The sequence below is a fragment of the Hemitrygon akajei genome, chromosome 20, assembly GCF_048418815.1.
Source record: "Hemitrygon akajei chromosome 20, sHemAka1.3, whole genome shotgun sequence".
Taxonomy (NCBI): Eukaryota; Metazoa; Chordata; class Chondrichthyes; order Myliobatiformes; family Dasyatidae; genus Hemitrygon; species Hemitrygon akajei.
In genome coordinates this window covers 2,316,975-2,605,332 of record NC_133143.1, presented here as the reverse complement: position 1 = coordinate 2,605,332, position 288,358 = coordinate 2,316,975, and the positions used below count along the sequence as shown (strand labels likewise).

At 44.1% G+C, this 288,358-nt stretch overlaps 3 protein-coding genes across 6 annotated transcripts; 1 reads left to right on the top strand and 2 right to left on the bottom strand.

The window, feature by feature from the left end:
* Positions 1 to 53,088: 53,088 nt before the first annotated feature.
* On the bottom strand, positions 53,089 to 231,090 carry trak1a (trafficking protein, kinesin binding 1a). 3 transcript variants are annotated; one of them, XM_073072969.1, is made up of 16 exons: positions 230,792 to 231,090; positions 198,207 to 198,401; positions 96,726 to 96,802; positions 91,361 to 91,477; positions 87,428 to 87,528; positions 84,852 to 84,960; positions 84,263 to 84,341; positions 78,504 to 78,634; positions 76,103 to 76,177; positions 75,325 to 75,462; positions 74,434 to 74,510; positions 70,451 to 70,690; positions 69,159 to 69,478; positions 65,016 to 65,342; positions 59,938 to 60,040; positions 53,089 to 55,011 (listed from the first exon to the last, which is right to left on the bottom strand). In XM_073072969.1, the coding sequence occupies exons 2-16, from the start codon at positions 198,208 to 198,210 to the stop codon at positions 54,213 to 54,215; spliced, it is 2,697 nt and encodes an 898-aa protein (XP_072929070.1). In that variant the 5' UTR covers positions 198,211 to 198,401; positions 230,792 to 231,090; the 3' UTR covers positions 53,089 to 54,212. The 3 variants fall into 3 exon arrangements, with proteins under 3 accessions (XP_072929070.1, XP_072929071.1, XP_072929069.1); XM_073072970.1 differs by lacking the exons at positions 198,207 to 198,401; positions 230,792 to 231,090 and adding an exon at positions 163,559 to 163,717 and having other exon boundaries at positions 65,127 to 65,342; XM_073072968.1 differs by lacking the exons at positions 96,726 to 96,802; positions 198,207 to 198,401; positions 230,792 to 231,090 and having other exon boundaries at positions 65,127 to 65,342; positions 91,361 to 91,504.
* Positions 130,890 to 135,669, bottom strand: LOC140713945 (uncharacterized). Its single transcript, XM_073024639.1, has 3 exons — positions 135,602 to 135,669; positions 133,319 to 133,416; positions 130,890 to 132,778 (listed from the first exon to the last, which is right to left on the bottom strand). Exons 1-3 carry the CDS (start codon positions 135,667 to 135,669, stop codon positions 130,890 to 130,892), a joined length of 2,055 nt encoding a protein of 684 aa, XP_072880740.1.
* Positions 231,091 to 272,320: 41,230 nt separating the features above from the next.
* LOC140742185 (uncharacterized) lies at positions 272,321 to 276,302 on the top strand. 2 transcript variants are annotated; one of them, XM_073072966.1, is made up of 2 exons: positions 272,321 to 272,993; positions 273,562 to 276,302. In XM_073072966.1, the coding sequence occupies exon 2, from the start codon at positions 273,624 to 273,626 to the stop codon at positions 275,439 to 275,441; it is 1,818 nt and encodes a 605-aa protein (XP_072929067.1). In that variant the 5' UTR covers positions 272,321 to 272,993; positions 273,562 to 273,623; the 3' UTR covers positions 275,442 to 276,302. The 2 variants fall into 2 exon arrangements, with proteins under 2 accessions (XP_072929067.1, XP_072929068.1); XM_073072967.1 differs by lacking the exon at positions 272,321 to 272,993 and adding an exon at positions 273,026 to 273,511.
* Positions 276,303 to 288,358: the final 12,056 nt, after the last annotated feature.

The window sequence follows — 288,358 nt, the reverse complement described above, 5'->3', positions numbered from 1 at the left end:
GACACGTGTAGACTGGCAGACTGTGAGAACCAGGCATCCACCTCAGAGAGTGTGGAAAGTTCAGATGAAGATGTGGAAGACTTGGAAAATTATTATTATTATTACTAGGTTATGAAAGTTTGGAAAACAAAGTATGGAAAGCAGTCTTTGATTAAATATATTCATCTTACAACCAAATGGGGCCTAGGTTATGGCTGTGTGAAACCCCACATTTGAATTATTGTACTGTAATTCTATATGCTATGACAAAAGCTTAAGATTGTTTTGATTTGATACAACAATATGGAAAATATCATGACATTGATAAAACTCCAGAAATCTCACCAAATGAGGTTTTTAACCATTTGTTGGGGGGGGGTAACATTTTCTGCTGGGCTGATGTTAATATGGAATATATACAAAAGATGCTTACTTACTTGAATTCCTGAATAAATTCTCTACAAATCCATGTGATTATATGTGTTTTTATTGACTTTTCCAAAATAAACAACAGACAAATATTTTCTAAAAATGAAATGCTTCACTCTACTGAAATTGGGCTCTGTACTGCGAGTGCCACCAATGACATAGTTTTCAATGGAGAATTTTATGACAACATTTCATGAAAAGTGCTTGAACTCAGCTATCATTGTGACAAATTGCAATGTTGAGAGATCACTGATGACAAAATACCACTAGGTTGAATACATATGTTGTACTTTATATTGGCCACTTTTCAGAAATGCTTATTTTAGGGTAGTGTTATAAAATGCATGACAGCACACATAAAGCTACCACTGGTTCAATGCTATCATATATTTTCTAACTCTAGAGATGTATACCTTGCCAAAAATCACTATGAGCATTCTTCCCCTCAGATATACCGACCAACCCTACTGGCTCAGAGACTGCAAGTGCCAGCCAGTGAAGCTGAGGGCAAAGAGTCAGATTCTATGGGTGACAAGACAGAGCAGACCTGGCATTATACCTGCAACTTGCCATCCAACACAAATAATGCCCAGTAAAAACTTTACATGAGGCAAATGAGATAGGGTGCAAATTCACACAAAATGCTGGTGGAACACAGCAGGCCAGGCAGCATCTATAGGGAGAAGCACTGTAGACATTTCGGGCCGAGACCCTTTGTCAGGATGCTGCCTGGCCTGCTGTGTTCCATCAGCATTTTGTGTGTGTTGTTCACTCATGTACCCTGACCCTGCCAAATGTTCTGAGATCTTGTTATGACAGTGCTTCTCCCTATAGATGCTGCCTGGCCTGCTGCGTTCCACCAGCATTTTGTGTGTGTTGCTTGAATTTCCAGCATCTGCAGATTTCCTCGAGCGTGCAATCTGCAAAAGTAATCTTGAAGTTTCAACACTTGGAAAAGATGGCTCACTGAGGCTCATGGTCTTCAGTGATACCTCACTTAGAAATCTCAGTGATGGGGGGGGGGTGCATTTAATTGTAGTAATGGGAGAAAAGGGAAGATTTTCACCTCTCTGTTGGTAATCAAAAAGGAGCTGAAGAGTGGTATGTAGTACACTGGCAGGGGAAACCATTGCGATGTCTGAAGGTATTTCAATGCCATTTATCTGAGCTTGTCCATGGTGACCCATAGAGGATCACTCTACAAGTCGCTTGTGTCACAGACAAATACTCTCCGGTTGACGCCACTAATCCACCAAGCCAGGTGCAGAGAAGGGGCTTCAACGAGAGGTAAACAGCATCGAAGCACCAAACATTCAACACCTGATATGGTCAAGTTCAAAGGAACAACCAGCCAACAGCCTCACAAAGGAGGGAGCACCAGCTCTTGTGCTGCTGAAGGCCCTTAGTGAAGGCATTTGTTGCCTGAAGAACTGTATTAATGTCAAGGGCTAGAACTAATCCCCATATCCTAAAGGACATTCAAGTGATGGAATTAATTCCCATATCCTAAAGGACATTCAAGTGATGGAATTAATTCCCATATCCTAAAGGACATTCAAGTGATGGAATTAATTCCCATATCCTAAAGGACATTCAAGTGATGGAATTAATTCCCATATCCTAAAGGACATTTGAGCTGACATGTAAAAAACTTTTTTACTTTTTAGTATTCTGAAAACACTAAGTGAGGGTATAGGGAATCTTTATTATGCCTAACAATTTGAGGTAAAATTAATACATCTAAACCAACGGGCATTTAATTGTTTTAAATACATGAAGAGGATGGGAGATTGCTGAGTTCTGTTCATTTGGGCGATGTAAACATTTAGCTGGGATGTTTTTTCTTTCCGGGGTTGTGCAGGGTGGTGGGGAGAATTGGGGGTGTATTAAACATGAATGGATAAATTAAAGTTGTAAAATGACAGAAAACCTTGTCTTTGTTGTTTGAGCATTAGCAGTGGTAACAGAAGATGGTTTCCAATTATAGGATCCAATTGTAAGGCATTTGAGAGAGCAAGCCTTACAAAATCTGGAAGAATGAAATCGAAATATAGACTCGTTGCGGAGCTTGAGAAGAAGAAGCAAGCCCTTGCATTTGTACTGTCACTTTCAGGAAAAGTGAAAGAGACCAGGATGAGAATTTTGGTGGAATACTTGAACTAAGGTAGCAGTATGACTACGCTAATTACTGCTTTTGACTCAGTTTCTCCTGAAGGAAGAAGAAGGTCTAATTTATAAGGCATATTCAGACTTTAACTCAATTTTTAGAGGCAATTCTACATACATGGCCAATTATATTATTGATTTTGAACACAATACAGTCGCATGTGCAAATACAAAATGGAACTTCCTGATGCAGTATTAGTTTTAAATTGCTGGACACTGCTTGTCTAGATTAAGGACAAGTTAACCCCCTGCACAGAATTTAGCTTTGCACCTGTGAAATCGGCACTGAAGAGGATTTTTGGAGAAAAGGCCCCCAGGACAACTTGAGTCAGGAAAGAGCGGAAGTGAGAGAGCAGTAAGCGTAGGTCCCAGAGTGACCAGACGAGGGCGCCATTAGCTGGCACAAATCCACTAAACGAGTGCAGCCGGAGACTGAAATGTGCTGCTTGCCAAAGTATTTGAGCAAAATACTGTCCGAACAAGTTAAGCTAACTGAAGAAAATAACAAACCTGAAGATGTAAAAGAGTGTCATATAACATAGTTTACAAATGAATCACTTACTAATGCAGAGATTTTGCTGATAGAATCTCTAGGATCTGCGGTTATTGCTACAGCATGCAGGTACAAACTGTGTGGGGAAAAATGGCTTGGAGATTTCACTAATGGAGGTACTGGGGAGAGGGGAATGGGGATAAGAAAATAGCAGCCAAGCGTACTAAACACGAATGGAGAAAGTAAAACTGTTAAAATGAAACAAATTCCTGCTTTTATTGTTTGAACATTAACAAGGGCAGAATTGATGGTGGAGGAAGGTTTCTTCTTATCGTGTCCACGGACAGTCTATCCATGTCCCAGCCAGAACTGGACACATTTTTGTGCCTTGTTGTTGAATTCAGCAAGATCTGCACCAGTACAGGGTTCCATTGCAGGGGATGTTGCATAGTTTGTGGCTCAGTCCCACATTCACAAGTTGTCGGGCTGGTTGTATATCCCCATTTGCTTAGTGACACCTTTGAATGACCTACACTAGTCCTGAGTCTGTTAAGCCACTTCCAGGTTGTCCAGTTGCCATTAGCTCCTGGGGGAAGGCTTTCATCCGGTGGAATTTCCATCGTTGGGGGTTGTTTGAGACTGGCGAGCTGGTCTTTCCACAAGGCGATGCAGGCTTCAGATGGGGTTGATTGTAATGGAACAACACTGCTCACGAACCTCTTCCTTGGCCTCAGGCGGCTGGGTGTGGGTGTATGACCATGTAGAGAGTGCCTCTCATCTGATGTTTGACAGAGTTGATCTTTCTTGCTGGTTACAGTTATAACCATATAACAATTACAGCACGGAAACAGGCCATCTCAGCCCTTCTAGTCCGTGCCGAATGCTTACTCCTACCTAATCCCACTGACCCGCACTCAGCCCATAACCCTCCATTCCTCTCCTGTCCATATACCTATCTGATTTTACCTTAAATGACAATACCGAACCTGCCTCTACCACTTCTACTGGAAGCTCGTTCCACACGGCTACCACTCTATGAGTAAAGAAATTCCCCCTCATGTTACCCTTAAACTTTTGCCCCCTAAGTCTCAATTCATGTCCTCTTGTTTGAATCTCCCTTACTCTCAATGGAAAAAGTCTATCCACGTCAACTCTATCTATCCCCCTCATAATTTTAAATACCTCTATCAAGTCCCCCCTCAACCTTCTACGCTCCAAAGAATAAAGACCTAACTTGTTCAATCTTTCCCTGTAACTTAGGTGCTGAAACCGAAGTAACATTCTAGTAAATCTCCTCTGTACTCTCTCTATTTAGTTGATATCTTTCCTATAATTTGGTGACCAGAACTGTACACAATACTCCAAATTCGGCCTTACCAATGCCTTGTACAATTTTAACATTACATCCCAACTCCTATACTCAATGCTCTGACTTATAAAGGCCAACATACCAAAAGCTTTCTTCACCACCCCATCCACATGAGATTCCACCTTCAGAGAACTATGCACCATTATTCCTAGATCACTCTGTTCTACTGCATTCTTCAATGCCCTACCATTTACCATGTATGTCCTATTTGGATTATTCCTACCAAAATGTAGCACCTCACATTTATCAGTATTAAACTCCATCTGCCATCGTTCAGCCCACTCTTCTAACTGGCCGAAATCTCTCTGCAAACTTTGAAAATCTACTTCATTATCCACAACGCCACCTACCTTAGTATCATCTGCATACTTACTAATCCAATTTACCACCCCATCATCCAGATCATTAATGTATATGACAAATCACATTGGACCCAGTACAGATCCCTGAGGCACACCACTAGTCACCGGCCTCCAACCCGACGAACAGTTATCCACCACTACTCTCTAGCATCTCCCATCCAACCACTGTTGAATCCATTTTACTACTTCAATATTAATACCTAACGATTGAACCTTCCTAACTAACCTTCCATGCGGAACCTTGTCAAAGACCTTACTGAAGTCCATATAGACAACATCCACTGCTTTACCCTCATCAACTTTCCTCATAACCTATTCAAAAAATTCAATAAGATTTGTCAAACATGACCTTCTATGCACAAATCCATGTTGACTGTTCCTAATCAGACCCTGTCTATCCAGATAATTATATATACCATCTCTAAGAATACTTTCCATTAATTTACCCACCACTGACATCAAACTTACAGGCCTATAATTGCTAGGTTTACTCTTAGAACCCTTTTTAAACAATGGAACCACATGAGCAATACGCCAATCCTCCGGCACCATCCCCATTTTTACTGTTCTTCTTATATCAGGGGGAGCGATACCTGCCAGGATGTATAGGCTGTTGGTGTTTGTTGGTTTTAAACAACCTGTGATAAGTTGGCAGCTTGCATTCAGAACGGCATCCATCTTCTCAGCATGAGTAGATCTTTCCCATGCAGGGCAGGCGTATCCGGCAGTGGAATAGCAAAGAGCAAGTGCACTGGCTCGCAATGTTTTCCAGCTTGCTCCCCATTTTGTGTTCGTGAGCTTACTCAGGATGTTGTTTCATGCCTCACTTTTGCCTTTGTCTTATTGATGTGGTTCTTGAAAGTGAGGCATCTGTCAAGGGTGGCTCCTTAGTAGACAGGGTGCTCGCAATGCGCCAGTGTGGCTCCACACCAGGTCACTTTAAGCTGTCGTTTGGCTTCACGGTTCCTGAGGTGGAGTGCACAAACTTGTGTCTTTGATGGGTTTGCGCAGAGGTGGTTTTCTTCAGAGTAGGATGTTAGTCCCTCCAAGGCCTCAGACAGCGTTTTCTCCACGGTGTTAAAATCAGTGCTTTGGGCAGTGATGCCTAAGTCATCGGCATATATAGAACGGCGTGTGACATCATCTATAGGTTGGTCATCCGTGTAGATGTCGTACAGCAGCGGAGCGAGCACACTTCCCTGAGGAAGACCATTCCTCTGAAAATGCCGCCTGCTGCACTTCCCACCGAGTTCAACATGGAACCGGTCGGTGATTCTGAAGCATGCTTTCTAACAGCTCCGTTCAGTGAATATCTTTTGTCATCTCCAGGATCTTGCAGAGGAGACGTCTATGGTTCACTTCCCACCGAGTTCAACATGGAACCGGTCGGTGATTCTGAAGCATGCTTTCTAACAGCTCCGTTCAGTGAATACGTTGGGGCCAATGTAGAAGCATTCACTTCATGTCCCTGTTTCAACCAATTCTATCACCACCACGCACAGCAAGTAGCGGAGGAAGAGAAACCCTGTTATTTGAAGAACAGGGACATCTCCGATGTCCTGAAATGGAAAGCCCCCACCCTGGGGACAGACAAAGGAGCTGAGAAAAGGGAATAGCATTTTTACAGGAGGCAGGGTGGGAAGAGGTATTGTCAAGATAACCATACGAATTGGTAGGTTTGAAAACAATGTCGGTTGAAATAGAGCTTTGACCAGCAACCGATCCAGACATCGGAAGCTTGGAGAGGAGAGGACTTCAATCAGGTTCACTGCCCCAAGATAAAAGAGCTTTGACCAGCAACCGATCCAGACATCGGAAGCTTGGAGAAGAGAGGACTTCAATCAGGTTCACTGCCCCAAGATAAAAGAGCTTTGACCAGCAACCGATCCAGACATCGGAAGCTTGGAGAGGAGAGGACTTCAATCAGGTTCACTGCCCCAAGATAAAAGTGCAAATCAGGTCACAGCAGAGAAAAAGAGCTTTGACCAGTGGCCAATCAGCATTTGGGAATGATTTGTAAGAGCAAGTTATAGGCAGGCAGGGGCAAGCGCATTGGCTGCTGTTAGAGTGGTGACCTTGAGGCTTCACACGGAGAAAGCAAAGGGAAAAAAAGCTCAAGTTATTTCCCTTCTCTGTCTATCTGCTCAGCTCGGACAGTGGGGATGCCAGGCAGGATAGTTGAATGCTCCTCTTGCAGGATGTGGGAAGGCAGGGAGTTGTCCAGTGTCCCTGACCACTACAACTCTGAGAAGTGCATCCAGCTGCAGTTTCTAACAAACCGGTTAAGGAGTTGGAGCTGGAACCGGATGAACTCCGGATCATTCGGGAGACAAACGGGGTGGTAGATAGGATATACAGAGAGGTAGTTAAACCCAAGGTGCAGGACACAGGAAACTAGGTGACAGTCAGGAAGGGGAAGGGGGTTAAGGAGCCAGTGCAGAGCACCCCTGTGGCCATTCCCCTCAACAACAGGTATATCACTGTAGATACTGTTGAGGGGCTGACCTATCAGAGGAAAGTCACAGTGGTCGGGTCTCCGGCACTGAGTTTGCCTCTGTGACTCAGAAGGGAAGGGGGCAAAAGATGCATGCTGGGGTGATAGGGGATTCATTAGTTAGGGGAGTGGACAGGAGGTTTTGGGAGCAAAAATGAGATTCCCAGATGCAATGTTCCCCCTCAAAAATATGCACTCCATTTTGAGTATTGTTGATGGAGACAACCTATCTGGGGGAAGCAATAGCAGCCGTGTCTCTGGCACTGGGTCTGTCCCTGTGGCTCAGAAAGGTAGGGAACTGAAGAGGGTGGCAGCTGTGATAGGGATATGGATGGTTAGGGGGACATATAGCCAATTCTGTGGACGCAAGAAAGAAACGTGGATGGTAGTTTGACTGTCAGGTGCAAGGGTCCACGATGTTTCTGAACATGTTCACAATATACTGCAACTGGAGGAGGAGCAGCCAGAAGTCGCGGTACCAACAACAGAGGTAGAAAACAGGAGGTGGTCCTGAAAACTGAATACAGGAAATTAGAAAGGAAGTTGAGAAGCAGGACCTCAATGGTAGTAATCTCCGGACTGCTGCCTATGACACACGATATTGACAACAGGAATAGAATGAGATGGTGGATAAATGTGTGGCTGAAGAATTGGAGCAGGTGTCAGGGATTCAGATTTCTGGATCATTGGGACCTCTCCTGGAGAAGATGTGATCTGTACAAAATGGACAGGTTGCACTTGAATCCTAGGGGGACCAATATCCTGGCGGGCAGGTTTGCTAAAGCTGCTAGGAGTGGTTAAAAGTAACATAGTAGTGTGATGGGAACCAGGATGATAGAGCTGAGAATGAGCCGGCAGGTTTAAAAGTAGATGTTGGGAGTAGCATGAATGTAAGGAAGGACAAGCTAATGATTGAGTACAAATGCATACAGGGCAAAGAGTTAAATTGTATCACAGAGGCAGGATTCAAAAGGACAAAGAATGCGGGACTGAAGGTGGTGTATTTAAATGCATGTAGTATTCGGAATACAGTGAATGAACTCACGGCACAATTAGAGATTGGTCAGTGTGACGTTGTGGGCATCACTGAGTCATGGCTGAAAGAAATTGGGAGCTTAACATCAAAGGATAGACTTTGTATCAAAAGGACAGGCAGGAAGGCAGAGGCGCTGGTGTGGGTCTGTTGGTAAGAGATGGAATTACATCTTTAGAAAGAGGTGACATAGGGTCAGAGAATGTCGAATCTTTGTGGGTGGAGTTAAGGAACTGCAAAGGTGACGAAACCATTTTGGGAATCATATGTAGGCCTCCAAATAGTAGCCAAGATGTGGAGTTAAGATTGCACAGGGATCTGAAAATGTATGCAATAAGGGGAATGTCATAATTGTAATGGGGGATTTCAGTATGCAGGGTATTGGGGGTTAGTGTTAGATGGGAAGAGAGGGAATTTGTTGAATGCCTACGAAATGGCTTTTTAGAGCAGCTTTTGCTTGAGCCTATTGGAGAAAGGCTATTTTAGATTGGGTGCTATGTAATAATCCAGAAGTTATCTGGGAGCTTAAGGTAAAGGAACCCTTAGGACGCAGTGATGATATTATCATTGAATTCATACTATAATTTGAGAGGGAGAAGCGTAACTCAGATGTGTCGGTATCACAATGGAATAAAGAACATCACAGAGGCATGTAGGAGGAGTTTGCCCAGGTGGATTGGAGAAGGATACTGGCGGAGATGACAGCAGAGAAGATGTGGCTGAAGTTTTTTGGAAATAGTTCACAAAGCACAGGATAGATACATCCCACAGAAGAAACAAATTCTCAAATGGCAGGGGTAGGCAACCATGGCTGACAAGGGAGGTTAAGGACTGCATAAAAGCCCAAGGAAGGTCATATAATGTAGCAAACGTGAGTGGGAAGTTTTTAAAATCCAACAAAAGCCAACTAAAGAAGCCATAGGAAAGGAAAAGATGGAATATGAGGGCAAACTAGCCAATAATATAAAGCAGGATACTAAAAGCTTTTTCAGTTATATAACGAGCAAAAGGGAGGTGAGAGTTGATATTGGATGGCTGGAAAATGATGCTGGTGCATTAGTATTGGTGCCAGAAGACCGAGGGTGTCAGGGAGCCATTGCTATTACATGGGAAAAAGTGCAATGTAAACTCAAAGGTCTTCAGGTGGATAAGTCACCTGGACCAGATGGACTACATCTCAGAGTCCTGAGAGAGGTTGCTGAAGAGATAACGGATACATTGGTCATGAACTTTCAAGAATCACTTGACTCTGCCATGGTCCCAGAGGACTGGAAGATTGCAAATGCCACTCCACTCTTTAAGAAGGGAGGAAGACAAAAAAAAGGAAATTAAAGGCCAGTTAGCCTGACCTCAGTGGTTGGGAAAGTGTTGGAGTCTACTATTAAGGATGAGGTTTCAGGGTACTTGGAGACTAATGATAAAACAAGTCAAAGTCAGCATGGTTTCTGTAAAGGGAAATCTTGTCTGACAAATCTACTAGCGTCCTTTGAGGAAGTAACAAGCAGTATGGACAAAGGAGAGGCAGTGGATGATGTTTACTTGGGTTTTCAGAAATCATTTGATAAGATGCCACACATGAGGAAATAAAATCCCTTTACATTGCAGCATTGGTGAGAGTATGATAATGCATGTTGGTAAAAGGAACAAAAGCGCAGACTATTAACTAAATGGGGAGAAAATTCAAACATCAAAAGTGCAAAGAGACTTAGGAGTCCTTGTGCAAGACTTCCAGAAGGTTAATTTACAGGTTGAGTCTGTAGTAAAGAAGGCAAATACAACATTGGAATTTATTTCAAGGGGAATAGAATATAAAAGCAAGGAGATAATGCTGAGCCTTTATAAAACTCTAGTCAGGCTGTGCTTGGAGTGCTGTCAATAGTTTTAGGCCCAATATCTCTAAAAGGCTGTGTCGTCATTGAAGAGAGTCCAGAGGAGGTTTGCGAGGATGATTCTGGTAATGAAGAGGTTACCTTATGAGGAGTGCTTAGCAGCTTTAGGCCTGTACTCACTGGAATTTAGTAGAATGTTGGAGCATCTCATTAAAACTTACCAAATGTTGAAAGGATGAGATAAAGTGGATGTGGAGAGGATGTTTCCTCTGGTGGGGGTATCCAGAACTACAGGGTACAACCTCAGAATTGAGGGATGACCCTTTTGAACTGAGGTAAGGAGGATTTTTTTTTCACCAGGAAGTAGCAAATCTATGTAATGCTCTGCCACAAACAGCTGTGGAAACCAAGACCATGGTTATATTTAAAGCAAAAATTGAATATTTCCTGATTGGTCAGGACATCAAAGGTTATGGCAAGAAGGCATGTGTATGGGATTCATTGGGATCAGCCATGATGGAATGGAGGAGCAGACTCAATGGGCTGAATGGCCTAATTCTGCTCCTATGTCTTATGGACTTACGGTTTTAAATCTGTTAGAATTCTTTGAAGAAGTAACAAGCAAGATAGACAAAAGAGAATTAGGTGATGTTCTGCGCTTGGATTTTCAGAAGGCCTTTGACAAGGTGCCATGTATGAGGCTGCCTAGCAACCTACTAGCCCATGGTATTAGAGGAAAGATTCGAGTATGAATAAGGCGGTGGTTTATTGATGGGAGGCAAAGAGTGGGAATAAAGGGAGCTTTTTCAGGCTGGCTGCCAGTGCTCAGTGGTAGAAACATAGAAACATGGAAAACTTTCAGCACAATACAGACCCTTCTGCCCACAAAGCTGTGCTGAACATGTCCTTAGCTTAGAACTACTTAGGCTTTACCCATAGCTCTCTATTTTTCTAAAATCCATGTACCCATTCAAGAATTTCTTAAAAGACCCTATCGTATCTGCCTCCACCACTGTCACCAGCAGCCGATTCCACGCACTCACCACTCTCTGCGTAAAAAACTTACCCCTGACATCTCCTCTGTATCTACTTCCAAGCACTTTAAAACTGTGCCCTCTCATGTTAGCCATTTCAGCCCTGGGAAAAAGCCTCTGACTATCCACATGATCAATACCTCTCATTATCTTGTACACCTCTATCAGGTCACCTCTCATCCTCCGTCGCACCAAAGAAAAAAGGCCGAGTTCACTCAACCTGTTTTCATAAGACATGCTCCCCAATCCAGGCAACATCCTTGTAAATCTCCTCTGCACCCTTTCTATGGCTTCCACATCCTTCCTGTAGTGAGGTGACCAGAACTGAGCACTGTACTGCAAGTGGTGTCTGACCAGGGTCCTATATAGCTGCAACATTACCTCTCAGCTCTTAAACTCAATTCCATGATTGACGAAGGCCAATACACCGTATGCCTTCTTAACCACAGAGTCAACCTGTGTAGCTGCTTTGAGTTCCTATGGACTCGGACTCCAAGATCCCTCTGATCCTCCACACTGCCAAGAGTCTTACCATTAATGCTATATTCTGCCATTATATTTGACCTACCAAAATGAACCGCCTCACACTTATCTGGGTTGAACTCCATCTGCCACTTCTCAGCCCCGTTTTGCATCCTATCAATGTCCTGCTGTAACCTCTGACAGCCCTCCACACTATCCACAACATCTCCAACCTCTGTGTCATCAGCAAATTTACTAACCGATCCCTCCACTTCCTCATCCAGGTCATTTATAAAAATCTTGAAGAGTCAGGGTCCCAGATCAGATCCCTGAGTCACTCCACTGGTGACCGACCTCCATGCAGAATATGTCCAGTCTATAATCACACTTTTCCTTCTGTGGGCAAGCCAGTTCTGGATCCACAAAGCAATGTCCCCTTGGATCCCATGCCTCCTTACTTTCTCAATAAGCCTTGCATGGGGTACCTTATCAAATGCCTAATCCAGGCAGCAATCTGGTAAACCTCTTCTGCACCCACTCCAATGCCTCACATCCCTTTTTATAATAAGGCCATGAGAAATGAACTGAATTCTCTTGATGTGGTCTGACTGTAGCATAGTGGATGGTGAGATGCTGTTACGATTCAGCTGAATTCCAGCTCCATGTTGTTCGGAGTGTCTGTATTCCCACCCCCCACCCCCATGGAATGCATGGCTGTTTCTCCGGCTCCACTGATCGCCTCCTACATTCCATACACTCTAGGTATGGTAATTGGTTATTGTGAATTGTCCCATGAGTGGATTAGGATTAATTGCATTTCTCCAGGGAAGTGGAACTGAGAGGTTTGGAAGGGCCTATGCCACACTCTACTGCTAAATAAAAATAAAATAATTAAGTGGGAGGAGCTAAAGATGGCACCAAAGGCTTTTGCCCACCTGAGAGACGTTTTCCAGTTCATCCATGAAACATCTTAATTTCTTCTCTTTTAATGCCTCTTTTTTTCCCTTTCCGAGCTGGCTGGAGACCGGTCTGAGTCCGTGATCACCTTTTTCACAACAGTGGGGTCTTGCTCTTGCGATTCGCTGAGTGGCCTGGTGTTTTCAATATCTTCAGGTGCGGCCTGGAAGACATATGCCTTCGGGGTGTGGCCATGTGGACGATCTGATTCCGCCAACTGAAGCATCGCAGGAGACTGAACCATCAAAACAGCAGAATATGCTGCTGTTGAAAGAAGCCCCTCGAATCGGGGGAACTCGAATAAACGATGCTGCAGCTTGTAACTTCAAAACAGCAAGCTGTTGTTCTCCCTCTCCCCTGTTGAAGGAGAAGCTTGATGCTTTTGCTGCTGATTGTGCGTGGGAGGGGGAGGGGGGCTTTCGTGTTCTGTCATTCATTCTTTGAGCATTTTGCCTCTGTTTTGTGGGTGTCTGCAAAGAGTAAAACTTTCAGGTTATATACTGTATACATTTTCTGTTATTTAACTGGACCATTAAACTGTTGAATATTTAACTACAGTTTTACACTGCAAGACTTTTCTTGAACTCAGGACTTTGACTAATAAAAACAAGAACTCCATATACTTTCTACTCTGCTCTATCAACCTGTGCACCCACTTTCAGGGTGTTATGGACTTGGACCCCAAGATTCCTCAGTACAGTACTGCCAAATATCCAAATAATATGGATCCCATACATCCAAATCTTCTGTATCAGCCATGTAGTCCACCTTTTAGCTGAAGCCTACAGTTGGTCATACTTGTCACTAGGAGCCATTATCTGATTCCTACCACTGAGTTCTTATCTTTAGCCTCTCTTGCCTTTCTGGTTCTGACATCGGTAGCAAAGCAGACCATACCTTTTGTGCTCCACTCTTCTGGACTCAGTGACCATGGGAGGTAGCATAGCACCCTGATGCAGAAACTCCTGTCTGTTCCCCTAACCCAGACCTCACCTCGCTCCAGCCTGGAGACACTTCCTGCCCACGTGGTTGTCTAGATCGTGAACCGTTGAGAGATAGAGCACAGGAACAGGCCCCTTAGCCCATCAGGTCCACACAGTCTTTCAATCTAATCCTACATCCATCTCTACACTAATCCTATTTTATAATTCTTCTCACCCAGATTCCACCACCTGCCTACACACTGGAGCCAATCTACAGCAGGCAGTTAGCCTAGCAACCGGACAAGTTTGCAGTATGAGAGGGAACCAAGGGGCAACTCAGGTAGACACTGGGAGAACGTGCAAACTCCACATAGGTAACACTCAGCTCTCTGGTGCTGTGAAGCCATGGCTCTATCACTCAACGTTCTACATGGTGGAGGATGCACTATCCACTTGGCTTAGACATCCTGATTTGTCTCACCATTGGAAACACTCACCAATCAGCTCCCTACCTTCCACAGATATAATCCTTGACTTGTGCCTTCACTCTTACAAACCAGTGCAGATTTCTGCCACCATCCCCACCCCCCCCCCCCCCAACACGTAGAGGATGTCACTGAAACCACCAAATCTGAATATTTTTTCCTCTGCCAAAAGGCATCCATCCTACTTCACCTCTTCAGTTATCTGAGAAGTTGTCAGACATTCACCTTAGGTAGTTTTGTTATGCCAACCAACAGTGTCAAACAAATTCCAATTACTTAGAAATATATACAGTGAGGTCAGACCTTGGCAGCAAGTGAAGAAACCGGTGCAAACAAGCTGGAGGAACTCAGCAGGTCGGGCAGCATCTGTTGAAACGAGCAGTCAACGCTTCGGGCCGAGACCCTTCGTCAGGACGCAGAAACCGATGCATGGTCACAATACTGCCAAGAAATCTGAGTAAAGTTACAACTGGTTCCAAGTCTTCTGGAAGTACGGGTCTTCAGAAGACAAAGTCTTCACTTCACACACAAGACACCCTCCACCATATAGTCTGGAGCCTCAAGCTTACTAATTAGGACAGACTCAGTCAGATTCCACGGCTCAAAACTGGTATCCACAAGATGTCATGGACCTTCTGAGCAATAAAAATGTTCACCTCCACAATATGTATATCCCTGACTAAATCATTACTATCAGTTATGCTTCAGTGAGGAGAGCAGGGTAAAGAAACCCCAGAACATTGAAAAATGAGATGAAAACCTGGAAAATCCACAATACCCAAAAGCTCACACACTAAGCAGCAAGGCCAGCATGCAACAGACAGAACTGAGTGACTTCGTATACGACCACAAGGCATAGGCCATTTGGCCCATCAAGTTTGTTCATTTCATCATGGCTGGTGTTTTACCCCTCACAACCCCCTTTTCCTGCCTTCTCACCATCACACTAATCAATAACCTATCAATCTCCCCTTTAAAGATACCCAGTGACTTGACTTCCTCAGCTGTCTGTGGCAATGAATTCCACAGATTAGGGCCAAAACTGCTCATAATACTCTGTGTGGTCTGACCCATGCCTACTTGCTTTTATATTCTAATCCTCTTGAAATGAATACTGTGTTAACAACTTGTTAGACAACATAATTACTGTTAAAACACTGGATGGAATAGTTGTTTCATCAGGGTCTCATACAGTTACATCATGGGATGGAATAGATCATCTACTTCAGTCCTATACAGTTACAACACTGGCATCTACCCAACAATATGGAAATTCTTCAGTAATGCCCTTCTCACAATAAGCTGGACAAATATAATCTGGTCTTTCACCAATCAGTTTGTTCTCAATCATCAATCAAGTGATGGAATCTGTCATGAATAGCACTACCAAATGAATTTTGCTCATCAGTAATCTGCTTGGCACGGCCCAATTTGGATTACATCAGGACCACTCAGATCAGAACTGACCAGAGCCTTGATCCAAACAATGACTGAAGTGATGAATCCCATTGGTGAGGTGAGAGTCAAGGCACGCAAGTAAAACTGAAGTCAATGGGAAAGCACACGCAGGAGGTCAGAGTAGATGGGATCCCATGTGGACGCACTAGTTAGATACAAAGGTGGCTTTTTGCAAGGGTGGAAAGTGATAATAGAGGGTTGTTTTCAGATTGAAGGACTGTGACCAGGTGTGTGGCACAGGGATTAGTGCTGGGCTCTTTATTGTTTGCCATCTATATAATGATTTCGATGAGAACGTAGATGGCGTTGTAGTATGTTTGAAGATGGCAGCAAACTTATTGGTGTGGTGGACAGTGTGGACAGTGAAGGTTGTCTTAGGTCACAACAGGCGTGAGATAAAATGAAGAAAAAGGGCTGTGGACAAGAACTGTAACATCATGTTATAGTTGTGCAAATCATTGTTTAGGCCACACTTGGAGAAATGGTGTGGTTCTGCTCAGCATACTAATGAAAAGATGTGGTAAAGCTAGATGCAAAAGAGGATCAGCGTGGAAGGGTTGTTGGCGTCTGGAATGAACTGCCAGAGAAGGAGTGGGGGCAGGAACAGTAACAACATTATGACACAGGTATTGGATGAGCAACGCAAAGAGGCAAATGAAATTATTGCAAGCAAATGGTGTATATTCGATAGGTGGAAATGATAGTCAGAATAGAAGTGGTGGACTGAATGGCCTGTTCCTATGATGTACAAGTCTCAGTCCTTGTTTAAATGAAGTTGGTTATGGCTGCTGGAGTTCCATGGTCCAATCCCAAGAAATCATTGAAGGAGTTCTTCATCAGGGTAGTTCCCTAGGGGCAACTATCTTCAGCCGCTCCATCACTGCCCTTCCTTCTGTCTCAAGGTTAGAAGAGGGGATGTTCATTGGTGTCCGCACAATATTCAGTTCCATTCACAACCCCTCAACAAATGAAACAGCCCATGTCTGCACACATTAAGATGCAGACAACATTCAGGCATGGTCTGATAAGTGGTGATCACATTCACATGACGAAAATGCTCATCTCCAATAACAGAGAGTCTAACCACATGGTTGTGACGTTCAGTACCATCCCCATCACTGGTACGTAAGAGGGCACCATTGACCAGAAATAACATTAGACTAACCTAGCTACAAGAACAGTTTAGAGGCTGCGCAGCCTATAGTGAGTGATCTCTGACACTCCATCATCTCCACACTGCTAAGAATTCTTCCATTAATCCTGTTTTCCATCTTCAAATCTGAAGTAGTCCGTGGTAAACTGCAACAACCTTCAGCACTATCCACAAGCTTCATGTCATATGCAAACTTACCAACCCAACCTTCTACTTGCTCATTCATGTCATTTATAAAAATCACAAAGAGCAGAAGACCCCGAACAGATCCCTGTGGGTCACCACTTGACACTAATCTCCGGGTAGAGTACACTCCAGGTACAACCACTCTCTTCTTCCTACATGCAAGCCAATTCTGAATCCGCACAACACACAAAATGGTGAAGAGTCTCGGCCCAAAATGTCAACTGTACTTTTTTCCATAGATGCTGCCTGGCCTGCTGAGCTCTGCCAGCATTTTGTATGTGTTGCTTGGATTTCCAGCATCTGCAGATTTTCTCTTGTTTGTACCTGAATCCAACAGCCAAGTTTCCCTGCATCTCATGCCTCCTGACTTTCTGAATGAGCCTAGCATGGAAACTTTATCAAATGCCACATCCACTGCTCCACCTTCATCAGTGCGCTGTGTAACATCCTCAAAGAATTCCATAAGGCTTGTGTGATATGATCTGCTTTTCACAAAGCCATGCTGACTATCCCTTATCAGAATACATTTCTCTAAGTATTCAAAAATCCTGTCTCTAAGAATCCTTTCCAATTATTTGCCCCCCACTGAAGTAAAGCTCATTGGTCTATATTCCCAGGGATATACCTATTACTCTGCTGGAAGAAAGCAATAACATTTGCCACCCTCCAGTCTTCTGTTGGTACTCCTGTGGTCAATGAGGATGTAAAGATCATCAGGAAAGGTGCAGCTATCTCTTCCCTTGCTTCCCATAGTAACTTATCAACCTGTTTTAACTGTCTTCACGTTTGTTAAGGTCCCTCTCAATGGTGAATACTGAATCAAAATGTTCATTAGGGATCTCCCCTACCTCCTCCAACTCTTGGCACATTTCCACTACTATCCCTGGTCCTACCCTCACTCTGGCTGTTCTCCTATTCTTCACATATCTGTAGAACACCTTAGGGCTTTCTTTAATTCTACTTGCCAAGACCTTCTCCTGCCCTCTTCTAGCCCTAAGTTCTGGCTACCCTGTAACTCTCTAGAACCCTATCTGATCCTTGCTTCCTAAACCTTAAATAAACCTTTCTTCTTTTTGACTAGGTGTTCCACATCTGCTATCAACCACGGTTTGTCACCCTACCATCCTTTTCCGATCTCAATGGGGCCCAACGAGGAGCCCCAGCAAGTGCTCCACATTTCTGTTGCACATTTTCTTGTGTAGTTCCGTTCTCAATCTATACTCCCAGTTTCTGTCCTATAGCTCCCTCTTCCCCCAATTAAATACTTTTCCATACCCTGATCCCTCTCCAAGGCAATAGTAAAGGACAGAAGTTCTGGCAACTGTCTCCAAACTGCTCTCCCATGGAGAGATCTGAAACATTGCCTATCACCAAATCCAATATGGACTTTCATCCCTTCCGTGTGTCCACATATTGAATCAGAAATCCTTCCTGGACACACCTAACAAATTCCAGCCCATCCAAAACCTTCACACTAAGGAGGTGCCAATCAGTATTCAGGAAGTTGAAGGCCCTTTGACAACAACCCAGTCATTTTTGCATCATTCCAAAATCTGCCTCCTGATGTGTTCCTCAGTGTCTCTGTTGTTATTGGACAGTCCCAATAGGAAAACTCCCAAATGGACAATACATTTGGAATACTCCCAATAGAGTGATTGCTCCCTTCCTGTTTCAGACCTCTACCCACACTGATTCAGCAGACAATTCCTCCACAACATCCTGCCCTTCTGCAATTATGATACTATCCCTGATTAACAATGTCACTCTCCCACCTCCTTTTATTCCCCACCCCACCCCCATTTCCTTTAAATCATCTAAACCTCAGCAGCCATTCCTGCCCTTGTAACAGTCAAATCTTCCTAATGGCCTCTTCATAGTTCCATGTACTGACCTATAATCTTCATTACCCTTGGTCCTGATAGCTCTTGTATTAAAATACACACATTTTAGCCGTCATACTGACTTCAATCTTGCCCTATCAACGGTCTATCCTTCCTCACAGACTCTCTATACAGAATAGATGTAAACCAACTGCCCTATCCTCTCACCTATCACTCTGGCTCCAATCCCCCTGTTTAAATCCTCTCCAAAAGCCCAGGGATACTGGGGGCCTTCAAGTTCAGGTGTAATCCACCCTTTTTGTACAAGTCATACCTTCCCTACAATAGATCCCAATGACTATAAGTCTGAAACCCTGCCTGCTGCACTGAATCCTCAGCCACACGTTCATCTGTCAAATCATCCAGTCCTTACCCTTACTGCCATGTGGCATGGGCAGCAATCCAGAGGTTGCTATGCTCATGGTCCTGCTTTTCAGCTTTTTACCTAGTCCCTATATTCTGTCTTAAGGTCCTTATCCCTTTTCCTACCTATGTCGTTGGTACCAATATGTGGCATGATTTCTGGCAGCTCCCCCTCCTCTTTAGAATGCTGGGGACCCGATCTAAGATGCCCCTGACCCTGACACCTGGGAGGCAACATACCGTCCAGGTGTCTCTCACTTCTACAGAATCTCCTCTCTGTGCCTCCACTTCAAAGGTCAAAGTAAATTTTATTATCAGAGTACATGTATGTCACCATATGTAACCCTGAGATTCATTTTCCTGTGAGCATACTCAACAAATCTATAGAATAGTAACTATAACAGGATTAATGAAAGATCAAGTAGGGCAAAGAAGACCTGTACAAATACAAATATAGATAAGTAGCAATGAACAACAAGAGCATGAAATAACAAGATAAAGAGTCCTTAAAGTGAGATCATCGGCTGTGGGAACATCTCAATAGATGAGTGTAGTTATGCTGTTTGTTCAAGAGCCTGATGGTTATGAGGTAGTAACTATTCTTGAACCAGGTAGTGCAAGTCCTGAGGCATTTATACCTTCTGCCTGATGGCAGCAGCAAGAAACGAGCCTGGGTGGTGGGGGTCCCTGATGATGGGTGCTGCTTTCCTGCAACAGTGGTGGGGAGGACTCACTGGTTGTGTTCAGACGTTTAAGATACGGCATGACATCTACAATTTTGACAAGTTATAGATCTGCAGTGGATAGTATATTAACTGGCTGCATCACAGCCTGGTACAGGAACACCAATGCCCTTGAATGGAAAATCCTACAAAAAGTAGTGGATACAGCCCAGTCCATCACAGATAAAACCCTCCCAACCATCGAGCATGTCTACATGGAGTGCTCTTGCAGGAAAGCAGGGACCCCCACCACTCAGGTCATGTTTGCTTCTCACTGCTGCCATCAGGAGCCTCAGGACCCACACTGTCGGGTTCAGGAACAGTTGTTAACCCTGAGTCATCAGGCTCTTGAAGCACAGGGGATAACTTCACTTGCCCCATCACCATGGGAACAACCTATCACTCTCAAGATCTCTTCATCTCATGTTCTTCATGTTTATTTATTATTTATTATTATATCATTTTGTATATTTGTACAGTTTATTGTCTTCTGCACACTGGTTTCCTGCTCTGTTGGAGCAGTCTTTCATTGATTGTATTGTGGTTATTGGATTTATTGGGTATATCTGAACAAAAATGAATCTCAGGGTGGTATATGGTGACATATATGGACTTTGATAATAAATTTACTTTGAAGTTTGACTTTAACTCTAGAATCCCCCATCAGCACTGCATTCCTCTTCTTCCTCTGTCACTTGTGAGCCAGAGAGCTAGACTCAGCTGCAGCAGGGGACACTCCATGCAGATGTAGTTATTGTGGAGATTGAATGTCTCACTGAATTCCTGCATCTGACATAAAGAACACACCATTGACCCTGGACCCATTCTCACTGAATGAGACACTAACAGACAAATACAGAAAAGAAATCTTACCAAAAGCTTACCTAAAGTCGTCACCTCTTCAAGCCTGAGCCTCTTGAGCCAATTGTGTAATAAATTGTGATGATTGACATCCACGACAACGTCCCTAAAGGCCCTCATGCTGGCTAACCAAAACAAGCGACTGCTATGATGACCGAGCTTGTTGAAACGTGAGATGCTGAGATGACAAAGTAGGTGAGAAAGTCAGTTTGAAGCAGGGAGACATTAAAAATGTTTGCAAAGACCCCCACCATCAAATTTGCACAGGATCTAATGGTGCGCCACTGGGGCAAGAGGCTTTCTGCGGTTTACTCTCAGAAGCTGATCTAAATGACTGGGCTAAAGCAGACGATTTAAAATCAAATTAGCGCTGAAGCAGTTTAGATCAGTGGCCACATGGGGAGGGACAGACTGGATGATGTGGAATAGTACAAAGTTCTGTCATCTATGTGAATCAGCACAGCTATGAAAGATACTGGCTCACAGCTCCAATGACCCCCTTTCAGTCCTAATGTCTGGTCCTGTCTTGTGTGGAGTTTGCATGTTCTCCATGATGGTGCTACATGTCAAAGACATACGTGTCAGTTGCTGTAAATTGCACCTAATGTGTAGGAGTGTGCAAATGGGTGCTCCTGATCAGCATGGACTCCATGGGCCAAAGGGCCTGTTTCCCACATGTATGACTCTGTAAATACACACAGATGGAGCTGCCAACCAATCATCTTCTTTGTGTGTGAAAATTGCAAACGTAGTAATGGTGGAGGCTGGTAACAAGTGCCTGGTGATAGAGTGTCTTCTGGTTTCCTCACCGGCACTGCACTTCAGCAACATACACAGAGTAAAGTGGACCTTTGTAATTAACTGCTCAACTTTAAAAGTCAGCCCTAATGCTGGCAAAGAACACTTTATGTGACAAAAATATCAAAAGGAATTTGCACAGGGTTGGTAAAGTTAAAATAGAATTCCATTGTTAACTTATTTTGGCTAACAATGACAGATCAGAGACAGTTGTCAATCTTATAGCAAGTTCTGTACACCATCGCAGACTTCAAAGCTAAATGCAGTGGTGTTTCCAACATCGCTGCCTCTCTCCCAGATGAGCTGAATCTTTTTTACTCTCGGTTCGATGTCACCAACACTGAGCCCTTGAGGAGAGCTGCCAAAGTGACCTGTACCTTGGTCATCTCTGAGGCTGAAATACACAGGTGTATCCAACGAGTGGACAGTCGCAAGGCTGCGGGACCGAACGGCATCCTAGGGCGGGTACTCAGAGTGTGCGTGGCACACCTGGCAGGTGTTTTACAGACATTTATAATCTCTCACTCTCCCAGTGTAGAGTGCCCTCCTGTTTCAAAACATCCATCGTTGTTCCTGTACATAAAACAATAAAGTAACAAGTCTAAAGTTTGGCATCCTGTCGCACTCACCTCAATAGTAAGCAAATGCTTGGAGAGGCTGATCAAGGATTACATCTGCAGCTTGCTACCACCCACACTGGACACCCCACAATTCACCTACTGACACAACCGACTGACAGATGATGCAATAGCCACAGCTCTCCATACCATCCTTACAGATCTGGAGAAGAGGGATGCTTATGTGAGATTGCTGTTCTTGGACTACAGTTCAACATTCAACACCATAACTCCCTTCAGGCTCGACAAGAAGCTCAGAGACCTTGGCTTTCATTGTGCGCTGCGTCTGCGAGGCTGAGTCGGGCGGCGCCGTGGAAGTCCATAGCGGGGGTACTCCCTTCTGCCGCCGGCGTGGGATGGCGAGTCTGTCGGGACCCTGGGGACTTGTGGAAACTTAATGGTGATTTCTTTTGAACTTATAGTCCTTTAACATCTTTGGACTATTTTTACTGTGCCCATGGTCTGTTTTTTTTTATCAATTATGCTATTGTTTGCACTGTTGTAACTAGATGTTGTAACCATGTGGTTTTGTGCAGGTCTTGTAGCTTTAGTTTTTGGTCTTGTTTTGTCTGGTGTGATTGGAGCACCTTTCCAGGGAACGCGCTAAGACGGTAGCGCGATATTAATACGCAGCAGCCTCTCCGGACTCTGGATTGGGGATTACAAACGTTATGTGGATTTCCTGGTGTAGTCTGTTTTGTCATATGCTTTTGTGATATCATTCTGGAGGAACGTTGTCTCATTTTTTAACTGCATTGCATTTGTGGTTTCTAAATGACAATAAACCGAATCTGAATCTGAATTCACCCTGCCTTGTGTAGCTGGATCCTGGACTTCCTGTCAGATCGCCGGCAGGTGGTAAGAGGGGGCTCCCTCACCACTGCCTCTCTGACCCTCAACACAGGTACCCCTCAGGGCTGTGTACTAAGCCCCCTCCTTTACTCGCTGTATACCCATGACTGTGTCGCCACCCACAGTCCAATTTGCTGACGACACTACATTGATTGGACTAATCTCAAATAATAGTGAGGCAGCCTACAGAGAAGAAGTCATCACTCTGACACAGTGGTGTCAAGAAAACAACCTCTCCCTCAATGTCACAAAAACAAAGGAGATGGTTGTGGACTACAGGAGGAATGGAGACAGGCTCACCCCTATAGAGGTGGATCTGGGGTTGAGAGGGTGAACAGATTTAAGTTCCTCAGCATACGCATCACCGAGGATCTCACCTGGTCTGTACACACCGACTGTGTGGTGATAAACGCACAACAGCACCTCTTTCACATCAGATGGTTGAGGAAGTTTGGTATGGGCCTCCAATCCTAAGAACTTTCTACAGGGGCACAATTGAGAGCATCCTGACTGGCTGCATCACTGCCTGGTCTGAGATCTGTGCCTCCCTTAATCGCAGGATTCTGCAGATAGTGGGGTGGACAGCCCAGCACATCTGTAGATGTGAACTTCCCATGATTCAGGACATTTACGAGGACAGGTGTGTAAAAAGGGCCTGAAGGATCACTGGGGACCCGAGTCACCCCAACCACAAACTGTTCCAGCTGCTTCCATCTGGGAAGCGGTACCGCAGCATAAAAGCCAGGACCAGCAGGCTCTGGGACAGCTTCTTCCACCAGGCCATCAGACTGATTAACTCACGCTGATACAACTGTATTTCTATACTGTATTATATTGACTATCCTGTTGTACACACTATTTATTACAAATTGCTATAAATTACACATCGCACATTTAGACGGAGACATAACGTGAGGATTTGTACTCCTCACATATGTGAAGGATGTAAGTAATAAAGTCAATTCAGTTCATCTCTATGTTACTGGATGCATCAGAATCTGAATCAGGCTTATTATCACTGAAGTATGAGGTGAAGTTTTTTGTTTGTGGCACCAGTATGGTGCATCAAGTTAAAAATTTATAGATTACACAAAAAAAATGTAATACAAGATAAAGGCAGCGTACAGTGTTTCAGAGACCGTTCAGAAATCTGGTGGCCGAGGAGAAGCTGTTCCTGAATTGTTCAGTGTGGGCCATCAGACTCGTGTACCTCCATCTGATGGAACTGGCACAACTCTCTGTATCCCGTGCATTGGAGCTTCCACACCAGGCTGCAAAGCAGCAAGTTAGAATGCTCTCTGCAGGTTATCTGTTGAAACTTGCTGGAGTCTCTGATGACATACCAAATCTTCTCAAACTTCTAATAAAGTGCAGGTGCAGCCTCACCTTTTTTGTGAGTGGAGTAATGTATTGCAGCCAGAATAGATCCCCTGAGACACTGATGACCAGGAATTTGAAGATGCTCACCTTTCAAATGCTGACCCTCCGCCCCTACTCAATGACAGCTAGTATTTCTTCTCCTGACTTCTCCCCTTACTGAATCCCAAATCTATTGCCAGGCCTTGTTGATGTGCTGTTGTAGACCAAATCAATGGTGGTGATGAATCAGCATATCGGAGGGAGATTGAAAATCTGGCTGAGTGGTGCCATAACAACAACCTCTCACTCAATGTCAGCAAGACCAAGCAGCTGACTATTGACTGCAGGAGGAGGAGTCTGAACGTCCGCAAGATAATAACACACACAAAATGCTGGTGGAACGCAGCAGGCCAGGCAGCATCTATAGGGAGAAGCACTGTCAAAAATCCAACGTAGACTGGGAGACCGTTTCACTGAACACCTACGCTCGGTCCACCAGAGAAAGCAGGATCTCCCAGTGGCCACACATATTAATTCCACGTCCCATTCCCATTCTGATATGTCTATCCATGGCCTCCTCTACTGTCAAGATGAAGCCGCACTCAGGTTGGAGGAACAACACCTTATATACTGGCTGGGTAGCCTCCAACCTGATGACATGAACATTGATTTCTCTAACTTCCGTTAATGCCCCTCCTCCCCTTCTTACCCCATCCCTGATTTATTTATTTTTCCCCCTCCTTTTTTCTCTCTCTCTCTGCCCATCACTCTGCCTGTTCTCCATCTCCCTCTGGTGCTCCCTCCCCTTTTCTTTCTCCCTAGGCCTCCCGTCCCATGATCCTTTCCCTTCTCAAGCTCTGTACCCCTTTTGCCAATCACCTTTCCAGCTCTTAGCTTCATCCCACCCCCTCCTGTCTTCGCCTATCATTTCGGATTTCCCCCTCCCCTCCTACTTTCAAATCTCTTACTTTCTTTTCTTTCAGTTAGTCCTGACGAAGGGTCTCAGCCCAAAACGCCAGCAGTGCTTCTCCCTATAGATGCTGCCTAGCCTGCTGTGTTCCACCAGCATTTTGTGGGTGTTGATTGAATTTCCAGCATCTGCAGATTTCCTCGTGTCCACAAGTTAGTCTTCATTGGAGGATCAGAGGTGGAGAGGGTCAACAACTTTAAATTCCTTAGTGTTATTGATTTGGAGCAATGTCCCAGGCCCAACATGCAAGTATAATTACAAAGAAAGCGTGACAGTGCCTCTACTTCTTTACAAGTTTGTGAAGAGTCAGTATGACATCTAAAACTTTGACAAACTTCTATAGATATGTAGTGGAGAGAGTGTATTGCATCATAGCCTAATATGGAAACACCATTGTCCTTGAATGGAAAATCTACAAAAAGTAATGGATACGTCAAGGTCCATCATAGGTAAAGCCCTCCCTACCATTGAGCACATCAACATGAAAGCAGCATCCATCACCAGGGACCCCCACCATCCAGGACATGCTCTCTTCTCACTGCTGCCATCAGAAAGGTGATACAGGAGCTTCAGAACTCACACCACTGAGCTCAGGAACAGTTAATACCCCTCAACCATCAGGCTCTAAGTTTTACTCACCTTCAGTTGCCCCATCATTGAAATGTTCCCCACAAACCATGGACTCACTTTCAAGGACTCTTCATCTCATGCTCTTGATATTTATTGCCTATTCATTTACTATTATTATTTCTCTTTTTTATTTGTAGTTTGTTAGTTTTTGCACACTGGTTCAATACCCTGGTCTTTCATTGATTCTATTATGGATTTATTGAGTATGCCCGCAAGAAGATGAACCTTGGGGTTGTACATGATGACTTTGAACTTCAATGTTGTTGTGGCACCACTCAGCCAGTGACCTATCTCTCTCCTGTAGCACTGCACATCTCCTTCTGAGATTTTACCAACAACAGCTGTGTTGGCAAATTTATAGATAGCACTTGAGCTGTGCTTAACCACATACTCATGAGTGTAGTGAGAGTAGAGCAGTGGGCTAGGCTTGCACCTTTGAAAAGACTGTCAGCGGGGAGGAGACATCACTACTGATCTACACTGACCATGGTGCTGTGTACCATTCAGCTAGTTCTGATATACCGTCACAGACTACAACAAACTCAGAGTGGATCAAATTCTAAGTATGCTTATTACATGCAAGGGGAAGTCTACCTCCTTATGTTAAGTCGTTGGTAGACAATTTCAATCTTACAACATAAAAGGTGTTCTCATTGGGAGGTACCATTTATGATGTCAGGTTTCTCCTTAAAGGAAGCATCTCCTTGTAGCATGCAAACCCTGCCACAGCAGTCATGCATCCAATTCTGACTCTAGCTTCACTTTTTGTCTCATAATGGGTCAGACCAGGACCTCTTGTAGAATATTGGATCATCAGTCTTGAACAGCACTGACCTGATCCTCAGCAGATTGTGAATCTCCTGGTTCATTCACAGCTTCTGGTTTGGGAAGACTTAGTATGTTCTTGAAAGCACACACTTATTCACACAGACCTTGCTAAAGTCAGAGACAACCAGGGCATTTTCACTCAGATCCAAAGATGAATTCCTGAACATGGTCCAGTCCACCTATTCAAAGCAGTCCTGGAAGCACCCCTCTGCCTCTCATACATAGAAAACCTATGGCACAATAAAGGCCCTTCGGCCGAACATGTCCTTAACTTAGAAGTTACTAGGCTTACCCATAGCCCTCTATCTCTGACCATACCTTCAAGGTCCTCACCAGTGGTGCTGCAGTCCTCAGTCTCTGCCTGTACGTCAGAAGTAGAAGTACAGCCAAGCGATGTCTTGCCAAATTGTGGGCACAGGATGACACAGTAAGCATCCATGACAATGATGTAGCAGACACAAGGCACAGTCGAGATGGCTCTCTGCCCTGATTCTTGTTATTGTTCTACAAGATTATTGATGATTGAACAACAATATCATTGACCATAGCTCCAGTGGCAAATCTGAGCGGCAGTACTGAACTGAGGAGCACAGCTGAGGTAAAGAGCGCTGCCTTTACAAGAAGACATTTGCTTTTCAAATTAACACAGAAGTTCCATGGTATGATCTCAATGAAACGCAGAAAATTTATTCTGAAATCTACATCTTGCATCACTAACACAGATCTCGTGTTCTAATTATACAAATATTTGTGGAATCCTGTCATGCTGAGTTTGACGCATTATTACAGTGTCACACCCGGGTCACTACATCGTGATAGGAGCTGTAGAAACGCAAGATTTTCTTCAGATGTTTCTGTAAAAGTACTTCTGTACTGTACAGGTGGCGCTGTACAGATCCAAATTTTGAAAAGCTTTTGACTCAGTCCCACATGTGAGGTTAGTTTATCAAAGTAAAGGCATGGGATTGGAGACAATACACGGCATGACTGAACATTGACTGATAGACTGGAAGCAGGGAGTAGGAACGTATACATCTATTTACAGAAGACAAGCTGTAAGAAAGCTTGGGTCCCAGCTCTTCATAATGTACTGTATACTAACAGTTTGGAGAAAGAGAAACTGATTGTTACATCTCCAGGTTTGCAGATGACACGATGCTGGAGGAAGCTTTGAGGAGGGTCCAAAGAAGCTCCAATGTGACTTAGACAATCTGGGTAAGCGGGCAGATGAATCAGAATCCGGTCTTGTATGATGTGAAATTTGTTGTTTTCTGGCAGCAGTTCAGTGCAAAGACAAAATTACTATAAATTACAAAATTAATAATAGTGCAAAATGAGGAATCATGAGGTGATTTTCATGGATTGTTCTGAAATCTGATGACAAAGGGGAAGAAGCTGTATCTGAGTGTGGGCCTTCAAACTCCAATACCTCTTCCCTGATGAGAAATGACATGCCCTGGGACCCTAATGATGGAAGCTGCCTTCTTGAGACAGCACCTCTTGAAGATATCCTTGATAGTCACAGGTTGTGCCCGCGATGGAGCTGGCAGATCTACAACACTCTGTGACCACTTGTGATTCTATGCATTAGAGCCTCCTTACCAGGCTACAATGTAACCAGTCAAAATACTCTCCTCTGTATATCGATAGAACTTTAATGTGCATAAATGTGAGGTTTCCCCTTGTAAACACAGAATGTGATAATCTGGGAAAAGGAGAGGTGCAAAAACACCCGAATGCCCTTGTATACCAGTTACTGAAAGCAAGTTCCAGGTATACCGAGCAGTTAGTAAGGCAAATTGATGAAGGCATATGGTATATTGTCCTTCATCAATAGTGGAATTGAATTTAGGAGCCGAGAGTTAATGTTATAGCTATTCAGGACCCTGGTCAGACCCCACTTGGGAGTACTGTGCTCAGTTCTAGTCGCCTCACTACAGGAAGGATGTGGAAACCATAGAAAGGATGCAGAGGAGATTTACAAGGATGTTGCCTGGATTGGGGAGCATGCCTTATGAAAACATATTGAGTGAACTCGGCCTTTTTTCCTTGGAGCGATGGAAGATGAGAGGTGACCTAATAGAGGCATACAAGATAATGAGAGGCATTGATCGTATGGATAGTCAGAGGCTTTTTCCCAGGGCTGAAATGGTTGCCACAAGAGGGCACAGGTTTAAGGTGCTGGGGAGTAGGTACAGCGGAGATGTCAGGGGTAAGTTTTTTACTCAGAGGGTGGTGAGTGCATGGAAGGGGCTGCCGGCAACGGTGGTAGAGGCAGATACGATAGGGCCTTACAAGAGGCCTTTGGACAGGCACATGGGGCTTAGAAAAATAGAGGGCTATGGGTAAGCCTAGTAATTTCTAAGGTAGGGACATGGTCGGCATAACTTTGTGGGCCGAAGGGCCTGTATTGTGCTGTAGGTTTTCTATGTTATGTTTTATGTTCCTATGTTTCAAATTTTGAAGAAGTGACCAAGAAGATTGACAAAGCCAAGGGAACAGACACTGTTTTCTTGAACTTTGACAAGGTCCCACATAGGAGACTGGTCCAGAAGTTGAGATCTCATGAGATCTGGAGTATGCTAGTCAATTGGATACAGAATTGTCTTGGTACAAGGAGTCAAAGAATGGTTATGAAGGGTTCTTTTTCAGATTGGAGGCCTGTGACCAGTGGTGTGCTGCAGGGATCGGTGCTGGAACCCTAGTGTTTATTGATGATAAAGTAGATGGCATGATTAGCAAGTTTGCAGATGACACCAAATTATTGGTATAGAAGGACATAGGACAGTACAGGTCCCTTGGTCCATGATGTTGTGCCACCTTTTAATTTACTCCAAGATCAATCTAACCCTTCCCTCCCACATCGCCCTCCACTTTCCTTTTATCCAAGTGTCTCTTAAATGTCCCCAGTGTACTTGCCTCTACCACCAGCCACGATGGCATGTTCCATGCTCCCGCCACTCTCTGGTTAAGACAATCTACCTCTGATACCCCATTACAGTGTACTATCCTCTAAAAAGGTTATCTAAAGTTAAACGCAATCTAAACTGTAATCTCTGTGGGCAGGGCTTTCAGCAAGTACCTACATACATATTTCATATCTGTATTGACTTAGGAGAAGGATGTGAAGGAGAATGAATTCAGAAAAGGGTATATGGATGATCTGAAGTTGGTTAGTATTTAGAAGGCGGTGTTAAATGTTTTGGGATACATAAGAGTATATGAGCTTCCTGGACTTGATAAGATGTATAGCAAATTGCTATGTGGTACAAGTTAGTTAATAAATAGGGCCCTGATGGAGAAGTTTGCAAATATAGTAACCATGGGTAAGGTATCAGAAGACTGGAGGATTGTTAATGGAGTTTGTTTAGTAATAATCTATTATTTTATATTAACTGGGTACCCAAGTGAGGGGCAGTGGTCACCTGCAGGGTTGGCTAACTGAAGGGCAGTGGTCACCTGCAGTGTTGTCCAACTGAAGGGCAGTGGTCACCTTTATTATTGTCCGACTGTAGGGCGGTGGTCACCGGCAATATTGTCTAACTGAAGGACAGTGGTCACCTGTATTGTTGGCCAACTGAAGGGTAGTGGTCACCTATATTGTTGGCAACTGAAGGACAGTGATCACCAACATTATTGTCCAACTGAAGGGTAGTGGTCACCTGTATTGTTGGCAACTGAAGGGCAGTGGTCACCTGAAATATTGTCCAACTGAAGGACAGCTGATACCTGTATTGTTGACCAACTGAAGATCATCAATCTCCTCTATTGTTGTCCATCTGAAGGGTAGATCTCACCTCTATTGTGCTCCAACTCAAGCGCAGAGGAACCCTGCATTGTTAGCGCCCTGAAGGGCAGTAGTCACCTGAAATGTTGTCCAACTGAAAAGCAGTGGTCATCTGCAGTGCTGGCCAACTGAAAAGCAGTGGTCACCTACTTTGTTGGCAACTGAAGGGTAGTGGTGACCTGTATTGTTGGCAACTGAAGGGCAGTGGTCAGCTGTATTGTTGACCAACTGAAGGGTAGTGGTCAGCTGTATTGTTGACCAACTGAAGGGCAGTGGTCATCTGCAGTGTTGTCCAACTGAGAAGCCGTGGTCACCTACAATGTTGGCAACTGAAGGACAGTGGTCACCTGCTGTGTTGTTCAACAGAAGGGTAGTGGTCACCTATATTGTTGGCAACTGAAGAGTAGTAGTCACCTACATTATTGTCCAACCAAAGGGCAGTGGTCACCTGAATTATTCTCTAAATGAAGGGCAGTGGACACCTGAATTATTCTCTAAATGAAGGGCAGTGGACACCTGCAGTGTTGGCCAACTGAAAAGCCGTGGTCACTTACATTGTTGGCAACTGAAGGATAGTCGTCACCTGCAATATTGTCTAACTGAAGGGCAGGGGTCACCAATATTATTGTACAACTGCAGCACAGTGGTCACCTACATTATTGATCAGCTGAAGGGCAGTAGACACCTACATTGTTGGCCAACTGAATGGCAGTGGTCACCTGCAGTTTGGTCCAACTGAAGGGCAGTAGACAACTGTATTCTTGGCCAGCTGAAAGGTAGTGGTCACATACATTGTTGGCAACTGAAGGGCAGTGGTCACCTGAAATATTGTCCAAATGAAGGGCGGTCGCCCCCTGCAGTTTTGTCCATCTGAAGAGCAGTGGTGACCTGCAGTGTTGTACAACTGAAGCACAGCAGTTATCTGTATTGTTGACCAATTGAAGGGCAGTAGTCACCTGTATCATTGTCCATCTGAAGGGCAGTGGTCATCTGCATTATTGTTCAACTGAAGGGTAGTGGTCAGTTGCATTGTGGTCCAACAGATGGGCAGTGGTCGCCTAAATTGTTGTCCAACTGAAGGCAGTGGTCATCTGCATTGTTGGCCAACTGATGAGCCACGGTCACCTGCATTATTGTGCAACTCAAGGGCAGTGGTCACCTGCATTATTGTCCATCTGAAGAGTAGTGGTCACCTGTATTGTTAGCAACTGAAGGGCAGTGGTCACCAACATTATTGTACATCTGCAGGGCGGTGGTCATCTGAATTGTCCAACTGAAAGGTAGTAGTCACCTGCAGTGTTGGCCAACTGAAGGGCAACAGTCAGCTGTCTTTTGGCCATGTGAAGGGTAGTGGTCACCTGCATTGTTGGCTGTTTCAAACCATTCACTGAATGCAAATTCTGTTGCTCTCTATTGGCCAAATGTCCTCTACTCACCAGCACCATTCCCCAATAGGACATACCAGGCAGAGCTATAGACACATCTTGTCACAAGGAACCTATGCAAACTAAGAAATTCACAATTCCATAGAGTACAGCTTTAATGCAAGCACATCCATCTACACTAACCCTATTTACCTCTAGAAGGGCTGAGTCCTTCCACACCTTGCCTGATTAACTGTAAATTAAATGTAGTGATTGTATCTGACCCTGGCACCTCTGGCAGTATGTTGCAGATATCAAGCACTGTGTTTTTAAAAAAAAATCCTCAAAATCACCTTTAAAACTCTTTCTTCTTACCTAAATCCATGCCCTCTTTCTTTGATACCCTGCCATGTGGAGAAAATTCTGACCATCTACACCTCTCTTTCTGGCCATCCTCAATCTGTTTGAGTCCATGAGAACAAGTCCAGCCTGTCCAGTTTCTCCCCATAAATAAAGTCTTCCAATCCAGGCAACATCCTGAATAACTTACCTTAGGGGAAGCAACAGCGACCGTGCCTCTGGCACTGAGTCTGGCCCTGTGGCTCAGAAGGGTAGGGAATTGAAGAGGATGGCAGGAGTTATAGGGGGATCAATAGACAGGGGAACAGTTACGTGATCCTGTGGACGTGAAAACGAAACACGGACGCCAGGGTCTGAGATGTTTCTGAATCATCCACAATATCCTGAAAAGGGAGGGTGAGCAGCCAGAAGTCGTGGTACATATTGGTACCAATGACATAGGAAGAAAAATGGAGGAGCACCTGAAAAAAAGACTACAGGGAGTTAGGAAGGATGCTAAGAAGCAGGACCTCAAGGGTAGTAATCTCAGGATTGCTGCCTCTACCACGTGACAGTGAGGATAGCAATAGAATGAGGTGGCAGATAAATGCATGGCTGAAGAATTGGCGCAGGGGACAGGGATTCAGATTTCTGGATAATTGGGACTTCTTCAGGGACAGGTATGACTTGTACAAAAGGAACATGTTGCACTTGAATCCAAGAGGGACCAATATTCTTGCAGGCAGCCTTACTAGAGTTATCAGGAGTGGTTTAAACTAGTATGGTAGAGGCGATGGGAACCAGTATGATAGAGCTGAGGATGAGCCAGCAGGCTTACAAGTAGATGATGGATGTAACTTGAGTGTAAGGAAGGACAAGCCAATGCCTGGGTACAAATGTGGACAATGCAAAGAGTTAAATTGTACCACAGAGGGAAAATACAAAGGGCAAATAATGCAGGACTGAAGGTGCTGTATTTAAATGCACGTAGCATTGAAAATAAGGTGGACGAACTCATGGCGCAATTGGTGAGATTGGTTGGTGAGACGTTGTGGGCATCACAGAGTCGTGGCTGAAAGGAGGCCATAGTTGGGAGCTTAACATCAAGGGATAAACTTTGTATCGAAAGGACAAGCAGGAAGGCATAGGGGGTGGTGTGGCTCTGTTGGTAAGAGATGCAGTTACATCTTTAGAAAGAGGTGACGTAGGGTCAGAGAATGTTGAATCTTTGTGGGTGAAGTTCAGAAATTGTAGGGGTCAAAAAGCCATTATGGGAATCATATACAGATCTCCAAATAGTAGTCAAGATGTAGGATTGAGATTGCCAAGGGAGCTGGAAAAGGCATTAATAAGGGTAATGACACAATTGGAAAGGGGGGACTTCAGTATGCAATGGAATTGGGAAAATCAGTTTGGTGCTAGATCACAAGAGAGGGGATTTGTTGAATGCCTCCAAGATGGCTTTTTAGAGCTGCTTGTGTTTGGGCCTACTCGGGGAAAGGCTGTCTTAGATTGGGTGTTGTGTAATGACTCAGATCTTACTCGGGAGTTTAATGTAAAGGAACCCTTAGGAGACAATGATCATAGTATGATTAAATTCATATTGCAATTTGAGAGGGAGAAGCATAACTCACATGTATCTGTATCGCAATGGAATAAAGGGAATTACAGAGGTATGAGAGAGGAGCTTTGCTCAAGTGGATTGGAGAAGGATACTGGCAGAACAGAGGTGGCCAGAGTAACTGGGAATAGTTCTCAAGCACAGGCTAGATACATCCCACGGAGGAAGCTCTCAAATGGCATATTTAGGCAACCGTGGCTGACAAGGGACTGCATAAAAGCCAAGGAAAGGGCATATAAGGTAGCAAAATTGAGTGGGAAGTTGGATGATTCAGAAGCTTTTAAAATCCAGCAAAAGGCAACTAAAAAAGTAATTAGAAGAGAAAAGGTGAAATATGAGGGAAACTAGCCAATAATATAAAGCAGGACATTAAAATTTTTTCATTTATGTAAAGAGTAAAAGGGAGGTGAGAGTTGATACTGGACCACTGGAGAATTATGCTGGTGTGGTAGTAATGGGGGACAAAGAAATAGCAGATGAACTTAATGAGTACTCTGCATTTAACTTCACTGAGGAAGACACTAACAGTGTGCCCGAGGTCCGTGAGTGTCAGGGAGCAGGAGTGAGTGCCATTGCTATTACAAAGGAAAAAGTGCTAGGCAAACTCAAATGTCTTAACAACACACAAAAAATGCTGGAGGAACTCAGCAGGTCAGGCATCATTCATGGAAAAGAAAACAATCAATGTTTTGGGCCAAGACCCTACGGCAGGACTGGAGAAAAAAAAGCTGAGGAGTAGATTTAAAAGGTGGGGAGGAGGGGAGAGAGAAAAACAAGTTGGTAGGTGAAACCTGAAGGGGGTGTTACGTACCCCGTAACTGGGTGTCTGACCAGCAGAGAAAGAAGAATCCGTTGGAGTCTGGTGGTACCAAACTAAAAGTGTTTATTGTAAACTACACAATACAATATCAAAAATGCAAATATACATATAAAACAAGTTTGCAGTAATAAACCTAAAAGTGTAGGAATAATAATAATCATCAATAATAAACAAGCTCTATCGATGTCTAGGGGTAAATGAATTGTCATAGGAAAGTATAGAGTTCAGTTCATAAATGCTGAGGTGGTTATGGTTGTTGTATTGAAATCATTGGAGAGAGAGAGCGAGCGAGATGTAACAGCAACAGTAGCGGCAGGCAAACCTTTTTGTGGCTTTCTTAATCCGTCGTATCGTTGTGGCCATTCAGTTATGACCCCTCTGGTCTTCAGCTAGACCGTTCTTCTGTGGTGGACTCGTCACTCTGGCATGAGTGGACACACACACAAGTCCCCACCGGCCCTGCTGTAACACTGTGAGCTTTATTGACCGATCTCCTGGTTCGGTCTCCGAAGCCCCCACCTTTCTGTGGGTTCCCAACACTCAGTCAGTGTCCACTGGTGTGTCTGAAGGGTGTCTCTCCAGACCTGTCTTTTATCCCCACTCACGGGGTCTCAGCCATCCATCAACTCTGAATGACCGTGTCCATCAAATCAGGCCACTCCTGCTATCTCCTGAGGAATGTTAACGAGCAAAGTAAAGTCCTTGTAGTGGAAGGTAAATAATCCAGGAAGAGCCATAATACAGTAAATCAACAGTCTCTCTCCCCCTCTTATCTGAGGCAAATGTTCTTGCCTGGGCTTTATCTCTCTCTCTCTCTCAATAGCAGCATAACAACAGCAATAGTTCATAGTTCTCAAGAGGGGGGTTGGGAATGGTTAACTCTGCACCCCATTGACCATCAGGTCTGTTCATCACTCATAACAGGGGAAGGATGAAGCAAAGATCTGGGAAGTTGATTGGTGAAAGAGACAGAAGGCTATGGAAGAAAAGTGGGAGTGGAGGAGCACCAGAGGGAGGCAATGGACGGGCAAGGAGATAAGGTGAGAGAGGGAAAGGGCTATGTGTCCAATATGTCTATCCATGGCCTCGTTTACTGTCAAGATGAAGCCACACTCAGGTTGGAGGAACAACACCTTATATTCCATCTAGGTAGTCTCCAACCTGATGGCTCTTCATCAAGATGGCGGCGCGACGCAGCTTGCAGCGGCCACTCCCGAGCTGATAAGTTATTTGTTAAGCGGGGTGCCGTGCGCAATCCTAATCTAATAAAAAACAGGCGTGGGAACACGGAGCAACATCTGGAAATCTCCAGGAAGGCCTTCTTCGTTGCTGCTGCTACTGTGAGGTCCGGGACTCTGCTGGGAAGAACAGACCCCAGTCCTCGGGGTCACGTTGCCGGTGGCCATTGGCGGGCCACCTTAATACGTTCGACAGAGGATGGTGCTCGGAGAAGCTGTGTCGGAGGGGATGGTCGAAGCCTTGGAGGTTCGATGTCCGCTGCGGTCAGATCAGGTCAGGTTTGACAGAGCTTTCGTTGTGTGCTGCGTCTGCGAGGCTGAGTCGGGCGGCGCCGTGGAAGTCCATAGTGGGGGTATTCCCTTCTGCCGCCGGCGTGGGATGGTGAGTCTATCGGGACTCTGAGTACTTGTGGAAACTGTGTGGTGGTTTCTTTCGAACTTATAGTCTTTTAACACCTTTGGACTATTTTTACTGTGCCCATGGTCTGTTTTTTAAAAATCAAATTATGGTATTGTTTGCACTGTTGTAACTATGTGGTTTTGTGCAGGTCTTGTAGCTTTAGTTTTTGGTCTTGTTTTTGTCTGGTGGATTTGGAGCTCCTTTCTGGGGAACGCGCTAAGACGGTAGCACAATATTAATACGCAGCAGCCTCTCCGGACTCTGGATTGGGGATTGCCAAACGTTATGTGGATTTCCTAGTGTAGTCTATTTTGTCATATGCTTTTGTGATATCATTCTGGAGGAACGTTGTCTCATTTTTTAACTGCATTGCATTTGTGGTTTTTAAATGACAATAAACTGAATCTGAATCTGAATGAACATCGATTTCATGAATTTCCAGTAATGCCCCCCCCCCTCCATTTATGGTGGAATATGAGGTGTTGCTCCTCCAACCTGAGTGTGGCCTCATCACGACTGTAGAGGAGGCTATGGATAGACATATCGGAATGGGAATGGGAAGTGGAAGTAAAATGGGTGGTCACTGGGAGATCCTGCTTTCTCTGGCGGACGGAGCATAGGTGCTTGGTGAATCTACCCTGGGTCTCACCAATATACAGGAGGCCACAGCGGGAGCACCAGAGACTGTATATGACCCCAACAGACTCACAGGTGAAGTGTTGCCTCACCTGGAAGTCTGTTTAGGGCCCTGGACGGTTGTGAGAGAGGGAGGAGGTACAGGGGCAGGTGTAGCACTTGTTCCGCTTGCAAGGATAAGAGACCAGTGGGGAAGGATGAATGGACAAGGGAGTCACATAGGGAGCAATCTCTGTGGAAAGCAGAAGGAAGGGGAAGATGAGCTCAGTTGTGGGATCCTGTTGGAGATGGCGGAAGTTTTGAAGAATTGTGTTCTGGACACGGAGGCTGGTGGGGTGGTAGGTGAGGACAAGAGGAACCCTATCCCTGGAAGGGTGGCGGGAGGATGGGGTAAGAGCAGACATGCTTGAAATGGAAGAGATGCGGTTGAGGGCAGCATTGATGGTGGAGAACAGGAAGTCCCTTTCTTTGAAAAAGGAGGACAACACCTTCATTCTAGAATGAAAAGCTTCATCCTGAGAGTAGATGTGGCGGAGATGGTGGAATTGAGAGAAGGGGATGATGTTTTTAAAAGTAACAGGGTGGGAAGAGGTATAGTACTGGTAGCTGTGAGAATCCATGGATTTATAATAGACATCAGTAGATAAGCTGTCTCCGGAGATAGAGACAGCGAGATTGAGAAAGGGGAGGGAGGTATCGGAAATGGACCAGGTGAATTTGAGAGCAGGGTAGAAGTTGGAGGCAAAGTTGATGAAGTCCATGAGCTCCACATGGGTGCAGGAAGCAGCACCAACACAGTCGTCAATGAAGGAGGACGGAGAGCAATGAAGGCTTAGAACATGGACTGCTCCACATAGCCGACAAAAAGGCAGACTCAGCTGGGACCCATGCAAGTGCCCATGGCTACACCTTTTGTTTGAAGGAAGTGAGAGGAGCCAAAGCAGATATTATTTAGAGTGAGAACAAGTTCTGCTAGGTGGAGGGGAACTCGTTAGCTCTGGTGCCCAGAAAGAAGCTGAAAGCTTTGAGACCTCTCTGGTCCAGAGTGGAGGTGTATAGGGACTGAGGTTCCATAGAAAAAATAAGATGACAGGGGCATCCCAACAACCACCCCCCCTCAGCATTTCCCAACCCCTTTTTCCTCTCCCACCTTATCTTCTTGCCCACCCATTGCCTCCCTCTGGTGTTCCTCCCCACTTTTCTCTCTACCATGGCCTTCTGTCTCTTTCATCAATCAATTTCCCAGCTCTTTACTTCATCCCTCCCCCTCCAGGTTTCACCTATCACCATGTGCTTATTTCTCACTACCTTTCACTTTTCAAATCTATTCTTCAGCATTTTTTTCTCCAGTCCTGATGAAGGGTTTCAGTCCGAAACATTGACTGTGCTCTTCTATGGATGCTGTTTGGCCTGCTGAGTTCCTCCAGCATTTTGTGTGTGCTGCGTGGATTTCCAGCATCTGCAGATTTTCACTTATTTGTCAGAGCGAAGTCTCCTGGACCAGATGGAGTACATCCTAGAGAGAGGTTGCTGAAGAGACAATGGAGAATCGGTCATGATCTTTCAAGAATCTCTTGTTTCTGGATGATCTTGGGGGCCTGGAAAATTGCAAATGACACTCCACTCTTTAAGAAGAGAGGAGGGACATGAAAGGAAATTATAGGCAAGATATGAGTATTTAAGGTACTTGGAGACTAATGATAAAATAAGTCAAAGTCAGCACGGTTTCTGTAAAGGGAAACTTTGTCAGACAAATCTGTTAGAGCTCTTCAATGAAGTAACAAGCAGGGTGGACAAAGGGGAGGCAGTGGATGTCATGTTCTTCAGAAGGTGTTTGATAAGGTGCCACACATGAGGCTTCTTAACAAGATAAAATCCTATGGTCTGACAGGAAAGATACTGGCATGGATAGCGGAACGACTGGCAGGTAGGAGACATTCAAAATCAGTGATTTAGATAATGGACTTGATGACATTGTCACAAAGTTTGGGGATGAGGAGTAGGTTGTGCTGAGGAAGAAATGCGATTGCAGCTGAACTTAGACGAACTGGAAGAATGGGCAAAAAGCAGCAGGTGAATACAGTATTGGGAAAGGTATGATAATACATTCTGGTAAAAGGAACAATGGCACAGAATATTATCTAAATGGGGAGAAGATTCAAACATCAGAGGTGCAGAGGGATTTAGAAGTCTTTGTGCAAGATTCCCAGAAGGTTAATTTACAGTTTGAGTCTGTGGTAAATAAGGCAAGTACAATGTTGGCATTTATTTCAAGGGGAACAGAATATAAAAACAAGGAGATAAGACACTAGTCAGGCTGTACTTGGAGAATTGTCAACAGTTCTGGGCCCCATATCGCCGAAAGGATGTGTTGTCATTTGAGAGAGTCCAGAGGAGATTCACGAGGATTATTCTGGGAATGAAGGGGTTAACATGTGAGGAGTGTTTGACCTGTACACACTGGAATTTTGAAGAATGTGAGGCAATCTCATTGAAACCTACCAAATGTTGAAAGGACCAAATAGGGTGGATGTGGAGAAGATGTTTCCTTTGGTGGGGGTATTCAGAACTAGAGGGCGCAGCCTCAAAGTTGAAAGGTGACCTTTTAGAACAGAGGTAAGGAAGTATTTTTTTAACCAGACAGTTGTAAATCTGTGGATTGCTCTGCCAGAGACTGCAGTGGAAGCCAAGTCCATGTGTATATTTAAGGCAGACATTGATAATTTCCTGATCAGTCAGGGCATCAAAGGGTATGGCAAGAAGGCAGGTGTATAGGGTTGAATGGGATCTGGGATCAGCCATGATGGAATGGTGGAGGAGACTGGATGATTTGAATGACCTAATTTTGTTCCTATGTTTTATGGAGAATCTCCTCTGCACTCTCCAGCATGACTGCATCCTTACTATAGTACAGTAACCAGTGCAGCTTCATTAAAGTTTTGCAAAATTGAAACACAAGTGCACACTCTTATCTTCTAAGCCCCAAGCATGCTACATGTTATTTACTATACCTGTGTTGCCACTTCCAGGGAACTGTTGACTTGAACCCCAGGTCTCTCTGTTCATCAATATTCCTTAATGTCGAGTCATTCACTGTATATGTTCTATCCTCTTTTGACATCCAAAATGCATCACTTTGCACTGTCATGATTAAATTCCATTTGTTAATATGCAACCCAACTTTATATCTTATCCACATCCTGTCACAACTTTAAACAACCCCCTCATTATTCTCAACACTACTAAATTTTGTGCCATTTGCAAATTTACTTACCAGACCTCCTACATTCACATCCAAGCTGTTAACACACAGTGCATATTGAACAATAAACGTCCCAGTTCCTGCAGTTTGCCACTGGTCAGCAATTCCAGCAAAAATAAAGCAAAATACAGCCCTCTGCTTCATCTTGCACTACTGTGGACTAGTCCCTGATTGTGCTGCTTTGCAGTTTTTGTTTACTGTCTGGTATAATTTCTGTTCTGACCCTCTGTGTCTGTGATGCTGCTGCAAGATTTTCAATTTACCTGTACCTCACCATGTGCACTTACGTATACCACAAGAAAATCAACTGTACTTTTAGGATCCAATCGGATTTCATGTGACTTTACATTCTTGAGCAGACTACCATGTGGGACTTTGTCAAATGACCAGGTAAACAATACCTACCAGCCTGCCTTGATCAACCTTTTAGTTACTTCCTCAAAAAACTCAATGAATTAGTGAGGCGGGAAACCTGCAGAAAACCACATTGACTATCCCCAAGCACCCCCTGCCATTCCAAATGTACATAAATCTTATCCTTTTGGATTATATCCAGCAATTTCCCTTCTGCTGATGTAAGGCTCACTGGCCTGTAGTTACCTGGCTTATCCCTGCAGAACTTCTTAAATAGAGGAAGAGCATTAGCTATCCCCCAGTCTTCTGATACCTTACCTGTGGCTAATAAAGATGCAAAAGTCTTCCCCAAGGCACCAGTTATCTCCTCTCTTATTTCCAAAAACAATTTGGGATAGATCTTATCAAGTTCTAGGAACTTATAAACTCTTATGCATTTCAAAACATTTAATACCTCCAACTCCTAAATACTAACCTGCTTCAGATCATCCAAATACCCCTGTCTGAATTCATTCTCCTCCACATCTTTGAATACAGATCTGAAATATTCCTTTTGAGATGGAAAAAAGTTCCCTGCAGTTTTCTATCTATACCACTCCTAGCTTTATATACATCAATCATAATCCCTTTTACTCTACAGAAAGAACCAAATCAGCTTCTCAGAACTGATCTGCTCCATCTCAGGCAACATCCTGGAAAATCTCCTCAGCACTCTCCCCGGCGCTATCGCATCTCTCCTATAGTGTGGTGACCAGAACTGTACGCAATGCTCCTGCTGAGGTCTCGCCAACTTTATGTAAAGCTTGGAATATGATCTTGCTACTATTGTATTCAGTGTCCTGACTACTGAAGCTCAGTATTCCATCTGCTTTCCTAACCACATCATCAACTGTGTTGCTGCCTTCAAGAATCCATGAATGTACTCCAAAATCAGTCTGTTCCTCAACACCTCCCTATCATTCACGGTGTATGCTCTACAGAAGTATAGGCACACAATTTCAACTTTGAAGTTCTCTCTTACACTATTGAAATCAGTCTGTACCCGTTTCCAGATCTTAACTCGAGGACTGGCTGTAACCTTTTCCATAACTACTTTTGAGATTTACCAAATTACAGCCACAGTTCCAAAAATGTTGCACCACCAACATTTTCACCACCTGCCTAGTTTCATTTTCCAAGGTGTAATATTGTCTCAAAAATTCTCTTGAACCCACTTACCAAATTCTGCCCCATCTAAGCCCTTAGTGCTAAGGTAATCCCATTCAACATAGGGAAAGTTACAATCTCCTACTGCTATAACACTATTACTCTTAAACCTTACATTTCTGCTTCTGTAATTCTCACTGGTTGACGGGAGTCCTATAGCATAACCTCAGCAAAATGATTGCCCTTCTCTTATCCATATGGCCTAATCAGACAATAACCAGAATATCCTCAAAGTGCTGCCACAATGTTCTCCCTAATTAGTTGTGCAATTCCCCCTCCTCATTGGCATACACCATCACATAGGAAATGTCTATATCCACACATTAAGCTGACAGTCTTGCCCCTTGCTCATCTATATTTCCTCATTATAATAATGGGATTTAAAGATCTTTCAGTTTCTGAATATTCCCAAGTCATCAGTGATTGTTGCAATGTATTAGCTTTGCCTAGCATTCAACTGGCTCAAATCAAATCTAATTTCTCTTTATGTGCAGTTTACATTTATCTTGCGTTCTTATACTTATGGACATGTTCCACTTTGATTGTTTCAAAATCAGTTTACTAATGGAATTATTGTCGGTGCCTTGATAATTTAAACAGTTGTCTCTCTCCTCCATCATATTTCTCAAGGTGAAGTACAAGTATCTGGACAACAGTGGCAGCACATGTACACAAGATGGCATTATCAAAAATCTTGTTGCCACTTGGCACACTTCAATTCTTAAACCCCACCCATAATAAAAAGGTTCACGATTATCTTTGCTGTCAAATATGCAAACAATGTAACATTAGACAAACTGAATTAGGAACTGCTGCAGTGGATTGATTTGGTATTTTTGTAGGGAGTTTATGAGGAAGGGTAGGCAAAGATGCACACAGCCAGATGGCTTGGGATTTGTCTATTTTAATGCAAGGAGTAGCACGACAAAACAGATGAGCTTAGAGCATGGATCAATACATGGAACTATGATGTTGTGGTCATTACAGAGACTTGGATGACTCAGGGGCAGGATTGGCTGCTGAGTGTACCGGGCTTCAGATGTTTCAAAACAGACAGGGAGGCAGGCAAAAGAGTTGGGGAGTGGCACCACTAATCAGGGATAGTATCATGACTACAGAAAAGGAGGAAGTCATGGAGGGATTGTTTACTGAGTCAGTGTGGGTGGAAATCAGAAGCTGGAAGGGAGCAATAACTCTACTGGGTGTTTTATTGACCCCCCCCCCCATAGTAACAGAGATATCAAGGAGCAGATAGGGAGGCAGATTCTGGAATGGTGCAATAATAATAGAGTTGCTGTGATGGGTGATTGTAACTTTCCTATTATTGACTGGCACCTCCTTAGAGCAAGGGGTTTAGAGGGGGTGGAGTTTGTTAGGTGTGTTCAGGAAGGTTTCCTGACGCAATGTGTGGATAAGCCAACTAGAGGAGAGGCTGTACTTGATCTGGTATTGGGAAATGTACCTGGTCAGGTGTCAGAGCATCTTGAAGGTGGTAATCACAACTCTATCGCCTTTACCCTAGCACTGGAGAGGGATAAAAGCAGACAATTTGGGAAAACATTTAATTGGGGTGGGGGGAAATATGCTGCTATTAGGCAGGAACTTGGGAACATAGATTAGAGGCAGATGTTCTCAGGAAATGGACAGCAGAAATGAGGCAAATGCTCAGGGAACATTTGCTTGGCTAATAAGTATGTTCCACTGAGGCATGGAAAGGATGTTTGGATAAAAGAACCATAGTATACAAAGGATGAAGAAGAAAAGCTGATGAAAGGTTCAAGGAACTCAGTACTGTTTGAGTTTTAGAAAATTACAAAGGTCTCAGGAAGTAGCTTAAGAATGAAATTAGGAGAGCTAGTAGGGGCCATGAGAAGGCCTTGGCGGGCAAGATTAAGGAAAAGCCCCAAGGCATTCTACAAGTATGTGAAAAGTAAGAGCATTAACTGTGTGAGAATAGGCCTAATCAGGAGTGAGGGTGGAAACGTGCATGGGGTTGGAGGAGGTAGCAGAGGTACTTAATTAATACTTTGCTTCAGTATTCACCAGAGAAAAGGACCTTGGCAATTGTGGGGATGACATACAGCAGACTGAAATGCTTGAGTGTAAGAAAGAGGATGTGCTGGAGCTTTTGCAAGGTACTAAGTTAGATAAGTCACCAGGACTGGATGAGATATACCCCAGGCTACTGTGGGAAGCGAGAGAGGAGATTGCTGAGCCTCTATAGCAAAGATCTTTGCATCATCTATAGGAACGGGAGAAGTACCAGACGATTGGAAGGTTGCAAATGTTGTTCCCTTGTTCAAAAGAGAGAGTAGAGATAACCCAAGAAATTGGAAGTAGGTACAGGGGATGTCAGAGGTAAGTTTTTCATACAGAGTGGTGGGTGCGTGGAATGCACTGCCAGCAACGGTGGTAGAGGCAGATACAATAGGGCCTCTTAAGAGACTCTAACATAGGTACATGGAGCTTAGAAAAATAGAGGTCTATGCGTTAGGGAAATTCTAGGCAGTTTCTGGAGTAGGTTACATGGTCAGCACAACATTGTGGGCCTAAGGGCCTGTAATGTGCTGTACATTTCTAGATTTCATTTTTTTATTACAAAGTAGCTCAATTTGGAGGCAAATGTTTGTCAAGTTAAGAACTGAACTTGAAAATATTGAAAGAGACTGGATCAAAGCGGAAAAGTCATGACAATGAGGTTCTGAAACACTGGAATTCCATTCCTGAAACTTTTAACTGTCTGAAAAATCTTGCAATGGCAATATTAACAATAATTTCATTGATATATTCATGCGAGTCACAGTTTTCAGTGATGAACTTGGTCAAGTCTAATTATAGGAGCAGACTTACTGATGGAACTGTTGCTACATGCAAAGATCTCTAAACAACTAATACAAGCCAGATAGAAAATATTTGTCATCGGTACTGCAGCAACAATAGTGAGAGTAAAGTTTGTTTATTTTACTATTCAGGAATGATATTATTTTTCAGTTGCCTTTTTTAAAAATAATATTAGTTTTTTAAAAAGATTTTCTAAAATACTTAATTTATTTCAATATATGTTATACTTTTATTAATAGTAAAATGATGCACATAAGTAAGCAACAGGGCTCATACTTTAAAAAAGGAATTATTGTTACACACTCATTAATTAGTAACAACCTCTGTTCAAAATTACCATGATACACAAGGACATTTGTTAAAAAGTTCACTCCAATTTCAACATGGTCTCAAAAATGTTTAACATCCATGATCTAGGATCTATTCTTCAGCTCACTGAGCGTTCTCAAATCCATGTTGCCTTACTTGAAACAAACCACATTTACACTCACTGTGGTGACCCAATAACACCCAACAAGCACCATCCAGGGAGAGCCAGTGTTTGCCTTTCTTATCATATTCAGTGGAGCTTCTCTCCAAGCATCAGGTGATGGTCAAGTTATCAGATGCAGTTCCTGTAAATGGCCCAGACCATTCCACTTAACTGCACCGTTCCCAAATTAAACTTCAAATTCAGAGTGGATGTTATCGGTAAGCTACAGATAAATTGAAGGTAATCAAATTGCATTTTGGAAAACTTTCCACTTGGTGGAATAACTCGCTTGTTTAGGATTGAATGATCCCACTTATGTCAATTCTAAACCCTGACAGTACAATCCCATCTCTTCTAAAATATCCTGACATCAGATATTGTAGTAGAGGCAGGTGCAATAGTGCCTTCACCCGGATAACTGTACGGACAGGAAAGGTTTAAAGGGATATGAACAAACGGGACCAGCTCAGTTATGTAAAATAGGCTGAAGGACCAGTTTCCATGCTGTCTAACTCTATGACCCTGCATTATTCAGTTCTTTACCCTAGACGTTTCACATGCCCAGTCCCACACCCTGGTAGCGCTGTTTTTTAACACCAGTGCCATATGTTCACAGCTGTTTCAGTCTTTCCACTGTTCTCTGTCCTGTGTCATCCCTCATTATTTCAGAATATGGTGAAGAGTAGGTCCTTCGAGCTACGCCACCCCAGCAACCCTAACCTATCACAGGACAATTTACAATGACCAGTTAACCTTTCCAGTATGACTTTAGACTGTGGGAGGAAACTGGAGCACCCAGGGAAACCCACGTATTCCACAGGGACACATACACACTCCGTACAGACGCCACTGGAATCCAACTCTGAACTCCAGAATCATTCCTTCTCGAAACATAGAAAACCTACAGCACAAAGCTGTGCCAAACATGTCCTTCTTTGAAAAAGGAACAAATAGACTGGAGAAAGCAGAGGCACTGGATGTCATTTAATTGGATTTTCAGAAGGCATTTGATAAGGTGCCACACATGAGGCTGCTTAGCAAGATAAAATCCTATGGCATTACAGGAAAGATACTGGCATGGATAGTGGAATGGCTGACAGGCAGGAAGCAGAGAGTGGGAATAAAAAGGGCCTTTTCTGGTTGGCAGCCAGTTGTGTTTCAATGACACAATGGGGAGAAGAGCTGCAGAGGGTCTTTGGAGTCCTCGTGTAAGACACCTAGAAGGTTGATTTATGGTCTGTGGTAAAGAACGCAAATGCAAAGTTAGCATTTAAGTCAAGGGGAATGGAATATAAAAACAAGGAGATAATGCTGAAGCTTTATAAGACAGAAGTCAGGCTGCACTTGGAGTATTGTCAACAGTGTTGGGCCCCTTATCTCAGAAAGGATGTGTTGTCATTGGAGAGAGTCCAGAGGAGGTTACTTGTTAGCATATTTTTTGAATTTTTAATTATTGCTTTGTCATTTTCTGTTCTGAACCTACCACTATTCTTGTTTCACCCCATAATTATTACCTTTAGAATCTGTAGCTTTCAAACATATTTCTGCGCCAGCAGAGTCTCTACAGGAGTTTTTTTTGTCATAATTGGACATCACATTTTCCTTCCCAAACCATAAGTTAAAGTACTGCAAATGAATTAACAAGTCTTTTGAAATGTGGCTCCATTATAATAATGATTAAACCAGTACACCTAAAACGTTTCTAGTTAAGCTTGTATACCTAAAACATTACCCTTAAACTCCATCATACATTGTGAATCAATAAGTACCTACAAAATTGACTCAGACCTGTGCAACCTCACCCTAAGTGAGGGTGTGGTAACTCAGTCATGCCCACTTCCAGATGCCACTTCTATCGTGATGGTAAGAACTTCAAATTCCCCAAAATCTTGGGGAAACTGTTTCCCAATGTCAACAGATTGCTCAAACTCCTTCTGCCCCACAAGTGAAATATGCTCAGGGGAGACCTCTGATCATATATACTGCAGTGCACTTTGTTCTCATGCCAACAAGTTCAAGAACAGTTCCCATCAGGCTCTTGAACAAAAGGGGATAATTACACTCATTCTACTTCTGGTGTCACTTTAAGGACTCTTTATCTTGTTATTTCATGCTATATTCTGCCATCATATTTGACCTACCAAAATGAACCACCTCTCACTTATCTGGGTTGAACTCCATCTGCCACTTCTCAGCCCAGTTTTGCATCCTATCAATGTCCTGCTGTAACCTCTGACAGCCCTCCCCACTATCCACAACACCTCCAACCTTTGTGCCATCAGCAAATTTACTAACCCATCCCTCCACTTCTTCATCCAGGTCATTTATAAAAATCATGAAGAGTAAGGGTCCTAGAACAGATCCCTGAGGCACTCCGCTGGTGACCGACCTCCATGCAGATTATAACATGTCTACAACCACTCTTTGCCTTCTGTGGGCAAGCTAGTTTTGGATCCACAAAGCAATGTCCCCTTGGATCCCATACCTCCTTACTTTCTCAATAAGCCTTACATGGGGTACCCTGTCAAATGCCTTGCTGAAATCCATATACACTACATCTACTGCTCTTCCTGTATCAATGTGTTTAGTCACATCCTCAAAAAATTCGATTGGGTTCGTAAGGTACGACCTGCCTTTGACAAAGCTATGCTGACTATTCCTAATCATATTATGCCTCTCCAAATGTTCATAAATCCTGCCTCTCAGGATCTTCTCCAACAACTTACCAATCACTGAAATAAGACTCACTGGTCTATATTTTCCTGGGCTATCTCTACTCCCTTTCTTGAACAAGGGAACAACATCCGCAACTCTCCAATCCTCCGGAACCTCTCTTGACCCCATTGATTATGCAAAGATCATTGCCAGAGGCTCAGCAATCTTCTCCCTCGCTTCCCACAGTAGCCTGGGGTATATCTCGTCTGGTCCCGGTGACTTATCCAACTTGATGCTTTTCAAAAGCTCCAACACATCCTCTTTCTTAAAATCTACATGCTCAAGCTTTTCAGTCCACTGCAAGTCATCCCTACAATTGCCAAAATCCTTTTCCGTAGTGAATACTGAAGCAAAGTATTCATTAAGTACCCCTGCTATCTCCTCCAGTTCCATACACACTTTTCCACTGTCACACTTGATTGGTCCTATTCTGTCACGTCTTATCCTCTTGTTCTTCACATACTTGTAGAATGTCTTGGGGTTTTCATTAATCCTGTCCGCCAAGGCCTTTTCATGGCCCCTTCTGGCTCTCCTAATTTCTTTCTTAAGCTCCTTCCTGCTAGCCTTATAATCTTCTAGATCTTTATCATTACATAGTTTTTTGAACCTTTCATAAGTTCTTCTTTTGAATAGATTTGCAACAGCCTTTATACACCACGGTTTCTGTACCCTACCATCCTTTCCCTGTCTCATTGGAATGTACCCATGCAGAACTCCACACAAATATCCCCTGAACATTTGCAACATTTCTTCCATACATTTCCCTGAGAATATCTGTTGCCAATTTATGCTTCCAATTTCCTACCTGATAGCCTCATATTTTCCCTTATTTCAATTAAGCTCTTTCCTAATTTGTCTGTTCCTATCCTTCTCCAGTGCTATGGTAAAGGAGATAAAATTGTGATCACTGTCTCCAAAATGCTCTCCCACCTGACCAGGTTCGTTTCCCAATACCAGACCAACTACAGCCTCTCCTCTTCTAGGCTTATCTACATATTGTGTCAAGAAACCTTCCTGAATACACCTAACAAACTCCATCCCATCTAAACCCCTCGCTCTAGGGAGATGCCAATCGATATTTGGGGAATTAAAATCTCCCACCACAACAACCCTGTTATTATTACACCTTTGCAGTATCTGTCTCCCTATCTGCTCCCCAATGTCCGTTACTATTGGATGGTCTATAAAAACACCCAGTAGACTCATTGACCCCTTCCTGTTCTTAACTTCCACCCACAGAGACTTTGTAGACGATCCCTCCATGGCATCCACCTTTTCTGCAGCCGTGACACTATCTCTGATCAACAGTGTCACGCCCCCAACTCTTTTGCCTCCCTCCCTGTCCTTTCTGAAACATCTAAAGCCTGACACTCTTGAGTAGCCATTCCTGCCCCTGAGCTATCCAAGTCTCTGTAATGGCCACATCATAGCTCCAAGTACTGATCCACTCTCTAAGCTCATCCATTTTGTTCGCAATACTCCTTACATTAAAATAGACACATCTCAAACCATCAGTCTAAGCGTCTCCCTTCTCTATCACCTGCCTATCCTCCCTCACACACTGTCTCTATTTGTGAACCAACCACGTCTTCAGTTTAGTTCCCACCCCCAGGAATCCTCGTTAAACTCTCCTCGATAGCCTTAGCAAACCTCCTCGCCAGGATATTGGTCCCCCAGGGATTCAAGTGCAACCCGTCTTTTTTGTACAGGTCACTCCTGCCCCAGAAGAGGTCCCAATGATCCAGAAATATGAATCCCTGCTATAATCCCTCAGCCACGCAGTTATCCTCCACCTCACTCTATTCCTATACTCACTGTCACGTGGCACAGGCTGTAATCCTGAGATTACTACCTTTGTGGTCCTGCTTCTCAACTTCTTTCCTAACTCCCTGTAGTCTGCTTTCAAGACCTCCTCTCTTTGCCTGTCTATGTCCTTGGTACCAATATGTACCACGACCTCTGGCTGTTCTCTTTCCCACTTCAGGATATCGTGGATGCGATCAGAATCATCCCAGACCTTGATACCTGGGAGGCAAACTACCATCTGTGCTTCTTTCCTGCGTCCACAGAGTCACCTGTCTGACCCTCCCCTAACTATAGAGTCCCCTATCATTACTGCCGTCCTCTTCCTTTCCCTATCCTTCTGAGCCACAGGCCCAGACTCTGTGCCAAAGGAACGTCCACTGTTGCTTCCTCCAGGTAGGTCATCCCTCCCAACAGTACTCAAGCAGGAGTACTTGTTGTTAAGGGGGACAGCCACAGGGGTACTCTCTAGTCTCTGACTCCTGCCCTTCCCTTTCCTGACTGTTACCCACTTATCTGTCTCCCCAGGGCCTGGTGTGACTACCTGCCTATAGCTCATACCTATCAGCTCCTCACTTTCCCTGACCAGACATGATCTTTGATCCTGCTATGGTTAGTGTTCTATATATTTGCTGAATATGCCCACAGGGAAAGAAAGAATCTCGTGGTGACATGTATGCACTGTGATAAGAAGATTTACTTTGACTTTTATGGCACAGATGGCAGTCACCATTATTGGAGGGAAATTATTTACCGTAGTGGATGGGGCTCTGATCAAGTTAGATTCCCTATCCTGGATGGAGCTGAAATCCTGGAGAGCTATTTGAGCTATACCTATTCACACAAGTGGAGAGAATTCCATCACACCCCTGACTTGTTCCTTGTGTTGGTGAAAGGCTTGTGGAGCCAAGAAGGCAGCCATTTACTGTAGAATGTTTTGCTCATATTAGCACAGTAATCATCTTTGACATCGCTACTGTAAACATTCTTTATTGTAAAACAATTCTTCTGGAGCCTCATACCACTAAAAGGCAAACAGACTTCATAAACAGTCATCAGAACTGCAATAAATGCATAATTATGCATCAAAATATTTGATAACTATAAAATTGCATATTGACTTTGTCAAATATGTTAAAGCATAACTTCATAAAATGCTAATGTAGCTTGATAACCCAAATTAACTTGCCGGTTTGTACACCCTCCCCACACTTTCTTATCCCCCTTTCTTTGCAGTCCCAAGAAAGGACTGTAAAGAAAGGGTCTCAGCACGAAACTGGTTATGATTTGATGCCACCGCAAAGTCTCTTCGAGGTCTACCCACCGCAGAAGCTTAAATCATCTCTTCAACAGGAATTCATTCAGATTCTCTTTCACTATTCCCTTCCTGTGGTCTCTGCTACTCTCCCACTCTTTGGACACATATCTCCAGAATATTGCCAAAGATATTCCCTGACATGCTGAGCACCTCCAGCATTTTGTGTTTGTCAACCCAAATTTTAAAATATTTTATGCAAACAGTTCAGGAGCTCACTAGAAGGTCAAGAATGATCATCAAGCACCCAAGACTTGCTCTCATCTCTTCTTCGATCCAGCAGGCTCCTTAACTTGATTTGGCATCACATCCCGTCTCTGTGCACTTGCTTCCATACGATATTCCAGGACTCAGTACCTGTTAGCACATTTGGGGAGAGGGGGCTGCCAATGTTCATCACATCCCGTCTCTGTGCACTTGCTTCCATACGATATTCCAGGACTCAGTACCTGTTAGCACATTTGGGGAGAGGGGGCTGCCAATGTTCATCACATTGCTGTTTAAGGGTGCTCAAATGCAAATCAGCTGACAAGCTTCATATTTATATAGACAGCATATTCTCAGGACTTTCTGGAAGAAGGTGGAGATTGAGGGTCAGATTAGCCTCCTTCCATTTATCTTTAAATCATTTCAGTAAGTTCAAAAAACTCAGTTTTCAGTTCCTGTTTTAAAGAGCACCAGCCATTTGTTGATTACAAATATATCAGATATTTTTGAATTGAGTTCACACAGGACAGAGGCAGGGTCTTCAGCCTACCATCCATGCTAGCTCATTTCCCAGCAATAGGTCCATAATCTACTATACCTTGGTGATTCAAGTGCATGTCTTCATTGTCTTAAATTCTCCTCCAGACTGCAGCACCCTATGGGTGAAAAAAAAACCCTTCTCATATCCTCTCTGAGCCTCTTTACTCCCCACTTGAAACCCATTTTTAATATTTATTTCCGGTAAGATGGCAGTGTGTGCAAATGCAGTGGCTTCTGTAAAGTTCTACTCCAAGAACATCAGGTAGTGCAAGGCTACTCCATTAATGAGCTGTTGATTGATCAGAGTAGCTGGACAGAACTGTCAAAGTGGTGGAAGGAGATGGCCGGGATATTGGAGGAGCCGGTTTGGGCTCAGAGGAGTTGTCCTGGCTGCAGACCATGTTGCTGCCTGCTAACTTGGAAGCATTGGAGTTGGTGCAGTATAACTGTGGGAGATTGTCTCCGACGTTTCACTTGCGACTACAGGACTCTGTTGGACAGCGATTATCTAGGCTGCTGCAGGCCTGTTACCCTTGTCTGGTGAGGGACAGACGACACGGGAGCCATGTAGCCTGAGCTGTGGTGAGAACTAGGCCTCAGACCTCGGGCTTGCCTGCTGCTGCAGACCAGGTGAGTGACACAGAAGCACTACAGCGTGGTTGAACTCGGCCGGAGTGTGGCCTCGCCCTTTGGTGCTGTCCTCCCATGTTTGAGCGGTAGAATTACAGGCGGGATTGTGTGTGTCTGTACACTGCCGGGAGGCTATACCATCCATTGCTGGATATCGTCGCTCAGGGTCTTGGACCATATACGTTTTATTTGAGTGAATTTGCCTCTTTGCTCTATATTTTGAATAATGTTGCTCACTACTTTTGAATGTTTGCTTGCTATTTTGAATGTTTGGCATCTTGGCCCCAGAGGAACGTTGTCTATCTATGTATGGTTTGGATGATAATTAAACTTGATTATATAGTGCTAAGCGATATTGCTGCGATGTTAAATCCTCATCCAATGCAATCCCACTTTCCCTTCATTTCCTATGCCCTTAAAATATCCTACTGTCCAATACCATTTTCCTCACCCCTACAACCTTTATGATCAAACTCAAGTCCACTTCTACTCCCTCCTTATTCCCTTCAATATCCCAATTAAATCAAATATACAGCATTGCAACGAATATAGGAGCACTGTAACGTTATCAGCCCAAACTATTTCACTGAGCACCTCTCAAATCTCCTCTCATTTTTCTTTATCTAACTATCTATTTTTCTCCCTCATTAAATATATGTAGACCATTCAGGACTACTTCTTCCTCTATGATCTGCGTTGTCAATATTCTCTGGCTTCCCTGTGCCCATCCTATTAAGACTTTGTTCTTTCTGGACAGGTATAGCTCACTATTTAATTTCCACCCCCTCCAGTCAGAATTGGAATCGCTCTCGTTGTATTTCAGTGGAAAATGAGCATACAACTACATGCTTTACACTGATTTATTTCAGCTTTTCAGTAGACAAATAGATGTTGTAACTTCTCACACATTATATCCCAATTTTCTAAGTGTTAAAGTGTTCTTATGTCAGTATGTATACACTGATAGGTGGAGAAATTCCCTTTCAAGTTGTATTTGATGTTGGCATTTCATCCTTCACTGGACCGATTGATACACAGAACAATTTGTTATCCTCATACATTCACAAATGAGTTGTCCTCGGATTAACAGCAATTTATATTACCAGCAATGTGCAAACACATTGTATAAAACTGAAACAAAATATCAGTATTTACTTAAAAACTTTGCACAATATGAAATAATGAGGCATTTAAAACCCATGCAGTAATTGCCAGTTTCAAAGATGTACATCATAGATGGAGCCTCAGGCAGCAGTCCCTCCCGTCTGCAGATGGTGCACAATTCATGTGCTGAAAACGTATCTACAACTAACAGTGCTGATGAGAACTAGTTTTTAAAGGTACCCAACATCCCCTTGTGTACCTATTCAAGTAAATATACAAGTCACACAAACACTGGATTTTGTTATATTTACGAGTACTAATCTTACTCCGTCTCTCACATCTACAGACTATCATTGCTACCATCCTTCAAACAAGCAACTCATAGTATAGGAAAGCAGGGCTGGCAAAACAACATTTCAAGTTAATAACAAAACCATATGCTTTAAAAATGAAATGAGTTAATCTCTCCTTAAAATACAGTGCATTAGTTAAAATGATTTTGTCTGTTTTGCTGAATGTCCATAACAACTACACAATTACATGGCAATGGGCAGCTTCAATCGTACAAATCTCTGATTGTACTGTGTGATCAAGTTGTTAAGGACGTACAGTGCAAAATTTAATCAACCTGCCTTGATTAAAAGGTTTTTGAAAATATTCATTTCAATGTGAGTGCACGTCTTAAATCGGAGAATTTCCCTAATATATACATACAGTATGTATAGATAGGATCTTAAATTAAATTAGATGCTTACACTGAATTTAGGGCCATAAATCTATGTACATATTATACAAAGTTTGTTCTAAGAGGCACTAAGTCAATGTATCAAACACTGAGTGAATATAATCGTAACTGCTCAATACTTTCATTGCAGGTCCGTCTGATTAGGTAACTTAGCTCCCATTAGAATTCCTGAAGCCATCGAGGCAGGTCCTTTCATCTGCATGCTGGCTCCCACCATGGTAGGAAAGCTACGGTTCCGCCGGATGCCAGTGTTTAGCTGGAGTCCTCCGATTGCGCTTCGGACCACTTGTGAGCAGCCTAATGCAAGGCCGTCACCAACCAGAGAGCCCTGGGCAAAAGCAGTCATTGAACCTTGGCCCCTACTGAGAAGGGGTCCCTTATCTTGGCTCGTTGAGGAATCTTGCACAGGCGTTACAGCAGGCTGCATGACTTTGGCAATTCCGAGCCTCTTCACCTTGTCAACCAGGTTGATTCTGGAGATGCTGACGTCTGTCTGGCTCTCAGTGTGCTTCGTTAGCCTGTCACCTCTCATCTCTTTCAGCATAGTACTGGCTGGTTTGGAGGCCAGGAAAGTGTCATAGTGATTACAAGAGCCTTTGAATTCAGGCGAGGGGCACGTGGGATGCAGTGGAGAGTTAGGAGGGGTGGATGGTAAATTTGTTGGCCTGGGAGTGTAGAGATTATTACTGGTGCGGAGGCCCATTCTGCTCCAGCTCAATGGGTTGTACACAGCTGCAGAGATTCCTCGCTCCTTCAGCAGTCTCACCAGCCCCAGGGAGGTGCTCATGGTGGTAGTTGCTTCCCGTAGGTTAGTGAAGGATTCTGCCAGGCTCAGGCGACGGGGAGTGCATGGGGTGCCAACTGGAGTTGATTTCAGGTTGCCCAAATTCCCACAGGCTGCAGCAAGTGCAGAGCCAAGGCTGCGAAAAGAGAGACCAGAATCATAATCAAAACGGGTTTTCACAGGTTTGAAGCAAGCAGCTGAAAAAGACAGTTCCTATAACATGCACCACTCAAAGCAAACATCTCAGGTCTTTTTAAATAGTGCTTATGACTTTTAAATTCCTCAAAGTTAACTGTAGAAATCACCTCAGCAAACCAGATTAATCTCAGAACTACACATAGTGAAACTGCTTAAACAATTACGGGTACTGTGGGCTGGCTTCACTCAAAGGGGAGCAATTACAAGGTGGCACTTCTGATAGATGCTAGAAACCAGAGTGTGTAACGACATAAGAAAGCAAATCACAGATTTCAGTGTGGTGGATTTGCAGCCTCAGAAGTGAAGATGAATTTGAGAGAGAAGTATTTCAAAGGAAAGGAAACTGCTCAGGGCTAATTTGTAACATTTACCCCAACTAATGGTAATTAGCTACAACTGAGGAGTCTCGGCAGTTCGATTACGCGGGTGGGTGTGGGCTGGAGGTTGAGGTGATTGCAAGATCTTTGTACGGTGGGAGAGAATAGGAGTGGAGACAGAACAGAAAGAAACAGACTGGCTCATTAAAACAGTAGAATATTTAATTCTGTCATTTCAAATTTAAGGGTGATGACCAATGAGGTGATTTGCTGCTTCGCAAGGTTTATGAAAAGCAAAATGAAAAGCTCTTTCACTAATCGATAAACCTTCTCTGCCCAAAATTCTGCAGCATTGCCAGCTTGTTGAACCAACTGCTGCCATTCTTCAACCAGGTATACAAACCATTGTTGGCGCGTGGCCAAGTGGTTAAGGCACTTGTCTAATTATCTGAAGGTTGCTAGTTCAAGCCTTGGCTCAGGCGGCAGTGTGTGTCCTTGAGCAAGGCACTTAACCACACATTGCTCTGCGACAACACCGGTGCCAAGCTGTATGGGTCCTAATGCCCTTCCCTTGGACAACACTGGTGGCGCGGAGAGGGGAGACTTGCAGCTCGGGCAACCGCCAGTCTTCCATAAAAAAAACCTTGCCCAGGCTTGCACCCTGGAAACTTTCCAAGGTGCAAATCCATGGTCTATCGAGACCAACGGAGGCCTACACTACACATACAAACCATCAAGACAATAAAAAAGTGCTGTGGACCCATTATGCTTTCTTCTGTCAAAGCAAGCATCAACAGACTGCTATTTTGAGTTTGTGAGAACTCTATGCCAATTAAAGATTAGAACCGACAGTGTTGGTCTTTAGAAATGAGCTGAGAGGCCTTTAACCAAACAAAAACAGGACTGGCAGCGCAGACGGCTGGAGGAAGGGGGCAGCAGGATGATTTGGGGTGATTTAGTAATGAGATGGAGAGTGAGTTGGGAAGTTTTGAGCAACAAGGTGCCATTTAGAAATCACTACCAGAACAAAGAAAGAACAAGTACATTTCTTAGGGATGGATGCAGCTGCACGATTCATAATTACAAACGACTAGCTAGCAGACAGTTGTTAATTAAAGGTTAGAAATCAAAGAATTAAAGCAAAGCCACCTATGGAAAGTACCCTTATATGTGGTGTAAATGTGCTCTATAACAGATCCAAGTCCTTGACAACAAATTCTAATTAACAAGCCTCACTTATGACTTCTAAAAGGATCTTAGCAGATGAAGTCGCATGAGGTTAGTGAGTCTGAGGTACACATAAATCTCTATTGTTAGTTCCAAGCTAGTGGGCAACAGTGCTGGATTGTGCCTTTGGGAGCTTGAAGTATTAACCAAGTCAGAGTGTTCAAATCCTACCACTGCAGCTGTGGAACATGCAATCAGTTAGTCAAATATCAGGAATAAAAAAACCAGTCTCATAAACTGCAATCATGAAACAACCAATATGTTGTGAAGCCAAAACTAGTTTACCAATGGCCTTCAGAGGAGGAAATCTGCTGAGCTGCCCTGGCCTATTCTGCCTGTGAATCCAGATTCACTGCAATGTGATGGAAACTTAACTAACACCTGAATATTCCAAAGGAATTAAGTCAGTATCAGAATCAGGTTTATTATCAGGTGTTTATAGGACATGAAATTTCATGTACGTGCCAAATAAAGTTAAGAGTGGAAAATATTAAGATTAACTTGATTTAGGGCTTTGCTTCCTTAAAACAAAATCTGCACAAGAAAATAAAATTTAAATGAAAAAAGATACCTTGAGTTCACTGTCAATACTGTGGGAATTATCAACATTCCAACAGTAATTATTGCCACTTGCTTACTGTGCTACTGCAAACCATAAGGAGAAAGAATGATTAAAAGTTCAGTTGTAACCCCCAAAACAAAGCAAAAATAAAGTTAAAAATGAATTGAAGAACTGATTTCTTAACTATTTTCAATATAATATTCCATTATTATGTGATGACAAAAATCTTATATAACTTGAGTTTTTTCTTAGGTTTTTGGACATTGAATTGATCAAAGCAATAGAGTATCTGAGCAAAGGAATGGAACATTTGGAAATGTGGTTGTTTGGTGCTAACATCAAGCATTATAGAACTAATCATCCAAAGGCACAAGCACAAATCCCACCCTAGCAACAGGGGAATCAAATTTGGTCTGTTAATAATTTAAGAAAAGCTGGTACCAGGAGCAGCAAACACAAAACCGGCTGAGAGTCATTAAAATATACCAACTGTTTCACAAACATCTTCCAGAGATGAAAACATATCTGGCCCGTGTGATCCTTAGTAAGCTACTCAATAAGAAAGCAGCTGCCAACCACCTTCCTGGAGGGTGCTACAGACAGGCAATAAATGCTTGCTTTGTCACAAAGTCCAGGTAAGGCTTGCACAGTAAAGCAAACACTGATCTAAATCCTCTGGTCAAGTACATATCATACCAATCTTAGACTGATAATTTGAATTTGCAACTATTGCTTCTCTGAGAAAGACCTCTAAATTTACACCATCTTCCAAGAAAACATTTTATATTCAGTCAATATCATTGAGGAAAAATATACCAGTGTCCAAATCAACTTGAAACTAACTTTTGGAAGTTGAAGGGAACATTCACTGGGCAAGGATAATAATGGTCTCTACGGTTGTTTCCAAATGTCAAAACATCAACAATTTCAGAAAATTCTACAACTACGAAGAAAAATTATTCCCAGCAATTCCACGCTTTGCCAATTAACAAATAAAGGAACTTGAATGGCATCTGGTTGAGGGTGAGCATATATCAAAGAATCAAGCTGGTAGAGGGACTCAGCAGGTCAGGCAGTCCAGATGAAATATTGTGACCCAAAACATCAACTGTCTATTTCCTCCACAGATACTGAGTTCCTCCAGCATCTTGTCCTTTGCTTCATGTTCCAACATCTGCACTCTCTTGTGCATCCAATCAGAAATCTGAGCAAGATGATCAACCAGGCCATATGGGTCTCATGCTACTGGAAAAAAGTTGAATTTCCCCATGGGGATGAATAAAGTATCTATCTATCTATCTGATGCTCTGTCAAACTGTGGGCTAACAAACAAAGAGCAGTGAGTATTCTGGAGTTCTGTGCCATCAGTATCTTCAAAGAATTGGTAATATTTCTATGGAGTTTTTCTGCATAATATTAAATGGTTGAAGTAAATTATAAAACTATGTACTCTGTCTGTAGTCTGCGCAAGATGAAGCAAAGATCTTTTCCTTGTACCATTGCTTTCTTATGTTTTTATTTTAATTAAAGTTAGTTTAATTAATTAGTGGAAGAAAGCACCCATGTGCCAGATTAGTGCAAGAAATTGTAAATTATCCACAACTGTCACTTGGATGCTCTGTTAACCAGGAGGTCACAAAGCTCGCTCAGCAAAGGGCTGCATTCCCTGGATGGAGACTCATATCCAGTTCTTCCAGATTCTTACGGCCAATGGTTTTCAGACATCAGCTCCACATCACAAACCAACCACATAACAAAACCTTGTTGGACAGCAGGCAACTACAGTTAGCTGGAACAGGATTAGTGATGTAGTTGAATCCTATTTGGTTAAATATGCTAAACCATTCACATTCCAGCATTCCTGTTATCTAGTCTGACCAGGTCAGTTGGTACCTCACCCCAATGATCAATCTTTGCCCTGTAATTCCTCAGGCACGATGACAAAGTGCAATTCCATCATCCACATTCTCTGACCTGTGGGAAACCATTTGCTGTTAAGAGCTGTTCACTGCATTTTACATCAACCAGTTGTGTGGTTCAAAGACGAAAAGAGTTTTAACCTGGAGCAAAGGATAGTTTTTTCCATCTTGTTCTATATCAAGCTAAAAAGTCTAATTTGATAAATCTTGGTCTGCAACAGAATTCCTGAACAAAGATATGAACTCTGTAATCTATTAATGTCAGGAGACTCAAGTAATAAAAAAATGGGCTTGTTCTTTAGAATTCAATTCCAAGTTTTAAATATTCATATAGTTCTTAAAACAAAAAACTTCCATAAGGTTTGAAGTTCTCATCCCACCTTAATTTCTGTGTTAAACAAATCAGAAGCAACAACGATTAATAAAATTTACATTTTACTCATCTGCGCCATAGTTATCGGAACTCAAGTCAGATGGACAGATTTGCAATTTGAATGGTATCCTTAGTATTCAGGGTAGATCTGGACAGTCACGGTGAGGTACAAAAAAAGTTATGAGTTTACTAAGCCGAATAAATATTATCTACCCCTCTTTCCACTTCACACATTCACCCTATTGTTTCTCATTCCACCTGACTTTGCTTCTCTCATTCAAACTTGACCAACAGTAGCAACATTACATGAAGGAGACAAGAGACCGACGCCACGGCAACCCCACGTCACTAGAAAACAGCAACAATAAATTATTCCACTCCAAGTGTACCCAGAGGGAATGAGGTAGGAACAGACTGAAATTGGCTTATCACTCCACTGCTCTGTCAAGACAGAGTCTGCACTTACCTCGAAGTGACTTGTGTGAGTTCATCAGTGGGGTGAAGGATACGGCAAGTAGTGAAGGTGAAGGTGGAGCTGGTGTGTGACATACATTTACCGGGATAGTGAACTGAAGGAAAGGAGAGAGAGGAAAGAACAGCAAAAAACACACTTATCAGTAGCAATTGCAGCAATTCAGAAAAGCCAAGAATCAGTTCCTGATGAAGTGCTAGACTCCAGCCCTTTCCAACTGCAGTCCAAACTCCTGCGCCAAAATGTCTGGTAATTCTTAAATCACATTAATCTTATCATGGATTTTTTTGCAACCTTGGATTTATGGTCTGCCTGGGTTGGAAAGGGTGGGGAACAATCATTTTAAAAAATCATTTTATTTCTTTGAACCAATAGGGCACGAAACAGCAGGGAAGTTTGATTGCTACACTGGAACCAGGTTGAAGCTAAATAAATTACTTCACGATTACATTATTTCACCCAACAAAAAGAGATAGAACTCCCCCGTAACCCAAGCTTAAGTGTTGACAGACAGTGAAAGAAAATGGAGCAGAGTACACACTAAATGGGAACACAAGAAAATGGTGCAAAGACACGATGGATTGAGTGTTTGGGGAAGCAGTGACTGTGATATTGAAATGACATTAATGATAACCAACGACTAATAAGAGTAAGGTCCTGCCACCCACACCTCTGGGTGGCCTCACCCCACAGCACCTCCCAATCTCAACCTTGGAGCACTGGGAGCACCTCTGGGACCCAGCACTGCAGCTTGACAGAATAACACCTGAACCCAATTGCAAGGAGAAATTACACAAGCTAGCAATTTATGTTAACGGTTAATTTGACTCTGGTTTTTATGATATGAAAATGATACTGTTCAAAGAGAAATTATCTCTATTCATTTTTACCTGTTTATTTAGTGATTCGGCACAGTTTCAGCCCTTTGAGCCACACCACCCCAGCAACCCCCAACAACCTCAAATTAACCCTAACCTAATCATGAGGCAGTTAACAATAACCAATTAACTTACCCAGTATGCCTCTGGACTGAGGGAGAACTCAGGGGAAAACCACGTATTCCATGGGGAGGACACACAGACTGCCCTGCAATGGCCCTCCTAACTCTAGCACCCCTGCTAGAGGTAATATCAGTGTACTAGCTACTACAGTACCATGGTGCCCTGGATGGCCAAAGCTGGACAAGAGAGGCAGTCTAAATGCTGGAGCCAGACTCTTAGAAATGTGGTTCAGAAACTTCTGATGCATAGTGGATGGCAAAGGTTCAGAACTCACTTTTTGAGAACCAATTGCTAAATCTGAGGTTTAGCAAACTTTAATTAACCAGAGACAGTGAGGAATAACATGAAAATGCTGGTGTACAGAGTTGGTTTGACATCATCTCGACAATGGAATATACTCGAGAGGCTGAGTGCTTTCTTCCTGTTCTTCACTCATGATAGAATTTGTTATAAAGTTATAACAATTGCTATAATTTTCTGCTCATTTATAGGATTAACTCAAACTGATTTTTTTTAGATAAAGTTCATTTAGTGATAAATGCCTTTCAATCATGTTATGGAAAGTATGCGAAGAGCAATAGCATAAGACGTGAAAGAATAGGACCTAACAAGTGTGACAATGGGAAAGGGTGTACAGAACCAGAGGAGATAGCAGAGGTACTTAATGAATACTTTACTTCAGTTTTCACTATGGAAAAGGATCTTAGTGATTGTAGTGAAGACTTGCAGCAGACTGAAAAGCTTGAGCATGTAGATATTAAGAAAGAGGATGTGCTGGAGCTTTTGGAAAGCATCAAGTTGGATAAGTCACCAGGACTGGATGAGATGTACCCCAGATGACTGTGGGAGGTGAGGGAGGGGATTGCTGAGCCTCTGGCGATGATCTTTGCATCATCATTGGGGACGGGAGAGGTTCCAGAGGATTGGAGGGTTGCGAATGCTGTTCCTTTATTCAAGAAAGGGAGTAGAGATAACTCAGGAAATTATAGACCAGTGAGTCTTACCTCAATGGTTGGTAAGTTGATGGAGAAGATCCTGAGAGACAGGATTTATGAACATTTGGAGAGGTATAACATGATTAGGAATAGTCAGCATGGCTTTGTCAAGGGCAGGTTGTGCCTTACGAGCCTGATTAAATTTTTTGAGGATGTGACTAAACACATTGATGAAGGAAGAGCAGTAAATGTAGTGTATATGGATTTCAGCAAGGCATTTGATAAGGTACCCCATGCAAGGCTTATTGAGAAAGTAAAGAGGAATGGGATCCAAGGGGACATTGCTTTGTGGATCGAGAACAGGCTTGCCCACAGAAGGCAAAGAATGGTTGTAGATGGGACATATTCTGCACGGAGGTTGGTCACCAGTGGAGTGACTCAGGGATCTGTTCTGGGACCCTTACTCTTCGTGATTTTTATAAATGACCTGGATGAGGAAATGGAGGAATGGGTTAGTAAGTTTGCTGATGACACAAAGGTTGGAGGTGTTGTGGATTGTGTGGAGGGCTGTCAGAAGTTACAGCGGGACATTGATAGGATGCAAAACTGGGCTGATTAGTGGCAGATGGAGTTCAACCCAGATAAGTGTGAAGTGGTTCATTTTGGTAGGTCAAATATGATGGCATTAATGGTATTAATGGTAAGACTCTTGGCAGTGTGGAGGATCAGAGGGATCTTGTGGTCTGAGTCCATAGGACACTCAAAGCAGCTGTGCAGGTTGACTCTGTGGTTAAGAAGGCATACGGTGTATTAGCCTTCATGAATCATGGAATTGAATTTAGGAGCCGAGAGGTAATGCTGCAGCTATGTAGGACCCTGGTCAGACCCCACTTGGAGTACTGTGCTCAGTTCTGGTCACCTCACTACAGGAAGGATGTGGAAACCATAGAAAGGGTGCAGAGGAGATTTACAAGGATGTTGCCTGGATTGGGGAGCATGCCTTATGAGAATAGGTTGGGTGAATTCGGCCTTTTCTCCTTGGAGCGACGGAAGATGAGAGGTGACCTGATAGATGTGTATAAGATGATGAGAAGCATTGACTGTGTGGATAGTCAGAGGCTTTTTCCCAGGGCTGAAATGGCTGCCACAAGAGGACACAATTTCTAAGGTAGGGACATGTTCGACACAACTTTGTGGGCCGAAGGGCCTGTATTGTGCTGTAGGTTTTCTATTTTTCTATGGAAAGGCTAAAATGGACAGCAAATGATAACTATTAGAAGGAAGAATTATTCAGCAATGGGGAGAAAGTTAAACAAGTTTCACTTGTTAACCTACCCCTTCCTGGTGTGAAGGCAAATGGCAATGCTGTTTTGATTACAGGTTAGAGTGATGCAAGTCAACGTGTGGCTAAATTACATAGCCCAGGTAGAATTCTTAGATATGTCAGTCTTACTTAGAGCAGTACTGGGCAGGTCCCCAGGCTGTGAGTGGGGGAAGAAGTGGCTGAGACATAAGATCCATACACTAACGCAGCCACTCAAAGGCAATGCCTTCAGGTTATCAGAAGGTAACTGAGAGGACAAGCGAAACACAGCTTCTGGGAAGTACCTTCAAAATTAACAACATTATTACACTCTTCTGCTGCTTACCACACCAAAATGCAGAACACAGATTACAGTAATACTATGATTAGTCACCCACTCTTGAGCATGGCAGTGAAATCATTATTCTTGTGACAAATTGCTAAATTCAAGCATAAAGCTTAAAATTTAGTTGCACATTGAGAGCATCCTGACTGGCTGCATCACTGCCTGGTATGGGAACTGTACCTCCCTTAATCGCAGGACCCTGCAGAGAGTGGTGCGAACAGCCCAGCGTGTCTGTAGTTGTGAACTTCCCGTGATTCAGGACATTTACAAGGACAGGTGTGTAAAAAGTGTAGGATCATTGGGGACCCAAGTCACCCCAACCACAATCTATTCCAGCTGCTACCATCCGGGAAACGGTACTGCAGCATAAAAGCCAGGATCAACAGAGACTCCAGGACAACTTCTTCCACCAGGCCATCAGACTGATTAACTCACACTGATTTGAGTGTACTCTGTATGACACTGACTGTTCTATTTATTATAAATTACTATGATTGCACATTAGATGGAGACGTAACGTAAAGATTTTTACTCCTCATGTATGTGAAGGATGTAAGAAATGAAGTCAATTCAATTCAATTAACCAACTGAATGGACAAAGCATATCATTTGAAGACTAAGTGTAGAACAATATCAAGTGACAAGTAAGAAATTGGTTTGCCTGTGGCATTCCAGTATCCAAAATAAAAACAGAAAATGCTGGAAACACTCAATAAGTCAGGCAGAAACCAGGGAGAGAAGAAGAGTGAATTGTTTTTCTCTTTAAGGGAGCTGCCTGACCTACTAAGTATTTCCAGCGTTTATGTCAGATGTCCATCGAGTGTAGTCTTTATGTTTTTGCTTTTGAAGTCCGTTAATCCACAGTGCTTAAACAAAGGCCACTGGATAGGCACCAGGTGTAGATCCTAGGGATAGTTATTAACTGAGAGAATCGCATTTCATTCTATCTAGGAGATGCAAGCATGCTTTAGTTTCAAGCATCAGCTCGTCTCCAAACAGACACAACCTTCTAAGCCAAGAGCTCGCAACCTTTTTTTATGCGATGGGCCAATACCATTAAGCAAGGGGTCTGTGAACTCCTGCTCTGAGCTGATTTACCAACACTTTGAACTCATGATTCATTACTGACCATTGTTCACCCCTACCTCAAGCTACCTACGATTGAAAACATACCCAGCCAATATCCCAATCCACCCCACAGTGAAAAACTAATCTGATCAAAAAACCAGAGGCAGATGATCAAGGCAAAATGTAAATAAATTTGTGCTTCTGTAGAGGCCCAAATGAGCACTTTAAACAAGGAAAGTGGAGAGGCATTTCCAGTTGAAACCTGGTTTCTCAGCAAACATGACTGTTTAAATCAGAAGCAATCCTGACCACAGATCATTCAACAAGACATGACAGTGGATCTGACATAATTCAATGTGAACCAAACATTTAGCGTCCTGTCAAATGGAAATCTCACGTGACAGGAGATGCTGCCTCACCAGAAGCCCCATCACCTTCGGTTGACTCCTGCGGCTCCGCTGCGTTTGGTTGACACTGCAGCACTAACGTCTCGCTGCGTGATACTGGCACTTTTGTATTCGACCTCTCACCTGAGGTCTCCCTGTGCTGCACCGGGGTTGAGGTAGCGAGCCCCCGGAAAGAACGGGCGCCCGGCTCGTCTTCCTCATAGTCTGTCAAGTGGTACACTTGCTCAGTATCCAGCTCCAGTGGTCTGAAGCCCTTGGTAACAACACCCGGCCGGGGGTCTAAAATCCCTCCTAGGTTTGGCTGGGCCAGTTGCTGCCAATGGTGCAAGGTTGCTGAACCTGTTAACATAAATTCATCAGACATAATGTCATATGAGATTGCTGTTAAAAATTAATTACAGATCAATAATTAATCTATTAATAATTGAAAGCAACAATTGTTAACAATGAAATGGTAACATGCATTCATACTAATTATACTTGAGACTATAATTTTTCAGTTTTCAGTTCATTCTCAGGGTCTAGGCATTGCCCATTCCTTGTTGTCCTTGGGAAGGTGGGAGTGAGCTGCATTGAATTGTTGCTATCCTTCTGATCACGGTGCACATACAGAGCTGTTTACTTCTGGATGTGTTAGTTGAGTAACAATGTCATTTGAAGCGTGTTGTGTAGGTTGTGGTAAAATATAAGAGATGTAAATCAAATTTACATAAAATTTTCCTTTGCAAACATAAATCTTTAGTCCCTGAAAACCCTACTGTCAGCCATTTTTCCATCTCTGGACGCTGCAGGCACGTAATTTGCAAGTCTGAAAAGTATATTAATGTGCCCTCGACCTTACGCCCACTTGTGGTGACTATCAGTGTAGTACCCTTCCTTCCCCATGAGTGCCAAAGGAATGCTGGTGTCTCACACAAATGCTCAACCCTCTGATGTGAACCTGAGCATTTCCACTGACAGCTGTAACAATGGGGAGTGGGAGCCCTTGCTCAAAAAGCATACACATTGCAGCACTTTGATTTCTACTGTGGCACAGCAGGCTAAATCCGGATAAAACAGGGAAGAACTTGTGGCTTTACTGCTGCAGTGGGTTGATACATACCAAAGTTATGCATTCAGGATAATGGGAATTGTCAAAAAATCCATTATAAAGTTCAACAGGTACCAGTGAAAAATACTATACACATTAGCAGTGGACAACCGTGTAATTCTTATTGTGACTGCAGTTGCAGAATGTTGTAACTGTTGAAAGAAAGTCTGCATTATGTAAACAGAAAAGTAGAAGCAGTAACTACGGTGTAAACACATGAGATTCTGGAGCTGCTGGAAATCTTGAGCAGCACACAAATGGTCGAGGAACTCAGCATGCCAGACAGTATCTCTGGAGGGGAATAACCTAGAGTTTTGATCAGAACAACTATGAAGGACTACGGTACTATGAAGTCACTTTGACAATTGTTGCTATATTTATTGCTGTAATAATTATTACTATTGACACTGTGAGCTACAAGCAAGGAATTTCATTGCACCCTGGTGTTCATTGCACTAAACTAATTTGAATCTAACCTAAAGTTATGCTGACATTGGGCAGGGTTCAAAGGAGGCTCACGAAATAAGTCAGAGATTGAAAGGCTTGTCATATGAAGAGAGATTGATGGCTCTGGGCCTCTGCTCACTGGATATCCAAAACAATGAAGTGGGGGTGGGGGGTTTGATTGAAGCTTATTGAATGTTGAAAGGCCTCAATAGAGTGGATGTGGAGAGGATGCTTCCTATAGTGGGAGAGACTGGGACCAGAGGACACAGATAGAGTGGATGTGGAGAGGATGTTTCCTATAGTGGGGGAGTCTAGGACCAGAGGACACAGATAGAGTGGATGTGGAGAGGATGTTTCCTATAGTGGGGGAGTCTGGGACCAGAGGGCACAGATAGAGTGGATGTGGAGAGGATGCTTCCTATAGTGGGTGAGTCTAAGACCAGAAGACACAGATAGAGTGGATGTGGAGAGGATGTTTCCTATAGTGGGGGAGTCTGGGACCAGAGGACACAGATAGAGTGGATGTGGAGAGGATGTTTCCTATAGTGGGGGAGTCTGGGACCAGAGGACACAGATAGAGTGGATGTGGAGAGGATGCTTCCTATAGTGGGTGAGTCTAAGACCAGAAGCCACAGATAGAGTGGATGTGGAGAGGATGTTTCCTATAGTGGGGGAGTCTGGGACCAGAGGACACAGATAGAGTGGATGTGGAGAGGATGCTTCCTATAGTGGGTGAGTCTAAGACCAGAAGACACAGATAGAGTGGATGTGGAGAGGATGTTTCCTATAGTGGGGGAGTCTGGGACCAGAGGACACAGATAGAGTGGATGTGGAGAGGATGCTTCCTATAGTGGGTGAGTCTAAGACCAGAGGACACAGATAGAGTGGATGTGGAGAGGATGCTTCCTATAGTGGGTGAGTCTAAGACCAGAGGACACAGATAGAGTGGATGTGGAGAGGATGCTTCCTATAGTGGGTGAGTCTAAGACCAGAAGCCACAGATAGAGTGGATGTGGAGAGGATGTTTCCTATAGTGGGGGAGTCTGGGACCAGAGGACACAGATAGAGTGGATGTGGAGAGGATGCTTCCTATAGTGGGTGAGTCTAAGACCAGAAGACACAGATAGAGTGGATGTGGAGAGGATGTTTCCTATAGTGGGGGAGTCTGGGACCAGAGGACACAGATAGAGTGGATGTGGAGAGGATGCTTCCTATAGTGGGTGAGTCTAAGACCAGAGGACACAGATAGAGTGGATGTGGAGAGGATGCTTCCTATAGTGGGTGAGTCTAAGACCAGAGGACACAGATAGAGTGGATGTGGAGAGGATGCTTCCTATAGTGGGTGAGTCTAAGACCAGAAGACACAGATAGAGTGGGTGTGGAGAGGATGTTTCCTATAGTGGGGGAGTCTGGGACCAGAGGACACAGATAGAGTGGATGTGGAGAGGATGCTTCCTATAGTGGGGGAGTCTAAGACCAGAAGACACAGCCTCAGAATAGAGGAGCATCCTTTTAGAATGAAGATGAGGAGGAACTTCTTCAGCCGGAGAGTGGTGAATCTGTGGAATTCATTGCCACAGGCGGCTGTGGAGGCCAGGTCACTGGGTATATTTAAGGAAGAGGTTGACAGATTTTTGATTAGTCAGTGCATTAAGAGATACAGGGAGAAGGCAGGAGATTAGGACTAGAGAGGGAAAATAGATCAGCCATGATTAAATGGCGGAGCAGATTCGACCTGCCAAATGGCCTAATTCTGATCCGCTATCTTATGGTCTTAGGAAATAGTATTTTGCCAATTGTTGCCATTTACAAATTAGTTCTCAGTAATCAGAATTCATGTTCAAATCATAGGAACAAGAAATTCTGCTGATGCTTGAAATCCAGAGCAACACACACAAAAGTGCTGGAGAAATTGAGGCTGTTTATTCCTTTCCATTTATGCTGCCTGGTCTGGTGGGTGGTTGTGTGCAAGTGTTCATGTTCAAATGTTCCATTGCAAATGAGAACCAGTCTCTCAAAACTCTGCAGGTTGTGGTCATCATTAATTAGTCTTCATATGAACAACTGGACACAAGTTGGTCCTATTAAGATACACCTTGGGGGCAATTTGTCATTTGTGTTTTAGTTTTGCAATGTGATTTTAGTAAGGAATAAAAAGTTCAAGGTTTACAATCAGAAGTTGCAGTAGCCGATGATAAAGGACAAAACAAATGGAGAAGAAAAATGAAAACTCCAACAGGAAACAATGCAGAAGCAGAAATGAAAGGGAATTGGAAAAAATGGTCTGGACTAAAATGCAGAATATTCCTTCATATTTCACCTAAGATGGACTAAATTTCCTTTCCCATTTATGAACTTGATAGTCTGTTAGCGAGGAGCGCAACTGCTACTTTAACAGAACGGCAATGCCAATGCTTACTCCCTGCCCCAGTATGAAACAACTTCACAGTAAGAATCAAAGGCAGGTTTATGTCAGAGGACCTCAAACCTGTACCAGGACTGATTATCTTTGAAATAGAAAGAATGTTTGGTGCACAGGGCTCCTGGCTTTTTAAGGTGCAGGAAAGACCCCAGAGAATCAAAGACAAGGATGGAAAGAGGACATTGCCTCACATCACCTTCCAAGGGCTTTACAATTTGTAGTTTCTCTGGCAGGTATGAGCGGCTGCAGAAAGACATCCCTGAAAAGCCGGTGAAATCAGAGATCCCAGAGAGGTTGGTGCCCAGGGACATAATGCTTTCTGTGGGTGTGGCAGAGCCACCTGACAGTTCCCCCTTCTCCGCCAGCTCTTGCAACTTCCTCTCACGCTCATCCTCAAAAAACTTCCTTTCACACAGGTAGTTCTCCCTGCGGAGGGACAGGCGCCGGAGAGCTGCTTGCAGATCCCTGGAGCCTGGCGTCCCTGGCTGGCCCAGCTTCTTGTGGCCATCTTCACCCCTGCAAATGGAAGAGTAAAGCAAAACCACCAGAATCAGTACTTATGCAGGCACTCAAGCCAGCATCTGCTGAACGACCCAAACCTCTTGTTGGAACTCTATACTGTCCGAGGGATGACTCGTCGGTTAAGATGGTAAAGTCAGACCTTACCTGTCTAATAGATGTACATAAAGCATCTTTTTTTGGGGGAGAGATATTAGGGGCTTGTTCAAGCCTTATGTATTCTCAAACAGCATTTCCAAACACAGGTTATGTGTGGATGGAGGTTTCAACAAAGGCACCACAGCTGGAAAGCCACGTGACCCTTGATGCCCGGCAACAGGCACCACCAGTCCAATCAAAACCTGTAACCACCAGGAGCGCAGTGTGGGGAATAACATCACCCCTTGCATTGACACAGAACTGCTCCAGCAGCCAGAGTGACTCCAATTAATGCAGAACAACTCAGAAATGCAATTACTAAGTTTCACTCTCAGAAACGACAATTTCTCAGTGGAGTTAAAAGAGTGTTCTGCAGTGGTATCAGTAATGGTGCCATGTAACTGCTGGGTTGTCGTACACTAATGAACATGATCCACCAACATTCTTCAGGGGTTTAACCCTGCTAACCTTGCCTGAAGTGCCCACATCCTGTATATACAGAAATGAAAAATAAATCTTTTGGAATAAACAGTAATCTGGCTCCTTCTTCAAAATTATTTCAATGGAAATGATAACATCAAGGTCAGAATTCACTTATATATTATATTACCTTCGAGCACACCAGCTGGCCTCCTGCCACTGAGATCATTCCTGGAAGTCCCCTCTCTCCACTTATTATCCTTTAAACTATTTTCTTTCATTCTTTGATCAGCTCCCTTCTACTTCTCACACCACCCTTGCAAATTCACAGCAGCCAAGGTCAGGACTGAGCCCGGGTTGTAGGGACTGTCAGGCAACAGCACTGGCTGCTGCATCAGTGCATCTCCTTACCCGATGTCAGATGATTCCGTTTCCAGGATAATGCTGTTGGTCTTGTTATCAATGATAATGTTGCTGATGTCACTTCCATAGTAGCTGGAACGTGGTGTGCTGATACAGCTGGAGAAGGCAGAGTTCATTCCCGAGGATTGGTTTGACCCTGGGATGTTCAATGGAGATGGACCTTGCGACCTCTGCTTCACAACCTGGTTCACCGTGCGCACCGTCTCAAACACTCGTTTCTGCTGATGCCTGGAGGAAACACACTTTTTCAAATGCTGGTAGCAGTTGGGTATGACAGCAGGACTTGATAAATAGTGCAGTTATCAAGATAAAATTTCACTATCATTTTTTTGTATCTCCTGATCTTCTGATACCAGACAATTTTCTAGCACCATATCCAGTTGCAAGAAAAGTTTGCCAGCCCTTTGTAATTACTTGGTTTTCTGGATTAATTACGCATAAATTGTGGTCTGATCTTCATCTGTCACAAAAATAGACAAACACAATCTGCCTAAACTAATAACACACAAGCAATTGTACTTCTCGTCAATACTGAGTACGCCATTTAAACAATCACAGTCTGGGTTCAAAAAAGTACGTGAACCTCTGGGATAAAGCCTTCAACAAAAGCTATTTGAGTCAGGCGCTCCAATCAATGAGACGCGATTAGAGGTGGGGGTTATAGAGGTGCCCTGCCCTATAAAAGGGACAAAGTCAGGTTACTGACAGAGCCTGCTCTTCTCAAGAAAGATCTGTTCATATTCGATCAAAACAACTTTCAGAGGACCTTAGAAGAAGAATTATAGAGATGCATGAAGCTGGAACAGTCTACAAAAGCATTGCAATCATCCACAGTAAGAGAACTTGTCTACAAACAGAGGAAATTCAGTACCGTTGCTACTCTCCCTAGGAGTGGGCTTTCTGCAAAGATCACACCAACAGCTGAACATGCAATGCTGAAGGTGGTGAAAAAGAACCCAAGGGTAACAGCAAAAGACCTGCAGAAATCCCTAGAGCTTTCTAACACCTTGGTTCCTGTGTCCACATTAAGAAAAACACTGAACAATAATTGTGTTTGTGGAAGGACACATGGTGGAAACCGCTGCTCTCCAAAATAAAACATTGCTGCACATCCCAAGTTTGCAAAAGACCACCTGGACTTTCCACGACACTTCTGGGACAATGTCCTGTGGACAGACGAAACAAAAGTTGAACTATTTGGCAGAAATGCACACTGTATGTTTGGAGGAAAAAGGACACTCCACACCAACACCAAAACCTCGTCCCAACTGGGAAGCATGGAAGAAGCATCGTGGTTTGGGGCTGCTTTGCTGCCTCAGGGCCTGGACAGCTTGCAGTCGTTGCAGGAATAATGAATTCAAAATTGCATCAAGACGTTTTACAGGAGAATGTCAGGGTAGCAGTCTGTCAACTGAAGCTTAACAGAAGTTGGATAATGCAACAAGACCATGATCTGAAAGACAAGAGTAAATCAACAACAGAAAGGTTTAAAAAGAAGAAAATCTCTATTTTGGAATAGCCAAGTCAAAGTCCAGACCTTAACCCAACTGAGATGCTGTGGCATGATCTGAAGAGGGCTGTTCATGCAAGGTACCCCAGAAATATTGATGAACTGAAACAGTTTTGTCTGGAGAAATGGTCTAAAATTCCTTCTCGCCATTGAGCAAGTCTGATCAGCAGCTGCAGGAAATGTTTGGTGGAAATTATTGCTGCTAAAAGTGGTTCTACCAGTTACTACATACAAGGGTTCACATAATTTTCCAGCCTGGACTGTGAATGATTAAACAATGTGTTCAATAAAGGCATGAAAAGTACGATTGTTTGTGTGTTATTAGTTTAGGCCGATTGTGTTTATCTATTATTGTAACTTAGATGAAGATCAGACCATATTTTGTGAGTAATTAATGCGTAAAACCAGGTAATTGCAAAGGGTTCACAAACTTCTTCTTGCAATAGTATATCCCTGTACACTGTATAGTATACCCCTGTACACTGTATAGTATACCCCTGGATCTCAAAGTCAGAGATCTGTTTTGAATCAGTTCAATCACTGACCCTCTAGTCTCTGCTCCTCCAGTCCTAGACTCTGCAGTCAGTACTTTGCAAAGTGCTAAGATCATCAAAATATTATATAAACAATCTATTTTTTTCATATAAAAGGGACAGATAACAAACTCAGACATAAACATAATAAATGCAAGAATACAGTTGCACTTCACACACAGATTTCTGTAACAAAATTAAAATCATGAAACTGAACACTTACATTAAAAGCAGTTCACTTCAATACTTCTACCAGAACATAACCAGGCATCTGTTATATTTAAAGCTGAACATATTTTAATTACGCTCTCTGGTTTAAACAAGTTTCATTCATTACATAATAAAGGATTGAAGAAACTCCAGCAAATCAGATCAGTCAGAAGCATCAAATAGTACTTTATTAAATATTTTAGTTGCACATTTTACTCTTGAATAATGTACCAAATTACTTTCTTCACTACTGTGTGTATTGTATAGACAAGATGCATAAAGCTCCTGGTAATATTAATTAAAATCAGTGACCTAGGTGCACAGTTCATATTCACATATACCTCCATATACACTTTTATTTTGAAATAAAAATGACTAACTACATCTGGAACTCTTTTACAATGCTCCCAAAACAGAATAAAATGGTGGTCCAGGCCCTATGTTCAATGCATTTTCTTTTCCAGCTGCACAAAAGATTTTTCTTTGCACAGGACACAGAAAATGAATGCTGTTCACCCAACTGTTTACCATCACTACAGAGTTTGTGCCTGATGCACAATGGGTTTTACTACAATAATGCCTCATTCTGTTTTCATGTCTGTCTGCACTCGCCCATCTTCCTCCATCCTACAAGCTTTCTAGACCTCTGCATTATTCTGAATCGGGCTTTCTACCCTCCACCGGCAGTGATGTATTGGTCTAACAGTCTCCCAAACTGCCCTCCCTCTTTCTTAAGGACTTGGGTATCTGCTGTGATACTTCTTCCTGTGTTAGTGTTATTCAAAATGTCTTAGTTCATGTTATGAAAGTGGATGTTCTGGCTAAAATCCTGCTCCGTTGTTGAACAACAGTTGGCTTGAATATTCAGGCATTTTTATACACAAACCAATGTCCACTTCGCAATGCAACATTCCTGAAGCTGACCTCAAACACAACCAGTGCAGAGGCCACAGATTTGGAAGTCCTTGTAACAATTTGGAAGCACAAAAAAAATAGGTGGGGTGCAATTTCAGCTTTGGGGGTAAAAATAAATCCATCCCATGCTACAATAAAGATTGGGTTCCTCAATGTTCTGTTTGGCTAAATATATAACTTTCCACAAACCAGTGCAATGCCACAAAATATCACAGATACTCCTTCCTTTTGACAAATAGCCTGCAAAACATTTTAGGAGCTGTATCACATTGCAATTGAATACAACTTTACGCACAGATCCATTTTTGGCTTTCTGAGGTAAAGTATAGGCAGATTCTTAGTATATATAAAACATATTCCATTTTAAACTTTTAGACGTTCCCATACTGTTACATCAAATGTAAATTAGCATTGGCCTAACATTGTTAGTGATGGGTTAAGCATTATTTCAATATACATTTTGACAGCATCTGTCCAAACGCTAAGATTCAGTTCTCCAATTCTGGTTTCCTGATCGTCTTCAATTTAGCCATTTAGCCATTCCACAACTGACATCCTTGCATTGAGCTCTCAAGACTCAAACTCTGGAGCCCTCACCCTTTGAAACTGCTAATCTACCCCTGACTAATTCTCTGTACATGCTCAGCATCAACATTTATTTGATAACTGCACCGAAAAGCTTCTTGGGGCATTTTGGCTACATTAAAGATTATGTTTTAATTGAACCTTGTATTAGGAGAGGCATACAACAAATACAGTGTTTGATAAATTATGCAAATTTTCTGGGTGTTTACAGGACCTACTTTTGTTCCTGGGCAGGTGTGAGATCCATTTGGAGTTCCTTACGCATTGACCCTTCGATTTCAGCTGCTAAGGAATCCTGGTTAAAACAAAACATGAAAAAAACATCACTTTTCAGCAGGCACCACTTACAAATATTACAGTTTATCTTGGGCAAGCATCAATTCCTGGGCTAACTTCCTTTGTGTTCTTCAGAAACTGATAACAAAAACTAGGGCGTCCAGTGCATCTCTCTCCCCAGAGGTCCACTCTCAGACAGCTCCTTGCATGTTATTAAGTTTTAAGGTTCAAGGAGTTCTGACCCAGTGCAGAGAGCATGGTTGACCATGCTTCCACCATTGCAGTGGTTGAAAGCTGTTAATATTGGAGATCCATGGACCTCTGTACTCAGTGGGTTAGCTATTGCAACTTTCATTAATGATGTAGATCTAAATGCAGGAGATATAATAAAGAAAAGCTTGCAAATGATACAAATTTGGCTGAGATGTGACAGACTGTGGGAAGATCAAGATGATGTAGTCAGTAGAGCAGAGAACAGAAAATGGAATTTAATCCAAAAAGTGTGAGGTGATGCACAAGGAGGTGTGTGGTAAGAAGATATTGAGTGGAGGATCCAAAGGTCTTTGGGGTGCATGTCCTCTGATCTGGGAATGTAGCAAGATAAGTAGATCTTTCCTTCATTAGCTAAAGTATAGAATATTAGGGCAGGGAGGTTATGCTGGAACTGATATTGCACTAGTTCAACCACAGTTGTCACCACATCTCGGGATAACACAATTACACATGAGAGCATGTAGAGGAGGTCAACATAGATGCTGCTAGCAATGGAAAACTGACTGAATTGGATAGGGGCACGCGTGGACATGGCACAGATTGTTGCTAGTTTGTTTTACCAAAGGAAAAAGGCCGAGAGAATGGTAGCGGCGAGGTGTGCTGTTCGGCATGGTTTTATTTCGCAGGTTCTTGATTTCCTCTTGTGCTTCATGTAGCATTTCCATACATTCTGCATATTTATCTTCCAGCTCCCGCAGCTGCAGATAAAAACATACACACCCTCAAGATACACCATCACTGGGGAAAAACTCACAGCCTGGCCTTCACACATTTTAAGAATTAAACATAAATTTTCAGCAAATCTTGTTTTGGGAGCACACTGTCTTTTACTTTGCCTGCCAGGTAGATGGAAAAGGTCACTTGGCTCTTTCAGCAGCCCTGATACTCAATATGACCAAAACCCTTTAATCTCAGTTTCCCAATAAATATCCACAGCTTAAAATCTACTTTCCTACTCAGTATCCCCAATCTCAAATCCACTTCCCAGTCAACATCCTTGTCTGTGATGCTAACTTTCCCATCCAAATCCCCAACTGCTCAATTCCAAAAGTCAAACCCTTGACTATCCATAGATCCCTGCAACAGAGAACTTCAAAAGTTCACAGCTTAGTAACGGAATTCTTATCTTGGTCCTCAATGGGCAAACCTTTATCCCAAAGTCATCTTTCTGAGAACACAGCCTGTCACCAACACTCATGTTTAAGCTATCACCAGAATAAATGGATCTGCTCTCAACCTTAAATTAAATGGTTACTACTTGTCCAACTATTCTCCAGACATCAATCAAGGATTAAACGTCTTCATGGAGTTCAAACCCAGTGACCGATGAACACTTACCTCGGCTGTGAGCTGCCGTTGAGCATCTTTAGCTGCATTCAGATGTTGAGTAAGTTCTTCATTTTCCACTCCATACTACAGAAAATACAAACTATTTAGCAACATCGTCACCAGAATAACTGTTTTAGTTAACCTGTGCCTCCAGTCTCAGAGCTGGCATGTTCTTTCTCTTCTTGCAATGTATCATTCCTTTAGAATGTATAACAGGTGAGTTACAAAGTGACCAGATGTGTCCAGTGGACAAGGGAGTCTTGAAGCTGTGATGGTGGAACCTCTCTCATGAATGTATGACTATTTTGGGGGAGAACAACAGGACTTTGTGTGTCCCCTTCAAATCCAGTCTCAGAGTGGTATAGTTGGCTCACTTAAGCATCACAATGCCCCCTTGCTGCTATATTGAATCCATCCAGTTAATACCAATTGGTAGAACTATGACAAATTCCATATTGTGACTTGGCATATTTCTGTATTTCCTTTGGACTGTATGAGAAGGCCACTTCTGCCCATCACTGGTTCTCTCCAGATTCCAATCAACACCCCCAGATTGCATCATTCCCCTACACACCAAGGGAAATATATAATAGCCACTTAAATCTACTGACCCACATACTTAGCACAAGAAGAGGAATGGGAACAGCCAGAGGAAACCAACATGGTCACATTATTATGAGTTATTAATCCTGTTTCTCAGAAGGCAACTTTGGAAGCTACAGTTTACATTTTTATTGCTCAAAAACTTATCAGTTTATAACAGGTTATATGATCAGGTGTCTTCTTAAAGATAAATAAATTTACCCTGCTACTGGAAATTATATTCCATAATACTTTAAGTAACAGAAAACAGATCTGCTAATGACATGGCTTCCCTTGAAACCAAGGCGAAAAAATGGAGCTTAATAACATTACTCATACAGATGGCATACAAGACATTCGGATGCCAATGTCCTGTATGCATACAACTCCCATTCTCCCGGCAAATTCCTGTCAAAGGAAAGATTGATTGTTATGCACAAGCTCCAGATGACAGCATCTTGTTGGTAATTAGGATTCATTATTCAACTTTCTGTCACTTGCTAAAAATTACAATCAGAATCTGGGTTAAAATTACTGGCATATGTCATGAAATTTGTTGTTATGCGTCAGCAGTACAGTGCAATACATAATAAAGACTAAATTATATATATAAATTAAAAAGTTAAGTTAAATAAATATTGCAAAAAGAGATAAAGGTAGGGAGGTAGTGTTCATGGGTTCAATATCCATTCAGAAATCTGACAGCTGAAGGGTATGTGTCCAAGATCACTATATTGTGAAACTGCCAACAACTTTGGGATTTCTGTACAAGCACAGCTTAAAGCAGAAATGTTGAAGATACCGCCCACAATTCAGCTTCCACCACAGGCAGTGCTGCTTCTCTAGTGGAACTGAAACAAATCATTCGAACTGAATTAAGTCACCTCACTCTGAAGATATGACATCATCTCTCATGAGATGCAATCAAAGCTTTAAGATCATATAAAGTCATATTTGCTGTTTAGCAGACTTTAGTGGCCTAAATAAGGCTAATTTCATTTGCAAATTCCAGTTCCTACAGAACACAGCTCACAGAATTTCTCTTGATGTTCATTTTACAAACTCTATTTCAAGTTCTGCTTAAAATGTTCATTAAAAATCATGTTCTTTCTTTTCTGGGTTGCTCCTCAAGTCACCAATGACATCACTACCACTGGGCACCTGACAACAACCAGTGTAAGATGTCAATGCCAGACAGACCACTGGATCTTTATGGGAATCTTTCTTCAAGCATCAATGAGCACACCCGCAACAAGCAAACTCCTTACCGTTAAATGAAAATTGCCTGACTCCAACTACCATCACTTTCAGAGCTCTCACCTTGGATTTCAAGGCCCAAGTAGGCCAGGAGGCAGCTCCCTTTCAAGATGACTATGCCCTACAATGCAAGCTACAGTGCGTTACAAAGAAATAACCCTTTAGCTCCAGCACTGAGACTGAGTCCTGGCAGTGGAATAAGTCCAAGAAGCACATTCAAACAACGGGCCAAATGTCTGTTTTGAAGCTGCAAGTTTCAAAGATTCGTACTGTATATTCTAAACACAAAATCAGGGCTTTACTAACAGAGATGATCCATACCATAAAGGCAGCCATGACTGGAAGCAATTACTATCAATTACCAGAGCAACAAAATCTGCTGGAAGAACTCAGCAGGACCAGCAGCATCTGTTGGTGGGGGGGTGTCATTGAACAATTGAGGGTTTGGGTCAAAATCCTTGAATGTGAAATGTCAACAATTCCTTTCCTCACAGAGATACCACCTGACCCACTGAGTTTGTTGATCCAGATTCCAGTATGAGCGGTCTCCAGTATCTCTACTGTCACTTACCGCCTTGGTCTTCCTCTGTAGATCGACTATTTGAGAGAGCAGATGCGTAATTTCTTCTTGCTGACGTGCTGCATCTTCTGTCTTCTTTGCCAATTCCTCGGCCAAGTTAACCAGCTGAATATTTGTATCTCCTGAAGAATAAGAAGGGAAAGGTTAATTGTTCAATCAGGAATGTGGTGGAAATAATGGAAGAACGCTGCACATAAAAGCCTCAAGATCCTTGGGAAGCCACACTTGCCTGTCCATTCTAACCCCAGCTAACAGCCTACCCCAGACTGCCAAAGAAGCCATTCACGTCATGGAGGGAGATAAAAGGGAAGTGCTTCGCTTTGCTATGGGAAGGACATTTTGATTACTTCACTGCTAACCATCCAAAAGTAAATAAAGCTGAAAGGAAGTGTGAACTTCAGCTATGTGCAGTTGTTATAAATATGTCACGTTAATATTGTCAAATAAAAATGAAAGTGAACTTGGTATTGAGCAACATACCATCAGTGAAGTCTCCATTACTGTTCAGTCCCAGGGAATACAATGTGATGGTAATTGTTAAAGAAAGCAAGAAGGAACCACAAATGTCAGATTATGGAAGAAAATAGTCAATTCATGAACACCATGTACAAGCCATATAAACGCAGGATTCTCCATACATTGGGCAAGGCATATACAGTTGGCCCTCCTTATCCGCGGGGGATTGGTTCCGGGACCCCCCGCGGATACCAAAAAACACAGATGCTCAAGTTCCTTTGTTTATCCTTTCTCGGTGCGGTGGACTTTAGGACCCAGGGGAGCTCCAGGCCTTATTTAACCTGTCTCAGTGCGGTGGACTTTAGGACCCAACGGAGCTCAGGACCCGTCGCCCGCAGTGTTTCTGTTCCGGAAAACAATCACGATTGAAAATAAGATGGAAATAATAAAGCAATCGGAAAAGCGTTAGGCTACAGTTGGTCAACACTCAGAACAGTTTTAAAGGATAAAGTGAGAATAATGGAGCATGTGAAAGACCCTGCCCCAATGAAAGCTACAATTATTACTAAGCAAAGCAGTGGTTTAATTATTGAAATACATATGTTTCTTAAGTGTTTTATATGCATAGAAAGGTGAAATATATACTATATTCTAAGACACACATTTGACTGATTGACGCTAAATAATACCGGATGTACCTGTTCTGACTTAGAGAACTTCCATTTTTTTTCTCCGATTCCTGATCCTTGGTAACCTATGCTCATACTCCCATATACTTTAAATCATCTCTAGGTTACTTATAATACCTAATACACGTAAATGCTATGTAAATAGTTGTTATACTGTATTGAAAAAAAATCTGTACGTGCTCAAACAACAAGTGCTGGAGAGAGAACTTCCGGGTTTTCTCGATCCGCAGTTGGTTGAATCCGCGCATGCGGAACCCACGGATAAGGAGGGCTGACTGTATATCATTTCTGCTCCAGTTCTGGACACAGTTTCACTCACTGCAGCAGATCAGTACATGTTCAACAGATGGTTGATCTTCACAAGGCAATCTTGTCCGCATCAACTTACTCTTTCCATACTTCCTCATGACAGTGAAGACCATGAGAACATCTAAGTTCACGCTGGTTCTCCACTTAGGAGTTATAGAGACTCACATAGGCATGCAGCACAGAAATACTCTGACAAAGATTTATATCTAAACTATTCCTACCAGCCTGTATGTGACACCTATCCTATCGAAGTACCTTTAAAATATTGTTAACGTTCCTGCCTTAACCACTTCCTCTGGTGTTTCATTCCATATACCGACCACCTTCCAGATGAAAAAGTTTCCCCTCAGGTTCCTATAAAATTTCATTCCTCTCACCTTAGCTTATGCTCTCTGTTCTTGATTCCACAACACTGAGGAAAAAACTCTGCACGTTGACCTCATCTATTCTGGTAATTTTATACAAATCTATAAGATCACCTGTCAATATCCTATATTCCAATGAGATAAGTCCTAAACTGCTCAAGCTCTCTTCATAACTCAGTTTCTTGAGTACCAGCAACATCCTCATAAATTTTCTTTGCACTCTTTCATGCTCAGTAACATAGTGACCAAAATGGAACACAATATTCCAGATCTGGCCTACCAATAGTCACTGAGTCACTGTTCCTTCTAAGCTGCATGAGTGTGTCGCCACACAGTAACTGAAAGGTTCCCATGCACATCGCCTTTTTTGCCACACAGCTGATAGTTTCTTTTATATAAAGTTTTATTAAAGTGTCACGCAGTTTTCAGGCCATGTAAAAATTTCCCACTCAGAGCACTGACTGATCCACACAGCTATTAGCTAAATTAGAGGGAACATTGTATTGAGTCATAGATAATAGAGTCACAAATCTATTGTAGAACCGCAACGTGCACTTCTCTCTTAATTCCCTCCCACCTTTTCTCTCTCACAGGACTATCAACGTAATTCGCTAGCACCCCTGCATTAGAGACAATTTACAGTGGTCATTAAACCCCAACCTGATCTTCTTTGGGATGTGGGAGGAAACAGAGCACTGGAGAAAAGCCACAGGAGGAACATGCAAACTCCACACAGACAGAATGAGAAGTCGAGATTGAACCCAGGTGGTTGTGGGGCAATATCTCTAGCAGCTACACCACTGCCCCAGCACCACACAAGAATCTATCGCTCTTCTACATCGAGGCAAACGATGGGCTTCCTTTCCGAGGAAATGAAGCTCCACTGAATTTACAAAAGTTACAATGGACCTCACATCACAGTACTGATGTAAAAGTAGTTCTTTTACATACTGGATACTGGAGAACCTATTCATATTTTGTAAAGATAAAAAGCACTTTTGCTGTTAGACTAAGACAATGTTACTCAAACAAGATATAGAGCAGAGGAACAGCCATCTAGTGCAACTAATCTATGGTGATCTGTGTCTACAAGACTGACCCTCTATTCCTCCCCCCCACTCCCACCAGGCTTGTCCAGGTTCTTCTTAAATGCATTGGCAATGTTTGCTTTTACCTCCCCATCTAGGAGGAAATTCCACATTCTGACAAGTCTTTGAATAAAGAAGCTTCTCCTGAATTCCCTTGGTGATTGTCTGACATGCATGACCTCTGCTTAAACCATTCCTTGCAAGTGAAAATGGTCTCTCCTCCCTAGGATGGAGGAATCCACCGAGGCTGGGTATGAACATCGAGCAGTTCTCACAGGAACAGGCCCTTTACCTCATGATACCTGTGCCAAGCACATTGTCAATATCCCTCCGTTCCCTGCCTGTTCATGTATCTATCTAATTGTCTCTTAATGCAGATTTATTTACTTCCCTATTTTAAAGTGATTTATCACATTACTCCCAAGTATCATCTCCTAGTAGATATTATAGGCAAACATTACATGGGGGGGGGGGGGGAGGGGAAGGGGAGAATAGAGGCATCTGAATCTTTAAACAGCTCTAGGGTACCTTATAGTATGTCACTGTGGCTTCTACAGGGTACGAACTCTATCGAACATACCCTCCTATCACCCACATTCAAAATCAAATGCTAAACAATTGGCTTCAAGTTTGGATTCAAACCAACAGAGAGAATCAATCCAGAAGAGATTCAGTGGGCTGAGGGGGCTGTCTTTATGAATTACAGCTCTGTATTCTTTATGAGTCAGACAATGGAAGGTGGTCTTATTGAAACATGCAAGAACCTGAGAGGGCAGGGCAGTGTAGATAGCAAAATGTTTCCACAAGGTTGGAATTCAAACAAGGAGTCATATTTATAACATAACAGGAGGTCACTTAAAACTAAAGTGTACAGAACTTCTTACAGAAAGTATCAAATTCTCTACCTCAGGGGTTATGAAAGCTAGATCAGTGGGGGTTCAGAGTAAGCAGATCATTTTGTGAACAATCATGAAAATGTAGATGATGGGGAACAGACAAAGAAGGTCTGGGGTAGATGGGGCAAGATCACATTGATAGTAGAGTAAGCTTGAGGGGCTGGGTGCTCGACCCATCTCCTGTTTTTTTTTTATTTCTCATGCAGGGCTGAGGAATGTTGTAGTAGCAGAAGAGCTACCAACAGATGAAGCATCAAACAGGGCCTTGCCTGCATTAACAATGGTTCACATAGGATCCTATTATAAAGCAGGGGTTCACCCCAGCCACATGATCAAGCAATATCTTGAGAACAGATGATCAGCTCGCATTTTGAGATGTGGTGTTCTGTGCATTTCTCAGAGGTACCACCCAGGGGAGTGACTGCGTCAGAATTTTCTGGAGAGACTGGTTATGCTAGTCTGGATGAGCACCAGTTTACCTACGAGGCAAACAGATCAAACAAGGATGCCACTTCCATTGCTCTACACATTGCACTGGAACACTTGGAGCATAAGGGCAGAATGTTTTTAATTGACTACAGTTCTGCCTTCAACACCATACCCACCAAGTTGATTGTTAAACTACACATACATCAATTTGCAATGGGATTCTGCACTTTCTTGCCAATCACACCCAGTCAAACGAATCAAGGTACACATCAACCTCCCTGACGCTGAACACCGTTGCACCGCAGAGATGTGTACTGAGCCCTCTCCTTTACACTCTTACCACCCACGACTGAGCCCCTGCTGATGCCACCAACTCCATTGTCAAATTTGCAGATGACACCACAGTGACTGGATTAATTACAATGAGGTGCAGAAACTGCCTGTATGTGTAAAAGCCATAACCTTTCACTCAATATGGAAAAAAACAAATAAATGCTAATCGATTTCAGGAAATCAAGAAGGTATGAACAAGCTCCACTACTCATTAGCAGTGAAGCAGCGGAAATGGTCTCCAGCTTTACGTTCTTGGGAGCGAACAACAGAGGAGTCCTGTTGGACTCAGCAGCAGCTATATTATCTTAGGAGTTTAAAGGGAGCATATCGACTCTAAAAGCTGCTGATAAACCTTTATCGATGTGTAATTGATTGCTTACTGACCTACTGCATGACTGTATGGTACACTAGCTGCAACAAGATCAACCAATAAGCATTTCAACAAGTGATCAGGACTGCACAAAACAATTTATTAGGGCAACCTATCAGATATGGAAACCATCTACAAATCATGCTGTCTACAGCAGGCTCACAATTTTGTGATGGACTCATCCCAGAAATCACCTGTCCAATCTCCAACCATCCAGCAGGACATAAGGAAACATCTCTGCATGCACATCCAGACTGAAAAACCTCTTTTCCTCCCAGGGCTGTCATTAAACTGAACACGTCCCTCACCCAACTCACAGTCTATAGTCACTATGGACAGTCTCTAAGTGCAATACATGAGCATAATTCTAGATGCTATTTTATACTGAATCATTGTATTCCATAACTGGACATGTGCAATACTTGAATGGAGCAGCAACTGTTTCTTATAATTAATTTAGAGTTATTTGTTTTTATTTCAGTTGTAACTTGGATGTCATTCTAAATAACCCAGACATCATTTTAAATTTTGTCACTGTTTTTAGTAAGTGAATTGCCAGTGTGTTGTCTTGCTCTGAATGGAACAACGCTGCAATCTCATTGTCCTCAGCGATGACAGTAAAGCTCTAACTAACTCACTCCTGGGATCACTGGAGAAATAGAAGTCCTTTAGACATCTTAACCACCTACCCAAAGCCAGTGGCATGAGTGGTTTTGGAAAATGAAGCATTTAATAATATCTAATTCTTAAGAGAGGATGATACTTCCATTTAAAATCATTAACCTTACAAGCTGGTCAGGCTTGTTATAACATACTTAGCTCCTTCACACAGTCATTCACAAGCTGCTGTTCCTTCTCTTCATATGAAATGGTTTCAGTCTGCAGATGGCATGTCTGTGGAACCAGATAAAAATGCAATGTTACAAACAGGTAACACTGCCCTGAATACTCAGTTAAGACTAACGCACACAAAACAACCAACAGTCACTTTACAGTGCCAAGGGGCGAGCGGAATGAACACTGTGGTCAGGCACAATGACTGGGTCTGTGGAGACGGCAGCGGAATGGTAACTGGGGAAGGATCCCTGAAAGACAAGCCCTAGTGGTCTGTACTGGTGAGGAAAACGAAAGAGTAGAGATCCAGAGAGGCAGTGGAGGGGGATCAGGGCAGCACAGGGAATTATGAGGATAATTAAGGAGTGAATAGAGAAGGAGACAGAGAGAGGAGACTAAGGACAGGTGGTTAGGAGGAGAAGTCAGAAGACTAAGGAGTAAGGAAGACTGTCTGAGGATGAACTGTTGGCAAGATATAACCAACCTTACATAACAGAGAGAATTCAACAAATGAAATATTTATACTCTGATTTACAACAGTAACCTAAAGGAAGAAATCATTTTCCCCACCTCTGTTCTTAAAACAACATTTTCCTCTTCCAGATCCTTCAGCTTCTTTTGAAGAGAATCGAGGTGAAAGAAATTCTGTACAGATGGAGTGGACTCATTCCGCCGCAACCTGACGACAAGAAGATCAAACTGAGCTGATCCCAGCTGATGCCTTCTAACCAAGGTTTTCTTAGGAAGTAAGCATGACAACAGTGATACATTTCCAAGTCCAGATTGTGCACGAGTTGGAGGGGATCCCTTGGGTGGTGGTACCCATGCACTGTTGCCCGTTTCACTTGTTCAAAGCCAAAGAGCAGTGCTGTCAAATCTAACTTTGCATCAGTTTTTTTTGTTTAAAACACTGCAATTGAATGGTTATGCCAGTTGTACTATGCACTATTGGGTGATAAGGAGATGGCTGAGGCATTGAATGACTATTTTGTGTCGATCTTCACGGTGGAGGACACGTCTAATATGCCAAAGAATGATGTTATGGACGAAATGGGAGGTGAGGACCTCGATAAAATCACTGTCACTAAAGAGATAGTGATGAGCAAACTAGAGGGCCTGAAGGTAGATAAATCCCCTGGTCCTGATGGAATGCATCCCAGGGTGCTGAGGGAATTGGCGGAGGTTATAGTAGATGCATTGGTAATCATTTATCAAAACTCTCTGGACTCTGGGCAGGTGCCGGCGGATTGGAAGACAGCAAACGTCACACCACTTTTTAAAAAAGAATGTAGGCAAAAGATGGGCAACTATAGGCCAGTTAGCTTAACATCTGTAGTCGGGAAAATGCTTGAAGCTGTCATTAAGGAAGAAATAATGAAACATTTAGAGAGGAGTGATTCCATTAGACACACGCAGCATGGATTCAGAAAGGGCAGGTCCTGTTTGACCAACTTACTGCAGATCTTTGAGGACATACTGAGTGCAGTGGATAGAGGGGAACAGGTGGATGCCATATACTTGGATTTCCAGAAGGCGTTCGATAAGGTGCCGCACAAGAGACTTATAAATAAGATATGGATGCATGGAGTTGAGGGAAGTGTATTGACTTGGATAGTGGATAGGTTAACCTATAGTGGATAGTGGATAGAGTTGGTATAAATGGGTGTTGCTCCGGTTGGCAGTCAGAGGTGAGTGGGGTGCCGCAGGGGTCGGTGCTGGGCCCGCAGCTGTTTACCATTTACATTGATGATTTGGAAGAGGGGACTGAGTGTAGCATAGCAAAATTTGCTGATGACACTAAACAGAGCGGAAAAGCAAATTGTACAGAGGATGTGGAGAGCCTGCAGAGGGATATAGATAGGTTAAGTGAGTGGGCCAAGGTCTGGCAGATGGAATACAACGTTGGTAAATGTGAGATCATCCACTTCATGGAAGGAATAATAGAAGAGCAGATTATTATTTAAATGGTGAAAGATTGCAGCATGCTGTTGTGCAGAGGGACTTGGGAGTGCTTGTCATGAATCGCAAAAAGTTGGCTTGCAGGTACAACGGGTTATTAAGGTGGCAAACAGAATGTTGGCCTTCATTGTTAGAGGGATTGAATTCAAGAGCAGGGAGGTCATGCTGAACTATACAGGGTACTGGTGAGGCTGCACCTGGAGTACTGTGTGCAGTTCTGATCTCCATACTCGAGGAAGGATATACTGGCTTTGGAGGCAGTGCAGAGGAGGTTCACCAGGTTGATTCCAGAGATGAAGGGGTTAACCCATGAGGAAAGATTGAATTGCCTGGGACTATACTCTTTGGAGTTCAGAAGAATGAGAGGGGATCTTGTAGAAACATACAAAATTTTGAAAGGGTTAGATAATATAGAAGTAGGAAAGTTGTTTCCATTGGTAGGTGAGACTAGAACTAGGGGACATTGCCTCAAGATTCAGGGGAGAAGATTTAGGACGGAGATGAGGAGAAACTGTTTTTCCAGAGAGTGGTGAATCTGTGGAATTCTCTGCCCAGGGAAGCAGTTGAGGCTTCTTCACTAAATATATTTAAGATACAGATGGATAGGTTTTTACATAGTAAGGGAATTAAGGGTTATGGGGAAAAGGCAGGTAGATGGAGCTGAGTTTACGGACAGATCAGCCATGATCTTATTGAATGGCGGGGCAGGCTCGATGGGCCGGATGGCCGACTCCTGCTCCTATTTCTTATGTTCTTATGTATAATACAGCAACGAGCTATCTTATGATTTTACATTGGGATTTATCCATTCTTCTATTCCTACAGTAAGGCATTCAAGACCACTCCTTAGGCCAGTCTGATTTAATTATGTTTACATCTCAACATAGCATGTGTTTGAGACAAATTGTCTGTGAGAACATTTCAGTGTATTGTGAGGGGTCTGGAGTTTCAATATTGGCCAGACATAGTGAAATCTACCAATCCTTCCCAGAGGGACACCAGTAAGTCAGATGGGATTTCAGTAATTATGTCTGGGGCATTACCAAGAACAGTTATTCATTCAGATTCAATCAATTAATTGATTCCCCAGATGTCAGAGTGGGGTTTGATCCCATCAGACCAAGAGCTTGGATTATTATTCCAGCACTCCCACTACAACATGTTGCCCAGTGGATTAGAAGACTCACGGTGTGGAGGAAGTCGAACCACTCTCACTTTCTTCTGCTGCATTAGTGTAGAACTGCAGTAGCTCATCCTTCATGGACAGCTCATGACGTAGCTGAGAAACCTGTGGGTGAGATCAGGGTGGGGGGGGGGGGGGGGTTAACAATGTGAACAAATTGAACACACAGACTGTGCTGTGTATTTAAATGCACAACCTTGCCTTCCTGGCATTTATTCCAGGATGCTCTGTGCCTGCTTATAAATTCAACATTACAGGTTTTAGTACCAGTTTAAAATATTTAACAGCTATCCCAACCCAAGTGGGAAAAAAGTTGAGAGCAGTAAAGAAAGAGAAGTGAGGTTCTACAATGCTTTATAATCCACATTGCGACTATTAAAATAGGAATTGTTGTAGCACTTAGTTCTGAGACAGCATAGAGCACCACTCCATTAGTGCTTCAACAAACATTCTTCAGTGCCAAACACTCATCATTAGGCAGGTCTATAACATACTGCTGTTCTGCCATCAAAGGAATCTTGTTTTATCCAGGCAACACACATAAAATGCTGGTGGAATGCAGCAGGCCAGGCAGCATCTATAGGAAGAAGTACAGTCGACATTTTGGGCTGAGACCCTTTGTCAGGACTCGTGAAGTATGTGTTGCTTGGATTTCCAGCATCTGCAGATTTCCTCGTGTTGGTGTTGTTATTTTATCCAGGATGCTCTGAGATTTAAAAGCAGCACAAGCTCATTAACCAATACTGGACCCGGTGTAATGATTACCTTACAGGTTGGATCTTGCAGACTAATGTGATGGATATGAACACGGTCACTGGCATTGGACTACTTATATGGTAGTACATCTGGCACTTATACATACAGGCCTTCACAATTCACAGAAAGATGGCACCGTATCCATCAGTACACTCAAACACTAGATTCCACAGCAGCAGAGTTCAGTCAGGCTGAGATTCCTCAAAACTTGCATGGGTTCTGGGTGCAGAACCTGAATGAATCTTTTAAGGATTATAGGGCCACAAACACAAGAAAACATGCAGATGCTGGATTGTAGGGTCATAGTTCTGAGCCAGAGGAGAACCACCCTCTGTTTCCACATTTCCATCTATCAAATGTTTGACATGTTAATAGCTTACTTTTCATGTCAGACATTCAAACAACTACTGCAAGGCCATCAGAGCATTACAACCAGTGAAGTAAGTAGGGCTGTTACTGCTCCATGGTACCTCAGCCTGATCTATACACCTCTTCCTGCTTTCATCACAACTCCTTTCCATTTCCTTAGATTTTGCAGACACACTCACCATGCCAATGCCGTGCATCATTCACTACCTTGCAGTGAAGTAAGTGCTTCTGCCAATGGGCACAAGCACCCAGCACTGCAAGCCCCAATCTCAGTGCTCCCTGGCAGTACAGAGACACCAGGAGCAAACGCCGCAAACCTGACTGAAAGGTCTTCAAACCGAGTGTTAATTCTGTTGCTCTTCCACAGATGCTGACTAATCTGCTAAGTGTTTTTAATGTTCCCGGTACCTACTGTAGATATTGCTACCTTCTTTTCACAGATGCTACATTGCTTTATTTCCTATCCTTCCTTGGTTCAGAACAACATCACGCAGCAGCGTAAAGGGACAATGTGGGCCCGGTGCTTACGTGGAAGCTGGCAGAGGGATGCTTGACGTCTCAGGTTATTCCATCAGGACAGAAAGACCAGTGCACCGGTTCACAACCTGGTGTCCACGGACTCCTTCCTCAATGGTATTGGTTCATAACACAAAAGAAGTTGGGAACCCCTGGTCTGGAGTGTATTGACCAGTATAAGAAATGGAGAGGGAGGAGGGTTATAGGCATGTCCACTGTGTAAGGAGGGGGATGATGGACAGATGGAGCTTGGTGGAGGGAAGGGTAGAGTTTGTAGACAGCAGCTGGTGGAAACACACAAGGAGTAGGGGTAGATGGAGCAACGTGAGGTGGAGGAGTGGATTGCAGTGGAGACGAGTATAGCAGATGATTAGTGGAGATAAAGAAATGCAGATACTGGAATCTGACACATTAGATTTGACCCAATCTGATTATTCTGGCATGTGAACAGGCAGTGAACAGAGGGACAAGGACCATGTGCAGGCCGATAAGCAGTTTAAATTAGCATCAAGGTCAACGCAACATCATGGGCAAAAGGACCTGTTCCTGTACTGTACGGTTCAATGCTTTACTTTCTGTCTGTCAGTCAGGAAGGTGATGAGTGGAAGCAGGCACATGAGAGAGATAATGGATAGATGGGATCACTGGGGGAGAGGATAAGTCCACATGACATAAGAGCAGAGTCGGGCCATTTGAGTCTGCTCCACCGTTTCATCATGGCTGATTCTTTATCACCCTCTACACCGTCAGTGAAGCTTGCGAGTGAGAGGAAGATGGAGCGAGGTGAGCGGGTGAAATGGAACCTGATTGGAGCAGAAAGAGAGAGAAGACACGAGCAGAGTGAGTTATCTAAGAAGAGAAAACTCAATGTTCACACCACTGGGCTGTAGACCAGCAGGCAGGATATGTGCTGTTGTCCTAGTTTGCATTTGGCCTGACTCTGGCTGAGGAGAAAGCAGAGGTCATGCAGGCATGAGAACAGAAGGAGAAGGAGCTGGGAATGGTCATTGCGAAGCAGATGCCCGGTCTGCTCTTGGACTCATTGCTATAGAGGGGACAATATAGGGAGCAATGAACGCAGTAGAAGAGGTTGAAGATGGTGTACCTGGACCTCTGATTCACTTTGAAGGCCCGCTTAGGTCGCTGAATAGTGGTGAGGAAGGTGGTGTAGGGACAGGTTTTGCATCTCCTGTGGATGCGGGTTAAGTGTCAGGGGACGGGGGGGGGTTGAGGAGGGTTGACCGGGTCAGAGTCATGGGGAAAGCAACCCCCAAGAAAAGCAGAAAGGGATGGTGAAGGAGAAGACTGACATGATGACATTCTGGTGGAAATGTCAGCACATGGTTTTTTGGATGCTGGTGCGATGAAAGGTGAGAGCTCCCTACTCTGTCTGGGAGAGTGAGAGAAGTGTGGGAAATGGAGTAGATGTGGATAAGAGCTTCATTAGCAGCAGAGGGGAAGCTACAGTTCCAAAACAAGGACATTTCTGATAGCCTGGAGTAGAAAGCCTCGCCTTGAGAGTAGATATGGTGGAGACTAAGAGAAAGTGATGACATACTTAAAGGAGATTGGGTGGGAAGAGACGTAGCTGAGGAGGATGTGGGAGTCCATGGCTTAGGTTATCTCCAGGGGTAGATATAGAGAGATCCATAAAAGGGAGAGAAATATCAAAAATGTTCAAGTAAAATTGAGGGTTGGGTGGAAGTTCTAAATAAATGAATAAATATAGTTCATAGCAAAGGTGACAAAAATTGATGAGCTCTGCATGTGTAATAGGCAGCACCAATAGTCATTGATGAAAGCATGGGGGGGGGCATAGAGGTTTCGAACAAAGACTGCTCCATGAAGCCAACTAAAAGACAAGCGTTAACAGGACCCCATATGAATACCAATGACTATACTTTTATCTGTAGAAAGCATATCATGCATTCTTAGGAATATCTCCACCAGTTCTATGTACAGAGCACATGCTGTAATCACTCCTCCTTTGTCAGCTCACAACATACCCAGCAATTCTCCCCAACCCCTTCTCTATCCAGGGAACACTGCTTGCTTTTCCTTCACACTTGCTGGACACTTCCTCAGCTGTGAAGCTTTGGTCAAGCATGCTATATTGACTGTGAACGACACAACAACGTATCCAAAGTCAGCCAACACAGTGCATATACTGTAGTTGTTAAAAAGTACACTCACACCTACTAGATACAAACCCACATTTGATGAAGAAATGTACTCCATCAATCTGAACATTCTTCTAAGCAGCCAGTGGATATAAGCTCAAGGTACCCGGACTCACCTCCTCTCTGGCATGCTCCATCTGCTCTTCAAGGTGCTCATTTTTCTCAGTTAGTGACTTGTTCTTCTTTAGCAATGATTGGCCAATTCGTGCCGCCAGTTCCAGGTCCCGTTCTTTCTGCATAAGGGATTGGAAACACTTAATGAGATTGCAACAACAGATCAAAGCAGAGGGCAAGTATAGAGTGAATCGAGAATAATTCCATCCAGTTCCATTCACTGCCATTCAGTGATGGTTGTGATGGAGCCTGCCCTCAACTCCCACATCAATCCCAGACATTTCTCCACAGCTCACCTTTCCTCTCCTGGCTCTATGAGATTGCTTAATCCACAGGCTTGGATTCCATAGCCATTCCATGAAGCAGAGACAGTGATGATTATATCTCAGAATGCCCAACCCTTTGATAGCTCAACATGGCCAAGAGTTGTTAACTTTCAGAACTCTAAAAATCAGAGAACTATACTAAAATTTTTGAAAAGGGCTAAATCAAAAATTGTCTAAAACATAAAGAAAACACAAGTAGCTTTTTTGAGTGATTTGTGTTCTTGGTGGCAACTGAGTCTCTAAAACATTCCCAAATCTCCCAGTTCACCCATCCAAGAACAGAAATTTGGGCCCTCTTTCCAGAGTGCATCAGTGTCAAATGGTGTCCCAGTGCCTTTTGGACAAGAACACTCTCACAAAAAGAAACAGGGTGAACATCTCCAGTATCCAGTAACAGCATTGGTCAATCAAATTCTCGCTCATTGACAACACTAATGTTTGTGAAAATACACTGTGCACAAACTGGCAGCTATGTTCGACACATTACAATATAGGCACTTCTCTGACTGAAGGGAACAGTGAGTCATTTATTGCCTGCACTTAAATCCTTTTATATCCAATAAACTAAATAGAACACACATTTAAATGGAGTGCACATTCTACCTTCCCAATGTGAAATACAACAACATACCAGTGCACAAAATAAAATTATTACCTAACACTTAGAACATATTTTTGTGAGTTGTCTCCAGGCCCATTTCCACAGACACTCTCCTACACAAGCATTCCCTCTGTTTCCCCTCCCAAACCCTCTCTCCACTTAAAACACACTTGTTTTCACACCTCCCCAGTTCTAAGCTTGCCGCCTGAAACATAAACACTCCCTCCAGAGATGCAGCCTGTGCTTTCCTTTGAAACAAACACCAATTGATTGGTTCAGTAATGTTGAGAAACAGATGACAACTGTCAAAGATATTCCTGAAATAATCCCATTGCATTTTATTTAAATGACAAATAAGGCTAACACCCTAAGATACTGCACTGCAAGTCAAACAAGAATTCACAGCAAAAGAATCTGATACCATAAACCCTTGGCTCAGAGGCAACAATATTTTGTCGGAAACACCCATTAACATCTGTGCCAAAACCACACTGTATGTTACATCAAGTTAAAGTTCTACTATGTACAAAGCTTGTCCATGGTTACCAATCTATTGCTTTCTGGTGTTATTCATAGACTGACCCTTGAGTAACAGAATAATGGTGTTCTCCTGAATCAGTTACACAATTCATTAGATAGCCAAGTCAAAGTAATAGTTGTGCATTGAAACAAAACTCTGTGTGGGAAAACTTGCCCATACATCAGGCCAGATACTAAATTCTAGGACAGTGCTATTTAGTTATTTGTCTTGGCATTTAACTGTATGCAATGGTTTTCTGATACACTCTGTATGAAGTCTTCAGTGGGTGGGAGCAAGCAGAGAGAGGGTAGGTGAATGAGGTGTGGCCAAGCAGGAAGAGAAGCCTTTCCCAGACATTACTTTCGAGAGAGAGCACAGTATCGCTGAGAAAACAAGGAAAAAAAACAGAAAATGCTCAGCTATCGGGCAGCATCCGAGGAAGGAAACACAATTAACCTTTCAAATCAAAGATCCATCAGCAGATTTGGGAAAGATTTAAACAAAGTGCTGTTAAATTCCAGTGAGGTGGGAGTGGAGTGGATGGGACAAGGGGAACCTCTCTGATAGGGTGAGCCCAGTGCTATCTTGGTAATATGCTAGTTATCAAGCCATCTAGTTGAATAAACAAAAGCGTCACTCCCTATCACATAAACATGCAGATGCTGGAAATCTTGAGCAACACACACAAATTTCTGGAGGAAGTTGGGTAGCATCAATGGAGGGCAATAAAGAGTTGATGATCCCGGTTGAAACCCTTCATCAGGATTGGGAAGAAAGGGGATAGAAGCCAATATTTTCCCATTTAACCAGAGGATGCAAGACCTGCCCTGCAACCTCTTCCCGTCTCACCATCTAAGGACCGGATTTATCGTTCCAGGTGAAGCAGTGATTCTTTTTCACTTCTCCCAAACAACTACATTGCAGCCGATGCTACAGAGTAATCTCTTCTACAACAGGGGGACCAAAGGCAGATGGGTGACTACATTCAACAGTTACCATTAACTCCGGCTCTGTGTAAGGAATGTCAGTTCTGCCGTTGATTATTCATCTGTAATATTAAGCCAATTGCTGGATAAAACATCAGTTAAGCCACAGTTGGAGATTTGTGTGCAGTTCTGGTCATCAAATTAGACGAAGGATGTGGAAGCTTGGGAGAGGGTGAACAAGGGGATTGCAGAGTATTACTATAGAGAGAAGATTGTTTATTCTGAAGCGTCAGTGCCTAAGAGGTGACTTGTTAGAAAAATGTGAAATTACGAGAGGCATAGATACAATAGATAGTCGAGAATATTTATCCCCAAGACATAAATGTCAAATACTTGAGGGCATAACTTTAAGGTGAGGGGGGAAAAGTTTAAAGAAGATTAGTGAGCAAGTTTACTTTTACACAGAGAGTGGTAGGTGGCTGGAACAGGATGTCAGCAGTGGTGATGGAAGATGATGGCATTAAGAGGAATTTATGGATGTACATTGACTGGCTGCGTGACAACCTGGTATGGAAACACCAATGCCCTTGAATGGAAAATCCTACAAAAAGTAGTGGATATAGCCCAGTCCATAATTGGTAAAGCCCTCCCAGCTACTGAGTACATCTCATGAAACACAGGAAAGCAGTATCCATCATCAGCGACCCCCACCACCCGGGACATGCTCTCTTCTCACTGCTGCCATTAGGAAGAAGGTACAGGAGCCTCAGGACTCACACTACCAGGTTCAGGAACAGTTATTATCCCTCAACCATCAGGCTCTTGAACCAAAGGGGATAATTTCACTCAACTTCATTTGCCCATCTTTGAAATGTTCCCACAATCAATGGAATCACTTTGGACTCTTCATCTCATGTTCTTGATATTTATTGCTTATTTATTAATTATTATTTTCCTTTCTTTTTATATTTGCACATTTTGTTGTCTTTTGCACTCTGGTTGAAAGCCCAAGTTGGGCGATCTTTCATTGTTTCTATTGTCGTTATTATTCTACGGATTTATTAAGTATGCCCACAAGGAAATTAATCTCAGGGTGACGTCTATGTACTTCGATAATAAATTTACTTTAAAACTTTGAAATTCCACAATGACTAATAAAGCTTTCAAGCTCAAACTATGCAAAAGAATGCACAACTTCTACATTGGTGCTTGTGTCTGAATCCTACTTGGTTACTATCATTTCTAATTACAGGCTACCTTGTTGTTGGTTACATGCACAGACACAGTAGAATTTTACTAACTGTGTTACAGGCCAGTGTGACAGCAACCCTATCATGCCTCCAAAGATCCATCAAAGACCAAAACAGAAGCAGGGAACCAACCTCATACATAATTCACAAGATGATGTATATTTTCAACCATCCAAGTCCAAATTCCCATGTGTTTCGAAGTAGGACTTCAAACCCTAAACGATAACTGTGAAGTTACCTCCAGATGCTGCCTAACCCACTGACACCATGTGGTTGGTAGAATCTTAGACGGTGACAAAGAGGCGAACAGGAGTGAGGTAGATCAGTTAGTTGAGTAGTGTTGCAACATACACTCAACATCAGCAAGACCAAGAAACTGATAGTGGAATTCAGGAAGAGCAAGTTAGGAGAACACACATTAATCTTTACTGATCGGTCAACAGTGGAAAGAGAGGGCTGCTTCAGGTTCCTGCTGTCAATATTTCAGAGGATCTACCCTCGGCCCAACATACCGATGCAATCATGAAAAACACACACCAGTGGCTCTATTTCATTTGGAGTTTGAGGAGATTTGGTATGTCACCAAAGACTTCCATATATACAGGTGTCCCCTGCTTTACGAATGTTCGCTTTACGCTGTTTCACTTTTACAAAAGACCTACATTAGTAACCTGTTTTCACATTACAAAGAGGATTTTTGCTTTTACGAAAATTTTCCCATATAAATTAATGGTTCTTTGCTTTACGCCATTTCGGCTTAAGAAAGGTTTCATAGGAATGCTCTAGCTTTGTAAGGGGGGGGGGAGACACCTGTATTGGATGGGGGAGAGCATTTTGACTGGCTGCATCACTGCTTGGTAGAAGCTCTAAAGCACAGCTCCCTCATCAAGTCTGGTTCATCACTCAATATCCAATCCAGAATTCTACAAATCCCTTCTCTTGGGATCCAGCATCAATCTGATTTTCCCAATCTACCTGCATATTGAAATCCCCCATGACTATCGTAACATTGCCTTTATTACATGCCTCTTCTACCTCCTGTTGTAATTTATATCCCACATACTGGCTACTGTTCAGGGTCCTGTATATAACTTCCATGTTCTTCTTACACGCAGTTTTTAAACTCTACCCACAAGGATTCTATGTTCTCCAATTCTATGTCAGCTCCTTTAAAGGATATGATTTCATTCTTTTACCAACACAGTCACTCCACTCCCTCTACCTACCTGCCTGTCCTTTCAATACAATATGTATCCTTAGATGTTAAGCTCCTGACTACGATCTTCTTTCAACCACGACTCAGTCATGCATACATCATTCCAGCTAATTCTTTAAATGCACTACAAATCAAGCTTTTCTGTACATTGTGTGCATTCAAATGTAACACCTTCAGTCCTGCATTCAACACCGTTTCACTTCAACTAACCCCACTTATTCATCTATACTTTCATCCTATTTGTCCTGACGGTACATGATACTGAGAGTAATCAGAGATTACCACCTTGGGGGTTCTTCTCTTCCCTAACTCCTTATTGTGCAGAACCTCTTCCCTCTTTCTACCCGTGCCATCGGTGCCAATGTGCCAACACCACATTTGATTGCCAATGAGAACGTCTCGATTTAGAGACTGAAATCCTAGAGCACAAGCCTATATTTCTGGATAATTTATTTTAAAATGAGATTTAACACAGCAGAAACCAATCATAACAGCACGTCAGTTAATGAAGTTAACAAAAACACTTGCCTCTTCCAGCAGACGTGTGACAGCATCTATATCATTGTACGTCTTAGTCATCTGGCCCACTCGTTCCGCGCACAGGACTGCAAAAGGAGAGAGGTGGACGATGAACATCAGCAATAGCACATGCATGCATCACTTGCTCCCATTCACTCTTACAGGTTCAAAGGGCGGAAGCTTAATTGTATTCAACTTATTGAATTAAACTAAAGTTAACTAAGCAAAATGAATCATTCACAGATTATTTTAAAAAACAAATACACATAATAAATTCATTACTAATTGAATCATTTGCTCTCATGAAAAGGAAGTAAATACCACTGGTTCCCTCAGCCAATGGAAACAAGTCGGACACACAACAGATGTATAACCACAGCCAAACATGGGTGGTAAAATACCCCTAATGAACCAGCTCGAATCGAATCCTGGATGCTATCAGTGCAGCTTACATGTACTTCTTAACTGCTCAGGTTTCCTCTGGGTGCTCCAGTTTTCTCCCATACTGGTGGGTTAATTGGCTACAGTGTGTTACCCCTCGTGTAGGTGAGTGGCAGGAAAATCAAGGAGGATTACAGTCATGTGTGAAAGAATAGGCTGTGGGGCAACCGTACTGAGGGGTGGCTCAGAAAACAAATGTCATATGTCACGGGAAAAGAAAAGATTGAAATAGAAAATAAACACCATTAACAACATGGGTATAAAAAACACAAAATGCTGGCAGAACTCAGCAGACCAGACAGCATCTATGGGAGGAGGTAGTGACGACGTTTCGGGCCGAAACCCTTCATCACTACCTACTCCCATAGATGCTGTCTGGTCTGCTGAGTTCTGCCTGCATTTTGTGTTTTTTTATTTATTTCCAGCATCCGTAGATTCACTCGTGTTGCCTTTTAACAACATGGGTATACTGCTTTAAGAGGAAATAAAAATAGTTTTCCCATTACTTCCTGTTTATTTTGGCTTTCTAAATTCAGGAATTTATACAAATGAAGCTCCTTTAACCATAGGAAGCAGTGCAGTGCAGGTTGATTAAACGAAGGGACAAGGTGTGGGAGGCTTTTATCTGACAGAGGATCGTGACTGGATTGATTTGGATAGCATGCTTCTTGAAGATTTTAGAACTAGGGATTACTACTCACAAATCAGGAGTCACCCACTAAAGAAAGAACAAATTTTCTGCCAGCTCCTTCTGGAACTTTTTACCTCAAAGGAGGAAACCAACGCGGTCACAGGGGGAACATACAAACTCCATACAGACAGTGGAGGGAAATGAGCGTGGGGTCACTGGTACTGTAAAGAGTTGTGCTAACCACTGTAACACCCAATTCCCATTGACAGAAGTGTTAAACTGAAATTACATAAGATCAGCTCTGATTCCACTAAATGATGGAGTAAGCTTGAAAGGCCCAGTGGCCGGGTCCAGCTACTAATCCATATGGTAATTCGTTTGATAGAAATGCAGAGATTCCTTAGTCGGCTTTGAAAAGGGAAGCATGAAAGTAAGAGCTCCAAAATTCACAGTTCAACACGTTGAGTAATAATTCAATTGCCACGTCTATATGTGGCTCCAGGGTGGCGGAATCAAGATATGCCTCTACCAAAGGAGGTGTAGGATGCTGCTTCCCTCTGCTAGCCTGCAGGTCACACTTGGGCAAGGAGTAGCACGAGCTTAGCTCCCTGATCGGGGTCATGTGAAACTGGGCATGTGACCACTGATGCCAGGCAGACAATCTCTGAAGAGCAACACACACAAAATGCTGGAGGAACTCATCAGGCCAGGCAGCATCCAGGGAAAAGAGTAAACAGTTGACAATCTTGTGCTTGTGAATCTCTGGAGTATTGATGATGGCTGGAGTCATCCATCTTGTAAAGACACTGCCCAGAAAGGCAGCAATGACAAACCACCTCTTTAGAAAAGTTTGCAAAGATCATGGTCGTGACGGGAAGAACACCGTTTAACCTACTAAGTTCATGCCAACCATCAAAGGTGGCACGGTTGTGTAGTGGTTAGCAGTACCAGCAACACAGGTTCAATTTCCGCCTGTAAGGAGTTTGTACATTGTTCCCAGGACCATGTGGGTTTTGTCCAGGCACTCTGGTACTGTCTGATCGGTTAATGTAAACTGTCCCGTGACTGGGCTCGTATTAAATCGGGGGATTGCTAGGCAGTATGGCTTGAAGCGCTGTATTTCAATAAATACATAAATATACATCAATCCCAGTTTATTTCCCCACATATACATCAGCTCTACTCATCTATAGAGAATGGACAATTTACAGCAGCCAATTTACTTGTCAACCCATACATCTTGTCGTGGGAGAAAATTAGAACACAGGGACATGTAAAATGTGAAAGCAGTGCAATGGGACAGGTGACTGCCGAGAGGGAAGACAATCGAACCAGATCTGATCCTACCAGAGAGAACAAGTTAGGTGAAATTGATGCTGAACCAGAGAAATGCTAATATGCCCACAGAAAATGAGGTGCTCAGTTTCATTATAACAGCAAGATGCAGGAGGACATGCTGAGACAGTCAAAATAGGAGGGAGTTTGAGAATTAAGGCAACTTCTTGTTTCATTCTCTGCTAATCTGCATCCTCCTTTTCCCAATTCTGACTAAGGCTCTTTAAACTGAAACACTGAAATTTTCACTTTCTGCCAAATCTGCTATTTCCAGCTTTTTTAATATAAATTACAAATATTACATTCTTTTTGTTGACTGTTGCAACAACTTAATAGACCTGTGTGAGCATGAAGATCCTGTCTTCTAAATTTAAATCTGTGCCAGGCTAAGCTCTCATTTTAATTGGATGAACAGGTCATGATGGGACAATTTCATATTTCACTGACCTACTTCCAGGCTGCATTCTGCCTCAGAATACTGTGTGAAAATAGGTTAGCAAATAGCAAACGTCCATATTAGGAACCTTCTTATTCAAAGTCAAAGAGCAACATTACCCTTCAATTAGAAGATATAGATATCTCTCCATTTTCATCAATCCTTCATTCAGCAACCAAGACACTCTAGAAATCAAATGAAGAATTTCATTGAAACTGGTCTGAAATATAGCTGACAGTAAAAGCTGCTTCCACATTTACTTTGACTAAAGATATAATTATGGAGTGGAAGCAGAAGCATCTGGTCCCTGTAGCCTGTTCACCATTTGGTTAAGATCGTGGTCCACCTGACTGCAACTTCAATTAGGTATTCAATCATATCGGTGCCCAAGAAAAGCAGGGCAAGCTGCCTCAATCATTATTGCCCAGTTGCACTCACATCAGTTGTGATGAAGTGCTTTGAGAGGTTGGTTATGGACAGAATCAACTCTTCTCTAAGTGAACCTACTACAATTTGCTTATCGTCACCATAGTGGATGCAATCTCACTGGCTCTCCACTCGGCCTTGGATCACCAGGACAATAGCCACACTTGCATCAGTCTGCTGTTTATTGAGTGCAGCTCAGTATTCAACACAATCATACCCTCAGTTCTCATCATCAGGCTCTGAAACCTGGGCCTCTGCAACTGGATCCTTAACTTTCTCACCAGGAGACCACAGTCTGTGCAGATCGGAAAGAGCACCTCCTCCTCACTGACAACCAACACTGGATGTGTGCTTAGCTCACTGCTCTACTCTCTCTATGTTCACAATTGCTTGGATCACCACAGCTCAAAAACCATCTACCAATTTGCCAGTAACACAACTATTGTTGGTACAATTTTAGATGGTGACGAGGAGGCGTAGAGGAGTGAGATAGATCAGTTGTTTGAGTGGTATCTCAGCAAAACTGTTATACTCAACGTTTGTAAGGCCAAGGAATTGATAACGTACTTCAGGAAGGGGAAGTTGCAAGAACACACACCAGTTTTCATTGAGGGATCAGTGGCTCCAAGTTCCTGGGTATCAATACCTCTGAAGATCTTTCCTAGGTTCAACATATTGATGCAATTACAAAGAGCTATATTTCATTTGAAATTTAAGGAAACTTGATACGTCATCAAAGATTCCTGCAAATTTCTACAGGTGTAACATGGAGAGAATTCTAACTGGTTACAGTATCGTCAGAAATGGAGGGGCCACTGCACAGGATCGGTTTGCTACAGAAAGTTGTATACTCAGCCAGCTCCATCACAGGCACTAGCCTCCCCAACATTGAGGACTCCTTCAAAGGTCAATGCCTCAAAATCAAGGCATCCATCATTAAGGACCCCTATCATCTAGGACATAGCTTCTTCTCATTGCTACCATCAAGGAAGAGAGACAGGAGCCTGAAGACACCCATTCAATGTTTCAGGAGAGGCCTCTTCCCCTCAGCCATCAGATTTCTGAATTCATGAACTATTCTTTTGCTCTCTTTTTTGCACAACTTATTTAATTTATATACTATATATATTACATTTTGTAGTGCGATTTATATTTTGCAATGTACTGCTGCCTCAAAACAATACATTTCAAGACATTTTCCAGTGATATTAAACCTGATTCTAATTCCTCTTACTTCTAAACAATGATTCCTAGCTCTGGATTCTCCAGAATAAACATTTTTTTTGTTTCATCCAAGTTCATTCTCACTCATCCAAACTCTAACAGAAACAAATGCCCTGGCCAACATTTCTTTGTGATTATCTACCTACACCATACATCAATCGAGGAAACATTCTCTTATCTGCTTCCAACATCTTAAGTAGACGAGTACGGCATACAAGTCTCCAAATTTAATATCGCCAATTTGTGATGTAACCAAAGCATAACATCCCCTCTTCTACATTGAATTACCCAGGATCGGTCCATTAGCTTTGGTTGTTACTTGGAACACCTACATTCTTGCCTTTTGCAAATCATACTCCTGTAACGCTTAGACCCTTCTGTGTCTCAGAGTTCTGCAATCTCTATTTCAATAACTTAACTATTTTTCCTAACGAAGTGGACAAATCCAATTTTTTCCATATTACACTCCATTTGCCACATCTTTCAATATCTCTATGTAACCACCATGAGTTCCCTTCAGAACTTTTGTTCCTGTCTATCCTGGAGTTATCAGTAGATGTAGCAATCATACTTTCTGGTGCATTCATCCGAGTCACTTATACAAATCAAAAAAGCAGGGATCCCTGTAGCACACCATTTATTGCATCTTACCAACCACCAGAAGTCCGTTTATGCCTACAGTCTAGTTCCTCTTAACCACCATTCTTCCACTCACACCAGTATGTGACCTCATTTGACATTACAGCTCATCCTATCCCCTCTGGAATTCCACATATCACGCATCTACTAGTTCCCTTACCTCACTGCATTGATTACTTCAAAGATTAACGCTGTGAACTGCAGTTTATTAAGTGATAAGGAGATTCCTGTAACTGTCAGGAGGAAACAAATTTGGGCTGTTTGAAGGACTTAAAAAGGCATTTACACAGAACAGCCACATGTGAGTTTGAAAATGGGGGTTTAATCTGAGTTTAGATATCATGTTCCTGTGTTACACTGTTCTAGATGGAACAAGATTATGTTAAAATCCCACCACAAAGATGAGAAATCCAAAACATTTTTCCCAATTGTCATTTACATTCAAATAAAGGACTTTATAAGATTTCATCCAGCTTTGAGTGATCTTTTTATTAACTGGTGTGAATTAAGAATCACTCTCTCTGAATATCTGAAAAGACAGCCATGACAGATCCACTTCTTCAATTCCATTTTTCCATCTAATCCTAACATGTCTGATTTTAGCACTGAAAATATTAATCATTTGTGAGCAATAATTATCTCATACTATATAAATGTCCAGGCATTAACAATCCAGGTGATTTCAGATGATAAGTGTACAAGAGGACATCATTGGTATCCAGTTAATCCCTTCAAAAGTTTGAGGACAACTTTGTTGCAAATCACAATGCAGTAAATAAAGTGTGGCTCAAGAGATCTAAACTACACTGATTCAAATACCTCTACACCTTCTTATAAATTTACAGAGCTTGAAATTCAATCAGCTCTTGCTTCCAATTATAATAGATTGTAGCTGTAGTGTTAAGAACACCTAAGATCCTTAACTTTAATTCATTCATTAATCCTTAACATTCATCCATTTGGGTTAGGCTACATTCACGGTACAGGTGTGGGAAGAGGCAAAAATATCCAGGAAATAAAGTCACAAAACCTAAAGGCAGAATGAAGGTTGTGTTTCAATAAAACTCTTTCACAAAGCAACACTCATCACAAGAAATCTGCACCACAGAACCCTGAGAAACAATAATATTTCAGATAGCATTTCATGGGAAGTGGAGTTTAAGGCATGGCTTAAAATACAAAGTTCAAAGTAAATTTTATTATCAAAATACTTGGATGTCACTATATACAATCTTGAAATTAATTTTCTTGTGGGCATACTCAAATCTATAGAATAACAACTATAACAAAATCAATGAAAGACCAGAGTACAGAAGACACCAAATTGTCAAATCAAAAAGAAGGCACAATAATAACAAATAAATAAGCAATAAATTCAGTATTGAGATAAAGAATCCTTGAAAGTTGAGCCCACAGGTGGTGGGAACATTTTGATGATGGGACAAGTGAAGCTGAGTGAAATTATCCCCTTTGGTTCAAGAGCCTGATGCTGATGCTGCGGAGTAATAACTGTTCCTAAATTTGGTGGTGTGAGTCCTGAGGCACTTGTACCTTCTTTCTGATGGCAGCAGAGAGAAGAGAAGCATGTCCTGGGTGGTGGAGATCCCTGATGATGGATATGGCTTTCCTGCAACAGCGTTTCATGTTGATGTGCTCGATGGTGGGGAGATCTTTACCCGTGATGAACCAGGCTGTATCCACTACTTTTTATGAGGTTTTCCATTCAATATCATTGGGGTTTCCATACCAAGCTGTGATGTACCCAGTCAGTATCTTCTCCACCACACATCTATAGAAGTTTGCCAGTTTTAGATGAAATGCCACATCTCCACAAACTCCTAAGGAAGTAGAGCTACTGCCGTGATTTCGTTGTAATTGCACTTATGTGCTGAGCCCAGGACAAGTCCTCCAAAATAATGTAAAGTTGCTAACCCTCTCCATCTCTAATGCTCCAATGGGGACTGGTTCATGCACCTCTAGTTTCCTTCTCCTGAAGTCTATAATCAGCTCCTTGGTCTTGCTGACATGGAGTGAAAGGTTATTGTTATGACACCATTTAGCCACATTTTCAATCTCCCTCCTTTATGCTGATTCATCACTACTTTTGATTTGGCCTACGACAGTGGTGTGACCAGTAAACTTGAATATGGCATTGGAGCTGTGCTTAGCCACACAGTTATTAGTGTAAAGCGAGTAGAGCAGGGGGCTAAGCACACAGCGTTGTGGTGCACCTGTGCTGATGGAGATCATGGAGGAGATGTTGTTGCCATTCTGAACTGACTGGGATCTGCACATGAGGAAATCCAGGATCCAATTGCACAAGGAAGTATTGAGGCCAAGGCACTGGAGTTTATTGATTAGTCTTGATGTGCTGATGGTATTGCATACTGAGCTACAGTTGATAAAGAACATCCTGATATATGCAACTTTGCTGTCCAGATGTTCCAAGGTTGAGTGAAAAGCCAATGAGATAGCATCTGCTGTGGACCGGTTGCTCTGGTAAGCCGACCTCCGTCACTCCTCAGGCAGCAGTTAATATGTTCCATCAGCGTGGATGTAAGTGCCACTGGACGCTAGTCACTGAGTCAGGGTCACCAGGCTCTTCATGGGCGTCTGTATGATTGAAGGCTACTTGAAGCAGGTGAAGAGGTTAAAAGATTTCAGTAAACACACTAGCCAGTTGATGCACACAGATCTTTTATATGTAGCCAGGTACCTATCTGGGCAGGATGATATTTGTGGGATGCTTAGCTGTGTTTGTCATCAATGTCCATCAGGTGAGAGTAATGACAAAGACACAAGAAGCGAGAATGATCACCCAAAGTCAGGTCACGCAAGAAGAAAGAAATGCAGATACATGCAAAGCACAAAGAAGAGCATCACACTAACCGCTATTGGGCTCCCACGGTAACGTAGTGATTAACACAACCTCAAGGTTTTCTGGAGCTCAATTCCGCTGCCATTCTGCAAGGAGTTCTCTATACATCCTCCCATGGAATGTGAGAGTTTTCTCTGGGTCGTCCTGTTTCTTCCCACTGTCCGAAGACGTACTGGCTAGGTTAATTGGTTATTGTAAATTGTTAGTGATTAGATTAGGGCTAATTGGGGGTTTCGGGGGCAGCATAGCTTGAAGGGTCAAAAGGGTAAATAGTCGACAATTCGGGTTGAGACCTTTCATCAGAACTCAAGAAAGGTCTCAGCCCAAAACATAGACTGTTTATTCTCCTCCATAGATGCTGCCTGACCTGCTCAGTTCTTCCAGCATCTTGTGTGTGTTGCTCTGGATTTCCAGCATCGGCAAAATCTATTGTTTATATTTTACGTGTTATCTGGACTTACATACTTGTGATCTTGCTGTAAGCAAATTATTCATTGTATACACACCTCACTGTACCAATGCACGTGACAACAAATTTGACTTGCAGCCACACTTAATCCTTCTCCGTTTAGCAAGTATTATGTTCAAAATATATTTTATTTTTCATAAAAATAATCCCAGATTATACTCTTTCATCTTCTTGTGCACGCTTGCAACCTGCCTTTGTTCTTCTGTAAACCTCTTTGCCTCACCAGTTTTGTTCAGCAACATACCCAGCTGCACCCTGCCACCTTCCCGCACCCACCTTCTATAAATCATTACCATGGATTTTGTATCCGAATTTTTAAAATCCGCTGAGAACCAGCAGACAAAGAATAAATAGTCAACAGCTCTCATGTAACAAATGATCCATTACTGATATCTACCCTGACCAGGGAAAGAGCAAATTCAAACACTGAAACTAGCTGGGAATGGATCAAATTTCTTAAAAGTTATCACCTTATGAAATGAGCCCAGGTCTCAGCAGGTAGCTCAAATCATGTCAACTAAAGCTTTAATAAAAAGCTGTAGATGGAAACTCACACCTGGCCCGGGTTGATAGATTCAGTCCAAATGGCTCCAAACAATACTGTTTGGATGATTACTGTCACATGCAAAAACCCCAAGATATTCAAAACTGCAATATCCAAATAAGCTAAAGCCTTGCACAACTGAATCAGACGAAACAAGGCAAAGGTTTCTTAGTTTATCTGCAATCTTTACTGTCTGGGGAGGGGAGTAGGAAAGGATGGGGGTAGGGCTTTGTTTCATTTGACACGGCCTCCCTTTCCTCTCCCATATTTGTAATTGATGGTTAATGTTCAGCAGAATCTCTCTGGCACCACACCTCACAGGCAGGTTAGCTGCTTGCCCCATCTGTGATCTGTCGGCTAAATTATCAGAACCTCTCACTTTCCTGAAGTCAAAAAGGTAGTAGTGATAAATTACATTTTATAGTCTTATTGGTGTAATACAACTCTTCGCTATCAAACAGCATTTCAAACCAATACACAAGTAGTGCCTAGTACTCCTAACTTCAAAAACATATTAGAGAAGGTAAATATAGAGGGGTGATAAACTGCCCCGAGACACATATCAAACACACAATCCTATTCCTTGGAGCATTGGAAATGAGAGATGACTTTTGGGAGTTTTACAGAATCATGAGGGCTTAGATAAACTGAATGGTAGCAGTCTTTTCCCCAGGGTAGGGAGTCCAGAACTAGGAGGCATGGATTTAGTGTGAAAGGGGAAAGATTTAAAAGGGACAAGAGGTAACTTTTCAACAGATGGTGAGTATATGCAACCAGCTGCCAGAGGAAGTGGTTGAGGCACGTACAACAGTATCATTTAGATGGGTACATGGAAGAGTAGGGTGTAGAGGAATACAGATCAAACTCAGGAAAATGAGACTGCATAGATGGGTCCCATGATTGACATAGATTAGTTGGGCCAAAGAACCTATATCATGCGTATGGATCTATGACTCTAATGCGTTACATGTGTTTATGACTGTATTTTGGTTACACTGACTTGATTCAAACTCACTCTCGGAATCAGCGCTCAGCTCGCGTTCAAAGATTAATTGCACATTTTGCACCTTCAATGGAATCTTGTTCTTCAGCACTCACCATCCAATCTATTTATTTGCAGATGATGTTTATGCACCACACATGGCAACAGGAGGGTCTGATAAATTCTTCTGCAGCCTATTGCTCCTGCAAGATGATGTGATGTGTACGGCCTGCTAGAGTAATGTATCCGTATGGAGTGGAAATTATCCCGTGAAATGAGATTGGCATTCTCCATCGATTGTCACAGAATTGTACTACACTGACGCCAAAACCTCTCGATGCAAAGTTAAACTAATGTAGTTAAAGTAACGAGGAGCAGAACTAAGCCACGTAGACACACAAGCCTGTACCATCATTTAATATAATCTTGGATAATCTGACTTTGCACACACATCTACTCATGATTAGTGTAGATCGATGCAACAGGCGGTATGTACCTGACAGGCTGAAGAGCTCGTTTCTGTGTTGTACGATTTTCACCCTATCCCCTTTTTCAGCTGCAACCTATTTATCTGTCCTAAAAATATTAAAAGACACAAGCCATTTGGACAGAAAACTGTACCTCATCTGATCCTTACCTTTAAACAGTGTATAGCAGAGTTTTTCTTCCTGTAATTGATGTATAATTTGTGCTCTGTGTGTTGTCTGTACAAACAGTACCAACATGGCTGCATGCTTCTGCAAGATTTTCACTGCACTTGTACCTTACTCTGTGTGCACTTGTCAATAAACATAACGACATACTGCAAACACATCAACACCCTTAACTTAGCAGGCCAGTTCCATATATGATCTCCACAATGCCTCATGCAAGTGAATTTCAACACCCTTGCAACAATGTGCAACATACTATTAATTTTCTTCATAGCTGCTAACTAGCCTTTTCTAAGTCGAGCACAATGGTCAGAGTTGTGGAGCACAGATACAGGCAGATCCAAACTGTTGTACCCATCTACATTAATCATTTTGAAGAGAAAATTTGCAACACACACAAAATGCTGGAGGAACTCAGCAGGCCAGGCAGCATCTACAGAAACGAGTATAGTAGACATTTTGGGCCAAGAACCTTCAGAAGGACTAGAGAAAAAAGATGATGAGTAGAGTTGAAAGGTGGGGGAAGCGAAATGGAAAAGATGTGGTTGATGGTGGAGGAGGGGAAGCTTCTTTCTTTGAAAAAGGAAAAGATCTTTGTTCTGGAATGGAAAGCCTCATCCTGAGAGCAGATGCGGATCCATTTTGTGAACGCCTTCACTTCCCCATCCTCAAGCCACTCCTCCAGGGATAAGAGGAGTGTCCTCGTCTTGTCCTCACCAGCATCCGCATCCATCACATAGTTTTCCGTAACTTCCGCCATCTCCAACAAGATTCCACCAGCAAGCACATCTCCCTCACCCTCCACATTCCACAGGGATCACTCTCTACTTGACTTCCCTGTCCATTCATCCCTTCCCACTAATCTCCCTCCTGACACTTGTCCTTGCAATTGGAACAAGCGCTACGCCTGCCCCTACACCTCCTCCCTCACTACCATTCAGGGCCCCAAACACTCCTCCCAAGTGAAGCAACATCTCACCCATGAGTCTGTTCGGTTGTATCCACTGCTCTTGGTGCGACCTCTTGAATATCAGCCCATCCATCAGATTGGGCAACGGCTTCACCAAGCACCTACGCTCCATCCGCAAGGGGATCTCCCATTTTAATTCCATTTCCCATTCCGACACGTCTGTCTAAGGCCTCCTCTACTGCCGCGATGAGGCCACACTCAGGTTGGAGGAGCAAAATCTTATATTCCATCTGTGCAGCCTCCAACCTGATGGCATGAACTTCAATTTCTTGAACTTCCGCTAATGCTCCCCCTTCTCTATTCCCCATCCCTTTTCCCTCTCTCACCTCATCTCCCTGCCTGCCCATCGCCCCCCTTGGCTGCTCGTTCCCGCCCCCCCAACCTCTCCTATTAGATTCCCGCTTCTCCAGCCCAGTATCTCTTTCACCAATCAACTTCCCAGCTCTTTATTTCACCCCTCCCCCTCCCAGTTTCACCTTTCACCCTGTGTTTCTTCCTCCCCTCCCCCACCTTCTAACTCTGATATCTCATCTTTTTTCCTCAATCACATCTCTTCCACTTCACTCTCCACCCCCCCTCCCACCTTTAAACTCTACTCCTCAACTTTTTTTCTCCAGTCCTGCTGAAGGGTCTTGTCCCAAAACGTCGACTGTACTCATTTCCATAAATGCTGCCTGGCCTGCATTTTGTGTGTGTTACATTAATCATTTACCAACATTCTGTATGTTGCTTTCAATGTCTTGGCTTCAAGTTTTTGCTGAGCTATTTCTTTACATCATGAAGAGTACCTGCCACTATCACCTTTTCAAACCACCAACCACTTTCTCTGTGAAATAAATTCCTCTTTAAATCTCCTCCCTTCGACCTTCTCATCTTTGACAACCCCACCATGGGAAGGATATTTTTGCTATTTACCACGTTTATCCTCCCCATCATTTTCTGCATCTCCACCACGTCACCCTCTCAACTCCGGGGAAAACAAAACCAGCCTGTCAAATCTCTCCTTTTACCTGTAACGCTCCAATCCAGGTAACATGCTGGCAAATCTCCTCTGCACCCTGTCCAGTACAACTACATCCCGCATAATAAAATGCTGACTGGAAATGTGAGCAGTACTCCCTGTGTCACCTAACCAACGTTTTCTAAAGCTATAACATGGCATCCCAGCTCTCATATTCTATGCCACAGCCAAGAGAGAAAGCATCCTATTTATGTCTCCTTCACCATTTGATCGACATGTGCTACCACTTTCAGGATATAGGCACAGGAGTTTCCTAATAAAGTGGCCACTGACTGTATGGCCATAGTCTTCTGCTGCTGCAGCCCGTCCACTTCAGAGATGCTCTTCTGCCCACCATTGTTGTAACGGTTATATGAGTTCCCACTACCTTTCTGTCAACCAAAGGTGCTATTGTATTATTTAAACACATTTTTTATGATTTTAAGACCATGATGGACATTAAAAACTTAAAGAACTGCAGGTTTTTTTCAGCGAGTTGCCTCCTTTTAGAAAATCTGAAGGAGGTGGACGGTGCGGACTGCGATGCTGCCCTCGACAGAGAGGTGTCAGTGCGCAAACGAGTCTAACAGCAAGTGATCATCCTAGTCACTTTTCTTGTGATTGCAAGATCCTGTTTGACAATGTGGAATGTTGCTAAGAATGAATGTACCAAAGAATGATAAGATCCCTTTGCTTGGGGACTTCAACGTTAGGGTGGGACAGAACAACAGGATATGGAGTGGAGTGCTCAGTAGGCGTGGTATTGGCAAGGTCAATGCAAATGGCATGAGGCTACTTACTCTTTGCTCTGAGTGTAACCTTACCATAACCAACACCATCTTCCAGCAGAAGGCATTGTGGATGCACCCTCACTCCAAACATTGGAACATGATTGATTTCATCATTGTGAGACGTAGTGACATCAAGGATGTTCTCATCACCCGTGCCATGAGGGGTGCAGAGTGCCGGACTGACCACCGTATGATTGTGGCCAAGCTCTATATGAAAATGCGTCCCCCCTTGTGGCTACAAAACCCCAATAAAAAGCAGCTAAATTGCAACCGCCTGAGAAACACAGAAGCAAGAAGTGAGTTTTGACACATCCGAGCTGAGAAACTAAGGGAGCTGGAACCTTGTCTGAGTTTGGAAAATACCATGGAACAACAGTGGACCTACATCAGCTCTACGCTCTATGAGGCAGCAGCCCAATCCATCGGCCATAGAGCAGAAACCACCAAGATTGTTTTGACGATAACTCAGACACCACCACAACTTGCTTAAGGACATGCACAAAGCACACCAGGCAACTTTAGACAACCCATCATCCACCAGCATCAGACAGCATTGGCAGGCAGCTCGGAGGAGTACGGGCCATACAAAATGAGTGATTGACTGAAAAGACACGTGAAATCCAGTCCTTTACCGATAATAATGACATGCATAATTTTTACAATGCTGTCAAAACCATCTACGGCCCAATAAATCGATGCGTTACTCCCCTGACAATAGCAGATGGTCAAACACTTCTGAAGAATCAGAATACTGCTGAGTTGGGCTGAGCATTTTAACATTCTGCTTAATCAGGATTCTGACGGAGACCCCACCATCCTGGAAGAACTGCCTGAACTTCCTCCTATCCACGACCTCAGTCTACCACCAGCCTTCCAGGAGGTTCTATCAGCTGTCCATTCCCTTAAGAACAATAAGTCCCCTGACACTGACAATATCCCAGCCGAGTTACTGAAGAACGGAGGGTACATGTGTATGCACACTCTCCACCAGTACATCACCAAGGCCTGGACTGACGAGAAAATCCCACAGCAATGGAGAAATGCAAGCATCATTGTCATTTATAAGAACAAGGGTGACAAGGCCATCTGAGGCAATAGTCGGGTCATATCACTCCTTTCTGTTGCTGGAAAGGTCCTGACTAAGGTGATGCTTCAGAGGCTCATCAGCAACATCACCGAGTCAACGCTGCCTGAATCGCAGTGTGGATTTAGGAAGAACAGGAGCACGATGGATATGATCTTCACAGCCTGGCAGCTTCAGGAAAAGTGCCGAGAGTAACATCAGGACCTGTTTATGGCCTTTGTCGACCTCTCCAAAGCAATCAACACTGTGCAAAGAGAGCTCTTATGGGATGTCCTCCTCAGGTTTGGCTGTCCCAATAAATCTGTTAACATCCTCCACCAGTTCCACGATGGGATGACTGCTCAGGTGACCATAGGAGGACAAGAGTCCGAGCCCTTCCTTGTACGCACAGGGGTGAGGCAGGGGTGTGTGTTAGTGTTGGTGCTCTTTAACATCTTCCTCCTGTGTGTTACCAAGCTTCTCCACAACGAGATTGAGGACAGCAGCAGTATGGCAGTGGACGTCAGATTAGATGGCAAACTTTTTAACATCAGGAGGCTCCAATGCAACCACCAAACTCCGTAGAGAGCGGGTCCTGGAGCAGCAGTATGCAGACGACTGTGCTCTTGTGGCCCATACTCCAGAGGATCTTCAGACTGTCCTTGCTGTGGCGGTGAGAGCGTACAGCAGGATGGGGCTGACCGTCAATACCACCAAGACGGAAGTGGTTTGCCGATGGAGTACTAGTGTCCCACCCACTCTACCTGCCTTCACTGTTGGTGATGAAAAGCTGTCAGTAGTGCCATCTTTCAAATATCTGGGGAGCATTCTCTCTGAGGATAGCGGCATTGACGATGACATCCAGAGCCGCATTAAACAGGCATCAGCTGCCTTTGGGAGACTTCGGTGTAGTCTTTCAGAACAGGAGCCTTCGTCCCTCCACAAAGGTCACTGTATACCAAGCGGTCTGTGTCACCACCCTCCTTTATGGCTGTGAAGCTTGGGTAACCTACAGCCGTCACATCAGGTCCTTGGAGCGCTTCCACATAAGCTGCCTTCAGCACATCCTGGGAATTACCTGGCGTGAGCGGATGCCTCACACCGAAACACTTGTAAAGACCAACTGCAGAAGTATTGAGGCCACGATCACCCAGCGTCAGCTGGGGCACGTGATAAGGATGCCCCCATGTCGGCTACCCCGCAGAGTGTTATACGGCCAGCTACATCACGGTCGACGCTCAGCTGGAGGGTGAAGAAGTGCTATGAGGATCAGATGAAGAATGCTTTAAGGAAGTGCAAGATCAGACCTGAGGACCTGGAGGATGTTGCTGCTGACCGTATCACTTGGTGACAGCTGTGTAGGGATGGGGTTCGTATTCTGGAGATGGAAAGAACAACCAAAAGACAGCAGAAGAGAGCCAGGAGAAATGCAGCCATGGTTGCCATCACTACCACCACTACCACGTATACATGTCCCACCTGCAATAGAGCTTGTGGGTCCAGGATAGGACTGTATAGTTATCAAAGATCTCACCGTTAAAGGAGTAGATGTTGTCATCAGATTTCGATGGACAACTGAAGGAATGTTGCAATTCCAATTTATTGGTTTATTGGCAAACAGTAGCAGCAGATGGGGCGGGGGGGACATCGTGGTGAGAACTAGGCCTCAGGGAGTAGTGTCGCCCATTTACAGCCGTTGGGGGGGGGAGCGCCTCAGAGTTGGACGCTCCACCAGAGTACCCCCCATTGTTCGCTCAACAAAAGATGAGCTGTATTGTGTTCAGGAGCGAACTGCTGCAAGGTTCAGGGACTTGGATGATATTTATTTTGTGTGACTATAATTTATTGTTATCTTGTTGGTGAAGAACACGGCGCCAGCAAACAATGCGACATCCTTCAGACAGTTCATGAAGCTGCTTCTTTTACTTCTTTCAAATACAATTCAGCTCTCATTGGAACCTGTGATTTACATGTTGATGGTGTGTTTTTGAGGCGATTGAGTAATCTGACACTTTGAGGAGTCTGGTAAGGTTTCGAGTGAAGTGTGCGGCCTGGAGCCAGGGGTAAGGGGTGTGTACTCTGTTTAGATCATAAGACATAGAAGCAGAATTAGGCCATTCAGCCAATCGAACCTCTGTCATTCCATCATGGCTACTCCCAGATCCCACTCAACCCCATACACTTGTGGTCTCGCCATATCCTTTGATTCCTGATCGATCAGGAAATTATCAACTTCTGCCTTAAATGTACCCATGGACTTGGCCTCTACCATAGTCTGTGGCAGAGCATTCCAGATTTACTACCCTCTGGGTAAGAAAAATTCCTCTTTAGCTCAGTTCTAAAGGGTCACTCCTCAATTTTGAGGCTGTACCCCTAGTTATGCATACCCCCATGATTGGAAACATCCTCTCCACATCCACCCTATCAAGTCCTTTTAGCACTCGGTAGGTTTCATAGGAACATAAAAAACCTACAGCACAATACAGGCCCTTCGGCCCACAATGCTGTGCAGAATATGTACTTACTTTAGGAACTACCTAGGGTTACCCATAGCTCTTCTATTTTTCATCCAGTCCCAGGGACTTATCCAACTTAATGCTTTGCAAAAGCTCCAGCACATCCTCTTCCTTAATGTCTACATGCTCAAGCTTTTCAATCCACTGTGAGTCATCCCTACAATCACAGAGATCCTTTTCCATAGAGAATACTGAAGCAAAGTATTCATTAAGTACCTCTGCTGTCTCCTCCAGTTCCATACACACTTTTTCCACTGTCACAATTGATTGGTCCTATTCTCTCACATCTTATCCTCTTGCCCTTCACATACTTGTAAGAATGCCTTGAGGTTTTCCTTAACCCTGTCCGCCAAGGCCTTCTCATGGCCCCTTCTGGCTCTCCTAATTCCATTCTTCAGTTCCTTCCTGCTAGCCTTATAACCTTCTAGATCTCTATCATTACCTAGTTTTTTAAGCCTTTCGTAAGCTCTTCTTTCTTCTTGACTAGATTCTACAGCCTTCGTACACCACAGTTCCTGTACCCTACCTTCCTTTCCCTGTCTCATTGGAACGTACCTATGCAGAATGCCACGCAAATATCCCCTGAACATTTGCCACACTTCTGCTGTACAGTTCCCTGAGAACATCTGTTCCCAATGTATGCTTCATATTTCCCCTTAATCCAATTAAATATTTTCCTAACTTGTCTGTTCTTATCTCTCTTCAATGCTATGGTAAAAGAGATCGAATTGTGCTCACTATCTCCAAAATGCTCTCCCACTGAGAGACCTGACACCTGACCAGATTCATTTCCCAATACCAAATCAAGTACAGCCTCTCCTCTTGTAGGCTTATCTACATACGGTGTCAAGAAACCTTCCTGAACACAACGAACAAACTCCACCTCATCTGAACCCTTGCTCTACGAGATGCCAATTGATATTTGGAAAATTAAAGTCTCCCACCACAACATTGCTGTTATTATTACTGGGGCTGCATACTGCATACATACTTTTGATAATAAATGTACTTTGAATACATGCTTGTATTTTACATGGGATATACTGTATGTGCCTCAGGCTGTGTGTGACTGCTGGTACTGCGATTTGCACCTTGACCCCAAAGTAACGCTGTTTTGTTTGGCTGTATTCATGGGTACTAAAGTATGGTTCGATGACAATTAAACAAACTTGAACTGTCAGCTTAAGTCAGTCTAGCCATTCTCCTGTCATTAACAAGGCATTTTTGCCCACAGAACTGCCACTCACTGGGTGCTTTTTTTTGTTTTTCACATCATTCCCTGTAAACTCTGGAGAATGTTATGCATGAAAATCATTGGGAGATGAGCAGTTTCTACGATACTCAAATCATCTGGCACCAACAACCATTCCATGGTCAAAGTAATTTAGACCACATTTCTTCCCCTTTCTGATGTTTGGTCTGAACGACAACTGAACCCCTTGACCATGTCTGCCTGCTTTTATGCACTGTTGCTGCCACATGATTGGTCAATCAGATATTTGCATTAACGAGCACATGTGCAGGTGTACCTAATAGAGTGGTCGCTGAGTGTACACAAGGACATACTATTCATCAACATGCCCCACGGCCTTTCTATTTACTATGTGTGTCCAGCCCTTATTTGACTTGGCAAACTTCATTTTGTCAATGTTAAATTCCATCTACTAATGTTTCACCCAACTGACTGATCAAATCCTGATATAACCTCAGCCACCTTCCTTCTTATCTACAATGCCACCAATTATGTCATCAGCAAACTTATGGATTACATTCACAACCAAGCCATTAGAAACACAGACACAGAGAAAACCTACAGCACAATACAGGCCCTTCGGCCCACAATGCTGTGCCCAACATGTACTTACTTTAGAAATTACCTAGGGTTACCCATAGCCCACTATTTTTCTAAGCTCCATATACCTATCCAGGAGTCTCTTAAAAGACCCTATCGAATCTGCCTCCACCACCATCGCCGGCAGCCCATTCTACGCACTGACCACTCTCTGTGTAAAAAACTTACCCAAGACATCTTTCCTACTTCCAAGCACCTTAAAACTGTGCCCTCTTGTGCTAGCCATTTCAGCCTCTCATCATCTTATACACCTCTATCAGGTCACCTCTCATCCTCTGTCACTCCAAGGAGAAAAGGCCAAGTTTACTCAACCTATTCTCATACGGCATGCTCCCCAATCCAGGCAACATCCTTGTAAATCTCCTCTGCACCCTTTCTATGGTTTCCACATCCTTCTTGTAGTGAGGTGACCAAAACAGAACACAGTACTCCAAGTGGAGTCTGACCAGGGTTCTATATAGCTGCAATATTACCCCTCGGCTCTTGAACTCAATCCCATGACTGATGAAGGCCAATACACTGTACACCTTCTTAACCACAGCTTTGAGTGTCCTATGGACTCAGACCCCAAGATCCCTCTGATCCTCCACACTGACAAGAGTCTTACCATTAATACTATATTCTGCTATCATATTTGACCTACCAAAATGAACCACTTCACACTTATCTGGGTTGTACTTCATCTGCCACTTCGCAGCCCAGTTTTGCACCCTATGTCCCACTGTAACCTCTGACAGCCCTCCACATTATCCACAACACCCCCAACCTTCGTGACATCAGCAAATTTACTAACTCATCCCTCCACTTCCTCATCCAGGGCATTTATAAAAATCATGAGGAGAAAGAGTCCCAGAACAGATCCCTGAAGCACACCACTAGTTACCAACCTCCATGCAGAATATGACCCATCTACAACCACTCTTTGCGCTGTGGTCAAGCCAGTTCTGGATCCACAAAGTAATGTCCCCTTGGATCCCATGCCTCCTTACTTTCTCAATAAGCCTTGCATAGGATACCTTATCAAATGTCTTGCTGAAATCCATATACACTACATTTACTGCTCTTCCTTCATCAATGTGTTTAGTCACATCCTCAAAAAATTCAATCAGGCTCATAAGGCACGACCTGCCCTTGACAAAGCCATGCTGACTATTCCTAATTATATTATACCGCTCCAAATGTTTATAAATCCTGCCTCTCAGGATCTTCTCCATCAACTTACCAACCACTGAAGTAAGACCACCAACAGTTAATTTGTAATCACAAAATCACAGACATCAAGGAAGCCAGCACCAATACCTCATGTTCTCAGTATTATATTAATTCATTTAGTTATTATTATTTGGGTTTTTATTTGGATTTGCAGTTCGTCAGCGTTTTGGTAAGTTTTTCCTTGATTCTTAGTGTTTCTTAGTTCTACTGTGAATGCCTGTAAGAAAATGGTAGTAGAACGTGACCTATGCATATTTTTATAATAAATTTACTTTTAACTTTGGGGATCTATATCTAATAGCAAAGTGAGCAAAAGAACAGGAATTTAGCTGAAATAAGTACAAAGTCATGCATTTTGGGATGTTATATTAGGACAGGACATACAGGAGCCTACAACAAAGAGACCGGCTGATACCAGTACGTAGTATGTTTGTTAAATTGACCTAGTGACAGAATGCAGAATAGGCCTTTCTGGCCCAGCAAATCCTGACAAACCCAATCTAATCACTAACCATTTACAATGCTCAATTAACCTAGCTGGTACATCTTTCTATTGTGGGAACTCTGAACCCCGAAACACACCAAGTTGTAACATCATTGCACTAACTGCTACACTACCATATTGTCAATGAGTACGAGAGTTGGAGATTCATATTACAGCTGTACAAGACATGGCAAGGCCACAGTTGAAATGCTATGTGCAGTTCTGGTCACCTTGCCATAAGTTAGGGACAGTCCAGAAAAGATTTATAAGCCTATTATAATGGCTGGCTTAAAGGTATTTAGGCCAAGTGTGGGAAGTAGGGATGAGTTCTGGTAGATGACGTGTCTGACATGGATAATTTGGGTTGTGGGACTCTTTCCATGCTATAAGGATCTACAGCAATACATTAACCTCAGTTGGCAAATTCCTTCACAACAGTCACCATGTTTGGACCCCATGCACCCAGGTGCTTTGCCGTCAGGAAGGTAACAGCAATTCAAATAACCATGCATGACAACAGTGGTGTGCAGAAGTGAATACAGCACGATAAAGATTGCAGATGTGGGCAGAGATGTAGCAGGTGGAGTTTAACCAGGACAAAAGTGAACTGTTGGTAGGTCAGATGTAAAAAGACCTTTAGTGGTGATGATGAGCAGAAGGATCTTGGGGTCCAAGTCCACAATTCCCTGAAAGTGGCTACATAGTTTGATGAGGTTGTTAAGAAGGCATATGGCATGCTTGCCTTTATTAGTTGTGGCATCAAGTTCAAAAGTCAGGATGCTATGTTGCAGCTTTTTAAATTTCTGGAGTACTGAAATCAGTTCTGGTCGACCCACAGGAAGGGCATTGAGGCTTTGAGAGGGTGCAGTGGAGGTTTATCAGGATGCTGCCCGAATTAAAGAGCATGTGTGAAAATTAGGTGGACAAACATGGGATGTTTCTTCTGGAACATGAGAGGCTGAGGGGAGATCTGATTGAGGTTTAAAAGATTGTGAGAAACATACGTCAAGTAGACAGATGGTATCTTTTGCCAGGGATGATGAGTCGAACACCAAAGGGCCTGCATTGAAGCTGAGTGGAAGTTCAAAGGGGATATGAGGGGCAAGTTGCTGGGTTTTTTTTTTACACACAGAGCACAGTGGGTGCCTGAAACATACAGGCTTGGATGTTGTTAGAGGCAGAAACATTAGGGGCCTTACAAAGTATTTAGATAGGCACATGAATGTGAGGAAATGGAGGAATATGGACATTGTGTAGGCAGAAGGAATTAGTTTAGGCAACACACACAAAATGCTGGTGGAACGCAGCAAGGCAGGAAGGCAGGCAGTATCTATAGGAAGAAGTACAGTCGACATTTCAGGCCAAGACCCTTTGTCAGAACTAACTGAAAGAAGAGATAGTAAGAGATTTGACAGTGGGAGTGGGAGGGGGAGACCCGAAATGATAGGAGAAGACAGGAGGGAGAGGGATGAAGCTAAGAGCTGGAAAGGTGATTGGCAAAAGGGATACACAGCTGGAGAAGGGAAAGGATCATGGGTCGGGGGGCCTAGGGATAAAGAAGGGGGGAGGGGAGCACCAGAGGGAGATGGAGATGTGTATCCCTTTTGCCAATCAACTTTCTAGTTCTTAGCTTCATCCCTCCCCCTCCTGTCTTCTCCTGTCATTTTGGATTTCCCCCTCCCATTTTCAAATCTCTTACTATCTTTTCTTTCAGTTAGTCCTGATGAAGGGTCTCGGCCCAAAACGTCGAATGTACTTCTTCCTATAGATGCTGTCTGCCCTGTTCCGTCCACCAGCATTTTGTGTGCGTTGCTTGAATTTCCAGCATCTGCAGATTTCCTCATGTTGAAGGAATTAGTTTATTTGGCCATTTGATTATTAGTATAAATGGTTTAAAAGGGCCTATTCCCATGCTGTACCCCAGTTCAAGCTTCTGTGGTTCTGCAGCATTAGATTGGGAAATTGATGCAACTTAGTCAGGCTTCAAAGCACTGCAAGATCAGCAATCTTTCATAGCCAGCAAGCCCTGATATCAGGCAGCTCTGCCTGTCATGAAATATTTCACTGGTTAATTATTCACTGTTTTACTTTGCTCATTTCCATAGTAACCTCCCATTTTATTCATAGCAGTGATTGGCAGTTCAGCTGTAAGGAGTGGCCGAAGACTGTGCAAACAGACAGAACAAGAGAAATCACAGTGGCTGTTATTGGGGATTGATGTCATTTTGTTACACACTCCCTACCTGTACCTTTAAATTCAATGCAACCTCATTGAATTGCAGACACTGCCATCATGTATGTTATTGATCATCTCAAACTCAAAACAGAGCTAATTGTGGTGCTATACAAATTCTTATTTAAATGATAACAGGCAAAATCACTTGGCACCATTGAAAACAATTTTTCAGATTAATTTTTATCAACGTTCAAAGTACATTTAAATCAAAGTATGTATACTATGTACAACCTTGGTACATATTGGCACCAGTGACATAGGTTGGAAAAGCAATGAGGTCTTGAAGAGAGAATTTAGGGAGTTAGGTATAAAACTGAAAGGCAGAAAGGGTAAAGCAGAATCTCTGGACCGCTGCCTGTGCTATGTGCCAATGAGGGTAAGAATCGGATGACTTGGCAGATGAATGTGAGTTTGGGGATGTGTTGCAGGGTTCAGATTTCTGGATCATTGGGATCTCTTCTGGGGAAGGTACGACCTGTACAACTTTGTCACATGGTGCGAGCAGAATCATCTGCAGCTTAATGTGAAAAAGACTAAGGAGCTGGTGGTGGACCTGAGGAGGGCTAAGGCACCAGTGACCCCTGTTTCCATCCAAGGGGTCAGTGTGGACATGGTGGAGGATTACAAATACCTGGAGATACGAATGGACAATAAACTGGACTGGTCAAAGAACACTGAGGCTGTCTACAAGAAGGGTCAGAGCCGTCTCTATTTCCTGAGGAGACTGAGGTCCTTTAACATCTGCCGGACGATGCTGAGGATGTTCTACGAGTCTGTGGTGGCCAGTGCTATCGTGTTTGCTGTTGTGTGCTGGGGCAGCAGGTTGAGGGTAGCAGACACCAACAGAATCAACAAACTCATTCATAAGGCCAGTGATGTTGTAGGGGTGGAACTGGACTCTCTGACGGTGGTGTCTGAAAAGAGGATGCTGTCCAAGTTGCATGCCATCTTGGACAATGACTCCCATCCACTCCATAATGTACTGGTTAGGCACAGGAGTACATTCAACCAGAGACTCATTCCACCGAGATCTAACACTGAGCGTCATAGGAAGCCATTCCTACCAGTGGCCATCAAACTTTACAACTCCTCCCTTGGAGTGTCAGACACCCTGAGTCAATAGGCTGGTCCTGGACTAATTTCCACTTGGCATGATTAACTTATTACTAATTATTTATGGTTTTATATTGCTATATTTCTTCACTATTCTTGGTTGGTGCGGCTGTAGCGAAACCCAATCTCCCTCGGGATCAATAAAGAATGTCTGTCTGTCTGTCAAAAGGGACAGGTTACACCTGAACCTGAGGGGGACCAATATCCTTGCAGGCAGGTTTGCTAGCACTGTTGAGGAGGGGTTAAACTAATTTGGCAGGGGGATTGGAACCAGAGTGACAGGGCTGAAGATAGAACTGTTGGTTTACAAGCAGAGGTTGTGTGTAGTGAGATTGTCAGGAAGGACAACCTGATAATAGGTCAAAATTGCAGTCTGTAGGATGAGTTGTATTGTGAAAGGGGGACAAAATTGAAAAGGATGACAGATACAGGACTGTAGGTGTTATACTTGAATGCACACAGTATACAAAACAAGGAAGCACAGTTAAAGACTGGCAGGTATGAAATTGTGGTCATTGGTCATGGCTCTGTTGGTAAAAAATGAAAACAAATCCTCATAAAGAGTATTGGAAGGTGAAAAGACCTTGATGGAAGTTATATACGGTAACCAGGATGTGGACTACAAGTATCAATTGGAAATAGAAAAGCCAAGTCAAAAGGGGAATATTACGATAGGCAGAATTCATAAAGTTCCTATTGAACTAGATACCCTTTTATGTCAGCATGTGGTTGAGCCCAACAGAGAATCAGCTATTCTGGATTGGGTGCAGTGTAACAAACTGAATTTGATGAAGAAGTTTCAGATAAAGCAACCCTTAGGAAGCAATGATCATAATATGATAAAGTTCACCCTGCAGGTTTAGAGGGAGAAGCTAAAGTCAGGTGTATCAATATTACAGTGGAATAAAGGGAATTACAGAGGCATGAGAGGGGACCTGGGCAAACTAATCAGAAAACAATGCTGGCCGGGATGACAGCAGAACAGCTGGAGTTCTTGGAAGCAATTTGGAAGGCACAGGATAGATACATGCCAAAGAAAAAATATTCTAAATATAAGATGAAGCAACTGTGGATAATCTGGGAAGTGAAAATGAATATAAAAGCAAAAGAAAGGGCAGATAATAAAACAAAAATTAGAGGGAAGTTTGAGGATTGGGAAACTTTTATAAACCAACAAAAGGCAACTTTAAAAAAAAAAGGGGGAAAGGTGAAATATGAATGTCAGATAGCCAATAATATCAAAGGGGATACCAAAAGTATATATAGGAGTTAAAAAGAGGCAATAGTGGGTATCGGACACTTGGTAAATGAAGCTGTGGAGGTAGTAATGGGGGACAAGGAAACAGTGGATGAAAGCAATCAGTATTTTGCAACTGTCTTCACTGTGGAAGACACTAGCAGTAAGCTAGAGGTTCGAGAGTGTCAAAGTGCAGAGGGCAGTACAGTTGCTATTACCAGAGAGAAAGGGCTTAGGAAAACTGAAAGGTCTGAAGATAGATTAGTCACCAGGACCAGATGGACTAGAACCCCAGTGTTCTGAAAGAGGTATGTGGAGGCATTGGTAATGATCTTTCAAGAATCATTAGATTCTGGAATGGTTCCTGAGGACTGGAAAATTGCAAATGTCACTCCACTCTTCAAAGAAGAGAGGGGGGCAGAAGAAAGGAAATTATAAGCCAGTTAGCCTGATCTCAGTGACTGAAAAGCTGTTGGAATTGATTGCTAAGGATGTGATTTTGGAGAACATGGAGGCACATGATAAAATAGGGTAAAGTCAGCATGGTTTTCTCAAGGGAAAATCTTGCCTAAAAAATCTGTTGGGGTTCTTTAAGAAAATAACAAGTAGGATAAATGAAGGTGAATCAGTAGATGATGTGTACAGAAGGCCTTTGACAAGGTGCCACACATGAGGCTGCTTAAGAAGAGACTGTGGTATTACAGGAAAGATACTGGCATGGATAGAGCAGTGGCTGATTGGCAGGAGGCAAAGTGTGGGAATAAAGGGATCCTTGTCAGGTTGGCTACTGTGTCTAGTGGTGTTCTGCAGGGCTGGTGTTAGGACTGCTCCTTGTCCATGTGGTATGTCAGTGAATTGATGGCCTTGTGGCCAGATTTGTGATCAATATGAAGACAGGCAGAAGGGCAGACAGTATTGAGGAAGCAGGTAGAGTGCAGAAGGACTTAGAAGGATTAGGAGAATGGGCAAAGAAGTAGCAGATGGAATACAGTGTCCGGAAGTGTACGGTCGTGCACTTTGATAGAAGACATAAAAACTTAGACTGTTTTCTAAATCAGAAGAAAATTCAAAAACCAGAAGTGCGAAGGGTCTGGGAAGTCCTCATGCTGGATTCTCTAAGGTTAATTTGCAGGTCGAGTCTGTGGTGAGGAAGGCAAATGCTGTGTTAGCATTCATTTCAAGAGGGCTGGAGTATAAAAGCAAGGATGTAAAGCTGAGGATTTATAAGGCATTGCTGAGGTCTCACTTGGAATATTGGGAGTAGTTTTGGGTCCCTTATCTTAGAAAGGATGTGCTGACATTGGAGAGGGTTCAGAGGAGGTTCACGAGAATGATTCGAGAATGAAAGGTTTACCGTAGGAGGAGCGATTAATAGCTCTGGGCCTGTACTCATTGGAGTTTAGAAGGACAAGAGGGGAGCTCACTGAAACCTATCAAATGGTGAAAGGCTGAGATAGAGTGGATGCAGACGGTAGGCTTCCTATGGTGGAAGGAGTCTAGGGCCAGAGAACACAGCCTCTAAATAAAGAATTTCTTTATCCAGACAGTGGTGAATCTGTGGAATTCATTTCCACAGGTGACTGTGCAGGCCAGGTCATTGGATATACTTAAGGTGGAGGCTAATAGGTTTTTGAATTATCAGGGCTTGAAAGGTTACGGGGAGAAGGCAGGAGAATGGAGTTGAGAGAGAAATGGATCAAGCATGATGAAATGGTGGAGCAGACTCAATTGGCTGACTGGCCTAATTTTGCTCCGAAGTCCTTTGGTCTTATGGTTTTAAAATTCACCCCCTTTCAGCAGTCATAAGAACAAAACCCAATAGAACCCATTAAAAAAGACAATCAAATACAAAAAAAAAAGTTTTTATAGGAACTACAAAAAGTCAACAAATAACACTCAGAACAGAAGTTCACAGAAGTGAGTCCACAGCCAGGATGCCAATTTATCGATGCAGGAGATCCAGGAGTTTGTTAATTGCAGGGTACAGCCTCAGCTCAGTACAGAGGTAAGTAAATCTCACAGAGCAACAAGCTGAACACCAGCCCATCTCTCACCTCTAGTCCTGACACCCTGACATTTTCAATCAGGTCCTGCACTTAAATCAGCCAAAGAAAGCTAATGATGTCACTGCACCAATCAGATCACTGAGTTTGTACCAGAATTTTATCAAAAAAACACTGCAAGGAAATGAAACCTGATAGGTTAACCATATTTACACTTTGATGTGCAAAATATGCATCAGTTTAAACTGAGAGATTTTCTTAACTTTCCATTATAAACATAAACATATTATATCCAACAGCAATGTTCATTACGTGTTTATGTAGACGTGCACACACACCAGTAATCTGATGACTGTCACCAAGCCATAAATCACTCCAGCAGTGATGACTCAGATTTACAGCTTCCTGTGCACAGTGGACAGCACACTAACTTCACCATGATAATACATTTGTAGTATGAGGCAAGCTCTTAGCGAGCCTCCATTAATTGGCACTGTGACCAACAAATCACCCCAAGCAATATTAAAGCCAACTGCAGCAGAAGCAGATACACAGAGAGTGGACTTCCTTCAATTTGGTGCTAGACATCAACACTTCAAACCACTGGATGAAAAACAAGCAGCCAAAGGCTTGAAAGTTCTGAAGATACTTTCCCACTCTGCCAGTGCTGATCAAGAAACATGTAACTGTCAGGTCTGCCCAGGCAGTCACCTTCCAATCTCGACTCAGCTAACAGAAATCTCCTGCCACTTGTGTCCAACTCATCTCTCGCAGCCTGTTTCCATCCAACTTTCATCCACAGCTTTCGTTCACTCATCAGACCAGCCAGCCTCAATCAGTTGCTGCCTTGTTGATATGGCACAGATTAGGCCCTTCAAGCCACGGTGGCCTGCAATCCCTCAATTTAATCCTAGCCCAATCGCCAGACAATTTACAATAACCAATTAACTTACATCTTTGGACCATGGGAGGAAACTGTTGCACCCAGAGAAAACCCTCTCAGTCACAAGGAGAATGTACAAACTCCTTACAGGCTGCGTTGGGAATTGAACCGGGATCACCTGCAGTGTAAAGCGTTGTGCTAACCACTTCTCTAACGTGCTTTGTGGTTGTGAGCATCTTTTCTCCCTTGTTTTGTGGCCCCACGAGACTTGTTAATTTGAAGTTTATTTTTAAAGTTTTTGCTCACTGCAAAATCACCTCCACTGCTCTGTGTTTGAGTCAAGGCAACTCTACATTACCTGACACTGACTTTTTATGGTAACTCTGCAAACATTCCTTTACCAAAGTTGACATCAGTTCACTTTTGTACCATCTGCCACTTCTTTGTCCATTCTCCGAATCTGCCGAAGTCTTTCAATAGCCTCTCTATTTCCTCTAAGCTACCTGCCCCTCCAGCTATCTTCATATTGTCTGCAAACTATGCAACAAAGCCATCAATTCCATCATCCAAATCACTGACATATAACGTAAAGAAGAATTAGTCCCAACGCAGACCACTGTGGAACACCACAAGTCATCGGCAGCCAACCAGAAAAGTCTCACTTTATTCCTAGTCTTTACCTCCTGACAATCAGCCACTGCTTTATCCATCTTAGAATCTTTCCTGTAATATCATGGGCTCATAATTTGTTAAGCAGCCTCATGTGTGGCATCTTGTCAAAGGCCATCTGAAAATCCAAGTACACAACATTAACTGATTCACCTTTGTCTGTCCTGCTTGTTTTTTTGTCAAAGAATTTCAACAGATTTGTCAGGCAAGATTTTCTCTTGAGGAAACCATGCTGACTTTGGGCTATTTTATCATGTGCTTCCAAGTACCCCAAAACCACATCCTTAACAATTGACTCCAACATCTTCCTAACCACTGAGGTCAGGCTAACTGGCCTATAATTTCCTTTCTTCTGCCTCTCCCCCTTCTTAAAGAGTGAAGTGGCACTTGCAAATTTTCCAGTCTTCTGCAACCATTCCAGAATCTAGTGATTTTGAAAGATCATTACTAGTGCCTCGACAATCTCTGTATCACCTCTTTCAGAACCCTGGGGCATACACCATCTGGTCCAGGTGGCCTTCATACCTTTCATTTTCCTAAGCACCTTCGCCCTAGTAATGGTAACTTCACACAGGTCATGACCCCTGACCACCTGAACTTCCACCAAGCTACTGTCTTCGACAGTGAAGACTGATGCAAAATACTTATTCAGTTTGCCTTCCATTTCCGTGTCCCCCATCACTACCTCTCCAGCATCGTTTTCCAGCTGTCCAAAATCCACTCTCACCTCTCTTTTACACTTTATGTATCTGAAGAAACCTTTGGTGTCCCCTTTAATTTTACTGGCTAGCTTTTGATACAATATGTATTCTTGGACATTAAGCTTCCAGCTATGATCTTCTTTCAGCCACAATTCAGTGATGCCTACAACATAAGTGCCAATCTGTAACTGTGCCACAAGTTCATCGAACTTATTCCATATACTTCACACATTCAAATATAATACCTTTAGTCCTGTTTTCACCCTTTTCGATTTTGTCTTCCTTTGCATTTCAACTCATCTTGTTGACTGCAAATTTTACACTATCATCAGCCTCTCCTTGTTAGGAGTCTCTCTACACATTGCCTCTGTTTGTAAACCAATGACCTCATTTACAGCATCATCACTCCAATTCCCATTCCCCTGACAAATTAGTTTAAACCCACCTAAATAACTCTAGCCAACCTGTCCACAAGGATAGTGGAGCCCCTTGGGATAAAATCTGAACCCCTCCCCCCCCCCCCCTCCTGCTCAGCCACACATTCACCTGCCAAATCATCCTATTCTTACGCTCACTGGTGCGTGGCATGGGCAGCAAGCCAGAGATTATTAACCTGGAGATCCTGGTTCTCAGCTTTCTACCTGGCTCCCTAAAATTTCTCTTCAGGACCTCCTCACCTTGTCTACCTATGACATTGGTGCCAATGTGTACCAAGACTTCTGGCTGCTCACTCTCACCCTTGAGAATGCCATGGACATGATCCGAGATATCCCCGATCCTGGCACCAGGGAAGCAACATACCTTCCAAATGTCTCTTTTGTGCCCACGGAACCTTGTCTCTGTTCATCTGACTGAGGAATCTCCTATCAGCACTGCTCTTCTGAGCCACAGCATTGGACTCAGTGCCAGAGACCCGGTCACTGTGGCTGCCTCCTAGAAGGCCATGCCCCTCTAAAGTTATATACTTATTATTGAGGCCACGGGGGTACTCTGCACTGGATGTGCGTTTCCCCTCCTTCTCCTGGCAGTCTAGTTACCTGTCTCCTGCAAGCTCAGGGTGACTATCTATCAATATTTCCTGTCTATCACCTCATTTGCCCATATGAGTCAAAGGTCATCGAGCTGCAGCTCCAGTTCCCTAATGTGTTCTCTCAGGAGCTGCAGCTCAGTGCACCTGGTGCAGATGTGTTTATCTGGGAGACTGGACATCTCCCAGACTTCCCACATCCCACACACAGTACAAAACACTGCCCCTGCAGTCATTTTCTCTAAGCTACTATGCCCTAACAGATGAGGAATGAACAAATAAGAACAGAGAGAATGTGCCTTACCAAATACTTCACCTTGTCCAATCCTGATCTCACCTAAGCCTAATGAGCCAAAGCCACTCTCCAAAACAATGCTCACTCTGTTATTTTTATTGGCCCTTTATAATGAATCCCGCTTGCTGATTGATCACTCAGCTAGAGTATCTGCCACAAAATTCTGCCTTTGAAATGTTGATCACCGCCTGATTAAAAAGTAGCACTTTTCACACACCTCGGTGTGGACTGCCCAACTCTTCTCTTTCATCAGCAGATTTCTGAACAGTCCTTTAAAACTTCTTCATTTTTCCTCTACGACATTTTTTTTTCTTATTGTAACTTATAATTATTTATGTCTTACACTGTACAGCTGCCGTAAAGCAACACATTTTACAACATACGTCAGTGATAATAAACCTGATTATTAAACATCCTAATAATAATAATACAATTGCACAGGATCAGGAGCAAATTGTTAAATGCCAGAAAAAAATGCAGGAGCCTGGGGAAAGTGAAAGGACAAACAAACTGCAGAGTTCTGTCAGAGAACAGACATGGGGATACTGTGCAGTTAGATTCCAAGATCACTCAAGGTCAATAGTGTGACTTTGAGTAGCAGACCCACAAGGAATAGTAAAATGATAGGCTTACATTTCTGAAATTTTTAAAAAAAATCAGAAAATGCTGGGGAAAAAACCACAGCTATCCAAGCAGTGTCTATGTTAAGAGAAGCAGAGTTCATGTTTTCGGCCAGAAACCCTGCAATAGAATTGAGCTTGATAAATAAAAAGAATGATTTGATTTAAAGGGAAGGCAAGAGAAATGACAGACATGGCAAATGGAATATCTGAGATAGGGTTAGGCCAGATCAATGGGTTTATGGGGACAACTTGAAGGTGATTATGCTTCTTGGCCTGTGTTATGTATAACAAGGCTGATGGACATGCCCAGTATGGTAGGTTTTACTAATGGAAGATCAAAAACCGACAGAAATTACCTACAACAGAAATGGCCAGTTCTGATACAGAGAAAACAACTCTGGAAGGCTGCACCATGTCTACGCAGATGAGGTGCTCTTTCTTAACTTTGCATTGGGTTCGCTGTAACAGTAGAGGAGGTGCAAACTGATAGGTCAAAGTGTAAGTAGGATGCCGAATTAAGAGAGACAACAGCAAGGAGGCTGTTCCCTCTAAGCTGCGTGGGTATGCAGAGAGTAATTGAAATCAACTAGAATTTTCTTTTATATAATTTTGATATAATTTTAAAATTATGCAAATAAAAATGTGAAATCTATGTTAAAATTATTGTGAAATACCTTGTAATTATGTGTTAATTAATATGATCCATACATTTTTTAAATAATAAACAAACCACAACCTTTACTTTGGAACACTAGCGCTTCGACGTACAGGTAGTCCCCGAGTTACCAATGTCCGACTTACAGACAACTGGTACTTACGAACCGAGGAAGGAGAACGCCGTCCGCCATTTTAAGTCAGATTGCGACGCCCTCCGCCATTTTAAGTCGTTGCCGTTGACACTGTGTTGAGTGTTTAACTTTGTATTAGACTTAAATTTTTTCTTAGTAAGATTCACCCTGATCCCCCCCCCCCCCCCCCGTTCCAGTCTGCTGGTGGCACAGTGAGATCAGCACTGGGCTGGAGAACAGAGGTTCCCAAGTTCAATCCAGTGACAGACCGCTCCCGTGTCGGGTTGATGTCGATCCAGGCCATGTAAAGATTTCCTGCTCAGAGCAATGGATGGTCGATGCAGCTGTAAAAAACAACTGGAGGGAATGTTGCTCAGGGATTTTTACAAAAGAAGGTGGAGCGAAGTGATGATGGTGCTAAACGGCAACTCCTTTGTTCGCATCTTCGGAAACAACTCTATTTCCATCTTTAATATCTTTATTATTCTCTTTCAGGGCTCTTTTGAAGACCCTGACCTGCTGACTACGGTTCTTTGTGGGATCGGGGTTTCATAACCAGTCATTGTTGTTCAGCACGCCAAGGGCACAGCCCAAGAGTCCAGCTTGGATTTGGAGGCCTAGGATCTCGGTGCTCTGGAGATGGGCGGATCGAGGGTCGGTTTCCTGTGTGTTGTCAGGGGAGTTAGAATATCTGCAGCTGTGTGCCCAGAGACTCGAACATAAACCAGCCAGTTGTTTGTATTGCCTCCCCACACACTGGGAAAATGGAGTCACCTCTTTCTCCCTTATTAGGGAGAGAGAGAGAGCCTGTGGTATGTCAAAGACAGTGTGAAACTCCAAGTCTCTGTGGTAACTGCAAGTCTGTGTCTTTGCTGTTGCTTTGCTCACGTTTGAGTGCTCGGTGGCGGGTGCCCATGCTTTTTTTTGCCGATGGGGGGGGGAGGGAGATTGTTGCTTGCTGCCGCTTATGCATGGGGGGGGGACTTTGGGGTTCTAACATTTGACTGTTGTTCATTCTTTGGGGCACTCCTGTTTTTGTGGATGGTTGTGAAGAAAAAGCTTTTCAGGATGTATATTGTATACATTTCTCTGACATTAAATTGCACCTTTGAAATCTTTGGACAGGATTTATGCATATTTAAAAAGGTATGGCCTGCTTAGTGACAATCAGCATGGCTTTACATGGGCAAGTTGATTGAGGTTACAAAACTTGACTGAGGGTTTTTTGAGGATGTGACAAAGGAACTTGCACTCCATGAAGATCTTCTGAATAGTGGGAAGGACTTTGCCTGTGATGGACTGAGTTGTATCCACTACTTTCTCTAGTCTTTTCCAATCCTGGGCATTTATGCTTCCAGGCAAGGGTTTGTTGCAACCACTTAGGATGCTCTCCACTGGTCATCTATAGAAGTTTATCATCGTTTTTGGTGACTTGCCTAATCTACACAAACTTCCAAGTAAAGGCCCTGTCATGCTTTCTTTGTGGTGGGACTTACTTGTTAAACCCAGAACAGATCCTCTGATATGCAGATGCAAAGGAATCTAAAGCTACTGACCCTCTCTACCTCCGATACCCTCACGAGGACTGGCTCATGGACCTCCAGCTTCTTCCTCCTGTACTCAATGATCAGCTCCTTGGTTTTGCTGATATTGACTTAAGGATGTTGTTGTTGAACCACTCAACCAGATATTCCATGTCTCTCCTATATGCTGATTTGTTACCATCTTTGATGCAGCCAACCACAGTGGTTTTGTCTGCAAACTTAAATATGGCATCATACAAAGCTCACAGCCTTGTGGTGCATGTGTGCTGATGGTGAGCTGGAGGAGATACCTGGGCCTTACATTCCTGGATCACCAGTTCTGAACACCACTGATTTAGCCCACAGCAGATTCAAATCTCTTGGTTCATCCAGGGATTCTGATTGGGGATGTCTCTGAATTATTTTGTGGGCACACACTTATCCACAAGTGTTTTTATAAAGTCTGTGACAATCATGGCGTACTCATTCAGGGCCTCTGATAATTCTTTGAAGTGGCCTGTCCACCAACTCAAAGCAGTAACACAGCTGGTTCTCTGCCACCTATGACCAGCTCTTTGTTGTCCTTGCTTCTGATGTCCTGCTCTTTTAGCCACTGCCTGAATGCAGGTGGAGGAGGACAGCCAGATAGACGAATGCAGTTGGGAGCTGGGACAGTCTGCATTCTTGATGATGGTGATTCAATGTGTTGGGTCCTCACTGGGACAGTCTGTCTTCTTGATGATGGTGATTCAATGTGTTGGGTCCTCACTGGGACAGTCTGTCTTCTTGATGATGGTGATTCAATGTGTTGGGTCCTCACTGGGACAGTCTGCGTTCTTGATGATGGTGATTGAGTGTGTTGGGTCCTCGCTGGGACAGTCTGCGTTCTTGATGATGGTGATTGAGTGTGTTGGGTCCTCACTGGGACAGTCTGCGTTCTTGATGATGGTGATTCAATGTGTTGGGTCCTCACTGGGACAGACTGTGTTCTTGATGATGGTGATTGAGTGTGTTGGGTCCTCACTGGGACAGTCTGCGTTCTTGATAATGATGATTCAATGTGTTGGGTCCTCACTGGGACAGTCTGCGTTCTTGATGATGGTGATTGAGTGTGTTGGGTCCTCACTGGGACAGTCTGCGTTCTTGATGATGGTGATTGACTGTGTTGGGTCCTCACTGGGACAGTCTGTCTTCTTGATGATGGTGATTGAGTGTGTTGGGTCCCCACTGGGACAGTCTGCATTCTTGATGATGGTGATTGAGTGTGTTGGGCCCTCGCTGGAACAGTCTGCGTTCTTGATGATGGTGATTGAGTGTGTTGGGTCCCCGCTGGGACAGTCTGCATTCTTGATGATGGTGATTGACTGTGTTGGGTCCTCGCTGGGACAGTCTGTCTTCTTGATGATGGTGATTCAGTGTGTTGGGTCCCCGCTGGGACAGTCTGTCTTCTTGATGATGGTGATTGAGTGTGTTGGGTCCCCGCTGGGACAGTCTGTCTTCTTGATGATGGTGATTCAATGTGTTGGGTCCCCGCTGGGACAGTCTGCGTTCTTGATGATGGTGATTCAATGTGTTGGGCCCTCACTGGGACAGTCTGTCTTCTTGATGATGGTGATTGAGTGTGTTGGGTCCCCGCTGGGACAGTCTGTCTTCTTGATGATGGTGATTCAATGTGTTGGGTCCTCGCTGGGACAGTCTGCGTTCTTGATGATGGTGATTGAGTGTGTTGGGCCCTCACTGGGACAGTCTGTGTTCTTGATGATGGTGATTCAATGTGTTGGGTCCTCGCTGGGACAGTCTGCGTTCTTGATGATGGTGATTGAGTGTGTTGGGTCCCCGCTGGGACAGTCTGTCTTCTTGATGATGGTGATTCAATGTGTTGGGTCCCCGCTGGGACAGTCTGCGTTCTTGATGATGGTGATTCAATGTGTTGGGTCCCCGCTGGGACAGTCTGCGTTCTTGATGATGGTGATTGAGTGTGTTGGGTCCTCGCTGGGACAGTCTGCGTTCTTGATGATGGTGATTCAATGTGTTGGGTCCTCACTGGGACAGTCTGCGTTCTTGATGATGGTGATTGAGTGTGTTGGGTCCCCGCTGGGACAGTCTGCATTCTTGATGATGGTGATTGAGTGTGTTGGGTCCTCACTGGGACAGTCTGCATTCTTGATGATGGTGATTGAGTGTGTTGGGCCCTCGCTGGGACAGTCTGCATTCTTGATGATGGTGATTGAGTGTGTTGGGTCCCCGCTGGGACAGTCTGTCTTCTTGATGATGGTGATTCAATGTGTTGGGTCCCCGCTGGGACAGTCTGCGTTCTTGATGATGGTGATTCAATGTGTTGGGCCCTCACTGGGACAGTCTGTCTTCTTGATGATGGTGATTCAATGTGTTGGGTCCTCTGCTGTTGCGGAGGATGTGCTGATGATAGTTGGGCAATTTAGCTTCAAGCTTATCTGTTCGAATTCCCCAGCAAGGATGTGAAATGTGTCAGAGTAGGCCGTTTCTTGTGCATTAAGTGCAAGTTTGACATCTGCCTTTGGAGGCATGTAAACTGTGGTCAGGATTGCAGCAGATAACTCTCTTGGTAACTAGAACGGTCAGCACTTAATCATTATATGTTTTTAAAATTTATTCATTAATGAGATGTGGGCATCGCCAGCATTTATTGCCCATCCTTAGTTGCCGTTGAGAAGGTGGCGATGAGCTGCCTGCTTGAACCACTGCAGTCCCTGAGGTATAGGTACACCCACAGTGCTGTTAGGGAGGGAATTATGAGCCAGCAACAATGAAGGAATGGGGATATGTTTGGGAGAACAAGAGTGAGACAAGACCATGATGAGTTTATAATGAAGCAGACGCTATTGCTTCCATCCTTCAGATGCTGCTGACTGGGAACCGTCTGGGCTGAAGCACGGTGTCCAGGGTGTGGCACCGAGTTCCAGCGTCACTGAACCATACCTTTCACTGCTTTGCTTTGGCATTCACAATGTTCCGTGTTCCTCTTGTAAGCATGATCAATGAACAGATAGCACCAGAAAACCCACACTACGACACTACTTTAACCAGAATTGTAGAGGTACAGACTTATCAACAGCAGAATTACAATTTTTCAAGATTTTGAATTCAGCTTACAGCTCAATACCAAGTAAATCAATTTCTTGATTATATTGTGGCGACCCACTTCCCAGCGCACTCGAACCGGCTCACAAAGTGGCGTGCGCCGGCATTGAGGCCGGTCCCAAAGAGGGCGCCAAGCCTGCTTCACCAGCAAGGGGAAAAGCCCGCGCGCGGGACGGGACTGTGAATACGCATTCACATTCACTACAGCATTCCCGCCCGGGGAGAGCGGGATCAGGAAGGCTTTAAAGTGTTACAAATGATGAGCAACTCTGATGGGCAGAAGGGTACAGAATCGCCAAAGCCCCCCCCCCCCCTTTGGAGAATCGCAAATCGCCACTATTCCGATGCTGTTATCAAAGGAAATGCAAGAGATAACAGCAAGGGCAGTTGTTATGGACAACACTCATGAAAAATTGATGAGAGAGAAGCCACAGGTTGGAATGTCTCTTATTCACAAAGAGAGCGATTACTGCTATTGTCTCTTGAAGAAGGAATTGTGTATTGAGTACTGTTCTATTCATTGAAACCCTTCAGGGGGCAACCAGAGTGGTCTGGTTTGATGGGTTGCATCATCCCAACCTGATTGACACCTGAGACCCTGTGAGTGGGGATAAAAGTAGGGTCTGGGGAAACACCCCTCAGACGCACCAGGTGAGACGCTACGAGACCGGTGGGGGCTTGTGTGTGTCCACCCTTGCCTGGGTGACGAGTCCTCCACGGAACGGTCTAGCTAAAGGACGGAGGGGTCATACGTGAACGACCACAACAACAACGCATCGACGGATCAAGATCGTAAAAGGAAAGTCGGCAAGTCAATAGCTGTTACTGTTCTCTCTCTAACAATTGCAACACTGCGACCAACAACTACCGCAGCCTGCATGAACTGAACTGAACTTTATATTTCCATGTGACAATTCATTATCCTCTCGACAACGATAGAGCTTATTTCTTATTGATTATTATTATACCCGCACTTTTAGGTTTAGTATTGATGACGTATATTATCTGTATATTTGCATTGATATTATTTTTGTGTATTTTTACTAATAAATACTGTTAAAAATAGTATCATCAGACTTCAACGGATACTCCTATCTTTGCTGGTAAGACACCCAGTTACGGGGTTCCTAACAAAAGTGAGGCCGCCAAGTTTGAATAAACCTCTTTTGTAACTGCAGCTCACCGACTCCGTGTCGTTATTGCAGCGCTGCGTGTAGCACACCGCTACAATTGGAGACCCCGACGGCCCAAACGATTTTGGACCGGAGATGACTGATGCCGCATCTGTTCATGCAGTTTCGTTAAAACCGCCAAGCTTCTGGACGCTGCCACCTCACCTATGGTTCCAGCAAGCAGAAGCGCAATTCCACATTCGGCAGATAACCTCGGATGCCACACGTTACTACTACGTGGTGAGCTCCCTCGACCAGGAGACAGCCGCCCAGGTTGAGGAGTTCATACAGTCTCCCCCAGCGGACGGCAAATACACAGAATTCAAAGCCTTGCTCATAAGGACTTTTGGACTCTCACGACGCGAGCGAGCTGCCCGCTTACTGCACCTGGATGGTTTGGGAGACAAGCTGCCGTTGGCTTTGATGAACGAGATGTTGTCCCTGGCCAGAGGACACACACCCTGCCTCATGTTTGAGCAGGCGTTCCTGGAGCAGCTGCCTGAGGACATACGCCTGCTGCTGTCCGACGCGGATTTCAGCGACCCCCGGAAGGTGGCGGCCCGGGCAGACGTGCTGTGGAAAGCCAAGAAGGAGAGTGGGGCGTTTGTCACACAGATCACCAGGCCACATAGCCAGCTAACCCCAGAGGCAGGAGTGAGGAGACCAACGAGCAATGGTGTTTCTACCACCAGTGGTGGGGCGCAGAAGCCCGCCGCTGTAGCCTGCCCTGCAAGTTCCCGGGAAACGCCAGGGCCAGCCGCCGCTGATGGCTATGGCGGCTGGCCATTGGGATAGCCTCCTGTATGTCTGGGACAAGGGGTCGGGACGCCGCTTTTTGGTCAACACCGGAGCCGAGATCAGCGTCTTACCTCAGACGAGTTATGACACCCACAACAGAGAACTGGGTCCCAACCTGAGGGCCGCGAACAGCAGCACAGTAAGGACCTACGGCACCCATACGGTGCGGCTATAGTTCGGCTCCAGCCGGTTCACGTGGGACTTCACAATGGCCGCCATAGCCCAACCACCCCAGGGAGCGGATTTTTTGCGAGCTCACAGCCTATGGGTCGACCTGCCCAGGAAGAGACTGGTCCACGTTGAGACTTTTCAGACGTTCTCCCTGGGTGAAGCCCAGTTGCCGGCCCCACACCTAGACTCCATCACGCTGTCCGACAACAACTTCACCAGAGTCCTGGCGGATTTCCCATCGGTTTTGGCACCGCAGTTCACGGCAGACATGCCCAGACACGGCGTACAGCACCACATCCCGATACAAGGACCACCCCTCCACGCCCGTGCTTGAAGGCTTCCCCCGGACAAGCTCTGGCTGGCGAAGGAGGAGTTCAAGAGGATGGAGGAATTGGGGATCATACGGCGGTCCGACAGCCCATGGGCCTCCCCCCTGCACATGGTGCCCAAAGCGACAGGGGGCTGGAGACCGTGCGGCCACTACCGCAGGCTGAACGAGGCTACAACACCGGACCACTACCCTGTGCCGCACATTCAGGACTTTGCAGCAAACCTGCACGGCGCGCGGATCTTCTCCAAGGTAGACCTCGTCCGGGGATACCATCAAATCCCGATGCATCCGGACAACGTCCCCAAAACAGCACTCATCACCCCTTTCGGCCTTTTCGAGTTCCTCCGCATGCCGTTCGGCCTAAAGAATGCTGCACAGACGTTTCAGCGGTTAATGGACGCGGTGGGATGCGACCAGGACTTTGCTTCCATCTATTTGGACGACATCCTCATAGCCAGCAGCAGTCGTCAGGAGCATCTGTCCCACCTCCGTCAACTCTACGCCCGACTGAGTGAATACGGCCTGACAATCAACCCGGCCAAATGTCAGTTCGGGCTCGACACCATCGACTTCCTGGGCCACAGGATTACTAAAGACGGGCCAACCCCTCTGCCCGCCAAGGTAGATGCAGTCCGCCATTTCCCCCGACCCAACACAATCAAAGGCCTTCAGGAATTCGTGGGTATGGTGAATTTCTACCACCGCTTCCTCCCTTCAGCTGCCCGAATCATGCGCCCCCTGTTCGCCCTGATGTCAGGTAAGGGCAAGGACATTACCTGGGACGAGGAGTCCGCCGCCGCTTTCATTAAAACCAAAGAAGCCTTGGCAAACACCGCGATGCTAGTGCACTCCAGAACGGACGTCCCTACCGCCCTCACAGTGGACGCATCTAACACAGCAGTCAGTGGAGTGCTGGAACAACTCATTGAGGGTCGCTGGCAACCCCTGGCGTTTTTCAGCAAACACCTGCGACCACCCGAGCTCAAATACAGTGCTTTCGACCGGGAACTGTTGGCGCTATACCTGGCAATCCGGCATTTCAGGTACTTCTTGGAAGGTAGGCCCTTCACCGCGTTCACGGACCACAAACCGCTTACCTTTACGTTCACAAAGGTGTCCGATCCCTGGTCGTCCCGCCAACAGCGATATCTGTCCTACATCTCCGAATACACGACGGATGTCCGGCATGTTTCGGGAAAGGACAATGTCGTGGCGGACGCCCTCTCCCGCCCTAACATCCAAGCCCTGTCCCAGGGGGTAGACTATGAAGCACTGGTGGAGGCGCAGCAGGCAAACGAGGAGCTCCCTAGTTACAGGACTGCAGTCTCCGGTTTGCAACTCCAGGACCTCCCCGTAGGCCCAGGTGAGAGGACCCTACTCTGTGACGCCACCACCAGCCAACCCCGCCCCGTTGTCCCGGCAGCCTGGTGAAGGCGCGTTTTCAACTCCATTCAAAACCCCTCCATCAGGACAACCATCCGGATGGTGGCCAACAGGTTCGTTTGGCACGGACTCCGCAAGCAGGTCCGTGACTGGGCCAGAACGTGCATGCACTGCCAGACGGCCAAGGTGCAGCGGCACACCAAAGCTCTGCCGCAGCAGTTCCACCCCACCCACCGGCGTTTCGACAACATTCATGTGGATATCGTGGGCCCCCTGCCAGTGTCGCGAGGAGCGCGGCACCTCCTGACTATCGTGGACCGGTTCACAAGATGGCCAGAAGCGGTCCCGCTCACTGACACCACCTCTGAATCTTGTGCCCGGGGACTGATTGCCACCTGGGTATCCCGCTTTGGTGTACCGGCCCACATTACCTCCGACAGAGGCACCCAGTTCACCTCCAGCCTGTGGTCAGCTATGGCCAGCCTTTTGGGGACACAGCTGCACCACACAACTGCCTGCCACCCACAGTCGAACGGACTAGTGGAGCGTTTCCACCGTCACCTGAAGTCGGCTCTCATGGCCCGCCTCAAAGAGCCTAACTGGGCGGACGAGCTCCCCTGGGTCCTGCTCGGAATCCGCATGGCGCCCAAAGAGGATCTGCACACCTCGTCGGCCGAGTTGGTGTACGGCGCACCCCTGGTCATCCCAGGGGAGTTCATACCAGCCCCAAGGGGGCAAGAGGAAGAACCCGCAGCAGTCCTGGGCAGACTACGTGAGAGGCTCGGTAACCTGGCCCCCATACCCACTTCGCAGCATGAGCAGCACCCGACCTGCGTACCCAAAGACCTGCAGAACTGTAAGTTTGTTTTTGTACGACGGGACGGACATCGGTTACCGCTACAGCGGCCCTACGAGGGGCCGTTTACGGTGATCAGAAACAACGAGTCCACATTCGTGCTGGACATTGGGGGGAAAGAGGAGGTTTTCACGGTGGACCGACTCAAACTGGCCCATGCGGACGTGGCGCAGCCAGTCGAGATTCCGGCGCCGCGGCGCAGAGGCAGACCTCCCAAACAGATTCCGACCCAGACTGTGGATATTGGGGGGGTGTATCGTCGGTTCTGGAGGGAGGTTATGTGGCGACCCACTTCCCAGCGCACTCGAACCGGCTCACAAAGCGGCACACGCCGGCATTGAGGCCGGTCCCAAAGAGGGCACCAAGCCCACTTCACCAGCAAGGGGAAAAGCCCGCGTGCGGGACCGGACTGTGAATCCCAGGGAGGGCGGGATCAGGAAGGCTTTAAAGCGAGGCCGCGAAGTTCGAATAAACCTCTTTTGTAACTGCAGCTCACTGACTCCGTGTCGTTATGGCAGCGCTGCGTGTAGCACACCGCTACAGGATAACATTTTATATAACATTGAATATTAAAGAGAAGTGGGAGAAAGAAGTGAGGTTGGTACTTTCAGAGGAGGCTTGGGGGAAAATATGCAGCTTTCAGTGGTCTTCAACTAACTCTTTGGCTTGGAGAGAACATTGATGAAAAAACATAAGATACTTCAAGACCCCATACCAGGAAAAATACAAAGACACAAATGTGGCGTGTTGGAGAAGGTGTGGCTCCAAGGAGGCAAATCATTTCTGTATTTTCTGGAAATAAGTACACAGGAATTGGATAAGTATGTTTATGGGTGGGAGCAAACATGAATATGTTAAGATACAAACACCTATAATGGAATTTACATAGGGTTACACACATTATTTTGACAAGAAAGAAATGGACGAGAAGATACACGGAAATTATTATTCAACCACTATTATTACTAATTTTTTAACAACAATTATTTAGTTTAATAGTGTGAAATTACAATTGCACATAAATATCTATTTAAGTGCCTAATTATTTTTCTTTAAATACCATCTTAGTGTGTACTTGTAAATGTATAAATATATATAGATTTATACATATATAAAAAATGGAAAAGGCTTTATATGTTAAAAAAAGTTTATGTAATACTTATGAATACCTTACCCAAATAAAAATAAAATTTAAAAAAAAAACAAAATAAAAGAAAATCTACACTAATTAAGAGTATTCAGTAAGAATACAAAATTCAAATCAGATATGCTCCCAAATCTAACCGGTACTCGCCTTGAAACAAGACTGAGGGTTTTCTTTTCTTTAAACAAACAAAAGATTGATTTTTATTCCCGCAGTTGACACATTTTATTCTCTGTACTGCCCCACTCTGGAGCTGACCAATATAATGGCATTTGTTAGCAGTAAGACTCAACATTCCATAGGATTTGATAATGTCATTTCCCGTGATCTTAAGCCAGCTATTGCAACACCAGTCTGCTGAAACCAAAGACTCAATGGTTATAGGAGGCCATGCATTTCCAAAAGCCCTATCAATGTCCCAATGCTTTATAGCAGATTAAGTATTTCTTGAAGTGTTGTCAGGACTGTGCGGCCAAAAGGTAATGGCCTATATACTTGGAGCATGCTCCCCAAAACAACATAATGACCTGTCTTTTTGACGTTGCTAGACATGAACCAAGAGTGGCCTCAGGATAACAGAGAGCTCTTTAAACTAATGTTAGAAAGGTGGAGTTTTGACTAACCAATTCTCTTCAGTTTTACATCACACAGGAGGAGATCTCCATGCTCAGAACCTGACTCCTTGGCAACACAGTGGTCTGGGTGGCATGGATAGTGACTGACAGACTAACTGCTTATTTCTTCACTGCTGGTTAGCCGGCCATACATCAGTCATGACATTTGAAAATTATGCAAGCACTTGGGATATTGTTATGTTGTAGAAGATGCAAATGAAAGGCGAGTCTTCTCGCTGGAACTTCCTCCCAATATACTTATCCTAACACACAGAGGTATTTTGCTGCAAAGTTCTGTGTCAAACATATACAAAAAAAACACATTTCCAAATGCTGAGGTAATGCAGGTACTGAATGAATAGCATTTTAGAAACACTCCCAAATCAGGAAGTAGTATTACTGATCACTGGCACGACTTGCACGTAGTAAACTACAGAAGAGAACAGCAAATGGAATGAATAGTGACTGCAGTTCAATAGCGAGTTCAAATCCCACTCTTTGAAACCAGAGTTAAATTTGGATAGAAGTGTGGTAACTGACAATTACCATAAAGTTGCTGAATTATTGTTCATGAATTCCTCAGGTTCTACAAGAAATACCTGTCAGGGGTGAGAGAAAAACAGAATTAAATCTACAGAAGTAGCCAACTCTCATAGAGAGGGTAAGATGTCCAATGCACAGGTACTGCAGACTTGATGGAAGATGAAGCACCTCAGTACCAGAGAGTACCCAAGGTCAGAGTGGATTACAGTGACATTGAGGTTGCTTCTGGAGAGCAAACACAGCTCTTCCGCAAAGCTATCAGCCAATTTTTTGTTTGTTTTCCGTGTTCAGGACTGCAAATGAATCGCTGCTACCCACGGGATCCATAAAATCAAAGTTTGATATTTGCATCGGAAATACAAATTCTATTATCAGGGTGAAGGTGTTGGTTACAGAACATAGGGTAGGATTGGTGTAAAAATTACTTGATAACTCTATCTCACTTTATGGAGCAATAGAGTCCATTTTGGGCAGATGGAGGCATGGTTGTCAGCTCATCTAGAAGGAAATCTCTGATCCCAAACCTCCGCTGCCTTGTGGCTATACCCACTAATGGGGAACGTTTCAGGACTAAACCCAGAGGAAAAAATCCGGAGCTGGAGTCCCTAAGGCCGTTCAATGCTGACTGGCAACTCCTGTGGCGCTGCTGGTGCCAGACTGTATTCAGGCTGTGCCGTTCCTTTGGGTTAATCAGATGCGTGGAGAGGGGGAGCTTGCTACACGGGCACCAGCTCGCTCTCCATATCTACTGCCCTGGCTTGCGTATCTAGACAGCTGGGATGCAACATGGTCGGACGTGACTTACAAAGGCCTCTCTTAGAGCCATACTACACAGTACCAGGCCCTTCAGCTCAAAACACATCCATGCCAACCAAGGTTTTTAAGTAAGTTCATCGCATTTCCTTGCGATTGATCCAAATTCCCCAAAAACTTTCCTATCAACATAGCATGTCTTTTAGATATTGTATATGCTCAACCACTTGCTGACACCCCATTCCGTACACCCACCTCACCCGACAAAGAAACTACCCTAAGGTCAAATTCACCCATAACAAGAGACACCAGACTGCAGATGCCAGAATCTGGAGCACCAGACAACCTGCTGGAGAGACTCAACAGGTTGAGCAGCATCTGTGGCAGAATTGCCAACAATTCCTCAAGACAAAGAGCAGAACTAGGCCATTTGGCTGATTTATTTTCATTCTCAGCCCCATTCTCCCACCTTCTCCATATATCCTTTCATGTTCTACTAATTAAGAACTTATCAAATTCCACTTTAACTGCGCCCAATGACTTGGCCTCCTTTCCCTCCACAAATGCTGTCAACACACTGAGTTTCTCCACCATTGTTTGATGTTTTACCTTGGGAAAGGTTGTACAATTCTCCCCTCCCTCCCTCGTTATCCTCAGCGGACATAAACAAGGTATGAGTGCCAGCAACATTGATTTTTTTTGCAGCAGCAGCAACACAGCACGTTACAAGAGGAGAAACACAAGTTAACATGAAGAACATGCAAAACCACGGAGGAATTCAGCGGGTCCGGCAGAATTTACGAAGGGAAATGACAGACGATTCAAGAATCTTCATCTAACTGATAGCATCTGTAGACTCTGCGATTCCATAAATTAACATTAACTGAAATCGACATAAATTATACATAACTTGTATGCGCGCAAAATGAACAACTTAAACATAACGGCACCGTGGCGAGGTTAAGCGAGGAATGGGAGCTGCAAAAGCAGAGTAGTGAGAGATTGAAGGGAGCCGGGTACCTTCCTCAAGCACCAGCCACTGTGTGTCCTGGTGATCCTGGAGGCTGCAGCTTTGCTCCGCTTCATTATCCGTTCCGCCGCCGCCGCCGCCGCTTTCCAGGCACTCATCGCTCCCGCTGCCCTGCCGGAGCTGCCCGGTGGGGAGCCGAGCTGTCATGCCCCGCAGCCGTCCGCCGGCGCCGGTGCCGAGCCCATGGCCAAGGGACGCCCGAGTCCGGTAACAGGTAACAGGTGGAGTCCGGGCCGGCCCACTGACAGCTCCGGGGGCCGCGCCAACTCTCCTGTCACACCACTTTATCAACACACCGACCTCGGGCAAGGACGCAGCAAACCTTTCACTTCAGAATGTAGCTTCCTAAGAGGCTGCGTGATCCCGCAAGGTGCAGAGGGATCAGAGAGGTATCACACTACACCCCTGCAAATGAGTGGCACCGTCTGGCTGCCATGGGAACCTCCCGGGACACGTCAATCAAACCTTCTGCGCGGACGTAACCGCCTCCCACACCAGGCAATTAACACATATATGACTAATAACCGCAACAATTTGGAATAAGGATTACTGTTCTCCCAAATATAATGACATACTCATTGTTAGCAAACTTATTTAACGCTGAAAACATCAAAAATAATAAAGAAAATGCGAGAAACATTCGGGTCAAGCTGCAAGAAGAAAAAGTCAACTTTTAAATCGAAGCCCTTCGTCAGAAGAGGGAAGAAGCTCGTTCAGATGCAGGGAGGGTTGTTGAGGAGATGCTCTGATGAGGGTAAGGTGATGGTTGTAAACAAGGTTGTGTGGACAATGAGTGGAAACGGGAGCAACTGGGCAAGAATATGAAGAAGGTGGGAATTCTGAAAGGCAGAGCAAGAAGCCACGCCTGGGCAGGTCAGGGTCGGCAAGAGTTAATCTAGTTAAGGACCAACTTTCTGTAGAGACAGGAGATGTGGGTGAAGTCCTAACTGAATTCTACTCATCTGCATTTACCAAAGAGGAGGACATGGTGAGTTCGGGGAGGAGTACGAGCATAATCTGAAGCAATGTCAGTCATGGGACATACAGCGCTGATTAACCCCAGGGCAGATGAGATCAATCTTAGCTTGCCATGGGAAGCAAGCAAGAATGTCTCTACACCCTGGGTAATTTCTAAGGTAAGGACACGTTCGGCACAGCATTGTGGGTCGAAGGGCCTGTATTGTGCTGTAGGTTTTCTATGAGAAGATGTCTGGCCCCTGATGAGATTTTTGCATCTGTTCACCACAGGTCAGGTACCAGAAGATTGGAGGATATCTACTGCTTCTTCAATTAAGAATGTCTACAGGCCAGTGAGCCTTACATTGGTGATAGGAAAGTTAACAGAGAAAATTATTGAGGCAGTACAGTAGTGTAGTGGTTAGCACAAGGCTTCACAGTACCAGCAACCCGGGTTCAATTCCCGCTGCTGCCTGTTCTCCCCATGATCGTGTGGGTCTCCTCGGGGTGCTCTGGTTTCCTCCCACCGTCGGTGGGGAGGTTAATTGGTCATTGTAAATTGTCCCATGATCAGGCAAGGGTTAAATTAGGGTGTTGTTGGGCTCGAATGGCTGGAAGGGCCACCACTGCACTGTATCTCAATAAAAATAAATAAATAAAATCTGAAGGGCAGGAGTTATGTTCATTTGAAATTGCGGGGGCTGATTAGGGATAGTCAACATAGAAATCTGTTCTCACCATTCAGACTGAGTTTTTGAGGAAGTAGTTGAGTAGATGGTAGTAGGCACTTAAAATGGCTCAACACACACTAGATGGGCCAAAAGGCCTGTTTCTGTGCTATACTTTTCTATGACTATATGAACTACATGGACTTTAGTCAGACATTTGCCAGCATCCCGTATTGATAGCTGGTACAAAAAGGTTATGGGGGAATGGATGCTATCCAGAATATGCGACCAGAAGTGCTGGTGGAATCAGATACAACACTGCATTCAGACAGAAACACCAATAGGCAAAGTAGGGAAGGAAAAGTGCTTATCCAGAGCAACACACACAAAGCAGGTCAGGCAGCATCTATGGAGAGGAATGAAGAGTTGACGTTTCAGACTGGAAGGGAAGGGGAAGGTGGGGGAGGGGGAGGAGGACAAGCTGGGAGGTGATTGGTGCAACTCAGTAAGTGGGAAGGTGAGTAGGTGGGGGAGGAAGAATGAAGTAAGAAGCTGAGAGGTGATAGGGGAAGAGGTAAAGGACTGAAGAAGCAGGAATCTGATAGGAGAGGAGAGTGGACCACGGAAGAAGGGAAGCAGCAGGTGCACCAGTGGGAGGTGATGAAGAGAAGGGGATAGAGGTTAAACAGAATGAGAATGGAAAGAGAGAGAAGGAGGGAAGAGAAAAATTCACAGAAGTTCGAGAAATCAACGTTCATGCCATCTGACTGAAGGCTATCCAGATGGAAAATGAGTTCTCCTCCAACCTGACATTGGCCCCATCATGACCATAGAGTTGCCACAAACTGACATATCAGGATGGGAAGTAGAATTAAAATGAATGGCCACAGGGGAATCCTGCTTTCTGCACCAGATGGAGCGAAGCTGGTCCCGCAATCTACACTGGGTCTGCCAATGTACAGGAGGCTGCACCAGGAGTATCGGATATTGTAGATGACCCAAACAGACTTTAAGGTGCAGTGTTGCCTCACCTGGAAAGACTGTATGGGGCTCTGAATGGTGGTGAGTAAGCAGAAGTATGGGTAGGTGTAGCATTTGTCATGTTTAGAGTGAAAAGTGCCAGGAGGGGAGAGACAAATGGATAAGGGAGTCACATAGAGAATGATCCCTATGGTACGCAGAAAGTGGTGGTGGTGGTGGTGGGGGGAATGCATTGAGTAGTATGATTGCATTGAAGGTGGAGGAAGTTATAGAGAATGATGTGCTGAATGTTGAGTCTTGTGGGATTGTAGGCAAGGACAAGAGTTGTGGTAGCAAAATGGGGTGAGAGTGGATATGTGGGAAATGGAGGAGATACAGATGAGAGCAGCATCAATGGGAGATAAGGAAACTCCCATTCTTTGACAAAGGAGGAAATTTCAGATGTTATGGAATGGAAACCCTCATCCTTAAAACAGATGTGGTGGGGATGGAGGAACTGAGGAAAGAGAATACAAGTGACATGGTGGGAAAAGGTGTAGTCAGATAACTGAGAGTCATTTGGTTTATACAAGCTATCAGTAGACAATCTGTCACCAGAGATGGAGACAGAGGGATTGAGAAAGGGGATTGAGCTGTCAGAGATGAACCAATAAATTTGAGGGCAGGGTGGAAGTTGGAGGCAAAGTTGATGAAATTGACAATCACAGCAAGGATGGTGGAACCAGCACCAATGCCATTGTCAATGTAGCATAGAAGTTGTTGGAGAGTGTAACCTGTATAGGCTTGGAACATGGACCGCTTCACATAGCCCACGACAAGGCAGGCATAGCTGAGGCAATGTGGGCACCACAGTAGTGTACACATTGGCCCCAGCTATGCCTGCCTTGAAATGGGCTATGTAAAACAGTCCATGTTCCAAGCCTATACCTTGAGTTTGGAGAAAGTGGAAGGAGCCAGAAGAGAAATTGTTGAGGGTGAGAACCTATTCAACAATATGGAAGGAGGTGGTGGTGGAAGGGAAATTGTTAGGTCTGAAAAGAAGTGGAGAACTCTAAAGCCTTCCTGATCAGGGAGAGAAGTGCATAGAACTGGACAACCATAACAAGAATGTGACGATTAGGGAACTGAGAGTGATTAAAAAGATCAAGGGGTGTGTAAAGTGTCATGGATGGAGATAGGAAGGGACTGAACCAAGGGGGCCAAAATGGTGTCAAGATACGTGTACGAGTTCAGTGGTGGAGGAGCGGGTAGAAACTATGTGCCTTGTAGATCTTGTTTAGGAGGTAGAAACAAGCACTGCAGAGTAGGGGAACTATGAGATTGGTGATAGTGGATGGGAGATCTCCAGAGTCGATGAGGTTGGTGATGGTGTGCAAGACAACGGCCTGATGCTCTTTAGCAGTGTTCTGTTCAAGGAATAAGGAATAAGATGTGCTTGAGAGTTTCAGGAGAGCCTCAGCAAGCTAGAGGTCAGTTTGCCAGACCCAACAGCACACCCCTTGTGTGCAGGCTAGATGGTGAAGTTGGGATTGGTACAGACATTAGAGGGCAGTGGGTTCAAAGGGTGGAGTTTAAATTGGTCACAGGGCACAGTTTTGTGTTCTATTTCTCGATAACTCTATAACAACAACCAAAGCCAAGATCTTTATCATTGATAAGGACAATAGCAGCAAGTGGGTGGGAAAATGATGGCAAATGTGAATAGTGTAAGTATGGGCATGGCGGGCCTGTGCTGCAAAACGCAATGACACAAAAATTAAGTCACATGGCCTCCAAGGCAAGTTGGCCAATTGGGTCCAAAGTTGTCTTGGGAACAGAAGGTACTGGTTAGGCCCCATTTGGACTATTGTGTGCCATTCTTGTTGCCGCATTTTAGGAAGGATGCCCTTGCACAGAAGAGAGTGTAGAGGAGATTCTATTGTTAGGTTTTTGCTCAGGAGGTTTAGGCAAGAAAAGCCAAAGGCTTTAGTAAAGCTTCTATCTTTCTTTGTCCATTTGTACATAGCTAGTGCAGTTAGAACGGGTCCAGGGTCAGTAGTATGTTCTCATGTGAGAAGTGGGACCTGATAACTATTTCGGCATGAGGTGTATCCAGCTACATCTCCTTACAAACCATTGGAGCAGCAGCTGAATGACATTTGGTTCATATGGGAGAAAGAGGAAGTGATAGATAGGAGCTACAGGGAGATAGGAACGCCAAAGATAGAGGCAGGTAGTTGGGTCGCTGTCACGAGAGGGAAAAGCAACATGCACATAGTGCAGTGTACTCCTGTGGCTGTACTCCTGTGGCTCAGAAGGAAGCAATTGCACTAGTGATAAGGAATTCCATAGTTAGAGGAGCAATTTGAAAATTCTGTGGATGAGAAAGTATGTTGCCTCCCAGATGCCAGGATCTGGATTGTAGTTCATATTGGTACCAGCAACATAGGTAGGAGAAGGGATGGGGTTCTGAAGAGTGAATAGAAGGGGTTAGGTAGAAAGCTGAAAAACAGGACCTCCTAGGCAGTAATCTCTAAATTGCTGCCTGTACCATGTGCCAGTGAGGGTAAGAATAGGATGATTTAGCAGAGAAATGTGTGGCTGTGGAACTGGGGCAGGAGGTAGGGTTTCAGATTTCTGGATCATTGGGATCTCTTCTGCAGAAGGTATCTCCTGTGCAAAAAAGGATGGGGTACATCTGAACTTGAGGGGGATCAATAACCTTGAAAGCAAGTTTGCTAGAGCTGTTGGGAAAGGCTTAAACTAATTAGGCAGGGGGATGGGAACCAGAATGATAAAGCAGGGGATGGGGCATTTGGCCGTGAGGCTGTGAGGAAGAACAGGCAAATTATAGGGCAAAATTAGTCTGTGATTTAGTGTTTCTTTAAATGAAACAAAAGATTTAACAGTTTTGAAAACTGAGGATAAAGTAAAAGGGAAGGAGCGTACAGGAGATTGTACAAAAGTCTCCAGAATAATTAGAAAGACAAAATGTTTAGAAAGGGATAAGATCTTAACTTCCACTAACATGGAGGTACAAACAAAAAGGACAATGAATAGAGGACTGAAGATGCTACATCTGAATGCACGCAGTATACAGAATAAAGTAGATGACTTTGTTGCATATTTAGAAATTGGCAAGTACGATATTGTGAGGATCACAGAGTTGTGGCTGAAAGAAGATCATAGAAAGGAGCTTAACATTCAAGAATACACGCTGTATCAAAAGGTCAGGCAAGTAGGTAGAGGAGATGAGGTTGGTTAAAAAAAAGGAACTAAAATCTTCAGAAAGAGGTGACATAGGATCAGAAAATGTAGAGTCCTTACAGGTAATGTTAAGAAACTGCAAGGGTAAAAAGACCCTAGATGGGGTTTACATAAAGGCCTCTGAACCATAGCTAGGGTGTGGGGTACAAATTACAAAGACAGAAAAGGCCTGTAAAAAGAGCAATGTTACAAAAGTCATGAGAGATTTCAATGTACAGCTAGATTGGGAAAATCAGGTTGCTGGATCTCAAGAGAAGAAATTTGTAAAATGCTAATAAGATAACTTTTTAAGAGCAGATTGTGGCTGAGCCCACCAGGGAGAAGGCAATTTTGGATTAGGTACATGTAATGAACCAGATTTGAATAGGGAGCTTAAAGTCAAAGAATCCTTCAGAGGCCATGATCATAATACAATAGACTTCACCCTGCAGAGAGTGAGAAGCTCAAGTCAGATTTATCAGTATTACAGTGGAGGAAAGGGAGATACAAAGGTGTGCTGTCCAAAATTGATTGGAAGGGGTCACTAGCAGGGATGATGGCAGAACAGCAATGGCTGGAGTTTTTGGGAGCAATTCAGAAGACACAGGGTAGATACATCCCAACAATAAATATTCTAAAGGGAGGATGAAGCAACCATGGCTGACAAAGGAAGTCAAAGAGAGCACATAAGCAAATTAGAGGGAATGCAATATAGCAAAAAACAGTGGGAGATCTAGAGGATTGGAAAGCTTTTAAAAACCAACAGAAGGCAACTAAAAAGCCAGAAAGAGAGAAAAGATGAAATATGAATGTTGGCTAGCCAGTAATACAAAAGAGGATACCAAAAGTATTTCTTCAGCTATATAAAGAGTAAAAGAGTTAGGAGAGTGTATATCTGAACACTGGAAAATCATGCTGGAGAGGTAGTAATGGGGGACAAAGAAATAGCAGACAAACTCCAACAAGTAGTTGCATCAGCCTTCACTGTGGAAGATACCAGCAGAATGCCAGAAATTCAAGACTGCCAGGGGGCAGAAATGAGTGCAGTTGCTATTACTAAGGAGGTGGTGATTGGGAAGCATTGTGTATTTAATATTTGAGTAATATTGTAAATATATTATTTGATTAAGCATTCTTTGTTTAATTCATTCATTCTGGGTTATATGTAAAAGTACATTAATAGCATATGTCTTTACAACATCATGTTATATGAGTGCACCTCAGCTGAAGTAAAAACTAAACTCAGAAGCGTACACATCTCCCAGCTCGGTGTTTTTCTTTCAATTAGTTTTATGTTTTGACTTACAAAATATAAGAGAAGGCTGAAAGATTTGAAACTAGACAAATCACCTGGATCAGATGGTCTACATTATAGAATTCCGGAGGACTGGAAAATTGCTCCGCTCTTTAAGAAGGGAGGGAGGCAAAAGATAGGGAATTATAGCCCAGTTAACCTGACTTTAGTAGTTGGAAAGATGTTGGAGTCCACTACTAAGGATGAAGTGCCAGGGTACTGGAGGCACATATTGAAATAGGCCAAAGTCAGCATGGTTTTCTCAAGGGAAAATCTTGCTTGACAAATCCGTTGGAATTCTTTGAGGAAATAATAGTCAGGATAAATGGCTTGAGTAGTTGGCCACCCAGTGGGTAACAAATGTATCCCAAATGAGCTGCCAAATGTTAGGACTGGAGAGACACCGAAGCTGGTGATCTAGAAGTCTTTATTCAGCACAAGCTGGCATCATTCCGGAGACACTCTCGGTGGAGGCTCACAAACCCAAAGGCATGTACATCACAATTTTATATCCTTAAGACCAAAGGTAACAGTAGGTTCAATAGTTACAATGAATCGTTTACTTCAATATTTTGGGTTGACAATGCTTCCTTTGAATTACATATAGACAATGAGAGACACCTAAAATTAATGTAGTCTGGGCTGTCTATGAGTAGGTAAATATCCTCCATTGAAAAAAAAACTACTGATTGCCTATAGCTGTGATGATGTTTGATTTGCTATATGACAACAACAATCTAGTCTGCCAGCTTGAACACAAGGCACAATGATGCAAATAACTTAGCACATATTGCAAACGATGCAAGTCCATTAACACAACCCCAATGTCTTAACATTTGGCTGTGGCATATGCAAACATCTCATGGTCACCATTTTGCAAACCATAAGCCAATATTGTTTATTGTATGCTTTTAACTTCAATGTGCTGCTTGCAGTTTACAATCCACATGGAGAACTGAAGATTGGCTGTTGCTTGGATTAACATCTCTTACATTCACACAACTCCAGAATACACCCGAACAGGATGGCTTTTTTTCACATTATATGTAAATGTTTTGATGATTGAATTGATGACTTTGTGGCCAAGATTGAAGATGATACAAATCTTGTATCTTGTATGGTGGAGGGGCAGGTAGTGTTGAGGAAGCAGACAGTCTGTGAAAGGAATACAGTGTAGTGAAGTGAATGGCCATACACTTTGGCAGAAGGGATAAAAGCATAGACTGTTGACTAAATGGAGGGCAAATTCAGGAATCAAAGGTGGACAGGGACTTGGGAATCCTCGTGCAATGGTCATCTTGCAGCTTGAGTTGTTAGCATTCATCCTGAGAGGACCAGGATATACAAGCAAAGCTGTAAAGCCACGGCTTTTCAAGGCAGACTCTACAGAGTACTGCGAGCAATTCTGGGCCCTGTATCGAAGAAAGAATGTGCTACCATTGGAGAGAGTCTAGAGGAGGTTCACGAGAACCATCCCAGGAATGAACAGGTTAACGTATGAAGAGTGTTTGATGGCTTTGGGTCTATACATGCTGGAGTTTAGAAGAATAGGGGGGGGGGGGGGAAATCTCACTGAAACTTACTGAATACTAAACGGTCTAGATAGAGTGGATGCAGATAGGATATCCCTTTACAACAGAGTTGAGCAAGGATTATTTTAGTCAGAAGGTTGAAATCATTTCCACAGGCAACTGTAGATGACACATCATTGGGTATTATAGGTTGATAGATTCTTGATTAGTCAGGGCATTAAAGGTTTCGGGAAAGCTGGAGAATGGGGTTGAGATAATTAGCCATGATGGAATGACAGAGCAGACTCGATGAGCTGACTGGCTTAATTCAGTGCCAATGTCTTATGGTCTTATAAGGAAACAAGGTTATGAGAGGCAAAGATAGGGTAGATAGTTGGAAGCTCTTTCCTATGGCATGTTGATTAAAAAAAACACAATACAACAAAAATTTAAAGTGAGAGGAAGGAGTTTTAAAGGGAATCTGTGAAATTCTTTTTGAAAAGACAGTGTGTAGAGGATATGTGGAACATGCTGCCAGATGGAATCAGATACAAACACTATGTTTAAGAGGTATTTTAACAGAGGAGTACAGGCTTAATGTAGGCAAGTGGGATTAGCATAGATCGGCAACACAGTCAGCATGGAAGTGATCAACCAAAGGGCCTGCTTCAGTTCAGTACAACTCCATTACATTTTTTCCAACATATGCAGTTTGTTTTATTTTTACCTAATGGGTTAAATTATTGCCTTCAATGCTTTTCTTTTTCCTAAAATCTCTGAAACTGATCTGCATCCCAACCCCTTAACAGTCTTTTCAGGACCTGTCCAACCAGGATTGTACCCCTGCCACAGGACCTGTCCAAACAGGATTGTACTCCTGCCACAGGACCTGTCCAATCAGTAATGTACCCCTGCCACAGGACCTGTCCAACCAGGAATGTACTCCTGCCACAGGACCTGTCCAACCAGGAATGTACCCCTGCCACAGGACCTGTCCAACCAGGAATGTACCCCTGTCACAGGACCTGTCCAACCAGGAATGTACCCCTGCCACAGGACCTGTCCAACCAGGATTGTACCCCTGCCACAGGACCTGTCCAACCAGGAATGTACCCCTGCCACAGGACCTGTCCAACCAGGATTGTACCCCTGCCACAGGACCTGTCCAACCAGCACTCTGCCCTTGCCATAGAACCATCCAACCAGCACTCAGCCCTTGCCATAGAACCATCCAACCAGCACTCTGCCCTTGCCATAGAACCATCCAATCAGCACTCTGCCCTTGCCATAGAACCATCCAATCAGCACTCTGCCCTTGCCATAGAACCATCCAACCAGCACTCTGCCCTTGCCATAGAACCGTCCAACCAGCACTCTGCCCTTGCCATAGAACCGTCCAACCAGCACTCTGCCCTTGCCATAGAACCGTCCAACCAGCACTCTGCCCTTGCCATAGAACCATCCAACCAGCACTCTGCCCTTGCCATAGAACCATCCAACCAGCACTCTGCCCTTGCCATAGAACCATCCAACCAGCACTCTGCCCTTGCCATAGAACCATCCAACCAGCACTCTGCCCTTGCCATAGAACCAGCCAACCAGCACTCTGCCCTTGCCATAGAACCATTCAATCGGGATTGTACCATCAGGTCGTTAACAGCTCTTATCAGTCACTCATGTGACAGAAGTAATCAAGCCCTCGTCCTTCTGCACACCAACACTTGTTCACCATAGCCAGTTCTGTTCTTTTCATCCAGCTGAAGCCAAAGAATACCCAGCATCAGCTCCCCATCCTGTTCCTGACTGTCCCTGCAGAAGAACCACAAAGAACATATCTAATCCTATCTCTGACCCATGGCAACATGAAAGCAAAGTATTGGTTTCCACATAACTGCTAGCCAACCTATCACATTATCATCTTCAGATCCAACAACGCCAACACCTCTATTCAACAGCAATAATGTCGGCCAAGTAATTAGTACTGGCAATGTCAAGAGCAGGTAGTTAAGATTCATAACAAAGATTGTGATGCAGAACTCTTCAATTGATTGGATGATAACGGTTTGAAAGTTTAAAGTGCAACACCATCAGAACAAAGCAATCTGAAAAGAACGTCAGGATAAATTGGACAATTTTATGACTAATGAAGAATCCCAGCGCTGGGGCATTAACTATTTATTTTCTATATTTATTTACCAGCTTGATGATGGGATCAGGTGTACTTTAGCAACTTCTGTTCATGAATCAAAGACAGGTGGGTTTGCAAGTTGATGGAGAGGGATTACAGACTGGTTAAGTGAGTGGGTAAAAAGCTGGTAAATGAAGTAAAATGTGGGAACATATTTGTCCACTTTAGAAGGAAGAAAGAAAGTGTAAATTATTTAAATGGAGTGAGACTTTGAAGGACTAAATTTTGTGGAAAAATGGACAGGCATGACTTGTTTTGCTGGAGTAAGGGAGTCTGAGGGGTGACTGAATAGAAGAGTATAAGATTATGAGGGTCACAGACAGTCAGAATCTTTCCCCAGAGCAGGAGAAGCAAAAACAAGAGGGCACAGTTTGAAGGTATGAGGTAGGAGTTTTAAAAACAGACCTCAGGGGAAAGTTTTAATTTAAGTAATTAATAAATGGAAATGCTACCAGAGAAAGTAATGGAATCAGATACAATCAGTATTGCAAGAGGTATTTACACAGATATTTTGATAAGCAGGATAGAGTCTTAATGCAGGCAAATAGGATTAGGGTAGATGGGCAAAATTGTCAGCCTGGACATGGTGATTTGAAGGGCCCCTTTCTGAGATCTATTTCTCAATGACACAATAACACCTATCAAAGTCAACATGTTTCCCACTGAGGGATCACATGACCAGCGAGCACATGGGAAAACCACAACCTCCATCTCCCCACCATCTCTGAAACCAGTATGGGAAACGTTCACTGTACTCCCTCAGTGGTATGTATAACCATATTGTAGATGATTAGACCAAAACCATTCACAGTAGTCCCAATACACACTCACCAAGGCCCTATATAATGACAGGAGGATATAGGATCATATGACCATTAGATAGAGGAGCAGAATTAGGCCATTTGGCCCATTGAGTCTACATCACCAGTTCATCATGGCTGATGCACTTCCTTCTCAGCACCAACCTTCTGCCTTCTCCCCATATCCCTTCATTTCCTGAATAGTCAAGAATCTATCAACCTCTTCTTTAAATATACCCAATGATTTGGCCTCCACAGCCACCTGTGGCAACAAATTCCAGATTCCACACACTCTGGCTAAAGAAATCACTCATCAACTCCATTCTAAATGGACGTCCCCTATTCTGAGGCAGTGATCTGTGATCTTAGAAGCCCCGACCATAGAAAACATCCTCTCCATCGAGGCCTTTGAACATTCGATAGGTTTCAATGAGATCCCCCTAATTCTTCTGAATTCCAGTGAGTATAGGCCCAGAGCCATCAAATGCTCTTCATACACCGAGTCATTCAATCCTGGAATCATATAATAACCATATAAAAATTACAGCACAGCAACAGGCCATCTCAGTCCATCTAGTCTGTGCCGAACGCTTACTCTCACCTAGTCCCACCTACCTGCACTCAGCCCATAACCCTCCATTCCTTTCCTGTCCATATACCTATCCAATTATTTTTTAAATGACAAAATCGTCAAGGGTCTCGGCCCGAGACGTCGACAGTGCTTCTCCTTATAGATGCTGCCTGGCCTGCTGTGTTCCACCAGCATTTTGTGACCATTGTTCCTAGATCACTCTGTTCACTCTGTTCTACAAAATGATTCTAACTTCCTTTGAACCCTCTCCGATGTCACATCTTGTCTTACATAACTGCTCAGAATTCTCCAAGTGAGGCCTCACCAGTGCCTTATAAAACCCCAACATTACATCCTTGCTTTATATACTAGTCCACTCAACATTAATGCTAACATTGCATTTGCTTTATTCACAACTGACTCAACATGCAAATTAACCTTTAGGAAATCCTTCACAAAGCTTCCAAGTCCCTTTGCACCATGGATTTTTGAATTTTTTCACCATTAGAAAATAGTCTATGCTTTTATTTCTTCTACCAAAGTGCATGACTATACACTTCCCAACAATGTATTACATCTGCCATCTCTTTGACCACTCTCCTAATCTCTTCAAGTTGTTCTGTAGACTTCCTGCTTCCTCAACACTACCTGCCCCTCCACCTATCTTCGTATCGTCTGTACACATGGCCACAAAGACATCAATTCCATCATCCAAATCATTGACATTAGTGTAAAAACCAGTCCCAACAGAGGCCCCTGTGGAACACCACCAGTACTTGCAGCCAACTAGAAAAAAGCTCCCCTTAGTCCTGACGAAGGGTCTCGGCCCGAAACGTCGACATTGCTTCTCCCTATAGATGCTGCCTAGCCTGCTGTGTTCTACCAGCATTTTGTGTGTGTTATTGTTTGAATTTCCAGCATCTGCAGATTTCCTCGTGTTTGCCCTTTATTCTCACTCTTTTCCTCTTGCCAATCAGCCAATGTTCTATCCATGCTAGTATCTTTACTGTAATACCATGGGCTCTCAACGTTAAACATGCACCTTGTCAAAGGCCTTCTGAAAATCCAACTACACAACATCCACCTTCTTCTTTGTTTATCCTGCTTGTTATTTCTTCCAAGAATTCCAATAGATATGTCAGGCAAGATATTCCCTTACGAAAACTATGCTGACTTCAACCTATTTTATCATGTGCCTCCAAGTACTTCAAAACAACATTCTCAATAATCGACTCCAACATCTTCCCAACCACTAAGGTCAGACTAATTGGCCTATAGGATTTTTTTCATCTGCCTCTCTCCCTTCTTGAAGAGTGGAATTACATTTGCAATGTTCCAGTCCCCTGGAACCACGCCAGAATCCATTGATGCTTGAAAGATCATGACTAATGCTTCCACAATCTCTTCAGCCACTTCTTTCAGAATCCTAGGGTGTAGACTTATCTACTTTAAGATCTTTCAGTTTCCCAAGCACCTTCTCCCCAATAATAGCAAATGCACTCACTTCCACCCCCTGATACCCCCCCACCCCGAACTTCCGACATACTGCTAGTGTCTTCCACAGGGAAGACTGATGCAAAATACTTATTCAGTTTCTCTGCCATTTTCTTGTTCCCCATTACTATTTCTCCAGCATTATTTTCCAGGGGTCTGTTACCTATTGTCACCTCCCCTTTACAATTTATATATTTGAAGATACCTTTGGTATTCTCCTCAATATTATTGCCCAAGTTACTTTTGCATTCATCCCTTCCTTCTTTATGACTTATTTAGTTGTTTACTGTTGGTTTTTTAAATGTTCCCAATCACCCCAAACTTCCAACTAATTCTTGCTCTGTTATATGCCCTCTGTCTTTCATGTTGGCTTGACTTCTCTCGTCAATCAGTTGCATTGACTGATGATGGTGCAAAATTGTAGTCAATGGGATGAGATGCAGCTTAAAATGTGGACAAAATCAAGAAAGGTGAAAATAGGACTAAAGGTGTTATATTTGAATACATTCAGAGTACTAAATAGTGCAGATGAACTTGTAGCACAGTTGCAGATTGGCATGTATGATGTTGAGGTCATCACAGAATCGTGGCTGAAAAAAGATTATAGCTGGGAGCTTAACATCCAACAATACACATTTATTGAAAGGACAGGCAGGTAGGCAAAGGGGTTGGGGAGCTCTGTTGGTAAAAAAAAATGAAATCAAATCATTAGAAAGGGATGATAGGTTTGAAAAGTGTAGGATTGTTGTGGGTAGAACTAAGAAACTGCAAGGGTAAAAAAAAGACACTGATGAGAGTTATATACAAACCTCCGAGCAGTGGTAAAGATGTGGTCTACAAATTACAATGGGAGATGGAAAATGCACGTCAAAAGGGCAATGTTATGATAATCAGAGGAGATTTTAAAATGCAGGTTAATTTGGAAAATCAGGTTGGTGCTGGATCCTAAGAAAATAAATCTGTAGGAATTGACTATGAGATGGCTTTTTAGAGCAACTTGTGGTAGAGCCCACGAGGGGATCAGCTATTCTGGACTGGGTGCTGGGCAATGAATCAGAATTTGTTAAAGAGCTTAAGGTAAAGGAGCCCCAAGGAGCTCAGTGATTATAATTTGATAGAATTTACTCTGCAATTTGAGAAGGAGAAGCTAAGTCAGATGTATCAGTATTACAGTAGAGAAAAGGTTATTAGAGAGGCACGAGAGTGGAGCTGGCCAAAACTGATTGGAGGGCAACACTAGCAGGGATGAGAGCAGAGCTACAGTGGTTGGTGTTTCCAGCAGCAATTTGGGAGCCACAGAATAGATCATCCCAATGAAGTATTCTAAAGGCATGATTATGTAACGGTGATTGACAAGAGAATTCAAGCCAACATTAAAGACAAAGAGGGCATATAATAGAGCAAAAGTTAGGTGGAAGCTTGGGATGATTAGGAAGCTTTAAAAAAACCCAACAGAAGCAGTCTCACTACACACTGCCCCTGTTTATAAAACAACTACCACATCCTCAAAACTATCATTCTGCTTCCCATCCCCCTGCCAAATTAGCTTAAACCCTCCTGACCAGCTCTTTAGGCCAAGTGAGGAAATGTATTCACTCCTATGTTCAAGTCCAGTCGTAATGAAATTGCCCTACAATTTGCCCTTTTAGTCACTAACTGCAGCTGCATGTTGACCTTCACTAACTTCACATAATGTGAGGAGAAGACACATTAGAGAAAACATTCAATCAGCTCGGGACAGCAGCAACATAGCTGGCAGGACAATGCCGGACAGCTCAGTGACTTGGGTTCAATCCACAGATCTCTGGAGCTCTCTGACAGGTTCTTCATGATTATAGAGATTGTGTTTTGTCCCATATCCCAAATATCTAAACTGGTAGATCATTTGAAAATCATAAACTGCCCCCAGAGAGGGTCAGAATCTTCAACAGTTTTTAATTCAGAGCAAGAAGGCTGTGAATGAACTGCTGATTTTTCGGAGCGAAGGGAGTTTTTTACTACTCGGGTTAAAGAGAGGCGAGACTGCGCAGGCACATGACATCAGCCAGTTGAGTGCGAGAGGTTTAAAAAGACCGCCGTATCCAGCGGGCAGTGGAGTGAGAGGCAGCAGAGTGGTAGGGCTTTGGCTCAATGGGCTTAGGCGGTAACGGGACGAATCGAGATAGGAAGTGTTTGTGTGAGGCCAGTTTTCTGTGCTGTGTCAGGTGTGGGGGGTCCTGGAGTCTCCCAGCCTCCTGGATGGCCATATCTGCACCCGGTGTGTCGAGCTGCAGCTCCTGAGGGACCAAGTTAGGGAACTGGAGATGCAGCTCGGTGACATTCGCCTGGTCAGGGAGAGTGAGGAGGTGATAGAGAGGAGTTACAGGCAGGTGGTCACACCGGGGCCACGGGAGATGGACAAGTGGGTCACAGTCAGGAGGGGGAAGGGGAAGAGTCAGGTCCTAGAGAGTACTCCTGTGGCAGTACCCCTTGACAATAAGTACTCCTGTTTGAGTACTGTTGGGGGGGGAGGGGAGAACAGCCTACCTGGGGGAAGCCTCTGGCACAGATTCTGGCCCTATGGCTCAGAAGGGGAGGGAAAGGAAGAGGAAGGCAGTAGGGATAGGGGACTCTATAGTTAGGGGTCAGACAGGCGATGCTGTGGATGCAGGAAAGAAACTCGGATGGTAGTTTGCCTCCCAGGTGCCAGGATCTGGGATGTTTCTGATCGTATCCAAGATATCCTGCGGTGGGGAGAACAGCCAGAGGTCGTGGTACATATTGGTACCAATGACATAGGTAGGAAAAGGGAAGAGGTCCTGAAAGAAGACTACAGGGAGTTAGGAAGGAAGTTGAGAAGAAGGACCGCAAAGGTAGTAATCTCGGGATTACTGCCTGTGCCATGTGACAGTGAGAATAGGAATAGAATGAGGTGGAGGATAAATGCGTGGCTGAGGGATTGGAGCAGGGGTCAGGGATTTAGATTTCTGGATCATTGGGACCTCTTTTGGGGTGGGTGTGACCTGTACAAAAAGGACAGGTTGCACTTGAATCCCGGGGGACCAATATCCTGGCGGGGAAGACTACTGCTAAGGCTTGTGGGGACAGTTTAAACTAGAATTGTTGGTGGTTGGGAACCAAACTGAAGAGACTGGGGAAGAGGGGGTTAGAGAAAGCTTTTAAACAGTGTGAGAGGGAGGATAGGCAAGTGATAGAGAAGGGACGCGCTCAGACCGATGGTTTGAGATGTGTCTATTTTAATGCAAGGAGTGTTGTGAACAAAGCAGATGAGCTTAGAGCGTGGATCAGTACTTGGAGATGTGATGTGGTGGCCATTACAGAGACTTGGATGGCTCAGGAACAGGAATGGTTACTTCAAGTGCTGGGTTTTAGATGTTTCAGAAAGGACAGGGAGGGAGGCAAAAGAGGTGGGGGCATGGCGCTGTTGATCAGAGATAGTGTCACAGCTACAGAAGAGGTGGATGCCATGGAGGGATTCTCTACGGAGTCTCTGTGGGTGGAGGTTAGGAACAGGAAGGAGTCAATAACTTTAATGGATGTTTTTTTATAGGCCACCCAATAGTAACAGGGATATCGAGGAGCAGATAGGGAAACAGATCCTGGAAAGGTGTAATAATAACAGAGCTGTCGTAGTGGGAGATTTTAATTTCCCAAATATCAATTGGCATCTCCCTTGAGCAAGGGGTTTAGAAGGGGTGGAGTTTGTTAGGTGTGTTCAGAAAGGTTTCTTGACACAGTATGTAGATAAGCCTACAAGAGGAGAGGCTGTACTTGATTTGGTATTGGGAAATGAACCTGGTCAGGTGTCAGATCTCTCAGTGGGAGAGCATTTTGGAGATAGTGATCATAATTCTATCTCCTTTACAATAGCATTGGAAAGAGATAGGAACAGACAAGTTAGAAAAGCATTTAATTGGAGTAAGGGGAATTATGAGGCTATCAGGCAGGAGATTGGAAGCTTAAATTGGAAAAAAATGTTCTCAGGGGAAAGTACGGAAGAAATGTGGCAAACATTCAGGGGATATTTGTGTAGGGTTCTGTATAGGTACGTTCCAATGAGACGGGAGTTATGGTAGGGTACAGGAACTGTGGTGTACAAAGGCTGTAATAAATCTAGTCAAGAAGAAAAGAAAAGCTTACAAAAGGTTCAGAGAGCTGGGCAATGTTAGAGATCTATTAGATTATAAGGCTACTAGGAAGGAGCTTAAGAAGGAAATTAGGAGAGCCAGAAGGGGCCATGAGAAGGCCTTGGCGGGCAGAATTAAGGAAAACCCCAAGGCATTCTACAAGTATGTGAAGAGCAAGAGGATAAAATATGAAAGAATAGCACCTATCAAGTGTGACAGTGGGAAAGTGTGTATGGAACCGGAGGAAATAGCAGAGGTACTTAATGAATACTTTACTTCAGTATTCACTATGGAAAAGGATCTTAGTGATTGTAGCAATGATTTCAGCAGACTGAAAAGCTTGAGCATGTAGATATTAAGAAAGAGGATGTGCTGGAGCTTTTGGAAAGCATCAAGTTGGAGAAGTTGCCGGGAGCGGACAAAATGTACCCTACGCTACTGTGGGAGGCGAGGGAGGAGATTGCTGAGCCTCTGGCGATGATCTTTGCATCATCAATGGGACAGGAGAGGTTCCAGAAGATTGGAGGGTTGCAAGTGTTGTTCCTTTGTTCAAGAAAGGGAGTAGAGATAGCCCAGGAAATTATCGACAGTGAGTCTTACCTCAGTGGTTTTTAAGTTGATGGAGAAGATCCTGAGAGGCAGGATTTATGAACATTTGGAGAGGTATAATATGATTAGGAGTAGTCACCATGGCTTTGTCAAAGGCAAGTCATGCCTTACGAACCTGATTGAATTTTTTGAGGATGTGACTAAACACATTGATGAAGGTAGAGCAGTAGATGTAGTGTATATGGATTTCAGCAAGGCATTTGATAAAGTACCCCATGCAAGGCTTATTGAGAAAGTAAGGAGGCATGGGATCCAAGGGGACATTACTTTGTGGATCCCGAACTGGCTTGCCCACAGAAAGCAAAGAGTGGTTGTAGACTGGACATATTCTGCATGGAGGTCAGTCAGCAGTGGAGTGACTCAGGGATCTGATCTGGGACCCTTACTCTTCAAGATTTTTATAAATGACCTGGATGAGGAAGTGGAGGGATGGATTTGTAAGTTTGCTGATGACACAAAGGTTGGAGGTGTTGTAGATAGTGTGGAGGGCTGTCAGAGGTTACAGCAAGACATTGATAGGATGCAAAACTGGGCTGAGAAGTGGCAGATGGAGTTCAACCCAGATAAGTGTGAAGTGGTTCATTTTGGTAGGTCAAATCTGATGGCAGAATATGGTATTAATGGTAAGACTCTTGGCAGTGTGGAGGATCAGAGGGATCTTGGGGTCTGAGTCCATAGGACGCTCACAGCAGCTGTCAGGTTGACTCTGTGGTTAAGAAGGCGTACGGTGTATTGGCCTTCATCAATCATGGAATTGAATTTAGGAGCTGAGAGGAAATGTTGCAGCTATATAGGACCCTGGTCAGACCCCAATTGAAGTACTGTGCTCAATTCTAGTCGCCTCACTACAGGAAGGATGTAGAAACCATAGAAAAGGTGCAGAGGAGATTTACAAGAATGTTGCCTGGATTGGGGAGCATGCCTTATGAGAATAGGTTGAGTGAACTCGGCCTTTTCTCCTTGAAGCGACGGAGATTGAGAGGTGACCTGATAGAGGTGTACAAGATGATGAGAGGCATTGATCATGTGGGATAGTCAGAGGCTTTTTCCCAGGGCTGAAATGGTTGCCACAAAGTGCTGGGGAGCAGGTACAGAGGAGATGTCAGGGTAAGTTTTTTTACTCAGAGAGTGGGGAGTGCATAGAATGGGCTGCCGGCAACGGTGATGGAGGCGAATACGATGGGGTCTTCTAAGAGACTTCTGGATAAGTACATGGAACTTAGTAAAATAGAGGGCTCTTGGTAAGCCTAGTAATTTCTGAAGTAGGGACATGTTCAGCACAACCTTGTGGGCCGAAGGGCCTGTATTGTGCTGTAGGTTTTCTATGTTTCAGAAGCTCTGGGGAGCTGATGGCTATGTGCAGAGAATACAATAGGATTAATGTCGGATTGACATCGGGTTGATACGGACTCGATGGAGCAAGGGCCTGTTTCATTCTGTGTGACTCCAAGGCTTCAGTGCAATGCAATCTGAAAACCTCAGATCTTAATATTGGAGCAGGAATATAATACATCTGATCAACAAATCTCTTCCTCACCAGAGCCTTCAATTCACTTTGTTAAGGGTTCGTCTGATCAGTGGAGAACAGTAGGAGTGAACTTTACAACTTCTAATTTCCAACAACTCCATTTAGAACTGAAATATAAAATATAATCAACTGATAAAATGGAGTTACTTTGAAGATTTTAGAAAACAGTATTGGATGGTTCTACGCTCCATACTTACCCAGGAAAATTGGTCTTTTCTGTCACCTCTTCATAAAATGAAGTGTATTAAACAGGTAGTATAACATATGTAAGATCCATATATATCAGCAATATCCATGTCAGGATGCAAGTTTGAAGATCACAATTTGTTCAAATATTTAAGCATAATAGTGCAAAAACACAAGTAATGTCAGTAATGCTTTAAAATCAATTTTCCGTTATTAAGGCAAAACAACATTGTGTTGAACATAATTATTACCCAATTAATACCCTTACAGCCAGTAATTAAATGATTCAGCAGTAATGCATCCCATAAAACAGTTTATAAAGACATTTGTGTCCTTACTCCTGAACAACATCACATGAGATAGTGTTGCATCAGAACCAGACAGAATGTTGGGAACGGGTCTGTGATTAACATCCTGAGGTTCTACCATTCTGTCATTTTCCCTCAGTTACAATACCAATGTGTTAAACAGACATGAAGTCTAAATTACAACCAAATTGCAAAAACAAAACCTCATCAATTTTATTTTATTGGAGGCATTTTGCTGGTTAATTGAAGTAATTATTTAATAGGCACTTCGATAAAAAGATTTTCCACACATTATGCACGTGGTAATTTACGGTACACAGAAAGCAAATAATTTACAATACTTTCCATGCCACAATGAAATAAAGATATCTTTAATTAGTGCTGATATAGTCCTAGGTTTTGACTCCCTTTTGGTATTTGTATCACTTGTTTTGCAGTTTTATTCAATTAAATTAAGATGAGAGTTTTTTAAACTGTGAAATGGTGTACAAAACACTTTGCCTAATTTATATTATTTTGCCTTCTTTTATTCTGCATCTTGCTCTGTTCTCAAGAACCGAACTTACATTATGCAAGACTTTGAAATTAAGCTCCCAATGTCAGCAACTGTATTTTCACACACAATGTAGACAAATTTACATTATAATGTAGACAAATGCCACTCATTCTCAGCACCATCACGCCCCGTTAAAACTGCTTTGCCTGCTGACATTCAGCATCACCGATGAACCCAGCAGCAAAGCTTCTCGCTGCACGGAATGCAGCTGTGCAACTCCCTTCTCCTACACCCACTGCAGCTTTTAATGGAACCGGAACAAACACGAAAGCATAATTACCATCAGCACACTCTTCATAGTACCAGTCAAGCTCGTAATAGTCTTCTTTCACAAACCTCTGCATGCTTAATGCCCTTCAAGAAAGGTCCAGCTATTTTGCATGTTGAGTAGAAGAGAGGCTTAACTGGGCCAGTCTGCCAGAGCTGCGCTGGGAGGCAGCAAGATGCCAAGTGATCGGCACATAGCCAAATGGTACCATGTAAAAAAAGGGGAGAGACCGAGAAAGAGATGCTCAAGCAACAATTTTAGACAGGAAGGGAGGGGTTAGAAGAATTGCATTTGTCTGTCAGGAACTCCAGCCACAGACAGAGCAGTGAATGCCTTTAATTGAGGGATACTGATGGGAGTTTGAGAAACATCCTATCAGCTTGAATCAGTCTGCTTCATTCTGCTTGCGTCAGAGACACACACCACTGCTGAGCTGTAACTGACTGGCTGAAAGCAAGCCATCTCATTTATAGCTGCTTTCCAAAGGAACCTGTACAGAGATGCTGTAGGGGAAACACAGGCATCTTCCTCCGCCTTGTCAATGTGCGAGGCAATGAATGTATTAAAAGATTCACCTTTACAGAAATCTGAAGGAATGGAAGTGAAATGCCAACGCTGGAAACGGCAAGTACAGATACAGTTTTCTTCCTTCATACTCTCATGAGAGCAGGAAATTAACGTATGGTCAACCATCCTGTTTATTATGTTAATAGTACTGTTACACAAGCTCATTTTCTTATGGTCAGAATTCTATGTATTATGTTAATAGTACTGTTATATAAGTTCCCAGAGCTGTCCTGTGAAGTGGATCTCGACAATTAACCCTAACCCTCAGCAGCTGGGTATGTCCAGCATTCTGTCTCAGTTCATATTTTCAGTACCTTGCCTTTACGCAATGAATGGAGAACATGTAGCATATAACGGTACGGTATAGCACAGGAACAGGCTTTTTGGCCTGCAAAGATGTGCCAAAGCAACTAAATTAATAATCAAACCTTCAAGTTAATTGTCACTTAACTATATAAAACCATACAATGTACAGTATATAGAAATGTTGTCTCATTTCTCTGAACCAGAGTGTAAAGCACAATAGTACATATAACACACGATTACTTATGAAGTTAAGGCTGAAATCTACAGATAAATCACACATAAATAACAAACTGAAATGCATGAATATTAAATATTGTAAGGTACAGAACCAGATTAAACAGTGACACTTTGTATACAATGCAGCAGGGAATTCAGAAGCCTAATGAACACATACAAACAAGCTGATGAACTCAGCAGATCGGGCAGCATCCGTTGACCGCTCATTTCAACGGATGCTGCCCAACCTGCTGAGTTCATCCAGCTTGTTTGTACGTGTTGATTTGACCACAGCATCTGCAGTGTACTTTGTGTTCAGAAGCCTAATGGCCTGGCCAACTGAACTAATCTCTTCTGCCTTCACAATGTCCATATCCTTCCATTTTCCTCACATTCATGAGCCCATCTAAAGTCCCTAACGCACCTGCCTGCTCTGGAAGGCAGTGTGAAAATGTACCCCTTCTCACCCTAAATGCACTGTCTGTCTGCTCTATCTACCTGCCTCTCATAATCTCCCCTCAGCCCTTGCCACTCCAGAGAAAACAATCCAGATTTGTTCAACCTCTTGTTATAGCACATGCCCGCTAACCTAGGCAGCATCCTGGTAAACCTCTTCTGCACTCTCTCCAAACCCTCAATATTCTTCCTATAAGCAGTACTCCAGATGCTGCCTAACTAGAGTTTTATAAAGCTACAACTTCCTGACTTTGAACTCAATGTCTTCAATAATAAAGGTAAGCATATCATATGCTTTCTTAACCACCTTATCAAACCACATAGCCACTTCCAGGAAACTATGAAGTTGGACCCCAAGATCCCTCGACGTATCAACACTGTTAAGGATCTTGCCCCTTACAACGTACTGTCTCTTTACATTTGACCTACCAAGGTGTACCATTTCACATTTGGCCGGGTTAAATTTCATCCACCAGTTCTCCGCCCATATCTGCAATTGATCTATATTCTGTTGTGTTTTTTTTTTGCAGTCTGCTATGGCATCCAGAACACCACCAATCTTCACATCAACTGCAGACTTACTAATCCACCTATCTACATTTTCATCCAGGTCATTTATATACATCACAAATAGCAGAGGTTCCAGTACAGATCCCTGCAGGACACCACTAATCACAGACCTCCAACTAGAATAAGTCCATTTGACTACAATCATCTGTCTCCTGTGAGCAAGCCAGTTCTGAACACAAAAGGCAAAGTCAACATGGATCCCATGCACCTTCATCTTCTGAATGAGGAACCTTGTCAAACACCTTACTAAAATCCATGTAGACAACATCCACAGCTCTACCTTCATCACCTCATCAAAAAACTGTATCAAGTTGGTAAGACACAAGTTGCCCCATAAATAGCTATGCTGACTCTCCCTAATAAGGCTATGGTTTTCGAAATGTTCATGAATCCTATCTCTAAGAATTCTCTCCAGTGACTTCCCTACTGACCACAGAATTCCCTACTGTTCTGAGACTGACTAGTTTATAGTTTTCAGGATTATTGCTGGCTACTTTTTAATGGAATAATGGAACAACATTAGGTACGCAACACAAAGAAATTGGTCAAGGCCCTAAAAACCTCATCTCTTGCCTCTCAATAGCCTGGGGATTTATCCACCATAATGCTCTTTAAGACACTCAACACTACCTCTTCCTTTACCTCAAAATGCTCTAGCGTATTACTACATCCAGCACTGATCTCCTTATCCTCCACATCCTTCTCCTTGGTAAATAATGATCTCAGCACTCATTAAGGACCTTGCCCACATCCTCCAAATCCAAGAAACATGTTGCCACCTTTATCCTTGAGTGGTCCTACTCTCCCCCGAGTTATCCTCTTGCTCTTGACATATACATGGATTGCATTGAGATTCTCCTTAAGCCTGTTTTTCATTGCCCCTCCTGACTTTCCTAATTCCACCTTAACATTCTTTAAAAAACCCAAAACTACTTCCTCCATTACCTGGAAATGCCCTAGCATATTACTACACTCAGCACTGACCTCCCTTATCCTCCACATCCTTCTCCTTGGTAAATACTGATCTTAGTACTCATTAATGACCTCACCCACATCCCCCATTTATCCTTCAGTGGCCCTTCCCTCTTCCTAATTATCCTCTGCTCTTGATGCATGTATAGAATGCCTTAGGATTCCCTTTAATCCTACTTGCCAGAGATTTTTCATGGCCCCTCCGAATTTTCCCAATTCCCTTCTTGAATTTGTTTCAGATTTCTTTAAACTCCTCTAGGGCTCTGTTTGATTCTAGCTTCCCAAGCTTTATCCTTTTTCGTCCTTAAGTTCATCACCCTCTTGACTTCCAAGCTTCCTCTACCTTGCCATCCTTGTCCTTACTTCTGAATGGAATACCTGTCCGGTACTTTGTGCAGTCAGCCTTTAAATGCCCTCTACATGGAGGGTTAACACATGGTTGCATTGGTTATATCTTCTACATTACCACTGTGGCCATGGAACCAAAGTGTACCATTGGTTTTAAAGCAGGGGTGTCAAACTCATTTTAGGTCATGGGCCGGATTGAGCAAAATGCAGCTTCATGCGGGCCGGATCAGTCGGACGCGTGCAAACGCAGCTTTCGTTGCCTCCGTTTTTTCAGTCTGCTCTCATGCGTCTCAGTCTCTGCTATAACTACAAAGTGTGTCACTTTACAAATTCCGTTTCTTATGAAGAAGACTGCCGAGCAAGACTGCCGAATAAACACTAAAAACCCTGAAAACCTGGTACCTGAATAAACTCAGCATTAGCCATATCATACGCCATAGGTGCTTCGATTACTGGGGCCAGCTTTAATAGTAATTAGATATTATCTCGCGGGCCAAAGATAATTCCACTGCGGGCCGGATTTGGCCCGCGGGCCTTGAGTTTGACATATGTTTTAAAGGACACAGGAACGTATTAAAAGGCACTATGGAACTTCAAGTCTGTTTTTTGGCTCATTTAATCCCAGCACTGCTGTGGATTGATGAGGCAGCTCACAAGTGAGAGTTAGGGGCAGTCCGTCAAGAAAGTATTGTTGTCCTAGTTGACACAGCACGGAATTGAACCTGAGAACTCAAATAGTCCTCTAAGCACCTCACCAGATGATCAGCTGCTTCTGCTTCTGGTTTCTTCCGGATGTGAGTGATGTGCATGTAGAATTACTGCCACCCAGCCATTTGTATCATCAGTGCTGCCCCTTCATCTCCTCTTTGCTGAAATCCTTCAGACAACTGTGCTCATCTGCTCCATTCCTCCCTGCAAATGATTCTCTCCCAGGTGTCCATCAACTCCTTTTACCATTAGCCTACCCCATGGGGTAATTTGCCGTGGCCAATTAATTTACCAGTGCGTCTTACCATAGCTACAGTCTTCCCCTCGTTTATGAAAGCCAAACTTAGGATACTCTTAGATAGGAATGAACTCCCGTAAGATTATTAAATTCAAAAGTCTGATGCATGCTCAGTTTACTCCTGCAAATGGTAGAACCACTCCCCCCCCCCCCCCCCCACACTTTCAGTAACTTTTCTTTCTGTATTAGTCTCAAGTACTTTGGATGCCATTCATTGCAAGGTTGCAGAGCTATGGTTACCATATTGGGTGATTTTTGAGCATTTTCTGACCTGTGGTTAAAATTGACTGTCTGTAGCATCACAACCTGCTTGTTCCTGGGCAGTGGCCTGTTCATGCTTTACTCAGTGCCTTCAGCACAATGAACAATGCAGTGACCCACAACAGTGTAGAATAAATGAATGGATCAGTGTAGAATTCAATGTGCTTTCTAGTTAAATGCCACACCTCAGATCATTGAATGGTGCTGATAAAGTTCTCCTTTACCAGGCACATAAAGGACCAGATAAACTTATTTGAGTGAGAGCCAGTAAGAGCAGCCCCCATGGTCTAGTTCCTCATACTTTGATTGCAGCCACGCCCTGTTACTAAAGGGAATTTTCCATTTACAGCAATTTGATCCTTCATCAAACCTTAATGCTTAAGTGTTCACAAAAAATATCAAGAGCGGAAGATGCAGTTTGCCATTATGCTTGCGTCTCAGATTCCTGAATGCAAGCATATCAAATGAAAACCACAAAATGACATGACCTGAACATTAACACCTGTTTCATATGCCTGTCCTTCCATAGATATGGTCCCCCATCTTAAACCTTCTGCAATTTTCAACTCTTCCAATTCTGATCTCTCAGTCATCCATGAATTTAATCATTCCACCATCACAGTACATTCATCAAACAAAACACTGAATACTGAGTACCAGAGCTTGGATACACGTCGTAGCTGTACAAGGCACTGGTAAGGCCACACGTGCTATTTCGTCTGCAGTTCCCATCACCCTGCTATAGGAAGGGTGTCATTAAATTGGAGAGGGGGCAAAAAGATTCATGAGCACATGGATGGGACTGAAGGGCTGGAAAGGCTAGAAATATTCTGGGACTGAGGGGTGCCCTAATCGAGGCTGTCCTTGTATAAATGGGAATAAAGTGAATCGCCACAGTCTTTTCCTCAGGGTAGAGGATTTATAACGAGACAGCATTGGCTTAAGGTGAAAGGGAAAAGATTTAGATTCAAAAATATGTATAAATTCTACCACCTGGAGGTTCGTCTGCTCACAGGCAGCCTCAAGCTGGAAATCCAAAAGAACCCAATTCAAAAAAATATGAACATCCAATGCGCAGAGAGAGGAGGAGGGAAAAACACTAATCGTGCAAACAATAAAAGCAAACAACAGCATTCTGAACCAAATTGAGTCCATAAACCCAAATCTCAGAGCAGCTGGAGGAGGATCATAACCTCGGTATCAGAAGAGACCCAGGGATAAAACATGGGGAGTGGTGTGTAATGGGACACGCCGGAGGTTATGTGGGGAGTGGTGTGTAATGGGACACGCCGGAGGTTATGTGGGGAGTGGTGTGTAATGGGACACGCCGGAGGTTATGTGGGGAGTGGTGTGTAATGGGACACGCCGGAGGTTATGTGGGGAGTGGTGTGTAATGGGACACGCTGGAGTAGAGGTGGGGTGTGTAATGGGACACGACGGAGATTATGTGGGGAGTGGTGTGTAATGGGACACGACGGAGGTTATGTGGGGAGTGGTGTGTAATGGGACACGCCGGAGGTTATGTGGGGAGTGGTGTGTAATGGGACACGCCGGAGGTTATGTGGGGAGTGGTGTGTAATGGGACACGCCGGAGGTTATGTGGGGAGTGGTGTGTAATGGGACACGCCGGAGGTTATGTGGGGAGTGGTGTGTAATGGGACACGCCGGAGGTTATGTGGGGAGTGGTGTGTAATGGGACACGCCGGAGGTTATGTGGGGAGTGGTGTGTAATGGGACACGCCGGAGTAGAGGTGGGGAGTGGTGTGTAATGGGACACGCCGGAGTAGAGGTGGGGAGTGGTGTGTAATGGGACACGCCGGAGTAGAGGTGGGGAGTGGTGTGTAATGGGACACGCCGGAGTAGAGGTGGGGAGTGGTGTGTAATGGGACACGCCGGAGTAGAGGTGGGGAGTGGTGTGTAATGGGACACGCCGGAGGTTATGTGGGGAGTGGTGTGTAATGGGACACGCCGGAGTAGAGGTGGGGAGTGGTGTGTAATGGGACACGCCGGAGTAGAGGTGGGGAGTGGTGTGTAATGGGACACGCCGGAGTAGAGGTGGGGAGTGGTGTGTAATGGGACACGCCGGAGGTTAGGTGGGGAGTGGTGTGTAATGGGACACGCCGGAGGTTAGGTGGGGAGTGGTGTGTAATGGGACACGCCGGAGGTTAGGTGGGGAGTGGTGTGTAATGGGACACGCCGGAGGTTAGGTGGGGAGTGGTGTGTAATGGGACACGCCGGAGGTTATGTGGGGAGTGGTGTGTAATGGGACACGCCGGAGGTTATGTGGGGAGTGGTGTGTAATGGGACACGCCGGAGGTTATGTGGGGAGTGGTGTGTAATGGGACACGCCGGAGGTTATGTGGGGAGTGGTGTGTAATGGGACACGCCGGAGGTTATGTGGGGAGTGGTGTGTAATGGGACACGCCGGAGGTTATGTGGGGAGTGGTGTGTAATGGGACACGCCGGAGGTTATGTGGGGAGTGGTGTGTAATGGGACACGCCGGAGGTTATGTGGGGAGTGGTGTGTAATGGGACACGCCGGAGGTTATGTGGGGAGTGGTGTGTAATGGGACACGCCGGAGGTTATGTGGGGAGTGGTGTGTAATGGGACACGCCGGAGGTTATGTGGGGAGTGGTGTGTAATGGGACACGCCGGAGGTTATGTGGGGAGTGGTGTGTAATGGGACACGCCGGAGGTTATGTGGGGAGTGGTGTGTAATGGGACACGCCGGAGGTTATGTGGGGAGTGGTGTGTAATGGGACACGCCGGAGGTTATGTGGGGAGTGGTGTGTAATGGGACACGCCGGAGGTTATGTGGGGAGTGGTGTGTAATGGGACACGCCGGAGGTTATGTGGGGAGTGGTGTGTAATGGGACACGCCGGAGGTTATGTGGGGAGTGGTGTGTAATGGGACACGCCGGAGGTTATGTGGGGAGTGGTGTGTAATGGGACACGCCGGAGGTTATGTGGGGAGTGGTGTGTAATGGGACACGCCGGAGGTTATGTGGGGAGTGGTGTGTAATGGGACACGCCGGAGGTTATGTGGGGAGTGGTGTGTAATGGGACACGCCGGAGGTTATGTGGGGAGTGGTGTGTAATGGGACACGCCGGAGGTTATGTGGGGAGTGGTGTGTAATGGGACACGCCGGAGGTTATGTGGGGAGTGGTGTGTAATAGGACACACTGGAGTAGAGGTGGGGAGTGGTTTGTAATGCAGCACACTGGAAGTGAGGTGGGCCCTGATGTGTAATGGGGCACACTGGAATAGAGGTGGGGAGTGCTGCGTAATGGGAGACTACCCCCACCCCTTTGCCCAGAGAGCGTGGGGCATGGAACTTACTGCCTAAGAGGATAAGAGAGGCAGAGATCCTCCCCACTGTTAAGTAGTTCCTGATCACAGGTCTATGGAGCCAGTGGTGATCAGCAGGATCCAGCCAGGAGACTTTTTGCAACCAACAAGGACAACAAATTGTCTCTTTTAGTGTTTGTGATTCAAAAAGCTGAAGGTGATTTAGTGCTTTAATAAGTACAATTTCATACATGATATCTGATCTTGGTAGTTTATCAGTAGCAGCCAAATGAACAAAAGCCCTGCTCCTGTAACCCAGCCACAGGCACTGGCTAGTTTTCCGAATATTTCAGGCCAGTAAACCGGGGCTCCAAAGTTTTCACATTAACCAAACGGGGAAAATCAGCTGAGAAAACAATCAGAATCTTTGTCCAGTGAAAGCAATGGGCCATAAATGATCAGATAATCACTTCAGCACCCTTGTCTTAAGAAGTACTGGCTATGTAAATGGTTGGTGAGATGTGGACTCAGTTTGATTAGGAACATCCACTTGTGAAATTTAATAAGTGTTTTCATCAACCATCAAGCTCTTGATCAAAACATAAGCCTAATGCGTTAGTCTATTCAACAAGTTCTCTTTGATGAAGGGAAACATTGGCTCTGTGACATACAAAACTGTGGTAACTCTGAAGAGCCAATCAGCCATTACTCTAGCCAGTGAAAGTGCAGGCTAGACTTTGTAAGGTCACAAACTCCATTTCAAGCAGCCAGAGCATTTCTCAACAGCCTGAAGTATAAAAGCTCACACGAACAAATGCAGAATTTGCAGTAAGCAAATGCAAAAAACTCAGAATTTTGCATGACAAAACCAATATTCTATTCACTAACTTCCTTATCACTGCAACTTCCCAGGCTTGGCTGCAAAATCTATTTCCAGACAAGAGCCACATTCACCATGGCGCCAGGATGCTGCCCTGAGCCCGAAATCCCTGGTCCAAGTGGCCACATCACTTGCCCCAGTTTTTACAGACAGACTGTCCACGTCCAGGCCTGGGCCATTTCCTGATGTGTTCTCACCAGATTCTATTCACAGCAGTGCTGTTAGCTAGACCTCTCTGGACAGAGACTGCAGCAATGATTTATTTTACCATTGATTCCATTCCCCTGTCATACCAAGACAGACATTGTGCAATAGTATGCAATGTACCAACGTAGAGGAAAACATTTCCACAAGAGAATGGAAGGCCAGACACTGCCTTCTTCCTGGTCCCATGGATGCCACATTACCACACGTGGACACATACAGAGTCTGAATTTTGCATCTTTCCATCCATCCACTGCGTACACAGTTCAAAGTAAATTTATTAACATATATGCCACCATATGCCGAGATTCATGCTCTGATGGGCATTCACAGTAAATACTAAGCACTCCAATGACTCTCAAGATGACAAGTAAACAAACTCTGGAACATTTTCCCAGCAAAAACATCGCAGAGAAACAAACCACATTGTACACATTTGTCAAGGAAATCTGCAAGTAGATTACCAAAGGTAAATACTTTTTAAATCTCACGTGCAGAAGTAGCTCACTTCAGATGACATAAATGAGAACGATGGAGTGGCCCAGTGGCTGAGAAAAGGCTGCGACCTCCAGCATCATCTGTGTGGAGTCTGAACGTTCTCCGTGACAGTCTGCGGCTTTACGCTGGGTGCTCCAGCTTCAACCGCGGCAGTCGGAGCTCGGGTGAAAAATAAAGGAGTAGAGGAGAGAGCTTTACAAGTCAGAGCTTCAGAGCTTGAACGGGGCCAACTGCAGTTTGGGATTCATTAGCAACGTCAAATAAAAATAAGGCAGGAACAACTGTTGGAGCAGAGCACCCTTAGAGCGGGGAGACCTTCGGTTTTGGCTGAACAGGCTTGGGCAGGCAAGTACCTGGTAAGCTTATTCTTCTTTATTCTCCATTCCTTGAATGTTAGGGCACGGTAACAGCAGTGAAAGTGACTCAAGTGGGGGGGAAGAGCGACTGACCCCAAGGGGTGGGGGGGGGGGGGGGTGCAGGTGAACGTCTCCAGGGATGGGGGTGGCAGGGAGAACGACTGACTCTGGGGGATGGGGGGGGGGGGGGAGGAGAGCGACACCGGTGGGGGGGGGGGGGGGGGGATGACTGACTCCAGTGGGGTTGGGGGGGGGGGGGTGAACGATTCCGGGTGGGGGGGAGGGCGAACTATCCCGGGGGTGTTGGAAGAACGACCCTGGGGAGGGGGGGTGAATGACACCACGAGGGGGTGAACAGGGAGGGGGTTGTGAACGACACCTTGGAGGGGGTGGTGAATGACACCCGGGGAGGGGGAATTTTGTGGAAGATGTGAGAATTCTGGGAGCCCAACAGCCTCTCAGATAACCACACCTGCACCAAGAGCATCAGGACACCTCCCCAGAGAACGTGTTGAAGAACTGGAGCTGCTGCTCGACAACGTTTGGTTGATATGGGAGAAATGCTAGGTAGGAGCTACAGGAATATAGCTGCCCCTAACGTAAGTGGGTGTCTGCCAACAGAAGGAAGGGAATTGGGCAGCCAGTGCAGGAAACCCCAGAGGTCATTCCCCTCAATACCAAGTATACCATTTTGGACCTGTTGAGGGGGACAATCTACTTGAGGGAGGCAATCTCTGGCTTGGACTTCCATAAGACCTTTGACAATGTGCTACACATGAGCCCATGGTACAAGACCAATAAAGCATTGAATGATTGGTAGGGGGCAAAGAGTGGAAATAAAGAGAGCCTATCCCATTGGCTGACAGTCACAACTGTCTGTGTTGGGACCACTTGTTTTTTGCATTATACGTCAAATATTTGGATGACAGAATAGATGGCCTTGTAGCCAATTTTGTGGACGATACGAAGATAGGTGTCGGGACAGGTAGTGTTGAATAAACAAGGATGCTATAGAAGGACTTGGACAGATGAGGAGGATGGGCCAAGAAGTGGCAGATGAAGTGTTGGGAATTGTATGGTCATTCCCTTTGGTAGAAGTAGTAGAAGTGTAAACCATTTTCTAAATCAAGAGAAAATTCAAAAATCTGAGACGCAAAGGGACTTGGGAGTCTTTGTGCAGGATTTGCTAAAGGTTAATTTGCAGTTGGTTGTGAGGAAGCCCAATGTAATGTTAGCATTCATTTCAAATTGTGAACACACAGAATATAAAAGCAAGAATATAATGTTGGGGCTTCATAAGGCACTGGTAAAGACTGGCTTGAAGTATTGTGAGCAGGTTTCTGCCCCTCATCGCAGAAAGGATGTGCTGAGATTGGAGAGTGTTCAGAGGAGGTTCATGAAAATGATTCTGGGAATGAAAGGGTTAACATATGAGGAACAACTGATGGATCTGCACCTGTACTCCCTGGAATGAGGGGTGGAGCATTGAAACCAATCTAATATTGAAAGGGTTTGATAGAGTGGAGGTGATGTTTCCTATGTGGGGAGTCTAGGACCAGAGGGTACAGCCTCAGAATAGAGGGAGGTCCATTTTGAACAGAGAAGAGGAGGAATTTCTTTAGCTAGGGAGTGGTTACTCCATGGAATACATTGCCACTGACAGTTGTGGAGGCCAAGTCACTGAGAATACTTACAGCAGAATTTGATAGGTTCTTGATTAGTCAGGGCATGAGGGGTTACAGGGAGAAGACAGGGTATTGGGATTGAAAGGGAAATGGATTAGCCATGATGAAATGGCACAGCAGACTTAATGGGCCAAATGGCCTGCCTCTGCTCCTATATCCTATAGTCTTATGGCCTTAAGTTAGAGGAGTAGACAATACGTTTTGTGGATGTGATACAGACACCCAGATGATATATTGCCTCTCAGATGCCAGGGTCAGGGATGCCCTGGATTGGGTTCACAGCATTCTAAAGGGGGAGGGTGAGCAGCAAGACGACTTGGTACATATCAGCATCAATGGCATAGATCGAAAAAATGAGGTGGTCCTGAGGAGAGAATTCAGGGAGTTAGGTAGAAAGTTGAAAACGAGACCTCTAGGGTGGTTATCTCTGGATTGCTGCCTGTGGCACGCATTAGTGAGGGTAAGAATAGGACGATTTGTCAAATGAATTCCTAGCAAGGGAAAGGTTTCAGATTTCTAGATTATTGGGATCTCTTTTCAGGAAGGTATGACCTGAACACAAGGGAAGCTGGAGAGGTCATAATGGAGGACAGGAAAATGGCAAACTAACTGAAAAAGTACTTTACACCAATTTTCACTCTGGAAGACACTAGCAGTGTGCCAAGACTTCTGAGAGTGTCAGGCGCAAAAGTGAGCACAATGACTGTTACTTGGAAAACAGAAAGCTCTGAAGTTAGATGAGTCAACTATACCCCAGGGTTCAGAAAGGGGTTGCTGATGAAATTGTGGAGGCATTATAAATGATCTTTTAAGAATCAATAGGTTCTGGCATGGTTCTGGAGGTCTGGAAAATTGCAAACATCACTCCAAGGAGGGAGAAAGGCAAAAGAAATGAAATTATAGGCCAGTTAGCCTAACCTCAGTGGCTGGAAAGATATTGGAGTCAATTGTTAAGGATATGGCTTTGGGGCACATGATAAAATAAATTGAAGTCAGCATGGTTTCCTTCAGGGAAAATCTTGCCTGACAAATCTGTTGGAATTCTTTGAAGAATAATGAGCAGGATAAACAAAGGTGAATCAGTGGATTCTGTATATCTGGATTTTAAGAATGCCTTTGACAAGGTGTTGTACATGTGGCTGCTTAACTAGATAAGAGACCTTGGCATTACTTAAGAGAAAATAGTATGGATAGAGTATTGGCTGATTAACAGGAGGCACAGAGTGGGAATAAAGCAAGCCTTTTCTGATTGGCTGCCAATGACTAGTCATGATCCACAGAAGTCTGTGTTGGGACCACTTCTTTATACACTGTATATCAATGATTCGGATGATGGAATTGATGGCTTTGTGGCTAGGTTTGTATATGGTACAAAGAAAGGTGGAGGGGCAGGTAGTGTTGAGGAAGCTGGGAGGTAGAAGGACTTGGACGGATTAGGAGAATGGACAAGGAAGAGGCAGATGGTATACAGTGTCAGGAAGTGTATGGCCATGCATTTTGGTAGAAGGAACAAAAGCATAGACTATTTTCTGAACAGGGACAAAATTTTTAAAATCCGAGGTGCAAAGGGACTTGGGAGTCCTCGAGGACTCCCTAAAGGTTAACTTGCAGGTCAAGTCAGTGGTGAGAAAAACAATGCAAGAGGACTGGGATATATAAGCAAGGATGTTAAATTGAGGCTTTATAAGGTACCAATGTGGCCTCACTTGGAGTATTGTGAGTAGTTTTGGGCCCTTTAACTAAGAAAGGATGCTGACATTGGAGAGAACCCAAAGGAGGTTCATGAATATGATTCCGGGAATGAAAAGTTTATCAATATGAAGAGTTTTTGTATTTCTCTGGGCCTGCACTTGCTGGAATTTTGAAAAATAAAGGGGGGGGGGGTGGAGTCTGATTGAAACCTATTGAGTGTTGAAGGGCCTCAATAGAGTTGACGTGGAGAAGATGTTTCCTATGGTGGGGATTCTAGGAGCAGAGGACACAGCCTCAGAATATTGGGACATCCATTAGAACAGAGATGAGGTGGTTTCTTTAGCCAAAGGTTGGTGAATCTGTGGAATTCACTGACACAGGCAGCTGTGGAGGCTGAGTCATTGAATCTATTTCAGACAGAGATTCTTGATAAATCAGGGTGAGAAGAGTTATGGGGAGAATGGTGCTGAGAGAGAAATGGATCAGCCATGATCAAATGGTGAAGCAGACTTGATGGGCCAAATGGATTAATTCTGCTCCTTTATCTTCTGACCCACGTCAAACCCTCCAGCAGCCAAAAAATCCACTTTGTGTTGCAGATTGGAAATAAAATAAAACTTCTATTTGTTTACTTGAAAAGGTCAAAGATCATTTACAGAAAAAGATCAAACTAAATAATGGCTCTGAGGTAGCATCTGATACCAAGTCCATACTTCGAACAACCTTCCTGCATGAAGAGCACGAGGTGCAGATTGCACCACTGAATCTCCTGCAGAACAATGTAAAGCAGTGAAATATCTTCATCTGCCCAGCTCACGGACAATTTTTTGTTTATTCCTGGCTTGTTCGCAGTTCAATCAGCTGTACTTATATTGTCTCAATCTGAAACATGGGCAGAAGTAACATGAGTAGAATTAGGCCATTTGGCCCATCGAGTCTGCTTGCCATTTCATCATTTCTGATCCAATTTTCCTCTTAGCCTCAATCTTGTATCTTCTCCTTGTATCCCTTCATGCCCTGACCAATCAAGAATCTCTCCCTTACCTATACATAAAGACTTGGCCTCCACAACTGCCAAAAATTCCACAGATTCACCACTCTCTGGCTAAAGAAACTCCTCGTCTCCATTTTAAAAGGATGCTCCGCTACTCTGAATCTGTGTCCTATACTTTCAGACTCTCCCACCGAAGGAGACATCCTCTCCACTTCCACTCTATCAAGGCAACTTCACTATTCCATAGATTTCAATGAGGCCCCCATCATTATTCTGAATTCTTGTGAATACAGGACCAGAGCCATCAAGCACTCTTCATATGGCAAGTCTTTCCATCCTGGAATCATGTTCATGAACTTCTTTTGAAGCTTCTCCAGTTCCAGCACATCCTTTCTTAAGACAAGGACCCCAAAACAGCTCACAATGCTCCAAGTGAGGCCTCACCAGTGCTTTATGAAGTCTAACATTTCATCCTTGCTTTTATATTCCAGTCCTCTTGAAATGAATGCTAACATTGCATTTGCCTTCCTCACCACAGACTCGACCTGCAAATAAACCATTAGGGAAATCTGCACAAGGACTCCCAAGTCCCATTGCACCTCAGTTTTTGTATTTTCTCTTCATTTGGAAAATAATCAACCTTTTCATTTCTTCTACGAAAGTAAATGACTTACACTTCTTGAGATTCCATCTGTCACTTTCTTGCTCATTCTCCTAATCTAAGTCCTTCTGTAGCCTCTCTACTTACTCAAAACTTCTTGCCCCACTGCTTATTTTCGTATCGTCTGCAAACTTCACAACAAAGCCATCGATTCCATCATCCAAATCATTGATATATGATATTAAACATCCAATATTAAAGAAACAAATTAGCTTTAATGATCATGTGTGCAACACAGTCCAAGGATGTGCTGGGGGCAGCCCACAAGTGTCGCCTTGCTTCTGGTGCCCCGGTAAGATTCTGATACAATTTTTCTATTTAACTTTGTTACTTTTAAAAGAAATTCTCTGTAAAGTGTCCTTGATGATATGTGCTGCAGAGAGAGCACAGTGCATTGAATGAACAAGAGGTCCATCACATTTCCCAGCAAATAATGTCAGCGGAAACTCAGTGAACACACCCTCACCTCAGAGTCTGGCCAACTCGGGGGCAGGACTGAGGGAGCCCAGCACAAGAGCAGGGATCATCTTTGGATGAGGTTTAACAATTATACCCAGACTATCTGCTGGAGATGAGAGCTGGGGAATCAAATTATTTCATGTGTTCAAAACAAATAGCTCCTTAGTCATTGTGAGATAAAGGCTGAATGATTCACAGGTCAAAACAAGTTGTGAATTAACATCCCTTTGGTTTTGTTTTACTACTGTCAATATAATCAATAGATAAGAATTTTAATCATTGAATTTTAATCATTAAATTTTAATCATACCATATTGAAGCATTGCCCAAACTCCTTGTGTGCACTTCAGTACAAAATGTCAATCAGTTACACTTGGAGTTAAATGAAGTTCAGCCTGAAGAAGTCAAATTCAAGTAGAAAAACAGATTTTCACTACCTTGGGTCATGGTGCTCAACAATCAAAGAGACACTTGACAGTGCAGTGATCAATGAAACAGGGGGTGATCTCATAGAAGTATCCAGGACATATTCAAGGAGCAGTGACTCAAAAAGGCGGCATCAATCATTGAGGACCTCATCAGCCAGGAGCTGCCCTCTCCTCATTGCGATCATCAGAAAGGAGATCCAGAAACCTGAAGGCACATACTCAATGATTCAGGAACAGCTTGCCTCTGCCATCTGATTTCTGAATGGACATTGAACCCATAAACATTACCTCACTAATTTTTAAATTTTTTTGCATCACTATTTAATTTAACTCTTTAATAGTCATACTGTTAATTTACATTTTTCCTCTATTATTATGTATTGTACTGCTGCCACAAATTTAACAAATTTCAAGGTATATGCCAGTGATATTAAACCTGATTCTGAAGTTTATGAAAGACACAGGTAAGGTTGAGGTTAGGATATTTTTGTATCAAAGAGGGTGTAGGTTTAAGGTGAGAGGAGAAAGTTTTAAGAGGATCTGAGGAGTAAGTTTTTCCCCACACAGATGGAGTCAGGGATTATTTCCGTGCTGCACAACTCTGCCACTCGAGGATATCAGTGGCACTGGTCTGGACTTGCCTGCTGTAATAATGGGAAATTGCCAACTTTCACCGTTGTCACTCAGGGAATCAACATCAACTTTCAGTGCTCTCAGGTGCAAAATTAGAAGCAGAAATTGACTTTGCTTACAGTAATAACATGCAACCTTGCTGGACATGTTGCATCTACACTCAGGTACAATTTAATGAAAAGTGCATTCTTTGTACAATCTATTCTCTCAGCAAAAGCCAGGGAAATTTTAAGCCTTCGAATGAAATGTCGCAACATTTACAAAGTCATATTTAATCATAATTATTGAAAAATCTCTGACCTTTAGATTCCAATCTTCCATGATTATTTCAAAATGTCCATATTTCTTTTAATGTGTATACAGAAATTGCATGTCTCAACTTTCAAATTAATTGCAGGTAAAGGATGTCTTTTAAAAAAAAAGTTAGAAGAGTTTTTTTTGTCCCTGCTTTGAAGACGATGAGAATTCTTCATTCTGATTGACTGGAGGAAATGGGGGCAGCCAATTATGTCTATTTTTGGTTGCCCTGGTAGCCTAAAAAGGTAGTGGGCAGCAACTAACATTGGGCACGCAAGATCTCATTTCATCTTTGCAAATGGCTTTTGTTGTGTGTTAAATATTTCAGTAATATTGTAAATATATTGTTTGAGTAAGCATTCTTGTTCATTTAAGTAATTCCAATAGGTTATGTAAAAATACATGAATTGCATTACATCGTGGTGCTACCATGTAATATCTACACACCTCACTTAAAGTAAAGAACAAAGACTCACATCTCTTGGCTCTCTTCTTTTCCTTTGAATTGGTTTAATGTTTAAAGTTACAAAACATAAAGGTGGTTAAGAGGTACTGTATTTATAAAACAAACCTGAGCTGACTACCTACCCATTGAAGCAGAGTGAGACATTCCAGTTTTTTAAAAAAGGAGTGAAGCATGTGTTCTTCAGAAGGGAAGATACGATCAAATTTTCAGAAAAAGCCAACACAGGAGAATTCATCATTCATAAACAGTGAGTACAGCGTGGTAATAATCATTAAAAAACAGTAGAAGTAGCTAGCTGTATCGGAAAGATTGACGCATTCAATTGTTCAACAAGTAAAATGACTCATAAATACTTAGCTAATTGAGCAGTATGCTGAAGGAAATGAAATAGCCAATCAGAAACAAGGGCTAATTTGGCTGAGTGCATTGGATTTAAAGGCAGACAGTTTGCTTCAAAGTTTAACTGCTCCAACTAAACCAACAGAAATGTGAAATTGTGAAGGTAATGCAGAAACATTTAGAACCAAAACCATTATTGATTGCAGAATGCTTTAGGTTTCATAAGCAGAATCACAAGGAAGGGGAGCCCATTTCAGGGTATGTGGCTGAATTAGAGAGATTGTCTAAGCATTGTCGGTTCAGTAATGGGCTTAATGCTGCACTGAGAGATCACTTTGTTTGTGGAATCTTACAAGAAAGCATTCAAAAATGGTTCCTAACTTACATTTAAAAGAGCAGTTGAAATTTCTGGATCAATGGAAACAACCAACAGAGACGCAATTGAGTTGCAGTCAAGAACGAAAATGAGCATGAACAAAATTACAATGTCTTAACAGAAACCTGCCTGGCTAAACAAACTTTGTTACCATCGTGGCAGGGACTCTCATACACCAGACTAATACAAATTTAAAGGTGAAACTTGCAGAAAATGCAACAAAGTAGGACATATACAAAGAGCATGTCAGGCAGACAAAAATAAATGGACTGCATAGAGAAGAAAAAAGATTTTCAAAAGTCAAGTTGTAGTTTAAAAAGAACACTAATCTGCATGCAGTTGATGAAAAATCTGATATTGATGAGAGTGACACAGGACTGCGTAGCTTTGAGATTTACAAAGTGAAAACTAACAATAGACAAGCAATATGGCATACAAATGGCAAACTAATTAAAATGGATTGGAAAGTGGCTCCTCTGCTTCAACCATTCCACAAAATTAGCTTGAATGGTATTCCAAAGATACTAAACTGAAGTCTGTAGATATCTAACTAAGAACTTATACTGGAGAAAAGATAACTCTTCCCACCCGCTACTTGTAAAAATGCCATTCCCTTCTCGCAATTCCTTCGTCTCTGTCGCATCTGCTCTCAGGATGAAGCTTTTCATTCTACAACAAAGGAGAAGTCCTCCTTTATCAAAGAAAGGGGCTACTCTTCCTCCACCATCAACGCTGCTCTCAACCACAGCTCTTCCATTTCACACACAATAGACAGTAGGTGCAGGAGTAGGCCATTCAGCCCTTCAAGCCAGCACCACCATTCACTGTGATCATGGCTGATCATCCACAATCAGTACCCTGTCCCTGCCTTCTCCCCGTATCCCTTGACTCCACTATCTTTAAGAGCTCTATCTAACTCTTTCTTGAAAGCATTCAGAGAATTGGCCTCCACTGCCTTCTGAGGGACAGCATTCCATAGATCCACAACTCCGTTCCAAATGGCCTACCCCTTATTCTTAAACTGTGGCCTCTGGTTCTGGACTCCCCCAACATCGGGAACATGTTTCCTGCCTCTAGCGTGTTCAATCCCTTAATAATCTTATATGTTTCAATCAGATCCCCTCTCATCCTTCTAAATTCCAGTGTATACAAGCCCAGTCGCTCCAATCTTTCAACATATGACAGTCCCACCATCCCAGGAATCAACCTCATGAACCTACGCTACACTCCCTCAATAGCAAGAATGTCCTTCCTCAAATTTGGAGACCAAAACTCAACACAATACTCCAGGTGTGGTCTCACCAGGGCCCTGTACAACTGCAGAAGGACCTCTTTGCTCCTATACTCAACTCCCCTTGTTATGAAGGTCAACATGACATTAGCTTTCTTCACTGCCTGCTGTACCTGCATGCTTGCTTTCATTGACTGATGTACAAGAACACCTAGATCTCATTGTACTTCCCCTTTTCCTAACTTGACACCATTCAGATAGTAATCTGCCTTCCTGTTCTTGCCACCAAAGTGGATAACCTCACATTTATCCACATTAAACTGCATCTGCCCACTCACCCAACCTGTTCAAGTCACCCTGCATTCTCATAACACCCTCCTCACATTTCACACTGCCACCCAGCTTAGTGTCATCTGCAAATTTGCTAATGTTACTTTTAGTCCCTTTGTCTAAATCATTAATGTATATTGTAAATAGCTGCAGTCCCAGCACCAAGCCTTGCAGTACCCCACTAGTCACTGCCTGCCATTCTGAAAGGGACCCGTTAATCCCTACTCTGTTTCCTGTCTGCCAACCAATTTTCTGTCCATGTCAGTACCCTACACCAATACCATGTGCTCTAATTTTGCCCACTAATCTCCTATGTGGGACCTTATCAAAGGCTTTCTGAAAGTCCAGGTACACTACATCCACTGGCTCTCCCTTATCCATTTTCACAGTTACATCCTCAAAAAATTCCAGAAGATTAGTCAAGCATGATTTCCCCTTTGTAAATCCATGCTGACTCGGACCGATCCTGTTACTGCTATCCAAATGTGTCGCCATTTCATCTTTTATAATTGACTCCAGCATCTTCCCCACCACTGATGTCAGGCTAACTGGTCTATAATTCCCTGTTTTCTCTCTCCCTCCTTTCTTAAAAAGTCGGATAACATTAGCTACCTTCCAATCCACAGGAACTGATCCTGAATCTATAGAATATTGGAAAATGATTACCAATGTGATCACAATTTCTAGAGCCACCTCCTTAAGTAGCCTGGGATGCAGACCATCAGGCCCTGGGGATTTATCAGCCTTCAGTCCCATCAGTCTACCCAACACCATTTTCTGCCTAATGTGAATTTCCTTCAGTTCCTCCGTTACCCTAGGTCCTCTGGCCACTATTACATCTGGGAAATTGTCTGGGTCTTCCCTAGTGAAGACAGATCCAAAGTACCTGTTCAACTCATCTACCATTTCTTTGTTCCCCATAATAAATTCACCCGTTTCTGTCTTCAAGGGCCCAACTTTGGCCTTAACTAATTTTTTCCTCTTCACATAGCTAAAGAAGCTTTTACTATCCTCCTTTATATTCTTGGCTAGCTTACCTTCGTACCTCATCTTTTCTCCCTGTATTGCCTTTTTAGTTATCTTCTGTTGCTCTTTAAAAGTTTCCCAATCCTCTGGCTTCCCGCTCATCTTTGCTATGTTATACTACTTCTCTTTTATTTTCATACTGTCCTTGACTCCCTTGTCAGCCACGGTTGCCCCCCACTCCCCTTAGAATCTTCCTTCTTCTTTGGAATGAACTGATCCTGCACCGTCTGTATTATTCTCAGAAATACCTGCCATTGTTGTTCCCTCTCTCTCTCTTTCAATCTTTTTATTAATATTTAAAATATTATGAATGAGATACAATTCAAATAATGGTAAGGGATTACAAATATATAGACTCCCATTATACAAAAAGTATTACATAAACAATGAATAGAGCATAAGTAAGTTTCCCAAAACATAAACCGTATAGTATATATATGAACAAGGTAAGTTTAGATATTTCATAATATATAATGTAAAAAAGAGAAAAAAAAAAATCTATCTAAGGAAGTTAGCTAATCTACTAATCTAGTATCAAGAAAAAGAAAAAAAAACAAAAAAGAAAAAAAAAATAAAAAAAACTTTTAAAAAGAGAAAAAAAAAAGGGCTGTTCATAGTATCTCACGAGTATACATAAACATCAATGACGTCAACTCCGATCCTCTCAACATACATACGATTAAGGCTGAAAAAAAAACCAATAAGCCCGGCACAGGGCCATTACATCATATGAAAATATTGAATAAATGGTCTCCATATCTTTTCAAATTTAATAGAAGTATCAAATACAGCACTTCTAATTTTTTCTAAATTTAAACATAACATAGTTTGAGAAAGCCAATGAAATACCGTGGGAGGATTAATTTCCTTCCAATTCAACAGAATAGATCTTCTAGCCATCAAAGTGAGAAAAGCAATCATTCGACAGGCGGACGGAGATAAGTGAAGTAAGTCCATCATCGGTAAACCAAAAATTGCGGTAATAGGATGGGGTTGTAAATCAATGTTCAATACCGCCGAAATAATATCAAAAATATCTTTCCAATATTTTCTCAAAAGTGGACATGACCAAAACATATGAGTTAAAGAAGCGATTTCTAAATGACATCTGTCACAAATAGGGTTTATATGAGAATAAAAATGAGCTAATTTATCCTTGGACATATGGGCCCTATGTACAACCTTAAATTGTAATAATGAATGTTTGGCACATATAGATGATGTATTAACTAATTTAAGAATTCTATCCCAATTCTCAATAGGAATAATAAGATTAAGTTCTCTTTCCCAATCATTTTTGGTCTTATCAAAGGGCACTGAACGTATCTTCATAATTATATTATAAAGTTTTGATATAAGCCCTTTTTGAAAAGGGTTTAGTTCAAACAAACTTTCCAAAGTATCTGAAGACAGAGAATTTGGGAACGAAGGAAGTACCGTACTTAAAAAATGCCTAACCTGTAAGTATCTAAAAAAATGAGATCTAGGCAAATTATATTTATTAGCTAGTTGCTCAAAGGACATAAAACAGTTGTCCAAAAATAAGTCGGAAAATCTTAATAATCCCTTAGTTTTCCAAGCCAAAAAAGCATGATCTATAATTGAGGGATGGAAAAAACAATTAGATACAATAGGACTATTTAACATGAATTGAGTCAACCCGAAAAATTTCCGAAATTGAAACCATATACGTAAGGTATATTTAACTATCGGGTTGTCAATTCGCTTCGGCAATTTAGAAAGAGCAAAAGGGAGAGATGTCCCTAAGATAGAACCCAGAGCATAAGCAGAAACCGATTTGGTTTCCAAACTCACCCAATGAGGGCCAAAAGGACCATCCCATTCTTTCAACCAACATATCAAATATCTAATATTAACTGCCCAATAATAAAACCTGAAATTGGGTAATGCCAACCCACCATCCTTCTTTGTCTTCTGTAAGTATATTTTACCTAACCTGGGATTTTTATTCTGCCATATATATGAAGAAATTTTTGAATCAACATTAGTAAAAAAGGATTTCGGAATAAAAATTGGTACCGCTTGAAAAACATATAAAAATTTAGGTAAAATAACCATCTTAATAGCATTAATCCTACCTATCAGAGATAAAGATAATGGTGACCACTTAGTAAACAAACCTTTAATCTGATCAATTAAGGGTAAAAAATTAAACCGAAATAATTCTTTATGGTTTTTGGTAATTTTAATCCCTAAATAAGTAAAAGAATCGTTAGCTAATTTAAAAGGTAAAATACCATAATTTGGGACCTGTTTATTCAAAGGAAACAATTCACTCTTATTAAGATTTAACTTATACCCAGAAAACTCACTAAATTGAGCCAACAATGATAAGACTGCTGGAATAGATTTCTCAGGATTAGAGATGAATAATAATAAATCGTCTGCATATAAAGATACCTTATGAATATCTGTTCCACGATTAATACCCAAAATATCATGTGATTCTCTGATGGCAATTGCCAAAGGTTCTAAGGCGATGTTAAATAGTAATGGACTAAGAGGACAACCTTGTCTAGTGCCCCGAAATAAACGAAAAAATGGAGATCTTTGATTATTAGTAAACACCGAGGCTACTGGAGTTTGATATATCAGTTTAATCCAAGAAATGAAGGTCGGACTAAAATTAAACTTCTCCAACACATAAAATAAATAGGGCCATTCAACTCTATCAAATGCTTTTTCCGCATCTAATGATATAACACATTCTGAAGTATTATGTGAAGGAGTATAAACAATATTCAATAATCTCCTAACATTGAAAAAAGAATAGCGATTTTTAATAAAACCGGTTTGATCTTCCGAAATAATTTGGGGTAATACCTTCTCCAACCTAGAAGCCAGCAACTTGGAAAAAATCTTAGAATCCACATTCAATAAAGATATTGGTCTGTAGGATGCACAATCAGTAGGGTCTTTATCTTTCTTCAGTATTAAAGAAATGGAAGCTCTATAAAAAGATTGTGGCAACTTCCCCAATCTAATTGCTTCTTCAAACACCTTGCATATCCAAGGAGATAGAGTATCAGAAAAACATTTAAAAAATTCTACTGTAAACCCATCTGGACCTGGTGCTTTCCCAGAGTTCATTGAGGAAATAACCCCTTTAATTTCCGCATCTGTAAACAGAGTATCTATTACTGAAATATCATCAGATGATAGTTTTGGAAAATTCAATTTCCCGAGAAAATCACACATGGTATTATGATCCTGAGGGAATTCAGATTTATACAGGGAGGTATAAAAGTCTTGAAAAGACTTATTTATGTCATCATGGTTAACTGTCAAATCCCCATTCTGCTGTCGAACCTTAGTAATCTGGCGTTTAACTGAAACATTCTTCAGCTGACTAGCTAACAGTTTTCCTGATTTATCACTATGTATATAGAAATCAGATTTGGTTTTCATTAATTGATTTTCTATCGGAGATGTAAGTAATAAACTATGTTCCATTTGAAGTTCAACCCTTTGTTTATAAAGTTCCATGCTAGGAGTAGTCGAATATTTCTTGTCAATCTCTTTAATTTTATCAACCAGTAAAAGAGTTTCCTTCTTAATACGTTTTCTCAGACCAGCAGAATACGAGATAATCTGTCCACGTATATACGCTTTTAAAGTGTCCCAAAGTGTTCCGCATGTGATATCCTCCGTGGAATTAGTTGAAAAGAAGAAATCAATCTGTTCCTTCATAAATTTAATAAAGTCCGGTTCTTGCAATAAGGTAGAGTCAAATCGCCATTGTCTAGCATTTAAAGCTGTATCCGTAAAATTAATAGAAAGTTTTAAAGGAGCATGGTCAGAAATAGCTATAATATCATAATTACAACCAATTACCGATGGAATAAAACAAGAGTCAATAAAAAAATAATCAATTCTCGAATAGGAGTGATAAACATGTGAGAAAAAAGAAAACTCTTTGTCATTAGGATGACGAAATCTCCAAATATCAAAAACTCCATTATCAGTCAAAAAGGAGTTAATACAAGTGGCCGACTTATTGGGTAGAGTCTGAATAGTTGTAGATTTGTCCATCAAAGGAATTAAACAACAATTAAAGTCACCACCCATTATTAATTTATATTCATTTAAATTAGGTAAAGAAGTAAATAAGGACTTAAAAAAGTCAGGACAATCCACATTTGGGGCATAAACATTAACCATAGCAACCTTTTTATTACCGAGTAAACCCGTAATTAACAAAAATCTACCATTCGGATCCGAAAGAATATCGTGTTGAACAAATGTAATAGAGGAGTCAATAAAAATTGAAACTCCCTTAACTTTGGCATTCGAATTCGAATGATATTGTTGACCCCGCCAAGACCTAAAAAAGCGATATTTGTCCTCCTTCCTCACATGAGTTTCTTGTACAAAAATAATATGAGCATTAAGTCTTTGGAATACTTTGAAAATCTTCTTTCGTTTAATCGGATGGTTTAATCCATTAGTATTCCAAGACACAAAGTTAATGGTTTGAACCATGTTTCCAAAGTCATCCCTTTGGTATATAAAGGGTTAACCATGTTATAAACTCATGCATCCGGAAGAGGGACAAAAATAAAGAGCGGACCCGGAAGTGACGACATCGTAGACATATTTGTAGTTCATGAACAGCCCAAGTAAAAAAACTAAAACAAATTGATAAGAAAGAAATTAAAAAAGAGAACAGACCAACCCCCACCCCCATATGAAAAAGAAAAAAAGCCAAAATATGGCTAGAAAAAAGAAAAAATGAAACTAACTCTAACCCCATATCAGCGGCAGATCACTCCGTGATTAACGGATATATATAAAAAACCACCCGAACTTTAAGAATTATGATCACAGTACTAAAAACTACGCTTCTTAATATGCTGAGTTGTAAAGAAAAAGGGAATAAAATCATTAAAAGTTTATAAATCGGGTTATAACCCAAACAAATCAAGAAGTATTTAAACAATGATAAGCGATGCATTATAGGAAGAAGACGAAAAAAGAAGCAATAACGCCATCTTAAACTAAACCAATACTTTACAAAAAACCATTATCTTGATATTAAACAAAAAATTCACTTCGAAAGGTTAAAAATATACCTTCAAGGGAACAAAAATAGTAGACAAAAATATAGTATAGTAGTTAAAGTGTATAAGACAGAGCGATTAATATAACGAAAACACACTTTAACTTAAATATGAAGTATAGGATAAACCTACACCAATAACCAGAGACTAACCCTGATTTAAAAAATCAAAAACCATCTTTCACGATCAGAATCACTCATTTACTGGAGAGTAGTAACTGTATCAGTAGGGAAGTTCTCTTCCAAATACTTTTTCGCTTCAAAGGTAGACAAAAATACTTTACGCGGAGCATTCGGGGGGGAGATCCTGAGCTTCGCCGGGTATAAGAGCGCAGGTTTTAGATTTTTCTCATAACATTCAGACATCAGAGGTTTAAAAAGCAGCCTTTTTCTCATGATTTCTGGGCTAAAATCCTGGACCAAGCGAAAACAATAATCACGAAATTTAATCATCCCAGCCCTTCGAGCTTCACGAATGAGTTGTTCTTTATCGTGTACGTAATGAAATCGGACGATTACCACCGGGGGCTTATCTGAAACCGTCGGTGATCGACTCCAAATTCTATGTGCTCGGTCAAGTAGCGGAGGGTTTACTGGAAAAACCGACGGAAACGCATCTTTTAGAAATTGAGCAAAGTATTTCGAAGGATCGCCTTGTTCTATGCCGTCAGGGAGACCAAGTATGCGTAGGTTCTGTCTTCTGGACCGATTCTCCAAATCGACACTCTTGGCTTTAAGTGTCTCCACCAATTTAATAGTCGAAATTAAATCCTGTTGCAATTTTTCAATTGTCGAATCTCGTTTCCGCGCTTCCTCTTGCAGCAATGAGATAAGCGCTTGCTGCTGGTTAATTACTGAATCCGTCTTAACCATATAATCTTGAAAAACCTTTATGTCTCGTTGAAGAGCCTGACGTTGTTCCTCAAATTTTTTATCCAAAAGCTCCATAAGCAGTTCATAAGTTAACTCAGTGCGTTGAGGTTGAGCTGGCTTCTTTCCATTACCGTTCGGGTTTCGCCCCGGTTCTCGTCCTTTGGATCTAAGAGCCATTTCTATTTGCATATCTTCCAAAATTCACGATAAAATCTTAACAATAAGCCCGAGAAAGTAGCAAAAGTCTTTTGGTGTAGGTAACAATAAGTTGAATAAGGGTGATCAAAGGTTAAAATAAGTAAAGATTATGGAGCGGATCTGAAACAGTACTCACTCCATGAGCGTCTCCCGCTGACTCCTCTGTTGTTCCACTGTCACCCCTGCTGGGGTATCCTTCCAGTCAACTTTGGCTAGCTCCTCCCTCATGGCTCCATAGTCCCCTTTGTTCAACTGTAATACTGACACTTCTGATTTTCCCTTCTCCCGCTCAAATTGTAGATTAAAGCTTATCATATTATGGTCACTACCTCCTAATGGCTCCTCTACCTCAAGTTCCCTTATCAAATCCGGTTCATTACACAACACTAGATCCAGAATCGTCCAGTGAAGCTTGCCTGTAAGGCCTGACCTCATGATGGAGGTGCAGTCATGTCACATGGTATGAGTGATGAACGTGAACGCCCCATAGCCTTTGCATCATGTTCCCTGACTGCTGCAGAGAAAAACTGCGCACAGATTGACAGGGAGGCATTGAGACTGGTTTAGGGTGCAAAATGTTTCAACTAGTACTTGAATGGGAGAGAGTTTACACTTGTTATCGATCATCAGCCATGGGTATCCGTTTTCAATCCTCAGAAGACTAATCATTGGAAGCACTGAAGGATTAGTACATTTTCAGAATCAGGATCAGGTTTATTATGACGTGAAATTTGTTAACTTAGCGGCAGCAGCAGTTCAATGCAATACATAATCTAGCAGAGACAGAAAAAAATAACAATAATAAAATAAAACATAATAAAAAGTAAACAAATTACATATATTAAATAGATTATTTTAAAATGTGCAAAAACAGAAATACTGTATATTAAAAAAGTGAGGTAGTGTCCAAAGCTTCAAAGTCCATTCAGGAATCGGATGGCAGAGGGGAAGAAGCTGTTCCTGAATCGCTGAGTGTGTGCCTTCAGGCTTCTGTATCTCCTGCCTGATGGTAACAGTGAGAAAAGGACATGCCCTGGGTGCTGGAGGTCCTTAATAATGGACGCTGCCTTTCTGAGACACCACTCCCTAAAGATGTAACACACACAAAATGCTGGTGGAACGCAGCAGGCCAGGCAGCATCTATAGGGAGAAGCACTGGCGACGTTTCGGGCCGAGACCCTTCATCAGGAACTAACTGAAAGGAAAGATAGTAAGAGATTTGAAAGTAGAGGGGGGAGGGGAAATGTGAAATGATAGGAGTAGACCGGAGGGGGTGGGGTGAAGCTGAGAGCTGGAAAGGTGATTGGCAAAAGGGATACAGAGCTGGAGAAGGGAAAGGATCATGGGACGGGAGGCCTAGGGAGAAAGAAAGGGGGGGGAGCACCAGAGCGAGATGGAGAACAGGCAGAGTGATGGGCAGAAAGAGAGAGAAAAAAAAGGAGGGGAAAAAACACTAAATATATCCGGGATGGGGTAAGAAGGGGAGGGGCATTAACAGAAGTTAGAGAAGTCAATGTTCATGCCATCAGGTTGGAGGCTACCCAGCCGGTATATAAGGTGTTGTTCCTCCAACCTGAGTGTGGATTCATCTTGACAGTAAAGGAGGCCATGGATAGACATATCAGAATGGGAATGGGACATGGAATTAAAATGTGTGACCACTGGGAGATCCTGCTTTCTCTGGCAGACAGAGCATAGGTGTTCAGTGAAATGGTCTCCCAGTCTGCGTCGGGTCTCACCAATACATAAAAGGCCACACCGGGAGCACCAGACGCAGTATACCACACCAGCCAATTCACAGGTGAAGTGACCAATACACCGTATGCCTTCTTAACCACAGAGTCAACCTGTGCAATTGCTTTGAACGTCCTATGGACTCGGACCCCAAGATCCCTCTGATCCTCCACACTGCTAAGAGTCTTACCATTAATGCTATACTCTCCCATCATATTTAACCTACCAAATGAACCACTTCACACTTATCTGGGTTGAACTCCATCTGCCACTTCTCAGCCCAGTTTTGCATCCTATCAATGCCCCGCTGTAACCTCTGACAGCCCTCCACACTATCCACAACACCTCCAACCTCTGTGTCATCAGCAAACTTACTAACCCATCCCTTCACCTCCTCATCCAGGTCATTTGTAAAAATCACGAAGAGTAAGGGTCCCAGAACAGATCCCTGAGGCACTCCGCTGGTGACCGACCTCCATGCAGAATATGACCCCTCTACAACCACTCTTTGCCTTCTGTGGGCAAGCCAGTTCTGGATCCACAAAGCAATGTCCCCTTGGATCCCATGCCTCTTTACTTTCTCAATAAGCCTTGCATGGGGCACCTTATCAAATGCCTTGCTGATATCCATACACACTACATCTACTGTTCTTCCTTTATTAATGTGTTTAGTCACATCCTCAAAAAATTCAATCAGGCTCGTAAGGCACGACCTGCCCTTGACAAAGCCATGCTGACTATTTCTAATCATATTATGCCTCCCCAAATGTTCATAAATCCTGCCTCTCAGGATCTTCTCCATCAACTTATCAACCACTGAAGTAAGACTCACTGGTCTATAATGTCCTGGACTATCTCTACACCCTTTCTTGAATAAAGGAACAGCATTCGCAACCCTCCAATCCTCCGGAACCTCTCCCGTCCCCACTGATGATGCAAAGATCTTCGCCAGAGGCTCAGCAATCTTTTTCCTCGCCTCCCACAGTAGCCTAGGGTACTACATAAATGCTGGTAGCTCTGTTGTTCCTCTAGCTTTGTACTTGTGTTGCTGAAGATTTCCAGCATCTGCAGAAAGAAAGTGATGTTGGCACATCTAGAAACAGACTCTTCAGCCCACAAAGTGCCTCGTGAACGATGATATCCGAAGCAGAATGCAAAACTCTCAAATGTCAAATAAACCAGATGGAAGCAAGCATTACTCTCAGTGTGAAGAATCTCCTTTACAATTAATCAATATAACTCCTTCTATGAACTTTGACAACTATAGCCAGTGATCAACCGTTACTGTAAGTCTGTTGGGATCCTGCCACTGGCGACCCTCCGTTCTACAGCACAGTCCACAACATGAAGCGACCAGCCTGGCCTTCCTAGTCCCAACTATAACTTTACTTCCTCTGTAAGCAAGTTAGGAGGTTCAAACTGTACAGCTTCGTGCTGTACATTTGTTTCATCAGAATCAAAGGGGGGCTTAACTGCAGGAAATGTTATCATTGTTTCATTCTCCAAGGCATTACCCCCTGTTTCTCTCTCTCTTGAGAATTTCTAGCTTCCCTTTATAGCTCTGATTTTCAGCAGGCACAAGGCTTTGTTTTTTTTTGTGATTCCTCACAGTCTCTACAGAGGCCACTTGATCTTTCCCCCCACATATTACCTTAACATCATGAAAGGAGGCCATTTGACCCAACTCTACACCAGCTCTCAGACCACCCGACCAGTTTCACTCCCCAGGGTATACCTTGTGCAAACTCCACAGGGACAGGAACAAAAGCCACGGCAAACCTGCAACTCAGTCTTACTTTCGCGTTTCTACCTTGCAACTTTTTGTTCCACACCAGGGCAGTGTCAAAAACCACCTCTTCACAAAACCTCACCCGGGGTTCCAAGCTTCCTTTAATACCTAGGCATCAAGCTTCAGCACAACAAAACACTAAACACATTTTAAACAGCAAAAGTATACGTGGAATTAAATCTTGGAGCAAAGTGGGTGTGGAGCATACAGAAAACCAACATGACATTGCAGAGACTTTCAGAGAGTGGTTTGAATTGAGACATGCACGTATTTCATCAGGGGCTGTCCATACATAGTCTTCAACAGCATGTTCCCAGTGCTGCAGGAAACCATCAGGACATCCGACAGCTAGAACCCTGACCCTAATGCTCATTCAACAACCTTCATATTACACATTGATTAGATGAAAGGTGCAAAGTTCGATGCTATGAAAGTTCAAAGTTCAAAGCAAATTTATTATCGAAGTACATATATGTTACCATATACAACCCCGAGATTCAGAATCAGGTTTAATATCACCGGCATATGTCATGAAATTTGTTAACACAGTAGCAGCAGTATAATGTAATACATGACAATATAGAAAAATAAGTAAATCAATTACAGAGTGTGTGTGTGTGTGTATGTATGTATGTATGTGTGTATATATATATATATATATATATATATACACACACACACACACAAAGCTGTAAACTTAAAAATAGTGCAAAAACAGAACTAATATAAAAAAGTGAGGTAGTGTTCCTGGATTCAATCTCCATTTAGGAATCAGGTGGCAGAGAGGAAGAAGCTGTTCCTGAATCGCTGAGTGTGTGCCTTCAGGCTTCTGTATCTCCTTCCTGATGGTAACAATGAAAAGAGGACATGCCCTAGGTGATGTGGGTCCTTAAAAATAGACGCTGCCTTTCTGGGGCACCACTCCTTGAAGATGTTTTGGATACGACATGATGCAGCCTGTCAGAATGCTCTCCACAGTACATCTGTAGAAGTTTCTGAGTGTTTTAGGTGACAAACTGAATTTCCTCAAATTTCTAATGAAATATATCCACTGTTTTGCCTTCTTTATAGCTGCATCGATATATTGGGACCAAGTTAGATCCTCAGAGATCTTGACACCTAGGAACTTGAAATTGCTCATTCCCTCTACTTCTGATCCCTCTGAGTTTGGTTCACGTTCCCTCGTCGTACCCTCACTGAATTCCACAATCAGCTCTTTGGTCTAACTGACATTGAGCTTAAGGTTGTTGCTGTGACACCACTCAATTAGCTGGTGTATCTCGCTCCATCTGAGATTCTGCCAACAGTGGTTGTATCATCAGCAAAGTTATAGGTGGTATTTCTATGCCTAGCCACACAGTCACGTGTATATAGAGAGGAGAGCAGTGGGCTAAGCACACACCCCTGAGGTGCAACAGTGTGATTGTCAGAGAAGAGAAGATATTTTCACCAATTCACACAGAATGTGGTCTTCCGGTTAGGAAATCGAGGATCCATTTGCAGAGGGAGTTACAGAGGCCCTGGTTCTGTAACTTCTCAATCAGGATTGTGGGAATGATGGTATTAAATGCTCAGCCATAGTCAATAAACAGCATCCCGACGTAGGTGTTTGTGTTGTCCAGGTGGTCTAAGGCATGTGAAGAGCCATGGAGATTACATCTGCCATTGACCTATTGTGGCGATAGGCAAATTGCAATGGGTCCAGGTCCTTGCTGAGGCAGGAGTTCAGTCTAGTCATGACTGTCGATGTGAGTGCTACCAGATGATGGTTATTAAGGCAGCTCACGCTACTCTTCTTGGGCACTGGTATAATTGTTGCCCTTTTGAAACAGGTGGGGATGTAGCATTGAGAGGTTGAAAATTCCTGATACCCTTTTTCTTACTGGCATACTCAGTAAGTGAATAAAAGAATCAATGAAAGGCCACTCCAACCTGGGCGTTCAACTAACCTGTGTGCATAGGACAACAAACTGTGCAAATACAAAAGTAATGATAGATAAACAAGTAAACAATAAATATCAAGAACCTCCTTTACTCCCTGTATACCCATGACTGTGTCGCCACCTACAGCTCCAATCTGCTCATTACATTTACCAACGACACGACATAGATTGGACTAATCTCAAACAATAACAAGGCGGCCTACAGGGAAGAAGTCATCTCTCTGACACAGTGGTGTCAAGAAAACAACCCTCCCTCAATGTCACATAAGTAAAGGAGCTGGTTGTGGACTACAGGAGGAATGGAGACAGGCTAACTCCAATTGACATCAATGGATCTGGGGTTGAGAGGGTGAACAGTTTTAAGTTCTTCAGCATAAACATCACCGAGGATCTCACGTGGTCTGTACACACCGGCTGTGTGGTGAAAAAAGCACAACAGCGCCTCTTTCACCTCAGGAGGCTGAAGTTTTGTATGGGCCCCCAAATCCTAAAGACTTTCTACAGGGCACAATTAAGAGCATCCTGATTGGCTGCGTCACTGCCTGGTATGGGAACTGTACTTCCCTCAATCGCAGGATTCTGCAGAGAGTGGTGTGGACAGCCCAGTGCATCTGTAGATGTGAACTTCCCACAATTCAGGACGTTTACAAGGACAGGTGTGTAAAAAGGGCCCGTAGGATCATTGGGGACCCGAGTCACCCCAACCACAAACTGTTCCAGCTGCTACCAAGCGGGAAACGGTACCGCAGCATAAAAGCCAGGACCAACAGGCTCCAGGACAGCTTCTTCCACCAGGCCATCAGACTGATGAACTCACACTGATCTGAGTGTCTTTCTATATTACATTGACTGTGCTATTTATTATAAATTATTATATATTACTATGATTGCACATTGCATATTTAAACAGAGACATAGCATGACGATTTTTACTCCTCATGTATGTGAAAGATGTATGAAATAAAGTCAATTCAATTCAATTCATGAGATGAGGAGTCCTTGAAAATGAATACCCAAGTTGTGGAAACAGTTCAATGATGGGGCAAGTTGCGTGAAGCCTGATAGTTGAAGGCTAATAACTGCTCTTAAACCTAGTGGTGTGAGTCCTGGGGTTTCTGTACCTTCTTCCTAAAGGCAGCAGTGAGAAGAGCACGTCCTGGGTTTTGGGGGTCCCTGATGATGGCTATCAGAAGCTGCATGGTTGTATCTCACCTCTGCTCTAAAGCAAGTTGCTTCTTCAAGAACTTAGTTTACATAATACAATAAATGAATGGAAAGGGGAAAGTGAACAGCTGGACGGTACAAAATGACAGTGAATTATGATCAAGGCAACACTGCCCCCAGCTGTTGAAGAGTATGCTTGCAGTTAGATGCATCTACTGCAGGCGGGTGAGAGTGCCTTCGAAAAATAAAACTCCTGGCCCGTCAGCCAAGCCTTACACACTGCAGGCGGGTTAAATTGCTTCATCTGAAGAACTACCAATCCTAAAGGACATAATACGTGTTGTCCAAATGAAACAAATATCTTCAATTCAAAAAATCACAACACTTCTTTAAACCAATAGCCAGTGAAAGGAAATGTAATTGTTGAACCATTGGTAACATTGCTAACATTTTCTATATGTACATCCAATTTGTAGAAAACAGTAGTACTTTCAAATAACATAGTAAAAATAACATTTTTACTACTTTCTACAAAAAGCAAAAGAAAAGGGGCGGCGTGGTAGCAAACTGTTAGCACGATGTGTCACAATACAGGTGACCTGTGTTCAATTCCCACGCTATCGGGTGTTGGTACGTTCTCCCTGGGACTGCATGGGCTTTCTCCCAATGCTCCGGTTTCCGCCCACAGTCCTGCCCGTTGGTCATGATAAATTGTTCCGTAATTAGGCTAGAAGTAAATCATGGGACTACTGGGCGGTACAGCTCAGAGGGCCGGAAAAGTCCACTCCACACTGTACCTCAAAATGTTTTTTTAACGTTATAATTTATTAGGAGGCTGGTATAGTCTCACAGCACTCAAGTTCAATCTGGTGTTGTCCGCACGGAGTTTGCACATTCTCCCTGTGACCATTTGGGTTTCCCTCAGGCGCCCCAATTCTCTTTCCCAGTCTAAGGTCACACAGGTTTGTGGGTTAATTGACCCCGGTGTGGAGAATGGGGAAGGGAAGTTGATAGACAGAATGGGTTACTGTTAAATAATTGGGGAGACAAGAATGACAAGGATGGAGTGAAATTATTACTGATACATTTTTTTGAAAAATGACCAGTTAAGTAGCTTCAGATCCTTTTTGTTATGTCTTTAATATGCAGTTTACTAAGTTCAGTTCAAAGGCTGAATACCTGACAAACAGCAGATAGAAAACCTCTCTGATGTTTGATTTGATTTACATGCCCAACACCTCCACCCCCCCCCCCCCCCCGGTCAACTTTCAGTTTCCCACAAGAACCAAATTTCTCCCAAATCTGACAAGGTAAATGCCATCAACCACTTACGCATGTATTTTAGTGTCTCTTCTATTTGTTCATTGGTGAGGTCGATATTAACGTCTGGAGATATGAGGGGTGTATGAAGCCAGTCATCATAATCATAACCATAAATTGTATCGGCTCTTAGCTTGTAATGAGGCAGCTGTTCTTCCAGGAGACTGATGATTTCAACTTCCGGAAGGTTGGTACTGTTGCACACATCTGATGGAGAAAGCAAAAGGGTAGTGTTATTTCAGGAGGCTTTGGAAATAACCTCGGATATGGGTTAGGGGCAGGCCTCTTTGCCGTGAATCTACCCTGGCATCTCCTTGGCTGCCATTTGTGAAGTCCCATTGTTTGCTGCTGGCCTTAAAGAAAGTTGTAAACATCTCCTGATTTCTGCGGTCCCACCACCGCCCTCCTGAATTAGTTCTTGTCAAGAAACAGTTAGAGAGGTTCTCAAACTGTTTCAGCAGCCAGATACATGAAAGAAATCCCCCAGAATTCAAAATCAGGCAGGAAAAAGAGAAAAACATTTCATTAATACTTTTAGAGTATGCAAATATACAGTACCTAAATACAAATCAAATATGATCCATGAAATAACAAGGGAACTAGGCAGTGTAAATCAGATCCATTAGCAACTTGAATGGATTTACCACCTCTACACCAGCTTCAGTAATACACGACAAGAACTGCAAACTCAAGCAGAGTCTACAAGGATATTTGGCCTGTCCTGGGCCCAGCACGTAGGAAAGCACTTTACTTTCCAAAGAGGTTGGGGGGTTCAGTACATCACCAAATGCACTACCAAACTCCTGCAGATGTACAGTTGAAAGTATCCTGAATAGCTGCATCATGAACTGGAATGGCAATTCAAAAACAGAGAAACGCAGGAATCTGCAGAGTATAGTCAGCCTTGCCCAGTACATCATCGGCATCTCTCTCCTCATCTACGGCAACATCCATCAAAGATCCCCACCATCCAGCCTATGCCATCTTCTCATGGCCAACACCCAGCAGGAGGGTACAGAAGCCTGAAGACACACGCCACTAAATTCAAGAACAGCTCAGCCATTCAGTTCTTGAACTAACACCATAACACTAATCACATCTCATTAGAGCAGCAGTGGGCAGTTTCATTCTAATTGTGTTCTTTCTTATAAAACATATCATGAACAATAATATATTGTTATAATTTATTGCTCATTTTGTGAATGCTGCTGATCTGGCGCTGTGTGTCTGTGATGCAAGTAATTTTTCTTTGGGACCTGTACTTGTGACATGGTTGTGCACGTGACAATAAACTCAACTTTGACTTTGATATCATGAACCTGAACGCATGAAAGGCTTTCAACAAGGGAGATAAATCAACAAGATTAGAGCACGTGGAACTGGGATAATATCTCGGAATCAGAAGAAAGCCAGCTTTCAGGGCTGTGGCACTGAGTCTGGCTTCATAACTCAGAAGGGAAGTGGGTGGGGGGGGGGGAGTGGCATGGCAAGCTGTAGTGATAGGGGATTCATCAGTTCGGGTAGGGGGACAAACAGGAGGCTCTGTGGATGAGAATGAGATTCCTAGATGGTGCATTGCCTCCCAAGTGCCAGGGTCACAGACACCTAGCATTCTTAAACAGGAGTATGAGCATCCAGGCATCATGGTTCATGTCGGTACCAATGACAAAGGTAGGTCCTGCAACGGGAGTTCCGCCAGTTAGCTGACAGGAATGCTACCTGTGCCACATGATGTCAGAAGTAGGAAGCTAATACAGCTTAGCGTGTGGCAAAGGAGACGGTGCTGGAAAGGCTTCAGATTTTTGGATAATTGGGCTCTCCTTCAAGGAAGGTGTGGCCTGTACAGATGGAATGGTATGCACCTGAACAGGAGGAGAACCAACATCCTTGAGTGAAGATTTGCTCATGCTACTCCAGCGGGTTTGAACTAGAGTTGCAGGGGGGTGGGAACCAGAGTGCCAGGAAAATAGTGGAGTGGTTGTGGAGAAAGATGTCATTAAACCTATGTACAAAGACAGAAATCTAAACGATAAGCACGGTACAGTTAATGTCCTGAGTTGTGTCTATTTCAATGCAAAGGGTATTGTGGGTACAGCAGATGAGCTTAGAGCATGGATCAGTGTGTGGAATTCTGACACTGTAGCCTGGTTGCAGGAGGAGCAGGACAGGCAGCGTACTGTTCAGTCATTTCCATAGACGTTGCCTGACCTGCTGAGTTCCTCCAGCACTTTCAGTCTGTTGTTTTGGATTTCCAGCATCCGCAGAAATTCTCATGCTTATCACTGTTACGGGAGTCTGTTGTTTTAGACATGATTCAGCAGGGTGGATGGGGTGCGGGGAGCATTACTAAAATGTAATGGAAGTGCTCAGACAGAACAGCCGAAAGCCTGGACAGCTCACCTACTGATGCTATATGAGTAAAGCTGAGGAATAAGAAAGTTATGACCACATTAATATTATAGGCCACTCAAGTCAGCAGAATTAATTAACAGGAACGAATTTAGATAGCAGACGTTTGCCAGAAATGTAAGAACGAATATGATAGTGAGTGATTTGAACTTTCAACATGTTAACTAGGACTCCCATACTATAACAGGGATAGATGGGAGAAAGTTTGTCAAATGTGTTCAGGAAAGTTTCCTTAATTAATATATAGCGGTCCCAACTGGAGACAGTGGGATATTGGATCTCTGATTGGGGAACGAGACAGGGCAGATGATAGAAGTGTGTGTAAGCTGACACTTTGCATCTAATGATCATAATTCCATTAGTGTCAAGATAATTGATGAAGAAGGATAGTTCCAGTCCTCAGGTTGAGATTCTAAATAGGAGAAAGGTCAATGTTGATGCTATCAGAAAGGATCTGGATAGTGGATTGGGATGGATTGTTTCTGGAAAAGGCGTACTTGTTAAGAGGGAGGCCCTCAGAGGTGAAGTTTTGAGAGTACTCCTGTCAGAATAAAAGGCAAGAATAATAGGTTCAGGGAACCTTGGTTTTCAAGAAATATTAAGAAAAAAGAGGTGTGTAACAGGTTTTTGGCAGCAAGGAACAAGTGAAGTACTTGAAGAATATAAGAAATTTAAGAGAACACTTAAGAGAGAAACTGTGGTGTACAAAGGCTGGTGTAAATCTAGTCAAGAAGAAAAGAAGAACTTACGAAAGGCACAAATAACTAGATAATGATAGAGATCTAGAAGATTATAAGGCTAGCAGGAAGGAGTATAAGAATTAAATTAGGAGAGCCAAAAGGGGCCATGAGAAGGCCTTGGCGGACAGGATTAAGGAGAACCCCAAGGCATTCTACAAGTATGTGAAAAACAAGAGGATAAAAGAAAATAAGAACAATCAAGTGTGACAGTGGAAAAGTGGATATGGAACCAGAGGAGATGGCAGAGGTACTTAATGAATACTTTGCTTCAGTATTCACTTTGGGAAAGAATCTTGGCAATAGTAGGGATGACAAACAGCAGATTAAAAAAGCTTGAGCATGTAGATATTAAGAAAGAGGATGTGCTGGAGCTTTTGGAAAGCATCAAATTGGATAAGTCACGGGGACCGGACAGGATGTACCCCAGGCTACTGTGGGAGGTGAGGGAGAAGATTGCTGAGCCTCTGCGATGATCTTTGCATCATCAATGTGGACGGGAAAGGTTCCGGAGGATTGGAGGGTTGCGGATGTTGTTCCTTTATTCAAGAAAGGGAGTAGGAATAGCCCAGGAAATTATAGACCAGTGAGTCTTACTTCAGTGGTTGGTAAGTTGATGGAGAAGATCCTGAGAGGCAGGATTTATGAACATTTGGAGAGGCTAATATGATTAGGAACTGTCAGCATGGCTTTGTCAAGGGCAGGTTGTGCCTTACAAACCTGATTGAATTTTTTGAGGATGTGACTAAACACATTGATGAAGGTAGAGATTGAGATGTAGTGTAGATGTATATGGATTTCAGCAAGGCATTTGATAAGGTGCCCCGTATAAGGCTTATTGAGAAAGTAAGGAGGCATGGGATCCAAGGGGACACTGCTTTGTGGATCCAGAACTGGCTTGCCCACAGAAGGCAAAGAGTAGTTGTAGACGGGTCATATTCTGCATGGAGGTTGTTGGCCAGTGGTGTGCCTCAGGGGTCTGTCCAGGGACCCTTACTCTTCGTGATTTTAATAAATGACATGGATGAGGAAGTGGAGGGATGGGTTAGTAAATTTGTTGATGACACAAAGGTTGGGGTGTTGTGGATAGTGTGGCGGGCTGTCAGAGGTTACAGCGGGACATTGATAGGATGAAAAACTGGGCTGAGAAGTGACAGATGGAGTTCAACCCAGATAAGTGTGAGGTGGTTCATTTTGGTAGGTCAAATACAATGGCAGAATATAATATTAATGGTAAGTCTCTTGGTAGTGTGGTTGATCAGAGGGATCTTGGGGTTCGAGTTCATAGAACACTCAAAGCTGTTACGCAGGTTGACTCTGTGGTTAAGGCAGTGGTTATGGTGTATTGGCCTTCATCAATTGTGGGATTGAGTTTAGGAGACAAGAGGTAATGTTGCAGCTATATAGGACCCTGGTCGGACCCCACTTGGAGTACTGTGCTCAGTTCTGGTCACATCACTACAGGAAGGATGTGGAAACCATAGAAAGGGTGCATAGAGCATGCCTTATGAGAATAGGTTGAATGAACTTGGCCTTTTCTCCTTGGAGCGACAGAGGATGAGAGGTGACCTGATAGAGGTATATAAGATGATGAGAGGCGTTGATTGTGTGGATAGTCAGAGGCTTTTTCCCAGGGCTGAAATGGCTGCCACAAGAGGACATAGGTTTAAGGTGCTTGGGAGTAGGTATAGAGGAGATGTCGGGGTAAGTTTTTTTACTCAAAGAGTGGTGAATGCGTGGAATGTGCTGCCAGCAACAGTGGTGGAGGCGGACACGATAGAATCTTTTAAGACACTTTTGGATAAGTACATGGAGCTTAGAAAAATAGAGGGCTGTGGGTAAGCAAAGGTAGTTCTAAGGTCATGTTTGGCACAGCTTTGTGGGCCGAAGGGCCTGTATTGTACTGTAGGCTTTCTATGTTTCCAACAAAACCGATCAACAGATGATGCAATAGCCACAGCTCTTCACAGTGTCCTTACACACCTGGAGAAGAGGGATGCTCATGTGAGAATGCTGTTCTTGGACTACAGTTCAGTATTCAACACCATAATTCCCTCCAGGCTTGACAAGAAGCTCAGAGATCTCGAACTTCACCCTGTTTTGTTTAGCTGGATCCTGGACTTCCCGTCCAATCGCTGGCAGATGGTAAGAGGGGGCTCCCTCTCCTCTGCCCCTCTGACCCTCAACACAGATGCCCCTCAGGGCTGTGTCCTAAGCCCCCTCCTTTACTCTCTGTATACACATGACTGCGTCCAACCCACAGCTCCAATCTGCTAATTAATTTTGCTGCTGAAACTACACAAATTGGCCCAACCTCAAATAATAATGAGGCAGCCTACAGAGAAGAAGTCATCACCCTGACACAGTGGTGTCAAGAAAACAACCTCTCCCTCAATGTCACAAAAACAAAGGAGCTGGTTGTGGACTACAGGAGGAATGGAGACAGGCTAACCCCCATTGACATCAATGGATCTGGGGTTGAGAGGGTGAACAGCTTTAAGTTCCTTGGCATACACATCACCGAGGATCTCATGTGGTCTGTACACACCGACTGTGTGGTGAAAAAGGCACAACAGCGCCTCTTCCATCTCAGACAGCTGAAAAAGTTTGGTACGGTCCACCAAATCCCAAGAACTTTCTACAGGGGCACAACTGAGAGCATCCTGACTGGCTGCATCACTGCCTAGTATGGGAACTGTACCTCCCCCAAACACAAGCACTCTGCAGAGACGTAATGTAAAGATTTTTACTCCTCATGTATATGAAGGATGTCAGAAATACAGTCAATTCCATTCAATTCAGGAAAAATACCATTAAGTCGGAAGGTATGCACAAGACATTTAAAAGAACGTTGTCAGGACTGAGATATGGAAAGAGATGGACAGGTGGGGACTGTTTCCATTGGAGCCCAGCAGAATAAGGAATGGTCTGACAGTGGTGTGTAAAGTTTTGAGGGGAATAGATAATCAATGTACATAGTACTTTTCCAAGGGTTGGGGAACAAAGAACTAGAGGACAGAAGTTCATGTGAGATGGGGAAAGATTTGATAGGAACCGGGGGACAACCTTTCATCACCCAGGTGATCAGAATAGGTAATGAGCTGCCAGAGAAAGTGGTTCAGACGGGTACAGCCGCGCGCAAAGGGAACGCGGATGGGTACAGCCGCGCGCAAAGGGAACGCGGACGGGTACAGCCGCGCGCAAAGGGAACGCGGACGGGTACAGCCGCGCGCAAAGGGAACGCGGACGGGTACAGCCGCGCGCAAAGGGAACGCGGACGGGTACAGCCGCGCGCAAAGGGAACGCGGACGGGTACAGTCGCGCGCAAAGGGAACGCGGACGGGTACAGCCGCGCGCAAAGGGAACGCGGACGGGTACAGCCGCGCGCAAAGGGAACGCGGACAGGTACAGCCGCGCGCAAAGGGATCGAGGACAGGTACAGCCGCGCGCAAAGGGATCGAGGACAGGTACAGCCGCGCACAAAGGGAACGCGGACAGGTACAGCCACGCGCAAAGGGAACGCGGACGGGTACAGCCACGCGCAAAGGGATCGAGGACAGGTACAACAACACACAAAGGGAACGCGGACAGGTACATCAACACGCAAAGGGAACGCAGACAGGTACAGCCGCGCGCAAAGGGAACGCGGACGGGTACAGCCACGCGCAAAGGGAACGCGGACGGGTACAGCCACGCGCAAAGGGATCGAGGACAGGTACAACAACACACAAAGGGAACGCGGACAGGTACATCAACACACAAAGGGAACGCAGACAGGTACAGCCACGCGCAAAGGGAACGCGGACAGGTACAGCCACACACAAAGGGAAAGTGGACAGGTACAACAACACACAAAGGGAATGTGGACAGGTACAACAACACACAAAGGGAATGTGGACAGGTACAACAACACACAAAGGGAACATGGACAGGTACATCAACACACAAAGGGAACATGCACAGGTACATCAACACACAAAGGGAACGTGGACAGGTACAGCAACACACAAAGGGAACGTGGACAGGTACAGCAACACACAAAGGGATCGTGGATGGACAGGTACATCAACACACAAAGGGAACGTGGACAGGTACAGCAACACACAAAGGGATCGTGGACAGGTACATCAACACGCAAAGGGAACGTGGACAGGTACAGCAACACACAAAGGGATCGTGGAAGGACAGGTACATCAACACACAAAGGGAACGTGGACAGGTACATCAACACGCAAAGGGAACGTGGACAGGAACAGCCACGCGCAAAGGGAACGCGGACAGGTACATCAACACACAAAGGGAACACGGACAGGTACAGCCACGCGCAAAGGGAACGAGGACAGGTACATCAACACACAAAGGGAACGCGGACAGGTACAGCCACGCACAAAGGGAACGCGGACAGGTACAGCCACGCACAAAGGGAACGCGGACAGGTACAGCCACGCACAAAGGGAAAGTGGACAGGTACAGCCACGCACAAAGGGAAAGTGGACAGGTACAGCCACACACAAAGGGAAAGTGGACAGGTACAACAACACACAAAGGGATCGTGGATGGACAGGTACATCAACACACAAAGGGATCGTGGACAGGTACATCAACACGCAAAGGGAACGTGGACAGGAACAGCCACGCGCAAAGGGAACGCGGACAGGTACATCAACACACAAAGGGAACACGGACAGGTACAGCCACGCGCAAAGGGAACGAGGACAGGTACATCAACACACAAAGGGAACGCGGACAGGTACAGCCACGCACAAAGGGAACGCGGACAGGTACAGCCACGCACAAAGGGAACGCGGACAGGTACAGCCACGCACAAAGGGAAAGTGGACAGGTACAGCCACGCACAAAGGGAAAGTGGACAGGTACAGCCACGCACAAAGGGAAAGTGGACAGGTACAGCCACACACAAAGGGAACGTGGACAGGTACAACAACACACAAAGGGAACGTGGACAGGTACAACAACACACAAAGGGAACGTGGACAGGTACATCAACACACAAAGGGAACGTGGACAGGTACATCAACACACAAAGGGAACGTGGACAGGAACAGTCACGCGCAAAGGGAACGCGGACAGGTGCATCAACACACAAAGGGAACACGGACAGGTACATCAACACACAAAGGGAACGCGGACAGGTACAGCCACGCACAAAGGGAACGCGGACAGGTACAGCCACGCACAAAGGGAACGCGGACAGGTACAGCCACGCACAAAGGGAACGCGGACAGGTACAGCCACGCACAAAGGGAACGCGGACAGGTACAGCCACGCACAAAGGGAACGCGGACAGGTACAGCCACGCACAAAGGGAACGCGGACAGGTACAGCCACGCACAAAGGGAACGCGGACAGGTACAGCCACGCACAAAGGGAACGCGGACAGGTACAGCCACGCACAAAGGGAAAGTGGACAGGTACAGCCACACACAAAGGGAAAGTGGACAGGTACAGCCACACACAAAGGGAACGTGGACAGGTACAACAACACACAAAGGGAACGTGGACAGGTACAACAACACACAAAGGGAACGTGGACAGGTACATCAACACACAAAGGGAACGTGGACAGGTACAACAACACACAAAGGGAACGTGGACAGGTACAGCCACACACAAAGGGAAAGTGGACAGGTACAACAACACACAAAGGGAACGTGGACAGGTACATCAACACACAAAGGGAACGTGGACAGGTACAGCAACACACAAAGGGATCGTGGACAGGTACATCAACACGCAAAGGGAACGTGGACAGGTACATCAACACGCAAAGGGAACGTGGACAGGTACAGCCACGTGCAGAGGGAACGTAGACAGGTACAGCCACGTGCAGAGGGAACGTAGACAGGTACATCAACGCGCAAAGGGATCGTGGACAGGTACATCAACGCGCAAAGGGAACGTGGACAGGTACAGCCACGCGCAAAGGGAACGTGGACAGGTACAGCCACGCGCAAAGGGAACGTGGACAGGTACAGCCACGCGCAAAGGGAACGTGGACAGGTACATAAACACGCAAAGGGAACGTGGACAGGTACAGCAACACGCAAAGGGATCGTGGACAGGTACAGCCACGCGCAAAGGGAACGTGGACAGGTACAGCCACGCGCAAAGGGAACGTGGACAGGTACAGCCACGCGCAAAGGGAACGTGGACAGGTACAGCCACGCGCAAAGGGAACGTGGACAGGTACAGCCACGCGCAAAGGGAACGTGGACAGGTACAGCCACGCGCAAAGGGAACGTGGACAGGTACATAAACACGCAAAGGGAACGTGGACAGGTACATAAACACGCAAAGGGAACGTGGACAGGTACAACAACGTTCAAGGGGAATGTGGTCAGGTGCATTGACCAGTTAAGTGTTTAGGGATGTGGACTAAACACTAGAAATGGGAGCAGATGATTTGGGAATCATGGTCGGCCTGAATCAGTTGGGTGAAAGGCTCTATTTCTATACTGTCTATCTCTCGGCAAACAGAAGGCCTTAGACCCTGGGTATCAATGCCAGAGATTGTGCAGGTGGAAATCTCATGCAACGCACAAAAATCTGGTGCGACATAGCCAGTCAGGCAGCGCCTGTGGAGGGAAGAGAACAGTTGTTTTGGGCCAAGATCCTCCCCGAGTGGACAATTGGGAGTGGGAAATGTACACTGTTATGTGTAGTCTAGGTGTCAGAAGCTGGAATCACCACTGGCCAGTAAACTGTTAGCTTTGTACCAAATCAAATTTTGATCTGCCAACAAACTTTTTTTCAGATAGCTGAAGGTTTTTTTTATTGGAGGTTCTGGGGGATTTTCTCAATGCACTCAGTGATTAAACATCCACTGTGCACTGTGTTTGGAAATACAAAACTTTAGAATTCTTAGATAGAAAAAAATGCTTCCAGCAGTCTGAAATGGACAATTTCAGACCGACAGGAAACAAGACAATCTTAGTGATGAAGGAGAAAGTAGGGAATATCAAAAGTGAGCTCACCCTCCCAGACTGCCTGAGCATTAAATGAAGCCAGCATTATTGATTTTGTCATCCAGATCACATTAAATCTCAAAATGCCCAGATGAAGGAGATCTACTCGGAATGTCAATGGCTTCAGGACCTGTTTGCACCAACAACCTTTTGATCAAATTGCTGACACATTTGGAAAACAATTGCAAAAAGGAACAAGAATACTCCTTTAGCCTTATGCCGAACTGCACAAAGCATGAAAATTCCCTCAAGAACCAGTGATAGAAGCAAAACTGGTACATTCAGTGCACAATCAGGAGAGGAGAAACAAACTGAGCGTGCTCAGGGAAGACAGAGACTGGGAAAGCTTGGAGATCTTGCCTGTATGTCCAACTACAGCTCAACATGTTTCAGCGGGGAAGGCACTGAGAGTCCATACTACAAGCTAAAAATAGCATAGTGGAACTTGGAGAAAAATTGCCTAATGGAAGGTCTCTATTCAAAATGCCGACGACCCATTTCCCTTCTCAGATGCTGCCTGACCACAAATTTCCTGCTGCACCTAGTTTGTTGATCCAGATTGCAGCATCTGCAGACTTTTGTGTTTTCCTATTGGAATTTGTTGACTTCGGTAATATGGTTGAGTGATATTAAAGCTTGCTTCATACACAACTTCCAACCTTATAAACTACTCTTGCAGAAATACCTCCAACACATCTCTTTGGAAGCATTTCCTCTCAACCTTTCCATGTCAAGTTCTGGTCATCTCACTATAGGAACGCTGTAGAGGCTTCAGAGAGGATCCGGAGGACATTTACCAGGATGTTTTCGGGATTAGAGAGCATGACCAATGAGGAATGGTTGAGCAAGCTTGGGCTTTTCTCTTCACAGATGAAGATGAAAGATGAAAGGTAACACTCTTACAAGATAACAAGAGGTATAGGTAGTGTGGACAGCCAAAGACTTTTCCCAGGGCTGAAATAGATAATACTAAGGTGCATAATTTTAAGGTGACTGGAGGAAAGTAGAGGGTGGATGTCAGAGATGAATTCTTTACACAGAGAATGCTGAGTGCACAGGGGCATTTAAAAAACTCTTAGACACGCACACAGAAGATAGAAAAATCGAGACTGATGTAGGAGGGAAGGGTTAGATTGATCTTAGTATGTTAAAAGGCCAACGTAACATTGTGAGCCCAAGGCCCTGCACTGTGCTGTAGTGTTTTATATTCTATATTCTGAAGTTACCCAAGTGATTCCAAATCAGGGCATAAATTTGTTAAACAACAGTTAGGTCATATACTTTTGAAAGTCAAATTCAGTCTGGTCAGAGGAAATACATTGGACACCTGCCAATACACTAACTGAAGCAATAAACAAATTTAATTTATTCAATGGCAATTATGCAAAAGCCACGACAGTGTGTTTAAAATGTACCAGTATTCCCGACTCTTTCATAAGGTAAACGATCAGTCAGTTAAACGTAGACCCAAAACACTGAGACCCGTGAGGTTGTTGCTAAGTTGAGTTGTGGCCAAATGTTTGGAAAAATGTCCAAGGTCAGATCTAAATTGGATTAGTTCCCTAAAAGTAACTAAAATATCGTGCAAACATGAGGAAATCTGCAGATGCTGGAAATTCAAACAACAACACACACAAAATGCTGGTAGAACACAGCAGGCCAGGCAGCATCTATAGGGAGAAGCGATGTCGACGTTTCGGGCCGAGACCCTTCGTCAGGACTAACCGAAAGGAAAGATAGTAAGAGATTTGAAAGTAGAGGGGGGAGGGGGAAATGCAAAATGATAGGAGATGACCGGAGGGGGTGGGATGAAGCTAAGGGCTGGAAAGGTGATTGGCGAAAGTGATACAGAGCTGGAGAAGGGAAAGGATCATGGGACGGGAGGCCTCAGGAGAAAGAAAGGAGTGGGGGAGCACCAGAGGGAGATGGAGAACAGGCAAACAACAATATGTCAGGGATGGGGTAAGAAGGGGAGGAGGGGCATTAACAGAAGTTAGAGAAGTCAATGTTCATGCCATCAGGTTGGAGGCTACCCAGCCAGTATATAAGGTGTTGTTCCTCCAACCGGAGTTTGGATTCATTTTGACAATAGAGGAGGCTATGGATAGACATATCAGAATGGGAATGGGACGTGGAAGTAAAATGTGTGGCCACTGGGAGATCCTGCTTTCTCTGGCGGACAGAGCGTAGGTGTTCCATGAAACGGTCTCCCAGTCTGCGTCGGGTCTCACCAATATATAAAAGGCCACACCGGGAGCACCAGACGTAGTATACCACACCAGCCGACTCACAGGTGAAGTGGCGCCTCACCTGGAAGGACTGTCTGGGGCCCTGAATGGTAGTGAGGGAGGAAGTGTAAGGGCAGGTGTAGCACTTGTTCTGTTTACAAGGATAAGTGCCAGGAGGGAGATCGGTGGGAAGGGATGAGGGGGACGAGTGGACAAGGGAGTCGCGTAGGGAGCGATCCCTGCGAAAAGCAGAAGGGGGAGGGGGGAAAAGTGTTTGGTAGTGGGATCCCGTTGGAGGTGGAGGAAGTCACATTTTTCCCTCCCCCCCCCCTTTCTGCTTTTCGCAGGGATCGCTCCCTACGCGACTCCCTTGTCCACTCGTCCCCCTCATCCCTTCCCACCGATCTCCCTCCTGGCACTTATCCTTGTAAATGGAACAAGTGCTACACCTGCCCTTACACTTCCTCCCTCACTACCATTCAGGGCCCCAGACAGTCCTTCCAGGTGAGGCGACACTTCACCTGTGAGTCGGCTGGTGTGGTATACTGCGTCCGGTGCTCCTGGTGTGGCCTTTTATATATTGGTGAGACCTGACGCAGACTGGGAGACCGTTTCGCTGAACACCTACGCTCGGTCCACCAGAAAAAGCAGGATCTCCCAGTGGCCACACATTTTAATTCCACGTCCCATTCCCATTCTGATATGTCTATCCATGGCCTCCTCAATTGTCAAAATGAATCCAAACTCAGGTTGGAAGAACAACACCTTATATACCGGCTGGGTAGCCTCCGACCTGATGGCCTGAACATTGACTTCTCTAACTTCCGTTAATGCCCCTCCTCCCCTTCTTACCCCATCCCTGACATATTTAGTTGTTTGCCTGTTCTCCATCGCCCTCTGGTGCTCCCCCACTCCTTTCTTTTTCCTGAGGCCTCCCGTCCCATGATCCTTTCCCTTCTCCAGCTCTGTATCACTTTCGCCAATCACCTTTCCAGCTCTTAGCTTCATCCCACTCCCTCTGGTCTTCTCCTATCATTTTGCATTTCCCCCTCCCCCCTCTACTTTCAAATCTCTTACTATCTTTCCTTTCGGTTAGTCCTGACGAAGGGTCTCGGCCTGAAACATCAACATCGCTTCTCCCTATAGATGCTGCCTGGCCTGCTGTGTTCCACCAGCATCTTGTGTAAAATATCGTGCAATTGTACTTGTAGGATTAATAGCCTTTTTACAACAAGAACATCCTCTCAGTTGGTTTTAAACTACGCAATGGTATCACACAGCAACTTTCTTTTCCTCTTGACTATAGTGGACATGCTTTTTGTCAATGGGATATGCACTGGCCCAGGTAGCCAAGCTAAACTCCGTGGATTCCCAGTGTCATTCTCTGCTGGGAAAGGAATGTACAACATTGCTGGAGTTCTGTGAAAAGCAAGCCACAGTGATCAGGATTCCCAGTGCCATTCTCTGCTTTGCTAACAAGGAGCTCTTTCTTGGCCAGTACCAATTCATTTCTGAATGGCCAATGTCAAGACAACAAAAATTAACCCTTCGTGTTCTACTGCTGCCGCCATTCCCATTAGAGCAGATCCAAACACCGTACCTTCTCATTATGTTGACCATTGGTGGTACTGCCCAGCTTTTACCTCCCAGCCCTGTTAGATATCAAGCTGACACTTCGTGAATCATTGTGGGAGACTTTAACCAAACTAGCTTGATGTCAGCAAAACCAAAGAGCTGATTATCGACTACGCGAGGAGGAAGCCAGAAGTACACGTTGTCAGGTGAATCAAGGTGGAGAGGGTCAGAAGCTTTAAATTCTTTAGTGTTAACATATCAGGAGATCCTCAGCACGTGCTGGATACAGCCCACTTCATCACAAGCAATGCTCTCCCCACCAAACTGCCACCAGAAAGCAACATCCATCGAAGTTCCCCACCATCCAAGCAGTGCCCTCTTTTCGCTACCACCATTGGGCAGGAAGTTCTAAAACTATCCGGTTCAGGAACACTTACTACCCAACATCCATCGAAGTTCCCCACCATCCAAGCAGTGCCCTCTTTTCGCTACCACCATTGGGCAGGAAGTTCTAAAACTATCCGGTTCAGGAACACTTACTACCCAACATCCATCGAAGTTCCCCACCATCCAAGCAGTGCCCTCTTTTCGCTACCACCATTGGGCAGGAAGTTCTAAAACTATCCGGTTCAGGAACACTTACTACCCAACATCCATCAGGCCCCTGGACCAGCATGGATAAATTCATTCACCACAACTCCGAACTGATTCTACGACCTATAGACTCACTTTCAAGGACTCTTTACAGGTCATGTTCTCTGTATCATTTTTATTTGCAGTTTGCATAAAACTCCTGGCATACAGGCAAAGTCCAAGGATTGCAACACCAGTGGTGAGAACCCTGAAGGTACGGTCAGGGGAGGTGGGAGGTTAGATTGCATTCAAGGATTTATCTTCAGATCTGAGTGAATACGCCACGGCCATCAGCCACTGTATCAAAACATGCATGAATGAGTGTGTGCCGAGAACATACTGAGTCTTCCCAAACCAGAGACCCTGGTGAAACCAGGAGATTCACAGTCTGCTGGCTACATCTGGGGTGATCCAAAATCACATTTCACATCATTCAAGTCGGTGATAATAAATCTGATTCTTCCAGCTCAGCTATTTGAGCCACAACACAATGGCACAGAGCTGCACAAGTAAATAGTTGGCTATTTCACCAGATCATTTTACAGGATGAAAGGCAAGAGAGAAAGAGCAGAGACTTAGAAAGGAAGTTGGGGCTTCAGGAGCTATTGGTACAGCTGTCAATGGGAGGGGCATTCAGCAAATGTGGAAAGATAGCAAGCAGAAACAGGAGTTGATCACGGAGTTGGAGGCAGAGTTTACAGAGGCGGGGGAGGCCCAGAGACAAGGAGGGGTGTTTCATTGCCGTGGGGAGTCAGAGAAATGGAAGGCATAAGGACTGGGGAGATAGAAAGGCAGGGAGAGTGTGGGAACTGATTGCAGAGGTTAAAGATTGCAAGATGTGAGTTGGAGGAAGTTACAGAACTCCTGAGGGTGTGGGGGTTCGAGAGTGCTACAGAGATACGGAGGGATGTGGGACCAGAGGATCTAAAGACAGTGAGAATATTGGGTAACTTGAAAAGATACTTTTTTTCCAAGTTTGTGGTATTATTATTTACCTCCGAGAGGACCATAACCTTGTTGCGGTTTGGAAGCTTGTGTGCATCAATGACCCAGAGAGCAATACCGGGTGAAGTCAGTGCTTTGTGCTTTGGCTCTCAGTAGGGTCACCCATACCAAACAGGTCAAAGGGCAGTCGCCAGTCCACTGATCCTCTAGGTTCTGGGGTTCAGCTCAGGGTTAACAACCCTGACTGCTCAAACAAAACTGTTATGGAAACAACAATGCATGGCTGACAGAAGTGATAACCAAAAGGAAGCTACAGGCATGATGTGGAAAGCCCTGAACACTAGGGAGATGAAGGGCCCTCAATGCTGCCCCAATCACAGCAGGCAGTAAGTTATTATTAAACAGAACTCTCTGCAGGACAACAACCACAACATTGATGGGCCAAGTGGATATAGCCTGAGTTAGGACATCGGGTACAACTTTTGACTGCTCAATTCATTTGAAAGAGCTCCATAAATAACATTTTTTCAAATGCAGATACAGACAACATTTAAGTTCAAGTGAAAGTTTAATTGTCATTCAACCCTATATGACTAACCATGAATACAGACAAACAAAACAGTGTTTCTTCAGGGCCAAGGTGCAAAACACAGTACCAACAGTCACACACAGCACAAAACACATGTAAGATATCAGTAAAATACAGTCACACAGAAGAAATATAATCCAAGACCCTTAGTGCAGTCAAACACAATACAGCTTGTCTTATGCCAAGCGAGCACTGGGGGGCAGCACTAACTCCAGATTGGACACCACACCATGCTGTCTGTGGTAGAGTGCACCAACTCTGATGCCCCTCTCTGGGCCTAGTCCTCACTACGACTGAGGCCACAGTTCCCCCACCATCCACCAACAAATCAGTGAATCGGACTTGCAGCATTCCACATTAACAATGCCTAACAGGGTCCTGCGCTCACAAGGAAAGTGACTGCTCAGTGCCGACACCTCCTTAACGCAGGCAAGAACATGAGCCGCACCTTCAGTTCCTTCAGCTTCTCAGCCAGCGAGCAACTCGCTGACGGGGAGGCCTGCAGTACTTTAATGTCCAGCAGGGTCTTTCAGTTGTAAAAAGTTAAAAGGTTATTGAAAATTACAGTGGTGTACCATCATAAATCCTCAAAAGGTTACACAACCAGATGCAAGATGCATTTCTACCTCATGAAACGGCAGCTTAGCCCTGCTGTACCGCTCAGGATAAGTTGGGAATCTTGGCTCTGGTGCTGAGTCTCACGAGGAATGGAAATATTAACATCAAAGGAGCATGCCACAAAATGTTCTTGTTCACTTCACCCAGCAGCGTGCACCATCAGCAAGCCGGGCCAGAGCTGTATTCATTGTGGAAGGGCAGACAGCACTACTTTAACCAGTTTAATTTGAGTTATGGGAATGAAATACACACACAGATCCTTCAAATCCCTTTGTTAAACACCAGTTGCTGGGCAAAATGAACTAAAACTCAAAACGGACTTCAGCAGACAACTGCATTGTGTACAAAAGAGCAAGATCTTTCTCAACCAATTTCAAATTTGGTTCCACAGGAGATTTTCACAAAACCCTGAATTCAGAAGCTCAGGACATCCTTTCTTCAGACTGATAAATTTAATGACTGGGCTGGATTACAAAAATTACTGAGTCTTTTTTCTTCCCAGTGCTCCTGAAATTCCATTTTCAGAAATGCTGCTTCAAAATAGTGTCTTGGAAAAAAGCAAGGGAACACAGTAGGTTGGACAGCACACGGTTTATCAATTCCCTGACTGTATAAAAACCACATACAAAGCTGATGCTTCCTTTTTCCACCTGTCTATCACATAGCACAGGCTCCTCCAGCTTCCAACAGCTGCCTTAATCAATGCCTTCTTTGAAGACGTCAATTACAATTGTGATTAGAGCAAAGCTTTGTAGAGGAGTTACCTTTGATTTATAAATAACATTTTTGTGATCTAAACATTATCAGCCTGCAGTTGTTAACCCATCCACAAATATGCCTGAGAAGTGAAGAGAGGCACCTTCTTGGACTGGTGTAGACTTTCTGCTAAAGATCCTCCCACTGCTGATGCCCAGGGAGCTCAAGATCTTGACACAGCGATGACGAAGAACTGCCCAAGTTTGGATGCTATGCCACTTGGAGGGGTATCAAGAGGTGGTGGTAGTGTTTCCTGCCCTTGATGCCTTTGTCCTCCTTGATGGCGGAGGTTGCAAGTTTGGGAGAAGTGGTTGGAATAGCCTGGACACGAGGAAATCTGCAGATGCTGGAAATTCAAACACACACAAAATGCTGGTGGAACACAGCATCTATAGGGTCTGACGAAGGGTCTCGGCCCGAAACGTTGACAGTGCTTCTCCCTATAGATGCTGCCTGGCCTGCTGCGTTCCACCAGCATTTTGTGTGAAATAGCCTGGGCAAGTTACTGAAGTAAATGTTAAGATGGTAGGCACAGCAGCCACTGTGTGCTGGTGGAGAACAGGCAGGGAGAGGTGAGGTGCTGAATATTTGCATTAGGTGATGAGCTGCTAATCACGTGAGTTGGTTTGTCCTGGATGACACTGAGTTTCCTGAGAGTTAATGATGTTCTTGGAAAGTAGGAAGTATGCTCCATCATATGCGTTAGATTCCATCATATTCAGGTCATCTTCAAGGACAAAGGCGGCATCCATCGTTAAAGACCCCCATCACTCAGGACATGCCCTCTTCTCATTGCTACCATCAGGAAGGAGGGACAGAAGCCCGAAGGCACACTCAATGATTGAGGAACAGTTTCTTCCCCTCTGCCATCTCATCTCCCAATGGGCATAGAACCCATGAACACTACCGCACTAATTTTTATTTCATACTTTTTTGCACTATTTATTTAACTTAATTATTATACATGCATGTGTATAAATTAAATATATTGTAATTCACAGTTTTCTTTTCCCCCCAAAGATGTAATGCATTATACTGCTGCTGCAAAGTTAATGAACTTCACAGCACATTAAAGCTGGTTCTGATTCAGAGTATTTCACACTGGGTATGTGGAAACGGTTCGGGTGTCCTTGACCTGCTCCTGAAGCCTCACAGGTGGTTCACTGAGTTTCTGATCAGAATGGCGACTGTAGGGGGGGATACAACTGAGCAATACTTGTTCAGGATAAATGGTGATGATGCTTCTGTGCCCTGGATGCTCGCAGCCCATCCCTGAATTCTGCCTCACTCTTGATCTCACTCAGTCCTGAAGAAGGGTCTCAGCCTGAAATGTCAGCTGTTTGTTCATTTCCATGGATGCTGCCTGGCCTGCTGAGTTCCTCCAGCATTTTGTGTGGGTTGCTTTGGATTTCCAGTATCTGCAGAATGTCTCATGTTTGTGATTCACTCTTACAAGGGCTGCTTTGATTGCTAGGCTTGAACACTGCGTAACCATCAGCAATATCCCTACTACGAACAACACACACAAAATGCTGGTGGAACACAGCAGCATTTTGTGTGTGTTGTTTGAATTTCCAGCATCTGCAGATTTCCTCGTGTTTGTTCCCTACTACTAACCTTTTTTGGGGAGGACGGTAACTTGATGAGGCAGCCTGGTGCACTGCCCTGAGGAACTCCTGTAGCGGGGTCCTGAAACTAGAACATCACAGCTACTCAACATCACTGCCTCCTTCGTGCCATGTATGACTCGAAGCAATGGGATTTTTCATTTGACACCGATTGACCCTCAGTTAAACGTGAAACTGGAAAATAAGTCTGAACACAGCTTATTGGCAGCTAAAAAAAACTTTTCCCTTCTCCATGTCTTTTAGGCACATGGCTGGAGGCTACCAGAGAGCTCACAACAGTGCTGAAGAGCAACAAAGCTGGAAAACTTTCAGCTTCGTTTAGTGGGAGAGGCATGAGCTGATCCCAAAGTTCACATGAAGTGCTGCTCAGTTTCACTCTGAATACAACAGCTCTGATTGAAGGTGCTCTGCCCTGTTCCTAGAATAGTGCCCACAGTTAGAGAGGGGGAAGGAAAGTGGGGATACAACACCTGAACTTAGTCAGGGGAGTGAGAGGTGCAGCCAGACAACAGGAGGGCATTTCTCAAGCAGGAAATGCAGCCAGGAATATAATCACCCCATCAGAGGGGGACAGGTGGATAGCATGGATAAAATGGCCATGGGAAACAGAGAGTGAACAATGTCCTGCAGTCAAACTGAAGAGCCAGAACAGAGAGGATTTAATGAAATTTAAGCTATTACAATAAAGTTTTACCTGACGGCACACGAGTGTGCATGGACATAAAGGCAGCTCATGCAGATCCACAAATGCACCTTATCAGAAAATACCAAGTCCCCTAGCTTGGTTTGTTCACTCACAGAATGCCTAAAATGACCCAGCTCCACACACACTGCCGGAATTGCACAATTTTATTAACAGGAATGCCTAACCTATCCAAACTCAAATGTCAAAGGGGCCACTGATTCTTGATTCGCAAACACAAATCGCACACAAAACCCCCGTAGAAACCTCCAATCACTTTGGGAAACACTGCACGTTTCCATCCAGCTGAGCGAAGCACGGACACTGAAACCGTACACTCGTCTGACTGTAAAATAGATGGGAAGACCAAAGTTCACAGTTCATCAGTGAGTGGGCAGGATTCTGCCAGATAAGGTCACTAAAACACCAACTCTGCAACCAAGTATGTCACTAATCTATTCGACATAACTTTTTGTAATATTACAGGCTCCTCAGCACAAGTCCATGCCCACCACAAAGTTTTTCCTGTTAGTTCAAACTTCCTGTGTTCGACACATATACTTTCCCCTCCATCTACCTGCCCACATGCATCAATCATCTCATCTGCAAGCCTGTTTCATATACTCTCCAGCTCCTGCATGTCAGAATTCTCTTTCACGACACTGTTAAATCTTCCCTCTTGCACCCTAATTTTGGACTCCATTACTCTGGGAAAGATTTAGCTACCCACTGCAGCTACACCTCTCATTTAAACATTTCGATAAGGTTCCCACTCATTCTCATATGGTTCCAGATACGAAGATGCAACCTGACCAACATCAACCTAATTAGTCTGGCAGCGTAATCAGGAGACAGCTCACTTCACTAGTACAGACAGAACCACCCCTCCCAGACACAGGAGACAGCTCACTTCACTGGTACAGACAGCACGCGAACCCACTCCCAGACACAGGTGACAGCTCACTTCACTGGTACAGACAGCACCACCCCTCCCAGACACAGGAGACAGCTCACTTCACTGTACAGACAGAACCACCCCTCCCAGACACAGGAGACAGCTCACTTCACTGTACAGACAGAACCACCCCTCCCAGACACAGGAGACAGCTCACTTCACTAGTACAGACAGAACCACCCCTCCCAGACACAGGAGACAGCTCACTTCACTGGTACAGACAGCACCACCCCTCCCAGACACAGGAGACAGCTCACTTCACTAGTACAGACAGAACCACCCCTCCCAGACACAGGAGACAGCTCACTTCACTGGTACAGACAGCACCACCCCTCCCAGACACAGGAGACAGCTCACTTCACTGTACAGACAGAACCACCCCTCCCAGACACAGGAGACAGCTCACTTCACTAGTACAGACAGAACCACCCCTCCCAGACACAGGAGACAGCTCACTTCACTGGTACAGACAGCACCACCCCTCCCAGACACAGGAGACAGCTCACTTCACTGGTACAGACAGAACCACCCCTCCCAGACACAGGAGACAGCTCACTTCACTGGTACAGACAGCACCACCCCTCCCAGACACAGGAGACAGCTCACTTCACTAGTACAGACAGAACCACCCCTCCCAGACACAGGAGACAGCTCACTTCACTAGTACAGACAGAACCACCCCTCCCAGACACAGGAGACAGCTCACTTCACTGTACAGACAGCACCACCCCTCCCAGACACAGGAGACAGCTCACTTCACTGTACAGACAGCACCACCCCTCCCAGACACAGGAGACAGCTCACTTCACTGGTACAGACAACAACACCCCTCCCAGACACAGGAGACAGCTCACTTCACTGGTACAGACAGCACGCGAACCCACTCCCAGACACAGGTGACAGCTCACTTCACTGGTACAGACAGCACCAACCCTCCCAGACACAGGAGACAGCTCACTTCACTGATACAGACAGCACCACCCCTCCCAGACACAGGAGACAGCTCACTTCACTGGTACAGACAACAACACCCCTCCCAGACACAGGAGACAGCTCACTTCACTGGTACAGACAGCACCAACCCTCCCAGACACAGGAGACAGCTCACTTCACTGTACAGACAGCACCACCCCTCCCAGACACAGGAGACAGCTCACTTCACTGTACAGACAGCACCACCCCTCCCAGACACAGGAGACAGCTCACTTCACTGGTACAGACAACAACACCCCTCCCAGACACAGGAGACAGCTCACTTCACTGGTACAGACAGCACGCGAACCCACTCCCAGACACAGGTGACAGCTCACTTCACTGGTACAGACAGCACCAACCCTCCCAGACACAGGAGACAGCTCACTTCACTGATACAGACAGCACCACCCCTCCCAGACACAGGAGACAGCTCACTTCACTGGTACAGACAACAACACCCCTCCCAGACACAGGAGACAGCTCACTTCACTGGTACAGACAGCATCACCCCTCCCAGACACAGGAGACAGCTCACTTCACTGGTACAGACAGCACCACCCCTCCCAGACACAGGAGACAGCTCACTTCACTGGTACAGACAGCACCACCCATCCCAGACACAGGAGACAGCTCACCTCACTGGTACAGACAGCATCACCCCTCCCAGACACAGGAGACAGCTCACTTCACTGGTACAGACAGCACCACCCCTCCCAGACACAGGAGATAGCTCACTTCACAGGTACAGACAGCACCACCCATCGCAGAAACAGGAGTCAGCTCACTTCACTGGAACAGACAGCACCACCCATCCCAGACACAGGAGACAGCTCACTTCACTGGTACAAACAGCACCACCCCTCCCAGACACAGGAGACAGCTCACTTCACTGGTACAGACAGCACCACACCTCACAGACACAGGAGACAGCTCACTTCACTGGTACAGACAGCATCACCCCTCCCAGACACAGGAGACAGCTCACTTCACTGGTACAGACAGCACCACCCATCCCAGACACAGGAGACAGCTCACTTCACTGGTACAGACAGCACCACCCCTCCCAGACACAGGAGACAGCTCACTTCACTGGTACAGACAGCACCACCCATCCCAGACACAGGAGACAGCTCACTTCACTGGTACAGACAGCACCACCCCTCCCAGACACAGGAGACAGCTCACTTCACTGGTACAGACAGCACCACCCATCCCAGACACAGGAGACAGCTCACTTCACTGGTACAGACAGCACCACCCCTCCCAGACACAGGAGACAGCTCACTTCACTGGTACAGACAGCACCACCCATCCCAGACACAGGAGACAGCTCACTTCACTGGTACAGACAGCATCACCCCTCCCAGTCACAGGAGACAGCTCACTTCACTGGTACAGACAGCACCACCCCTCCCAGACACAGGAGACAGCTCACTTCACTGGTACAGACAGCACCACCCCTCCCAGACACAGGAGACAGCTCACTTCACTGGTACAGACAGCACCACCCCTCCCAGACACAGGAGACAGCTCACTTCACTGGTACAGACAGCACCACCCATCCCAGACACAGGAGACAGCTCACTTCACTGGTACAGACAGCACCACCCCTCCCAGACACAGGAGACAGCTCACTTCACAGGTACAGACAGCACCACCCATCGCAGAAACAGGAGTCAGCTCACTTCACTGGAACAGACAGCACCACCCATCCCAGACACAGGAGACAGCTCACTTCACTGGTACAGACAGCACCACCCCTCCCAGACACAGGAGACAGCTCACTAAACTGGTACAGACAGCATCACCCCTCCCAGACACAGGAGACAGCTCACTTCACTGGTACAGACAGCACCACCCCTCCCAGACACAGGAGACAGCTCACTTCACAGGTACAGACAGCACCACCCCTCACAGACACAGGAGACAGCTCACTTCACTGGTACAGACAGCACCCACACCCAGACACAGGAGATAGCTCACTTCACTGGTACAGACAGCACCACCCATCCCAGACACAGGAGACAGCTCACTTCACAGGTACAGACAGCACCACCCCTCACAGACACAGGAGACAGCTCACTTCACTGGTACAGACAGCACCCACACCCAGACACAGGAGACAGCTCACTTCACTGGTACAGACAGCACCACCCCTCCCAGACACAGGAGACAGCTCACTTCACTGGTACAAACAGCACCACCCCTCCCAGACACAGGAGACAGCTCACTTCACAGGTACAGACAGCACCACCCCTCACAGACACAGGAGATAGCTCACTTCACAGGTACAAACAGCACCACCCCTCCCAGACACAGGAGACAGCTCACTTCACTGGTACAGACAGCACCACCCCTCCCAGACACAGGAGACAGCTCACTTCACTGGTACAGACAGCACCACCCCTCCCAGACACAGGAGACAGCTCACTTCACTGGTACAGACAGCACCCTAACCCACTCCCAGACACAGGAAACAGCTCACTTCACTGGTACAGACAGCACCACCCCTCCCAGACACAGGAGACAGCTCACTTCACTGGTACAGACAGCACCACCCCTCCCAGACACAGGAGACAGCTCACTTCACTGGTACAGACAGCACCACCCCTCCCAAACACAGAAGACAGCTCAATTCACTGGTACAGACAGCACCCACACCCAGACACAGGAGACAGCTCACTTCACTGGTACAGACAGCACCACCCCTCCCAGACACAGGAGACAGCTCACTTCACTGTTACAGACAGCACCACCCCTCCCAAACACAGGAGACAGCTCAATTCACTGGTACAGACAGCACCCACACCCAGACACAGGAGACAGCTCACTTCACTGGTACAGACAGCACCCATACCCAGACACAGGAGACAGCTCACTTCACTGGTACAGACAGCACCACCCCTCCCAAACACAGGAGACAGCTCACTTCACTGGTACAGACAGCACCACCCATCCCAGACACAGGAGACAGCTCACTTCACTGGTACAGACAACAACACCCCTCCCAGACACAGGAGACAGCTCACTTCACTGGTACAGACAGCATCACCCCTCCCAGACACAGGAGACAGCTCACTAAACTGGTACAGACAGCACCACCCCTCCCAGACACAGGAGACAGCTCACTTCACTGGTACAGACAGCACCACACCTCCCAGACACAGGAGACAGCTCACTTCACTGGTACAGACAGCACCACCCCTCCCAGACACAGGAGACAGCTCACTTCACTGGTACAGACAGCACCACCCCTCCCAGACACAGGAGACAGCTCACTTCACAGGTACAGACAGCACCACCCATCGCAGAAACAGGAGTCAGCTCACTTCACTGGTACAGACAGCACCACCCCTCCCAATCTGATGTCTCAGATTGGGTCCATGGAGTTCGAAAGGGGGAGGGCGAGCATCTGGAAGTTGAGGTATGTGATGTTACCAATGAAAAGGGAGAGCAGTAATATAGGGAGTGAGGCAATACACTGAAAAGTCGGACCTCCAAGGTAATAATCTCTGGATTGTCTTGTGTCATGTGTACCGAGGGTAAGAATAGGATGATATGGCAGATGAGTGTGTGGCTGAGGAATTGGTGCAGGGAGCAGAGTTTCAGGTTTCTTGATCATTGCGAAGAATGACCTGTACAAAAGGATGGTTAACACAGTGGGGGCCAATATCCTTGCAGGCTGTTGGGGAGGGTTTAAGCTAACTCGGTAGGGATGGGAACCGGAGTGATAGGGCTGAGGCTGGGGCAGTTGGTAGACAAGTTAATGCAGGGTGTAGTGAGACTGTGTGGAAGCAGAGGCAGATTGCAGTCAGTGGGATGAGGCAAGTGCAACAGGGGGTTGAAGTCAATAGGAGCAATGAAGGTGTTATATTTTAATGGATGCAGTATACCGAATAAGATAGATAATTTTGTGGCACAGTTAGAGACTGCAGTAACGGTGTTGTGGGCATCTCTGAGTTATAGTTAAAAATCGTAGCTGGGAGCTTAACATCAAAAGGAAAGGCAGGTTGGGTGATGCGGGGGGGGAGGTTCTGTTGATTAAAAGTGAACTCAAATGCTTATAAAGAAGTGACTTATGACAGAAGGTGTAGAATCGTTGAGGGTAGAGTTAAGGAACTGCAAGTTAAAAAGACCCTGATGGGAGTTGTACACTGGTCTCTGAATGGGAGACAGAAAAGGCAGATACAAAGGGAAATGTTACAATCATGGAGTATTAAAAAATGCAAGTAGTTTGGGAAAACCCAGTTAGCATCGGATCCCAAGAGACCATTTGTAGAATGCCTACGAGATGGCCTTTTAGAGCAGCTTGTGGTTGAGCCCACTAGGGGATCAGCTGTTCTGAATAGCAAAGCCACTAAAAGGCTATTAAGAGAGCAAAGATGAAATATGAAGGTAAGCTAGCCAAGAATGTAAAACAGAATAGGAAAAGATTTTTCAGATACGTAAAGAATAAAAAAGATTGACAAGTGTGGATATCAGAGCACTGGAGAATTACACTATGGGGGTAATATTGAGGGACAAAAATGGCGAAAGAACTCAGTAAGTGTTTTGCAGCAGTCTTCACAGTGGGAAACACTAGCAACATGCCAGAAGTGCGAGAGTCAGGGAGCAGAAGTGAGTGTGGCTGCTATTACCAAGGAGAAGGTGCTTGGGAAGCTGAACGGTCTGAAGGTTGATAAGTCACCTGGACCAGATGGACTACACCCCAGGGTTCTGAAAGAGGTAACTGAAGATATCGTGGAATCATTAGTATTGATCCTTCAAGAATCACTAGACAGAGGACTGGAAAATTGTTGACATTCATAGCTTATTGACTTCATGTAAACTAGCGTAAGAAATTATGTCTATTCACAAATCCCCTCTCAACATTCTGTAAGATGATGGGTGGGATATTCAGATTCAGCTGCAAACTGTACTACATAAGCAAATCTCTCAGAGGACAGTAAGGGCCAAGGGTGGTCCCTTACTTGAGGGAGAGGTGGCGCGAGATTTAAAAAGAGATTGGGCCCTTTTGGGATTTTTTAGCAGCCTTCAATCATCAGCAGCACTTGCTTGCGGGAGAGCTGGAGCCAAGTTTCAAAAGAACTCGAGGCCTTTCAGGACTTCTCAGCGGTCTTCAATTATCACAAGCACCCGCAAGTGGGAGAGGTGGCCTGAGGTTTAAAAACAGCTTGGGGCCTTTCAGGACCTTTTGATGGACTTCAGTTGTATCAGTATACCAGGCACTCAGCAAAAGAGAAGCAAAGCAGCCATTGTGGCCAGTCCCGACGATCGGGTGGTCAGTGCCGACGCTGGGGTGGCCAGTGCCGGTGTTCGGGTGACCAGTGCCGACGCTGGGGTGGCCAGTGCCGGTGTTCGGGTGGTCAGTGCCGACGCTGGGGTGGCCAGTGCCGGTGTTCGGGTGGCCAGTGCCGACGCTGGGGTGGCCAGTGCCGGTGTTCGGGTGGCCAGTGCAGATGTTGGGGTGGTCAGTGCCGACGCTGGGGTGGCCAGTGCCGGTGTTCGGGTGGCCAGTGCCGACGCTGGGGTGGCCAGTGCCGGTGTTCGGGTGGTCAGTGCCGACGCTGGGGTGGTCAGTGCCGACGCTGGGGTGGCCAGTGCCGACGCTGGGGTGGCCAGTGCCGACGCTGGGGTGGCCAGTGCAGATGTTGGGGTGGCCAGTGCAGATGTTGGGGTGGCCAGTGCCGATGCTGGGGTGGTCAGTGCCGATGCTGGGGTGGCCAGTGCCGGTGTTCGGGTGGTCAGTGCAGATGCTGGGGTGGTCAGTGCCGATGCTGGGGTGGCCAGTGCCGGTGTTCGGGTGGCCAGTGCAGATGTTGGGGTGGTCAGTGCAGATGCTGGGGTGGTCAGTGCCGATGCTGGGGTGGCCAGTGCCGGTGTTCGGGTGGCCAGTGCAGATGTTGGGGTGGTCAGTGCCGACGCTGGGGTGGTCAGTGCCGACGTTCGGGTGGTCAGTGCCGACGTTGGGGTGGTCAGTGCAGACGTTGGGGTGGTCAGTGCCGACGTTGGGGTGGCCAGTGCAGATGTTGGGGTGGTCAGTGCCGACGTTGGGGTGGTCAGTGCCGACGTTCGGGTGGTCAGTGCCGACGTTCGGGTGGCCAGTGCAGATGTTGGGGTGGCCAGTGCCGACGTTGGGGTGGCCAGTGCAGATGTTGGGGTGGTCAGTGCCGACGCTGGGGTGGCCAGTGCAGATGTTGGGGTGGTCAGTGCAGATGTTCGGGTGGCCAGTGCCGACGCTGGGGTGGCCAGTGCAGATGTTGGGGTGGTCAGTGCAGATGTTCGGGTGGTCAGTGCCGACGTTGGGGTGGTCAGTGCCGACGTTGGGGTGGCCAGTGCCGATGTTGGGGTGGTCAGTGCCGACGTTGGGGTGGTCAGTGCCGATGTTGGGGTGGCCAGTGCCGATGTTGGGGTGGTCAGTGCCGACGTTGGGGTGGTCAGTGCCGACGTTGGGGTGGTCAGTGCCGACGCTGGGGTGGCCAGTGCAGATGTTGGGGTGGTCAGTGCAGATGTTCGGGTGGTCAGTGCCGACGTTGGGGTGGTCAGTGCCGACGTTGGGGTGGCCAGTGCCGACGCTGGGGTGGCCAGTGCAGATGTTCGGGTGGTCAGTGCCGACGTTGGGGTGGTCAGTGCCGACGTTGGGGTGGCCAGTGCCGACGCTGGGGTGGCCAGTGCAGATGTTGGGGTGGTCAGTGCCGACGCTGGGGTGGCCAGTGCCGACGCTGGGGTGGCCAGTGCAGATGTTGGGGTGGTCAGTGCCGACGCTGGGGTGGCCAGTGCCGGTGTTCGGGTGGCCAGTGCAGATGTTGGGGTGGTCAGTGCCGACGCTGGGGTGGCCAGTGCCGGTGTTCGGGTGGCCAGTGCAGATGTTGGGGTGGTCAGTGCCGACGCTGGGGTGGTCAGTGCAGATGTTGGGGTGGTCAGTGCAGATGCTGGGGTGGTCAGTGCCGGTGTTGGGGTGGTCAGTGCAGATGCTGGGGTGGTCAGTGCCGACGCTGGGGTGGTCAGTGCAGATGCTGGGGTGGCCAGTGCAGATGTTGGGGTGGTCAGTGCAGATGTTGGGGTGGCCAGTGCAGATGTTGGGGTGGCCAGTGCCGATGTTGGGGTGGCCAGTGCCGATGTTGGGGTGGCCAGTGCCGATGTTGGGGTGGTCAGTGCCGACGCTGGGGTGGCCAGTGCCGACGTTCGGGTGGCCAGTGCAGATGTTGGGGTGGCCAGTGCAGACGTTGGGGTGGTCAGTGCAGATGTTGGGGTGGTCAGTGCAGACGTTGGGGTGGTCAGTGCAGATGTTGGGGTGGTCAGTGCAGACGTTGGGGTGGCCAGTGCCGACGTTCGGGTGGCCAGTGCAGATGTTGGGGTGGCCAGTGCAGACGTTGGGGTGGCCAGTGCAGATGTTGGGGTGGCCAGTGCAGATGTTGGGGTGGTCAGTGCAGACGTTGGGGTGGTCAGTGCAGACGTTGGGGTGGTCAGTGCAGATGTTGGGGTGACCAGTGCCGACGTTGGGGTGGTCAGTGCCGACGTTGGGGTGGTCAGTGCCGACGTTGGGGTGGTCAGTGCCGACGCTGGGGTGGCCAGTGCCGACGTTGGGGTGGTCAGTGCAGATGCTGGGGTGGTCAGTGCAGACGTTCGGGGTGGTCAGTGCAGATGCTGGGGTGGCCAGTGCAGACGTTGGGGTGGTCAGTGCAGATGCTGGGGTGGCCAGTGCAGACGTTGGGGTGGTCAGTGCCGACGCTGGGGTGGCCAGTGCCGACGTTCGGGTGGCCAGTGCAGATGTTGGGGTGGCCAGTGCAGATGTTGGGGTGGTCAGTGCAGATGCTGGGGTGGTCAGTGCCGATGTTGGGGTGGCCAGTGCCGATGCTGGGGTGGCCAGTGCCGGTGTTGGGGTGGCCAGTGCAGATGCTGGGGTGGTCAGTGCAGATGTTGGGGTGGCCAGTGCCGGTGTTCGGGTGGCCAGTGCCGATGTTGGGGTGGCCAGTGCAGGTGTTGGGGTGGCCAGTGCCGGTGTTCGGGTGGCCAGTGCCGACGCTGGGGTGGCCAGTGCCGACGCTGGGGTGGCCAGTGCCGATGCTGGGGTGTTCAGGCTTTGACTCAGGAGATGTAGCCAATAGGAACTGAAAGGTCTAAGCAAGTTTATCATGTTTCTTTTCTTTTCCTTGTCTACCCGTACAAAGCTGGGACGGAAAGAATGAGTCAGGATCAGTGGAATGGCATGTTCTTCACAAGAGATGAGGGAACTCTGGGAGACCTGCAGTCTCCCTGACAGTTACAGCTCCTCAGGGACCATGGTAAGGAAATGTTGCTACCTTTGGCTTGTACAGGAAACTGAGTAGGTGGTATATAGAAGGTAGTCACCCCGAAGTTGCAGGAGGCAGGTAGCTGGGTGACTGTCAGGAGATGGAAAGGAAATGGGCAGCCAGTGCAGAGTATCCCTGTGGCCATTCCCCTAAATAATAAGTAAACCATGTTGGACACTATTTGGGGGGGGGTGATGACCTACCAGGCAAAAGCCACAGCAAGCAGGTCTGGATCAGAAGGGAAGGCAGATGAAGAGGAGGCAGTTGTGATTGAGAATTCCATAGCTCCACAGAGGGGCAGACAGGAGACTCTGCGGACACGAGAGAAACACCCAAATGATATGTGGCCCCCCAGGTGCCATGGTCAGGGGTTTCTCGGATCAGGTCCAGGGCATTTTAAAGGATGAACAGCGGCTAGTGTTTATAGGGAAAATTCAGAATGCACGGGATAAATAGATCGCAAAGATGAAGAGGTATTCTGAAGGGAGAATGAGGAAACTGGGGCTCACAAATGAAGAAAAAGAGTGGGCACATAATTGAGCAAAAACTGTGGGAAGGTAGATGATTCGGAAGCTTTTAAAAACTGACAGATGTTAACTAAAAACGCCATAAAGAGAGCAAAAATGAAATGCAGTATTCTGAGACAAAGAAATCACAGACAAATTCAGTAAGTACTTTGCATCAGTCTTCACACACAAGCCTCTGAACAGTAGCCAGCATGAGGGCAACAAATCACAAAGGCAGATCGAAACGGCAAGAGAAAAGGTCAATTTTACAACGGTCATAGGGATTTTAAAATGCAGGTAGACTGGGAAAATTAGGTTGGTGCTGGATCCCAGAGAGGGAATTTGTAGACTGCCTGCAAGATGGCTTCTTAGATTAGCATGCAGTTGAGATCACTAGGGAAAAGGCTATTCTGGATTGGATATTGTGCAATGCACCATATTTGACAAGGAAGCTTAAGGTAAAGGGAGCCTTAGGAGCCAGTGATCATAATATAGAATGCACCCTGCAGTTTGAGGGAGAAGCTACAATCATATGTATCAGTATTACATTGGAAATAAGAAAATTACAGAGGCAGGAAGGAGGAGTTGGGAATGTGGCCCAGCAAGGTTGATGGCAGAGCAGCAATGGCTAGAGTTTCTGGGAGCAATTAGAAAGGCACAACAGGATAGATACACCGCAAAGAAGGTGGCGTAATTTAAAGGGAGAATGAGGCAACTGTGGCTGACAAGTGTAGTCAAACACAGCATAAAAACTAAAGAGGGCATACAATGTAACAAAAATCTGTGGGAAGCTTTTAAAAACAAATAAAATGCAACTAAAAAAATGAGTTAAAAGAACTATGAAGGTAAGCTAGACAACAATATAAAAGTGAATACCGTAAGTCTTTTCAGAAATACTGTATAAAGAGTAAAAAAGAGGCAAGAGTGGATATCAGACCACAGGAAAATCTTGCTGGAGAGGTAGTAATGGGGGACAAAGAAATGGCAGACAAACTCATTAAGTATTTTGTTCCAAAAGGACTAGAATATAAAGCAAGAATGTAATGCTGAGGCTATACAAGGCACTGGTCAGACCATATTTGGAATATTGTGAGCCATCTTGGGCCCCTTATCCAAGAAAAGATGTGCTGGCATTGGAGAGTGTCCAGAGGAGGCTCATGAGAATGATTTGGGAATGTAAGGGTTAATGCTTGAGGAGCATTTGATTGCTCTAGGCCTGTACTTGCTGGTGTTTAGACGAATGAGGTGGAATCTTATTGCAACCTATTGAATATTGAAAGGCCTAGGTAGAGTGGATGTGGAGAAGAAACTGTATTTACCTTTAGTGGGGGAGTCCAGGAGGAGAGGACACAGCTGCAGAACAGGACATCCATTTACAACAGAGAGGAGGAGGAAATTCTTATCCAGAGAGTGGTGAATCTGTGGAATTCTTTGCCACAACTACAGAAGTCAATTCATTGGTTATAATTAAAGCAGATGTTGATAAGTTCTGATTAGTAACGGTAAGGGTGTCGAAAGTTACAAGGAGAAATCAGGAAAATAGGGTTGAGAGGGATAATAAATCAGCCATGATAAAATTCTGGATTTCTGGGCCATATTCTACTCCTGTGTCTTATGGTCTCAGATAAAAGGAGGACCCAGCCTCCATCTCTGAAGTCTGTCTGTCCCATATCGAGGTGAAAAGGGGAATATTGCAAATGTGCTCCTGAACTGGGTGATGCCAGGGAGAACATGCAGGATATGAAGGAGCCTCAGGTCAGGAAGGTAGTGGTGAACCCATAAACCTGCTAATTGGGGCCTGTTCAGTGCAAGAGGCCATGGAGGAACTGTTGGATTGGATGATTGACTGCAGGTCAGCAGTGTAGAGTCTGTGATAGAGCAAGTTGCAAACTTCAGTAGCGTACAGGAAACCCGAGATAAAGACCAGTGTCTGTTTACTCTCTTGACAGGAAGGGGTGGTCACATTCTGATTGCGAGTGCAAAGTTCGAGAAGTGGTTGGGTGCTGTTCCCTGTCCTTTGCTCACTAGCATAAAGACCACAACAGTCTGCGTTACTGTGACACGAAATGTCAGTGACGTACCAGTAATGGTGCAGGCATCCTTGTGCTCCTCGCTGCAGGCAGCATCTTCTGGCTCTCCTGCCTCCCTCACGTAGTGCACCTCATGGGTGCCTGTGTCACAGGCTGGCAATGGGCAATCCGACAGCTCCGGGGCAGACAGGGTGTCAGCCGAGATGTTTCCACTGAGGGCTGCGGTGTCCAGTTTGGCAAGTTTCACTGGGTCCAATAGATGGCCATCGGCAGGGCGATTGCTGAACCCTGGATCAGGCCCTGGGGAAACCAATCCCGCTACCAGACCAGTTCCAGTATCCTTGGCACACCTGAAATGATAGAACACACACCATCACTCTCCAGACCGTCACTCCGAGACACACGTATCACTCTCCAGACCCACCCATCACTCTCCAGACCCTCACTGCCAGATCCACCATCACTCTCCAGACCCTCACTCCCAGATCCACCATCACTCTCCAGACCCTCACTGCCAGATCCACCATCACTCTCCAGACCGTCACTCCAAGACACACGTATCACTCTCCAGACCCTCACTCCCAGAGCCACCATCATTCTCCAGACCCTCACTCTCCAGACCCTCACTCCCAGATCCACCATCACTCTCCAGACCCTCACTCCCAGATCCACCATCACTCTCCAGACCCTCACTCCCAGAGCCACCATCATTCTCCAGACCCTCACTCCCAGAGCCACCATCATTCTCCAGACCCATCACACCCAGAGCCACCATCACTCTCCAGACCGTCACTCTCCAGACCCTCACTCCCAGAGCCACCATCATTCTCCAGACCGTCACTCTCCAGACCCTCACTCCCAGATCCACCATCACTCTCCAGACCCATCACACCCAGAGCCACCATCACTCTCCAGACTCACCCATCATTCTCCAGACCCTCACTCCCAGAGCCACCATCACTCTCCAGACCGTCACTTCCTAGACACACCATCACCCTCTGGAGATTCCCTCTCATGAGAAAGATCGGATTTATCCCACAATAAATTGAATCCTGGATTTCCTTATTTGCAGACCGCAGTCAGTTCGGCAAGACCAACTCCTCCACAATCTCCATCAGCACAAGTACACCACAGGGATGTTTCAGCCCCCTGTTCTACTCACTTTATACCCATGACTGTGTGGCTAAGCATAGCTCCAACACCATATTCAAGTGAGCTGATGACACCATGTTGAGGACCAAATCTAAGGTGGCAATGAATCAGCATACACGAGGAAGACTCAAAATTTAGCTGAGTGGAACCACAACAACCACCTCTCAGTCGATGTCAGCAAGACCAAGGGACTGATTGTAGAGAAATCAGAGGTCCAGTCCTCATGCAAGGATCAGAGGTGGAGAGGGTCAGTTCCTGGGTGTCACTATCTCAGAGGACCTGTCCTGGACTCGCCTTGCAAGTGTGAATGCAAAGAAAGCACGATAGCGCCTCTAATTCTTCAGCAGTCTGAGGAGATTCAGCATGAGATCAAAAATGCGCTGACTGGCTGCATTACGGCCTTGTATGGGAACACCAATGCCTTCAAACAGAAAATCCTACAAAACATAGTGTATTCAGCCCAATAAAACCCTCCCAAACTAGCATCATGCAGCCAGCGAGAAGTGCCATTGCTACTGGCCTAGAGCACGGACAGATGGGTGCCGCCTCTAAACCTGTTTAGCACACCGAATGTTCGTGGGGAACCCGGTGCTAAAATATTCTCAGATGACCTAATTCAGGCTCAGGGTTTCGTAAGTAACAGAGCAGCTACCTCGCTGCGATCTACTGAAAGTCATCCCTCGAGACAAACTTTTGTCAGCTGATAGATCCAACCTACCTACAAGGGGGGTGGGCATGTGCCCTGTCGCACTCCTCGTTCAGTCGGTCACTCTCTCCGGACTGCAACCACCGTGGACCCGGTACGGGGACCTCCAGCCCTTACCTTGTCCTCTCACTGGTGTGTTGTACTGATTTTATATGTTCATACAAGGAAAATATGTGCTGTGTGTTTAATATCCAAAAGTTACTTAAAATGTTATGATGCTATTGACTTATAAGTGAGCTATAATCGACTTATTACTATATTCACACAAGGAAAATATGCGCTGTGTGTTTAATATCCAAACATTATTTAAAATGCTGCTGGCCAGTCCGCAAGAATATTGTCAATATTAAACCGGTTGGTGACCCCTGGCCTACCAGATCTCCCCTCACCCTCTGTCATTCCAGAGGAAACAACCAAAGTTTGTTCAACTTTTCCTTATCGTACATGCATTCTAACCCAGGCAGCATCCTGGTAAAACTCTTCCACACCCTCTCCAAAGCCGCCACTTTCTTCCTATAACATGGCAAACAGAACTCAATGCAATACTTGTACAATACACCAGGTACAACCTAACCAGATTTTCATACGGCAGCAACATAATTTCTTGACTCTTGAACTCAGAATCTCGATGAATAAAAGGAAGTATGCCAAACACCTTCTTTATAACATAATTGAGGTAGCCATTTTCAGGGGGCTATTGATTTGAACCCCAATATCACTCTGCACAAGGGTCTTGCTAGTAACAGTGTACTGTCCCTTATCATTTCATCTCTCAAAGCGCAATACCTCATATGTAGCAGATTAAACTCTGTCTGCCAGATCTCTGCCCATAGCAGAGGTTCCAGTACGATGCCTGTGGAACACTACCTGTCACTGACCAGTAAGTCCCAGAGATCACTACCCTGTGTTCTATGGGCAAGCCAGTTCTGAATCCAAACAGCCAACACACCATGAATCCCATACATCATTATCTTCTGGATGAGACTCCCAGAAGCACCTTACTTACCTCCACATAGACAACACCCACAGTTTAACTTTCGTCAATCACCTTCCAGAACTTGATGAACTCCAAAACTGTTCCCAAATATTGGAATGTGATGAAAAATAATTTTTAGAATTTTAAAGATGTAGCAAGAAAGACAATAATGTAATATTTTTGAGCTTTTGGAAGAATGTCATGGCTATATTAGCAAGCTAAATCACATGGGATAGGACATAATAGTCATTTGTTGAGAGACAGAAAACGTACAGTAGGAATGGGTGGACTGCAGCAGCAAAAAGCCACAAATATACTCTGTGGCCACTTTATTACCTAACAATGTGGCAGCAATGTACGTAGAACCAACTATTTGGGGGGGGTGGGGGGGGGGAGTGTTTGAGGTAGATACATTTTGGACGTTTAGGATGTGGATAACACTGTGGAGCCTGCGACCGAGAGGAGTGCAGCGAGCGGCTCTCTGACCCTATCACGTGCTAGCGAGGCAGACGCCGGGCCTCATTCAGGTGAAGCGGCAAATATCTTCGAAATCCTGAAAGAAATAATGGAGGTCCAGAAAGATATAAAGCAGCAGCTCTGTGATATTAAGGCAGAGCTCGCCAGTGTCAATCAAAAAAATAGCGATGGCAGAGACTCGAATTGAGAAGGTGGAAGATCGCATTCAAAACGTGGAACGGATACTGAGTAAGACAATAAAAATACTACATCACCAAGAAGGTAAACTGCTTGATCTGGAGGGAAGATCACGGCGGAAAAATATCAGAATCTACAACATTCCCGAAGGAGCAGAGGGCTCGTCTATGACGGAGTTTGTCAGAAAGTTACTGCAGGACGCGCTGGATCTTCCCCCGGCTATGAAGCTGGAAGTCGAGAGAGCCCACCGAGTGTTAGTCCCAAAACCTACCCAGGATAGAAAGCCACGCTCAATAATAATTAAATTCCTTCGGTACAGCACCAAGGCGGAGATTCTACGAAAGGCCTGGGGTAAGAAGAGAGTGTTTTTAAGAGGATAAATTAATATATTTCGACCAAGATTACCCCCCCCCCCCGCGGTCCGCCAGAAACACAAAGAATACTCCAAAGTAAAGCGAGTATTAAAGCAAAATAAGATTAGATTTCAAATTCAATACCCTGCTAAACTTCGAGTGTTTTATGACAACGGGATGCGGTTGTACCAGACAGTGGAAGATGCGACTACAGACATGAAAGCCAGAGGGTTGCCCGTCAACATGATCAAAACAAAGGAAAGCCTGTCTGAGGAATTAACCCGCTCAGCTTGGGAAATAGTGCGAGAAATGAGAAGGCAGGAGATGGGAGGAGGCCAAGAGAAATATATCAGGAAGAAACCGGGAGTTTCCCCAAAGACAGTCCTCACCCCCTTCAGAAGAGCCATGAGGTTTGGCTAACTTTAAAAATGTTGAGAAGCTAAACGGAAGCAAAAGTACACAGTGATATACCTATCTCAAGAAACACTGATTATAATGTGGATTTTATATTAATTAGTTGTTATTCTTCATTCGCTCACTTACTCCTTTTTCCCCACCAAAATGAGAATATATATGTGTATGTATGTAATGTGTGTGTTTGTAATATATGTGTATGTCTGTGTGTATTTTATATATATACATATTATATATATATATATATATATATATAAGGGAGAGAGAGAGGGGGGGAGGGAGAGGGGGAGGGGGAGGGAGAGGGAGAGGGGGAGGGGGAGGGGGAGGGGGAGGGGGAGGGGGAGGGGGAGGGGGAGGGGGAGGGGGAGGGGGAGGGGGAGGGGGAGGGGGAGGGGGAGGGGGAGGGGAGGGGGAGGGGAGGGTGAGGGGAGGGGAGGGGGAGGGGGAGGGGGAGGGAGAAGGGGAGGGAGAGGGAGAAGGGGAGGGAGAGGGAGAAGGGGAGGGAGAGGGAGAAGGGGAGGGAGAGGGAGAAGGGGAGGGAGAGGGAGAAGGGGAGGGAGAGGGAGAAGGGGAGGGAGAGGGAGAGAGGAGGAGCACACAGGGAAATCTTTTCGGTGTAATAGATTTGTTCACTGACTTTTATGAATACTACAATGGGGGCCCTCAACTCACAAGTAGGAGGGGTTATCCCCCACAGCTAGACATTTCCTCCAGCTCAGCACAGGGTCATCTACTAGAGACCTCAGCCTTGGAATCACACATTCACTGCCATTTTTGTTATTATTTGCATTTCTTGGTTCTTATTTGTTCAGGGAGTAGATCGATTAAGTTTTATTCTAATTTCAATGATACATTGACAGATAAATACAGATGGCTAAGGACAAGTTAAAATTCATTTCTTTTAATGCAAATGGCCTATTAAATCCAATCAAACGTAAGAGAATTTTATCCAAAATGAAAAAAGAACAAGCCCATGTAGTATATTTACAAGAAACTCATTTAAGTGATAATGAGCATAAAAAACTAAAGAGAATAGAACATAAAACATAGAATACTACAGCACAGTACAGTCCTTCAGCCCACAATGTTGTGCCGACCCTCAAACCCTGTCTCCCATATAACCCTCCACCTTAAATTCTTCCATATACCTGTCTAGTAGTCTCTTAAATTGCACTAGTGTACCTGCCTCCACCACTGACTCAGGCAGTGCATTCCACGCACCAACCACCCTCTGAGTGAAAAACCTTCCTCTAACATCCCCCGTGAACTTCCCTCCCCTTATCTTAAAGAATGGGCTTCCCCTTACTTCCCTCCCCTTACCTCAAAGAATGGGCTTCACTAATCTGTTTTTCTCCTCATATAAATCAGGACATAGGAGAGGAGTTGCTATTCTCATCTCAAGTAAGCTAAGTTTTGAAAAAGTATTTGAAATGGGAGATAAAGAGGGCAGATATATTCTGGTAAGGGGGAATATAGACAGCAATTCAGTTACTCTATTGAATATATATGCACCCCCAAGAAGTGATATTGGTTTCTTTCAGAAAATTACTGATATCATGGTAACGGAAACAGAAGGTCTCCTGATATGTGGGGGAGACTTAAATTTACAATTACAACCAAACTTAGAATAGAAAAACCTATGAAACAAAATCTTTACATAAGAAAGTTAATACACTTTTTGAGGATGTTGGTTTAATTGATATATGGAGGGACCTTTTCCCTGACAGAAGGGATTACACTCATTATTCTGCTCCTCATTCTGTATATACAAGAACAGACTATTTCATAACATTTGGAAAAGACAAAGACAAAATAAACACCTGTGGAATTGGGACAACAGATGCAAGTGACCATGCCCCTATATATTTATCTGTTGATTTTGACCTATAACCAAAGAATACTATTTGGAAACTAAATTCAAGTCTACTCAATGATCCGTAAGGAACGTTAAGGAACAAATTAAAAAAGAAATCGGTCTCTACTTAGAATTTAATGATAATGGAGAGGTTTCACCTCCCATTTTATGGGATACTCTGAAGGCGGTCTTAAGAGGGAAAATTATACCGATATCTTCATATAAGAAAAAATAAGGAATAAAACATTAGAGGAATTACAAAATAGGCTGAAGTAACTAGAGAAAAAACACAAATTGAATTTGGCGCAGGATACATTAGGGGAGATTAAAAGAATCAGGGATGAATAATTTGGCTACGCAAGAAATCAGGAAAAACTTAATGTTTCTGAAACAGAGACATTATGAAAGTGGATCGAAATCTATGAAAATACTGGCATGGAAACTGAAAAAAAGATAACAGAAAATACAATTCACAGAATTAGGGACCCAAGAATGAAAATAATAAAAAATAAGCTAAGTGAAATTCAAGAAGCTTTTGAAGTGCTTTACAAAACTCTATATTCCAAAGTTCCAGGGGGAAGCATAACCCAAATTGACACCTTCTTGAATTCTCCAGAGTTACCCACTTTAAGCGAAGAACAAAATAGAACGATGACTGCTGACATAACTGAAGTTGAATTAAAAGCTGCAATTAGTAGGCTTAAATTAAGCAAGTCACCAGGATCAGATAGGTATACTGCAGAGTGGTACAAAGAATTTAAAAATGAGTTAATTCCTGTTTTACTCCCCACACTGAACTGGGCTCTAAAAAAGGCACAAATGCCACCCAGTTGGAAGGAAGCGATAATATCAGCTATACTGTAAGAAGGAAAGGATAAAATGGAATGCGGGTCATTTAGACCAATATCCGTTCTTAATGTAAATTATAGGTTATTTACCTCCATCATGGCCAAATGATTAGAGGAGTTTATACCCATACTGATACGTAACGATCAGACAGGTTTTATACGACAACGCCAGACACAAAATATACGAAGGACACTTCACATTATGGATCATAGACAAAAAAATAAAATTGAAGCAATAGTGATAAGCGTGGATGCTGAAAAAGCATTTGATTCGGTTAATTGGAATTTCCTTTACAGAGTTTTACATAGATTTGGTTTCCAAGACACAATTATTAAAACTATACAGACACTATATGACAATCCTACTGCTAGGATTAAAATCAATGGATATTTATGAAATAGTCTTACCCTAGAAAGGGGCACGAGACAGGATTGTGCATGGTCACCGCTACTCTTCGTGTTATATCTGGAACCATTAGCTCAATACATCAGACAAAATGAAGATATCAGGGGAATTACTATTAAAGGGACAGAGCATAAATTGGCTTGTTATGCGGATGACATGTTGATCTATCTAGGGCAACCAACGTACTCTTTACTTAAATTGATGCAATCCTTTGAACAATATGGTCAATTATCAGGATACAAGGTCAACATAAATAAAACCCAATTACTTTCATATTACTATAGCCAACCAAGAGAAATTGAAAGTCGATACCCCTGGGCATGGCACACAGAGTCTTTCAAATATTCGGGCATCATTATGCCAAAAGATTTGGCAAAATTATCAGAATGTAATTATCAGCCTTTATATAAAAAAATTAAGGAAGATGTAGCAAGATGGAACCCGATTCCTTTTTTTCAGTCTCAGTTCAAGGATTGAGTCTATTAAAATGAATGTACTGCCCAGACGATTATATCTCTTTCAGACCCTACCAATAGAGATTAATCAAAATCAATTCAATGAATGGAACAAGATGCTATCAAGGTATATTTGGCAGGGTAAAAGGCCTAGAGTTTGTCTCAAAACTTTGCAATTAGCAAAGGAAAAGAGGGGATGGGGCCTACCTTCTCTTGGAGATTATTATTTTGCAGCACAGTTGAGAGCTGTGATATGTTGGTGTAACCCATCATATGACACTCAATGGAAAAACATTGAGGAGCGGGTACTTCCCATCCCCATACAAGCAATTTTGGCTGATAACAACCTGCAAAGGTACATAAATACTATTGATAACCCATGGGTGAAATTGACTCTTAAAATATGGAAAACTACTATAAAAGAATATAATCTAGAGGGAGATATTGCAATTCTTAAATGGTATGCATATGACTCGGATTTTACACCAAATAAATTGGATGCTAGATTTAAGGACTGGACAGCTAAAGGAATAACGGTTCTTTGCAACTTAATGAAAGAAGGAACACTGTTCAGCTTTGAAATGCTTAAAGAGAAATACTTATTAGAAAAACAAGATTTTTATCGGTATTTACAGATGAGACAATACATTAATAAGATGCTTAAAAATGTAACCAAGGCAAATACATGCTTGATAGAGCTCTTTAGAAAAGCATATAATTCAGATAATGGTAGTAGAATCATTTCAAGCATGTATAAGGGGTTGTCAAATCTTAAAACACATTCGACTTCATACATTAAAACAAAATGGGAGAAGGAAGGAGGGATAATTATATCTGAGGAAGAATGGACAACAATATGGAGATATCAATGGAAGTGTACCAGTTCACAGAAATGGAGGGAGTTTGGATGGGAAAACTTGATAAGATATTTTATTACACCCTCTCAGAAATCCCATTATGATAGTAACCTCCCTGTTTGCTGGAGAAATTGTGGAAATCAAAATGCAAATCATTATCATATTTTTGGGACTGCCCTGTTATCAAAAACAATTGGAGGGGGATACACAATGCCCTACAAGACATCTTTAAATGTGAAATACCCTTAGAGAGTAAGACCATATATTTTGGATATATACCTCAGGAATGGTTGAAAAGAGATAAATATTTAATGAATATACTGCTGGTGGCTGGTAAAAAGACTCTTACTAGGAAATGGTTATCACAGGAGAGCCCAACTTTAAATGTATGGATGGAAATTACAATGGACATTTACAAAATGGAGAAAATAACAGCATCTGTTAATCATAAGCTGGAACAATTTGATTCATACTGGGAAAAATGGCTTAATTACATAATGCCTCATAGGCCTGATATTCTCACAAATCAATGAATCTGTTATTTTAAAAAAAATCACTCCCTACTTGTACATAGTTCTTTCCTTTTGCTTGTTTTTTCTCTCCACTCTTTTCTATAAGTGTATACCACAGATAAATACTTTGTGGAGATTTGTGATATATATGATTATATGATATATATGCACAATGTCTGAAATACATCTTATGGAAATGTTTGTTTGATGAACTTCAATAAAAAAATAAATTACAACAAAGGATGTGGATAACAGGAGTCCAGAGAGGCATGAGCCTATTGCTGGGAAACGGGGTGAGGCTGAATATACATCTGGGTGAGTGCGGACATGTAAAACGGGGTGAGGCTGAATATACATCTGGGTGAGTGCGGACATGTAAAACGGGGTGAGGCTGAATATACATCTGGGTGAGTGCGGACATGTAAAACGGGGTGAGGCTGAATATACATCTGGGTGAGTGCGGACATGTAAAACGGGGTGAGGCTGAATATACATCTGGGTGAGTGCGGACATGTAAAATGGGCTCAGGCTGAATATACATCTGGGCGAGTGCGGACATGTAAAACGGGGTGAGGCTGAATATACATCTGGGTGAGTGCGGACATGTAAAACGGGGTGAGGCTGAATATACATCTGGGCGAGTGCGGACATGTAAAACGGGGTGAGGCTGAATATACATCGTGGACACATACGAGTACGAGAGTATCCCTCCCCCCCGTACAACTCTGTGCATGGGTTGTACAGGAGTCACTGAAAGTTAATATGCAGCGACAGGAAGCCAGGTGGCACTACAGACTTTATTGCAAAATGTCTCAGTCATTTGGTCAAATTGTTGAGACATTTTGCTCCCTTAACATGGAGCTTTGGTGAGATTGCTGTGTATGGCCCAGCCTCCTTACAAAAGGAGGGTGTACTTGTGATGAAGGAACTGATTCCTGGGATGTCATCTGAGAAGAGATTAAGCAAATGGACCGATTCTCCCTGGAGTTTAGAAGAGAAGGTCATCCAATTAATAATTCAATTCTTTCATGACAACAGGGTAGACCTTCTTTTGTCATAGACAGAACCACTAGTCACAGGCTCACTATAAGGGGTCAGTCACTGAGGACAAACGGGGTGAAATTTTAGCACCAAGAGGCAGCGGATCTTTGGAATTCTCTGCCCAGGAGACTGTTGTGGAGGTGCTGAGGCTGAGCACCTCCAAGACAGTATCAAAAAATCTACTTCTGGAAGGAAATCAACAGTTGTGGGATTAGTACAGAAACATTACACTGGAGTGTAAAAAAATTAGCTGTGATCTTACTGAATGCTGAAGCAGTCTTGATAGGCTGAACAGTCTCTTCCTGCTCTTATATTTTAGCTTACAACGGCTTTAAGTCTGACACATTTCCCCAGTGAGGCAACTTGTGTTTAAACAGAATCAGATGTCACTGCTTACAGTAGAAATAACAGCCCATTATGTTGTCAAATTCAGACTATTGCCCAAGGTTTCTTAATATGTACCTGAAGCAACAAGTGTTAGGTAAACGTGGATTAAAGTCAATCATCCATGTGCATCATCACCAGCATGGGAAGAACTCTAAGTAAAAAATTCTTAAATGTCTTCTGTGTAAGCTTCCGTTTCACTTCTCCTCAATTGTAAGAGCTACAAGTAATCACAGTTATCCAAGGTGGTAATTATGCACAAGCAAGACAACAAAACACATATAATTATAGCAGGGTCATTAGCCAAATGTGATTCGAATAAATGAGGTAGGCTTTATGTGATGATATTTGATGTATCTGTCACTTGCACGAAGAGCCCGTGTCAGGTCCATGTATGGTAATACCATGGAATGTTTCCATCCAAGTCACACATTGCAACTTTAATGGCACATCCAAGTATGGCAATGATCCACAGGGCAGTTCTTCGAGGTAGAAATACCAAACTGCATTCTGGCTCTGTGATCCGCCACATTGTCAGTGTGCAAAGAGGGTAGAAGTAATTCAAAAATCCTCAACTGAACAAGCTGAATCTCATCTTACTTGGAAAACTGTACTGCATCTGGATCAGGAGGTTTCAGACCTTCCTGTTAAACTACTCAAGCATAACATTGCACAAGGGTGAAATCTGTAACCTATATTTAAACATCACTGCGTAACTGTTCCGTGCTGAAGATCACAAGCTTGGCAAGAGTCTAGGTGTCAGCTCACTTCATGTGCTCTGACCATCTTTCCAACACGCACAACTTAGCACAAGTGCCCTACTGCAGAAACCCAAACGCCAGGACACGGATCATCCATCCAGCCTGCTCTCAGGAAGGCAAAGCAGCTACCCTAGACTGGAAGAGGTCATTAGCCCCAGTGCCCTCAGAGAACACTCCTCAAACAACATAGCGCAAGGGGAAGTACAAGCCTGTTCTCTCCACTGGCAGATGACAGACTGGATCCTGAGATGATGCAATTACCCAGGGGAGAAATAAAGCAGACTTAAGCATTTTTTATGAATGAGGGAGATCTCATTGAAAAGATTTTTCTTAAACAGGGCTTGATTGGGTGTATATGCGGTTGATGTTTCACCTAGCAGGGGTGTCTAGAAACAGGATTTAGGTTAGATGGGAAAAATTCCTTCACCTAAAATCTGGTGAATGTTTCACATTATTTTCCACGAAGGCTGTGTAAACACATTTCTAGAGTACACTTAAGTCAGAGTGATGGATCGTTGGATACGCAGAGATCTGAAAGATGCAGATGACTGGGGAAAAGTGCTATTGAGGAAGATCAACCATAGCAGAGCTAATATAAAGAGCCAAATGGCCTGCTCCTGGTTCACATCTCACATTCTTGCCTGCCTGGGACTGAGTTAATTTAAATCTATGCCGCTATCTTGATGATATGAGTACTTTATCAGTCAATCTATACACCACAATAACATCAATTGCCTCATTACTTCACAAAAGTTGCATTTGAACAAAATTTGCCTTAAACTGGCTTTCTGTTAACATACACTTGTTCAAGTAACCAATTCTTCCACCTTTGATTATTTCGTGAACTTCCTCTACCTGGTCTGTGTAAAAGGGTTGACCTCTAGACTATTAATTCCACAAAGATGTAACAGTTGATAATTTCCAGTCTTCATACACCATCCTACCTAAACCCCTCAATAAATAATACATCCATTTGGGATTTCCCAGCAGATCATGAACAACCACCAAATATTCCAGATGATCTCATTACTCCACACCCCGTACCTCCAACATTACACAAGGCAGGCAGGCCACAGCAAAATCATCCACCGTTGCATAATCGCGCTCAACTAATTTATTCGGATTCATCCTGAATATTTGTGCCTTCTTATTCTCCACTATTGAAGGAAACAAGATAATGATTCCTCTCCCCACACAAATATACAACATCAACCTCTAAAGCCCCCCACTCGCAGAACAAAACGGAAAAGAAATGGGTGATAAAAAACACAGAATATAAAAGCCAGTAATCCACAGTCCATAAACACAATAATCCAATCCATACGCAAGGAACCACAACACCATCCTCCAACATTGTGAGTTATATGGAAGATGGCAACCAAAAGAACATTGTACGTTGGCACCATCTTGACTGGAATATATTATTTAGCTTGGATCTTTACAACCTGTGTATCACCATGAACGGCTACTTCTACCTGCCAGCTTGCACTCCTACCCTTCTCCCCAATTCTAGCTTCTTCCCCTTTCATGTCCAGTCCTGCCAAAAGGTCTTGGCTCAAATTTCCAGCTGTTTATTCCCCTTCATTGTTGCTGCCCAACTTGATAAACTCTTCCAGCGCTTCACCTTGTCCTCTATCAAGGCAAGAATACCACATGGCTTGACCATCCTATTGACTACTGCAGCCTCTTCCAGGGAGCGATGGACTTAGGCCTCAAGGACTTTCTGAACGTGTAATCAAGTAAAGACCATCCCAAGGCAGCAGTGGGAGATATGACAGCGATTGACAGTAGAATGGTGTTAAGATGAAGACCATGACCTTTGAGGTAATAGTGCAAGTACAAGACAAGAGCCTGTACAGGAGGTCATGTGGAGCGCCAGCCCTTTAAACAACACAATTGCAGAATGGGAGCAGCTGGCTCGTGAGGTTTTTCCACAACCACTGAGGCTGGTCATCAGAATGGCAATAAATCCTGGGCAAAGATCTATTGCTGAGATCACTTGGAGCCAGAATGAAGTTTGCAGTACAAAGAGCATACTGAACCATGTGGGGAGTGAAGTTTCCTGATGAGAAGTCACAGTCCCACAGATGGGTGTGAGGTTGGACTGCTCAAGTTGAATAGATTTTCAAAAATGCACGTTCTGTTTCAGAATTAACTGGCATCCATCACCAAACAGCAAGAATCTCTGAAGGAAGCCTGACATCCTTCAAGCATTCTGCCAACCAAGTTATATTGGCAAAGATTTCACAGAAAACCTTGCATTAGTTTTTTAAGAAACCATTACTTTTCCAACCTAACATCTGAATACTGAATCAGTGAAGACTTAGCTTGTACACCACAGATGGGAGTTTAAAAATCTGAGTAGTGAGTGAGTTCTGGACTGTTAGAATGTTATCTATCAAATGAAATGTTATGTGTCATTTAGGTGGACCTCGAAGATGGCACTATTCGGAAAAGGTTTCCCCAATAGTTAAGAACATTAAAACAGAAAATCAGTTTATTTTGTATTCCTGAGTTCCACATTCTGCTCTGACATATCAGATCATGCCCTGCTGTACTGTTACTGTGAGGTCCAATGCAAGTTTGAGAAACACCCCCTCATCTCCTGCCTGGACACGTTGTAGCCTGCAGCACTCACTCCTGAATTCTACAACTTGGAACAACTTAATTTCTCTGTCTCTATCAGTCATCCATCTGTGACGTGAGCTCAGCTTGTTTATTTCCTGCTTTGATTTGGGAGTGGAGGACATGTCCAGTCTGATCTCCCTGGCAGGTCTTCCTGCTCTGCACTTCACAAATTCCACTTCCTTTTCAGACCAAGAGTCTGTAGATTCATGAATCTGGAGCAACAATCTCATTGGGCTGAGCAGCAGCCATAGGAGAAAAGGAAGTTTAGATATTTTAGGTCAAAACCCTTCATCAAAACCTTTACCTCCCATAAATGCTGCTTGAAACTGAGTTAATCCAGTAGATGGTTTGATGTCTCACATTTGTCCATATTCTCACCCACTAACTGACCACATTCACTCATTGACTAGATAATCTTGTTTACAGCTCATCCCCATGGTCACCCCGGTTTCCAAGGCACTCCCCAAGAACCTCCCTGCAGTATCCCTTGTCTCCTTCTCAATTCAAACTGAAACACTAACTTGGTTTCTCTTTCCACAGGCATAACTGATCTGCTGTATCCAGAATTGTCCGCTTTTATTTAACATTAAATCAGACTTGATCATCAGATTATCATTTCTGGGAGGCTACTGTGCTCAAGCAGACCTCCACATCTCTTAGGTTAATTGGCCAGAAGGATTAACAACTTAGTCAATACATCCATTTGGGACTTCCCAGCAGATCATGAACAACCACCAAATATTCCAGATGATCTCATTACTCCACACCCCGTACCTCCAACATTACACAAGGCAGGCAGGCCACAGCAAAATCATCCACCGTTGCATAATCACGCTCAACTAATTTATTCGGATTCATCCTGAATATTCGTGCCTTCTTATTCTCCACTATTGAAGGAAACAAGATAATGATTCCTCTCCCCACACAAATATCAGTGTAGTATTTAGCTTTTCTTCTACTCTTGGACCTTTACAGCTTGTGTATCACCATGAACAGTTACTATCACCTGCAGCTTGCACTCCTACCCCTACCCCTCAATCTCTTATTCTGGCTTTTTCCCCTTCCTTTCCTGCCCTGATAAAGGGTCTCAGCCTGAAATGTCGACTGTTTATCCCCATCCATAAATACTGCCTGATTTGGTAAGTTCCTCCAATAATTTGTGTGTTACTCAAGATTTTCAGCATCTACAAAACTTTATATTTACCAGCTGTTCAGCGCGGACACCAATTATTTCTGGCCTTTGTTTCTTACAGCACTATTAAACCGTACAGCTCTCCAATATTCCACAATCCACTGGAGCATTCCAATAATACTTCAACCTTCCAGCTGAAACGGTACACAGCATCAGAGACCTGGGCTCCAGCCCTATTTGTGGAGGGTTTACACATTCTCTCCAGAACCCAGTGGATACGTTTCCTTTCTACATGGCCCATGTCTCATTTCTACATGGGCATTGGTTGTTTAAGTGGCCGCTGCATGCTTCTCCTTTAGTGCAGGTGATAGCAGAACATGAGGAAAGTTTATGGGACGTGAGGAGCAAAAAAAATGAGAATGTGGCAAGACTAGTGTAAGATAGGCTTCAAGGCAAAAGCGCTGCCTTCCCCTGTCACTCTGGCACTTCCCCGTTTGGAAATATTCCCAAAAGTTCCGTCATCGGTAAAATCATCTTATTTAAGTGAATAATTTTTATTTGAGCATACCATCTCTAACCCAAAGATTCAGTCAAGTCGAATGGGTTTTCATTTAGTGCAAATGTGGCAGTTTTTCAGGCTGATATACACAAAACAAATCCACTTCCAGAAATAATTATGATTACACCCAAAATTCAAAGTCACAATGTTGATAAAACCATCATCCATCCAGAAACTCCTTGGGAGCTCACGGTTAAAAGCAAAATCCAGGACTTGCTGGCAATCACTTCTTGCTCTTGCATCGTAGACTTTAATGCTGCAACCAGCACATCAATAATTTAATAGAATTTTATTTCCAAGATGAACTGTTTACAGTGCAAAAACCTTTGAAAACACTTGTCCTGGCTGCATAATCTGCACCATCGTCCCATTCTGTGTGTTCTCCTTACACACCCCACTCCGACCCACCTCTATCTGCAAACACTAACACTGTCAGTAAGGCATTAATTCCATCCTTGCAAGATAAAACTCATACAAAGGTATTTCTAAAAATGTTTCTACTTTTTATTTAATAACTTGGTACCTGGCCTTTTAACTTAACCGATGTTTACAGTCTGTTCTGCTTTCTGTCATTCCTTTCCAGGTCTATCTGAAAGGCAGAAGCCAAGGGTTCAGAAAGCTGGGGATCAACTGATCTCACTGCACAATCAAAACCAGGGCAACGGATGGAAGGAGTATAGTTCCTCCGTAACTCCTAGAAGCCATGCATTTGCCCCTATGGTGCAGAGCCCATGGAGTTAAGTTCCACTCTTCCCCTTCTAACCATCAGCAATCCATAAACAATGAACACTCACTGATCTCACGCCCGGATCAGTTCAGGTACCAACCTCAGACACCATGCTCTTCATTCCACTGACCGTGGTGTAGCTCTCCAGCCAGTCCGTCCCACTGACCGTGGTGTAGCTCTCCAGCCAGTCCGTCCCACTGACCGTGGTGTAGCTCTCCAGCCAGTCCGTCCCACTGACCGTGGTGTTGCTCTCCAGCCAGTCCGTCCCACTGACCGTGGTGTTACTCTCCAGCCAGTCCGTCCCACTGACCGTGGTGTAGCTCTCCAGTCAGTCCGTCCCACTGACCGTGGTGTAGCTCTCCAGTCAGTCCGTCCCACTGACCGTGGTGTAGCTCACCAGCCAGTCCGTCCCACTGACCGTGGTGTTACTCTCCAGCCAGTCCATCCCACTGACCGTGGTGTTGCTCTCCAGTCAGTCCGTCCCACTGACCGTGGTGTAGCTCTCCAGCCAGACCGTCCCACTGACCGTGGTGTTACTCTCCAGCCAGTCCGTCCCACTGACCGTGGTGTAGCTCTCCAGCCAGTCCGTCCCACTGACCGTGGTGTAGCTCTCCAGCCAGTCCGTCCCACTGACCGTGGTGTAGCTCTCCAGCCAGTCCGTCCCACTGACCGTGGTGTAGCTCTCCAGCCAGTCCGTCCCACTGACCGTGGTGTTACTCTCCAGCCAGTCCGTCCCACTGACCGTGGTGTAGCTCTCCAGCCAGTCCGTCCCACTGACCGTGGTGTAGCTCTCCAGCCAGTCCGTCCCACTGACCGTGTTGCTCTCCAGCCAGTCCGTCCCACTGACCGTGGTGTAGCTCTCCAGCCAGTCCGTCCCACTGACCGTGGTGTTACTCTCCAGCCAGTCCGTCCCACTGACCGTGGTGTAGCTCTCCAGCCAGTCCGTCCCACTGACCGTGTTGCTCTCCAGCCAGTCCGTCCCACTGACCGTGGTGTAGCTCTCCAGCCAGTCCGTCCCACTGACCGTGGTGTAGCTCTCCAGCCAGTCCGTCCCACTGACCGTGGTGTAGCTCTCCAGCCAGTCCGTCCCACTGACCGTGGTGTTACTCTCCAGCCAGTCCGTCCCACTGACCGTGGTGTTACTCTCCAGCCAGTCCGTCCCACTGACCGTGGTGTTACTCTCCAGCCAGTCCGTCCCACTGACCGTGGTGTAGCTCTCCAGTCAGTCCGTCCCACTGACCGTGGTGTAGCTCTCCAGCCAGTCCGTCCCACTGACCGTGGTGTTACTCTCCAGCCAGTCCGTCCCACTGACCGTGGTGTAGCTCACCAGCCAGTCCGTCCCACTGACCGTGGTGTAGCTCTCCAGCCAGTCCGTCCCACTGACCGTGGTGTTACTCTCCAGCCAGTCCGTCCCACTGACCGTGGTGTAGCTCTCCAGCCAGTCCGTCCCACTGACCGTGGTGTAGCTCTCCAGCCAGTCCGTCCCACTGACCGTGGTGTTACTCTCCAGCCAGTCCGTCCCACTGACCGTGGTGTAGCTCTCCAGCCAGTCCGTCCCACTGACCGTGGTGTTACTCTCCAGCCAGTCCGTCCCACTGACCGTGGTGTAGCTCTCCAGCCAGTCCGTCCCACTGACCGTGGTGTTGCTCTCCAGTCAGTCCGTCCCACTGACCGTGGTGTTGCTATCCAGCCAGTCCGTCCCACTGACCGTGGTGTAGCTCTCCAGCCAGTCCGTCCCACTGACCGTGGTGTAGCTCTCCAGCCAGTCCGTCCCACTGACCGTGGTGTTGCTCTCCAGCCAGTCCGTCCCACTGACCGTGGTGTAGCTCTCCAGCCAGTCCGTCCCACTGACCGTGTTGCTCTCCAGCCAGTCCGTCCCACTGACCGTGGTGTAGCTCTCCAGCCAGTCCTGGAGTTCATATCTGTTGGGCTTTAGAAACACACAAAATGCAGAGGGGACATGGTGGGAGGATGTTTCTTCTTGTGGGAGGATTGAGATCGAGGGGTCACCGTTGAAGAGTTCATGCACAATAGGCAGAATCTTGCGGATATTTGAAACTGTCTCTCATAAAGGTTATTGGAAAGTTATGGGGTGAAAAGTTATTGAGAATGGGAAGAAATGTTGAGCTGACCATGAGGTTGTTCTATTAGTGGAACGGGGTGGAGCTGAGTGTCTACTCCTCCTTTTAATTCATATGCAGTTATTTATTTACTTATTTTTATTGAGATACAATGTAGCCCTTTGGGCTGCAATGCCAAGCTATCCCCGAAATAACCCTAGCCTAATCACAGGACCATTTACAATCTGTAATTAACCTACCAACCGGTATGTCTTTGGCCTGAGGGATAAAACCAGAGCACCCAGAGGAAACCCACATTAAAAATCCTTACAGACGGCAGCGGCAATTGTTATCAGGGTTGGTACTACAGGAACACGTTGTGCTAATCTCTACATTACCGCACTGTCAGGAATTGCATTCGGTTGCTGGTATTCTAACACACTGCGCTAATCTCTACATTACCGCACTGTCGGGAATTGCATTCGGTTGTTGGTATTCTAACACACTGTGCTAATCTCTACATTACCGCACTGTCGGGAATTGCATTCGGTTGTTGGTATTCTAACACGTTGTGCTAATCTCTACATTACCGTACTGTCGGGAATTGCATTCGGTTGTTGGTATTCTAACACGTTGTGCTAATCTCTACATTACCGTACTGTCGGGAATTGCATTCGGTTGTTGGTATTCTAACACGTTGTGCTAATCTCTACATTACCGTACTGTCGGGAATTGCATTCGGTTGTTGGTATTCTAACACGTTGTGCTAATCTCTACATTACCGTACTGTCGGGAATTGCATTCGGTTGTTGGTATTCTAACACGTTGTGCTAATCTCTACATTACCGCACTGTCGGGAATTGCATTCGGTTGTTGGTATTCTAACACACTGTGCTAATCTCTACATTACCGTACTGTCGGGAATTGCATTCGGTTGTTGGTATTCTAACACGTTGTGCTAATCTCTACATTACCGTACTGTCGGGAATTGCATTCGGTTGTTGGTATTCTAACACGTTGTGCTAATCTCTACATTACCGTACTGTCGGGAATTGCATTCGGTTGTTGGTATTCTAACACGTTGTGCTAATCTCTACATTACCGCACTGTCGGGAATTGCATTCGGTTGTTGGTATTCTAACACGTTGTGCTAATCTCTACATTACCGTACTGTCGGGAATTGCATTCGGTTGTTGGTATTCTAACACATTGTGCTAATCTCTACATTACCGTACTGTCGGGAATTGCATTCGGTTGTTGGTATTCTAACACACTGTGCTAATCTCTACATTACCGTACTGTCGGGAATTGTATTCGGTTGCTGGTATTCTAACACACTGCGCTAATCTCTACATTACCGTACTGTCGGGAATTGTATCCCGGTTGCTGGTATTCTAACACACTGCACTAATCTCTACATTTCCGTACTGTCGGGAATTGTATCCAGGTTGTTGGTGCCGTAATACACTGTGCTAATCACTAGGTTACCAGATATAAATTACAGTAAGAAATTTATACTAAAATATTAAATAGGTGGTATAAAGAGAGCAAAAATATTGAGGTGTTCACTGTTCTTTCAGAAATCTGATGGCAGAGTGGAAGAAGCTGTTCCTGAAAGATTGAGTGTCTCTCTTTAGGCTTCTGTAACTCCTCCTCAATGGTAGTAATGAGAAGGCGGCACATCCTGGACAATTACAGATAGATGCCAGCTCTTTGAGGTATCACCTTTTACCACTCAGCCACCCTGCACGTCCACGCTACCAGCCCCTAGTCTTCCTCCACCTTCCCCACAGGATGACCATCTACATCACCTTGCAGCATATACCCCATGTTAGACAAGCCAATGAGTGTGATCTGTGCAGTCTGCATGGGTCAGACGTCACCAGCAGAACAGCACAAGCACATCCCCTTGTCACCTGCATCTTAAATTGGAGCGGTTAGCTACAGAACACTTCACCCCATGAACAGCCAAAAACTGGCGCTGAAATTCTTACTCGTTAACAAGTTGCTCAGATGCAACAGCCATGGCATAGGATCGAATGCTCCAATGTCAGACATGCTTCAAACAAGTTTAATCTTTCAGTAACCTCAGCAGTGAAACTCAAGGTTCCTGTGGTACATTGACGTTTTATTTATTATTGAAGGGTTAAACAAAATTTTTAAGTGACTTTGCTATTTTGAACATCAAAGCTATTAAAGGGACAATATAAATGGATGTCATTAACTCTCTTGCATGGCTACAATACCACACTGACAACCATTACACATAGTGTAACTAAGGCTGTGTGGGCAATGAATTCCATTTCAAATCCTCAGGGAACTCTATATTTATAAGGAACGTGCTCAGCAGGTCACCATTCACTTAGTCCACATCCACATAAGACCGGATAATTTTGAAAACGCCGGTTTCACGTAAAAACGATAGGTGTCCACACTATGCGTTTTTAAAAGTATCTCTGTCCACATTGAAACAGAGATTTCAGCGAATCTCCTCCTCCTGCGCATGCGCAGGACACATCTACCGAAAACAAGCGATGTGTTTGGTGTCGAATCTCGCCGTAAAAGTGCGCGTTTGTGTAGTTACAGACTAGAAAAACTTAAAACGACAGACAGCTGTTGGCTCTCGCGCAGGAGAACTTAAAAGTAAAAAAACCCAAATACTGGAGCGTATGGAGGCAACCGACAGGGAATTCATGGACTGTATGAACCGGCTGACGACGAACATTGAAAAACTGACTAACTCTGTTGCATTAATAAAGCACCTTGTCAAATGTGTAAAACATGTCTGCATCAGTGTTATCTTGTATTTCCATACAATGTTACATTAGGCTGTTACACATCTATTGTCAGAGAAGTATTTGCATAAATAGGTAAACCACCTTCATATGAGCAAGGACAGAAAACAGGGCAAAGTGAGTGTACTTATTTATTCAGTAAGTTATGAATCAAAGTATTTGGTGAGTACATTTCTAACTCTTCTGGCGTCAGTTTCATTACCATCTGTTCTGAAATTGTTAGGTTGCGTTCAAAAAAACAATGAAATAGCGCGCTACTGTCTGACAGCATTTTCAGAAGTCTCCGGTTACCCCGACTACACTGACCTGCCTGAGCAGCGTTTTCAAAAATACCCACCCTGGAAAGTGTTTCTGAAAAGCTCTGGTTTTAGGGGACGAAAAAGCCATTTTAGTGTGGATGAAGGGTAAAAACGAAGTGAAAAGGCTTCAGTTACGGATTTATCCAGCATAGTGTGGTCGTAGCCTCTGTGGCCACTTTACTCCGTACATGCAATCAGTCAATTAAGTGGCAGCAACTCAATGCATAAAAGCATGCGGTATGGTCAAGAGGTTCAGACCAAACATCAGAATGGGGAAGAATTGTGATCCAGCTGACTTTGACCGTGGAATTACTGTTGATGCAAAATGGCAGGTTTGAACAGCTCAGGAGGTACCTAATAACGTGGCCACTGATTCTCAGCAACAATGTTATTGGAATGTGGTTATGAGTACAGTTTTGGTTTGACTGATAATCAGAGTTCAGAAACAAAAGGGGACAGATACTCTGGTAGGGTTGTAATACACACCACACCCCCAAAAGTCAGTGGGAACTTGAAGTGCAGGAGGCATGTATAAAAATTGCTTTTAGTTGTAATAAATCTCCCACAGTTACACTGGAAATTTTCGTTCTTCTGGTACTTACTGGACTACCCAGCGTGTTAATGATCTGTATAGGGTGAAGTTTGTGAAGTGTGTCCAGGAAAGTCTTCCGAGTCAATATGTGGACTCCAAATTCTATATGGACTCTTCCAGTAAGATGAGCGAATGCAGTGGCTACTCAGGGGCAACCAAAGATGCTTTTCTCTTTATAAAACTTGTGTTTTTAAAATCCAAAGACAATTCTACTTCAAGAACGTCGGGTACTGCAGGGCTACTACATCGGTGAGCTGCTCGTTGAAGGGGTAGCTGGAATTGTCTCTGCGGCAGAGACAGCCAAGGTTGGGACGGTGGAGAAGCTGCTGGCCAAGGTGTCGAATGGGCTGGCGGGTATGTCGGTGGAACCGACCTGGCCGCAGACCGTGTTCCCGTCCGCTATTCGAAATCATCGGAGTTGGTGCAGTATAACTGTGGGAGACTGTCGCAGACATTTCACTTGCAATTGCAACACTCTGTTGGACAGTGATGATGTAAGTGGCCACGGGCCTGTTCCCTTGTCTGGTGGGGAGACAGACAACACAGAACCTGTGTAGCGTTGGTTAGAGCGAGAACTAGGCCTCAAGCCTCAGGCCTGCATGCTGCTGCAGACCAGGTGAGAAGATGTGGAAGCATTACAGCATTATGTCCGCACACAGCTGGGCCTGGCCTCTCCTATCAGTCTCCCGCGTTCAGGCTGGATTGCATATGTCTGCACACTACCGGGGGACTGTACCATCGATTGCCGGAGTTTGGTGCTCAGGGTTTTGGACCTATAAAAAGTATTCACCACCCCCCATGTTTTATTGTTTTACAACACTGAATCACAGTGGATTTAATTTGGCTTCTCTAACACTGATCAACAGAAAAATACTTTAGTGTCAAAGTGAAAATGCAGTCATCTAAGTTATGTGTCATCTAATGTAAAATGCAAAATAATTGATTCCATAAATATTCACCTCCCCCTCCCTTTAATACGACACACCAAATCACCACTGGTGCAGTCATTTGGTTTTAGAAGTCACATGATTAGTTAAATGGAGATCTGTTTTTGGAGAACTGTGTGTGGTCAAGGTGTTTCAATTGATTGTAGTAAAAATAGATAGATAGATAGATAGATAGATAGATAGATACTTTATTCATCCCCATGGGGAAATTCAACTTTTTTTCCAATGTCCCATACACTTGTTGTAGCAAAACTAATTACATACAATACTTAACTCAGTAAAAAATATGATATGCATCTAAATCACTATCTCAAAAAGCATTAATAATAGCTTTTAAAAAGTTCTTAAGTCCTGGCGGTAGAATTGTAAAGCCTAATGGCATTGGGGATTATTGACCTCTTCATCCTGTCTGAGGAGCATTGTATCGATAGTAACCTGTCGCTGAAACTGCTTCTCTGTCTCTGGATGGTGCTATGTAGAGGATGTTCAGAGTTATCCATAATTGACCGTAGCCTACTCAGCGCCCTTCGCTCAGCTACCAATGTTAAACTCTCCAGTACTTTGCCCACGACAGAGCCCGCCTTCCTTACCAGCTTATTAAGACGTGAGGCGTCCCTCTTCTTAATGCTTCCTCCCCAACACGCCACCACAAAGAAGAGGGCGCTCTCCACAACTGACCTATAGAACATCTTCAGCATCTCACTACAGACATTGAATGACGCCAACCTTCTTAGGAAGTACAGTCGACTCTGTGCCTTCCTGCACAAGGCATCTGTATCTGGGAGGTCCAACTGTTGGTAAGTCAGTATCCTGGAAAAACCTACTCCATGAAGACAAAATAACACTCCAAGCAACTTTGTGAAAAGGTTATTGAAAAGCATTAAGTCAGGAGGTGGAAATTTCCAAGTCACTGAATATTCCTTGGAGTACAGTTAAATCAATCATCAAGAATATGGCACAGCTGTAAATCTGCCTAGAGTCGCTGTCCTCAAAAACTGAGTGACTGTGCACGAAGGAGACTAGTGAGAGAAGCCAACAAGAAACCTATGACAACTCTGGAGGAGTTACAAGCTTCAGTGGCTGAGATGGGAGAGTCTGCGCACACAACAACTGTTGCCCGGGTGCTTCACCAGTTGCAGCTTTATGGAATAGTGGCAAAGAGAAAAAGCCACTGTTACAAAAAACTCACATAAAACCTGTTAGAGTTTGCCAGAAGGCATGTGGGAGACTCTGAAGTCAGCTGGAAGAAGATTCTATGGTCTGATGAAACCAAAATTGAGTCTTTTGGCCATTAGACTAAACGCTGTGTTTGGCATAAGCCAAACACCACGCATCATCAAAAACACAGCATCACTACCGTGGAATATGGTGCTGGCTGCATCGTGCTGTGGGGATGCTTCACTGCAGCAGGCCCTGGAAGATTTGTGAAGGTAGAGAGTAAAATGAATGCAACAAAATACAGGGAAATCATGGAGGAAAACCTGATGCAGTCTGCAAGAGAACTGCGACTTGGGAGAAGATCCGTTTTTCAACAAGACAATGACCCCGAACATAAAACCAAAGCTACACAGGAATAGCTTAAAAGCAATGAAGTTAATGTCCTACAGTGGCCAAGTCAGAGTCCAGACCTCATTCCAATTGAGAATTTGTGGCTGGACTTGAAAATGGCTGTTCGCTCATGATCCCCATGCAATCTGACAGAGCTTGAGCAGCTTTGTCAAGAAGAAAGAGAGAGGTCTCAAGATGGTGCTTATGGAGTGAAGCGGTTTTAGGCTTTGCTCCAATCCTTTTACTTTTTTTAACCTACAAACACCCCCTAATTGATCTTTTTATACCTATTCTAAAGGGGTTTAAAAGTATGAAATTTTTTTCAACTGTTTGAATCATTTTCAACTCGCTGAAATGTCTAGACCAAAGGAATCGAAACAGACGAAAGAACCGTTAACTTTAGAAGCAATTGCAAATCTTATGGACGACAGACTTGGAAAACTGGAGAGTAAATTAACCGCAAAGCTTTCTACGTTCGATGAAATTTTAAAGACATTTGACGCAAAACTTAAAGCACTTACACTGGATTCACAAAAACAACAAGTATTTTAGTTCTTGAAGAAGCCACTCGCCAGAGAGATCATATAATTGAAACTTTGCAACAACAGCAAACTTCGACTTCTCTACAGATGGATCGTTATAAATCTAAAATCACTGATCTTGAAAACCGCTCTCGAAGACAAAATCACCGGTTAATTGGGATTCCGGAAAAATTTGAGAACGGCGATCTCACTGTTTTTTTCTCCAAATTTTTAATGGATGTCTTTGCCTCAGAAGTACTGGATTCCCCTCTAATAATCGACCGTGCACATCGCATTTCTCGTTTTCATTCAGATTCAAGTTTGAAACCACGACAAGTAATTCTCCGGATCCATTATCCTCATACCAAAGAGCGTTTGATTCAGGCTGCCCGGAAAAAGGGTATGATCAGCTTTCAAGATTTAAAATTCCGTATTCTGGAAGACTACAGTCCCGAAGTTTTAAGGGCAAGAATGGCTTTTAAATCAGTTATGTCGGAAATTCATCAGGAAGGCTACAAGCAAGCGCTGTTATTTCCAGCACATTTGAGAGTTACTCTCAATGATGGAACTTATCAGCTGTTCAAATCTCCAGCAGATGCTCAAAGATTTCTTGAAGAATAACATTTTATTGTTTCTACGGGTTGACTAATGTAATAATTAGTTTATAGATTTGGATCTTTTATAAAATGATTTTTTTTAACGTATGGCTTACATGTATTTCTTATACATGGTAAAAGTCCATTTTTGGTTTATTCTGAGTTTGTTTTTTTTCATATTATTAATCTGTTAGTTTTGAAAGTAATTCATTAGGGTTTTCTTTTAAGTTCGTATACACTTTTTTATATGTTTAACGTTTCAATATTAAGATTTTTTTTTAATAAAATGTCGTTTCTTCTTCCCGAAAGACCTTAGTGCTTGGAAAGTCACATCCGTTTTGATGTGTCTGAATAAGTTTAAGGACTTTCTTTTAAAACACTAATACAATATTATCCATTTATGGGTTTTATCATTTTAATTTCTTTTAAATCCTTTTGTTTTATATATATATATATAAAATACTAATTTTATATTTTAATTTTTGTTATACCAACCCTTTCTTATAATATGGGTGGTTTGTATCTTTTATTTAACTTTTTTTTGTTTGAGCTGCCGTCTTGAGACATGGGGGTAATTTTAGTGTTAGATTGCTTGCTTGCCTCTTTTTGGCTTTTTTTCCTGGGGTTTTGAGGGTGGAGGGAGGGTGATTTTTTTCTTTTCTTTTTGCTTGCTTTATGCTTAGTTTTACTTCATGGGCTCATACGAAACTACAAAAATGGTTGCAGTGTCATGACTTCCGGTTCCTCCTTGAACTTACTTCCCTCTTCCGGATTCATGAGTTCATCTTTTTTTTTTTTAAACCTTATGTGTTAATTGTTAATTGTAATCAATATTGGCAATATGGATAAGATTATTAATTTTGTTTCTTGGAATACTAATGGTTTAAATCATCCGATCAAACGGAAAAAAATATTCAAAGTAGTCCATAGAATGAATGCTAATGTTATCTTTGTACAAGAGACTCATGTAAGGAAGGTGGATAGTCAACGCTTTTTTAGGTTTTGGAAGGGCCAACAATATCACTCGAATTCTCAAGCCAAAGTAAGAGGCGTTTCCATTTTTATAGATTCTTCAACCTCCTTTATACACCATGAAACAATTTCAGACCCACAAGGTAGATTTTTGCTTATTACTGGTCTACTTTTTAATCAAAAAGTTGTTTTAGTTAATGTTTATGCTCCAAACACTGATTGTCCTGAATTTTTTAGGTGTCTATTTACATCCTTTCCCAATTTGAATCAGTACAGACTGATAATGGGTGGGGATTTTAACTGTTGTTTAAACCCTTCGATGGATAGATCTAAGCCCACCCAAGCTCTTCCGAATAAATCGGCCTCTCTTATTAATTCCTTTATGACTGATTCAGCAATTTTCGAAATTTGGCTTTTTTTACACCCCAATGACAAAGAGTTTTCATACTTTTCTCATGTTTATCATAATTATTCAAGAATTGATTACTTTTTCATTGATCACCATTTACTTACAGATGTTATCGATTGTAAATATGACTCTATTACCATTTCTGACCATGCACCTTTGAAGCTATCTATTAAGATAATGGATTCATCGATTAATGCTAAATCTTGGAGGTTCAACTCTATTTTATTGCAGGACTTAGATTTTGTTAATTTTATTAAACAACAAACTGATTTGTTTTTCTCAACAAATTCTACAGCAGAGATCTCTAGTGGAATTTTATGGGACACTTTTAAAGCATTTATTCATGGACAGATTATTTCATACTCTGCTGGAGTTAGGAAACAAACTATTTCTAAAATAATAACATTGGTTGATAAAATCAAAGCAATTGATAAGATTTATTCAGTGACCCCCAGCAAAGAACTTCATAAAGAAAGAGTGGAACTTCAAATGGAGCATAGTTTGTTATTATCCTCTTCGATTGAAAATCAGTTAATTAAATCTAGAACCCAGTTTTATGTACATGGAGATAAGTCTGGCAAATTATTGGCTAATCAATTGAAAACTGCTTCGGTTAAACGACAGATTACTAGGATTCGTAAACAAGATGACACTCTGACGATCGACCATAAAGAGATAAATAAAGCCTTTCAAGATTTTTATAATTCCTTATATCAATCAGAATTTGTTGAGGATTCTTCTATAATAGATGAATTTTTAAGGAAATTGAATATTCCAAAATTAACAGTAGAGGATAGTGTATTCCTAGATACACCTATTAGGAAACTGAAATAAAAAAGGCTATTTTTTCAATGAATTCCGGTAAAGCTTCTGGTCCAGATGGTTATACTGCAGAATTTTTTAAATCCTTTTCCTCTATACATTCTCCTTGGCTTTGTAAAATTTTTAAAGATGCGTTAATTATAGGCAAATTGCCACAATCTTTTTATGAAGCCTCTATTTCTTTAATTCTTAAAAAAGATAAAGACCCTATTGAATGTGCATCCTATCGGCCTATATCCTTGCTGAATACGGATTTTAAGATTTTTAGTAAAATTTTGGCTACTAGATTAGAAAATATATTACCTCGAATTATTTCTGAAGATCAAACTGGATTTATTAAAAATCGCTATTCATCTTTTAACATTAGAAAATTAATTAATATTATTTATACTCCTTCACCTAAAATACCAGAATGTGTCATTTCCTTAGATGCTGAAAAAGCATTTGATAGAGTTGAATGGCCATATTTATTTAATATGTAGCAGCATTTTAATTTTAGTTCAAAATTTATATCATGGATTAAATTAATATACTATAAACCCTTGGCTTCGGTCTTTACCAATAATCAAAGATCTTTTTTTCCAGTTATTCCGTGGTACAAGGCAAGGCTGTCCTTTAAGTCCTTTACTATTTGACATTGCCTTGGAACCTTTGGCTATAGCCATTCGTGAATCACCTAATATTTTGGGTATTACTCGTGGGGAGGGGACGTATAAGTTATCATTATATGCTGATGATTTGTTACTATACATATCCGACCCGGAGAGATCTATTCCTGCTATTTCGTCCTTGCTTGCTCAGTTTAGTAACTTTTCTGGTTATAAATTGAATTTTAATAAGAGCAAATTATTTCCATTTGTTACAAATGTGCCACAACTCTGAACAAAGTAGCCCTCTCCTTTTTGAGAATCGCAAGATCGCTATTAATTCGGGTCTGGGACCCAGGAAATGAGAGAGAGACACGCAGAATCCACAAGGGTTTGGAATGTGCCCTGGCCTCAGCAAGACGGAACCATTGATAACGGCTATTGTCTCTTGGAGATGGAATTGTGTATTGAGTACTGTACTATTCATTGAAGCCCTCAGGGGGTGACCAGAGTGGGCTGGTTGAGGGATTGCATCATCCCAACCTGATTGACATCTGACACCCCGTGAGTAAGGATAAAAGAGGGTCTGGGAAACAACCCCTTCAGACGCACCAGGAGCAATGCTAGAAATCCCGTGACAGTGTTTAATAGCGACAGCCGGTGGGGCTCGCGTGCGTCCTTTTCCCTCGCCTGGGAATTGGCGGGCTCGCCACGGAAGAACGGCTTTAGCTAAAGGAGAGGCCACACCAACGGAACTCTGGAAGGATCAAAATCATAAAAGGAAAAGCCGGCAAGTTCTAAAAATCTCTCTTGACTCCAACCAAAGGCTGCAGCCTGAATGAACTGAATGACTTTTATATTTCCATCGGACAATACATTATCCCCTAGACAACGATAGAGCTATTTCTTATTGATTATTATTATACCCGCACTTTTAGATTTAGTATTGACGACGTATATTATCTGTATGTTTGCATTGATATTATTTTTGTGTATTTTTACTAATAAATACTGTTAAAAATAGTACCATCAGACTTCAACGGACCTCTCTATCTTTGCTGGTAAGTGACCCAGTTACGGGGTTCGTAACACATTAAATATGCAAGTTCCAATTTATAAACATTTACCATTTAAAGTTGTTACAGATTATTTTACTTATTTGGGTTTTAAAATTACTAAAAAAACATAAAGATTTATTTAAAGTTAATTTTTTACCTTTAATTGACCAAATTAAACAACTTGCTACCAGGTTGTCTCCATTATCTTTGTCATTGGTTGGTCGAATTAATGCTATTAAGATGATGGTATTACCCAAATTCTTATATTTATTTCAAGCATTACCAATTTTTATTCCTAAATCTTTTTTTGATATTATTGACTCCAAAATATCTTATCTGTGGCAGAATAAAAATCCTAGACTAGGCAAAAAATATTTACAGAAGCCTAAGAAAGAGGGCGGTTTGGCTTTGCCAAACCTGAGATTTTACTATTGGGCAGTTAATATACGATACTTAATATTTTGGACACAAGAAGCAACTATAGCTGCTTGCCCACAATGGGTAAATTTGGAATGTAAATCTGTACAAGACTTTTCGTTGTTTTCAATTTTAGGATTTTCACTTCCTTTTTCTTTATCTAAATTGAATAAACAAATAACTAATCCTATAGTCAAATATACATTGCGAATTTGGTTTCAATTTCGTAAATTTTTTGGTTTGAATAAGTTCATTTTATCAAGCCCTATAATATCTAACTATTTTTTTCAGCCCTCTTTTATGGATCAAGCTTTTCTTTTATGGAAAACAAAAGGTATAACATGTTTTCATGATTTGTTTTTGGATGATCACTTTATGTCCTTTGAACAGCTATCTAATAAATATAATTTACCTAAAACTCATTTTTTTTAGATATTTGCAAGTTAGAAATTTTTTGTATAATGAGTTACAGTCTTTTCCGAAAGAAACTATGTCCATTGGACATTACGGAAAGAATTTTAGCTCTAAATCCATCTCACCTCACTGTCGCTGTCTGAAAGAGACAGATTCATAGACGGCATTTCAGCTGTGGTCAGCCACTCAGTCACAGCTGTGGAGAGAGTAGAGAAATGAACTGAGCACAACTCCCTTTGATTCACTAGTGTTGATCACCAGCGAGGAGGAGGTGTTATTTCCGACCCATGCTGACTGCTCTCCCTGTAAAGAGGTTGGATCCAGCTGCAGAGCCCAGGTTTTGGAGCCTGCTGATTCGAACTGAGGGTATGATTGTGTTGAAGGGTGAGCAGCTGATGCAGGTACTGCTATTGTCCGGGTGATCCAAGGCCGAGTGGAGGATCAGTCAGATTGCATCCGCTGGAGATTTAATGTGGTGATAGGCAAATTACGGTGGGTCCAGTTCCTTGCTTAGGCAGGAATTGATTCTGGCTAAGACCAACCTCTCAAAGCACATCATCTCAGTAGATGAGAGTGCCACTGGGTGAGAGTCACTGAGGTAACTATAGTCACTGGGCTTGATCTAGCCCTCAGCAGACTCCTGGTTCATCCGTGGCTTTTCATTTGGGTATGTTCGAGGGACACACGGGTCTTGATGAAGTTGTTGACAACTGCAGCATATTCACTCAGCCTCGAAGACGAATCCCTGAATATTGTCCAGTGCACCAACTCAAAGCAGTCTGTAGCACTCCTCCACCTCCCTTGACCATACATTCTTCATCCTCACCAATAGTGCTGCTGTCTTCTGTCTCTTCCTGTACACAAGAAGTACAGCCAGGTGATCAGACTTTCCAAGTGGGCGTGGGACCGTGGTATAACAATGGTTCAGTGTGTTGGCTCCTCTGGTTCCACAGGCGATATGTTGGTGGTAGTTGATCAGAGACTTCAAGCTGGTCTGACTGAAATCTCCTGCAATGGTCGGGAGGCCATCAGGGTGTGCAGTTCTGAGTCTGCTGATTACAGCACTCAGCTCCTCTAGAGCCTGCCTGAGGTGGAATGTACACTACTAGGATGATGCCAGAAAATTCCCTGGGTAGATAAAATAGATGACACCCCACAGATGTTCCAGGTTGGATAAGCAGGACTGAGACGGAACCGTCACGTTTGTGCACCACAATGAGATACTCATAAAGCAGACTTCACTCATCTGCTTTTAAGTGACTTTGCAGAGAATGGTAAATTCATCGAGTGTTGCATCTGAAATGGTGGAGCGTAGCCACGATTCCGTGAAGTAAAGCTCACAGTAGTCTCTGATGTCCCTCGGGTACCGTAATCTTGCTCGGAGGTCTTTAATTTTATTTTCTCAGGACTGTGAATTCACCAGCAGGATAGTCAGGAGTACGGGTCGAAAGCCTCTGCATTCCAATCATAACTGTACACCAGCACGACAACCCTGCTTCAGTTTTCTTAAAGCCGATCCATACTTGCAACTCAAGTCCCACCATCTGAGGTTCTCGATTTTGAGTATCAATAAAGTTTGGAACTCCTTAAAACTATGCTGCTAACTGAAGTACACATGGCTGTGACCGTAGATTTCTACTGTATATCCCATCTGAGCTGCATGCAACAGTCTGAACGTAACAGCCCTATTTTTCAATTACATATTCTTACTGCAATTTAGTTTATCATTAATCATTAATGGAGAATGTGTGGAGCAGGTTAAGACCTACAAGTATCTGGGAGTACAGTTAGATGAGAAGCTAGACTGGACTGCCAACACAGATGCCTTGTGCAGGAAGGCACAGAGTCGACTGTACTTCCTTAGAAGGTTGGCGTCATTCAATGTTTGTAGTGAGATGCTGAAGATGTTCTATAGGTCAGTTGTGGAGAGCGCACTCTTCTTTGTGGTGGCGTGTTGGGGAGGCAGCATTAAGAAGAGGGACGCCTCACGTCTTAATAAGCTGGTAAGGAAGGCGGGCTCTGTCGTGGGCAAAGTACTGGAGAGTATAACATCGGTAGCTGAGCGAAGGGCGCTGAGTAGGCTACGGTCAATTATGGAAAACCCTGAACATCCTCTACATAGCACCATCCAGAGACAGAGAAGCAGTTTCAGCGACAGGTTGCTATCGATGCAATGCTCCTCAGACAGGATGAAGAGGTCAATACTCCCCAATGCCATTAGGCTTTACAATTCAACCGCCAGGAGTAAGATATGTTAAAGTGCCGGGGTTGATTGTATTTAATGTATCTAAGTAAACTACTTAAGAACTTTTTAAAAGCTATTATTAATGCTTTTTGAGAGAGTGATTTAGGTGCATATCATATTTTTACTGAGTAATTTATGTAATTAGTTTTGCTAAATCAAGTGTATGGGACATTGGAAAAAATGTTGAATTTCCCCATGGGGATGAATAAAGTATCTATCTATCTATAGCTTTCTTATTATGTACTGCTGCTGCAAAGCAACAGATTTTACGACACATGCCAGCGCTATACGTCTGATTCAATGCCTCAGTTTTCCATGAATTTCCCCCATCCTGGAGTAACTGACAAGCACACGCTGCCACAGGCTGGTCACTCATCAGAATGAGGGATTTCTCATATCCTTCAGCAAAAGTCAACCCAGCTGGGACATCCCTCCCTCCCTCCTCTACTAATGCACAAGAGTGAACCATCAATAAAATGCACAGGTGACTCATCCAGTTTATTCCAAATCCGTTACCCCGACCAGCTGGATGGAAGGCCAAGGACAAGAGGAAAGTACAAGAACATCTCCAGGAAATGTACGATCGCCACTTCTTCACAGCCAGGTCGAAATCCCGTACTGTGAAAGAACCTCTACTCCAGCTATTCAACGCAGAGCATCTAATGGGAAAATGCACCATCCATATTTCGCAAATGGTAAAAAAAAGTGTCTGACAGCAGTGATCATTATTTAAAATAAAGTTTTCCTGTATTAGTTAAACTTTCCTGAGTAACAAGTAACTTTAGCAGGTGGAAATATTTTACTGGAATCTGCACTAAATCAAAACATGATTCAATGGATTAAACAATCAATTTGCCACTATTTTAAACAGCTAAATGTGATGGGATATTACAAGAAATGCTGGTGATTTGACTTCTTGCAACCTCTGCCTTCTTTTTGGTGCTCAAGTTGACCTTGGATTGATTATTGTTGTCAGAAACATAGAAAACTTACAGCACAATACTGTTCTGAACATGTCCCTACCTTAGAACTACCTAGGCTTTACCCATATCCCTCTATTTTTCTAAGCTCCATTTAGCCATACAGGAGTCTCTTAAAAGACCCTATCGTTTCCGCCTCCACCACCGCTGGCAGCCCATTCTATGCACTCACCACTCTGAGTAAAAAAAACTTACCCCTGACATCTCCTCTGTACCTACTTCCAAGCACCTTAAAACTGTGACCTCTCGTGCCAGTCATTTCAGCCCTGGGAAAAGCCTCTGACTATCCACATGATCAATGCCTCTCATCATCTTATACACCTCTATCAGGTCACCTCTCATCCTCCGTTGCTCCAAGGAGAAAAGGCTGAATTCACTTAACCTATTCTCATAAAGGCATGTACCTAATCCTGGCAACATCCTTGTAAATCTCCTCTGACACTAACATCCACAGATCTCCACTAACATCACAAATTTTTAAATGTACACACCCCTCCACAGAGATTTGTGCATCAAATAAGTGATTCATTTCAATTGTAACATTCAACCAATGCTGATTAAAGATTAGCTTATTTTGTCACATATACATCAAAACACAGAATTTCTGTCAAGCCAAATCAGTGAGGACTGCACAAGTGTTGCCACGCTCCCGCACCAACAGAGCATACCAACAATGTACTCACGCTAACTGTACATCGCAGGAATGTGGGAGGAACCTGGAGCTCTTGGAGGAAACCTGCATGGTCACAGGGAGAATGTACAAACCCCGACCTTATAGCCGGCATCGTAAGGCATTGCACTGAATGTCAGAGAAGCTCAAAAGTCCATTCCAGCCCTCCTGCCTGCTCCACCATTCATTGGATGTTTACTGATCTTTTATCTCAGTGGCACTCTTGGGTACTAACCCCAAAGAACAGATTCCCTTAAAGCCTAACAAAGCTGTGCGTGGGCCAGGAGCAGAGCAGGAGGCTGAGAACACAGTCCTGTGGGGCTCCAGTGGTCAGTACATTTATTATCAAAGTGTGTGCACTGTATAGAACTTTGAGACTCGTCTGCTTGCAGGCAGCTGCAAAACAAAAGAACCCATTTAAAAAACCTCACACAAGGACCATCAAGCAATGTGCAAAAATAAAAGGAACAAATAGTACAAACAATAAAAAGGTAAAGAAAAAACACAGAACATGAGCGGCAGAGTCCCTGAATGCAGGCCGCAGCCACAGAGCAGGCCCACACTGACGTGAGTGCCAGTGGCTGCAGGGCACAGCCACAGAGCAGGCCCACACTGACGTGAGTGCCAGTGGCTGTAAGCCACAGCCACAGAGCAGGCCCACACTGGCGTGAGTGCCAGTGGCTGCAGGCCGCAGCCACAGAGCAGGTCCCCACTGACGTGAGTGCCAGTGGCTGCAGGCCACAGCCACAGAGCAGGCCCACACTGGCGTGAGTGCCAGTGGCTGCAGGCCGCAGCCACAGAGCAGGTCCACACTGACGTGAGTGCCAGTGGCTGTAGGCCGCAGCCACAGAGCAGGTCCACACTGACGTGAGTGCCAGTGGCTGCAGGCCGCAGCCACAGAGCAGGTCCACACTGACGTGAGTGCCAGTGGCTGCAGGCCACAGCCACAGAGCAGGCCCACACTGACGTGAGTGCCAGTGGCTGTAAGCCACAGCCACAGAGCAGGTCCACACTGACGTGAGTGCCAGTGGCTGTAAGCCGCAGCCACAGAGCAGGTCCACACTGACGTGAGTGCCAGTGGCTGCAGGCCACAGCCACAGAGCAGGTCCACACTGACGTGAGTGCCAGTGGCTGTAAGCCGCAGCCACAGAGCAGGTCCACACTGACGTGAGTGCCAGTGGCTGCAGGCCACAGCCACAGAGCAGGTCCACACTGACGTGAGTGCCAGTGGCTGCAGGCCACAGCCACAGAGCAGGTCCACACTGACGTGAGTGCCAGTGGCTGCAGGCCACAGCCACAGAGCAGGCCCACACTGACGTGAGTGCCAGTGGCTGCAGGCCACAGCCACAGAGCAGGCCCACACTGACGTGAGTGCCAGTGGCTGCAGGCCACAGCTATAAAGTCAATTCAGTGTTGAAAGTAATCCTGTCAGAGGTGCTGCTGATTATCCGTACTGTTTGTGCTCTGCTGGTCAGGAAGACAAGAATCCAGTTACAGAGGGAGGTTTAGGAGTTTGTGGGTGCGTTTACTTGAAATTAGAGGTTCACCAAAGTTAATAAACAATAGTCTGAAGTAGGTGTTTTTACTGTCTAGATGCTCCAGGGACAATATAGGACCAAGGAAATGGTGTCTGCCAATGACTTGCTTCAACTGTAGGCAAATTACAGCAGGTTGATCTTGTCTAGGAGGCTGGAGTTAATATGTGCCATGACTAGCCTTGTCAGGCCCTCCCTGAGGGTAGGTGTCAGAGCCAGCAGGGGCATTACCTTCCATTACCCTCCCTGAGGGTAGGTGTCAGAGCCAACAGGTGATTTACCTTCCATTACCCTCCCTGAGGGTAGGTGTCAGAGCCAGCAGGCGATTTACCTTCCATTACCCTCCCTGAGGGTAGGTGTCAGAGCCAGCAGGGGCATTACCTTCCATTACCCTCCCTGAGGGTAGGTGTCAGAGCCAGCAGGCGATTTACCTTCCATTACCCTCCCTGAGGGTAGGTGTCAGAGCCAGCAGGCGATTTACCTTCCATTACCCTCCCTGAGGGTAGGTGTCAGAGCCAGCAGGGGCATTACCTTCCATTACCCTCCCTGAGGGTAGGTGTCAGAGCCAGCAGGCGATTTACCTTCCATTACCCTCCCTGAGGGTAGGTGTCAGAGCCAGCAGGCGATTTACCTTCCATTACCCTCCCTGAGGGTAGGTGTCAGAGCCAGCAGGCGATTTACCTTCCATTACCCTCCACGGGTTCACTCTCTGAAAGACTGACCTTGTCTCCACAACAGTGTCTGTGGGTTCAGGTGCTGTCAGGGTGGGTGGTGACATTCCAATGTGCACTGAATACACTAAGCTCAGGAAGGGATGCACTTGTCAGCAATGCTGACTGGCGTTCTTTGGTCGCGTGTAACCCCTGCCACAACTGACTGCTCATCTGAAACTCGATTTTGGACTGGTATCATCTTTTGACATCACTGATAGCTTTGTGGAGGCCATATCTCCATTTCTTGTAAAGGTCAGGGTCACCTGATTAGAACACTGCAGTCATAGAAAACCTGCAACACAATACAGGCCCTTCAGCCCACAAAGCTGTGCCCAACATGTCCTTACCTTAGAACTACCTAGGGTTACCCATAACCCTCTATTTTTCTAAGTTCCATGTACTTATCCAGGAATCTCTTAAAAGACCCTATCGTATCCACCTCCTTCACCGTCGCTGGCTGCCCATTCCACGCACTCATCACTCTCTGAGTGAAAAACTTACCCCTGAAATCTCCTCTGTACCTACTTCCAAGCACCTTAAACCTGTGCCCTCTCATGTTAGCCAATTCAGCCCTGGGAAAAAGCCTCTGACTATCCACACGATCAAGGCCCCTCATTATCTTGCCCTCAACTTCTGTAGTGAGTGGATCTTCCAGTTCATCCATTGTTTTCATTTTGATAACACCCAGATTATCCTCGTTGGCACACAGCCCTCAACATGCTTGCTGAGGGTAGTGATATTCTCATCTTTGCTGTTTCTCTGAACACTGACTGAAAAGTACAGTAGTCATGGAGTTTAACTGCTTCCACAGACCAGTAATATACAACTTTCTGTACTGGATCCTCAAGTTTTGGCTTCTGTTTGTACGGAGGGAGAATTCCAGAAGAGGGACAGTCCACGTGGTGCTGAGGCCAAGAGGATCGAGAGTTTCAAATTCCTAGGACTGAACATCACCAATTGCCTGTCCTGCTGATAACATGGCCAGAAATGGTCACCAGCACCTCAACTTCCTCAGGAAACTAAAGAAATGGGGCATGTCCCCTTTGACCCTCACCAATTTTCATTGATCTTCAGAAAGCATCCTAACCAAATGCATTATAGCAACTGCTCTATCCAAGTTCGCCATAAACTGAAGGACTTGGATTAGGAGAATGGGCAGAGAACTGACAGATGGAATACAGTGTCAGAAAGCGTACAGTCATGCACTTTGGTAGAGAAGTGAAAGGGTTGACCATTTTCCAGATGGAGAGAAAATACAAAAATCTGAGGTGCAAAGGGACCTGGGAGTCCTTGTGCAGGATTCCCTGAAGATTAATTTGCAGGTTAATCATGTGGTGAGAAAGTGTGGCAAATGCAATGTTAGCATTCATTTCAAGAGGACTAGAATATAAAAGCAAAGATGTAATGTTATATAAAGCGCTGGTGAGACCTCTCGGAGTATTGTGAGCAGTTTCAGACCCCTTATCTTAGAGAGGACATACTGAAACTGCAGAGGGTTCAAAGGAGGTTCGCAAAAATAAATTTGTTGCCACGGGTAGCTGTGGAGGCTGTCTGAGTGTATACTTAAGGTAGTGGCTGATTATCAGGGCATGCAGGGATATGAGGAGACTGGGGCCGAAAGGGAAAATGATGGAATGGAGGAGCAGGCTTGATGCACCAAATGGCCAATTCTGCTCCCGAGTCTTATGGTCAAAACTGAATAGATGTAGACAAACACGGGGAAATCTGCAGATGCTGGAAATTCAAACAACACCACACACAAAATGCTGGTGGAACACAGCAGGCCAGGCAGCATCTATAGGGAGAGCCTATAGATGTAGACAAAGCTAAGCATATCGCGAAACCAGCCTCCCTTCTCAGGACTGTTCAAACTCCTTTCCTCCCCAGCAGAGCAGCTAGCGCAATCAAAGGTCCCATCCACCCAGACATTCTCTCTTCCCACTGGACAGAAGATACAGGAGGATGAAAGCATGTACCACCAGGCTCAAGCAAGATTTCTGTGCTACTGTGATCAGTCTGCTGAATGTGTACACAGCATGGCACACAAACTCCTCACCTCGTTGTGACCTACCACCTTACCCTCTACCCATTTTCTCTGTCCTTTATTCTGCATTTTGTTATTGTTTAACCTTGTACTAAGTCAGTGCTCTATGTAATTAATTGATCTGTATGGATGGTGTAGAAGACAAGATTTTCACCGTACCTCTGTGACAATAAATCAATCTACCCAGAATATTCTGTCACTGAAGGACACCGCCCTCAGAGAGAGAATTCCAAAGATTCCCCAGCCTCTGGGCGGTGCTACAGAGCTGAGCAGCCAGACCATCAGTTACACAGAAACAGCTAGAACAGGTCACCCAATTACTGTCACAATGTTCTTTCATGGAATCTGATTACCCAATACATTTTCCACAAAGCTACTAGTGGCTGAAACATCAGAAACACTTTATTGGCGTTGAAGTGCTTTGGGAATTAGAGAAATGCAAGTCAATTTAGTCTCCCCTTTGGGATGATACACATCTGCTAGAAAGCAAAAAATGGTCTCTGGAGCATAAACACAGGAGGGGAAAAAAAATCATAGACAATAAAATGCTGCTGGAAGTTCAGAGAAAATTTTGTGACCTTTATGGATGAGAGGGGTTTGGAGGGATACGGCCCAGGTGCAGGTCAGTGGGACTAGACAGAAAAATGGTTCGGCACAGCTGAGAAGGGCCAAAAGGCCTGTTTCTGTGCTGTAATGTTCTATGGTTCTATGGTTTATTCATTCAACTTCAGTAACATTAACACTGTGCCGTTCTACATTTCTGTCCCAGAAAACAGAACAGTTTAAACAACACACTCAATCCAGAATACTCTCCGCAGTCCTAAACATTACTCGCTGTCTTAAGACGATATAGTTCACTGCTCATCTCACCCCGTCTCACGGGGCCCAAATATACATGCTCAGATTGCTGGAAACAAAAATGTAATTTTACTCCTGTGACCTTGACAGTCGTGTACTGTAAGAGGTCAGCAGAGCATTCTGAACACTGCACTCTTCGGCATTTCTCTGCGGCATTTTTTAAGCAGTCTATTAATAAGCCTTTCACACACTCGATGTCACGAGTGCAGCAGCTCCAGTACAGGTGCTCAGAGGCAGCCCCAGCCACCCAACGACTGGGCTTTGTTTTGTAGCAACACAAGCAGAGAAAGGCCAGTCAGCCCCTTGAGCTCCAGCATACCGCAAATTTCTAACCAATTCCACACGTCTTTACCCAAAACTCCTTAACAGAACCTGTCAATTTCAGATTTAACATTAACTGATCCAGCAATCATTACCATTCGCCTGTAGGGATGTTGAAGTTTCATTACCCTTCGAGCTAGAAGGATTGCTTAACTTTACTCAGGAAGGACCTGACCCAGGGGATATCTGATGGAGGTTTATAAGATTATGAAAGGCATAGATAGAGTAGCTGGATAGCACATTTTCCCCAGGGTTAATACCAGAGGACATGCATTTGAGGTGAGAGGGGGTTAAGTTCAAGGGAGATACAAGGGAGGGGCTTTTTACTACACAGAGTGTGGTGTGTGCCTGGAATGCACTGCTTAGGATGGTGGTGGAGGCAGATCCATTAGGGACTTTTAAGATGCATTTAGACAACCACATGAATGTCAGAGAAATGGAAGGATCTGGACATTGTGTAGGCAAAAGGGATTAACTGAGTTGGCCATTTGATAACTAATTTAATTGGTTCAGCACAACATTGGGGGCTGAAAGATTTGTTCCTGTACTGTATTGTTCTATGTTCTTTCTACAGAGGGAGTGCAATGAATATTTCCTAAACTGGCTTCAGGGATGGCAGGATCAGTCTCTGAAGAGGGATTCAGTGGGCTGGAACTGTAATTCCTGGAATTTAGAGCAATGAGACATCTCAATGTACAACTGCAAAGCTCAACTGCACACAATTACTGATTTAATCTCCAAAATTCTAATTTATTAAATGTATTTAAAAGTATTGAAGTAAATGATTTAATCACAAAGCAAGTAGGGTCAAATCTGTCTGAGTAGATCAGTTCTCTAAAATAAAATTAATATCTAATGTCAGAAAGTCAAAGTTTTTATAAATGTGTGCTGATTAAAAATTCTTAAATAGGAGCTCACAGATCCCAGGAAATCCATGGGGAAGTTTCCATCGGGGGGAGGGGAGGTCATGGACACCTTATAGCCGGCCTCTGTTTATGCCAAGCAATGTCTTACTGCCTTTCAACTGGGTCCAAGCTCCAGCATTTGTTCCTCTCTCATCCTGTTGCCACGGAGATTCAGCCCTGTCGCCCTCATTGGTCACGACTTGCAATTTCAAATTCCTCACGCCATGCATCAGTTCCACCATCAGAAGCATCTACAGCAGGTACTGCCTCAAAACAAATACCATTCACCATACAGACCGTGCTATCTTCTCACAGCAATCACCAGGCGGGGGTACAGAAGCCTGAAGTCCCACACCAGCAGGTTGAAGAACATTTCCCTTCAACCATTCAGGTCTTGAACCAATCTGCACAACCCTAATTACCTCAGCATATCAGCACTACGACAACTTCGCACTACAATGGTGGCGAATGATAATTGTGTGGCCTTTCTTTTAAAAATCATGTACACTTATATTTAAAGTTTTTTTTAATGATGCTGCTGCAAAGTAAGTATTTCATTGTACCTGTGCATGTGACAATGAAGTTGACTTTCACTTATCACTCCGCAGCCTGTGGGTAACACTGATGGCATTGTGTAGTTAAAATTTCCTTTAGTATAAAACACGTAGCTCTCGTCTATTTTCTCTCTGCAAAATAATTTGTTTCACTGACCATTCACTTACTCTCAACTGATTTTGGTTGAGCAACCAGCTCCTGCATCACCCAAGTGCAGGGAGCAGCATGTCCTGTCTGGGTTCCTGCCAAACAAACAAGGACTAACAGTTAGGACACCAGATTGTTGGGGTTAATTTGTGTCGGGGGTTAATTTGTGTCGGGGTTAATTAGTGTTGGGGTTAATTCGAGACTGCCATTACAGGTCAGGAGTGGCTCACGTAACACACATAATGTTAGGAGGCCGGGATGCGAGGGAGGGGGGAGCGAAACTGGGGACCCCGCTACATCGAAACTACTAGTGTCACGCGATTCAGTAAACAAAAGAAACAGGTAACTCGTGAGCATATGGCTGCGGGCCAATAAGATGGACACAAGTGCCCGATATTACCTAATATGTAGCGGGGTTGTGCTGGGGGGAAAAGGGGTATAAATAAGAGCAGATTGTAAGGGGAAAACAGAACGCCTTCTCCAGCGACTCCGTGGATTCGCTGTGCCAGTTACGAATTCTGCAATAAAGCCACGTTTTGTAATATTCCGGTGTAAGTTGTCTCTCTTCCTAAACGAACACAGGGCAGAATTTCAAGCCCAACATTTGGTGACCCCGACGTGGGGAGGGAGAGACAACACAGGCTGGCGGGTCCGACGGCAGACAACTTGCGGCCGCAAGCTCGACTAAGGTCAGGAAGTGCCTGTTATATCAAAGACTTCCACTAGATAGTTAAATCACTGAGTTAGATCTTGTCTGCTGACGGATCCTCACCAACCCCAAATTACCCTGGGAGAGATCATTCCCGGTGCAGAATCGTGACTGGTAAGTACTAACTCTTAATCTGTTTTTAGGAAGATTCTCCGCCCGTGGAAAAAGTCTTCTGAGTGAGGGTACCCGCCGCCCACGATGGGCATAAAAGTCTCAGGAGTGAGGAGAATTAAGTCGCGGGACACCGTAGTACACAGGGATACTGACGGCGCCTACCTTAGACTGGTTGTTAAGAGGAGAAATCTCCCACGCGAAGGTCAGGTTTTGAAAGGCGACCGTCCCACATTTGATCCTCTCTGTGTACTAGGGAGCCATGGAGCACTTCAATTTCGAGTTACCGAAAACTCAGACATTTGTGTGTTGAGTAACAGAGTATATGAGAGTTTTTAGAAATATGGTAAAATTGATAACTGTGCGAGTTCAATAAACTAACAGTGAGCAGCCGCAGGGGTCGGACACCATCAAGGTAGGAGTGGAAGTGTTCCTCCGAGGCCCGGGGAAGCTCACCTGGAACGGAAAACGGTGGCATGGTCCATACCCTGTCACCGAGGTCTCCAACAGGGCATTAAAAGGTAAGAAGGGAGGGGGACAATAACTGGCACCATTTCTCGCACTGCTCCAGGACAAAGAAAGGAAGACCGATTGATCCCGATTCCGACATAGAGGAGGAGGAAGCCGAGGAAGATGACGCCATGGAAAACCCTGATATGGGTAGGAGTAATGCTCCTAGGTAAGGCGCCGATGGCCGAAGCGGGAAGGGGAGGAGATGCGTGCGGAGCGAACATCATCCTTAATGCGGACCCTCATACAGGTAGGACATTCCAGTTCGACCTGTGCGATGTGATCAACTGTTGGGGCGACAAGAAAGCCTGGACTGGGTATAATGTCTACATGTGTCCATTCACCTTGGGATACCCGAACCCATGGGTAAAGGAGTGTAGCGCATGGATAAATGTATGGTGGTGGACAGGCCCAGACCAGTCCTGGCTGGATAATAGGCCAAACAATCGAGGGTCCTCCAAACCCTACTATGAGTTTAAGAGGAAGGTGAGCCTTTACAGGGGCTCTGTTTGGGGAAGAAAGCAGGGAGTGAACCCGTTAATCCTGACACTCAAGGAAGAAATACACAACCCTTTTAGTATGAAGGGATGGTCGTCACAGACCTGCTCCACTCGTCGCGGGTCAGAGGTCAGGGAGCATGGGGCGGGGGGCGTGCTCTATCTGATCATAAGGGCGGACGTGACAGGCCGAGACCCATGGGGAATTATCCGGATCAATCTGGGAACCCACACAGACCCAGGATTGGGTCCCACAGCCAGCCCTGTTCTGGTAAAGAGTTCGGACACGAATAAGATAACTCCCCGGGAGTATATTGCAATTGAGACAGGGTACGTGGAAGCAAACGCCTGGGTTGACCGAGTGGTCCAATACACCACCCAGGCAGCGATAGGGGACTGCTGGGTATGTGCTACGGGGAAACCCACACTCCTCATGAGTCCCAGCCCCTTCGAGGAAGGAAATGACACCTTCCGTTGCGCCCTCGAACTCATGTCACTAACCAACCCCTCTGCCGGGTGTAAGTCCTGGGAAACCTATTTCCCCATGGCCCCGGCCAATGTGACCCCACCAGCCTTTAGGGTGGACCCGATCAGGAACATCACTTGCGTTACTAACCTGTCCCCGTCGGATCAGCCCTACAGAGTGGGCAACCTACCTGACAGTGCGTGTTCTACCTGGATCAGTCTTACTGGCACCGAAAACGCCACCATGCTGACTGTCAGCAGAGCGGACCTCTGGTGGTACTGTGGGAAACGGGTCCTATATAATTGGCTACCTGTAAACTGGGAGGGGACCTGCACCCTGATCACTCTAAATGTACCTCTTTTCATTGCGGCAAAGAATCCAGGGGACTACACCCTCAACCCAATCCCTGATGAAATCGGGAGGTGGTATAGGAACAAGAGGGCGCTCACTGAAAGGGGGGAAAGGAACCCCGATGGGATATGGATCGATGCTATCGGTCAGGCTAGAAACATCCCGGACGAATATAAACTGGCAGACGAGGTAGCTGCAGGCTTTGAGAGCTTTCCACTTTTTTCAGCCATATTCCCAATCACGACCAATAAAAATGTCAACCGGATCAACCTGATACACTATAACGTTCAGAGGCTGGCTAATCTAACCAGGGACATCGCGGAAGCTGTCCACGAGCAGCTATCACAGACGTCCCTAATGACCCTGCAGAACAGAATTGCCATAGATATGATCTTAGCAGAGAAGGGCGGAGTGTGCGCCCTGTTTGGTGACATGTGCTGTATGACCATAGCGAACAATACAGGCCCGGACGGATCACTAACCAAGGGCTTGACTAAATTGCGATCCCTGGCCAATGAGCTAAAGCAACAATCAGGAGTCAATAACCCAGTGCTGAATTGGTTGAAACGTACGTTTGGGGAATGGGGGGTCCTACTGGGACAGTCGGCTCTAGGACTGTCTATTTAAATTGCTATCTTTATCACGTGTGGTTGTTGTTGCATACCCTGTATTAGGACCCTAGTCATCCGGACTATAGATCGAGCCTTGACTGGAAAGAATGGACCTCCACCGGCGTACCAGGCACCCTTGTTCCCGGTGGAAGGGGAGGACACGGCCCTCCCGGAAAGCGGACGCGCTATGGGAGGACACCGACTGACATGGACCATGGCAAGGGGGGGATTGTGAATTTGTTATTGAATAAGTTTTCTGAAATGTTGCATGCTACTTGTAAAAATTGCGGATGTTTAGGGAACCCCTACCCATATTTTGTGACCCTAGGTCGGACAAATCAGGATAAGCAAATAGGGAGGACACGCCAAAGAGTGCCGGGGGACGCTCACCTCTCTGCCTGATCCCGGCAGCCGCGGAAAAGATTGTAAGGGATGTGGGGATGTGGCCTCTGGGAGGCCAAGGGAGGGAGTGTTGGGGTTAATTTGTGTCGGGGGTTAATTTGTGTCGGGGTTAATTAGTGTTGGGGTTAATTCGAGACTGCCATTACAGGTCAGGAGTGGCTCACGTAACACACATAATGTTAGGAGGCCGGGATGCGAGGGAGGGGGGAGCGAAACTGGGGACCCCGCTACATCGAAACTACTAGTGTCACGCGATTCAGTAAACAAAAGAAACAGGTAACTCGTGAGCATATGGCTGCGGGCCAATAAGATGGACACAAGTGCCCGATATTACCTAATATGTAGCGGGGTTGTGCTGGGGGGAAAAGGGGTATAAATAAGAGCAGATTGTAAGGGGAAAACAGAACGCCTTCTCCAGCGACTCCGTGGATTCGCTGTGCCAGTTACGAATTCTGCAATAAAGCCACGTTTTGTAATATTCCGGTGTAAGTTGTCTCTCTTCCTAAACGAACACAGGGCAGAATTTCAAGCCCAACAAGATGCAAGTTGGAATCTTTGTAACACAACACAGAGCTCACAGCAAAAGTCAGCTTTAGGCTGATATTCAACATACTTGCTTTGGTTCTAATGCAGAACACAACCTACCAATGTTTCCCAGCATCGGAAAGCACAAAGATAAAGGAATTCGCCATGAGCAAAATTTGTTCCCAAAGTAGTTTTCATCACAGAGCAAAAAGCTACCTCAGATATCACCAATTAAACGTGATACATTACTGCTACAGAAAGTTTTAAACTGGAACAAAGAATTAATTACGATAATTTGACAAAATAAAACTGACAAAAAGCCAATTCCATCTTTTGGGTCAAATAGAAACCCAAGCTCAACAAAACCAACCACAGGAGGACAGATTCACTCCTGCTGTTGCTTGATGACCTTATTTAATTGTCATGACTTTTCACGTCAACCAATGATCAACCAGGCTTTGCCAACAGAGGCGGAAACATTACGCTCCACTGCATGCATCAGATAACAGACAGCAGTACACCCTCCAACCCACAGTATACCTGATCCAGCACCTTTTTCCTAAACTGGGAGATAAAAATAATTTAACAAGAATTAACTGTGTTCACAACAGGATTAGCAGTCACTGCAGCATTTTGTGATAGCTTGAAATAATTCCATGTCCCTTCTGAACATTAATAAATTCCATGCCATTGATTGACAGGATATGGGCATCACTGGAACAGCCATCTTCTATTGCCCATTCCTATTTGCCCCACATGATGAATCAAGTACTCAAAATAACTGGATACAACAGAATGAAATGGGAAATCTAAAACTTCTGAAATATCTTAGAAATCACTCAGTTGTATCATGTTATTGTGATTTCTAAGGCATTTCAGAAGTCAGTTAACAGCCAAGTTTGGAGTCACATACAACAGACACTTATTTAAGGTAATCCACAAAACAGATTTTAGATCAGTGTCATAGAGCAAAAGAGCATGGATACAGGCCTTTTGTTCCACTCAGTCCTTGCCAACAGTGGTGCCCACCCTTTGTCCCACCCCCCGATGTGCCTAGCCAAGTGCTCCTTAAATGATACTATTGTACCTGCCTCACCCACGTCCTCTGACAACTCATTCCACACCTCTGTGTGGGAAAGGGAGCTCTTTGGGCTCTTTTTAAATCTTTCCCTTCTCACCCTAAGTCTATGCCTCAAAGTTTTGGACTCTCCTACGCTGGTGAAAAGACTCTCACCATCCACCATGTCTATAAATTTATTTATTTAGATTCCACACAGAGGACCCTTGAGCTACACCACCTAGCAATCTCCCAATTCAACCCTAGCCGAATCACGGGGCAACTCACAATAACCAATTAACCTACCAACTGGTACGTCTTTGAACTTTGCACAAAACCGACAGAGTCACGGGGAGAACGTATAAACTCCTTAGAGGCAGCAGCAGGAGTTAAACCTGGTTCCTAGTGGCTGTAAAGTGTTGTGCTAACCACTACGCTACAAAATTATGTCATCATAATCTTAAACATTTCAGTAAGGTCACCCTTCATTCTCCCATGCTCCAAGGCATAAACACCAAGCCTAGACAACTTCAATCCTGCAAGTCTTACAATCACTGTTATTTATACTTGTACTTTATAACTAATTTTTTTAAAATATTAATGAAAATTTCAATTAACCAGCTGCAGCTTGGGATTTTATCCTGCCTCTGTGGATCAGTTGTCTAGCTCTGTGAACTGCTGTCCTAGTCATTTCATCATTATTCTGCTCTTGTCAATAAATGATATAATAGCTCCCTCATTCTAACCAAGTTCTATACTTTAAATTGTCCAGACGTTCATCTCTTAAAAGGTTTTAACTTACAAAACATGGATAAGAAATGGCACATTTCAATAGCTTAAATGAACTATCCAAACAGCATGAGATTTATTCTCAGTAATCACAGACAACTGTGTTGGGTAAGTTGCAACTGTATTTCCAAACCTGACTAACACTCTCTACTCTACTACCGTCTCCACTCTTCAAGCTGAAGATTTCTTTTCCTTTGACATCATGCTGAATCACCCTCTGTTTCCAGTTGAGTGGGCACACATACTTTTTCCTGCAGCTTTGCCAGGCTGCACATGACAGCTTCCAAGAATGTGGAATTGCTCAATATTGGGCAAGTAACCAAGGCCGAACTTGGTTGGCCTATTTCGATTGCAAAGGTGGTCATTTCTGAAACAGAAAGTGGTAGGTTTTTTGTGTTATTACGTTATAGCTGGTGGTCAGAGTAACTCAGCACAGAAACAGGTTATTTGGTCCATCAAGTCCAAACAAACCATCCACCATCCTTTCACATTAATCCCTTTTTTATCCCAGAATTTTTATCACTGATATCCTCTTCAACTGCAGGAATCACCAAATTAAATTCCCAATTACATAAAATTAATAAGGTATTTTTTTCTGAAATGCCTGTGGGTTTTTTTTTACTGTTGTGACCTATGTTAAAAGGAAGGACTTCAGCACTGACCAAAGACCCTAGTATTTGGGGCAATTTTCAAAGTCCAAAGTCAAAATAATTTATCCAAGTGTGTACATGTCAGATCTATTACACTGAGATTCATTTTCTTGCAGGCATTCACAGTAGAACAAAGAAATCCAATAGAATCAGTGAAACACAAAGACTGACAACCAATGTACAAAAGACGAACTGCAAATACAAAAAGAAAATCAATAAATGAGGAAATAAACAACCCTGAGATCACGAGTCCTTGAAAGTGAGTCCACAGGTTGAGTGAAATTATCTACACTGGTTCAGGAGCCTGACTTTTGGAGAATAACAACTGTTCCTGGTCATGTGGGACCCAAGGCTCCTTTCGCTGCTTCCTGGTAGCAGCAGCGAGAAGGGCACCAGGGATCCTCGACGATGGATGCTGTTTTCTCACGGTGGCACTCCTCGTGTATGTACACAATGGCAGGGAGTGTTTTTCCTGTGATAGACTGGACTGTACTCCTGACTTTTTGTAGGGTTTTCCGTTTTTGGGCATTTGTGTTTCCATGCCAAGCTGTGATCCAAACAGTCACAATACTCTCGACTGCGCATCTATAGATGGTTCTCACAGTTTTAGATGACATGACAAATCTGCACAAAGCAGAGGTACTGCTGTGCCCTCTTTGTAATGGCATTTACGAGCTGCTCCCAGAACAAATCCTCTGAAATGATAATGCCAAGGAATTTAAAGTCACTGACTCACACATCCTCTGTGCCTGCAGTATACAGAACAAAACAGATAATTTTTGTAGTGAAGTTAAAAGATTGGCAGATTGTATCCTTAACATCCAAGGATACAAATTGTATCGAAAGGACAGGCAGGTAGGCAGGACGGCACAGTGAGTGGGGTGACTCTTTTAGTAAAAAATGAAATCAAATCCTTGTATGGTAGACTTGAGAAACTGCAAGCTATAAAGGTTGAAAAGCTCCAATTAGTAAGTGCGTCAAAGATTATGGGGCAAGACAGGGAAATAGGGTTGAGGGATAATAAATCAGCCTTGATTTAGTCAATGGGCCAAATGGCCTAATTCTACTCCCATGACTTACGGTCTTCCTCTAATTCCCTAATGAGTACTAGCTCATGGACCTCCGATTTCTTCCTCCTCTGGTCAATAATCAGCTCTTAGGTTTTGCTAATGTTGCGGGAGGTTCCTGTTCATCCAGATTTTCAAATTCCCGCCTGTGTGCCAACTCATCACCACCTTTGATTTGGCCAAAACAGTGGTGTCATCAGTAAACTTAGATATGCCATTGGAGCTGTACTTAGCCTCACAGTCATAAGCAGAACAGGCCTTGTGGTGCACCTGTTGCGATGGTGATTGTGGAGGAGATGTTATTGCCAATGCAAACTGATCTGAGTCTGCAAGTGAGGAAATTGAGGATCCAATTGCACTAGGAAGTATGAAGGCCTAGGTCTTAGTTTCGAGGGAATGCTGAGCTCTATTCAATGAAGAGCATCCTGATGTATGCAACTTCTCTCTCCAGATGTTCTAGAGCGGAGTGAAGGGCCAACAAAATGCAATCTGCTGTTATCCTGTAGGCAAACTGAAGTGGATCCAAGCCACTTCTGAGGCAGGAGTTGATCTATTTCATGGCCAACTTCTCAAAGCACTTCATCACATTGGATACAAGTGAGGCTGGACGATAGGCATTGAGCTAGGTTACCACCTGCTTCTTGGGCACCGGTGTGTGAAGCAGCTGGGTACCTCAGAATGCTTCAGTGTGAGGTTAAAGATGTCAGTAAACACTCCAGTCAGCTGATTCGCAAGGGTCTTCAGTACTCAGTCAGGTACACACCACATGGCACAAATGCTTTCTGTGGGAGCAGTGGGAGTTTCTGAAGATACCTTCATGTTCTGTAGGTCAAAGTGAGCATAGAAAGCTTTGAGCTCATCTGGCATCTCAGTCACAAAGTTGTCTCTCTTTATAAAGGAACTGACCACCTGTTCAGGTCCTGTCCTCAAATGTACATCGATGGCAGATGTTTGTAACCACACTCTTATCACACAATAAACGGCCCGAGAAAATCCAATGAAGAATTCTCTTCTTCTTACACTGTGGGGCAGGACCAGACTGAGCAACAGTAATTCAGCATTTAAGTTACTCAAAACTTGAAATAAAATTAGGTACAGAGGAGATCTCAGGGGTAAGTTTGTTTGTGTGTGGAATGGGCTGCTGGCGGCAGCCAAAACGATAGGGTCTTTTAAGAGACTCCTGGATAGGTACATGGAGCTTGGAAAAATAGAGGGCTATAGGCTAAGGGCCTGTATTGTACTGTAGGTTTTCTATGTTTCTAAAACAAACAAGACTGGTCAGGCAGCACCTGTGTAAAAGCAACAGTGAGTGCTTCAAGCTGAAGTCCTTCCTATTTGGTTAACTTTTCAGCATTCCTTGTTTTTATTCTGGATTCTAATCTCTGCTATACTGACTACCAACGAGAAGCAGTCAAGTACATTCCTGAGGCCTGTCACTAATTGTGTATGGCATATAATTCTCTATCGAAAGAAATGCAGCTCAAAGCAAACAAATTCATCTTCTGGACATAAACGTTTCAGTCTGGGTTGAAGGCAGCACAGGTTTCTTCCACCATGCAGTTACATAAGCTCCTTCGGAACTGGCTTTGCAAACACAACTTCAGTCTAGGTGCTAACGTGCTTGGCTTTCAGTTGCAGAAGAAGTGTGCTAATTCGCAACCACACTTCTAAGACGACCATGAAAGAGAGCATCATTCAGGACAGTGAACCCACAGAAAAAGATCCTACAGAAAGCATCTGGCCCAGATGGGGTACCTGGCCAAGTACTAAAGACCTGTGCTGGTCAATTCACTGGAGTGTTCACTAATATCTTTAATCTCTCATTTTGGCAACTTGAAGTACTCACTTGCTTTAAGCAGACTTCAATTATAGTGAAGCCCAAGAAGAACGTGGTAACCTGCTCAATGACTATTGTCCAGCAGTACTAGTATCCACAGTGATAAAGTGTTTTGGAGGTTGATGATGAAACACATCAACTCCTGCTTGAGAAGCAACTTGGATCCACTCCAGCTTGCCTACTGGCACTACAGGCCCACAGGAGGTATCATCTCATTGGCTGTCCACTCAACCCAGGAACATCTGGACACAGATGCTTCCATCAGGATGTTCTTTATCGACTATAGCTCAGCAATCAATACCATCATCTTTTTTAAACTAATCAAAAAGCTTCAAGACCTTGGCCCGAGTACTCACTTGTGCAATTAGATACTCAATTTCCTCACTGGCTAACCCCAGCACTTCAGATTAGCAATAACATCTCCTCCAAAAACTACATCAGCAAAGGTGCACCACAAGGACCCTGCTCTACATCTGACTGTAAGACTAAGCACATCTCCAATCCCATATTTAAACTCGCTGACAACAGCACTGTCATTGACTGAATCAAAGAAGAATTCTGAAATACTATTCAAGCGAAGTGAAACCAAGTGACATACAGTACGTGACAAGGCTTCGCTCCCAGATGAGTTCAATGACTTCTTGCTTGCTTTAACCATCAAAACATGGAGGAACTTTCACAAACTCCCATAGCCTGGTATGGAAACACCAGTTCCCCGGTACGGAATAGCCTACAAAATTGGCTCTTGAACCAAAGGGGATAACTTTACTCAACTTCACTCATTGACCCAATCACTGAACAACTCCCACAGCCGATGACTCACTTTCAGGACTCATCATCTCATGATCTCGAGATTTCTTTTTTCCCCTTTGTATTTGCATATTTTGTTGCCTTTCATACATTGGCTGTTTTTCTATCCTTTTGGATGTGGTCTTTCATTGATTCTATTGTGTTTCTTGGATTTGCTGAGTATGCCCACAAGAAAATGAATCTCGGGTTTGTAAACGGTGACAAATATGTAGTTTGATAAAAAACTTACCCTGAAGTTTGAATAGGTTACGGAGAGAGGTTAAGCATGTTGGGACTTCTGTCTTTGGAACACAGGAGAACTGGTGGTGATCTGACAGTGGTGTATAAAATCATGAGTGGAGCAGATAGGGTCAATGCACATAGTCTTTTTCCCAGGGTTGGGAATCAACTACAAGACATACATAGGCTTAAAGTGAGGGGAAAAGATTTATTGGGGTGGGGACCCAATAGGCATGGATAGGAAAGTTTCACAAGGGTAAGGGCTGAACTTGTGCAAATTGGATTAGCTTAGATAGGAATCTTAATCGGCCTGTACCAGTCAGGCTAAAGGGCTGCTTTTCATGTCCGCTGCTCCACAGCATTTCTCCAAGTAAGAGGGAGATCCATTGTCCACCTGGGAGTGAACACAGGGCTGATAAAGGAGATGCTCCTCAAATCTGATTTCCAGGGCAAGTCCCACATCCCTCATGGCTTTGAATCCAAGAATCATCAGAGCTCAGCCCTTTAATACATGACATTGACAGCCTTCTGGGAGAGAGTATCACATACTCCCAGCCCACAGTGAGCAACACTCTCCCTTATTTCACTCAACCTCCACTCAAGAGAGTGACAGAACAAAATTTAACACCTTTAAGAAGAGTGCAAGAGTCAGGGTCAAAGTGCAGAGGGAAATGGTCCTTCTGCTCACCCAGACTACCACTACCATTAAGCAACTATTTCAGAATCAAAAGATTCAAGATACAAAGTACATTTGGTATCAAAGTATGTATGCAGTTTACAACTTGAGATTCATCTTCCCCACAGACAGCTACAAAACAGAACACCAAAGGTAAACATCAAACCCCCAACGTACAAAAAAACAAATCGTGTACCAGCAAAAAAAAGTACAAAACATCCAACAACTGGCACATCATGAAATTGTTCTTTTGCAGCAGCAGTACATTGCTATACATACAGATAAACAATAATTACAATAAGTATACATATTTTAAAAATTAAATAAGTAGTGGAAAAAGAGGAAAAAAAGAGGAAGTGTTCATGGGTTCCTTGTCCATTCAAAAGTCTGATGGCACAGGAGAACTTTGCAACGACTTGCCCTGCTAACATGATGAACTGAACACAGAGGCTTTGGGCCTACTCTGAGCTCCTCCGGGGATTTGGATCTTTGGTTCAAATTACTGTTGTTATTTCTCACTTCTATTGTTTGCATGACTTGTTTCATTATTTTCCTCTTTCTCTGTGGGCACTGGAGGTTGATCTTATTGTTTTTAAATTGGGTTCTTTTGGGTTCCTTGCTTTGAGACTGCTTGTAAGCAAACAGATCTGAAGGATGTATAATCCCCAATAAATGCACTTTGAATCTTTGAACCTTGAAGAAGCTGCTGCCAAAACATTGAGTGGATGTGTTCGGGCTCTGAACCTCCTCATCGATGGTAGCAATGAGAAGAAGGCATGTCCTGAATGATGGCAGTCCATAACAATGGATGCCACCTTTATGAGGCATTGTCGTTTGAAGGTGTCCTCACTGCTGGGGCGGGTGGTGCCCATGATGGAGCTGGCCAAGTTCACAATTTTCTGCAGATGGTGAGACATTCAGTTGGAATGCTCTCCACAGTACATCTGGCAAAATTTGCAAGTGTCTTTGGTGATGTACTAAGCACCCTAAAACTCCACTGAAACATAGCTGCTGCCACGCCTTCTTTGTAATTGCAACAATACACTGGACTCAGTATAACCCTTCAGAGATGCTGATACTCAGAAATTTTTAAACTGCTCACCCTATCCACTTCTGATCTCTTAATGAGGACTGCTGAGTGTTCTTTCAACTTCCACTTCCTGAAGTCAACGATCAGTTCCTTGGCCCTACTGACATCGAGGGCAAGGTTGTTGCTGTGACACCACTCAACCAGCTGATCCTGCTCACTCCTACACGCCTCTCATCACCATCTAAAATTCTGCTGATAATAGTTGTGTTATTGGCAAATTATATATAGTATTATTGATGAATTCCAGCATGCCAAATCTTCTTCAATGCCCTGTCTACCTGCAACTTCACTTTCAGATAACCGTCCATTTGCACTCCCATGCTGCTCCGTGCCCATGATGGAGCTGTGGCCTCCATCACACCACTCCCACAGAACAATGACTAAAACCGTGAGCACACACAAGGACTCAAATACTTGCACTAACTGCACTTTGTGCATTACTGTGACATTCTGGTGCTGCTGCAACTTATTTTCTGCTACTTATCTATTCAATATTATTTTCCTATTACTGGGAGGAGGTCTGGCCTGCTGAGTTCTGCCAGCATTTTGTGTTTTTTATTTATTTCCAGCATCTGCAGATTCACTCGTGTTTCCTATTACTGTCTTGTTTTTATCTACCGCTTTGTTTAATTGCCTGAGAGGAAGCCAAACAGAGTTTCATTGTATCTATGTATAATGACAATAAAGATCATTCATTCAATTCATATACCTCATCTGATATTCCACCACATTCTCCAGGACCATACCATTTTCTGTGAAAGTCCTATCCTCATTTATCTCCCCAAAATGCAATACCTTGTACTTATCTGAATTAAACCCCATTTGCCATTCCTCTCTCCACTTACCAGCTGATCAAGATCCCTCAGAATGTCCTGATAACCATCTTCACTGCCAACACCACCACCGATGATGGGCAGTGCCACTGCAGTGAGCGTATTTTTGAGGTCAAGGCCTTCACAGCCCAAAGCACAGGCACTAGCAAAAGAGGAACCAGGTTCAGAATGAGGGGGCCAGAAGCCCTTGCTCTGGGCGAGATCACGGAGGCAAGGCTTGCAAGGCCAGAATGAGGGGGCCAGAAGCCCTTGCTGTGGGCGAGATCACGGAGGCAAGGGTTGCAAGGCCAGAATGAGGGGGCCAGAAGCCCTTGCTCTGGGCGAGATCACGGAGGCAAGGCTTGCAAGGCCAGAATGAGGGGGCCAGAAGCCCTTGCTCTGGGCGAGATCACGGAGGCGAGGATTGCAAGGCCAGAATGAGAAGTAAAGAAAGCACGTTGGTGAACAGGAATGTCCATGGTCACAGTACGGGACAACTGCCTATTCTTCCACACAAGGACAAACATTGGAGTAATTGGCAATATTTTCCAGCAATAAATTCTTCCAGAGAAAATAATATGATTCCAACTCTATTAGTTGAACGAGGGATGTGTGTCCTGCACTACGAAATCCATGGACTATGTGTTGCTCAACAGGGAAAGAATTTTCAGATTACACTGTTACTAAAAAAAACCATTGTGCACTCAGAACATGCATCCTTCTGCAATTTGTGATTACACATTCTTACTCATTTCCACAGCGACAATGGCAGAATCCTCCCCAGTCACTCCGAAAATAGCAACGCAGTTTCTAAGAGCTTTGTAGTCAACACATAACCAAAACATGTGAGAACAAACTGGCTGATTCTCGAGTTCTTCACTCTCACCCAGTCACAGGCTGGCTTGTTGGCATGTGGTTCAGCAACATGCATACTGATAGGAGGGGCAGGCAGAAGCAGAGTGCAGCAGCTCTGGGAATAAAGCGCAATGGAGCAGCAGGTGCTGGATTTCAGAACCTCGAACAGGATGGTGGAAGAGGAACAGTGCCAGTGGGCCCTCCATCCGAACCGGAAACATGAGAGAGTGACTGTGAAAAGCTGCAGGATGGGCGAGGAGGTCAGAGGCAATGTCTGTGCTAAGTTGCAGACTAGAAAACTGTTAAAGTAAAAATAGGAGCTAGAGATGGAAAGAAAAAAAACTGAAAGAATGGTACAGTCACATCCGACAAGAGAGAGAAAAAGAAAAAGATAAAGTCACAGACAACAACTTCTTCCCAATTTTCAGCTCCTCTGTCTCCTTTATGAAGGAATCAAATTAACAGCAACCATTTACATGGTACCTTTCCAGTTGTAGAGTCTGGTCAGCGACTGGATAAAAGTAACATCTAGCACACAAATGATAGAAATGAAGTGTATGAGAACTACACATCACAAAGCAGCAATCAAAATCATACAGGGGACCGTTCCTACGTTAATGTGAATAGCTCACATTAGAAATGTGACTTAACAGAGTTCCCCCACAGCAGAAGATGTCTATGGCCTTGCAGAAAATTCATCATGCCATCTCCCAAATGCTTATTCACTTGAATGTACACAAGTCAGGAGTTTGTAAGGTGGGGAAGGACCTGTAAATTGAGGAATCGATTAAAAAAAAAACAGCTAATGATTGCAAATGTTGAGAATGTGCACAGGCAATCTTGTATAGAACATTATCAGCAAGATGGTCAGCTTTGAGATGGTTTTGTCTTATACTATATGTTTAACTTTATAGCGTTAATTCATTTATGAGTAGATTCAGAATATTGATTTCTAGGTCATTAAATAATGGTAACAATGTGACAGCAGAACTGTACTGAATGCAGGAGGCAGGAGGAATTAATGCCCTGGTTAAGATCTCTACTGTTACGCTGTGGGGTAGTATACATTTGCAGTTTTCTGTAAAGCAAGTCACGCTGGAAAGTGTGCTTTGGCTAAGGACACATTATCCAACTTCAGAATGTGAGCCAGCCAATCAGGACAGTAGTCTAGTTCGAGGGTCTCTTTGATGGGAGCTGCAAAGAGGAATGTAGTGTACGGTCCACATACAAGTTAAAAGGACAACTTCAAGACGAGCTCCAACTTTATGTGCAGTTAGACTGGTTTAATTGTAATGGGCCCTTTAACTTCATTCCCTTTTTCTTTGTATTTTCCTACTAACTGTTTGATAAAGCTGAAATTTGTAAATATACTTTCTTTATAATTTTATACGGCATATGATATGTTATTTCATGCCAACCAACAATGGCGTATGGGCAGTATTTTATTCGGCATTCACTTAAATCAAAGTTTCTTTAATCAGAACATTACAACATTCCTGTTTGCTTGAACCCCAAATCATACCAACACGAGATGCCTATTAGTTAAGAAAGGCCGAGTCCCATGGTCAATAGTGAGGTCAACGAGCTGTGAGCATATGAGGCCGGTGAGGGGGCTACAAACATTACTACTATCTGCATGGAAACTGCCCTCCGAGTGTGAAGTAAATGTAAAAGCCATACAAAGAAATTAAATTTAACATACTACTGACCAAATACAGCAACAATGAACAAGCAAGGACCTCTTATGAAGGAGCAAATGGTTTAAAATGGTTGAAGGATAAATCCTAATTAAAGCAAATAGCATGAGCAAACCAAAATGAAATGACATTTTTTAAATCAGTTAAAGGGGCGAGAATGACTTTTCCCCTCAGCCAGCCCCTCGATGTCAAGGAGAACTTGTTTCCACTCTGGTTTTATGGGTGCTGAGGCGATTGGTGAGAAGGATGTGTGATCTGCCGACTGACACAGGTGGGGCAAGAAATGAATCGGGGAGTGAGGTGGTAAGTTCCTTCTGCCATTTTCACTGGGTTTTCATGTGCTCTCAGAGAAACTCAAGCTCCTCCTTCCCTTGAATAGACATGGGCTAAGGATTCTCAGTAGTTAGCGAAAATAAGTCAAGTCAGAGTCATTCATCCCATCACACC

What these genes read in the sequence shown, in the direction of transcription:
- LOC140713945 (XM_073024639.1), bottom strand. Translation starts at nt 135,669, where the DNA reads ATGGCGGCCATTGTGAAGTCCCACGTGAACCGGCTGGAGCCGAACTAT. An exon ending in AGCCGCACCGTATGGGTGCC is followed by an intron (nt 133,417 to 135,601) that starts GTAGGTCCTTAC and finishes TTCTGGTTAAAG; the next exon opens with TAGTGTCGTAGTGTGGGTTT. An exon ending in CCAAAGCAAAGCAGTGAAAG is followed by an intron (nt 132,779 to 133,318) that starts GTATGGTTCAGT and finishes AACTATCATCAG; the next exon opens with CACATCCTCCGCAACAGCAG.
- trak1a (XM_073072969.1), bottom strand. An exon ending in GGTTCGACTTCCTCCACACC is followed by an intron (nt 84,961 to 87,427) that starts GTGAGTCTTCTA and finishes TCTTGTCGTCAG; the next exon opens with GTTGCGGCGGAATGAGTCCA. An exon ending in ACACCTGCCCAGGAACAAAA is followed by an intron (nt 70,691 to 74,433) that starts GTAGGTCCTGTA and finishes TGTTTCCTCCAG; the next exon opens with GCATCAGCAGAAACGAGTGT.
- LOC140742185 (XM_073072966.1), top strand. Translation starts at nt 273,624, where the DNA reads ATGACGCCATGGAAAACCCTGATATGGGTAGGAGTAATGCTCCTAGGT.